The sequence below is a fragment of the Dermacentor andersoni genome, chromosome 1, assembly GCF_023375885.2.
Source record: "Dermacentor andersoni chromosome 1, qqDerAnde1_hic_scaffold, whole genome shotgun sequence".
In the NCBI taxonomy this organism is placed as follows: domain Eukaryota; kingdom Metazoa; phylum Arthropoda; class Arachnida; order Ixodida; family Ixodidae; genus Dermacentor; species Dermacentor andersoni.
Genome location: NC_092814.1, coordinates 65,638,766 through 65,915,040, shown reverse-complemented (window position 1 = coordinate 65,915,040; position 276,275 = coordinate 65,638,766). Strand labels below are relative to the sequence as shown.

The 276,275-nt window shown below is 45.4% G+C and overlaps 5 protein-coding genes, 2 long non-coding RNA genes and 1 pseudogene across 10 annotated transcripts; 5 read left to right on the top strand and 3 right to left on the bottom strand.

Moving 5' to 3' along the window:
• Positions 1 to 11,818: 11,818 nt before the first annotated feature.
• On the top strand, positions 11,819 to 21,651 carry LOC126543216 (uncharacterized; annotated as a pseudogene).
• A 3,939-nt stretch (positions 21,652 to 25,590) lies between these two features.
• RsfS312 (ribosomal silencing factor RsfS-like protein, 312) lies at positions 25,591 to 33,314 on the bottom strand. The gene is made up of 3 exons (XM_050193295.3): positions 32,614 to 33,314; positions 29,052 to 29,230; positions 25,591 to 26,918 (listed from the first exon to the last, which is right to left on the bottom strand). The coding sequence occupies exons 1-3, from the start codon at positions 33,176 to 33,178 to the stop codon at positions 26,637 to 26,639; spliced, it is 1,026 nt and encodes a 341-aa protein (XP_050049252.1). The 5' UTR covers positions 33,179 to 33,314; the 3' UTR covers positions 25,591 to 26,636.
• A 247-nt stretch (positions 33,315 to 33,561) lies between these two features.
• On the top strand, positions 33,562 to 41,373 carry LOC126545424 (transmembrane protein 41A-like). Its single transcript, XM_050193298.3, has 5 exons — positions 33,562 to 34,073; positions 34,160 to 34,316; positions 34,400 to 34,561; positions 35,744 to 35,882; positions 41,102 to 41,373. The coding sequence occupies exons 1-5, from the start codon at positions 33,973 to 33,975 to the stop codon at positions 41,266 to 41,268; spliced, it is 726 nt and encodes a 241-aa protein (XP_050049255.1). The 5' UTR covers positions 33,562 to 33,972; the 3' UTR covers positions 41,269 to 41,373.
• A 304-nt stretch (positions 41,374 to 41,677) lies between these two features.
• On the bottom strand, positions 41,678 to 62,891 carry Uba5 (Ubiquitin-like activating enzyme 5). Its single transcript, XM_050193293.3, has 12 exons — positions 62,632 to 62,891; positions 62,114 to 62,159; positions 61,935 to 62,024; positions 60,277 to 60,386; positions 60,090 to 60,176; positions 59,175 to 59,256; positions 58,787 to 58,891; positions 57,832 to 57,959; positions 52,674 to 52,809; positions 50,097 to 50,175; positions 45,980 to 46,098; positions 41,678 to 41,789 (listed from the first exon to the last, which is right to left on the bottom strand). Exons 1-12 carry the CDS (start codon positions 62,769 to 62,771, stop codon positions 41,715 to 41,717), a joined length of 1,197 nt encoding a protein of 398 aa, XP_050049250.1. The 5' UTR covers positions 62,772 to 62,891; the 3' UTR covers positions 41,678 to 41,714.
• Positions 62,892 to 64,078: 1,187 nt separating this feature from the next.
• Positions 64,079 to 73,850, top strand: LOC126545430 (uncharacterized). Its single transcript, XR_011892253.1, has 2 exons — positions 64,079 to 64,562; positions 69,641 to 73,850. It is a non-coding gene; the product is annotated as an uncharacterized lncRNA (long non-coding RNA).
• Positions 73,851 to 84,723: 10,873 nt separating this feature from the next.
• On the bottom strand, positions 84,724 to 87,979 carry LOC129388197 (uncharacterized). Its single transcript, XR_008615228.2, has 2 exons — positions 87,882 to 87,979; positions 84,724 to 84,894 (listed from the first exon to the last, which is right to left on the bottom strand). It is a non-coding gene; the product is annotated as an uncharacterized lncRNA (long non-coding RNA).
• A 37,669-nt stretch (positions 87,980 to 125,648) lies between these two features.
• Positions 125,649 to 253,328, top strand: LOC126545417 (dnaJ homolog subfamily C member 7-like). 4 transcript variants are annotated; one of them, XM_055061567.1, is made up of 12 exons: positions 125,649 to 125,843; positions 196,642 to 196,737; positions 198,398 to 198,486; positions 201,695 to 202,008; positions 206,752 to 206,870; positions 229,137 to 229,290; positions 230,636 to 230,800; positions 248,185 to 248,276; positions 248,371 to 248,444; positions 249,229 to 249,375; positions 252,707 to 252,859; positions 252,945 to 253,328. In XM_055061567.1, exons 1-12 carry the CDS (start codon positions 125,764 to 125,766, stop codon positions 253,067 to 253,069), a joined length of 1,608 nt encoding a protein of 535 aa, XP_054917542.1. In that variant the 5' UTR covers positions 125,649 to 125,763; the 3' UTR covers positions 253,070 to 253,328. The 4 variants fall into 4 exon arrangements, with proteins under 4 accessions (XP_054917542.1, XP_050049245.1, XP_072142026.1 ...); XM_072285925.1 differs by lacking the exon at positions 125,649 to 125,843 and adding an exon at positions 147,956 to 148,066; XM_050193288.3 differs by lacking the exon at positions 196,642 to 196,737 and having other exon boundaries at positions 125,650 to 125,843.
• On the top strand, positions 189,259 to 195,722 carry LOC140215410 (uncharacterized). Its single transcript, XM_072285981.1, has 2 exons — positions 189,259 to 192,712; positions 195,698 to 195,722. The coding sequence occupies exons 1-2, from the start codon at positions 191,802 to 191,804 to the stop codon at positions 195,720 to 195,722; spliced, it is 936 nt and encodes a 311-aa protein (XP_072142082.1). The 5' UTR covers positions 189,259 to 191,801.
• Positions 253,329 to 276,275: the final 22,947 nt, after the last annotated feature.

Below are 276,275 nucleotides of genomic sequence, written 5' to 3'. Positions count from 1 at the left end.
AGAGTGATCAATGAACGAGCTCGCTTCGTTTGCCAGTTGTTTACTTCGCTCGGCGCACCGCAGTAATCCATGTGTGTCGTCTGCTTTTTTCGTACCATTTTCTTGTGAATCGGCAGAATTTCACTGGTGGCATCAACCCTTTCGTGTTTGCATTGCTGTCGTGACAGTTAACAACAAAATAATAATTTCCGGTCATCCGAAGAGGCGCCGTCGCAACAAGAAACGTTTGGCGCGCAGCGCGAACTGAACGCGGGCGCGACCGCTAAGGGAAGCGGCGGCGGAAACCTACACCCGTTGGAGATGAAATTGTTCCGCCAGGGGAGAAACGAGCGCTGGCGTCTAGGATGAAACTTGGCGTGCGGTCGTCCATACGCCTTTCCTGCGAGTGTGCATCAGTGGCGCAACGTAAAGAATACGTGCTCTCACCGCGCTGATATGGTTCAGAAAACAAAATGAGCGGAATATAAAACCTACGAAGTGGACCTTCCTTAATGGTTAAAGGAAACTAATTTCAGCTGCACTAGTAAATGACTTTAAATAACCCCTCTTGCCGTGAGAACAGGCTTCGTAAGCCAGAAGAGATGCTGGAACGAAAGATAAGTGGCGACCGCGCCTTGGATTTTGCGCCCCGGCTCGCTGCGACGTCACAGATCCTGATGGCGACTGCTCAGCCCCACATAACTATTCTTCGGTGTAGTTTCACTACATTTCATCCTAGAAGAGCGGAAGACTTATCAAATTTCAAGAGCTTTTACTGGTCCACAACGGGCCAAGCACGAAAAAGCACTTTGAAATCTGTGAAGTCAAGCTAGAGCTGGTATTGCGGCGCAAAATTTATTGAGGACTGTGACCTTCATTTGCTGTTGTAATCTTGTACCACAAAACTGAACTGAAGAGTGTTACTCTTTATGGTGTCCCTTTGATGTTCCTTGCGTGGTTTTGCACAGCGCCGCCGGTAACATGCCGCTGTTAATGCATGCTCACCACTGCCGTCGTAACTTGCTGCGGTGAATGACTTATTTTGGTCCTCGTTATTATGAGTTAATGGGATGAACTAAAGACAACACTATACTATATTTAGTATTTCTTTGTACGCTTTCGTTGAGGGCTTACACCTGCTCTAAACGCAGCAGTGGGTGCTCCAAAATTAGATTTTCCCTGCTCTAATGACTGTTCCAAAACGCTGAAGGGCATTCCCACCACTACTCAGGAGTACGCACTACGCGTGGTGTTCCCATAGCTGTAGCTAGGATGGAATGTGCAGAACCACTAATACAAAGCTCCGTATATTCGGCTCAAGGCCTACCGTTGGAGATGCGGGCGCTGCAATCTTTTTGACTATTGGTTGGATGGGTTTGACGTGGTTGCCGGCACTTCTTGCTGGCCAAAGTGCCGACAGCCACGCGCTCCTAGTATGTCTTCAATCGCTGGGCACTGTTCCTCGGCCGCAAACCGCCAGCATAACATTAGTTTCTTTCGCGGCAGGGTGGAATCCATTGACGTAGCCGGGGGGGGCGGGGGGGGTCGAAGGCCCCCCACCCCTTTTCCACGGAACAATGTTTCAGCAGGTGGGCTCCGAAATAGTGACATGGATTAAAGGGAAAATCCGAAGGGCGAATAGGGGGTTGTCATGTCATCGTGCCTAGAACGTAAGTTTATCCAGTTTGCCCACAACCGCTGTCGTGTCTATAGTAGTACCGTTTCCTTGCCTTCTCACGTCACCTTTTCCGTATCCTATCGCGTCCCCTCGTTGTATGGTAACTGCGAGCGAAGAGTGGCAAGCCTGTTAACTCTTTCGTTACTGCGAGAAAATGATCGTTTTTTATAGGTTTCGGAAAAAAATTATTTACGGCTACAAAATATTCCAGCACACATTGCAGCATAGCATATCGTGCATAATGAAATGCTCTTTCCAAAAATATGCGTTGCCAAACAAAACTTATTAGGTAAAACAAAAATTCTAGAAATCGACATTTTTGCTGCCATTTGATAAAAACAGTAAAAAAAGATGTCTACAGAAACATTAATATCAAAGAAACTCCAGCTTTTACGAACCGAGCACAGGCTATAACTAGGGGACGGTTCAGACGCCGATAATCTCCCTCCAGCATTCACCTCCAAAGACGGATTACTTGCATACCACGACATTTGCGGGCATTACCGCCTAGGTCGCCTAACCCTCCCTCCTTTAATGATTCTGTCATCACGCATACACGAGGTACTATGGCGTAAACTACAGACTCGCACTTTCTTATCTCCTGCCTTACGTCAAAAAATTCACCCGGGAATATACCTTACTTCAGCCTGCAAGTTTTGCCCTGCTAGCAGAGCGGACCTTAACCACATTATGTGGCAATACAAGAACCACTCCCCTCCACGCAACCTTTGTAGAGTTAAGTAGTAGGGAGCTGTGGGAGGCTGCCATGCGCAGCTACAACCCCGAACTTCAGGAAGCTATCCTGAAGTGGTAGAGCAGGCCTACCGCGAGTAGGATAACCTCCCTCGCCTTCTTCCCGCAGCCCCTTCCCTTTAAGATGGGATAAATAAAGTCTCTCTCTCAGAATATACATTTCGAAGATAACCCCCTGAATAGTGCCTGAAAAAAATGTTCAGTACACCGCCGTTCTTCGGGTACAAAAAACAAACACCAGTTCATCGCTCATGCGTTGTGGTGAAGCAGTTCCTGGATTTTGTGAAGCATCGGTGCACACCGCACATTTCTCACAACACGTCTGGTTTTGGTTCAACTTTGCGGTCCTCGTAACACATTTTGCAGTTCTGCCCTTTCGGCATCTTCTGAGGATGGTCCAATGAGAAATCCCAAGAACGTACTTCACCAGTTCGTCTAGTCATGCACCTCTTCCAGGACCGATCGCTCTCAGCGTACCTGGGCAACTACAAGATTATGCATCCAAGCATATCTGCTTGCAATTTTGCAGATTGTCTTTAACAAGTCTACAGAGAAGAAGAGTAGAAAGAAATCTCGCGCCGTTGTAAACTGTCTTGCACTGATCAATAGTGCTGGGCTGAGATGTGCTACGGGCGGCCTTCTTGGCGTGAACAGAAGTTTGTTTAATGGCAGCACATTATAACCAAGCGAAGCATGCGCCCTTAAGATAATCAGTAGAGCTCTCGGGTCGTGCAAAAATATCGGCAGATAAGCGCGCACAGGGAAGGAGACCGCGCAAGACCATAGAGGAAACTCGCCGGTGAACAGCCGCGGATGTCTCATGCTGACTCAAAACATCGTCGCCGTCATAGCTTGAATCTGCTTTGCTGTCATCTTCACAATCATAACTCGAGTCCTCATCACTAAATTGAAGTGCGGGTGCAGCATAGTTTCGAGCACGACGCTTTTCTCGCGACGCAACCACGCAGGACGACGCCATGGGAGCGACTTTCGATAACTGTGCACTGACACCGGCAGCATAGCGGTGCACTGGCACCGGCAGATAGAGTAGCGGAGGAGTTCTCTGACGTTCCTCCGTCGATTCGTGAGAACATTACGGTCGCGCCAATAGCTAGGAACATGCACCCCGATCATAATCGCGATAGGAGGAGGGCAAGGGAGGCCAACCTCCTTAGGCAAATACACAGTGATCAGCGACAGGTCAGCTTTGTGGATGCCGCTTCTTGTAAGGGACGTCGGGCGTTCACCGTCGTCACTGTCGATGGTCGGCAAGGAATCACAAATGCTGCCTCGGTTCGGACGAGGGACTCCGAAATAGCTGAACAAATGGCTATTGCATTAGCCCTGCTGGATAGCTCACGGGATGTCATCTATAGTGATTCAAGATCTGCAGTCAGAGCACTTGAAAAAGGCACCGTTTCCAAACAGGCCCTCAGACTTCTTGGGGGCAAGGCAATCACGCACCACTTCATTTATTGGTTTCCCGCACATCAGGGTCAGATAAAGGTGCTCCTCCCAACCTCAACGAGTCGGCTCACGGGGCTGCGCATGAACTTGCCCACCGCGCTACCCTCGACCAATCGGAAGCCGTCTCCCCAGAGAACAGGGACACGCCCTCCACCTACAACGAGATTACTAAACACTACTATCTCAACCGTAGAACCTACTTTGTCCCTCATCCGCGCCTCAGTAGAGCTCAAGCATTAACGCTCCGTCTACCACAAATGAATACCTATCCCAATCCGTCGCTCTTACATAATATCTATCCGGATATTTACACCAATGCTACCTGCCACGATTGTGGAGAAATAGCCACGTTAGACCACATGCTTTGGCGGTGTGCCCGGTCACGCTCTATCATCGCTAACAGCTCGGCCAGATGGGAGGCGGTTCTCCGCAGCCCTCTTCTGGCTGACCAACTCTGGGCTGTCCAGCAGGCCCACGATGCGGCCGAGAGGCTCGGCCTTCCGGTTCCCACGTGGGAGCGGCCCGCTTCGTGAAGACTCACCATCTGCAGGACTTCATTAAAGTTTACCATACCATACCATACCATACCGGCAGCATAAGCAGCGCCCCTTGCCTAGATTTTACAAGACAAGCGAAACCGAAACTCTTGAAAACTGGTTGAAAATGCCAGGTCTACATGTTGGACATGCGGCGGACCTTGAGAAATACACTTAGGCGGAATAAAACGACTCGGACTCCAAAGCTCACTAGTGAACAGCTGCCGTCATTTTCGGTTAATTATCACCGCTCAGCACTGTCGGACGGCAAAGCCGGCGATGTGATGCAATTGTTGACTTGCTGGGAGTCATTTGATAACAAAATTTTGATGCTAGTGCAGCGTAATCGTGAGCTGCATGCTTGCTTCTCGAGCGCGGCAGGAGGTGACAGCCACGCCTCGTTTTCGCACAACATACGCACATTAGTTCTCAAAAAAGGTTCGTCAAAAATCACAACATCGCCGGAGCGCGAAAATTGAAGCCGATTCTAAACGTTCACTGGCTGTACGAACTACCGATGGCCTTAAGTGTATAAGAAACTGCTCCAACAAGTCGAAATCTGTGATCTAGAGCATCGATCACCGGTGATCGATTTGAATAGGCGCGGTAACGAAAGAGTTCATCACTCGTTTCGCGACTGCGTCGGTTCTACCCATTTTCTGCCTCCTCTCCCCCTTCTGTACTTGGGTGTAGTAGAAAGGTAAGCGCTGCAATTTCTGCAGTGGTTTTGTGGGGGGTCACGGATAAATACAGCTGTCAAGAGGGTAATGTGGCGATCAATGCCCAGGGAGCTCCAGAGGGCGAAGTGCAAAGGACCAAACGAGTTTCTCGCGTCTTTTCTCACGGCCACGCTCCTTCCATGTATATACACGCTCTGAACCACCCCAGTCGCCGGCAAACTTTCGAGCAAAAAAAAAAAAAGCTTCGCTTTAAAACGGCGATTTGCGCACGGCAAAATGTATCAGTGACGGGGGTGTTGGGCCAGGGAAGCTAAGAAACCGCCACAACAAGCAGGTGGGAGGGCAGGTAGAAAAACGGCCTCGAATTCCACGCATAACAGAAATATAGGGATGTTAGGGGCCGCCGCGCCCTTCAACAAACCGGTGACTGTTGAGTGTGACAGTGACTAATGGAAAATAATGTTAAGAAGGGGAGTCGGGTGATGGATACAAGGAGGGGGGCACGCGCATAAAAGGCGTGAAGAACGAAGTTGGCGGATAATTATGGACATAGGGAGAGCGTCTCGTCACTGCCCGATCTCAGCACCAGGCGGCCGTGGCCAGTCGCCTAGCTGAGGCTCGCCTACCGCGTGGTAGCACGTGCTGCTTACTGCAGAAAGCCCATTGCAACTAAACTTCTCGGCAATTTTCAGAATAGACGGGTGTCGCGAGACACGATGCTTTCAAATCTCTCGGAGCGGAGCTACTGCGAACAATGGATGGCGTAATTTTCCCATCATCATCATCATCAGCCCATTTTATGTCCACTGCAGGACGGAGGCCTCTCCCTGCTATCTCCAATTACCCCTGTCTTGCGCCGATCGAATCCAACTAGCGCCCACGAATTTTCTAATTTCATCGCCCCGCGTAGTCTTCCGCCGTCCTCGACTGCGCTTCCCTTCTCTTGGTACCCATTCTGTAACTCTAATGGTCCAACCGTTATCTAACCTGCGCATTACATGACCTGCCCAGCTTCATTTTTTTTTCTTAATGTCAATTAGAATATCGGCTATACCCGTTTGCTCTCTGATCCAAACCGCTCTCTTTCTGTCTCTCAACGTTATGCCTAGCATTCTTCGTTTCATCGCTCTTTGCGCTGTCCTTAACTTGTTCTCGAGCTTCTTTGTCAGTCTCCAAGTCTCTGCCATGTCAGCACCGGTAAAATGCACTGATTGTTCACCTTCACAAAGGCTTCACAATCTTCACAAAGGCAAGCTTCTAAACAGGAAGCAGCCCTGCTTCGGACTGTCTGCCTCATCAGTTCCCGAGTGTGACCAAATAACAATATGCGTCCCGTGGTGAGTACAATACCTTGATCGCAAGTTACTTCCAAACATCTCTTCAAACAAGTCGAACAGCAGGTCACCGAAAGTGGGTGAAACTTGCATCATATGATACTGTCGAAGTTCTAAGGCAAAGCTTCGTTCCTGTATTTTTGAATCTAGAATAATATAGCATGCCCACAACGCCGAAAGCGCGATTGAGTGACAGGAAACTTGCGGTATAGTACTAGCCCTCTTCCGTACGTAGCCGTGGCCGTACCACTTGCTAGGAGATCTGGCTGGAAAACAACGGTGATCTCCACTGTTATCTGTGCTGCAACAAGTCTGGCCTGCAAACAAGAAGACACACGATAGTGCGCTGTCTTGTTTTATGGCCCCGTTTGTAGCGGTGTTCGTTTTTCCAAGTCATGTACCAGCTAGGTCATCAACATACATTATATAAATGCATCAATTCTTAAACGATAATTCAATTTATTTAATATCATTTTTAAAAATAGCATAAGGATGATGCGAAGTGGCTGCAAAAGCATAAAGCATTCCTGTCCGGGGAGTTTGTCTTTGCGTGGTGTACAACCTCCATATATATATATATATATATATATATATATATATATATATATATATATATATATATATATATATAGAGAGAGAGAGAGAGAGAGAGAGAGAGAGAGAGAGAGGTGAACGAGTGGTAGTTGTCGGCGGAACCCCCCCCCCCCTCAGAAATTTCTGCCTACGCCACTAGTGGAATCAATCGTCGGTAAATTCGATACCGATCTGACTTGATCGCCGAAGATGCACCGTGTGACAACCCTATAAGATTCGCGTATAAGACAGTATTCTCACAGGGGGAAAGGGCTCACCCCAACCCCTTTCCCCCCTGTGGAGCTATTCTTTTCTTCTCCCGCTAGGTCACATGGCCCCTTTTTAGCTAAGTCCGACAACGACGGCACAGGGTCCGCATAACCAGCTTCGCTGTAATACGCTGAGGTTAAACCACTGAAGGCATCGCCTTCCCCGCGCATCGTGCAAAAGCTCTGTTAGGCGGGCAGCGCCGTGAATAAATTCTGTGTAGAGGTGCTGTGTAAAGGCAGGTGTAAAGGTAGGTCGCCCTTGGCAGGGTATCTTGAAGATTAGCGCCGACATGGGTGTCATTAAGTTCCAGCCTCCAAATTTTCGCGCCACGCTTGCTATCTCGAGGTCAAGCAGGCAGCGGCTGGCAGCTGCGGAGGATAACGTTTCAGCGCCCTGATTGAACTCCATACTCCTGCTGACGCCGTGTGACGAACAGATTCATCTCTTACCAGGCGCACACATGTATGCTGCGCCTATAAGGTTTAGCTAGTACAGTAGATACCCGTTAACACGAACCACTGGTTCGGTTAAGCCGAACTTCCGCAGCCATCACTGACGGCAAAGTGGATGGAGGCGATCCTGCTGGCTACGCGAGAAGCAAGCGGCGTTTATGTGGACCTAAACAGCTAGGCCAGCGTCGACGGTGACTTGCAGGTCCTCGATGTGCGGCCGTGTTCACAGCTAAAGGTGCCCTGCAAACTGTGCACTTTTTCTTTCAGCTTGAATGCACTAAATTTCTGAGCAAGCTAGGTGAGATGACAGCTTTTTGAAAAAGTTTAATAATTATTTTCGTAAGGGATGCATAGAGCAATACTTAATATCATGCAAATCCAAATACATTTTACGCCTGCCTTTTCGTTGTAATTCCGTTTAAGCTTTTATTCGCGGGCTTTTCTGTGCCCCAGGAATATTCTGAGTTTTCCATATTACTTCTGGACCAAATTTTCATGGTTACTTCGAGTTCGTCTTAACGGCAGCCTATTGTATAGCCCTATTTCGTAGATCGCCGCAGTTCCTAACGCTAGGGGAGCATCAATTAATTGGTAGATTGCACATTCACGCGAAATTTGAACGCCTCATTCCACGTCTTTGTTCAGGTGCACATTAGGACAGTTTCAGAGAAGAGCACGTTATCATGTGCAAATAGTTTAACGTCCCAGAACACAGTGGATGTGAGAGACGCCAAAGTGGAGCCTATTTTAGAGCGCAGCTCTTTGGCGTCCGTTCCTGGGTTTCGCGTCGTCGTCGGCGTTGTCGTCGGCCTCGTAACCAGCTCCGCCCCCCTTTCATCCCCCCAGCGCTAGCAGCGACCGACTGATACCGCTGGATGCCGCTGACGACGCTAGAGAGTCAAGGTAACGTGACTGCATAGAACACCGTCGCCGCCATGCAGAAAGAGGAGGAAAGGGTCCCCCCCCCCTGTTCTTGTGTGGCGGATAGGGTGCTCTTCAGTTGCCGACGCGCCGGTTATTTCACGTAGGCCCCGGCACGTCGACGAATACGTGACCACCTTCCCACGGCTAGACCTGGTTCTTAGCGCTGCGGAAGCGAGGGTATCATATTGTTTGTGTCGGCATCGGCGGCGTTGTCCCTGAAACCAACTCCGCAGCTGGGGTTGACTCACTATCGGCGTCAGCGGCATCAGTCAGTCGCTGCTATCTCTTCCCTCCTCCCTTTATCGTGTTGTCCGCTTGCTGCGCGCGCTTCTGCCCCCATCGTTTGCCGCTGGGTGTACACGCCGCCCCCCTCCCCCCTCTTCCTGCGAGTCTCCGGTTGTCAAAGCGCCGGCTCGAACTTAATTCCTTTCTTCGCTCCTCCTCCAATGCAACCCCTGTGCGGTGGCAATCAGAGAGCCAGATCGGTGGCGGCGGATCTGTATATGTGCACCGCCCGAGCCGAAATTGCCGCTGCCGTTCGCCCTGTGCGGTGGCAATCAGAGAGCCAGATCGGTGGCGGCTTGACATAAAGACAAACAGCAATTTCCTAACACTTATGCGGGAGAACATCCCGTTCCTCTCGCTCGTAACGCGTCCCACGGCTGTGACAACCTCGCGAGGCACTTGTATAGATCTCGTCTTTGAGAATCAAGCATTGGTGTACCAAGTCGAACATATATCAGTCTATTTCTCCGACCACAAAGCTTCCTTCATGACTGTCAAGAACTGTTAGTGGAGTCTTTGTTAAAGGAATACGTGTGAAAAATAAATAAAAAATTCTGTGATAGCGCATACATGTGTTGCTCGATTTCTTTGCCTCAATCTATCGAAAAGGTGAAACAGCTTATTTGCTGCGCTCAAATTTCGCATTAGGAAGTAACGTAATCGTCGGTATTTTTTCTCAACCTAGTGTTTTCCGCTCCCTTTAAACTTTCGAAACTATGCAATGCTGTGAAAAATTGGAAACGCCAGCAGTACGCCACGAATCACGAGAAGAAAAAAAAATTCACCAAGCGCACCTCTGACGTCGTTTAATAAAGGGAAAATCAGACATCCACCCGTTCGCAGCAATTGCTACGAACAATTGCTACGAACGGGTGGATGTCTGATTTTCCCTTTATCAAGTACTTCTCTCCACCTTACGGGTTTCCGCAGAACTATTACGCCTGACGTCGTTTACGAGATACCTTTAGATTGCGGACAAGCGCACACACGGCGACAAAATATTGCGGGGCACGAGGCCTGAGTAAAAGCTGAATATCTCCGCAGCCTCACAACGACGTCTGGTATTTGCATTTCGGGCCTCGTCTAGAATATGCTAACAACATTGTAGTGTACAGTTTTACTGCTGCAGGCTGCTCGGGAATTGAACGTTTTCCGAGATCCCGTCGTTCGTGAACCTTTGTCGCCGGGCCTACATCGGACAAACCGGGCAATGTTTTAATGATAGAGCTAGGTAGCATGCATAAAAACAACGTAAAAAACAGGTGCGATAGTCATTTAGCTGCGCATTGGAACAAATGCTCATGTACCCCAATGTTCAGTGACACCAGGTTTCTGAAGCAGGCAGAGCAAAAAAAGAAAAAGAAAGAGAAGTTGTAGAAGCTTACTACATTACCAAAGCAGGAGATAAATTGTTACCACAGCGTCGCTCAGCCTAACAAAACCTGATATATATTTTCTAGAAAAGCACCTCTACTTGTAGGCAGTACGCATGCCTTTTAACCGTTCTGGTTATTGTTGGCATCTTTTTGTTTTGACATATTAGAAAAGCTGGTTGATCTTTCAATAAATTCTTGATTTGCCAGTATAGCGTTCGTCCTGTTGTGTCTGTTTTCGATTACTGCCCTCGTCTTCTTCGCGCTACTTTGAGTTTCCCTCAATATGAACCAACTCGCCCAAATCAAGTTGTAGTTGAAGATCGTCTGTAAATCTTTTATAGGAAAATCGAAACGGGTCTAAGGGAAGTTTCAGTTCAAGGGTTATTTAGACGTTTCTTGAGAACCTTGTCTAGCTGTGCTGAAGCCACGTTCTCTGGATTTTTTTTTTTCGGACGAAAGTTGAAAGGAACGTCATTTTTAACGCTGCTGTAATATTGCAATTAAACGTACATTTTCCCAAACTTAATTCAAAAGTTCAAACAATTCTACAAACGTCACGTTACTAGTGCATGGTTAGTAAGTGCACACGATGTTCAGAAACAGCGTTCAATCAATGCAAGCATCACAAACAAAGCGGAAATACCACTATTCACTCACCTGGTTCAACATTGTTTCAAACCTCTTTTGTAACCAACAGGGAAAAGCATCGCGTAAGTTCCAGTGAAGAACAGCGCATGACGTAAATTTTCACTAAATATTGAAGTTGTTGATGTTGTTCTGTATATAGTTGCGTGCAGTTTAGAAGATAAACAGGCAAGCTTGTTAACTGTCTTCTGCACAAAGAATGAACTGTGGAACATGTTGACCAAAATTGAGTGTACTGAACAGTCCTAAACGTTACATAAACGTTCAGTTAACATTGAAATATAACTAAACTCCCAACATTAACTGAAAGTCGTAGCAGTTTCAAGCGTTTTACGAATATGTTATACAGGGCGACCCAGCTATCGCGCGCAAGGTTAAAAAAAATGGAAGCCTTCTATGCGGATGAAGCCAATTGCATGTCGCTAGCAGCAATATGGAGAAGCGTATCGTATTTTTTGTGTCCCTCATTCATTTGTAATATTAATTGACTAACTTTATGGTTGCTATATTTATGGCAGACATGTCAACATTAGGTATTAGAGCGACTTCGGAAACATCGATTTCAATTGTTTGCGACACGCTATGTTTGGCGCGGCTTTTCTTTCCGCCTGTTGAAGAAAGCTCGCGAAATAAATGCAAACTCACTACGCGCCCACGCGCAGCGATGATATTATAGCGTTCTCTACGGAGCTCAGTCAGTGGGAAGTAAACATGTTGCCCAGGGTGTCGGAACTAAATTTTTTTCGTTCTGGTGTTAGTTTCGTTTCACTGAAAAACGTTCCGCTCCGGTTCTGCTCCGTACCGCAAAAAAAAAAAGAAATAATAATAATAATAATCCGTAGTGGTTCATAACGGTTTTGGTTAGCATGGAAAATTTTTCGAAGCAAGGTAATGATAGAGAATCGTGAGCCATACGACTCTGTGAAGGTGAATGACCAGCGAAGTTGTTTAGCACACGACAAAGAGGTGACACAGAATTTTGAACAAAGGTAAGAAGACATTTATTGTCTTGATCGGTGGTCATCGTGATGAAAGGTACGCACAAACATTTATTTTTCAACCGAAGTTTGTATTGCCTCACTCATGTCGGTGTTGGTGTTGCCGTATGAAAAATAAAATGCCGACGATTACGTTACTTCCTAATGCGAAATTTGAGCGCAGCTCTTCAGCTGTTTCGGCTTTTCGATATATTGAGGCAAAGAATTCGAGCAAGACATGTATGTACAGTAAAACTTTTTATTCTTCACACATATTCCTTTTTCAAGAAACACTCCACTCCCAGTTCTTTATTGTCATGAAGGAAGCTTTGTGGTCGGAGAAATAGATGGACTTACTGCACCAATGCCTGGTTCGGCGTAGCACACCTCTGGATCCTGGCGGCGACGGCGCTGGGTCTCTGCTCGGGCAGCTCGTTTAGCAGCAGCGGCAGATGAAGGACTTCCACCGGTTGCCTCGTTCATGGTTCAGAAAGGACTGGCTGAGAATAAACTATTTATATAGGCAGACGGATTATATTATAAACCGTCTGTGAGCCTCGGACAATCCGTCTCGTGCGGAACATTTCGCACCAGCCGCCGCAAACGGAGCGTAGCTTGGCACAACTGCCTCGCTATCGGGAGGCCGCGGGAGGCAGCGCGTATAGGCGCATAGGAACGTTGTGCGGTGAAGAGTTGCGCTCTTTCTCGACGTGAAATACGCGTATGACAACGTTGCACATGACGCCGTCATCAACTCCCTGGAGACTATTGGAATTGGCGGCCGCATGCATCGCTGGTTATCCGACTACATAACTCACCGGTCGTTTTTTGTACAAACAGAAGATGACCCCACAACTGAATATTACACTTACTGCGGCGTGCCTCAAGGAGGAGTATTGAGTCCCACGTTGTTCAATGTGTTTTATCTAATACAATCTACCTCTCGATATACGCAGATGACATCTGCCGTTGGACGTCTGCGGTCACTCGCCTTCAGGTTCGCGCGCGATTGCAGTGGGCAGCAACCTTGACATCAGCATACCTTCAAACACAAGGCTTGATTGTACCGACCGAGAAATGTGCATTTATTGCATTCACACGTAAACCTATGACACTATACCCAGTCTCCATTAATGAACGCACTATCACCTATGGAAAGACCCATCGATTCTTGGGTGTAATAATCGATCGAAATCTTTCCTGGAGCCCTCATTGTACGTACCTGAAGAAAAAATTGTCCATTGCCCAGGTACTGAGATTCACGTGCGGGAAAACATGGGGCACATCTGTACGTTCTATGCTTCAGTTGTACAGAGCTCTATTCCTAGGCTATTTACGCTACAGCCTTGCAGTGTTGTCCAGTACGTGCAAGTCAAATATTCGTTCATTGGAGAGCTTGCAGGGCCAAGCATTGCGCACATGTTTAGGACTTCCTCACTGTGCATCAACAGCTGCAACAATCGTTCTCGCCAAAGATAATTCCATCCAAACATATGTTGCTCTGGATTGTCTGAGGACGCATATCTGTCATCTTTCCCGCGTCCCTGATTATCACTTGGCATTCTTGCCATCGCAGAGACCTCGTGCAACGTTTTATGAATTTATAATCACCCATACAGATTGTCTTCCATTAGGATACATACCAGCAGCAAGGCCTTCGTTGCCCTTGTGGTGTCTCCAACAGCCTCAGGTGCGCCTAAATGTTCCGGGTGTAAAGAAGAAAGACAATCGCCCAACAATAGCTCTGAAACAGATGACGCTGCTATTAGTCATTGAGATATTCGGGGGCTGAATACACATCTATACCGATGGTTCGGTCTCACGTACCAGATCTTCAGGTGCCGTTTTCATTCCGGCTACGAAAACCACAATCAAATTCAAACTGTCCCACATGACATCAACAGCAGCAGAGCTTGCTGCCCTGCATGCTGCTGTCAAATATCTCCTGCAAGAGACACCCCTGAAATGGGTCATTTTTTGCGACTCTAAGGCAGCACTTCAGAGTCTGCATTTTGCCCTGTATCATAAGACTCATGAACAGCTGACATATGAAATAAGAAATCACCATCAAGCTATCGCTAAAGGGCATGGAATTATATTCCAGTGGCTATCTGGACATAGCGGCATTGCTGGTAATGACCTCGCCGGCGAAGCCGCCCGGTCTGCCTATCTGGAAGCCCGACCAGTTCCAATCCCTTTATCCAGAACCGACGCTGCAAGAAAGCTTCATATTGTGGCTAAAGCTATGACACAGAAATACTGGTCTTCTCCCAACCTCCCAAAATGTCATCTTCATAGGCTGGATCCATCCTTAAAGCTGCAAGTGCCACCAAAAGTTTCCCGCTCTGAGGCGACAGTATTGTGCCGCCTCTGGTTCGGGGTAGCATTTACGAAGGCCTACTCGTTCCGCATTGGAATGGGGGATACGTCCATGTGCGACTCTTGTGGAACCACAGAAATTCTTGAACACATCCTATGTGTCTGTCACCAATACGACGTCGAGCGTGAAGCTCTCCGGACAGCATTGAACCAGCTGGACTCTAGACCATTTTCGGTAATGGAGATCCTTGGACCGTGGCCGTACGCGTCGATGGCGCAGAAAGCCACGAAGGCGCTGTTGAAATACCTCAAGTCGATAGGTCTTAGGAATCGTGTGTACACTCGGTGTGAACCTTCAACTGTGCGCGAAACTGTGCTCTCTCTCTCTCTCTCTCTCTATATATATATATATATATATATATATATATATATATATATATATATCCCCATACCCCATTTACGGACCGAGCCGCAGTCGCAAGTGACGCCCCGACACCCTCCGGACGTTACGGTGCAGTAAATGAGTGGGAGTGGGAGGACAGAATGACAACATATAATGACATCACGAAACACTCTAGGTTACAGAGGGGCATACTCCCGCGACCTCACCCAAAATTGACAAAAACGCAGTCTGTCGCATGGCGGCAGTTACAAACTAGGACGTATCCGAATCCTGCGCTCTTGCACATCATATATCCGGATATATATCAAACGGACAAATGCAACACATGTGAATCCAGAGCCACTCTGGAGCATATATTATGGAAATGACGAGGGATACATAACAATAACGAGAACGCGGCCTCTAGCAACAGCCTTCGCACGCGCTGGGAACAGACAGACAGAAAAACTTTATTCATAGCAAGCCGCGCTGCTCAGCCCCGCCCTCGAGGATCAACTATGGGCCGTCCAGCGGGCCGAGGATGCCGCCAGGACCCACGAACTCCTGGCCGTCACCTAGGCGGGGCCTTTGGCCCACCCCACCAACTCGCAGGACACGTAAGAAAGTTATTTCCTCCTCCTCATGCGCACGATATATATATACACAGTGATGTAGACGCGCGTATGAAGTGATTTATTTACGATTCGGCTGGGGTGTATATATATATATATATATATATATATATATATAAACCGGGCAATCCATAACGAGAACAAGAATGCCAACACTGAGAAGCACACACCATTACGGAACCGACACGTGTCAAACAGCTTAATCGCAACTTGCTAGGTAAGCGGTTATCTTCGTAACTCGAGAAACCGCATCTGTTTTTTCCGATAACGCCATGGACCGAAGGCATGCTCACACACTTTTCTTCGTTTTTTTTTTTTTAAATTTCATAAGCCTAAAGAATTTCAGTTGTCATGCCGCTCTTGGTCCGATTCAAAATAGTATTTTCAAAGACCGAGACGCAGTCGCACCCCCGGCAATGTATGCCTATAAATGGACTGAAATAACTTTCGTGGCATTATAGTAATGCTCTTTTAACACATATGATTAATACAACGGCCTGTCTGACCGATATACGCACGCTCGCGCGACAAGGGTGTTAAATAAACAGCGTTCTGTACGCAATTAACAAATTGCGAGCGATGCCTTGTGGTACAGGCGGTCGTCTCTTCCTTGTCCGAGTTTACTCTGCGCATCGCAATGGGGTGCCAACACATCGTACATGGCATAAACGCTTTGCGACGCGACCGCGTAAACACATTTATCTGAGGAAACGTGGGTTTCCCTGGCTTATCGGCATTACACCCCGTTCGCACTCAGAAGCGAAGTATTTTTGGACTTCCTCCAGCCAGCGAGTATGTCGCGTTGCACGCATGCACGCAAAATTGCCGCGCGACTGGCCACTCGAGGCATTTTGCATGTACTCGCGGGCTTCTTTCACGCTCGGAAAAACACTTTTATGTACCACGTATTGAGCGACAGAAAGCTGTATAGGGAGTTTTTCATGTCGCTCTACAATTTTCTCATTTACACTATTTATCTAAATATAATATTTGAGAAGTTGATTAATAAATTAAGACTACTTATTTAATAAGGCGGAATAAAAAAGCAAATTGAGTATCTCCAAATGAGAAGAGTTGAGTGGTTGTAGGCTACTGGTGGGGATTAGCTTTGCAGTTGCTGCCGGCAATTGCTCCACCGTAGCAGCACTTAAAATAAATAAATAACATAAATCAGACACAAACCTCACAATTACAAATAGTCACTCCTAAGGTCACCATGTGGAGGCAAAATCTGTGTCCTGCAGGTAATTTAAAAGAAGGCGAGAAACCTCCTTCCTACACAACTGGTTCCCGCGCGGGAAAACAATGTCCTGAGAAGAACTGTGAGGAACTCCTGTCTTCTTGAGGGACCCGAATAACACACCCCTTTCCGCGTTATACAAAGTACAGCACATAAGGTAATGTTCTATGTCACCGCACACATTACACGTTGAACATAATGGACACAACGCCAGGCCAGTCTTATACATCCACGCAGGTACGAGCAGAGCCCGTGCGAATGCGGAGCAGTAAAGTGGCTTGGTTTCTTTTGAGACCCTTGGTCACACATGGCTTGTGAGGTGAGCTCCACAAAAAACTGAAGTGGCACAGCACCGCTTTTCTGAAGAGTCTCTTGTCCTCTTGAGGCACTTTTCTCAATGGATTCCCAGACAGCGCTCTATGGGCCAGGCTGTCCGCCATCTTGTTGCCTATGATACCTATGTGCGAGGGCAGCCATTGGAAACGTATGGAGAAGCCTTTGATATGGAGATTGTGCACCAAGCGTAGGGAGCTAAGACATAAGGCATCAGTAGGGAACCCGTGCTCTAACCTTTGAAGGGCAGATTTTGAATCTGTAAGAATGACAACAGGTTGAGGAGTACAAAACCGTATAGCTTCTTTAGAGCTGCCTCGATCAATGGCAACGCTTTCGGCCGTTCTGGAGGACGCGACTGCAGTGAAGCCAACAGACCAGTCATACTTCAAAGAGGGAATGTGAAAAGCAGCTGCACTATATCCTCTGACCTTGTCCACAGAGCTATCAGTAAAAATTTGAAGATGACGTGCATATACAGTCTCAAGATGTTCTAACTTCGTTTTTAACATGACGATCGTGTCACATCGCGACACCCGCTGCACGAAGCTGCCGCTGCTGCTGCCGCTCAACGGTGGCCCCCAGCTGCGGCTACGAGCCCCAGTGTCCCTCTGATAATTGACCCCAGTTACAGGCGAGAGCCCCCTTCACTGACTGCACGACAGGGATAAAGATTTGGCATGCGAAAGCGACGCGCAGCTTATTTGACAAGTGGTGCGCCTTTGTCTCCTCTGTCTTTTGCATTACCGGTCCGGAAATATGTAAATTTCACGGGCGGGTGTCGGCCCTTCGTGTTTTTGAGGCTGTTGTGGCACTGAACGTCAGGCTTGTGCAAACAAATGCACGGGAGGCACAATCTTTCAGCCCGCGTACACAACAAGGCGACGCGACGCGACCGCGCGCGGCACTGCTCAGCTAGGGAAACTAAGAGAAACGATGGAGCGTGTTTTATTATAATGTGAAGATATCTGCCGAGCGGTCGATTTCAGCATCTCTGGCCTCCTTGAAGCCCTTGGGCTCAGCGAAAGCAGGGGGAAAGTAAACATGTCCGCGGTACAGATTAGTAGGCGGCGACTGGAAGATTGGTGGAAGAAAACTAGGGAAACGACAAACCACGGAGGCGTGCAATAACAAAGTTCACAATAGGGGTTCAGAAAGTTTGGTTATGGGAATTCATCGTGGGTTTTTTTCCTTTTCTTTCTTTTTAATTTTTAACATATATGTAGGACATTAGGCAATATAATAATGAGAGCTTGGTGGGGCAACCCACCGCCCCGTTCCAAAGGGACGCTTCTAGCATCTATCCATCCATCTGTTAGAGTTATGTATATGCTACCAAAGGCAGCATATACAGTAGCTCTAGCATTCGTTAAAACCCCTTCAAGTCAAAATCAGTGGACCGTTCGGGGAGCTCGTGACCGAGGCTGCAGTTTCTCAATTCTTGTCGCTGCAGTACCCTCACATTTTTTTCGAATCGGTGGAATCAGTTACAGTTACTGCATGACAAAGGGCTTAAACTGGGAGAGGGCGTAGTACAGGCGTTGACGCAAAGCCAAGCTCGTAAAATCGCGTCGCTTTCGGCTGAAAATGCAAAAGCTGCTCCAGCGGAAGTAGCAAAAGAGGTAACTTCAGTAACCGAATCCGAGCTAGGCTCGAGGGATGAAAAAAAGGTTGAGGAAACCCTGCCAGCTGACCAGCTCAATGAGAGCGTATCACTAGCGTGTCAAAGTTCACGCCTGCCGGCAGAGCCAGCTGACGCACTCGCAAGCGAGACAGGGTCGTTGCTATCACCGGCCTCAAAGAACGTTGATCGGCTCTTACATGTGGACAGAGAGTCACTGGCAGCCGAGCAAAAGAATGATGACTGCTTAGCTAAACTGAATCACACAGCTAAAGAAGACATTGCTAGGCGCTACGTGACGATACAAGAAAGAGGAGTATTGTTGTATCGGCACTACAGAGACGGAAAGGGCAGGATTCTAGATCAGTTAGTCGTACCTACAAAGTACACGGAGGACCTTTTGAGTCTCTGTCATGGAGATGCGTGGTCTGGCCACCTAGGCATAAACAAATCGAAGGTAAGATTACTTATGGAATACTACTGGCCTGGCTGTTTCAAAGACGTAGAAAACTTTGTAAGATCGTGCGACGCCTGCCAGCGCTCGGGTAAACCAGGAGAAACCTGGAAAGCTCCACTAAAGGTAGTGCCCTTAATTTCAGAACCTTTCAGACGACTTGTGATAGACACGGTAGGGCCTCTACCAAAGACAAAGTAGGGTTACAGGTACTTGTTTACCATGCTGTGTCCGGCTACAAAGTTTCCGGAAGCAATCCCTCTGAAAGAGCTCAGCTCCACCGAAGTAGTAGACGCGCTTTTGTCAGTATTCGCACGAGTTGGGTATCCAGCCGAAATTCAGGCGGATCAAGGATCAGTATTCACCAGCGCACTTACTTCCACATTCTTACAAAAGTGCGGGGTAACGTTGATACACAGTTCCGTCTATCACACTCAGTCAAATAGAGTAGAGAGGTGGCACTCAGTGCTTATTAAGCGAGTTTTGTGGGCGCTCTGTTACGAGCACAAGGAGGACTGGGAGAATTATCCTTCCAGCCACTTTGTTTGCTTTGCGATCGGTTCCTCAAGAGGCTACAGTGTTCTCGCCAGCAGAACTAGTGTATGGGAATACACTCCGTTATTCACTGAGAATGTTAAGAGAGACGTGGGAGAAAAGAGGGGAGAGTCCAACAGTGGTAGAGCACGTGCTAAATCTGCTGGAACGGCTAAGTGCAACCCAAGAACTAGTTGAAAGGAACATGGGAGTAGCTCAAGAGAACGCCAAGTCCTATTATGACAAGAATGCGAGGCTTCGTATGTTTAACGCCGGAGACCAGGTAATGACCCTCAAACCTTCAAGAAAGAACAAGCTTGAATTCAGTTGACTGGGACGGGCCCGTTAAAGTGTTGCACAAACTTTCCGATACTAACTATGCTCTGAAAGTGCCCAGTCGCAGGAAGGAGGTGAGGATATGCCACTGCAATTTGATAAAGCCGTACGTGGACCGGAGCGGAGCCGTTAACCCCAAGGACCAAGGAGAAGGATGACCCTAGTGCCGAGTTTAATGAGTATAAGGCGACCTCCAACTCTGAAACCAGCCTAGAAGAAGTGGTAAAACATTCGACAAGCTCGCACGCTCTTAGACCCGAGCAGCTAGATGAGCTAAGAGGGCTGTTAGGGGAATATCTAGATTCAGCGATCGGCCAGGTAGAACCGAACTAATAGCGCATGAAATAGAGCTGACATCAACCGAACCCGTAAGATCAAAGCCTTACAATGTGTCTCTACGACAGAGAGAAATTATGGAGGCAGAGATACGGCGCATGCTAGAGTTGGGAGTTATTGAGCCCGCTGGGAGTGACTACACGTCACCGTTAATACTTGTAGAAACCCCTAATAATGACCCTCGTCCGTGTGTTGACTACAGGAATTTAAATGCCATCACTAGGGATCAGCTGCACACGATACCCAACATTGAGGAACGAATCGAAAGAGGATATATACTGCTAAATACATTTCAGCTTTAGATCTCGTGCGGGGATACTGGCCCCCCTTTCATTTCCACTTTCAGAAAGTGCCAGCCGCGATGCCGCATTTATCTCACCTGTAGGCACTTCTCGCCCTCAGCTTCGGGCTGAAGAACGCACCGTTTAGCTTCTCTAAGTTAATGTATATTGTCCTAAAAGACTTGCAGGAGTTCGCCTTGCCATATCTTGATGATGTAAAATTTTTTTCGGACAGCTGGAAAGAACACGTATCGCACCTCGAACAGTTCTCACGGTTGAGGGAAGCCGGCTTAACGATGAAGAACGAAAAGTGTAGGTTGGCTGCTCGCAAGTTACTTATCTGGGCCATGTTGTCGGCCAGGGCACCAGACGGCTGGCCGAGCTGAAAATAGCTACGATTGGAGATTTTTCACAGCCGCGCACGAAAACAGACACTCATTCATTTTTGGAACTCGTTGGGTACTATCAACGGTACATTCCGAATTACTCGCAAATAGCAAGTCCTTTAACGGATGCCATCCGAAAGGGATCAACGAATAGCGTGCACTGGGACAAAGACAACGAGAGCGTTTTCCAAGGTTTGAAAACGCTACTGGTTTCTCGTCCTACGTGCTTCGCGCGCCAGACTACACAAAGGAATTCATAGTTCAATGCGACGCAAGCGACAGAGGTATGGGCGTGGTACTTAGTCAGGTCGGCGACGATAACGAGGAGCATCCTATCCTCTATGCCAGCCGTAAACTAAATGTAAGAGAGGAAGCCTACAGCGCTTCAGAGAAGGAATGCGCTTGTTTAGTTTGGGCCGCCCAGAAGTTGTCGTGTTACTTGTACGGAACGCAGTTCATCTTCGAGACCGACCACTGTCCTCTGACGTGGCTCTACAAATGCCACACAAAAATGGCGGCTTGCTCCGATGGAGCCTCACTCTCCAAGAGTACAACTTCTCCGTTAGATATAAGAAGGGAAGGTTGCATAGCAATGCGGATGGTTTGAGCAGGCTAATTTGAATTCTGCGTTTAGGGATCCCGCCTAAATTTTGGGGTTGTTATTGTTAATTTTGTTAAGCCAAGAAGATCCCCTCTCATTTAGAGGGGTGTTCGTGACAGACCAGGTGCCAACATAATTAGCGCGCTGCGTCCGCATGCCAGAATGAACTGCTGTGCTCACGTCTTGAACACCGTTCTTCGGAACGCGTTTGATGACGGGTACCTCGCTCAGGAACTGCCCGACCTTTTGGACAACTGCAAAAAGTGAAAGCTGTCGTGACTTTTCTAAAACGGAGCGGACTAACGAGCCAGCTACCGCACGGTGTGTGCCAGGAGATATGCACGCGGTGGAATTCGAAGCTCGCCATGATCAAGTCTGTGCTAAATCAGTACGATGCGATAGAGAACCACCTGGATTCAAGGGGCAGTCTACTCTATGAAGACGTCAATAAGGCCTTGCTGACGGAGGTCGTCGAATTCTTGGAGCCCTTCAAGGAGGCCAGCGAAAAGCTTGAGCACGTCAAAGTTGTAATGCTGCACCTCGTATTGATGTACTACACAAAACTGAAGAAGCACCTTACTGCTGCTTCGACAGACTCACCAGAAGTGTGCAAGCTCAAGTCGAGGACGTTAGAATTTCTTCAAATAAAAATGCCCATAGGAGAGCTTCACAGAATCGCAACGTTCTTGTGGCCGCCTTTCCGCAATCTCCGCGTGCTTGATGAGCAGGAGAAGAAAACTGCTCACGACAGAGTACGGCGAATCGTTGATTGATGTACATCTGCGTTTCCCACAAGGAGAAATGAGCACAGACCAGCTGGATAATGGACCCCCAGCGAAGCGTACTTTCGGTGAAGAATTTAAGGAGTGGCACGATGCTGCGGAAACTCAGCCAGCCGACAGTAAGCTTGACAGTTACCTTCGGGACAGTGACTCGTGTGACGAACATTGATAAACTGCTTGAATGGTGGGAAGCCGAGTGTAGTAAATACCGAGGGCTTTCATTTCTTGCAAAAAAAAGTACTTTGCATCCCATTCACGAGCGCCAGCAGCGAACCATAGCGAACGCAATTTTAGTGCAGCTGGGTACGTACACAGAACACCTATACAAGAGAGGAAGCCCTGCTTGAAGCTGGAGAGCCTGGACAACCTGCTGTTTTTGCACAAGAACATGTAAATTTTTGCCTTTTGCTGGCCTTTTCAGACTCCTGTTCCAGTCGCATCGTTTTCGGGTGCGATCTTCTTGTGTCACTGGGTGTTATGTTAAGCGTATTTTCTATCTTTAGTGCATTAACAAGTGGGAAACCTTTTATTTGGAATAGCATCAAGTATGGTGCGGGACAGGTTTATTATATAATTATATTGTACGTGGCGATTACGTTTCCGTGTCGACGTTAGAATTTGAACGATTTATATTTCATGTGCTCTTGCTGATAAAATATATAATATATGGAAAAGCTTTTTATCTTGTTGCAACAAATTATTATTCAAGAGCCTCTTTTAAAAGATTGTGTAAATAATGTTTCCAACGCGAGTGTAGAAAAGTGCATAAAAAAAAGTGTCCCGGGTTCGCTTCTACCCGCTTTTCCATTTTAGTTGTACAGCTCCTTTTAAACAAATTTTGTTGCTATGTATTATTGTCGCTATACTTTTATTGTAGACTTTTCATGTACCACATGTACATGTACCACATTTCATTTATATTCCTTGGTATTACGTGCCAAAACCACAATATGATTACGAGGCACGCCATAGTGGGCACCGGATTAATTTCGACCACCTGGAGCTCTTTAACGCCCACGTAAATATAATTACATGGGTGTTCTTGCGTTTCGCCAATATCGAAATGCGGCCGCCGTGGCCGCGGGAATCTCACCCGCGTCCTAGGGCTTAACAGCTTAACCGCTGAGCTACCACCGCAGGTAAATCAGCATTTCGTATCATGTACACACCGGATTTTCCGTCTGATCACCCGCTACAAAGCACAAGACATCAATAATTATCACCATCAACAAAAATCGTCTAGCGAGCCCGGGCGCGTATTTCCAATTGCTAGTAGGTACAGCGAGGCGTGGCACTTGCGGAGACGACGGACGTTTGCGCGCATGCGCGAGTGAGAGAGGGGAAATTTGGGGAGTTTTGCTCCTTGAAAATACTACTCTGCCTAGGTACTACAGAGGAGTTTCCTGGCGCGCATTGTATGGGCTTGTCCCTAGGCGCGCCGGCAGAAGTCGCGGGGCGTGGTAGTGCTGAACTTAACATCGCAAGTTGGCGGCTCGACGCAATTATATTTATTCGATGATGTTTTTACTAATGAAAACGTGTCATCATTTCGCATTATTGGCGGCGCTTCCAGGACACCAAAGCGGCAACGGGGACATCAAAGCTAGAAGCCCACAAGCTGCCCTGCTTCCAGCTTTGATCCCTGTTACGGTTGGCGTCTGGCACCACGTGCAGAAAGGGTTTTCACCCAACCTTCTCTCACCATGCCTCGTCGAAATGAGGCGTGACTGCTCCTGCTACGGTTGGCGTCCCGCACCATGTGCAGAAAGAAATTTCTCACCCGACCTTCACACACCTTGCCTCGTCAAAATGAATCGTGACTTCCTAATTCGCCATAACCATTTCGAGTGTCTGCCGATCTGGCAGAAGCCCCGCAGTGTTTACAGACCTCTTTTTTGTGTGTGTGTGTGCACGATGTTAGAGCGACCCTTTCCTCGGACGGCCAAAGTCTACAGGAGAACTTCCACGAACCAGCAACGCGCAAAAGAGACGGACAAGCTTCTACAATTCCAGGAGGCGGGACGGCCTCCTCCTTGCAGCAGCCTTTCTGTGCCGGTCACGTGACGTCGACGGAGGCGGAACGGCCCCTTCCTTGCAGCAGGCTTTCTGTGCCGGTGACGTCGACGGAAGCAATATCTCTCCCACGATTGTAGAGAGCCTATTTAAAGGGCTCCGAAATGTACTTTTGATTACTTCATTCTCTTCTCTTCAATTTTTATCAACCTTTGAATAAACCGTGCAAGTTTCGCACTAGAAATCGTCTCGCCCTTGCTTGGTCGCCATGGTCTACCGGATGCCTGCAGCCTGCCGACAACGCCACGCTACCCAATAAGTAACGTCGGTCGAGCTTCAATAGGCAGGCGCCGCTACAACTCGGCAGCAGTACGATACGCTACCCTGGAGTACGCAACATCCCCACGCTACCGCTTGGGTGCCCCGGAGATCCTGCGCCGCCTGCTTTAGTACAACCTCAGGTGCTCTCCTGAGGCCTCCGCTTGCCGGTTACATCTGCCCTCCTGGTGCAGTGCTTGTAAAAAATAAAAAGCGACCCGCGACTTACACAACACCAGTCGGAACAGTATCCCTTCAGACACAGCGATCACCAAGCGGCTTCGGCGCCCACTGCCTCACCGCGCAGGCAGCCAGTGGCGGAGCGTATAAACCAACTCGACCGCACTCTGCAATGCCAGCATGTCTGGGGGACAAACGAACACAACGCGCTCTAAGAAACCTCCTCCGTAGTGCCTAGGCTGAGTCATATATTAAAGGAGCAAAAGCCCCCAGATTTTCTCTCTCGCGCCCGCTCGCACTCGCGCGTTCTACGCCGCCGGCGGCTGCGTATGACGCGGGCCTTAAGCGATGTTCGATGGGGACAGAGTGCGCCGAGTGCTGACAGCTTCGTGTGCACTCTGTTCTCACCGTTAGTTCACGTTGAAGCCAGACAGCATGAAGGTTAATATGCTCGCTGCTGCTGCCGTGCTTTCTCACTCCAGCGTTTTGACAGGGAGTGCGTGCGGTCATCGAGTGAGATGTGTTCATGTGCGAGTGTGACACCATGCTTGTTTGTTAGTAAGCAAATGTTTACAAGCTCATATGGCCGATAAACCTACTGTCCTTACTTTATATAGCTGTCTACTAATTCGCTATCACAATCGATCCAATCTCCAATCAATCCAATCCAATTGATCCTACAAAGCGCATCCAATCTTTCCAAATACAATGAACCAAATTGCCCAACAACGCATCCTGCTAAAGTTCAAGACGTCAGTTAACACATTACTAGGGAGTGCTTGTGTAATTTCAGTAGACGAAACGCATACTGTATTCATGCAAGTTTCAGGTAGTAATTGCTTGGAATGAGTGTTGCAGTATGTATGCAACAGATGTTTGCAACCATCACAGTGAAAGCACTGCGACTAACGAGTTTCATTACGAGGTTTTACTGCAGCACATTAATAACAGACATTCAAAATACTGTATTCAGGAAACAAAAAATAGAGTTTACTGCCAACAACGTGTAATGGTGTGCACTTAGCAGGATTGCTGCTAGGCTTCTCTATTTAAAAAGCTGCGATATTTTGTCACCTGAAGTTCCTGCTTCCATGAGGCATCACCCTGTGTTTAACAAAGTACTAGTACATAACCAAACACAGCTGCTTGTGACAGATGCCCTATTAGACTGCACATATGTATCGGCACCTAAGAATGCACAGTCACTTCTAACCATACCCATTAATCTCATGTTACTTCGAATGCTCCACAATATAAGCATGGGTTGTGCTGATTAGTCTCTCAGCTGCCAACTTGAAATGACACACTTGAGTACTAGAACTGCTGCTCTAAATTCACTTGTCCTGGGGCATAACATTAACAATATGACAAATATGACAAAGATATCTTCAGAGGTTCAAAATCAACCTGATTTCAACAAAAGTGCTTTCTCTTGAAAGCATGCTGTTACCAGTTAAATATGCAAGCTACAAGTTTGATTAAGAAAGCCTAAGTCCCAAATACAGCATGGTAAGTAGGCCTGCACAGTTGATATGGCCAATGAAGTGGCTGATATGAAACTGTCAGCAGTAGACTTCTTATTACCACTCATTAAGTTTCAGCCTAGTGTAGCCTGCAACATCACAAGTGATAGAGATGGGCAATACTGCTACAAACTGCACAGTGGGCAAATTACCATCAGGCACAAACGAAAATGTGAATAAGTCTTGAAGGTTCAGTCGTAAGTGAGAACAAAATACTTTGCTGTTCAACTTAAATAGCACTTATCCATTCATATCGCAGTCCAGTATCCACCCAGCAGCTTTGTTCGCTCTTCCTGACATTTATACAGCACAAACTGCATTCTTCACTAGACACCCACACTCTGTGGGGCGATGCACACACACTGACATTAACCGGTTGCACTTATAACAAGGTGAACAGACATAACAAATACATTTAAGCATGTTGCAGGGTAAATCAAGACTGCAAAGCACATCGATCATCAAGATCTTTGGGTTGCATCTCCTGCATCAGTTGGATCTGCTGCTGCAACAGGTTGTACACTGGATCATCCTTTGCATGTGTAAGGTCATCATAGCGGCTTCCTACAGTCCACAAGGTCTCTACATCATAATGTCTGCGTGCTTCTGCCAAAAATACGTGCAACACCACATTCCCCATGTCCAGCACTTTCCAGTCGGCACTTTCTTCTCCCTCAATGAATAAGGTTGGGTCGGTGCTAGCCTTCTTGCGCTTGTACTGCAAGGACAAAAGACAGAGAATATAACATCACTAAGAATATGTACGAGCACATTAAACAAGCATTGATGAAAAATATTGCAGCACAAAGTTTCATTGTTGACAGCAAGTTATGCAACAATGTAGACAGCAACATAATCCACATGTCACATAGGCGCTGCCTAGTGTGGCAGGCGCATAAGTGGATGGTATTTGCAGCAAGTCAATCAGACTGGACACAAATGGACACTGAATTTTGGCAAGGTTTGATAAATAATTAGGCAGCAAAATACCCAAAGCAGCTCTGAGCAATCTATAAATTCTATTAATGAAACTGTGGACACCTTTTTAAGTTCATAACCACTATGTCACACAGAAGCAGTCAGCAACAGCCTAATCCAGCTGGCACTGATGAATGCGCTTGTCCAGGAATGAGTAAGCAAGAAAACTTGGCCTTTAGTTTTTTTTCTTCTCAGAATTGAAAAATTGAGAACACAACTGAAGACCATTTAGGCTGGGATGATGGATTTAATGGCTTGTATGAAAATAAGAGCTGAAAGGTACTGGATTTCATTCAATTTGCTTCACGTGCTAAACTACATAATAATAAAAGCAATTCTACCTATTAACATGTGTGCATTTGAGTGCTGAGAGTAGCGTATACAATTTATTTATAGTTTAATTCTTACAACAAATGACCAGTAACTTTATAGTATAACTATGCCTTTCATAGTTCATTGCTCAGTGGAGAATAGACAACTGAACGTTATTATCATTGATGCATGGTGACGAAAGATCTCCTGCATTGGCTTCCCACTGATCTCTTTGGATTGATATTGGCTTGTATTGGAATGTTGATTCCCTGTCCAAGTTGTGCGCCATGAGATGAAGAATTACATGCTTAATATCTGCTACTATCTACAGCAATATAATAATCCACTATGTAGAATTTTACAGTGCGGCTAACAGGTGTTGCACCTGTTGTTAGCAAAAACAACCCACAGCTTTTCAAATAATTCTGACATACGCTGCTTCTGAAAGCATAGCATGAGCGCTCTTTGCTAGAAATATTTACCTGGAGAAAAAAAAATTCATAAAGAAAAGACTCGGCCAGTATGGATAGCCATTGAGCTAAAATTTTTTTATTCATGTTTTTATCTCTTTCTATTTTTATTTTTCTACATTTCCAACTCTAGCTTCACTTTTTGACTGCAAATGTAAATTTCCTTCTCATGATCAGGGTCCTCTGTGAGTAATTGACCGTTTACCTAAATCAATTACTCACAGGGCACCCTTATCATGAGAAGGAAATTTACAGAAGAATAAAAATGTGTTGGAGCGCATATGGCAGACATTGTCAGCTCCTGACTGGAAGCTTACCATTATCATTGAAAAGAAAGATGTACAATTAGCACATTTTACCGGTGCTAACATATGGGGCATAAACTTGGAGATTGACAAAGAAGCTTGAGAACAAGTTAAGGACCGCGCAAAGAGCGATGGGACAAAGAATGTTAGGCATAATGTTAAGAGACAGAAAGAGAGCATTGTGGATCAGTGGGCAAACGGGGACAGCTGATATTCTAATTGACATTAAGAGAAAAAAATTGAGCTGGGCAGGTCGTGTAATGCGTAGGTTAGATAACCGGTGGACCATTAGGGTTACAGAATGGGTGCCAAGAGAAGGGAAGCACAGTCAAGGACAGCAGAAGACTAGGCAGGACAATGAAATTAGGAAATTTGCAGGTGTTAGTTAGAATCGGTTGGCACAGGACAGGAGTAATTGGAGATCGCAGGGAGAGGGCTTTGTCCTGCAGTAGACATAAAATAGGCTCATGACGATGCTTTATCGTTTCTCTCTTTTTTTCTATCTTTAGTTTTCATGTCTGCTTTCTACCAACGCTTGACTGCTTATCACAAAATACAAAAAGGATAGACCGCAGAACTTTTTTTCACCACATTCAATGTACTGCACATAAAAACACTAGCCATTGCTATTTTCCACTACTGTTCGAAGCTACCATTCTTTATGTTCTGTGTGAATGGAAAATTTAACCTGTGTTTCCCGGCTCACACACAGAAAATACATGAGACAGTCTACATAAACTGTCTTTACTATGAGTATGGTATCAAAATGGACATAAGTTGCCATACCAATTTTCGCAAAAATTCTGTCACTCCTCGAGATTGACGTGGTGAGATTGCTGTTGCTAAAACCAAGTAGTCTGCATACGTCATCTCCTTTGGAACTGTGATAACAGCAATGTCAGACAGCTTTTCTTCTCGTAGAATGTTAACCAGCTCTTCAACTTCAAAGACACCAGTTTCACCACCTGTGGGGAAAATGAGAGAGGAATATTTATGGCAGTCACATAGCTAAACAAGAGGGGAAGAAAAGGTTGCTTATGCTCAAATCTCAGCCCAACAATGACAAACTGTCGGCAGATTTTGTGTCCAAGTCACTCACGCCAGGTACTTTTTAGTGATGCATACAATATGGCAGGCTGTCCTTGCGACAAGTGGCATACAGTTCGAAAGAGTGAAATGAAGGAAAGGAAACGGTAGCCGGACACTGGCACCCACCTAAATGTTACAGCAAATACAGTGAACATATACACCTTCATCTCTGCAAAACCAAAGCATCAAAACTTATACGGTTTACATCAGACCATGAGCCAAAGTCAAGGAGACCTCTGTCTGCTGTTAACTAAAGAAAAATTTAACCAGAAACTGCAATGGTTTTTACAACCTCCTACTAGCAATTAGCACCACATTCTTAGGAACTAGCATCTAATGGCTGTGAAATAGGGGCTCAATTTTGTTTGAAGCCTGTCTAAAGATGCCAAAAATGAAATTGCTTGCATGCGTGTGCTTTTTTTTATTCATGTGACCATTATATGATTGCAGCTTTTGCCCATTCGTTGACATTTGAAGTCATGACATTATGGTCACCACAAGGAAGCCTTGTTCAATCTGAACAAAGCCTCCTTATGTTTCTGCACTAAACATTTTTTTTCTTTCCTGCCTCATTTGACTGTTTCCTAGCTAATAAGCTTGCTGAACTTTGTATCTACGGCACTACGGATTGTGAGGCTGCAAAGCAACCACTTTTCTGTCACTCCATTTTTTCCCAAGGAGTTAAATAATAATACAGACTTGATTCAGCTAAGTTCAGGAATAGCAATCAAACTTCTTGGCTGCAGGATATCCTGGTCACAATAATGCAATGTGTGAAAAGGCACAGAGCAGACAAACGATAAGACCAGTGGCAGTAGAACAAGGTAATAAGAAACCTGGTGCAATTTCATGCTTATTCATACTATCATAACAGTGGCAAAAAGGGTTCAATATTTTCTTCACTGACCAAACTGTTGAAAATGTGCAGTCTTGAAAGATGTGAAGCAATGACAGTGGATGGCAGCAACAGCAGACGTGTTGCAAGGAATGCTTGCATGTTTTGCCTTGAAAAGTGAGTTAAATAAACATTAATGTTAAATGTTAGCCAACATATGATAGGAAGAATTGAGAAGGCATAGAAAGTCTTATAAAGCTATTTCTGTTCTCATCCAGCAATGATATCCAGCAATGCCCGGGTGTTGTAACAAAATTTTGTGATCACTGACCCTTTCATATTTCTTTATCACTGCGATAAATGTGTAAACTACCCTTTCACATGATTTAGTGATCACATAAGCATACACTGCAATCTTGTAGCCACCAAACTTGGTAGTACATGTGATTATCATGCTTTATTTTTTCCAATGGTACCTAACACCATGCTTTCCTTCAAGTCATAAAGTTTCTCACTATATTACCTAGAGGGAAATCTGGCACCCCTGTCTATGGGATTTTTCTAACGAGCGCTGTGCCGTCATGGGAATGACGGCATATGGGTGTGCGAGGCTTGTGTTGGCTGGTGTCGTACGAGGCTTCATCTAAAACATGGATATGGCTACATAAAAAACGTGTTCTTGGAATAAAAGCTTCATAAAAGGCTTTAATTCACCAATATTATGTTTTTCAATAAAGTTTACTCACCTACAATGCATAATCCAGCGAATAAAGAGGTTTTTTTGATAGCTGGCTGTGATTTGGGAGTGGCACGGGTGAAGCTTTCTGGTATTTTGTGTGTTTATACATTGGATAATAATACAAAATAAAACAAGCAGTCAAATGTTGGCGTTCCCCTTGTCCACTCCTGTCCTTCCATGTTTGCACTAAGCGACCATAATTTTTTATGGTCTACTCAGCAATATCAACCAACTAGCCTAGCAACATGTATTTCTGAAGAAAAGCAACGACAAACTATTCCAAAGTGAGAGTGAACCTTGTTGTCTGTCCACCAACTTTAGCAGCCAGCTGATACTTCTTACGTTTTATATGATAGTACACCGAATCACAAGTCCTCATAGTTAAACAAAACACGATCTTGTGTAATAACAGCACTAAAACAGCTCTATACATGCTGTTTTCGTAGGAAATGAATCATTGCAACAGACACAATGGTGCTAGCCAGGCGAGTCTTCAAGTCATGGAGGAAGGGAAACTTTTACCTGCAGCCTCCTCCATCTTTCTTGATGGGAAATAAACATTATTATTATTATTATTATAGAAGGTGGCATTACGTCACGCAGCCAGCCTTGGCAAGCGAACACTCCGTGAAGTCATAGTGGTGGCCCAACACGTGACCTTTTGAGCCGAGATCATGGAGCAAGAATCGAGATTTGCTGAGACATTTGGTTCCCAGTAGCTATGCCAGTAGCTTTTATTAGGTGTACGCTTGTTTAGCTGCTCTGCCATGGCTTTGCCTGCAGAGCAGGAACACTAAAACCAACTGCACACTTTGACGACGTGTTAAGCCACCACTAGCCCAGCAGAATTTGGCTTCAATTGTGTTGCGGTATGCTTCCTCCTCTTTTTTTCCTTTCTCCACGTTTCAAGGTGTCCTGGCTCTCCGAGAACGATGCCAATCCGAAGTTGCCATATACTAGCATTCCCATGCATACAACAGCTCAGCAGTGCCTAGGTAATATAGTGAGAAACTCTATGCTTCGTGTTGTATAATGAGAAGGTATATTTTGTTATCTTGTTGCATGTCAAGAAATGTACCACCTGCTTCAAGTGGGAACAGCCAAAGACAGTGCTCTGGAGATACTGTCTTAGTTGTGCCAATGAATTACTAGCAGCGGCATACATCAGTAAACGTATGATAATCATTGATTAAATAAATAATTGACCAAACTTCATAAATGCTTACTCTAGGGCACATGTTGTAGTTGAAGGCAGTCAGTGCTCCGGCCATGTGTAGGAAAACTAGCAGTAGCTGCAATATGACTCTCCAATCTTGTGAAGAAATGCAATAGCATTCAAGTTAATATTTTCCCGAAAAGGTTCCCTCGCGCAATACAGGTCCAAATAATGAATAGTGTGGCAGAATTTTAGGGCAAGTATCTCGAAACTGGTGCAAGTCGCGGGATTCCGGCTAAGTGGCCATGACTCGAGCACTGTATGGCTTCAATTCAGCAGTTACAAGTGCCCCGAAGTGTCTAAGAACCAAATTTTACATATCTGGTATGATCTGTGTCTTCTCAATGAAGCCGGTTACCTTGAAAGCGATAATCAAGCTAGCGGCTACCAAGCCCTAAATGCGTCGGCGAGTAGTGAAACTAATATTAGTTTGAGTAGACGTAACTGCATCAACGGGCGTGATACTCACGTTTTAAGTTGAAGCCTTCAAGTGGATCAACTTTGATGTTTTGAGGAATGTAATCCACATCAGCATCAGGCAATGCGCTTTGCTCCTCAGCCGAGTCCAGGATTATCGACGAGTCTTCGTCTGCAAAGAGCTTCTTGGCGTTAGCCCTGGCAGAATGCAGCATGCTGCGGATTCGAGGGCCATCCGTCCCTTTTTCTTTTGGCAGGTCTCCTTTCGTTGCGGCAGCGGGCGCTGGACTACTGCCGCTGCTACCGCCTTCGGCAGGGCTCGGCTTTGGCGGCACGCACTCGAAGTCGCGCCAAATGTCATTCAAAATTGAGCGCGTTTCGTCATCTGGTTCAATCAAGGGCTTCTTGGAAGATTGACTGCTTTCCAGTTTTGAGTCCACTACGTCGTCTTTTCGCAGAGACGAATGACGAGCGGAGAAATGACGTCGTAAAGCAGCCTGGTTGGCCAACCGTTGACATAGCTGGTCGCGATGAACATCGGCAGCCCGGTAGCCTATTTGTCTCACACCGAGTCCTCCTAGTCGGAAAAGCGTGGTTAGCACCATCTGCGACCCCATCGTGATGTATGAACTCCTCAGTCCTCGACAGCGCAACGACCGGTGTTTCAATGAGCCACCTCGCTGCTGAGGCACACTCCACCTGCGCGATATTGTCCAGCCACAGGGCCACTGCTGTTGCGACACGGCCGACGAAACCGGAAAGACCTTGCCTTACAATAACGGAAGCAATCGGAACTCCCAAGGTTATCAGTAGGCAAACTTTACGTCACCCAAATTATGCAATTCGCTCTATGGCCCTGCAACGGTATAAAAAAAACTTATAAGGTAAACTCGCTTTTAACCAAATTAGCACATTTCAAACGTTATTTAGCCAGAACTTAATTGTTAAGTTCGATTCGTATTTTCACATGTCCGCGTAAACGCCAGTAGGAGCGTAGGAGGCGCTGGTGGCGTGGACACAGCCCAAGCAGACTGCGCCGCTACTTCCTCTTGCCTCGTCGTGTTTCGTTGCCGAAAATCTGGCTTTGGCACCGTTTATTTTAAATGGCATTGCACATTCGCAGCAAAGAAAGTCGCTGCTAGCCTCCTAAAAGGGCAGTATTTGTAGCTCGAAGGTGGGCGGTCGCCTTGGTATCGTAAGATTACTTGGTGCAGACGACTAAGCTTATCGTGCGTTACGGTATACTTTTGGTTCTGTACAGGTGATTACACTTGCGCAAACGAGAAATTGGTCGCACCACTGTTTCCGTATACTATGATATGCCTTAGTGATAATTGATTTCACTACGTGTATGAATTGGTGCACCGTCGACTGTTGTAGGTTCGCAGCAGTTACTATGAAACACGCTTAAATGATGCATATTCTGCTACTGCCAGCCTGTGTGGCTATTGGCACAGGATGGTTATATCTCCTCACTACGCTACTTCCGAGCGTCGGCCACGATGATGATGCGTAAGCGAAAAATATGTTACTGCCGCTCTTACAAAACAGATTACATCATTCGTGATAGCGTCTAATATGCAAGTATTGTGTTTCAGGAGTCGCCTGAAGTTTCCTAGCAGTCATCAAGAATTGAAGGAATTAGCGGAGCTACTGAGTTCCTACAAAGAGCAACACGCAGCTTATGTGTTGGTGCTGTTTTCATCGGCATACTTGTACAAGCAAACGTTTGCCATTCCGGGATCCGTTTTTCTGGTGAATAATCTTTATTATATGCTCAAGGCAGTAGTTCGTCATGTTTATGTGTGAAAGTTAATATGCTGTCTTGGTTTCTTTAGAATGTTCTGGCTGGTGCACTGTTCGGCATCTGGAAAAGTTTTTTGTTGACTTGCCTGCTTTCTGGAATAGGCGCATCACAGTGCTATTTGCTCTCCAAATACTGTGGCCAAAAGTACGTTGCGAGTTACTTTCCTGATAAAGTAAAGCTTTTCCAAGACAAGGTATGTACTAACTCATATCTGATCTCACTGCATCAAACATAGTGTTTCACTTAAATGCAACCAAGACAATATTGCTTTTATTAAGATCTACAACGGCTTTGATGTATGTTGGCGGAATATTTTGCATATGTGTGAGCTATATGTAACAGCACACTTACATGTACTTCACCAACACGGTAAATGAAACCCATGTAAACATTTACAGGTAGGGTCGCTAACTTTGTCAACGTCATGTTTTTTGTGAAGGGTACTATAATCAATACTTACAAACAAATTGAGAACAACATAAAGTAGAGATACACCAAGACATTGCATTATTGAAATTTACTGGAAGGCTTTATATAAAATTTTGAACACTTAACAGTCACATAGTCCTGGGTTGTGCAGAGGGCAAATGTGTGTCCATTTCACTCATGCATGTAGTCCAAACTGGCTATGCCAGGTGATGCAGTAAGCACAAACAGTGGGTATGATGTATCGGAGAGTAGCAGAGGATACACTTGGACGTTTAGAAAAAGGCCCAGAAGAAAAAAGGAAAGGGATGGACAGTTCAGTCTCGTACCATGACGTTGAAAACTTTAAGGAATTAGGAATGAATGTGCTTGTGACAAGTTTTCTGATATGAAGGAATGACAGACTGTGTTTGCGATGCAGTTTAAAATGCGCCAATTTGGAAAGACCTAGAAAATTGGCAAATGATGTGCCAGTGTGGGGGCTAAACCCGCACCTGGCACTGGCTGCCACTTCAGCCCCCACAGTGGCATTGTGAGAGAAAAACTGGCTGTGCCAGGGGAAACATGGCCAGGTGACAACCATGTTTACAATTTTAATGTTTACAAGTTTAAGTGCAAAACACAGGTGGCACTGGAACCACCTGCTCCTCATAGTTATGGTTTTGTCTAATGTGTATAATTTAGGACAAGATGCGCAAATAATTTTTATACAGTGGTAATGCAGTGTTCATGGCACTCTGCTGCTTTTAAATTTACTCACATGTAGCCATTATCAAGAAGGTAGAAAGTGTTTAATGCATTCTTGTGGAAAGCAAAACTTGTGTCCTTTACAAGCTCAATGAGGTTGCAAAATTCCTCTCTTCACTTGCAACCTGTGCATAGCCATTAGCATACATCTTTGAACTTGCTGTGCATACAAACAAGGTTCCTTTTGATGCTGTCCATTCAGGTCAAGGAAAACAGAGATCGCCTCCTGTATTGGCTTCTCTTTTTGCGTTTATTCCCGATGACACCAAACTGGTTTCTCAACATTGCGTCTCCAGTTGTTGGTGTTCCACTGCACCTGTTCTTCATATCAGTTTTCATTGGTAAGCTCCAATTGTCATGTAAAATCAAGAGCAGAAATGCTAGTAATTGGTTCACGTACAGGTTTGAAGTCCAGCTGCACAAATTGACTTCTTATTCCAAGATATGAAAGACAAAGAAAAAAAATGTAGTGATGCTTCCAATTGACCGCAACATCTGAATGTGTCAAATGAAAGGGGACAGAGTGAGCAGAAGCATGGAAAATGAAGTGATTGCAATCTATTCAAGAATACACATCATAATTGCTAAAGAGGAGACTTGCTGCTCTGCAGGAAGGTGATGTGTCATAATGAGAATTATTTATTCTTGTACCCAATATATGCACCATGAGTGACGTGGTAGATATTTACACAGCACTTGTTTTGTGGTGTATGTTTGCTTGGTCCTTGTTTAGTTAGCCATTTCAGCTTACTTTGACAGATGCTCATTCTGTGCTTAAAATGTGTGGGACCTCCTCTTTTTTCATTGAGGCCATAGTAGCAGTAGCATGCTGTCACAGTAGCTGAAATATGATGATGCAAACTTATCAAATAAACAATACCACAGACCCATTTTACCTGCAAATGTACAGAAGGTGCATTAAAAAAAGAGAGAGAGAGCTTCATATGAAGAAAACTTTTTTTATGCCCTATTCCTTGTTCTAGCCAGTCTGACCAACCTGCTCAAAGCTAGGGTACTATACTAGAGGCATTCTACTTCACAGTTTCCTTGTAATTGACTGGGTGTACCAACTCGGACAACTTAATTGATTGAGCAATTCTTTATTGGTTTATCACATATACATGTGATGGGAGGCGAAGGGAAAAGCCATTCAAGAACGACTTGAGGGAGTCCTTTGCTCCCAATACTGGCAAAGACAGCAGCAGATGCACACACATTTTGTTCCCATTGTCGTACACTTTCGCAAAACCATCATTTTAAACACAAAATTGTCATACACTTTGACAAAACCTTAAAATTAAGCACATCACTAATTACTACCCTACACAGGTAATCATGCGTTAGCATACGTCACTTTGCATCAGCATTGAACGCCAGGACATTTCACAACAATGTACGCATAGTAATAGTGGCATTAAACAATATAATACAAACCATAAACAGCTGTAGAGGTCAATGTTAGGCTAGAAAGAATGCGTACAAGTCAGATAATTTTACTTCGCAAATATCAATTTGTTTTTCATTATAGTCATTTAGTAGACATGGAAGTTTGTCGTGAAACATTTGCCGACCATAGCCAGTACGACAATACAGAACATTCCATATTTCTGTTGTTCTTGTGTTATATGACACTTCCTTCAGATGGAGATTTGCTAACCCCATGAAGAGATAATTATGACAGTCACAATTTAGGCAACATTCACGCAACAATTTATACTGATATGTGTCTTGTGCCCTAATTACTTTAAATTTACTAAAGAGCTCCGCAGCAGAATGCCGGATTGGTACATTCTCAATTATTCTCAAAACTCTTTTTTGCATTACTAATAGCTGCGAGAAGTTCGATTGTGTAGTAGTCCCCCAGACCAAATGATTGGCAATAAAGAGGAAGCATTAGCTTGAAGCGAACTGCAATTACCCCATTCAAACACATATAACAAACAGAAATGATTTTGTGAGATAACCACTGCACTGATTTAAATGAAATTTGTTGCATTTGACAGAGAAAGTTAAATTATAGTGACTCTAGCAAGCAGAATTTTTATGTAGGGCCTTTTTATGTAAAAATTCCCCAAAATTAGTAAGTTAAAAAAAAAAAAAACGGAAGCATGAGAAAAGATATATATATTGCAGTTGTATAAACATCTGTTAGAGCATCTAAAGTGGACAAACTTAATTATTAAGTGAAAAAAAAAATAACTGTGGCACGAGAAAAAATATATATATTGCAGTTCTACAAACTGCATCTGTTAGAGCATCTAAAGCGGACAAGCTTAATATATGAATTTGCAGCAAATGTAAAAACGTTACAATGTTTACAAGGGTTTTGCAAAAGTCCTATATTTCAGAGCGGTGTAAAATACCGCAATTTTGCCTACGTTAAATGTATTATTAGGTGCAGTTTACATAATTGTGATATTCTTTTAATTGCCGAGTTATAGAGTCGAAAACTTGGTGCTTGAGCTTTTTTCAGTTTCGCTACAAAAAAATGCCCCCTAAAAAAATCTGCTTCCATAGTCACAAAATTTTAGCTCCATTTAGATACAACAAACCTCAATAAAATCGGTGCAGTGGTTGCTGAAAAAACAGCTTCTCAATTTCCATGTATCTATATAGGCGCTCCTGAGCTGAAGCTTCCTCTTAAGAGGTGGCTCTCTTGATCCCTTCACATCACATATAAAGATGAATGTGAAGTAACTAACAGGACACAAGATAAATATGACTGAATAAGTGCTGCTTTCAACTGCATTGATTGCTTACAAACAAGCATGTGAGTTCATATGTGAAACACACACCGGTTATATCACATGCAAGTTTAAGTAGATTATGCTATGTCAAAGACAGATGGGCGATACTGTCGAGGTTCAGGGGCACAAATACTTAATGAAAAATTATAAAGTCTATTCAGAGTTCAAGTGAAATTTTCATTTTTCATGTTTTCATGCTTACATGTTTTCTGGTCTTTAGGTATGAAGGAGGTGATGTCAGTGTGTTAACAAAGTGTTAAATATGCCACACACACGCACATACACACGCAGAGAGAGAGAGAGAGAGAAAAGTAAAAGCTTGTGCAGTAGCATTAATGTACTCTCAAGCATGGTCTCAACTAGTGGAGTCTGCATGCATGCACATGTTAAAGCTACATGCAGGAATCACAGCTAGCCCACAATCCAGTGATTTCTCACCAATGCCATCTTTTTAACAGAGTTATTGTCAATGTAAGGTCTACTTTCCTTTACATTTGAATGGTATTGATAAAACACGTGCTGTACACTTGTAAAAGCCTGTGATAATTAAAACCTCTCTGGTTTATTGGCTCCAGGAGGAATATCGTAAACGATTAGAAGGAATACTGTAATCATTGTGCAGGCAATCACATAATTTATGTGGACCAGCTGTCACAGATCATTGGTTCATTTTAAAATTTCAAGAATGCCCACATGTTTCATAAGGCCTCTATTACACATATTTAGAGCCTGCCACTTAAGGTATGCTGCATGCCTTATGCGTAATCTAAACATAATGACGTTTGCCTATTCTTTGCATTTATGATTGCAAATTCAGAAGTGCAATATGCCCTGTGCTCGGTGTGATCTCCTGAATTCATGACAGGAGGCTTTGGTATATTGTGAATAACCACACTTGAAGTTCCTTGCTTGTCCTTCGTTTCTCATTCAGATACAGATAATATAAAAGTGTTAAATTAAATTTGGACCAGAAATGGTTAAGTACACAATGCATATCCATCACACAGCAGTGAGCACATTACATACACTTTAGGACGATTTTTATTACGGCACACTATTTCCCGCTTGTTAGTGCAAGGTAAGTGCCACAGTAATGTACTCCACTCTTATGTAGCCATTCAGGATGTGTGTTCGCTGGATTTTGTGTTAGAAGCATTGCTTCAGTATTTGTACAACTTGTAGGCAGTAAAAATAAAAGTAAGGATGAATAGGTAGACAAATGCAGTACATGCATCCATGAATTTGAGCAACTTCAGGCATTGAAGAAAGTTACTGTAGTACTGAAATATGCATCACAGGTTGCATAAAACATACCGTGGAAGTATATTCTGCTGCTGTTACAATCGGCATCTCCTGAAGCAATAAAGAGGGAACACCCAATCACTATCAAGACGCTGTGGAGTGAAAGTCTGGCACTATTGTTGGAGCTGATGACCACAGTTCCACTGCATTGACGTCTTTTTTGGGGGCAAATTCTACCTACAAGTACCAAAATACATGCCAAGCTCATTTGAAGCACCTAAGATATCGGAAACCTGTTTATAGCTTACAAGTATGATTTCAAATCCACATGCAACTTTCACATGCCGTTACCTCTTGGGTCAGTCCACCTCTTATCCATTGTGTCATTGACAACTAGCACAAACAAAGGGCATCAGCAAGGGGGAAAAAGATTAGGCAGAGTGTGAAAACCCATTATACACCAAGAGATGCATAACGGAAAAGGCATTAGAGGGGGATGCTTGTGAAGAGGCAGAGAGAGACTAGAACAGGAAGTGTCGAGGGTGCGAGATACCGATAAGCAACAAGTGCCAAGGGCGTAGGTGCAGTTGCCCTTCAATTGCACCACTGCACAGTGATTGCATGCAGTTTGCAATGCACACTTAGTTTGCTTATACATGCCAGTGCACACAGCATTGCAATGTACACTTCAGCATGCTTTTTTTGATGCTCTTGAATGGTTATGCACAAGGAAATTCTAGAAATGCTGTGCATTTTAAATGTGTTTGAAAAATGCTGAATGCCAACCTTAAAAGTTTGTTTCTGCTCATGACACTCCATACGCAAAGCAGCTGGTACCAGTAATGCTTGAGCTTGTAAAAAAAAATGTCCTCTTAACATCGCTTAAGATTCAAGATATGCTATAATGATTCATTAATCACATCCAATCAGAGGCAGGACCAACGCCAGCAGTGGAGATGGTGCTACCAACAAAATATTGCTAAACAGCCATGTGTATGACAGTTTTCATGTACAATTCAGCTTAATTTTCATGAAACTGATGCTCGCAAAGCTTTTACAGAAGATTGAAGGGTAGGTAGTAAGGGCTTTATAATTGAATTACCTGCAATTTGTTAGAGTTGATATGATATGAATTGACAAATGATTAGACTTAACTTTGTTCATTCCTAATTCACTTTCCTCAAGTTGATGTTATGTACAAATGTGTCACTAAAATACATATGAATTTTTTGTTCCTTGCCTGAATGATTTATTTCAACCTTAGCTGAGCTTGCCAAAATTTACTGATGAAGAAGCATAATAGTGGAATGTGCAGTGTACCTTTCTGCTTGCAGTGAAAAAATCAGCCCAGTTGATGAATACATGCTATTTTTTACTCTGGGGTTTAAGTTTCCTGTGAACCAAAATGTGCTAGAGCCTTCAATTTTTCATCACTATTTACAATGATGCAACAACAAAAAAATTTTCTTCAATGTTCCACAGCCTTTGATTTATTCTTCAGTGACACCTTATCTACTAAGTAATTTTTTATTGTTAACACTTTTCTAAACCCAGGCATTTCTTTCTTGCAGGCTTGATGCCTTACAACTTTATATGTGTGCAGACAGGCTGCATACTCTCAGAGTTGAAGTCTATGAATGACATACTCACATGGACTACAATGGCCAAGATGGCAGCCATTGCAGGCGTTGCACTTTTACCAAGCCTTCTGATGAAAAGAGGTGTCAAGAAAGAGTGAGATATCAACTGACAAATGATTAGACTTAACTTTGTTCATTCCTAATTCACTTTCCTCAAGTTGATGTTATGTACAAATATGTCATTAAAATACATGTGAATTTTTTGTTGCTTGCCTGAATGATTTATTTCAACCTTAGCTGAGCTTGCCAAAATTTATTGATGAAGAAGCATAATAGTGGAATGTGCAGTGTACCTCTCTGCTTGCAGTGAAAAAATCACCCCAGTGTTTAGCACTTTTAATAACTATGGTGCAGAAAAATTTCAAGTGCCACAGTCAGCACATTTTATTGTCATGGGTATGAACTGACATTTAATTGAGCTTACCTTTTTATGTATGGTGAATAAGCACGTCAGTTTTGCACTGCATTTCCCGATATCTGAGTGTTACGGATACCTTAAGACGTGAAGCTGGTAGTAGGGCCTTTATTTGAAGCATAGCTTCTCTTACAACGATTTCATTTGTGCCATAAGTTCTTCCAATGTCTGTTCACTGTCAGCTGCAACTTCTGTGTCTTCATTCTGATAAAGAAAAACAAAAATTATTAAAAGCTTGAGTAAGATGCTTGACATGAGGAATGTAAATTTCACTATGTGTAGTGTGCACTGCACCAGTGCAAAATAATGCCTGTGAGCTATAAAGCTTGCCACATGTGTACACACACACACAAAAAGTGAAGCAGTGAGACAATACAAAATGTATCTGTATGTCAGAATACAAAACTATGCACAAGCTTCAGTACTAAACCACTTTTTGTCATACATGTACTAGTTCTTTAAATACATTTGCATATGTTTATGCTCAATTATAACCCCCAACATGAAGGTGGTGACTGGGATACATGTTATACTTTGCAGGAATGTAGTTAACTACAAGTAAGAGTTGCACTTAACAGACCAGGAAGCCTTTCCCTCGTGACTTCACATACATCATCACCATTGTCAGCCTATTCACTGCAAGACAAAGGCCACTCCCAGGGATTTCGGATTACCCCTGTCTTGCCTCAACCAAACCTACCCGATAACTGCATTTTTCATAATCTCAACAAACCTAATTCTCTGCTGCACTTTCCTTCCTTTGGCACCCAATTTGTTACTCTCACAGACTATTGGTTTTCTGCTCTACACATTACATGACCTGGCCATATTCATTTCTGTCTCTTATTCTCAGCATTTATGCATTCACATACGCTGTCCAACAGTAAAGTTGCAGGAATGCAGTCACTAAAAAGAGAGTGAAATAGTATACCTATGTGAGATTTTTCAAACACATCCTATTTCCATATGGAGTTGCTGTTTTCGACGAGTTTCCATCACATCACACAGTCACTCAACGTTTCTTCTTCAGTTTCACAGTATGAAAATCTTCCCGATATTGCCCTGCCACCTCCTCCTAGGTGGACCTCATTTCCTTGTGCTACCACATTTGGTCATAATTACATTTTTCTACAATATGTGGCCAAACCATTGCAGGCTTCCCTCTTGGAAATGTGCCACAATGCATGTGAACACAACTTACTTAAATTGAGGTTTGACTGTAGTAACAATATGGTATATAAAACTCACCCTAACACTAGTGCCAACAGAGCACTAGCAGGTGTCCAGCAACTCTGTTATTGGACTGCCTACATTTGTCACTTTGATTTTACACCACAATGTGCACCCTGGCATCTCCAGTGAGCTTGCTTAGACTGCAGTTAAAAACTTAATGTGTGCAAGAGTACATGTGCATGCACATCTTTTGACCCATTCTATTGGCAGTTCTGCGAGTAGCACTAACATCACATTTTTGAAGTAAAAGGGTTGACATCCGGGCGAGTTGGTACATAGTTTAAGGAAAATATCAGTCACAAAAGACACAGGACAAGAAGAGAGATGTTCACACCACAACGACTGTGGTGTGAACACGAGTGTGTCATTGTAGTGTGAACATCTCTTCTTGTCCTTTGTCTTTTGTGACTGGTTCTTTCCTTCAATTTTGAAGTAAACTTGTAAGAAGTGTACATACACATTGTTTTAAAAGGTTGGTAGGTCAAAGACAGGTGCCATTGCTTAAGGCTGTTATAGGAGATATGTGAAATACTGAAAGTGCGCTTTTACACAAATCTCATTTGACCCACATAAGGTGGCAGACGTTGCCATAGAAGTAGAAATAAGGCACGACCATATGACTTGGTGATACTAGCCTTCCCACTGCCTCTTCCTTACTACATCATCGCTGTCTGCTAGCCTACCCTTGGCTCAATGGTGCCATGAGCGGGAGGTTGGCCATCTCATGTATGGCAACCTAATAGGAAAAGCCTACTTTCAGTATTTTGCACATTCCTTATGATTACAAAAATATTTATACATGCTTTGTCATTTAATAAACATGAATATGACTGTTCAAACAATCTGATCTTTAATCAAGTTCAATGTCGGAAGCGTAGGCTGTTGGGCCAGTTGGTGCATCATGTAGTGTCATTGAGTGGAAATACGGGTGGGAAGAAACAGGGTAGACAGGACACTCACTCACTTACAACTGAAGTTTAATGAAAGGTTTTCCAGGGAGCAAAGGTCCACACGTGCGCAGTCAGAAGGCAGATACAAAGCTCATGCATAATCACATGCAAAAATTGTAAAGAATGCTACCGCCCAAGGAGATACCTAATTTCTTTATCCATCAAGGCAACTGATGGGACACTGACCCACGTGGCAGATTGTGTATATATCTGGCCAGCCTGTGCATGTGCGGCCCTCCGCTTTTTGGAAAACCTTTCATTAAACTTCAGTTGTAAGTAAGCGTCTGTCCTGTTCACTCCGTTTCTTCCCGCCCCTATTTCCGCTCGACGACACCACAGGTTGAATGTCGTCACAGTCCCACCCATTATCTAGCATTTTCTTTGTGAACATGTGTATGAAATTATCTTTTGAAATAACACACTTATGGAAATACTGGGCATCAGCATATGTGGTAGCTTGGCGAAGCCATAACTTAAGCAGGGCAAAAATTACGTAAAAATATTTCAATCTGTTTTTATTCCAAATCCACCATTAGCCCTCAGCTGGGAATGCACGTTCGTGGTTAGTGGTGGTGGTCTGAAATGGCGCTGGTCAATGGCCCAAGTGCACGCTGGCAACATGAAGGAACAGCTACGGTCTGGTGGAGGACAGCGTTTATTTCCGCAGCAAAGCCTCCGGTCGGGCTGCACCCAGACAACCTCTTCTCGTCTCATCCTGAGCGCCCATTTTTAAGGGCTCAGTCTTGTTGGGACAAACAACCGCAACAAAAATGCATACATCTTCTGACTTTCTCTGCTTTCCCCCCACCCCTACAGGAGCAACACCCATCTCGTCAAATCCCGCAAGCGTTTTCAGTCGCTGCGGGTAAATTGCCCTCCCGTCATGCCCACTTGAGCAAACGGTTACCGGTTGGTGGCCCCCTGTAGCAACATGGGTTAAAAAAGCCACATCCAGTGGGATTCCATTGCTCCCTAAATTAAGGACCTGCCACCATGGCTCACTTCTATGAAACACACTTGCCACGCATACTTTGTCATCTCTCTCCACACTGGCTCAGGACGCCGTCACGGCTTTCAACATAATTTCCCTGACGGCCCCTGTGTGCATTGCTGCATGCTCGGCAGCACTGCAGCTGCATCCAGTACGAAGAGAGCTAAGAAAACCATGGCGAACTGTAGCAAATGCCCTAACTTCTACACTCTCAAACTGACTCCCCCATGATAGACCAAAATGGACAGGGCCCAAGCCATTTTCAGTTGTCACGCAGGCCTAATGGCAGATTTGGAATCGTTTTACGTTATCCTGGCCCTGCACAATGCAAAATGATGTCACTGGTGGCAGTACGACCAGCAGCACTGTGCCATGTCTTGCAACATACTGGAGCTGGTTCAGAGTTACAAGGCTAGACCAAAACAGTGGTTCGTCCAACTATTAAATCAAGAAGGGGTTTGCAGCATGGTGAGGTGGCTTTGTAATGGAGTATATTTAAATCCAAATATGATGCCTGATGTTTTGAAACAGACACTGTGAAAATTCTACAAAATGGATCAGATGATCCCCGAGCCAGAACTAAAGGCACCACATGGTGTGAAAAACGTTGTTTTATCAACAACTGTTACAGGTAAGGAAACTGAAAATTCCATGAGGAAGACACTATGAGGAAGACTTGAACTACCACTGCAGTGCACAGGCTCTTCCTACCTGCACTGAGACCTGCTTCCAACTGATAGACTTCTTGTAAATTGCTGGGAAACAGGATGCAGGGCAAGGAATGATGTGCACCGCTTCTGCAGCTAGGCTGCAATTTGAACACTGCTAGTTGTGTATTCACAGTTTATAGCTTTCAGTGAGAAAGCAAGCTGCACAACCAAAGGCACTGGTTGGGCTGCAAACACGGATCATTTGCTATGATCCCATGAGTAACTTGCGTAACATATAAAAGTTACCACTAAAAGTTTAAACTACTATCACTTATCGACTCACATAAGTATTTGCAAGTTACCAAGTTACTCACAAAAGTATTTATGATAGCCCAGATTGGATTTCTAGCCTCCCTGAGGGTCCAAAATAAGTTCCTCTGAAAACACTTGGTGGTGAAGATGTGCTACAGAAGCAGCCAATGCTTATCCTTATTCAAGCACAGAGACCAAACAAAAATGCCCCCCCCCCCCCACTTCATCATAAAAAACGGCACAGAAGGTGTTTCATACCTTTTGTGGCTTGGGAACAGTGTAAGCTAGCTGAATTCCAGGTGCAAGATCGGACACTGTACACTCGGCACTGCTTCCTTCAGCTGCTTCATCTGGCGTTTCTGACACTAAGCAGATACCTTTGCAAAAAACATAAGTGAATCCATGGGTTACATTGATACAAAGAAAATTTGTTATTTAAGAATACCATGCAAAGGTAGAATTGGCTGGACAATGAGTGCTATATGAAAACAGTGGGAAAATATGTGAGAATTAAAGAATGTCAGCATAAAGCACATGTGCTTTATACACAAGCTAATGTGGCCAACTGTACACAGTGCAAGATGTATACACTTAAGCTGTGGATGGTGCTGCTTGTGAGGTGGGCAGATAATGTCCTTTAGCTGAAAGTATGACCATGTGATGATTCACCGATAATAGGGCTACTATGCGAGGCAGCAATGCCTTAAGAAAAATTATTGCTGCTTAGGCATCGTTTTCTCCATCTTCTTATGTGCAATGGATTTATTTATTTATTTAGTACATACTACAGACCACATTGTGGTCCTTGCAGGACAGGCAGACATAGTTAACTACAAGACTAGACATAGGTAAGTACAAGATATATGTAAATATATTCATACACATTCATATTCTATGGATAGTGTCTCGTGCTCGGTCATGCCGACCATGCCACGTGATGCACACTATGTTGCGCATCGACCTACGATGGCCTATATAATTGATGACCATAAATCCCGCAGCCACATTTGCTGCTCTTGGATTTCTCGGTGACTGTCTCAGTCCCTTATCAGCCTGTCTGTGGCTGATACATAGTGTCAGAAGTGAGGCCCACAGCGGCAGCTACGATGCTTCATCCATACCGAGAATCATGGAACTGCTGAAGCTACCGGACAATCTTCGTCTAACAGAAAATGTTCAGAAGAACTGGGAGCTATTCAAGCAAAAGTTCGAACTGTATGTACAAGCAACAGAGCCAGCAAAACCGCTGACAGAAGCTGCTAAAACCACCTGGCTCCTGACTGCTGCCGGGGATGATACACTGGAAGTCGTCAATAACTTTACGTTGGCTGAAGATGAAAACAAGCAAGACTACAAGACTGTGGTAAGAAAATTCGAAGAATACTGCGCAGAGCAGCAAAACGAAGTCTACGAAAGATACTTCTTCAGAATAAGGACGCAAGACAAAGGTGAACCGGTGGAGCACTTCATACGAGACCTACGAAAGCAAGCAAGGTACTGCAACTTTGGTCTGCTTTTTGATTCGATGATTCGCAACCAAATTGCGTTTGGTACCAGGAACAGTAAACTATGGGAGAAAATGCTGAAAGAGAAAGATTTGTCACTCCAAAAGGCAGAACAAATCTGCAAGGCCACAGAGGTTGTGAGAAAACAAAATGAAGCAGGGCAAAGTAACAGAGCAAAAGTGGACGCTGTCGAAAAAGGCTACCCGCACCGGAGCCAAAGCCTGACAAACACATTCCAGTGCTCCAAGTGCAATAGAAGACATGAGCCAAGGAAGTGTCCCACCTTTGGCAAAATCTGCCATGCTTGCGGAGGTTGGCAAGTGCAACATCAAAGTGATATCATAAGAAGCCAACAAACACTGACACCAAGGACAACATAAGTGGATGGGGAAACGGCGCCGCGGTAGCTGAATTGGTAGAAGATCGCACGCGAAATGCGAAGGTTGTGGGATCGTTTCCCACCTGCGGCAAGTTCTTTTTTCATCCACTTTCATTTCCATTAATTTATCGTTTCTTTATTTCATTTATTAAGCACAATTTCCCCTATGTTGTCCTCGGTGTCAGTGTTTGTTGGCTTCTTATTATATGACTAATAAAAATCGGGCCCCTCGGTTAACCCCCTTTCTTCTTGTTTATTACATAATGAGGATCTCGAATCCAGCAACATTGATGCCTTCAGGTAGCATGAGTGGGTTTATTGACCGGTTGCCTTCACCCAAAAAGATCACGTTCTCGTGACGCCTGCGACAGAAAGGATTTTCCACATCTGCCGCCAAGGTCTGTGAGTGGTGGCGCTGGCCAACACTCCCAGAGTTCTACTAGGAAACATAAATACCCAAGAAAGTGGATGGGGAAACGGCGCCGCGGTAGCTCAATTGGTAGAGCATCGCACGCGAAATGCGAAGGTTGTGGGATCGTTCCCCACCTACGGCAAGTTGTTTTTTCATCTACTTCCATTTCCATTAATTTATCATTTCTTTATTTCATTTATTAAACAAAAGTAATTTCCCCTATGTTGTCCTTGGTGTCAGTGTTCATTGGCTTCTTATGATATGACTAGCAAAAATCGGGCCCCTCGGTTAACCCCCTCCCCTTTCTTCTCATTTATAACATGAAAGTGAGGATTTCGAAATCTTGGACGTCAACTTATGCGGAATCCAGAAAATGGACTGGATCGTTAAGCCCCAAGTTGGAAAACAACAAGTTGCGTTCAAAGTGGACAGTGGTTCCCAAGCCAATCTGTTACCATTGGCGGAGTACAACAGATTCCGAATGAAGCCATGCCTGAGGCCAAGTAATTCCGTTTTACGGTTCTATAGCGGAAATGTGATCAGGCACTGTGGAGTGACAACTCAAGTGGTCTCAATCAATGATCGTAGGTGCCTCGCAGACTTATTCGTTGTGAAGCGTAGCCAGCCCATCTTAGGTCAGGAACTGGCTGAATCCCTAGCACTACTGTCCCGCGCTGTTGATTCCGTGACTACAGACAAGGTTGCTCTGGCCATACAGGAATTTCGCCACCCCTTCGAAGGCACTGTTTGTATGAAGCGAGAGTACTGGATGGTGCTTTGTGCCGATGCAGTTCCAGTGATCCATGCAGCGCGTCGCATCCCCTTGGCGTTACGGGAACCCCTGTGGAAAGAACTCCTGCGCATGGAAAAGGCGAACATCATCTGCAAAGTGGACGAATCAACTGGTTGGGTAAGTCCACTTGTTATTGTGAGGAAAAAAGACAGTAGCCTCAGGGTGTGCATGGATCCAAGAAACGTAAATGCATGCTTGAAACGCAAGCACTACCAGATGCCACAACGTGAAGATACCGAGGCGGAGCTGACAGGCGCAAAATTCTTTAGTCGCCTAAACGCGAACGCGGGTTTTCACCAAATTCCACTCGACGAGGCTACTTCAAAGATACGCCCGTTCGCCACGCCTTTTGGTCGCTACCGCTTCCTTAGACTTCCATTTGGAATCACATCTGCACCCGAAGTCTTCCAGAAAACGCTCAGCAAGATTTTCGACCCTTTACTAAGGGTAAGGGTGTACATTGATGGCATTCTGGTGTGGGGATCTTCAAAGCAGGAAGCACTCCGTCCATCGTGCTTATCGAAGCTGAGGTCGAGTTTGCCAGGGCGAACGGGTGCAAGTGAACGATGTATGCCTGGCCCTGTATGTATGTCGCCACCTTGTCATACCTGTTTATATCTCACTCCTCCCCCCCCCCCCCACATAATCTCCTTGTATATAAGCGCATTCTTTAACAGTATTAAACAGTTAGTAGTTTGCGCTACGTACGTCCACATCCTGTCCTTCACTTAAAATCTTCAGTGTAACACTAAGCGCAATATAATCATGGATGCTAAGAAGGCTGAAAAACTTCTAATTTTATTGCACCATAAAAGAAATATCCGATAACTCTAGTTCATGTGAAAAAAATGAACTATGAAAAATGACCAGCGATACTGCCCCAAAATAAGCTCACAAAAACAGAACCCTAGTAATAGATCATAAAGAAACTGGTAACTGTGCCATAAATGCGGTACTCTTCTCGCACAGGTACTGAGCATTTTGTGTAGTGATGCAATTTTACCAATAGTATAACCTTGATGTCTTTTGTTTGTTTGTTCCAATGAATTATATGTAGGCTGTCTAAAACAAATCATAAACAATTATGATGGGATGTAATATGTTTTTTAGCCAAGCTGCAAAATGCCTAGAGCATGGAAGGGTATCACCGGCATGCCATTTCCCCCAAACTAGACCTTTTTCAATGGCTTGTTATTGTATCAGTAGAATTACAACAATCAAAAGTTACCCATTAGTGCCTTCAAGCATGTTACAGTATTCGAAGTGGCTACAACAGAATTATTTACCCCATTCATTGTCTTCATGGACCACCTCTTCGTTTTGTTCTGCCACGGGTTTCGGAGGTGGCTTAGATGCCTCCCGAACCTGCATTCCATGAAACCAAAAAATGAAGCATGAGTTTGCGATTGACTGCAATGTCAGGTTGTTCAACATAAAACAAGTGTCAGAACAAGGCATCAGGAAAGTCGCAGTTAACTAGCACTACACATGTAAAGTTGTAGAGCATTAAAGCACAAGTCCTTCTTTCTGTGACCATTAGTGGGACGACCAGTGGTCCACGACTAAGAATTTAATTCTTGTGAAATTCCTCCAATAACTGCAGCATTTCTGTGGTATAACTGTGGCAAAATGAACTGAACTGCTTCAACTGCAACAGACACTTGAAGTGGGTGCTATGAGACAAAACAGTAGTAATTGATTAAACCAAAACTGCCAAGAATCATTCAAAATCTCATTCTCTTGTAAATTCTGTCAATTATGACATTGTTACCTTTCCAACCATAAAAATCTGCGCTGCAAAAACAAGCTAATTATACAGCAAAGCCCCCTTATAGACAGCAAGTCAGAAATGAGTAAATTGTCTACTATACTGAGTGCTTTAATATAAGCATATTTTCTCTGCTTCCAGTCAACATTATAGCTTTAGAGCTGAATGAGAGATTCATTAGACAGCGTAAAGTAGAAAAATCAATAAAATTACACTGAGAAATTTGTTGTATTAGTTTGCCTAAAAGGTGCATCATATCTACCCATGAAGTTCTTCAGGGCTCTTGTCGCAATGAAAGTGAGACTTGGGTGAGTTGGTAATGCTTCACTCTAGATACAATACAGTGTGCATAAAAAAACCAGGATGGCCCGAGAGAACAAATAACATTCAGACATAAATACTACACTTCCCTAGAAGTGGTTGAAAGATATTTTCTTAACTGACTCAGATGGATGCAGCAACTCATGTCACATGTACTTTTGTGCTTGCTTGTTAAGTGTGAATATGACAATAAAAATTCAGTTAAGCACTGGTAGTGTGTGTCATTCTATCTGTTCTGGCTTTTTATGTGCACTGATTCATATCCGAAATGAAACATTCTATTGTCTGTCAGTGTCTATGGCATTTAGCACTCTCCTCACAGAGTCTAAAATGAATATGAGTTCAGACTCCATTCTTCCTGTTTCTTGAGATTTTGGTGTGATGCATGTTTCCCGACCAGCCAGCAGTGTCAAGGTAGTGATGAAACTACCACACATGCTAAGATGTACTGGTAGATAATGACAGAATAAATCATAAACTTCAATACTGATGGCAGATAAAGAGGATGTTCAACATAAAACCACAACGTATTGGGGACAAGCTGGTAGCTAATGGCCAAAACTTGTATTTCATCTTTGCAGCTGCTCTGAGAGGGTACGCCTCCACCAAGAAACAGTGCTCCCACAGTCGCTGGTGTAGATAATGTAGCGGAAAATAACATTAAGGTTGCTCTACGTTGCTTTTGTGAAAAAGTTTATGAGAAGGCACTGTGTCATGAATTTACTTGTGCAGGAATAACCCTGCTGTGCCCGTGCACACTCATCTGGCCACTGATATATACCCCTGGCTCAGTGTTCGAGATAATTGGTGAATGTGAAACATCTGTAGATTGGTTGTGCCATCTTCTCAGAAGTTAGTTAAACAAAAATGTTATGGTAAGTTTTGTTTTTCTATGACAGATTGTGCGACAAAGGTTATCAACTGTCGGTGTTGCTCACACCTCTCATTTTCCGACAAGGCGGACTGCGGTGCATAAAACCAGCGTATTTTTTAATGAGGCAGAAATTCAAGAACTTCTTATGAACGTTGATTCAGAGGACTTGATTATGCTGTGATTATGTGCGTTGATTATGCGGTGTCCTCAATTAAGGAACAACAGTGACAAAGGGGCCATGTTGCCTGAGGAACAATAGCTACTCTAATTAAAATGATTAATTTACATATGTCTTAATTCTTGTTTCAATGTTCAGATAGAAAATCTGTAAAACATTCAGCAACATATCACCAACAAATATCATTTAAATTCAGAACCTGCTACTATGTTACTTAGAAAGTAATTGAATTTGTTGCACTTCAGAAAAGCACCTGGCACCCAAAGGGTTAAGAATGAAAAGTGGCTTCCCATTTCTTTTTGTCGTTCCTAGCATGTTAGAAGTTGCACTTCTTCACTGGTGAGGGCAAAAGTGAATGCCACAACACTGCAATGGTGCTTTTTAAAATTTGTTGCATGCTCTAACTGGCTCCAACTGCAGTTTTTCCGTTCATTTTTACACATTTCCGTTTCTTTTTTTCTTTTTTTCTTTTTGGTTGTTGTTTGCCTTCTCAGCTGCCTTGCTAAACTGTGAAATTTGAGGCAATATAGCAGACAGTCATTTCTAGCAGGTTTATATTGACCAGTCACATGCACGATACTAGTAGCAGCCACAGGAATGGATGAGCCACATTTTGAGGCATTCTACACACTCTACAGTATGGAGGTTTAATATCTGGTTTGGATTACAGCATGACCTGACAAGTGGGTGGACTATATCACTAATTTTTAATGCAGTGTCACCTGGTACTCCTTTTGACGCTGTCTGCAAAAACTGTCATCACACTGGCTGTTTGGTTTCATTTGCATTGTTGGGAAAAAGTCCTGGAGAGCATTGTAGCCAAGGTAGTGGGACACTGTGCCAAACTTTAGAAGATACCTGGACAGATTTTCAGTGTACATCATTAGACAAGCATTTTATATACACTCTATGTCCATGGCACCTAAAGTAAACAATGCCTACTACTATGAGTATGGTTCTCAAAACTGCTTGCACAGCTGCAACATACCTGCCAACCAGTGAACCTTAAAATTTGTAAAATACTTGTGACATGACAAAGAAAGGGGGGGATGGCAAGAATTTTTGTAGAAGCTTGCCCTGAGCACATGCCTTTTAAGGGATTCATTTGCACTTTATTAAAAATCATTTAACTAGGTACAATAAACAGCCAGCAACAAACGTGGCACAGTAAATAGCAATGACTTTTTCAGTTTGTTCCAGGAATTTGTCTGTACAAACTTGCTTGAAACAAGTCCTCCTCTTGCATCCTTTCACCATCAGACGAGTTTTAATGAAAGGTTCGGGCACCAATGAGCAAAATCTTTTTGCAGAAAGAATGTATTTTTCGTAAAACTTCCCGTAACATTCGAAAAATCGTAAAGATGCTAAATTCATTAACTTTACGAAAAATTCTGGAGAGTTAGGAAGTATGCTGCAAACAGAAACTGTACATGACCTTTCCACAACTTATCTGCTGCATTCGGATAAAAGTTAACAATAGGCCTACTTAAACTATACATTAGCAATTTCTAGGTAGAAACTGTGCGCATGTCATACTGCCCACTGATTAAACACAAGCAGTGAGATCTCGAAAGAAGCAAAGCTAGAAAATGTTCATGTTCACCACCATATTAAAATACACCTTTATCTATACTCGATCTCACAAGCTGGTTGCAGCACTGTGAATTCTTAGCCAATAGGAAGGCCAAATGCCCCTGTAGATGTGCTCATCCGCACCGTGTCGTCTGCTCAGAGTTTGCTTGCCATCCTGTTACATGCTCCATGGTTGGTGGATTGATGCAAAAAATGTTTTGACACCAAACCATAAGCTGCATTTACATGGATGCGACAGCATGGCTTCACTTTACCTGTACACTTTACCTGCAGTTACCTTGCAGCCTCTTTGGCAAGTAATACGGGTGAATGCCCTTACAAACCTGAAGATTTGGAAATTCATAAAACTATCGCGACGGAGGGGGGGATGCGGCAGCACTTTTTTTTTTAAGGGATTTACCTTTTGCGACAAGCTTACTCACGTTTTCACAACCACAAGTGAAATCCGTGTCTTGGAGAGTAAAGAGCGAAAACTCTACTGGGGCACAATTTATTTTTGCAATGATTTTGCTGTTGCCGACTTTGCCTGCTTCAGAAACTTCTCCATGTAGGTTTGCTCAAAGCAAGTACCACTCTGGTACCCCTTTGACCATCAGCAGACTTTCGAGTGTTTTCTCACACACGGATGAGCGAAACTCAGAGTTTTGTTCACAGTGTTGAATATTCTCTCACATTCAGCATTGCTGGGGGGAATGGAGAGAATACCCAGCATAACCATTGAAATTCTGTGGAACCTGAGCGATCCGTCGACACTTCGAATGCTTTCTAATTCCGACCACTGCACATCGCACCTTCGCTCATTCAGTATGTTGGCTGGAACCTGATATGCTTGCAAGTTGGCAAACTCAACTTCAAGTGCGTCGATTGCTTCTTCTTTTGATTCGCCACTCTGCTGGGGTAGGATAGGAGGGAATGCCATAATAAAATGGCGTACACTGTTGAATGAAGCAGTTTCCAGAGCTTGTACTCGAGCAACTTCAGCCATATTAAGATTGACATCTTCTAGCAGAAATGAATGGTGAATGTAATCGCTGCCGTTAAATACAGACATACAACAGAGAATAACTGCTCTCTCTAAATGCAGCTCAGTGTCTCAACTACAGAGTAGGTTGTGCTGCCAATGACTATGTCTTCATCACCTTTCTGGTTCTCTGCAGCTCCATAGTCAACTTCCAGCAATGAATGACATGCCTTGACAACACCTGGATGCACAAATCTAGTCAGGAGATCCTCAAAAAGGCAGTTCAAGAGGCCCCTCAGAACATGAATGTGGGGAGCCTGTGCCTGAAGAAGGCAGTTTGCATTCTCAAAACGCGGTATAACATTTTGGAAAAAAATACAGCATGCCCTGTTTAGCTCCGATGACAAAAAATAAAACAGGCGCTCTTCACGGGTGAAGTGGCTGGCTTCCCCAGAATCCTTGGTATGAAGTGTCAGTTTTTTTGCTTGAGGTCCAGAATGAGCGCATTTCCTCTTTAGCGAGAGTTCATCACCATCGATGCCTCCTCCCCCCCCCCCCCCCCCCCCCCCCGAGGTCTGCAGGAGTCTTGTGAAGATGTGTAGCAGACTTTGGGACCAGTGCAGGGTTCTTGGGGTTGGTGAGGAAGTCTTCGAAATTTGGTATGACTCCGAAAACAAGCTCAGCTTGTTACACTTCTTTGTTTCAGATAAAAAAAAGCTGAGTAGTGGTTTCCACTGGTTGAGCAGCCTCTTCAAACACTTTCCCAACGACAGTCAACGTGTCGGCGAATGCTTCAACATCTTTCTGACCTCGGCGTCATGCATTTAAGTCTATCTTTCCATTTTGAGCTTTTCTCTAGCTAAAAAAATATGTCAACCAAAGCCTCATCAACCTTTACAGGAAGATATGAAGCTCCTTTTTGGGTGGCCAAGTTGATGAGATGGCATGGGCAACCAACCCCTATCAGACCTGGTTGAGCCTCTCTCAATACAGTAGAAACACTGTTTTTCTTGCCGATCATGACATTGGCATTGTCCGAACACATAGCCAACAGGTTTCCAACAGGCGAATTCCGAGACCTCCTCTCGTCCAGAACCAGATTTGCAACCTTGTGACCCGTCACTTCCTCTTGGAGTGTCCTGAGGCAAAGAAGGTGGCTTTCGACTCTAATCGTTTCTTTAACGAAATACGTCGCAATAATAGGGTAAAGCTGTGTATCCTTATTGTTACTGCCATCCACAGCAATCGAAAGTACTTGCTGTTTAGGGTATCCAGCAAAGGAGTCTGCGCGTTGGCGGCCATTTCCCGAACAATTGACGTCGTCTTTGTTCCATCCACAGGCGTAGTATTTCGCTTCTTCGCACTTTGGGAACATCTTCCGGAAAAGCGGTCTGGCATGATCGCTGACACTCAGCGGTGTGTTGTGGTCAACTAAAAACTGTGAAGGGGCATTCTGCACGAATCACACTGAGGTTGTTGTCGCTGCGTACAAAACTTGCTAGGCTTGGCTGGCTGTCCGCGGCTCGCACAAATCCCTGATGCTTTTTCGAAGCAATGTGGACCTTGATGTCAGACTTGCTGCCATGCGAGATGTTCACATCACAGGCACACGTGGTGCAGAATTCTAACTTCTCCCTTTTCTTTGACGGCATGAAGCACGGAAATTCTTTGTGTACGATTTCAAAAACACTTGGAAGTACTGTTGGGGCTTCGAGCTCGCCATTGCACTGCAAAGCCGCTACAGGCTGGAGTCGCACTGCGTCTGACGTGGCAGCTAGTCACGCAAAAGGCGAGACCAATACTGCAGTGACTGAAGCTGACTGAAGTCCAAACCCGCACGCCTGCGCAAACAAAGGCAACAGCACGGCAACTGGTTTGCGGAGACGCTAGAGGCGCTATCAGCATATCAGCACTATCGAGCTTTGGATATGGATTCCTGACCCCCTAGTAGATGACAGAAGTCACTACAACCTTGCAGCTGCTGATGATCATACCAAGCATACGTACTGCCCTCTCATGGCAGTGCAAGGTACCAGGGTGTAGTTTTACTACATTTTCACGTTGTTGTTTTTTTCACAAATAATATGTTTTCCATTAAATTTTAAGCAAGATTCATAACATCGTAAGACTGCTCGAAATTCATACATTTTATGAAAAATTCGGAAGAGTTGGCAAGTATGAAATTAATGATGCAGTGAACAATTAGGCTATTATGGCATTCTGCACCATCAACGCATCACCAATGCTAATGCTGTGGCACTATCTGCTAACTAGAAATCAAGCCAGTTTTCCAGCTCGTTGCCGTGTCTATAGTCCTAGCAGCATGAAAACAAACAGCCGATATTAATAATTACGACAAACCATGACTTGACCTCAGCTTGAGATGAGACTTAGCGATGACGGATTTTGCCACTTGTTTCTTGCCGACAAGGTGGAGAGTCAGTAAAAAGCGCGAATTCTGATCGAAGCAGGTGGTTGGCGATGTATGAGCGCTGCCATGTTGCCACAGTTAGGGTGGCTATTATGGTTACCGTCGGTGACTGCCACAGTAATTCTCGGTATGCAATGTGCATGCGCAAAGGACCCAACATGTCACGCATCGCTTTACCGTATCGTGTAGTGAGCAAAAATAAAACTCTTTAGTGTAGCCAATAATCAGCCAGTTACGCACGGAAATATATACTACTGTGCAAGGATATTGCCTGTGTATGCCTCATACCTTTAGCATTGCTGCAACCAGCTTGTGAGATGGAGTATAGTTTGTCACCAGGTTAGGCTTTAAAGTAAAAGTACAATTATGATGCACTATTTAACTCTGCATGATAGTTGATAGCATTCCAGGAAACCTGCGTAACCAGTTAGCCTGCTAAATTAAGCACACACCCAACAAACTGAATAAATGTAAAACCAGCAAAGGATAGGATATAATTCACTCCCAATATTTCACTTTCCCATGTCTACCACATTATCATCACAAAGCATTAAACATTGCAAAAAAGCTGCGAAGATCTGTGTGTTAGTGGACATGGCATTCTGCTGCTAATCAGCTACTCAGCATGAAGTCACAGGGTCGATCCGCAGCCACTACAGCCACATTTGGGTGGAGGTAGATTGCAAAAATGCTCATTTACCAAGCATTAGGGTGCATTTTAAACAATTTCAAGTAGTCAAGATTGATCTGGAGTACTTTGCCATGGCACAATCAATCAATCAATCAATCAATCAATCAATCAATCAATCAATCAATCAATCAATCAATCAATCAATCAATCAATCAATCACCTTAAAGTATGAGCCTAATATTGTTAGTCACATAATGTACTCACTTGAGAGTATTTTGCACAAGAAATCCTGCAACAATGCCCATTGTAGTAGGCAAGCTCGCAGCACAAACTCCTTCCCGTTTCAATGTCTTTTCATCTATGTTGGAAGCAACAACTAAAGGAGGTGCACACTGCAATGTAAACAGACTTTGTTACACACTTTCCTCACTTTCCTCCTAGGAAATGTTTTTAACAAGTAATGGAAGAGGCTAGTGTGCCTTATAACAGATTTATGCACGCATCTTGTTGTATTTCCATCTGGCATATTGCACACAACAGCTGTAATTAGCCAGATGACATTTCGCTTTGCTTTTCAGCATCTTCCGCTTTTATACTTGCCCCAGCATGCTGTGCACTAGTCCACTTGCACATAGTGCACTGAGCAGCACATATAGAACGGTGCCTCGCAAGTGGACAGTGCATGTCGAGAATTCCATGAGCATCCACTACAACTCACTAATATGGCAATGGCAAACATGCATGAATTAGGAAGGAACAGCGCCAACTAAGACGATAACAAGTGGGGAGAACGACACAGTACAAGCGCCAAGGCTGTCACATAAAAAAGGGCCCTGTGGTTTCGAAACATAGTTCAGGACAACATTCATTTGGGCTAGATGGTGCATACTTGAATTAGGAAGGAACAGCGCCAACTAAGACGATCACAAGTGGTCGTTCTCCCCACTTGTGATCGTCTTAGTTGGCGCTGTTCCTTCCTAATTCAAGTATGCACCATCTAGCCCAAATGAATGTTGTCCTAAGCAAACATGCACTTTCTGAAATAGGCATGCACAACATGGCCCCACCATTTCTACTCATCATATTTCCACTCTTTATCCATGGATAACACAAAACTGCATGCAACAATAACTTACTTCGTACTGCAGTTTTTCTTGGCACAAGCCTAGTACCATGCAATGAGCATAAGCACCTTAATCATGTCGCTCAAACTACTTACAGCAAAGCACGCAGTTTCACCAGGGACTATAAGCTGTATATGGCCAGAGACTGCATTTTCACTAACACCAGACTCTATCCAAACTTGGTTGAGTTCATTGCAGGCCTATAACAAAAGAGTAGGTACAGCATCATGCGTTAGATTATGAGTCTGCTTGATAATAATTGACTGCAGTGAAACCAGACAAAAAAATTTTTTTTTTCATATCATAACCACAAAATGCTTTCGCACCCATAAAAGCAAAACTGCATTTAAGGGTATTAATAGAAAATATGTTGAAATGAGATTATTTACTCTAAGCATACACACTGCAAATCCCATTTGCTACAGTATACAAGTGCAAACTGGCAAAATACATTTGTAGTTGCGTTTCATATTTTATGCTTACCGTGTTAATTGCCATGCGTGCTTCAAAGTTGTCGACACAGCTGAGAACAAGATCTACTGGACCACCCTGCAGGCTGCCAGTCCTAGGTGAACAGATATTTGCAGTCATTATAACATATAGCAGTGAACAACAAATTGCATGTTCCTTTGATTACTTATATGAACTCTTGCCATCTACTGCCTTCTCTGAACAGTCCACTGTTCAGAGAAGGTAAGTACTAGTTCTCACTGAGAACTGCTTACCATTTGCTGAAACTAAAACTGAGTCAAGGTAGCCATATGATGTTACCACATACCCGCCGTGGTTGCTCAGTGGCTATGGTGTTGGGCTGCTGAGCACGAGGTCGCGGGATCGAATCCCGGCCACGGCGGCCGCATTCCGATGGGGGCGGAATGCGAAAACACCCGTGTGCTTAGATTTAGGTGCACGTTAAAGAACCCCAGGTGGTCGAAATTTCCGGAGTCCTCCACTACGGCGTGCCTCATAATCAGAAAGTGGTTTTGGCACGTAAAACCCCATAATTCAATTCAATTCAATGTTACCACAGTCTATTTGTTTCTTTTAAATAATGGACACACATAGAGACTACAGCAATTTAAACACATTCAGCCAGGTTGTATTTCAGAATGAATCCTCAGAAGGAATTTAAAATGATGTGGGGGACAAAGCTCTGGTAATGGCACTATAGGTGTGTGTGGGAGTGGGTGGGAGGGCTCAGCAGCACCTCCCCCCCCCCCCCCCCTAAGTTGGCACCTATGCTAGAAGTACTCCCAACATTGCAGCCACAACAGCATATTCAGTGCAAACTGAACATACATAACGTTCACTTTTTGCTGCTAAAAACCTTTCATTCAAAGTCCAAAGTTGCCATATACTATAGTTGTTCTATCTCTGATGTCAGCAAAATTGTCTTACTTGATGGTGTCCATGAAGTGCTGGAAGTTGTCAACAGTGGTAATATTGTAGTTGTACGTATCAAATTCTACATCAGGGTTGATGAACCTACAAAAAAGAATTAAATAGCAAAGATCAAGGTAAACACTTGGAGTTCAGTTAATGCAGCACCATGTGTGTCAGATCTCCAAAGCTGAAATGGACATACTGCAGTGTCTTGGCAGCTGCCTCCACCTTGCTCATACCTGCTTGGTGTGGCTGAAAGAACAGCCTATTCATGTTGGCAAGCTCAACTTTATCATAGTCGAATAAAATGAGCTGCAATGAAAAATCAGAACACTCATGTAAAATTCTCAAACCAAAATAATTCTTCACCAAAAAAAAAAAAAAAAAAAAAACATATTCTGACATCAACAGCTCTGAACAGGTTGAACAGTAATTTTTTTCTTTCTGCATTCAGTAGTGCGTACAACACATTAGAGATTTGTTTTCTGGACGGTAGTTAAATGACCGTACAGCATTTAGCAGTAGGCTATGAAGCAGTACCACATCCCACATTCATGAACTCCTGTGTAAGAAATGTTTAGTTTTCTTTTTCCTGTCTGCATTTCGATTTCTGCTGATGGTACACGTTCAAATATCCCTTGAATAATCCAATGGCATTGAAGTTCATGGTAAATTGTGAATGGAGCTCTATTAATAACAATACAATCTCAATTAATATATTAGCCTGTAGAACTTTTATGAGAGAATCATTAGGTTCAAAGAAATGAGGCCACTTATTCAATAATATTTCATGTTAAACAAACACACAAAAACCACTTTGAAACTTTTTGCTTTTGAGAGCAAACACGACGTAAAGGGCGATAACAAAGGAGAACCAACATATTTTCCAATATATGATTTAAAAGAGCACATTACAACACATTTTTGTCACTTGCAATGTGCTGAAACATAGTACAACGTAAGAGACTGCTCGTTCACTGACATTTTTTGGGGCAAGTGTGTGAAATTTATTACTCATCACATAAGGAATCTGGTTGCACGCACAAAGAAATCTGCATTTTTGCTGTCCTTTATTGTGTTGCAATGCTTGCAACACCAGGCTCTAGTCCTCCATGAAGGACGGACAAACTCAGACAGGTAACTACTTCATTGTACATGAGTCGAGCTACATAACATGCTCCTACTATTCCGTCACTTCAGTATAACTGCAGCCATGCAAAGATTAGAATACCTGGAAACTCTGTCTGGAGACAAGGACTCTCTTCCTATCAACAGCCCAACCGACTGACCGACCAAAGGAAGGCAGTATATAAATGTGCCCCATATTCATGCAGTTTTGCTTAAACCACCCTGAATCACTGGCATGTCACATTTGCAATGCCACATCTGGCCCTGCAAATTCAAAGTGAGAGCACTCAGCTGACTCCGTGTCAGTGGGCATCACACCACAACCCAAGTGCCTACATAAGCTCAAATAATAACTGAGCAATATGTTAATATATCAAATAATTAACCCTAAATAGTTGTGGTCCAGTAGCGCTCTGATGACTGGGGAAAAAAAAAAAAGAGGGAATCAATGTAACATTCTAAGTTGCACTGATCATGGCAGAAATAGCTCAACATGTTCTTTCCAAGGTGAAATTATAACTTCTGTGTAGCTACCATGGTGGCTCAGTGGCTTGCTGCTGAGCACAATCGAGTTAACGTTTGTGTAGCATGTGCTTTGTGTGCGCATGGTGGTCAAAATTAACCCGGAGCCCTTTACTATGATATCTCTCAAAGCCATGTGTTGGTCTGAGACGTCAAAACACACCAATCGGTTAATCAATCAATTGTGACGTCTGCAAACGGGAAGCTCACCTTGCCTATTCCACACCTCGTAAGCATTTCGGCAGTCACGCTCCCAACACCACCAACACCGACAACAGCTACCGTGTAAGTTCTAATGGCCTGTGGGCAAAGGCACAGTGAGTGAGCATGCAGCGAGATGAAATAGAGAAATTGATCATCTATTAAAAATTATGATGTCAACGACTTGCCTCATAATTATCGACGATGCCCATACGCTTTAGAGCCATCAAACGGCTGAAAGGAAACACAAGTTTAAGAAGTTGGATATTAAATGAGGAACATCTGCACAATTTTACCAACGATTGTGACTCCGGTATATTAACGCGGAAATGCTGGAAAGAATACGAACACAAAACAGCTAGAACGCAGAACAAAAACACGAAACTTGCTACTTCGACTAGCGCGTGCAACAACAAAAAACTTTATTTACGGCCGACTGCTGTCAATAAAGCGAGCGGTTTCAAGAAAATAATGATCACAATATTCCTATCAGCGTAACACAACATTTACTACCCGGTTAGATTGGTAATTCCTTCCACCATTTCAACATGTAAGGTAATGTTGCACACTACCGTATGTGTTCTGCTAACGGGCAGATCTTATGACCGAAAGTGCCGAGAATAATTTTCACAAATCACGAACGACACGCAATTTACCAGGCAGACAGCGAATGAATAGCTTTTGAATATCTAGAACCGAAACTTGCCTGTAGGGGTTTGAGTCTACGACCTCCGAGCTCATCTGGGAAATTTTTTCGCGTGGATTAATCGCTTCCCCTTTCTTCAAACGTTCAATTTCGGCCTTGAGCGTCATCACCAGTGCTTCTAAGTTATTGGAGTCCCCCATAGCTCAGGTGGCCCAGTCAATTGCACTTTAAATTATATAAACTCAACTAACAAGCTACGAAAACACGAGAGTTTGACAGATTTCTGCTACTCGGAAGCGCCACGCGCACAGATGCGCAAGCTTATGCTGATGCTGATGAGGCTGCGTCCTTTTTAGCTCGTCGCCGCAAAATCTAGTTCAAAGTAGAGCCAAAAACTAACTAACTTACTAAATAAGCAAAGATAAATAAAGAAATAATAATAATTGCTATTTTTAACGTTTTACAAAACAAGAAGTTAGATCAAGATCAACTTTTTTTTACTGTCTAGCACTTTGCGATGTGTGAAAACATTTCGCAGGAATCGAAACATGATCGAAACTTGTTCGCTACTGGGTTAAACTCTTGTTCATTTAATTATTCTTAGTTTGTGTGAGCATTTGTTACGCCGTTGGTGCAGGGTATATTGAATCCAAGGTTTTGTTTCATTGCATAAGCTACATGGACTCTGTAAATGATCAAAAAATGATCAATCTGCGTAATGACTAGTCATAACCTTGTAGTAACGAATGTGGCCCAGCCGTTTCTTATATTGTGGGACAGCCTAGCGCAACATAACATGCAGGGTCCGAATCATTTCGCTGCGCGTGTTGGAAGGAAGGAAGCAAAGAAACTTTATTTGAAGAAAGGTTTTGCGCTCACGGCTGCACTGTTCTTGCTCAAATTTTGCAAAACGATCGCATTTTGGCGTCGACTTCGTTTAGTATAAAACTTGGCACAATTAATTGTTTAGTCTTTAAGAAAAAAATGCAAATTTGCCCGCGCTTACGAAAGCCCGAGCTGCTGCCTTGACTGGCGCAAGCATAAACTGGTTTCGCCGCCTGCCGTCAGCTCTAAAAAGCAGCGTTTCAGGGAAGGCTGACGCGTGTTGCCCGCTCCTGGAATGCCAGGAACAGGCGACCTCCCCCCTGAAACGCTGCTTTTTGCAGTTGACGGCAGGCGGCGACACACATTGATGCTTGCGCCGTCGCGGCAGCAGCTCGCATTCTCATAAGCGCAGGTAAATTTGAATTTTTCCCTTAAACATCAGGCAATTAACTGTGCCAAGTGTTATACTAAACGAAGTCGATGCTAAAATGTGATCGTTCTGCAAAATTTGAGCAAGAACAGTGCAGCGGTGAGCGCAAAACTTTTTTCAAACACGCGCCAAGGCACGCGCACCGGGTTGCAAGGAAGAGCATAGAATAAAGAACCGGAAGAGTGCCTCAAGTTTTTGACATTTTATTTGCTGTCATCAGTGATGAACGTTAATACAGTTCTTTCGTTTAATTGCTAGTGGCACTCGCTTTTAAAATCACGGGTGTTATTTTTTTATGCCACAGATCAAATAATCTTGGTAGTGATGCGCGTATGTTGACAGTGTTCTCGGCCAGTTCCGAAGATTGTAGTTTCGCTTTCGCGGAGTGTGTTAACTTCGTTTTGTTTTGGCGATAGGTCTCTGGGTGGACTGTGTGACAAGTATCGCCTCTTGAGTATACCTGCAGCAGCGACGCGGCGAGAATCGTCGCTGACGGACGTTTTTGCTATTTCGGTGAAGACGCATGCCGCCTTGTGCAGTATCAAAATGAGGACGGCTACATTTCAGCAAGATCAAGAACTGAGGTCAAGACGTTTGAAAAATGACTCGCAACGTTCCAAATTTTCGAGTGATGGCACCGTCGTTGACCGGAGCCTCAACCTTCAAGGAATTGTGACAATGCTGAAAGAAGATACGTGTAACAAGTCTGTAGGAGGCATAAACTGTAGCATCTGTGGTAAGCATTTGGCAGTTCATAACTACACTGCTGTCATTCGTGTTGTGCCATTCTGTGACGCAATCTGTGTTTTGATGCCAGCTACTAGTAAAACCGTAAGCGATTAACTGGCATTCGCCCGAGTTACCTATATTGTGCTTGTTGTGCTCATAAAAATGTCATATGAAAGGATTGGCAAGTACGCAGTGCAACCGCATTTTCCGTATAGCTGCAGTTGTTCTGCAGCTACTGCATCGAAACCTGGAATTTTTAAGGAAAATTATGGCAACCTTCCTGTTCGGTGCACTTACGCTGGCACGTCTCATGTTTGCTGTCACGGGTGTGAGTAGGATAAGTGCGGAGTAAGTATAGTGCTGACTGCGAATCACCCCCAATTTTCTGCACTATGCGCGGCTTGAAGTGTATGCCTGCTGCGGGCACGTAAACATGCCACCAGGTAGCCTGCTTTGGCCAGTGGTCGGAACGAAGTTACTGCAGCTTCCATCCAGAAAAACATTATTGCAACAATTTCGCTGAGTTGAAGCGCTCCAAATAACTTCTAATTTGTGTGGTGTAATTTTCTTTCATGTGTCAGTTAAAAATTTTCCGATATGTGTGCTGTTGAAGGGCATTAGCAGAAACTCTAGTATAGTACTCTTTATCTACCTCTGTTTTTCTGACTTAAGTAAGTGTGATTTTCTGAAAGCTGACCAAAATTTTGCCATTCCGTCACTGTATACTTAATGACCTTACATTCTTGTAAATTGTAATGCTATATAAATTGCAATTTCTAGCTGTGCATGGTCAAAATTACCCATGGAGTTAACAAATTTTGTGGTGAACTCAGCTGGTTGGCATCATGGAGCAAATTTACCATGGAAACCAAATGTGCTACAGCCAGAGCCGCTGCAGTGTGTTAGCAAAGCTTATTAGTAGGGTGTACGATTACATGGATTTTAGAGTCTTCGCTTCTTGCTGAATAAACGATGTGGTTATCAGACCATTGGGAGAATCTGAGGCTGCTGATTATAGTCATTATTATTCCAACTGAACTAACACTTAATGCCCATATTAATTTCCTCCACCTGTGGCCGCAGTCATTGCCAGAAAATATTGAGGCATGGTCTTTAGCACCACCATTAAAGGAAAAAGAAAGAACACACAAAAAATCAAGAGGTCTCTTCTTTTCCTTTCAATTGTGATGCAAAAAAACCATGCCTCAACATCGAAACCAGCCAGCCCCACAAGAAGCTCTGCCAAAAAATATTTGTGCGCAGAAGCACCAGTTTCTAAACTGATGTCTAGATCAGTCAGTTATTTTTGCTGATGTCTTGCTGTGATCTAGTATAGGATGTTTCCTCATTAGGCTGCCAGCAGATTTGATACATCACTTCATGAGAAGTATTGTTCTAATTCCATGGTCCCCATGTTTGCATGGCTGAAGCAATGCAGCACGCATACATGCACTTTTGAGATATCTGTCCCCAAAGTCTGCTAAAAAATCCATTGACATTCCAGGGTCCAGTTTTGTATTGTCTCATAATGGCTAGAGGGACGCTTTTGGGGAACTAACTGGAATGCCAATGTATTTCCTGAGAGACATATTTTGCCACTAAGAGGACTCTTACAAAATGGAAGAAACATTGATGACATACTGGCGATAATGTGTCTTCCTTTTTGTGTGGGTCCAATTAGCGGTAAATACGTCTTTCAGGAAATCTCAACTAGGCCAAGAAGCTGTTATGAATTTTGGACAGACATCTTGAATGTGAGAGCCTTTGCCAAGAGCACCGTTTCCAGACAGGCCCTGGTGATCCTCGGTGGCAAGGATGTTAACCCGCACACAGTCATTTGATTCCCCACACACATGGGAGAAATTGACAGAGCCCCAACTAATCTCAACGAGTTGGCCTACGACGCTGCGCAAGGGCTTACAGACTGCGTGGAGTCAGGGCAGCCAGACTTGGAGGTTACATACTGCAGGGACCATCTTCTCTCATGCAATGAACTCGCGAAACACTTTTGCTTGGCATGCAGATCATATCTGCCTCTGCACATAAAGCTAAACAGACCCCAAGCTCTCACCCTGAGAAGGCTCTTGCAGACGGGTACCTATCCCAATCCCCTATTAATAAGCAAAATATTTCCCAAAGCCTTGTCTTCATGCACTTGCCCGCGATGCGGTAGCGTAGCAAACTTAGAACATATGCTGTGGCAGTGCTTCATGTTACGCAGTGACAAAGACAACACCAAACAGCGTTGGGATGCGGCTCTCCATAGCCCCGAACTAGAAGAACAGACATGGGCAGTCCATCGGGTCTGCGATGTGGCCGAGAGGCTAGGCCTTTCGGTCCCGATGTGGGAGCGGCACGCTTCGGGCTAGGAAACCAGTGCGACCTGAAGGACCTGAATAAAGTTTTTCGTACCATACTATACCATCTTGAATGTGATGCTAGCCTTGGAATTTCTGCTAACCAGATATGACTGCACCATAGCTCGACTTCAGTTTTGTGATTACAATGTGTTCCCTAAAATAAGTAATTTAAAAGTATTTAGCTCAGTTTAGGCAGTTAGCGAAATTACATTTAAAATTTGCTTGCTATTAACATCCACCTAGCAGTGACACTAAGTTGCAATAAATGGCAGAGACCTAAACATAATAGGGCTTATTTTTTTAAGGGTTACGGCAACAAGCGGTCCGATAGAGATGGTTGTCACATCCGCTCGTCGCCTACAAGTAGAACCCCACGTGAACGACAACTACAACTTTGAGCAATGTCTTCCCAGTGTTGCCGGTATGAAAGCAGCAAATACGTACCAAAACTGGCGTGACTCATGCTTTAATAACTTAAGTTGACTTGTTTTGCTTTACAGAGCAGCATAAAATATTTCTGATAGTCTTTCAGTAGGTTTTTTATCCTTGCACATATCAAAATTCACTCGTTTGCTCGTTCCATGTGACAACTGACAGTATGTCCATGATGTACATCCTCTTCCGGTTTTGTACTATTGTCTAGTCGCTCATAGCACTTCCAGGCAATGAGTGACGACGAATTCTAGATTTCCAGAACTGAGCAATCGAGCAACAAGAACGAGCAATCTGTTCACGCAACGGCCCCTTTCGTCGCTTGAAGCTGTCACTTGTCACTTTTGCATACAAAATCGCTCACATTGGGTTTTGGCTTAATATATGACGACAGCTTTCCTTGAATATATTTGTTTATTTTGATTTAAGAATATCGCTATTCAAACACCTTTGCTTATTAGTAATTGGATTCTGTGAAATTTAAACATGCTAATTACATTAATTACTTAAACTTCTGCCTATGTAGCTTCATTACAACCAGCTCTGCACTAGCAGAAGTTGATGCAAAACGAGTAAATGCATGTTCTAGTTTTGTAACAGTACAGTAGACATCTGTTAATTCGGCTCCGGACAATTCATTCATGGCCTAAGTTCCAGGCTGGCACCCATGCATTTCTATCAGCCCAAACTTTCATTATTTCGATCCTAAAATTGACCTTCACCGAATAATTTGAACTTGACGAGTCAGCATGCATGCGTCTGACCCCCGTGGTGACCTTAATAGTGGCCCCTTTAATGGCAGCATCCGTCTCAGCGGAGCTTACGAGACAGCGAATGCATTGAACACACATCACCTCCTGCTGGAAACGCCTATTTTCGGCCTGCCCTAGGAAGACTTTGAAGCAATAAATGTAGCTCACAATGTCTGATTATGTTATTTACCCGATTCTAACATTCGGCTTTTTTAAAAATTAATGTGCACTTGAATGCCACTAAGCAGTCCTTCCAGGTATGAACTGCTCACAGGCAAGCGAGCACGTTGAGATGCTTGGTGCATTTTGTTTTGGCCTTATTAAGCTGCAGTTAGAATGCAGGCGAGAGCTTGCACAGACAAGGAATGTGCAGATAACCCAGGCTTCCGAGAGCGAAAGTGAGGGTGATGTGGCATCTTGGCGATGTCTTCTCCCCTGGCACCGCACTTGGCGTGATAGTGCAGCAACAGGTGTGCCCTTTCACCCGGTCTGCTCCGTAGAGGTGCGCTAGTGATGTGGTGTCACAGCCAATTTACCTGCCGTTTTGCTGCTACAGACGACAGGTGCCGGCTTTTTCACTCAATGGGCCATTTGACGCTTTTGCATCAAAAATAGTATGGCAAAGCTGGCTTTAGAAAACCGGCCACCATTGTGCAACAAACATTAGACCCTTGCCCATTTTTCTTGCTAAAAAATTATGTGTGCATTACATTTCTACTTTGTTTCAGAGTTTTAATGTAATTTATGTGTTAGTTTTCTACTTTATACACATTGAAAGCAGGTGCACATTATTTCGCGGGCATGAATCTAGCAAATACTGCCAGATGAATCATTGGCTTGATCTGGTGTTTTATTTTTCTGCATCTTATTTAATTCGACCAGCGGCTCGATCAGTTTCTTCGATCCCGTCAGTGTGAAATTAACGGAAGTTCACTGCATTTCATCTGTCGATAGTAGGCATACTTCTTGGTAGTAAGGCAAAGCAACACTTGTGCTTCTTTGAGCTTCTGATCAAACCTTAGTGTTCTTGCAAAAGCAAAAATACATGCAGTATGGTAAGATGAGTTGTTCTCAATGGTTAATGAAAGGCGTGAAATAGTTTAGGTACGGACAAAGAGACAGACGTACTGCAACCTGAAGTTCCCAAAGAATTTTAATAGCATTAATAATGTAAAGGAGTGGGGGAAAAAGAAGGTCGAGGTAGTGGGAGAGGATCTTTGCTTCAGGGAGGGTAGCTCACTTCCTTGCACCATACTGTTGCAACATTTAGTTTGCTTCTATCTGAGCTGCTACTGAGCCCTTCTGAAAAAAAAAAAAAAAAAAAAAACTGTGGTAGAGCATTTCCTGGACAGTGCTTCACAATTTCGCACTGTATAAAAAAAATTTTTAGTAAGTTCTGGTGAAGGGCCCTTTAAAGCAACACCTTAAATAGTGTGCAGATCTCTCTTCAATATTGATTCACAGCTGACCTTGAGCATGATGAATCTTATGAGCAGTGCACACTTCTCTGCAGTGTCAAATGCTTTTGTTCACCTTTCCAGGGAAGCTGTACAAGAGCAAAGTGTGCTTTACCAAGCACATATGGGAACACTCTATGTACTGGGACCTGTTTGACGACATGAAGCACCAGGACCGTGTGTTATCCATCCAGGGAGCCCTCATCCTCTATAGCTTGCTGCATCCTGGTGACCTAGCTGGTCTTTTGGTCACTGACCCACCACGACTGAGGCGGCGAGAACGACTTGAGAAAGCTGGCATTCGCACACAGCCTTAGTTAGACGACTCCTTGTGTCCTTTTGTTGTGCTGCGTTAATCTCACAGCTGGTCTCTGAGAGCTGATGTTTGCTTGTTTCTGCTGAGCTGCTTGATTCGGGCTTGCATATTTGTGGATTCCTATGTAAAAGGCACTTTGGTTTCACTCAGAAATGTCTTCTAGACATAGTCGAGGATCATGTTCAGCAGCTTCCTTTCATTCTGGCTAGTGCATTGGTTTGCTGTTAAGGTATGAGCCCTGGTGTCTTTCAGGGAGTTACATAAGAGCTGCTGAGGCATATAAGTTGCTTGTTTTAGTTTTTTCCTACTGTCAATTGCTGTGGAAGAAAAAAGAGGCTACAGCTTTTAATACTTCACCTATACAACATGTGTGGTGTTGTGGCAGTGTAACCTGCCTGACAGAACTTTTTTTTTTGCACATACCTAGACGAAGCTGGGATGAGTCACTAGACTTTCTTCTTCATTTGGGCCTTTCATTGTGGTGGCAGCAGCAGAAGCAAGTCTTAGTATGTAACTTTCCACTCCTACATATTTTTTGTTCTTCCAGCGATGCACTCATTGTTTCATCACTGTCTGACGTAATAGTTATGCGAAAACCCGCAAGGTGGAGAGAAGTAATTAATAAATGGAAAATGAGACATCCACCCAAACGTAGCGAACTGCTACAAAGAAAACCCATACAGGTTCCTTGAAATAAAAGCATCGCAGTTTCGCCCTGCCATCTCCTAGTCCCCTGGTTAGCTCAGATGGTAGAGCGGCTGCCCTGGAAAGGCGGTGGTCCCGGGTTCCAGTCCCGGACCAGGATGAATTTTTCTTCAACTGTAATGCTTTTCTTTCGAGGAGCCCGTATGGGTTTCCTTTGTCGCAATTAGCTATGTTTGGGTGGATGTCTCATTTTCCCTTTATTAATTACTTCTCTACACCTTGCGGGTTTCCGCAGTACTATTACGTCAAACTCTTGCCTTTGCTTCGAGTTGTTCATAAATTCGGCTTCGCCCTGCCACCTGCTAGCCACCTGGTTAGCTCAAATGGTAGAGTGGCTGCCCCGGAAAGGCAGTGGTCCTGGGTTCGAGTCCCGGACCAGGACGAATTTTTGCTCAACTATGATGCTTTTCTTTCGAGGAACCCATACGGGTTTCTTTTGTAGCAATTAGCTACGTTTGGGTGGATGTCTCATTTTACCCTTTATTAGTTTCATCACTGTGTGCAATACTTGTGCAATCTACAAGAGCATCACCTTTGTGATAGGCAGCTAGCTAGTTCGGCTAACATTTCACGGTGCTGAATGGTGAAGAATGCACATATATTTTACTTACATTTGGATTTGTTCCTAGCTTGCTATGAAGATAGGAAAATATAGCAATTAAAGATGGTTTTTAAGAGTGCAGCTAAGCATAACTTAATTTGCACATATGCACCTTCAATCTTATTACTCAATTTATTCTAGGTGTGCCTGTTGCAAGTTGACCAGGGAGATTGTTTTGTGCACTTGCACAGACTGCTAATATGCACCTGTGTGTTTATGACTGTTCAGCTAATCAGTGTTTCTTGATTTAAAAAAATAGTAGGGCTAAAAAACTGCAGAATAAAGAGGACAAGTAATTTAATGTTCTTCAGGTTTAATCCTGCATCTTTTCGTTTTCTGCCCACATTATAAACCACACAAAGCTGAGCTACATGTGTGCCAACTTTGTTTTGGAAGGCCTGCAACTCTAGAATGCTACAAAACAGCACTGGCGCATGTGTAAATCAGATTGTTCAGGGTTACCAAACAGCAGTATAACTTTTGTTAAAAAACAGATTATTCATTATATATAGCTGCCATGGCTTGGTTGCATGATGAACTGTAGCAGTTTACTGGCCTGTTTAAAATCACCAGTACTGCTATCATTCTGGCTCGTTATTTTCAGATCACAAAAACCATAGAAAACTTACTGTGCTGTGAAGCAGTTGACATGATTCATACGAAGACCATAATTGTTTCGATGATGTGGGAAAGAGCAGCAGTAAGAAACCAGTTCGCAAGTATTGAGTCTCTGAGCACTCGTGCGTTGTCATAAAGTATTAGCGTGGTGCCAGCAAAGTATTAAAATTTCCCTCGCAGGCTTTTTCTTTAATTCTTTAATGACCACAATATTGCAGTATTGTTTTGGTCTCAGTCTACGTTTGGGAATGTTTATAACAAATTACTCTTGATGCCTTTAGTGTGCAGGATGTTCTGTGTAAGTAACACCAAGCTTGAAAAGCAAGAAGAGAAACTGGTGCACCATAGAAAGATGAAACTGAGGCAGTTTTGTGGGTAACCATTTTTACATGTTCTAGTACCTTTAAGGCGATGTGGTAGGGTAAATGGGACATCTTGGTTTCAGCTTTATATCTTAACAACTGTTCCATATTTTGTTGTGAAATTTTGTGTGTCGAAGAAGAATGCTTTTGGCCTTCACTTGGTGTAATTTTTTTCACTGCAGCCTTTTTTTTTGTATTTGAGAACCAAGCTTTAGGCTGGGGTGTAAAATTAAATGTACCTTTACTCAGAAGCAAGAAATAGTATGACTGTGACATTTTGCACAGTAATGAGATATTATAGTGGCTTTAATCCGAACCTGAAAGAAATGGGCTCACACATTCATCTCACAAGAAAAAAAAAATTACCCTCACTTGTCACATTCCATAAGAGACACTTTCCAATTATTTTTTTTTCTAGAATTTTAACTCGCACAGTTTTTTCAGTGTTTTAGTTTCAGACTATTTGCCAGGGATTTCAGTATTATCTGAGAAAATTTCAGCATAATCGGTCAGATAGTTTTCCAGAAAAGGTACATCAAGGTTCGAAAAATGTCAAAAAAGTGATATTGAAAAAAATGCAATTTTAGGTTTGCTTAGAAAAGCAACGACTACACTTCAATGTGCTACAAAAGCATCCCTGGCGGGAAAATTTACAATCACAACTTATGAAAATGGCAGAAATTGAATATCTTTAACCGATCTAGCCATATTTATTATAAAAAATACATAGGCGCAGAAAAAAATCATAGAAAACAACATGTGAACAAACCTTTAAATACCAGGATACGCTGTTTTGGGCGCGATTTTTAAATGGCTTCGTGCACTTCTGCGCACTCGCCACTGCACGGTTTTGCTCCATATAGTGTGTATTATTTTTTAGTAATGAAATCAAAACATTCTTTTTTTAAGATTTACCCTACCGTACCTCCTTAATACATTGGTTTTGATACATTAGTTTTGCCTTGTTTCACCTAACTACTGTTTCCACAAAGGTTGTCAATAGTGGTAGTACTAATTTGTAAACTGAATGGCAACTATGGGTCAAAGTGCATAATTTTTTGGAGGGGTGGGGGGACAGATTTAACTGTATTGCCCTCTTTCTTTCTTTTTTGCTGTGTTGTTTCACTACAGCACAAAGAAAAAGCCTTGAAATTCAACTAGCCTAGTGGACCAGATCACTAGGTGTGTTTTTTTCTTGTAATTTCTTAATCCCAGTGCTTCCCTATTGTTGATTATGTTGCTTTTTATCCACGAGTGAAAAGTTTTATATTAACCCTGTGGGTGTATGCAATGTTCACATTGTTGTCGTAGGCACACAGTGATGCCTTGAGACGTTCACATCTAGATTCCCAAGCATTTATTGGAAGGCATTAACAGAGACATACTAATTTAAGAGAATGCCTTGCACTGCATTAATGTAATTCATCAGCTTTGTTGTGCTGCATTTTAAGCCTGGCAAGACTGGTCACCTCAAAATGGGGACCTGAAATTTTTATCTGTAAACACCTGTACATTGTATCATGAAAACCAGCTCAGGGTAATGTAACAATGTTACTTCAGTTCTTTTCCTTTTTGCACTTGGTAAGTGGTTCGAGTGGTGCTCCGCATACGTTGTCGCCATGACCGATTATGAGTGGTGGATGATAAAAATGGAATAGAATCAAGGGAAAGAAATTGTTACGTTATACTGGCCCTGCTTTGCTTCTCTTTTTTTGTTCTTGTGTGGGGGGGTGGCGGGGGGGGAGGTAGGAGGGTTGCATGCGCACATGTGTTGCTGTTATAGTAGTATATTGAGAAACTTAGACTATCATCTTGGACATGCATATTTTCAGGTATTTTTGGAGCTCAAATTTTCAGTAAGTTAGGCATATTAATCAACCGATAACAAATGTTTTTTATGGTAGAAGCTGACTGGCAACTTTATTTTCTTTATCATACCATGAAGGCCCAGTTTTTTCTAAAGCCTGGTCCTGCTTGCATGGAGTTGCAGGATATGTATGTTTTTGCACGTCTGTATGTGTACATGCATGTTTGTTGTCTTGCATATCTGTGTATGCATGTACACCCTAGAGCACAAGTATAGGAACCACGGATGTTGCAAAAAGAAACATCTGTTTCTCAGCCTTAGGCATACAGCCTCAAAATGAGCATTGCTGCTACAGCTCATGGTTGCACAGACATTGCTGTACTCGTCCATTTCAGGCTGCAGATCTAGGCTGCACAAAAATTCAGTCTTGATTTTATGCCCTTGGTCAATACTCTTCTGCTGTGGGTGTGCATGTGCTTTTATAGTAAGGTATGCAGGAAAATTTATTAGTGTTATTTAGATGTATTGCCTTGTCTGACCTATTTTTAGTGAGTGATGTATTGAGCATTCTATACACTCCAGATGTGCTAATTATTCCAAACACCTGCATAGTCTTGGTCAAATGCTTCCTCGCTCTTGTAACTAATGGCATCCATTGGCTGTTTTCAAGCATCATTACGCTGCTAGTGCAGGCACGTTCTGGCTAAAAGATTAACAAGGGTAAGGCATATCCTTGCCTAAGTCTTGAGCCCCTCTGCTTTGAACAGTACTGAAAAATAGTGGGACTTGATTTGCGTGCCTCTATTCCTTGTAACTGCTTGAAGACATTTGATGCTGGGAAATGTAGGAACTGTGTGACTGCAGATAGACTGCGCAACGGAGAACTATTATGCCTTTCAAAGCACTATCATGGTTTTCACAAGTTCTTTTGTGGTTTTTTAGGTTTCTACTACTACACGGCATTATCTCACAGCAAGATATTGTATGTAGTTACATTGCATGCTTTCCGTTAAAACTGGGCACATTCAAATGGATCAAGGGCTGTGCCTTTTGCATATTACTTCATTGTTTGACCTCTTTTGATGCATGTGCTAAAGCACCACGTGCTAATAGTGCAACCATTAGTGTTTGGTTTCAAGTATGAAGAATTATACGGATATCTGCTTGCTTACATGCATTGAAGGAAAACTTGTCGGACATTTTTAAAATTATTTTGAACCAAACATAATAAAAAACAAGATAAATAACTAAATGCACAGCCTGCATATAGAATGTAAAGTAAATTCTAAGCTGGCTTTTTTTCTGAACTGAAGGTAGTCAGTATGTAATGCACTGCTAGCACGATATATAGTTTTCACCCAAGCCAGAGTGAAAAAATGAAAAATAAAGAAACCACGCAACGAATGTGCAAGGCTGCACTGCTTGCTTGTAAAACTCTGTTCTTGAGTTAGATGGAGGCTGTTTACTGTTACTGCAGCTTCCACATTTCCCTGCACCAATTGCACCAAGTGGCCTTGCAAGCTAATATGAGATAAGCAAGCCGGCAAATGGAATGTTACATACTCTGCTTCTCAGCACTGCTATCAAGGATGCTTGAGAAAAAATTGGGAAGCCTGCAACACTTCTGGGGGCTACTGCGAAAGCACTAAAGGGAACACAGTGGGGGACTACATTGGGAAACTTATGATTCACTTTTGTTTCCCAATGTAGTTTTCCAATGGAGTCCTCCATGTAGTCACCCAATGTGTCCTCTTTAGTGCTTTCGCAGTAGCCCCTGGAAGTGTTGTGGGTTCCCCAATTCTTGCAACACGGAATGGAGACAAACCAACACATGCATACTTTTATATATAAGTGGCAAGCCCTCTCCTGCGACATCACGAACCGCTAGGCACACTGCGTGAACTGGGCGCTCTTTCATCTCACCTATAACGGCTGCTGGTGTGGAGTAGAGGTAATGCCTCAGGCTCTCACTGCAAAGCTACCTCGGCGCAGCCTGTGTTCGAATCCGCCTATGGGCAAATGCATTCCGAATTTTCTTTTCAACTATCTTAGTTTATTATACCTGGATATGTCTGCATAACCACTAGCCACACATTATTACCTTTTTCTATAGTATACGTCGATTTCATGCATACTATACTTACATTTTAGTGTTCCTACCATTAAATGTACCACCACCAGCGGACACCGGCAAAACTCCCTATGATCCAAGTAGTGCTTTCACACTAAAAGGGCAAGGACCTATCTGGCTCACTCTCATTCTTGCAGCCACCATGCCTATGACAGGGAGCATCGCAGTAGTGGATGGAAACGTTCCAACCGCGGTCACAGTGGCTGGGTAACTTTTGACGAGGAGTGTACTTATGTTTAAAGTACCAGAGTTGCATCTCTTATCATCAACAGTGTACTTGCTCCTTTAACTGGAATTTTCCGCAATTTCTGGTGGCACAAAGTTAATCAAAAAAGTAGACATACCATATGTCCACATTTAATGTGCAGCGGATGTATTCAGTAATCGGTTATCTCCAGTGATTAAATTTCATCTCTTTTGCCCATTATGGGAGAAGTTTACTAAGGTTGTGAGTGGACTGCCATGAAAATTGCTTTATGGGATACATGTGGGTTTATTCTTTTCAGAAACGTTCCAGCTATTTATTTTCCTATTGCATAGCCTATTTTTATGAACTTATCAGCTTATCTCTGTTTTAAATGTTTCATCTCGGGCTGGTTTTTCACTTGGTAGTTAATGTATGATGACCTTTTTATGATATTGTTAATTGAAAAAATATAGGTTGTTACGATTTTATGCAGCTAACCAGTTGTGAATGTTTTTAAGGCTCTCTTGAAGCTTTTTTTTTTTTTTCAAAAATATTATACCTCCTATAAATTGGACTCTGCGTTTTAATTTTTTCTTGACATGTAATTCGGTGCAAATAAGTTCCCAACTCATTTGTTTTGTTTTGGGGGGAAGTGGAGGGCGGGGGGAGGGGGGTCTCAAACATGCAAGCTTACCAGTCTTTTGGAGGTAACATTCACATGTAGAATTTGCCTTCATCTTTTTCTTGTGCAGTACCTCAAGTCAGCATAATGTTACTGTACTTGTAACTAGCAGACTTGCAGATAATGTTGAGGTGGTGGGCATACAACTGTCATATATATTAACCTTGCAACTAACTGAAGCAAATTGCAAATATAATTTTGTTTGGCTTGGCTAAAGCAGTGAGCACAGGTAATTGTCATGAGTTTCTTAAAGGGACACTAAAGCGAAACAATAAATCAGTTTAGACTAATGAACCATTGTTTGAGAACCCTGCAGGCAGTCATTTCAAAAAAATAGTTTGATTATTAGATGAGAAAATGAAGGTCCAAGTATCAGTATTTGAATTTCGCGCCGAAACCCCAGCGCCGCTACGTCAGTGTGACGTCAGGGATTCCAAAGTATGTTTTCGTATTTGGGCCGCGTTGGCTGAATAAAGGTTCCCGAAACTTGCCATGTTTAATATTTGATTCCTTTAGAACACAATGTAGTCAATCTTTACCGCTATATTTAATTAGTAGGCCCTAGAAGATGCTATCGAAATCCAAGACGTCACAGCCCCCAGGTGCGGGAACTTAAGTATGCGTCGCCACCCGTATTTCGTTCTTGCGCTTTTTCTGGCTTACCAAACGCCTTATCGTTGTAAGAGTGGTGTTGTGGGATGGTAATTTACTGATGCAGAAGAAGTCTTTTTTCACTTTAGTGTCCCTTTAATATTGTGGAGGGAAAAAAATTTAATGAGATATTGACTATGGTGCTTACGTCTTGCCACGTGAACCCTCTGGATTTTAAACTGATGCTTTCTTTGCGAAGCCTTCCGGACTTTCCTGTCTGTGGCTGTGGATGCTGCTGCTGCCTTGCCCCATAGCTCATACTCATAAGAAAAAAAAATTGAATTACGTGCCTGATGGTGGGATTGAACCTCGGTTTCCCACCACAACAGCGTGATGCTCTAATCATTAGGCCATAATCATGGATATACTTCCATCATGCGAATGCCAAATAGCTCTTGGAGATAATCGCCGCATATGATGTGTCACATTGCATAGCACGGGTGCACGAGAGCACATTACATGCACCAGTTTCCTTTACACCAAAGCTGCAGGGATGGAATGGGGAAATTTATAGCATTTGATTTAACCGCTTCATGAAAGCTTCGCTTCACATAGATTCTATGGTATGTATTGGATCTGCATAATTTTTACTTCTGATCCTGATTACTACTAATCTTTAATGGCAAAAGCCTCAAATTGCTTTTGTTTAATCTCATTTATTACTGAGTGATGATTCTGTGTGCAACTAGTGCATAGAGCTTTTGTATGTGGTAATTTCAATATTGGAGACTATTAATGTGTGTTTTCTTTTATCTGTGTTTTACTTTTTGGTGACCTTGTTAGCTAATATTAGATACTTGAAAATGAATTCAGTGTTTGTTTTGTTTTTGAGTTTTTGTCATAAATGCTGTATGGTTTTTCCCAAGCTCTTTTGTTGATATCTTTTCCATACACTGAAAATATTATTGCTATTCAAAACAGCACTATACTGACAAATGGAGTTTTCTTCTAATTTAAAATGTTTTAAGAGAGCTCTTGCCATGTGCTGAAGTTATACTGTGGGTAACTTTATTGAACAAAAAACTGTCTCTTAGAATGTTTGGTGGAAAGCAAGGGATTGATTTAATGCCACTGTACTCCATTCTTCATCAAATGCCCCCAATTACATGTAGAAGCATAAATACCTCATCTTCAGTTTTGATCAGAGCTTTTCTAGTAGAGCACTGATTAGTTATTTAGGTTGTTTGGACGCTGCCTGTACTGTATAATTTGCAGCTGATGTCAATCATTTCAGCTTGTTATTTTTCTTCTGTGCACAAGATGCACTTGTACGGTGTAACACTAAAATAAATGCAGATCTGTATTCTTAAGTTATAAATATGACCAATCTTTGCCACAGTAGACTCAACCCATTGCCTCCGGTAGTTACTGAAAAGGAAGTGTTTTACTAGTGTTGGCAATGTTATTCCTTAAGTCCCATTAACTCTAATTGGGCCGACAAGTGCACAAAAGAGCACAGATGAATCCAACTGCTTGTGCAATAGTTCTAGCTAGCCCCTTCCTTCTTTCCTTTCTCCTTTGCGAAAACCTCTCTATAAAAGTAAAAGCTGAGTTTGTGATCAGGCTGCTATTAGATTGGTGCACCTTGCTTTTGAGGGAATTAGTACCCATGCCAGCTTTTAAACAATGGTTGTAGTTGTTTATTGGGTATTGCTTTACATGGAGTTTGTGGTGTAAATTTGTGTGCTGCCAATGCATTGTGTGTGCTTTGATAGATCATTTGCAGAATTCAGCTTTCTTGGTTGGGTGTCTGTGTAGAAGTCTATCAAGCTGTCCAGATTTGGCTATCCACAGTAGCAGCAGTCGTCCATCAGAAGTAGCTGTGGCGCACCACAAGTGTGTCAACATCATGTGATAGCCAGGGCCAACAGTCCTAGTTGAATTGCTTGTACTTTGGCTAAACAGCCTCTCTGCTGCCTTTTCTAGCTTCCTAATCCTCCTTATCTGAGCGTCTGCATGTGTGTGCAAACATTTTATGTCTAATGAGAATTCACATAGTATTTCATTGTATAATTCTTAACATTCTATGTACTAGATAATGGTTGTATACATTATTGTGTTTTATTAGGTGCTGACATGTTTACCAAAGCATGGCATTTGAACACTTTAGTGTGGTAAGACCTGTTTAATTATTGGAAGGGAGGCATTGTTGCTCAGATTACCTGGCCTCAATGCAAGAAAAATGCAGTTATGTGGGTGTAATTGCATGCATTCTTGGTCTTGTTACATGAAAGTGCCCATAAGACATCTGACAAATTAGGCATTGTCCTAGTGACACAGATTACATGCCAACTACAGTCATTCTTTATGCTGTTTTGTAGGTAGAACATAGGCAAATAGTATCAGTGATTTTGTATATAGATAGGTGCATGATGACTCCAAGTGTAGTTCAACATTAGCTTGAGCACTTCTAATACTCTGGTGCCAAGTCTAAGATAATACCTATGGAATATTTAGCATATTGGAAGTCCAACACTATTTTGTCTTTATCACAATAGTCAGTTTATAGGTGTCTTTCTCCAGGAATGTATTCTTTCATGCATCTAAGTGTGGAAACTTTTGGGTGCCTGTTTGACATTTGTTTTTAATGGGCACTTAGCTGTGATCTTCACATTGTAAGCAAGCATATTAGCTGCTACACAGGATGCTACTATGCCTTCTATTATTACCCTTTGACTGCCATGCCCATGTGTACTAGTTTCCTGTCTTGCACTTTGCCATTCTGGCTAAACTAAGGCTGAAGGAAATGTATGTCATACACTTGTCATGTCATCAATGCAGAAGCTTCTTTTGCATATGTTACATGGAAGTTTTGTGTGTGTGGCCAGGTATCCACTGTTGAGTTTACTCTTGCCATGAGAATGAGTAGCTTCTCATGTCCATGTGCTGCATCATGCTCACTTGTACATGTGGGAAGTCATTTTTGTTGAGTGCATTACAATATTCAAAATATATTGATGTAACCCAGGAACCATTACAACACATTCACAGCCTAGGAGTATTGTTTAAACTATACAAAGTAACTACACCTTGTGGAAGTCTTGTAATTAAAAAAGGCAGTCATCTGGTTAACCTGGAAATATATGGAAAGGAATACACTTTGTCTAAAGATGATTTTCTTTTAATAACATTTACTTTTTTTAAAACATATGCACTACACTCACACTAAGTACTTACAGATACAAAATAATGGCAAATCATTTGAATGTGGGTGTGTGTGTTAGAGATATGATTTTTTTTTTTTAATTCATGGAACAAAATTTTGTGCACCATTTGGGTACCATTTATGCAACATTCTTTATGGCATTATGTGATTTAAGCTCTGATGTGTTGTTTATGACTGCTCAGCAATGTCAGGATTTTGTTGCACTTTGCTATTGATAAGTTCTGCTGATTGCAGACAAATTTTTTGTATCTGTTTCAGCACAGATAACCCTTTCAGTATATTGCTGATGCATAACCAGAACGTTGAGCTAGTTGAACGTTGTGATGCCTCGAATAAATTTTCACAGGGAGTCTTGCTAAAACAAAATTCCAGCATGCATGAAATTAGCTTGTATGGAGTAACTTTGTACAGGTGAGTTTTTAGCACTTGTATTTTTGTAGTCTTTGTAGAGCTTTTCTCGTCTTTGCAATACTCTGGTGGCACAGAGTTGCCATTGTGTTCTATAAACCTTGAGTAATAGAAAGATTATTTTTATCATTATGCTGCAATCGATGTTAGTCGCAGTGTACATATAAATATATATTTTCAGCATCTGAATTCATGCAATAGTACATAGGTATTTAATGTGGTGATACATGTTTTGCCAGTGATGGCATCTACATGGCTGTCAAGTGCTTTTACTGGATGTTTTTGTCTTGCACAAAATAGCCGTAGATTTAAAGGGCGAAATTTATTGCTGTTGTACTTTTATTTAATGCGATGTTATATCCTTCGCTTCAGGTCCTGGAGCCACTTTTAGCAGACTGATATAATCAGATAATCTAAGAAATAGTGCATCATGTTATAATGTGCATATTTAAATAGCCATATCTCTTGGTTTTGTGCAGTTTGTTGCGTGCTGTATTTATTCCTTTTGCACATAGTGCGTAGTGCATTTGAATGTGACAAGGCAAATACACTTGTGAATATATTGTTTGAGCAACAATAAATCAGTGTTAGTAAATCTGTTGGTTTCCTGTTGAAAGCAATGTGGACGTGCTACCTACCAGAAAGAATTAAAAGTAAGCGACGTACAGCCCAATGAACTCCTCGCAAGTAGCAGGCGAAGAGCTGTTGTTCTCGCCACTATAGTGCTGCGGTCGACCTTCGCGCCAAGCAAGCGAGTGTCATCTGCTATAGCTTAGCATGGTTATGGTTGTTTGTAGCGGTGCTCGGCATTTGCATGGGGCTAGCTGATTAAAGGAGCCGTCTTGCTCCACAACATTTTATTCTCTTAGATACAAAGAACCTAACTGGGAGGCTAAGTACAAGAGCTTTGTCTCATTGAAATCTGAACAAAAGTGGTGTGCCTTGTAAGCGTCATCATTTCAAGTAAAATGAAAGCCATTTCCGAGAGTGATCCCTTCAACGCTCCGTGCATGAATCTTGTGCTGCGAATAAACACCTCATCTTGTCATGAGATAAGGCAGTTGAAATTGGGCCTTTCTGTTGTTAGAATCGGCCTGCAGGGGTACTGCTTTGCAAAGCTATTTCAGCCCGCTGCACGTGTTTCGATTGACCCGCTACATGACAACCCCTGATTTTTGCCTATCATATAAATTTATTGGCAGTCTAGTCATGTTAATTTTTTTATAACCAGTGATCTTGTTCATGTAATGTGTCCTTTTACATGTATTTACAGCAAACAAGTCCTTCAGCAGCTTTTGTTTTCCATTTTCACCACTTCTGATTTTTTTTGGCAACCATTTATTTAGGACTTTTTTATAGCTAGTCATACAGCAGCTGTTCATTCTTAGAAATCTTGTTTGCCACCAGGCTCTAAAGATCTTGAGAGGCTGTTTATGCAGTTTTGGAATGACAAATAGTAAACTTGTACTATTTAAAAATAATACTAATCTTACCTGATAGTTGGCTTACTTTTATTAGTCAATACAAGCATGGTGCTTAATTCTAAGATAAATATGCCTGCTGTAACTGTATGCATCAGTGTTCGACTATTCGATACCTACTATTCCTATTAGAAAAATGTGATATTTGCCAACCTCCAATTATTTGCATTGAAGTAGTGAAGAGTTTGACAGCAGCCTGTCTGGTCTGGTCAAAAGAGGCACAATAAGTAGTTTAAAATTGAAAGCCAACCACAAAAATGAAAAGTAAGAGCCAATGCAACTGGAGCTTTGTTCACAATGGTTGTGAACAAGGCTCTCATGTGGGAGCTGAAACATCTCATATTTATTTTTTTTGTTTGCATCCAATCTTCATCTGCTTATTATTATTATTTCAATTCATCTAGCCCTAAAGAGGTGGCTATATATTTGGAGTACTACTCTTTGCATTTTGTTTCCATTGCTGAATTTTTAAAAAAAGTAACTTCATGCAGCATGCAAGTACAACTAGAACATTTTCATTCTTTCAAGGACGTCACAACTAGTAAAAGGCATTCTGCACTAACGTAATTATTTTGAGATTTCCAGTAAATATGTAGTCCTCGTCAACAGTACCTAAATAATTTTGACCTAAGCGGTTACCCATCAACCATGTAGGCTCCATCAACTTCTTACGTCACTTGGTCTTGGCGAACTTGTGAGCTAACAAGTTTGAGCATGCAGTCACTTCCCTCCATATTTGTTTCGATGAAGGCTTGCCCTTTGATGCTGCTCTGGATCCACCCTCGTTTCCTGTGATTACCACTACAGGCTTCAAGGCACACTCCCTTAGGAAAACTTTTCATGCACAAACCTGGTTCTTTCACACATTTACTGACTAAGACAGACATCAAATGCAAGGATGGCATAGCAGGCATGTTGGTTACAAAAGTACTCTATTAAATAGCTCTGTAAGTATTCACCTAGTGGACATGTCCATATCGTCTTCTGCTGAAGTGCTAATTAGCTGAGGGAGCCTGTCTCCCTTCCCATGCATACCCCAGCCCAGCCAATCAGAACTTCAGCAGCAGATGAAATAGACATGTCCACTAGGTGGACATCGAATACACCCCCTGTGCTCTATCCTATCTTTCCACCCTTCTCCATGTATTTTACTCAGTAAACTACTGGTTCAGCATGTTGGTCACCTTAATCTTCCAATAGCTCAGCACTTAAAAGCTGTACAATACAAATAAGGCACTGTAAACCCAAGCAGTTAGGTTGGCTATTGCCGCTGTTATGCACCATACAGGCTCAAGCAATGGCTTCACCGTAACTTTCCAAGTTAACTTTACTGAACTTTGAATGTAGAGAAGGCAGAACATAAAAACAGACTAGCATTTTTCTAATGTGCATCACCCCCTCTGCTTTCTTGTGTTACTACAATCAGTACATTCAACCTAAATGAAGTAAAAAGAAAAGGAAATTGTGACACTAATTTTATTTCACTATCTCTTTTTTAAAGGTATAGCAAGATTTTTTAATTGCATTACGAGTTGTTACATATGTTTTAATCTTAATGTCAATTTCTCATGCTCCAAATGGGGCTACAACTGTTCCCTCATCCACAGCAATCAAGGCCTTATGACAACTTTGGAAGCTCTCTGAACTGAGTCAATGCTATTAATTGCATAATTTCTTAATACATTTTCATGGCTGCCTTTAACATATATAGTTCCTCATTAAAGCCAGAATTTCTCTTGTGACCACTTTTAAAGAGCTTGTGGTAATGTATGCCTAACATTAAAGATGGGTGCTTTGTAGTGCTAGTATGCTCTGTCTATCGTTTTATGCGAAAATTGCTGACATACAAGTTTGACAAATACCGCATCAAGCATTGGTGTTTGCTATTTTGCCTTCTGTTTCAATTTCACTGCATCTATATATTTTACCAGTGCACCAGTAGGGTTCAAGGCTGTTCTTTAAAATGCTCATGACTTATCATGATCAGTTCCCCATATAAGTGGTTTTGCTGAAAAGAATACAGGAATACAAGTATAATTAGACAACGAGGAATGTGGGTAGGAACACTTTATTTTCAGCACACATTTGATTTTTTTTAATGAATTGCTGTTATACTGCTAAAATCTGCGCATTTAATAAGAGTACACTGCTCTGCTTCATCACTCCATGTTAAGTGCAAGTATCCTGTACCAGGAAGTCAAACCAAGACGTGGGATGTTCAGTCTGTGGAAATAAAAACGAGTTTGAAACATTAACATGTAAAAACTTAAGCACACTCAAGAAAATAAACACAGCACAGGAACGAATCCAATGAATCAGAATTGCCTTTGAGAGCAAACATATAATTTCTATGGCACAGTGAAGAAACCTTATTCCTCCGGCTTTTTTTGTGGTTGAGAAAATATGAAAGTGCATGTGTTCTCCCCTTTTTGTGTATCTGTCACCTTTTCACCCCCAAAAAAGTTGTCTCAATGCGTCCAACTGTCTTTGCAAATCTATTTCTCTGTTCTCATACCACGATACCTACAGTTAAAGGCTGTAGTAATGCTTAGCTTGGATGAACCAACACCAGCTACATGCACTGTGCTGTTGAACATGGCACTGCAAGTTAGGTTCATGCACAGTCATTCATGTGTTATAAACATTTGATCTTGATTGTAGGCGAGATAAATAAAAAGAAGGTATGTAAATAAAGTTTCTCCCTAATAAGCTATGCAGAAGTGCTCTCCCATTTGGAGAGAAGCCGAGTGCAACTGCAGTGAACAAGAAGACAACTCCCACCCCCTCATGTAATGTCTCAACAAGAGACCTTTGGGGAAATAAATAAATAAATAAACTTATACAGCATTTGAAATCTAGGATCGAATTATGCTACAGGTTTTTCTGAATTCATGGTCGAAAATCTAGGTGTTAAAGGCGACACACATTTAAACAGGTCCCTGCTCAGACTGGTAATACTATGTGTTGCCTAGTTTATTAAATGTGCTATACCACTGATCTCCCAAGCCAAGGCTGCTGTCCACTTGCAAATGCAAATCACTCAATTATGTCCAGGGCATGCTTGAGCAAAAGGCAGCCAAGATTACTGTGCCACTGAGGTCTATTTCCTGACATCTGATTTCTTCTCATAAAACTACTTCTCTAAAAGAAAAAAAAACTTTCACAAAAAAATAACCCCAACCTTTCTTGAGAAAAGCCATCACACTGGTCCTTGAACACTAATTACGCAGTGGCTCCTTGCGATGTAATGTTCTGTACATCAGCATGTTACAAAGTACGGGAAAATTTAATAACTGCAACACGACAGGTACACAACAAAGCAAAGGAATAAAACATCACACAGGCTGCCATCAGTGTTCATGTCTCCATTTCAATGTGAATGTTTTTAGCAGTGAATACATGTTCTCATTAAACTGAGTGTCATAATATCAGAAAAGCGAAGGGCAAGGGTCTTTACATTCTAAACTGACAAATGTGCTTCATTATGTTTCACTGCAATACAGGATGTGTTTCGTAGTGAACAGTCGCGTAAGGTTTTGGCTAACTACGGCAGGCATGTCCTGCAGTGAGGCCTCTTCTGTATTGCGGTAAAGCGTATTGAAAGTGACAAGAGCTAACCTGGCATGTATGGCTTTAGACAACGAAAGTTCTGAAGACATCATCCTGCCGTGAAAATCTGCTTTGTTGAGACTAGAACATTAGGTTTGTTGCTGACTGAAACCCTACATTCCAGATTCGCATAAATCCTATAGGCATGCTTCACCGCAACAGACAAATATGTTGCGGTGATAACGGTGGTCGAACATGCTGGTGCAAATGTTTCGACAGGGGGGCTTGCCTTCATCAGGGCAACTGCTTTCCTTGGCAGTTTTCAAATATATGAGTCTCCCCAACTCCCAACAGGGGAGATTTAGCTGGACCTTTGCGAAGAGACGTACCGACAAGCGTTTGGTAGTGGCTGGTAGAGATGCAGGAGTCTAAAAAGCGTTGCGAAATTCGGTTTCGTAAGGTTAGCTTCACCGCAGTACAAATATGTTAAGCGGTTAGACATGCAAAATGTTTTGCGGTGAAGCATAGCAAGGGTGCCTGGCCTTTGATGCAAAGCAGCTGCTCAAGAGGCACGCTGATCTCATGGCTAGTTATGCAGTTCCGCGCGTGCGAGTGAGTTCCCCGCGTTCGGTGGTCTCCCAGTGACATACAAAATGACATTGACTGTGTTGCAAATGGGCGACGGCAACTGGTACAAAAGCGTCGTTTCGCTTTCGAAAACTGCGCTCGGCTAATGAGAACACCTTGACTTGCAAATGACCAGAGCAGTTGAACAGGAAACTACGAATCACGTAGCTATTATGGAAGAAATCAACAGTTCAGAAAAATATGACCGTGTAGACATTGGCTTACGAGGTCAACAAACCAACGGTTCAAAGCGTCAAAGCCACGTCCGAAATAGCTCTGAAGGCCTGTAGGCGCCTCGGTGCGCGTAATGTAACAGGAGACGGCGGTTGCGCGCGTACATCATTAAAGAACATATACATGTATATGTTCCGTGACTGTGGCCCCTATTCACTTTTGACATGCTTCCCTGCAATACTCTTGGGTGTGCTTCACACAAGTCTACTGCGACTTCAAGACGCCGATTTATTCAACCTATCTTGCGAGGCAGGTATGTTTATCACGCTTCGCAACATTTCACCACACTTACTGAATCAATTTCGTTTGTTCTTTTTAATTTTCTTATGATAGTGATCCTATATCACGCAGTAGCAGAGCTGATGTCGCGTATTAACTGCGTCAGGAAAGGTAAGCGTGTATGCAGCAGGCACGGCGGCACTGGCTCTTTTGTATTATTTGTCTAGTTAATTAACTAAGATCATCTCGCTCGAGCGAGATGATCTTAGAAAAAAAGCGCGATGCAACACGATCTGACGGAACAGCTCGACATACCAGTGTTTTCTTACGTCCTCGTTCTTTCGCGCATCCTTCCCTGAACCAGACTACTGAATGGTTCTGTGCACGCACTGACGATCCTAACGGAGGCAATACCGCTTTCATGAGCAGCTCACGCCACGACCCATTCCACAGGCCGGCTGCAATTTGACGCGGCCAGGAGGCAAAATATGCGCGCAAGGTACCTAACGCTAACGCATCAAACAGCTCATAGCCCCAAGCTTTTATTACACGCATATAGCGTGGAAATATGAATTACTCACGCTGTAAGGGCCGATTTACGCTCAAACCGCCCATCGCCGCACGCCGCACCGCATGCATGCGGTTCGTGAAAAACGGGCGGTCGTCGCGATCGGTCACAAAATCGCATTTACGCTGAAACCGCATGATGCGGTGCGGTTCGCACGCGCCCTCTGGTTGTCCAAATAGGTAACCAGCAACTGGCAACATGCGTCAGCGAGTTGGCAGCCTCGAGTGCTGCCGACCAGTAATATTTCGCAGCGTACCAGGATTTTGTTATTACGTCTGCTGTATCATTAGTTATTTTTTTATTAGTTAGCTCGAGCGCTTCGAATGCGCCTGCATCCGCACTTCGGTTTGGGGACGCGACGTCTGTTGAAAGCTGGCAAACTATCGGCAGTGCGCAGAGCAACACTGTTCGAAGTCGGCAACTATCGCCGACAGCAGACGACACTAGCATATTTTTGTCGATGTAGGTTGAAGCTTCCGCATCATGGTGAAAACGCGACTCCTGCACTGTCACATTCTGTGCTGCATGTGTGGCATTGACGTGGTGACCCACCTTTGGAACACTGTGCAGTCGTCTTACCTGTGCCGCTTTTTTCTAATTTGTTTATTGCTACCGCATAATGTTGCGACAACATATACGTCACTATGTGCTCGGTTGTGTACGGCGCGCTGGCGAACTTTTTGTAGCTGTGCTAGCGAAAGCTTGTGTTGTGGACAAGCGACGCACCATCGCTCCTCGGCTGGACGAAGCACCAGCGCGGAAGTAACGGGATGCGACCCCATCCCGAGTCGAGTTCTGAGAATCCTTCGTCGTCGCCCTCAGCGTCTCGGCTACCGGACAGGGACCGAGAGTTTGCCCCCTCGAACACATGCAGCTCTCACCTGCGTCTTTTGTAGAAAATAAACGTTGTCTGTTTTCTGCCACCAACCGATGCGCACTCCTTTCACGGATGGCGCCAAACCCCGTACGTAACACAGGCGATGAGGCAGGAGTTGCGAAGCGGATAATTTTTCGAAGTTAAGGCCGTGGCTACAGACGAATGCACGGCGCTGTCGAGCCTTTCTCGGGCAAATCATGAGAATCGTAGATCCAACGCCTCGATTTTACTTCGTGGCGAGCGACGTCAGCGACGAAGCGAAGAAGCGGGCACTTCTCACGTTTTGTTGAGCCGACACTTTCGAACATCGTGTGCGCTCGCTGATAGCGCCGAAGATCCCGGCAGAAGTCAACTTAAATGATTTAGTGACACTTCTTAGGCGGCACTTCGACAACAGGACATCCGAGCTTTAGAGCCGGTACGTGTTTCAAAGACCCGACCAACGGCCAGACGAGTCGATCAGCAGCTACGCTGCGGCCCTCGGAACCTTGACAGCCGACTGAAACTTCGGAGCGCTGCCTTCGGCTACAATATCGACGACGTCACCTGACACCCAAACGACCGCTTCAGCGGCGAACCCAACTATGCCGTCCCAAGATGTGATGCTGCGGGACAGGTTCGTCCGCGGCGTCTGGGACGAACATCTTCTGCAGAGACTGTTCGCAGAAAAAGTCTGACATTTCAATGCGCTGTGGACTTAGTCTTGTCAGCGGAAAGTGCGTCAAGGCATCAGCGAGATATCAAAGGAGTGGTCAACTCGGTGGGAAATTAACAAGGCGTCGCAAACCAAGCCAGGAGGCAAGCATACGTCAGCGCGACATTGCTATCGATGCGACGGCTTGCACGACCCTGAAACATGCAAATTCAAGACAGCCGAGTGCCGTTTCTGCTCCAAGGAAGGTCATGTCGAGCATGCCTGCATCTTAAGGAAAAAGAAAAACACGGAACCACGCTCCGACAACTAGCAGCCGCGGGCACACAGTGCCAAACCACCACCTGTCAGCAAATCCTGCTGCAAGCTGCGCACAGATAGTGTACGTACACACTGCCCCAAGTTCCTCGTGGACTTGATAGTGGAGGGAAAGCCAGTCCAGTTTGAGGTGGACACAGGTACGGCATGCTGCCTGATAAGCGAGGACACGGACTACAGAAGGTGGAAGAAAAACACTCTGTGGCTTTCATGCGAGCCGCTCGATTTGTGCACATGGTCAGGTAAACAGTTGCACGTCCTGGGCTCCGCACAAGTTCATGTGATGTTGAGATCAAAGGACTATCTGCTGCCATTGTTGGTTATGAAGGGCACCGGGTGCAACCTCCTAGGAAGAGATTGGTTTTTGGCACTTCAAATTCAGATGAAGGGGATCAACCACGTTGGAGAGCCAGCACTAGAAATTACAGAGGTCGTGGGATGACACCCAGATGTCTTCAAGGAAGACATTGGAAGCTATACAGGTCCTTTAGTTCACCTGGAACTTGAAGACGGTGCGACAGCAATGTTTTGCAAAGCTCGTCCGATTTCAGTGGCGCTGCAGGCGCTTATGGAACATAAGCTTGACCATCTACAGCGCCAAGGCATCCTAAACCAACGCAGCATACCAAATGGGCAACCCCATTGGTACTTGTTCAGAAGACCGACGGTACACTCAATGTCTGTGGTGACTACAGGAGTACTGTTAATACTGTTACTGTTAATGCAGCAGCGAAGAAGGCATCTTACCCACTACCAACTACAGATGAAGTGTTTGCAAACCTACATGGTGGAACCCTCTTCTCAATGTTGGATTTTTATCAAGCATATCAACAACTGAAAGTTGATGAAGAAACAGCAGCACTGCTCACAGTGAGCACCACAAAATGACTATTCAGGGTGGAATGCCTCCTGTTCTGAATTTCCGCTGCACCAGCTATCTTCCAGTGCCTGAGGGAGACAAAGATACCTGGAATTCCAGGAGTGAGTGTTCACCTTGACGACATCATTGTCAACGGGAATAGTGCAAATGAGCACGCACAGCTCATTCTGTCGAGACTAACTGAGAAAGGCTCACGCCTCAAGAAAGAAAAGTGCAGGTTCGGAATTACGTCACTTTAGTTTATGGGACATCGAATTGATGGCAGTGGTGTTTGCAACACCGAGAAAAAGGTTGAGGCTATACTTCAAGCACCCAAACGATCTGACAAGACATCCCTAAGGGCTTTTCTGGGCCTTATTTCATTTGACGACTGCATTTTGGAGAACAGAGCAATGGTCGTGGTGGAATTGTATAGGCTCCTAGAGAAAAACGCCCTGGAAGTGGAAGAGCAAGCATCAAGCCAATTTCGATCGAGGCACTTAAGGAGATGATTCGTGCATCTAAAGTGCTCGCTCACTACGACGGGACGAAGCCCCTTCTTTTGTCTGTGGACGCATCGCCGTACGGCGTTGATGCCGTCCTCGCTCGGGAAGATGCTGTTTGCCGAGAGGCGCCCATTGCATTCAGTTCATGAACACTGGGAAGTGCCGAAAAGAGCTACTTCCAGCTCAACAAAGAAAGTGCAGCAGTAATCTAGAGCATCAGTCATTTTCATAAGTACATAGCTGGCCGGCATGTGACCATAACAGATCGCCAGGCATTAATTGGAATCGTGAGTGAAACAAAGCAAGTACCCCGGGTCTTTTCATCAAGAATTACGCGATGGTGCCTTAAACTAGCAACGTACGACTACAAGTTGCTGTACAGGCCTTGCCTACTGCACCAAAATGCGGACACTCTAAGCTGACTTCCACTACCGGCACAAGTTGAACATTATACCCCAAGAGACGTGCTCATGTTGGCTACCATGCTCAGCTTCGAGCTTTCACCGTGTCAACTAGCACGAATGACTCAAGAGGACTCAGTTCTGTCCCAAGTGCTGGAGGCTGTTTCAAACGGTGAAGTTCATAAACTGCCAAAAGAACAGTTTTCATCGTGCCGGAAACTGGAGACTGAGCTTTCAGAGCAGGAAGGGTGCCTTGTTAGAGGCGCCCGGATGGTAACTCCAAAACAAAGGCGAGAAACTACCTTCTTAAATTCGTACTTGCAAACCACCATATAATTGTGATCATGAAGGCATGTGCACGAAGGTAATTTTGTTGGGCAGGCATTGACGCAGATATCGAACGGCTCACTAGAAACTATGCAACTTGTTGTCAACACCAAAGGGCACCAGCCAGGGCACCAGTGCCCAAATGGGAACGCACCAGAACGCCTCGGGACACAGTTCACGCAGACTTCGTTGGTCCCATAGAAGGCAGAATGCTGGCTTATTGTTGTGGACACATACAGCAAATTGTTGGAAGTGTGCTCCATGCATAATACACAGTCTGCCACATTGATTGAGGAACTCTGGAACATTTTCGCAGCTTTTGGGCTCCCCAAAAAGCTTGTGACTGATAACGGGCCATCCTTCGTTTCAGTAGAAGTTGAGAGCTTCCCAAAGAAGAATGGGGTGACCCATGTAACAAGCACGCCGTACCATCCTACAACAAATGGCCAAGCAGAAAGGATGGCTTTTGAAACAAAACGAGCATTAGCCAAAAACAAGGATGGAACATTCGCGTGTAAGCTGGCCCAGTTTTTCTAGAGCAACACACCACCTGCACATCAACGGGTGAAATGCCAGCTGCACTTGGGTTCGGGCGTGAGCTGGATACATATCTCACGTGCATTCAGCCCCAAGCAAAAGTGAACAAAATCCATACCAACTGCAACACGGACACAAAGTCGAGAGTACTCGCTGTCGGACAAGCAGTTTCTTTCGAAACTTCGGAGGGCATCCGATCTGGACAGAGGGAACGGTTTTAGAAAAGCTAGGCCACAGATCGTGGCTCATTAAAGGCCCCAACAGGTTAGTGCGATGACAATGTGACCACATCAAGCCCGGTGTTTTGAGACACCCCACAGAAGCTTCGGCAACACAGGATAAGGGCTGTACGCTGACCGCGAGCAGTGTCCAGCTCCCATTTATGCTTTGGATAAAAGCAGATAACTCCACGTCATCAGAGGCTACTCTCTCAGGAATGCTGAAGCCTTCGCAATCATCGGTGACCAAACCACAGATTGGCACTGCCCCTGAGACCGTGCCAAACACAACTGCAGAGTCATGTCCGCTGCGGGAACGACACCCTCCGGATCACTATGGCGACTCCATCTGAGAAGGGAGGAAAATGTTGTGCACAAGCGATGCACCACCACTCCTCGGCTGGACAAGGCACCAGTGCAGACGAAACAGGAAGCGACCCTGCCCCAAGTCGAGTTCCAAGAATTCTCCATCACCCCCAGCGTCTCGGCCACTAGACAGGGACCGAGAGTTTGCGCCCTCGAACACATGCGGCTCTCATCTGCATCTCTTGTAGAAAATAAACTCTGTCTGTTTTCTGCCACCAACCAATGCGCATTCCTCTCACGGATGGGGCCAGACCCTGTACGTAACAGCTTGGAAGAACGCGCGTACACGAACACACAGGTGTATCTAAGCCAATGAGCAAGGGATCTGTCACAGCAACAGCATAGCCTGCTGAAGTGCTGCAGCATTATCTATTAACATACTCCTATACAGATGGTTCTATTATCACGGAATACAGCTGTGCTGATTGACAAGTCACTTCGTCACCGAGCACGCATGTGAATCATCAACAGTGGCTTGTTGATTTAGTTGCAGTTTGCTGCTGAGGTCTCTTTAGTAGCTGTCAAGTTAATAGTGAGCCTACAATTGCTTACATGATGTAACACCGAATGAATGTACAGGAGCGCACAGAGCTAGCATTTGGTCATTCTATGTCACATCATTATTTCAAAGTGCACTGCCATGTTAAGTCATGACTAAACAACTAGCCATCAGTACGTCTTGAGCAATTGATTACAATTATGACATACATAAAAGTGATATGTACATATCACAGTTACTTCTTCAGGCAGAGATGCTTGTCAGATATGTTTTCAAGAGAAGAATGTTTGCATGAAAACAAATATTAATTCATATTGCTGAAAAGACACCCCATATAGGCGTGAATTCACCTAATGTTTACATTTCTTGTTGATGCTAAAAATGTCCCTGCCAATAGAAGTAGTGTTATGTCATTCATGCCTTAAGAGATGACAGAGGTTTACAGGGCACACAAGGCAGCAATGCCCATGCATAAAGGCCTGGGTCACCAATCTGCTGCCCCTTCACTATTTATCCATACCTCTATCAGCATATAAACAATGTACAGCCTGTGGTCAAAGTGAATACAGGCATGCTTGCTCTCTCAGCAATGGCGACAATCAAGGATGATTGCCTTGAGACCGTTTGCTGCTGTCAACATCATTTATGCATGCATTCTCTTTTTATTCTTTTCCCTAGATAAAAAAGAAGCATGCACAGTCAGTGAGCTATAGCAAAGTAATGTTATTTGATAGCGTTGGGCATGGCCCTAATCTCATTCATGTAGTGACAACCTAGCTAGCTAATGCACAGCCACATTAAAAAGAAAGAGAAGTGCATAGGCTAACAAACAGGTGCACAGTACATGTACTTCATCCCAAAGCAAAGCAAGATTATCAAGTGACTATAGAGATCTAGATTAAGGGGATGCAAGCATTGAGGCCCCCTAGTACTTCGACCCTCAACGATTGCATTCCCCTGATCTAAAACTCTCTAATAAGCTTTGCAATGAATGCAGTGATCTTGCATGCGAAATGGTTGACGTAGTAAGTCGTTTTATATTTGCCTTTCTGAATCAGTAACAGCTTAAACAGGTATACGACAATGAAATGAAATGCTGGCTCATATGGTGTACAAGACACAAGTAGGGGAGAACATTTGCCATGCCTGCTGTAACACCAATTCCAACATGTAGTAGCTTGTAGGCAATGAATGCAGGTTCATTGTGTCAGGGCAACTTGCACCAACCCCTAATGAAAGAACAGAATGTCTGCATCGTAGACATTAGTTAATTAGCAGCATGTGCGGGGCAGCACAAGAAAGTAAGGGAATGTTTGTTGCCATTTTTTGTTTTCATAACCAACAGACAGTTTCTTGGGTGGAGCTCTATGATGAATTCATATTATGTTCTGTGTAAATCTGTAATGTGGGCATGTTCTATTATCCAATCACTTCATGAGTAGTCAAATGAATGCAGGTAGCCCCATAAACACTGTGAAACGGAACGCAGAAATTTCCAGTTAAGAAGCCATAGTGACTCGCACTCTGTGCTGAACATAAAATAGAAAAAATGCGTAGCGGCAAATTGGGCGCACATTCTCATCTGCCATACAAATCCATATATTACAAGTAATCTTCCACTCGTTCTCGTATTTCTTACAGTTGCACAAACCTTACTGCAGCATCCTCTGTGGAGTAAAATAATCTTGCCAGTCACAGCTACTTGTTCACTCTATTAACATATATTAGCCCCCAGGCTCTCCTGCATTCCTTCATGCATGCTACAATAGCATGGCTGTGCTCAATCACCTCTTTCCATTCCACTGAAATGAAAATGGCATATATTTGTTACCAAAATATGCTCTAAAGCATAACTGTTTATCATTCTTTAAGCCTCTGACGAGTAAGGATGGATGTTCAGCCTTGCTGTTGTGGCATTTCATAGGTTCCAACCCACCGTCATATTTCTAAACAAGCAATGATGAAATTATATAATCAAGCCATACCATTAGTACAACTGAGGTATTGCTTTCCCAGGAAGTCTCACTGCCACCTCCCCAATTTTGTAAATAATTAGACATGTTGACAACCTCGACATGTTGAAGTTACCTTCACAGCCTGTATTTTAACACGACAAATAAACCAGATTAACCAAACAGCCCTTACATCATTCTCTTAATCACTTGATATACTAACTAGCACATGGCATTATAGTCATATTATATTCTGTTTGTATGTTTGATGAATTGCACATATCATTTTTGTCACCCTTACAGCCTAGCTGATGCTGTCTTTCTTTATAACAATGAAGCAACAACCTTACTTGGTGCATTGCTGTGAGAACTATAACTAGCTTCACAGTAGCACTGCACGTGTACCCTCATACCACATCGTAGACATGCTTCTGTACATACTAGAGGCTAGCCACAATCAGCATAATTTTGAAATCTAGATGAACAGGGTGCAAATTCATGTGTATCAAATAAATGTCTGTTCCATTGAGAGGCTGTGTGTATGCGATATAGTTATCAGTTCACTATACTTATGGCAGAAGAACAGAATACACAGAACAACAAAGTCAAGTTCTCTCTGATAAGCTGCTTTTTGCCACTATTATATGCAGCGAAGTAAGACTTCAGAAAGCACAAATATGGCTTAGAACGACAGAAAGCTGAGCTAGTTGGTAAGGATTCACTGTGCAAAAAAGAGGTGAGGTGTGCAGACAGGAAGCAAGAGTAGAGAAGTCCACTTCTCTACTCTTGTGTCCCGTCTGCACGCCTCACCTCTTTTTTACATCACAAATATGGCTTGGGAGCATCTTCGTGCATTGCGAGGTGGGCGAATGCTAATTTTTTTCAAACAGAAATTGAACAAAAATATTAAGTTTCGAATATTGAATAGTGACACGACGATGTGAGTACTTGTAGTATCAATATTTATTTCCGTATATTTAGGTACTACATCTTAACCAACTAGTGCGAAATAGAGCTAACTATTGGGGACAAAGGATAAGTTTTAAATGCAAGGCTACTAATGTTATATATAAAAAAATTACTTGAATAGTGTATCAACAACTTTAGAGCCTCGTTGCAAAGAAGCTTTCCAAGAAATAATGGCTGCTGTAGAAGAGCTTCCAAAAATGCAAAATAAATTGTTTCCAAAAAAAAACATGAAAGTTGTAGAAAAAACAAACATAATGAAGGGCCAATGTTTTGCGGACACATGTAAAAGGACTTGTTGCAAGGAAAACAGCACAGACCTGTCACATAAAAGATAAATCTGCTAGATCGAGATGGGTGGTTGGCTTTAGGCAAAAAAAAAACCGATGGGAAAGTTTTGTGCCAATACGGCTAAAAGATACATTCGTTACCGTGCTTGCCTTTGGAAGGCTGCATACGCTTATTCACATGCAAGTACTTGTCACATATTCGTTGTTAAAAAACTTCCAATTTATATATTGACAAAAAAGCCTCCTCTGATCACAGAAAAAGAATAGTATTGTCATATAGTATCCATAACATTTAGAACATCAGGCTACTATTTTTCACATTACGCAAATACTCATGAAAGACAAAACTGCAAGAAACAGCATAACACTTTGGCATAATCCGTAACTGACTATATCAATGAGCTTCCCATTTCATGAGGCAAAGTTGCATAGGGCAGATGGGATGTGATATCCGTGATTCAGAGATGCGTTATTGTATCTGAGCACAAGTATTATACAACTGATCATTGTGGGAATAAAGAAATAACAGGCATTGATTACCAGTATGTCATCATGTCACTTCTATCTGAAAAGTGACTATCATATCAAGTCAAACTTGCATTGAGAATCATGTTTATGTGCCCATATATGTGGGCCCCATGAACCGTTGCTTTAAGTTATGACCAGTGTCATGTCATTCCTGTATGTAAATGTGGTTTTGCACTATACACCTATAAAACTTTTGATCAGCATCCTAGTACATTTCTTTGAATTTGCACCACAGGCTTTCTGTCGCAACACCCTCTTCGCACCCATGATAAATGCTGCAGTCAGTAAAATAGAGCTTTAGATTATTTCCTAAACTGCTTTCATTCCAGCAAGTAGACGCCGAGCAGACGCTGCGCTGCAAGTGAACATTTATGAGGGCGTTCATACTTGCTGTTTATTAAGGTGGCTGCAAGGTAAATGGAGGGAAAGTGTACAGGTGAAGCGAAGCTCCGCTGTCGCATGCACGTAAACAAAGCTTCTGGTTAAGGCGCCAAAAAACATTTTTTTCATCAATCCTCCAACAATGGAGCATGTACTGACAGGATGGAAAGCAGACACCGAGCAGACGGTGCGGTGCAATGAAGACACCTTGAGGGTCATTCAGCCTTCCTATTAACTAAGGAGCCCTGCAGCTTCCCCAGTGCGGCAAGGAACTACTGAGATGGAGTACAGCTCACAGAACAAATTGTTAGCGTGAAAGGTTGGTGTCGTGTTCCAGGGCTTCCGTGAACGAAGAGGCAGACCGAACTTGAAACATGTTTTATTGCATGGCAGCAACTTAACGTGGCAGAATGACAGCCAAGGAATATAAGGACAAAAAAGTACACCACAGCTTGGCGGCCAACGATTATATACACATAGTGAGCGAGGGTGATGTGATCGCAATATGGCCCGCATGACAGAAAGGGAAATGCTATCACACATGTACACGTCTACAGATATGTGACATTTGGGCAGTGGCAGAGAAGGTGTTTTGCTGTGTCGCCACATGTGCAAAAGATTGCATAAGGAGCATTAGCATAGCTTTAATTACAGCACATGACACCTAGCACAAAATGAATAATTGCAATACGTGGAGCAGTGATATAACTTCTAAGCTGTTCCCTACCCTCCCCTCTTCATAAAGTGTAAAATGTGCAGAGACAGCTCTGGAAACAAACGTCTACAAAGCAAGGAATCTGCTTTGATACAATACCTATATTGAGAGGCATAAGAGCATAAGCAACCATCGGTGCTTCTGCAATGTTTATTACTGCAGAGCACATGAAATTGACAGAAAAAAATCACAGACAATTACGATACTCCCTAATACGAAATTTTAGTTCAGCTCTACATGTGTTGTCATTTCGCTAGCAAGGACAATCGGTCTCGTGTGGCATGTTGCAAATGAAGCGAAGTGTGGCACCACTGCCTTGCCAATCTGGAGATCGCGTGAGCCAGCGCATGGGACGCGTGGGCGTGGTTCACAGAAGCCATCGCAACAAACCTCCCAGACATTGCGTGCTACTCTGGCACCATCTCGTAGCTACCGTCACTGCACTTCGCTTTTATTCGCACGCTTTCGACATACACTCCTCTGCTTACTGCCTTATGGTTCTGCTGCACCTTCCTATCCACTTTCCTCCTCATGCCTCTTCTCACTTGCCGATTTTTTAATCTCCCACTGCATGCTGCCTTTGCTCTCATCTTTTGCTGAACTCATTCGCTCAGTTTAACCGAGCGAACGAGTGGTCCTCACAGCACGACAAAAGCTAAAGGAAATGTGCTCAAAAGTAAATGGAATGACCAGCGAAAGGAATACCCTGAATGCATGCACTATAAACCACGTTAAAGGATTGACTGAATGCACGATAGACATGGTCTACAAGATACCTTTGACACGTGGGGCTGATTACATGCGCCAAACAGGCAGGTGCGTAAATGATTTGACTGTGCGACCATCTATACAACTGCAGTCTGATACAAGCACCCAGAGACCTTGCCATACATTGCGCTTCATGCCGTATCTTCCGCAGGATGGGGATCTTGCTGAAATGTAGTAACCAAAGAAAAAGAAGTCATGGAAGCCTAAAACATCAAGATGACTCCATGTGCCATCTATATCACTCAACAAAGAGATTAGCTTAATGAATGACAATAGATGGCGTGGTTAGACTGGGAAGAACATCCCTGAACATGCGAGTAGGCTATATGAAGGTCTCATTTTCCGAAAAATAAGACAGTTGTTAATTTGCACTCGGGTGTCGTGCATTGTTTCTCTCTCTTAAGTCCTGTCCCTTCGTCACTTTGCGCAACAGTGTTATGTCGAACCAACTAGTCCACTGGGAAATTTTCGTTAACTATATGTAATATGCTCTGAGTGCACACTTATGTGTTTTGTTTGCAATGCACATGTGAAAGACAGCACAAAAAGATGCAATATTAGAGGTGAGCAAGTAAGGATTTTCAGGGCCGAATAGTATAGTGCCAGAAGCAAATTGAATCGAATACTTTTCTAAAAATGAATAGCCATTATCACTATTAACATAAACTGATGTTTATATCCCTGTATTTTTGAAGTTAGCTGTTCCTGTAATAGTATAGTACCTTACTAAGTATTGTATTTGAAAAACACAAACTGAGTATACGAGCAAACAAGTACTTTATTCGCATGCACAGGGCTCTTCAGAGGATGCAAATGATCACTGTAGAGCCTGTAAAGTGTGGCTGCCTGAGTGACCTAGCCTGCTCCTCTACGCAAGTTCCCATGTTCTATGGCTATAGCACGCCTGTCATGGTGAAAATTTTCCATACTTTTCTACAATTTAGTGTTTATGTGGGTGCAGTTGGCATTTTGAAATACCCGAAACGTATGAAAAAAATATTCACATTTACAAAAAGTGACCACCGAATCGAATAGGGCACTATTCGATGCATAATTACAAAGTTGCAAATATTCACACATCCTTATGCAATATCAACAGCTTAAAATAATGGTTTCAACACTTACACTACATGCTCCAGCAGCCAACAGAATATCATATATTGACGAAAGGGTGTTTAATTGGGCTACTTGGTTATTCTTCGAGGATTGTAGCAGCAGAACTTAAGGAACATGGACACAGAAGGAACGACTAGACGAGTACACAGCTGCACTGTCAACTGATTTCTTGATTGAAATTCCCACTATTATTGATTTCATCGCCATATCTCTTCTCTTATACATCTGAGGCTGTCTCAAAAAGGTAAAAAGGTGACTTCCTTTCTTGTCAAGGCCACTGACGGTGTGCTTCCACATTACGCTCCTGTTTTACTTATCTCGAATGCCTCAAGGATCTCCCGAGTTAACCCATCGTCGTTCCTTTTCAGGACTTGTACTTCATAGTTATGAGGAGAAAAGTTTGCCAAAGTCTGGTGCCTACTGTCAGCAGCGTGTGTGTTCGTGTAGTGTCTCTGCGTTTCTCGTCGGACGGGGTGAAGCGATGGAGCAAAACCATTCTCAGGAGAAATGAGAAAAGCGTGCACGCATGAAACAAACTTACGAGCGTATCAACAGAAAATATTTGCAAAAGAAGCCTCCAACGCAAAGATTTCTCGCCATCAACTTAGCGTGAATGATCATTGTCAGCAGTGAGATAGCCGAGCGTCTAACGGTGGTGTTCGAGCATTGTGTAGCACCGTCGATTGATTGCTTTCTACCAGTGCTCACCGCGCGCGCAAGCTGTAAAATGCGCGCTGTGGCACAGTCACGCATAAGTTGTGTTGCCAGCGCTCGATATGGTTTCCCACAACATAGCTTCGCGCTGCTTTTCGATTCTCGTGATATGTTGCAATTAAAAATTCCCAAGACAGTGTTAAGAGAGTGGTAAAAAAAAAAACATGAGAGAAGGTAGGCACAGCAGCTTGTGAACCCACTCCTATAATATCTCTACCCGCGTCTGTTCGTAAATGTGTGTGTTTTCTTGCGTTTGTCAATTTCTTTTCATTTCCCACATTTCTTTATATTTGAGTTTTTCTTAGTTTTCACGTTTGTGTGTGAATACATGCCTGCTACCGTGCGTGTTTGCGCTTACTCTTATTTCTGTCCTTTTATTTTATATTAGCATTTGTTTTTGCTATTTTTTTTAGGAAAGTCATTACACATTTTCATTAACCAATCTCATTCAAAGCACTAACTCCTGTACACTGCAGGGCTGGCCTCTTCCATCTCATTAAAACCTGTCTCACTGGTCTACCTCGTCTTTTCAATCTGCCTACTTGCTGTGTTTTCTGTCCTTGCTTCTTGTGTTGTTGCTGCGATGTGATTAAACAACTTGCTCAAAACAAATTTTGATTGCCTATGAAAACAGAAAGGTTTAGAGATACATTTTCTTAAAAGCGTCATGTGGGTTGCACAGTAACTTTGCCTCTTACCTCTGTTCATGTTTATGCATCAGTGCATGTGGCAGCTCGCCAGAAGTGCACATGAAAGGCTGCATATTGCAAAACAACACCTTGCTATGCTGTTGCATTTTTCATGCATTCAGTCTTAGCAAACAGACGGTTTCGCTGCCCACCACATATGATGGTAAAAATATTCAACATGAATAACATTGTGCAGTGGGGTATCATTTCCTGTCTGATGCTTTCGTCGTTGCAAAGGCATTTTTCAGTGAATGGAGCCCGGCAGAGCAGTGCACTGATAGCTTTTGCAACTTTCACCATGTATTACTTCACAAATGTCATTGTCTGAACCTGGCCGTCGATCGCTATGCCGATGGCTTGTGAATTAAATAATTGCCTTAATAAAACACATTCAACTTCACTCAGCATTTTTTAGTACAAACAATGCTAGCAGAGCTATTTAGGGTGAATAATTGTGCTAACATTGGTGTTACTTGCCTGGTCAGATAAACGAATACAACAAAGGCTGCGGCATGACTGTGCTTTGACGTGCAGACTGCTAATGGTGCCTTTCAAGCGTGCCCTCGACTACTGCTATTAATAGTTACCCGAATGAGTATTTTGGTCCTCACTAAGCTAATGATGTTTGATAATTGTTCTCTTGTCCATATTACTTGCCTGAGCCATATAACCAAAATAAAGAATGCGACCACATGAATGTGCTTTTGCATGCAAACTGCCAAAAGTGGCGGTCAATTTCGCGTTGACTGCTGCTGTTTCACCTACAATGTCTACGACGTGGCTGCGCTTTGAAGTGCAGATGCTAAAGGTGCCTTTCAAGCATGCCCTGGCGACTGTTATCTCATCACAGGGCCCGTTATGCTCGTAGGTGGCTGCCCAATAGAGTATTTTGGGCCTTCTGACATTGGCATTATTCATCTCAATGGGCTGGAAATAACAGTAGGGGCAGCACAACTGCACGCAAAGCACAATGTGCTTTGGTGTGCACATTGATGTGGCTGTCACTTTCACGTTGACTACTGCTTTTTCGTGTGAAGCTGGACAGTGGCTGCCCGAATGAGCATTTTGGGCCCCACATAGTTATTCAGGGTTAACAACTGTATTTGCATTCAGATTTTCCAGCACTTCAGCATGTTTCCATGCCAATACTTATATTGAGCACGATCTGTGCAGGACTTCGCTTTTTCAGAATTGTGCTTCCATAAAAAGGAATATGTCACCAAATGAAATGCTTAGTTATTTGAGAGGTCACGGCAGAATGCTTGGCTGCTGCAAACCCACCGGCAATATTTTGGTAGCCCTAATAAGGGCTGTTCTTTCATTAATAAGAAGCTGTTATGCTTCATCGAGTGGTTCAATGCCGGACAGCTCTTAGTCGGAGTCGCTTTCTTCACTGTCATCTTCACCCAGTTGGATGATGATGGGTTGGATACAGTCACTTCCAGACGTATCAAGCCTGAACTTTGCCTCCAGTTCCATCATATATGGTGAAGTTTCTTCCTCCAGTCTTCCGCTGTTACGTGCTTGATTTTTTCCCTCAAGACGTCTTTGACCATGGACAGTTTGACGCCTCTGTTGTCCTCAGCTATGCCATTTTTTACCTTTGCCCACACGAGCTCGATAGGATTAAATTCGCAGTGGTACGGTAGGAGCCCGAGTACAATGTAACCGGCCCTTTCAGCTGCATTGTCTCCGATGTAGCTCGGAAAGCGTGGCTTTGCAGATGCTACCAACTCAAGCAGCTGCTTTTTAACCAACCTTTCGCTGTAGGCGATGTTCTTGCTTTTGAGTCACTCCTGTATTTTTTCCTTCTTCCAAGCTGTTGTCGGCAATTTCTCTTCTCGCCGGGAATGGTAAGGAGCATTGCCCAAAACAATGACGCTGCCAGCAGGCAACTTCTGCAGAACGTCATTAAACCATCCCTTGAAGTGATTGCCATCCATTTCTTCGTGGTAGCCGCTTGTTTTTTGGCCTCGGAATATATCTAAGCAGCCGTCGACAAAGCCATCCTCGCTGCCAATGTGCGTCACAACCAGGCGCTGGCCTTTTCCAGAAGGTTGTTTCAGACCCGTCGACAGGCCATTTGCTTGAGCGTATAGGTGTCCGCGCTTCTGCACCACGATGTCTGTCCACACGATCGACCCAGTGTGTACCGCCGTCACCCATGTCTCGTCCAGGAAAAACATCTTTCGGCCTTCTGCCCATAGCACTCCACGTCACGAAGGTAGTGATTCCGCCATTCAGCGATGTCATACCGGTCGATCAGCAGCGAATTGCGGCTCCTCTTCTTGTGTTTGAATCGGATTTCGACAAGCAGGTGATGCACAGTACACCGCTTCAGTGATGGGAGATCCATTGTTGCGTGTGTCGAGGTATGTGTGGCTGGCAGGAGGTCTGGACCCCACTTCACGCAGAGTCAGAGACGAGGACAGCTTTCTCGGTGAAGAATTCTTTATACAATGTTTACGTGTTGTCGTCGTTAGCAGGAGAGAGACCAACAGAGCAGCTGCAAGCTGCTTAAATAACACCCCTCAGTCCACAGATTCCCCAGACAGTCCCTAAGGACGAAACAAGGTGGAGAGAGAGAGGGTCTGGGCAGCCTCCGTGGTCCTAACGCCGCTCTCGGTGGCCGGCACTTCCTCAAACCGCGCTGTGGCGTTGGGACGATCTGGTGGTCGGTCAGAATGGTGCGCCGTGGAAGTTTTATGGCCCACATAGGACAAAGGGAACCAACTGTAAGGCACAGGGTCGAAACACAGCCCTCCTTTGGAAACCGTCCCAAACACAGCGGGAGTCGTTCGTGGTGCGGGCGCTGCCGGTCAAAGGAGGGGGGGTTGCGTTGCTGCCAGCACGGGGAGGGGCTGAATAGCAGTCTGTGATTCGGTGGCCGCTTCCATCGTGGACGCCATGCAGCCGCAGGGAAACCCGAGCCGTGCACGTAGTCGTGTGCCCGAAGCAGGGACCATGCGGGAATGCATGCTGCCTCCACGGTCGACACACCATAGCACTGGCCTTCCGTCAGACAAATCCCAGGGCACAAACATAACACCATATACGCTTCGAGAACTCGTTAGTGATCTTCTCGACCGTCGGTATCTCGTTGCAGCGAAAGAAATCGTGCACACGACCTTGGTGCGCACGTGTCATACTTTGTGCTGCGTCTTCTTTTCTCCGCATTTCGTGGGCGCTTTTGTGAGGGCGTCAACAGTTTGCCACCCGAAATATGCAAAGCTTTGACCTCCCTCCTCACCTTAAACACTGTGCTTTCGCTGACACCAAGCATCTTGAGTTTGTAATGGTTGCGATAAATGCATTGTTTTATATAAGTACTTGTTCAATAGAAACTGATTCATTTGAAGCTCGGAACAGGAGTAGTAAATGTGCCGTGTACATGTAAACAAGCGCAAAAGCCAGAGCTGCTCTTTCTGCTTTTGTCACTTGCAATGAAGCTAAAGAGCAGACGACGGGCAGCGTTGTGCAAGGCAAGGGGTTATTTTTCGGTCGCGATCCGGCATGTGCTGTAGCACATGAGAGCTCTACTAAACCAGTTATCAAAATACAAAAGTCTTTATTTATACCTAGAATTGCACGTTTCAGAAGCACGATTTTTTTAATGGAATTATTTTAGTCACGGAGGCAATTGGACATCGCACTTTGGTCATCTGGGCGGGGCCTCCCTTTTTTCTAAAGTTGTATCCGAGTATAGTCGTTCCTTCTGTGTCCTCTGTTCCTTCTGCTACAATCCTCGAATCATATATTGACCATACCAGTTGTGTTGTCATCTTCATGCTTTTTTACATGCATATGGCTTTTTATCGAAAAATGCAAATTGTCAAGAATCAAAATGAAGTATTTAGTTTTCACACATTATATGCTTATCATGCTGTGCCACTGGTGTTGGCACTAACAGTGTGTACTCAGACACTAACAAGAAACAAGCAGCTGAATTTCTTGCACATGCAAGGCGCTCACATCTCTCAGTATAAGAATGTATACTTTGCTTATCTAGAAATACGCCTCAGGATTTCTACTGTTTACACCAATGTCCACATGACAAAAATGAAGAGTGCCCGAAATTTGCGTTCATGAGAACAGTGCACACGCGCGTCCACATTTCACGACAGCGCGCATGTACTCATGTAACTTTTAGGCTGTTCCTTATATTGCCCTCATAGATTATAAACACCTTCATAGCACAGAAATAACTCCTGAAAAACACACAAGATACGTGAACGAGGCAGAAAGGGCCGGAACCAAAACTCGCCCGCAACGCTTATGCACTGTTCACTTCAGAACATGTGCATATTGCATAAAACGAACACGTATACACCTAGCACCACTGCAACGCATTGCACGTACATATTACAGTACACTTACGCTTCGTAAATGTAAGAACCCTAGCGCTCGAACGTTCTGTACGTGTCCGCGGTCACCAATGCGCATCGCAGCCCGCAAAACAGCGCACACGAAGGTAGACACAAACAGCACATTACGAATGACTGCGATGAGGCGATAATGACGCTCATCGCTACACATCGTGCCATCACTTCTGAAACACAAATCGGTACACAAACTTGCAATCTTCGTATCGATGAAGCGCGCACGCACAACACCTACGAACACCATATGCTGAGGAGGGCGATCGCAATCTTTTCATTTTGGCGCGTACCGAATTAGTGTCATGCTTAGAATTCAGGTGTATGCGATGGCCTTCGCGTTTGTAATGCACATGCAAAAAACGGCAAAACACACGAAATCGGCGGCTCCATAACTTCCGACCCTCGCGTAAACACAACACACATCCGTCTGTTTCCTTTGGCGATCGCACGTACTGAAGAGGTCAGGAAGAGTACAGCTGCTTGTTGCATTAGACAAATAGCTTTGCAGGTGCTGAATAGCTCTTGCAATGATCACAATAAACCACACAAAAAACAAACTGCCGCTGCAGCCTAGGTGCCTAGGCCTCGCACTCCGCTTCGCTACGAACCAGCGCCATGTTTATGCGGGCGCCGCACGGAGGCGAAAGTTCACGACCGCCCCTCGTGACGTCACGTCAGCCATTACTGGCGGACCGCTGGCTTGCGGTGCGGCGTGCGGCGATGGGCGGTTTGAGCGTAAATCGGCCATAAGGGCCGATTTACGCTCAAACCGCCCATCGCCGCACGCCGCACCGCAAGCCAGCGGTCCGCCAGTAATGGCCGACGTGACGTCACGAGGGGCGGTCGTGAACTTTCGCCTCCGTGCGGCGCCCGCATAAACATGGCGCTGGCTCGTAGCGAAGCGGAGTGCGAGGCCTAGGCACCTAGGCTGCAGCAACAGTTTGTTTTTTGTGTGGTTTATTGTGATCATTGCAAGAGCTATTCAGCACCTGCAAAGCTATTTGTCTAATGCAACAAGCAGCTGTACTCTTCCTGACCTCTTCAGTACGTGCGATCGCCAAAGGAAACAGACGGATGTGTGTTGTGTTTACGCGAGGGTCGGAAGTTATGGAGCCGCCGATTTCGTGTGTTTTGTCGTTTTTTGCATGTGCATTACAAATGCGAAGGCCATCGCATACACCTGAATTCTAAGCATGACACCAATTCGGTACGCGCCAAAATGAAAAGATTGCAATCGCCCTTCTCAGCATATGGTGTTCGTAGGTGTTGTGCGTGCGCGCTTCATCGATACGAAGATTGCAAGTTTGTGCAGTACTGGTTTGTGTTTCAGAAGTGATGGCACGATGTGTAGCGATGAGCTTCATTATCGCCTCATCGCAGTCATTCGTAATGTGCTGTTTGTGTTTACCTTCGTGTGAGCTGTTTTGGTGACCGCGAACACGTACAGAACGTTCGAGCGCTAGGGTTCTTACTTTTATGAAGCGTAAGTGTACTGTGATATGTACGTGCAATGCGTCGCAGTAGTGCTAGGTGTATAAGTGTTCGTTTTGTGCAATATGCACATGTTCTGAAGTGAACAGTGCATAAGCGTTGCGGGCGAGTTTTGGTTCCGGCCCTTTCTGCCTCGTTCACGTATCTTGTGTGTTTTTCAGGAGTTATTTCTGTGCTATAAAGATGTTTATAATCTGTGAGGGCAATATAAGGAACAGCTTAAAAGTTACATGAGTACATGCACGCTGTCGTGAAATGTGGACGCGCGTGTGCACTGTTCTCATGAACGCAAATTTCGGGCACTCTTCATTTTTGTCATGTAGACATTGGTGTAAACAGCAGAAATCCTGAGGCGTATTTCTAGATTAAGCAAAGTATACATTCTTATACTGAGAGATGTGAGCGCCTTGCATGTGCAAGAAATTCAGCTGCTTGTTTCTTGTTAGTGTCTGAGTACACACTGTTAGTGCCAACACCAGTGGCACAGCATGATAGGCATATAATGTGTGAAAACTAGATACTTCATTTTGATTCTTGACAATTTGCATTTTTCGATGAAAAGCCATATGCATGTAACAAAGCATGAAGATGACAACACAACTGGTATGGTCAATATATGATTCGAGGATTGTAGCAGAAGAAACAGAGGACACAGAAGGAACGACTATAGTCGGATACAACTTTAGAAAAAAGGAAGGCCCCGCCCAGATGACCAAAGCGCCTCCGTGACTAAAATAATTCCACTCAAAAAATCGTGCTTCTGAAACGTGCAATTCTAGGTATAAATAAAGACTTTTGTATTTTGATAACTGGTTTAGTAGAGCTCTCATGTGCTACAGCACATGCCGGATCGCGACCGAAAAATAACCCCTTGCCTTCCACAACGCTGCCCATCGTCTGCTCTTTAGCTTCATTGCAAATGGCAAAAGTAGAAAGAGCAGCTCTGGCTTTTGCGCTTGTTTACATGTACACGGTACATTTACTACTCCTGTTCCGAGCTTCAAATGAATCAGTTTCTATTGAACAAGTACTTATATAAAACAATGCATTTATCGCAACCATTACAAACTCAAGATGCTCGGTGTCAGCGAAAGCACAGTGTTCAAGGTGAGGAGGGAGATCAAAGCTTCGCATATTTCGGGTGGCAAACTGTTGATGCCCTCACAAAAGCGCCCACAGAGGCTGCCCAGACCCTCTCTCTCTCGACCTTGTTTCGTACTTAGGGACTGTCTGGGGAATCTGTGAACTGAGGGGTGTTATTTAAGCAGCTTGCAGCTGCTCTGTTGGTCTCTCTCCTGATAACGACGACAACATGTAAATATTGTATAAAGAATTCTTCACCGAGAAAGCTCTCCTCGTCTCTGACTCTGCGTGAAGTGGGGTCCACACCTCCTGCCAGCCACACATACCTCGACACACGCAACAATGGATCTCCCATCACTGAAGTGGTGTACTGTGCGTCACCTGCTTGTCGAGATCTGATTCAAGCACAAGAAGAGGAGCCGCGATTCGCTGCTGATCGACCGGTATGACATCGCTGAATGGTGGAATCGCTACCTTCATAACGTGGAGCGCTACAGGCAGAAGGCCGAAAGATCTTTTTCCTGGACGAGACATGGGTGACGGCGGTACACACTGGGTCGATGGTGTGGACAGACATAGTGGTGCAGAAGCGCGGACACCTATGCGCTCAAGCAAATGGCCTGTCGACGGGTCTGAAACAACTTTCTGGAAAAGGCCAGCGCCTGATTGTGGCGCACATTGGCAGCAAGGATGGCTTCGTCGACGGCTGCTTAGATATATTCTGAGGCCAAAAAACAAGCGAAGAAACAACGAAGAAATGGACGGCAATCACTTCGAGGGATGGTTTAATGACATTCTGCAGAAGTTGCCTGCTGGTAGCGTCATTGTTTTGGGCAATGCACCTTACCATTCCCGGCGAGAAGAGAAATTGCCGACAACAGCTTGGAAGAAGGAAAAAATACAAAAGTGACTCAAAAGCAAGAACATCACCTACAGCGAAAGCGTGGTTAAAAAGCAGCTGCTTGAGTTGGTAGCATCTGTAAAGCCATGCTTTCTGAGCTACATCGGAGACAATGCAGCTGAAAGGGCCGGTTGCATTGTACTCAGGCTCCTACCGTACCACTGCGAATTTAATCCTATCGAGCTCATGTGGGCAAAGGTAAAAAATGGCATAGCTGAGGACAACAGAGGCGTCAAACTGTCCACGGTCAAAGACGTCTTGAGGGAAAAAATCAAGCACGTAATGGCGGAAGACTGGAGGAAGAAAGTTCACCATGTGATGGACCTGGAGGCAAAGTTCAGGCTTGATACGTCTGGAAGTGACCGCATCCAACCCATCATCATCCAATTGGGTGAAGATGACGGTGAAGAAAGCAACTCCGACTGTGAGCTGTCCGGCATTGAGCCACTCGATGAAGCATAACAGCTTCTTATTAATGAAAGAACAGCCCTTATTAGGGCTACCAAAATATTGCCGGTGGGTTCGCAGCAGCCAAGCATTCTGCCGTGACCTCTCAAATAAATAAGCAGTTCATTTGGTGACATATTCCTTTTAATGGAAGCCCAATTCTGAAAAAGCAACGTCCTGCACAGATCGTGCTCAATATAAGTATTGGCATGGAAACGTGCTGAAATGCTGGAAAATCTGAATGCAAATACAGTTGTTAACCCTGAATAACTATGTGGGGCCCAAAATGCTCATTCGGGCAGCCACTGTCCAGCTTCACACGAAAAAGCAGTAGTCAACGGGAAAGTGACAGCCACAGCAATGTGCACGCCAAAGCACATTGTGCTTTGCGTGCAGTTGTGCTGCCCCTACTGTTATTTCCAGCCCATTGAGATGAATAATGCCAATGTCAGAAGGCCCAAAATACTCTATTGGGCAGCCACCTACGAGCATGACGGGCCCTGTGATGAGATAACAGTCGTCAGGGCATGCTTGAAAGGCACCTTTAGCATCTGCACTTCAAAGCGCAGCCACGTCGTAGACATTGTTGGTAAAACAGCAGCAGTCAACGCGAAATTGACCGCCACTTTTGGCAGTTTGCATGCAAAAGCACATTCATGTGGTCGCATTCTTTATTTCGGTTATATGGCTCAGGCAAGTAACATGGACAAGAGAACAATTATCAAACATCATTAGCTTAGTGAGGACCAAAATACTCATTCGGGTAACTATTAATAGCAGTAGTCGAGGGCATGCTTGAAAGGCATCATTAGCAGTCTGCACGTCAAAGCACAGTCAAGCGGTCGCCACTGTTGGTGAAACGGCAGCAATCAACGCGAAAATGACGGCCACTGTTGGCAGCTTACATGCAAACACACATTAATGTGGTGGCATTGTTTATTTTAGTTATCTGGCCCAGGCAAGTAATGCAAATAAGAGAACAATTATCAAACATCATTAGCTTAGTTAGGCCCAAAATACTCAGTCGGGTAGCTACTAATAGCAGTAGTCGAGGGCACGCTTGAAAGGCACCATTTGCAGTCTGCACTTCAAATCACAGTCATGCCGCAGCCATTGTTGTATTTGTTTATCTGACCGGGCAAGTAACACCAATGTTAGCACAATTATTCACCTTAAATAGCTCTGCTAGCATTGTTTGTACTAAAAAATGCTGAGTGAAGTTGAATGTGTTTTATTGAGGCAATTATTTAATTCACAAGCCATCGGCATAGCGATCGACGGCCAGGTTCAGACAATGACATTTGTGAAGTAATAAATGGTGAAAGTTGCAAAAGCTCTCAGTGCACTGCTTTGCTGGGCTCCATTCACTGAAAAATGTCTTTGCAACGACGAAAGCATCAGACAGAAAATCATACCCCACTGCACAATGTTATTCATGTTGAATATTTTTACCATCATATGTGGTGGGCAGTGAAACCGTCTGTTTACTAAGACTGAATGCAAGAAAAATGCAACAGCATAGCAAGGTGTTATTTTGCAATATGCAGCCTTTCATGTGCACTTCTGGCGAGATGCCACATACACTGATGCATAAACATGAACGGAGGTAAGAGGCAAAGTTACTGTGCAACCCACATGACGCTTTTAAGAAAATGTATCTCTAAACCTTTCAAGTTGGTTAATCACATGCAGTAACAACACAAGAAGCAAGGACAGAAAACACAGCGAGTAGGCAGATTGAGAAGACGAGGTAGACCAGTGAGACAGGTTTTAATGAGATGGAAGAGGCCAGCCCTGCAGTGTACAGGAGTTAGTGCTTTGAATGAGATTGGTTTATGAAAATGTGTAATGACTTTGCTAAAAAAAAAACTAGCAAAAACAAATGCTAATATAAAATAAAAGGACAGAAATAAGAGTAAGCGCAAACACGTATGGTAGCAGGCACGTATTCACACACAAACGTGAAAACTAAGAAAAACTCAAATATAAAGAAATGTGGGAAATTTAAAAAAATTGACAAACGCAAGAAAACACACACATTTATGAACAAACGCAGGTAGAGATATTATAGGAGTGGGTTCACAAGCTGCTGTGCCTACCTTCTCCTTTTTTTTTTTTTTTTTTTTACCGCTCTCTTATCACTGTCTTGGGAATTTTTAATTGCAACATATCACGAGAATCGAAAAGTAGCGCGAAGCTATGTTGTGGGAAACCATATCGAGCGCTGGCAACACAACTTATGCGTGACTGTGCCACAGCGCGCATTCTACAGCTTGCGCGCGTGGTGAGCACTGGTAGAAAGCAATCAATCGACGGTGCTACACAATGCTCGAACACCACCTTTAGACGCTCGGCTATCTCACTGCTGACAATGATCATTCACGCTAAGTTGATGGCGAGAAATCTTTGCGTTGGAGGCTTCTTTTGCAAATATTTTCTGTTGAGACGCTCGTAAGTTTGTTTCTTGCACGCACACTTTTCTCATTTCTCCTGAGAATGGTTTTGCTCCATCGCTTCACCCCGTCCGACGAGAAATGCAGAGACACTACACGAACACACACGCCGCTGACAGTAGGCACCAGACTTTGGCAAACTTTTCTCGTCATAGCTATGAAGTACAAGTCCTGAAAAGGAACGATGATAGGTTAACTCAGGAGATCCTTGAGGCATTCGAGATAAGTAAAACAGGAGCGTAATGTTTAAGCACACCGTCAGTGGCCTTGACAAGAAAGGAAGTCACCTTCTTGAGACAGCCTCAGATGTATAAGAGAAGAGATATGGCGATGAAATCAATTATAGTGGGAATTTCAATCAAGAAATCAGTTGACACTGCAGCTGCGTACTCGTCTAGTCGTTCCTTCTGTGTCCATTTTCCTTAACTTCTGCTGCTACAATCCTCGAAGAATAACCAAGTAGCCCAGTTAAACACCCTTTTGTCAGTATATGATATTCTGTTGGCTGCTGGAGCATGTAGTGTGTATGTAAGTGTTGAAACCATTATTTTAAGCTGTTGATATTGCATAAGGATGTGTGAATATTTGCAACATTGTAATTATGCATCGAATAGTGCCCTATTCGATTCGGTGGTCACTTTTTGTAAATGTGAATATTTTTCTCATACGTTTCAGGTATTTCAAAATGCCAACTGCACCCACATAAACACTAAATTGCAGAAAAGTATGGTAAATTTTCACCATGACAGGCATGCTATAGCCATAAAACATGAGAACTTGCGTAGAGGAGCAGGCTACGTCACTCAGGCAGCCACACTTTACAGGTTCTACAGTGATCATTTGCATCCTCTGAAGAGCCCTGTGCATGCGAATAAAGTACTTGTATGCTCGTATACTCAGTTTGTGTTTTTCAAATACAATACTTAGTAAGGTACTATACTATTACAGAAACTTGCTAACTTCAAAAATACACGGATATAATTAAACATCAGTTTATGTTAATAGTGATAATGGCTATTCATTTTTAGAAAAGTATTCGATTCAATTTGCTTCTGGCACTATACTATTCGGCCCTGAAAATCCTTATTTGCTCACCTCTAATATTGCATCGTTTTTGTGCTGTCTTTCACATGTGCATTGCAAACAAGACTCGCATAAATGTGCACTCAGAGCATATTACATATAATTAACGAAAATTTCCCAGTGGGCTAGTTGGTTCGACATAACACTGTTGCGCAAAGTGACGAAGGGACAGGACTTAAGAGAGAAAAACAATGCATGACACCCGAGTCCAAACTAACAACTGTCTTATTTTTCGGAAAATGAGACCTTCATATAGCCTACTCGCATGTTCAGGGATGTTCTTCCCAGTCTAACCACGCCATCTATTGTCATTCATTAAGCTAATCTCTTTGTTGAGTGATATAGATGGCACATGGGGTCATCTTGATGTTGTAGGCTTCCATGACTTCTTTTTCTTTGGTTACTACATTTCAGCAAGATCCCCATCCTGCGGAAGATACGGCATGAAGCACAATGTATGGCAAGGTCTCTGGGTGCTTGTATCAGACTGCAGTTGTATAAATGGTCGCACAGTCAATCATTTACGCACCTGCCTGTTTGGCGCATGTAATCAGCCCCACGTGTCAAAGGTATCTTGTAGACCATGTCTATCGTGCATTCAGTCAATCCTTTAACGTGGTTTATAGTGCATGCATTCAGGGTATTCCTTTTGCTGGTCATTCCATTTACTTTTGAGCACATTTCCTTTAGCTTTTGTCATGCTGTGAGGACCACCCGTTCGCTCGGTTAAACTGAGCGAACGAGTTCAGCAAAAGATGAGAGCCAAGGCAGCATGCAGTGGGAGATTAAAAAATTGGCAAGTGAGAAGAGGCATGAGGAGGAAAGTGGATAGGAAGGTGCAGCAGAACCATCAGGCAGTAAGCAGAGGAGTGTGTGTCGAAAGCGTGCGAATAAAAGCGAAGTTCAGTGTCGGTAGCTACGAGATGGTGCCAGAGTAGCACGCAATGTCTGGGAGGTTTGTTGGCGATGGCTTCTGTGAACCACGCCCACGCGTCACCCATGCGCTGGCTCACGTGATCTCCAGATTGGCAAGGCAGTGGTGCCACATTTCGCTCCATTTGCAACATGCCACACGAGACCGATTGTCCTTGCTAGCGAAATGACAACACATGTAGAGCTGAACTAAAATTTCGTATTGGGGAGTATCGTAATTGTCTGTGATTTTTTTCTGTCAATTGCATGTGCTCTGCAGTAATAAACATTGCAGAAGCATCGCTGGTCGCTTATGCTCTTATGCCTCTCAGTATAGGTATTGTATCAAAGCAGATTCCTTGCTTTTGTACTCTTTTGTTTCCAGAGCTGTCTCTGCACATTTAACACTTTATGAAGAGGGGAGGCTAGGGAACAGCTTAGAAGTTATATCACTGCTCCACCTATTGCAATTATTCATTTTGTGCTAGGTGTCATGTGCTGTAATGTAAGCTATGGAAATGCTCCTTGTGCAATGTTTTGCACATGTGGCGACTCAGCAAAACACCTTCTCTGCCACTGCCCAACTGTCACATAACTGTACACGTGTACATGTGTGATAGCGTTTCCCTTTCTGTCATGCGGGCCATATTGCAATCACATCACCCTTGCTCACTATGTGTATATAATCGTTGGCCGCCAAGCTGTGGTGTACTTTTTGTCCTTATATTCCTTGGCTGTAATTCTGCCACGTTAAGTTGCTGCCATACAGTAAAACATGTTTCAAGTTCAGTCTGCCTCTTCGTTCACGGAAGCCCTGGAACACACCAACCTTCCACGCTAACAATTTGTTCTGTGAGCTGTACTCCATCTCAGTAGTTCCTTGCTGCACTGGGGAAGCTGCAGGGCTCCTTAGTTAATAGGAAGGCTGAATGACCCTCAAGGTGTCTTCATCGCACCGCACCATCTGCTCGGTGTCTGCTTTCCATCCTGTCAGTACATGCTCCATTGTTGGAGGATTGATGAAAAAAATGTTTTGACGCCATAACCAGAAGCTTTGTTTACGTGCATGCGACAGCGGAGCTTCGCTTCACCTGCACACTTTCCCTCCATTTACCTTGCAGCCACCTTAATAAACAGCAACTATGAACGCCCTCATAAATGTTCACTTGCGGCGCAGCGTCTGCTCGGCGTTTACTTGCTGGAATGAAAGCAGTTTAGGAAATAATCTAAAGCTCTATTTTACTGACTGCAGCATTTATCATGGGTGCGAAGAGGGTGTTGCGACAGAAAACCTGTGGTGCAAATTCAAGGAAATGTACTAGGATGCTGATCAAAAGTTTTTATAGGTGTATAGTGCAAAACCACATTTACACACAGGAATGACATGACACTGGTCATAACTTAAAGCAACGGTTCATGGGGCCCACATATATATGGGCACATAAACATGATTCTCAATGCAAGTTTGACTTGATATGATAGTCACTTTTCAGATAGAAGTGACATGATGACATACTGGTAATCAATGCCTGTTATTTCTTTATTGCCACAATGATCAGTTGTATAATACTTGTGCTTAGATACAATAACGCATCTCCGAATCACAGATATCGCATCCCATCTGCCCTATGCAACTTTGCCTCATGAAATGGGAAACTCATTGATATAATCAGTTACGGATTATGCCAAAGTGTTATGCTGTTTCTTGCAGTTTTGTCTTTCATGAGTATTTGCGTAATGTGAAAAATAGTAGCCTGATGTTCTAAATGTTATGTATACTATATGACAATACTATTCTTTTTCTGTGATCAGAGGAGGCTTTTGTGTCAATATATAAATTGGAAGTTTTTTTAACAACGAATATGTGACAAGTACTTGCATGTGAACAAGCGTATGCAGCCTTCCAAAGGCAAGCACGGTAACGAATGTATCATTTAGCTGTATTGGCACAAAACTATCCCATAGGCTTTTTTTTTGCCTAAAGTCAACCACCCATCTCGATCTAGCAGATTTATCTTTTTATGTGACAAGTCTGTGCTGTTTTTCCTTGCAACAAATCCTTTTACATGTGTCCGCAAAACATTGGCCCATCATTATGTTTGTTTTTTTCTACAACTTTCATGTTTTTTTGGAAACAATTTATTTTGCATTTTTTGGAAGCTCTTCATACAGCAGCCATTATTTCTTGGAAAGCTTCTTTGCAACGAGGCTCTAAAGTTGTTGATACACTATTCAAGTATTTTTTTATATATAACATTAGTAGCCTTGCATTTTAAAACTTATCCTTTGTCCCCAATAGTTAGCTCTATTTCGCACTAGTTGGTTAAGATGTAGTACCTAAATATACGGAAATAAATATTGCTACTACAAGTACTCACGTCGTCGTGTCACTATTCAATATTTGACACTTACTATTTTTGTTCAATTTCTGTTTGAAAAAAATTGACATTCACCCACCTCACAATGCACGAAGATGCGCCCAAGCCATACTTGTGATGTAAAAAAGAGGTGAGGCGTGCAGACGGGACACAAGAGTAGAGAAGTGGACTTCTCCCCTCTTGCTTCCTGTCTGCACACCTCGCCTCTTTTTTTGCACAATGAATCCTTACCAACTAGCTCAGCTTTCTGTCGTTCTAAGCCATATTTGTGCTTTCTTAAGTCTTACTTTGCTGCATATAATAGTGGCAAAAAGCAGCTTTTCAGAGAGAACTTGATTTTGTTGTTCTGTGTATTCTGTTCTTCTGCCATAAGTATAGTAAACTGATAACTATATCGCATACACACAGCCTCTCAATGGAACAGACATTTATTTGATACACATGAATTTGCACCCTGTTCATCTAGATTTCAAAATTATGCTGATTGTGGCTAGCCTCTAGTATGTACAGAAGCATGTCTACGATGTGGTCTGAGGGTACATGTGCAGTGCTACTGTGAAGCTAGTTATAGTTCTCACAGCAATGCACCAAGTAAGGTTGTTGCTTCATTGTTATAAAGAAAGACAGCATCAGCTAGGCTGTAAGGGCGACAAAAATGATTTGTGCAATTCACCAAACATACAAACAGAATATAATATGACTATAATGCCATGTGCTAGTTAGTATATCAAGTGATTAAGAGAATGATGTAAGGGCTGTTTGGTTAATCTGGTTTATTTGTCGTGTTAAAACACAGGCTGGTGAAGGTAACTTCAACATGTCGAGGTTGTCAACATGTCTAATTATTTACAAAATTGGGGAGGTGGCAGTGAGACTCCCTGGGAAAGCAATACCTCAGTTGTACTAATGGTATGGCTTGATTATATAATTTCATCATTGCTTCTTTAGAAATATGATGGTGGGTTAGAACCTATGAAATGCCACTACAGCAAGGCTGAACATCCATCCTTACTCCTCAGAGCCTTAAAGAATGATAAACAGTTATGCTTTAGAGCATATTTTGGTAACAAATATACGCCATCTTCATTTCAGTGGAATGGAAAGAGGTGATTGAGCACAGCCATGCTATTGTAGCATGCATGAAGGAATGCAGGAGAGCCTGGGGGCTGTTAATAGAGTGAACAAGTAGCTGTGACTGGCAAGATTATTTTACTCCACAGAGGATGCTGCAGTAAGGTTTGTGCAACTGTAAGAAATACGAGAACGAGTGAAAGATTACTTGTAATATATGGATTTGTATGGCAGATGAGAATGTGCACCCAATTTGCCACTACGCATTTTTTCTATTTTATGTTCAGCACAGAGTGTGAGTCACTATGGCTTCTTAACTGGAAATTTCTGCATACCGTTTTACAGTGTTTATGGGGCTACCTGCATTCATTTGACTACTTATGAAGTGATTGGATAATAGAACATGCCCACATTACAGATTTACACAGAACGTAATTGAATTCATCATAGAGCTCCACCCAAGAAACTGTCTGTTGGTTATGAAAACCAAAAATGGCAACAAACATTCCCTTACTTTCTTGTGCTGCCCCGCACATGCTGCTAATTAACTAATGTCTACGGTGCAGACATTCTGTTCTTTCATTAGGGGTAGGTGCAAGTTGCCCTTACATAATAAACCTGCATTCATTGCCTACAAGCTACTGCATGTTGGAATTGGTGTTACAGCAGGCATGGCAAATGTTCTCCCCTACTTGTGTCTTGTGCACCACATGAGCCAGCATTTCATTTCATTGTCGTGTACCTGTTTAAGCTGTTACTGATTCAGAAAGGCAAAAATAAAACAACTGACTACGTCAACCATTTCGCATGCAAGATCACTGCACTCATTGCAAAGCTTGTTAGAGAGTTTTAGATCAGGGGGATGCAATCGTTGAGGCTCGAAGTACTAGGGGGCCTCAATGCTTGCATCCCCTTAATCTAGATCTCTATAGTCGCTTGATAATCTTGCTTTGCTTTGAGATGAAGTACACGTACTGTGCACCTGTTTGTTAGCCTATGCACTTCTCTTTCTTTTTAATGTGGCTGTGCATTAGCTAGCTAGGTTGTCACTACATGAATGAGATTAGGGCCATGCCCAACGCTATCAAATAACATTACTTTGCTATAGCTCAGTGACTATGCACGCTTTTTTATCTAGGGAAAAGAATAAAAAGAGAATGCATGCATAAATGATGTTGACAGCAGCAAACGGTCTCAAGGCAATCATCCTTGATTGTCGCCATTGCTGAGAGAGCAAGCATGCCTGTATTCACTTTGACCACAGGCTGTACATTGTTTAAATGCTGATAGAGGTATGGATAAATAGTGAAGGGGCAGCAGATTGGTGACCCAGGCCTTTATGCATGGGTATTGCTGCCCTGTTTGCCCTGTAAACCTCTGTCATCTCTTAAGGCATGAATGACATAACACTACTTCTATTGGCAGGGACATTTTTAGCACCAACAAGAAATGTAAACATTAGGTGAATTCACGCCTATATGGGGTGTCTTTTCAGCAATATGAATTAATATTTGTTTTCATGCAAACATTCTTCTCTTGAAAACATATCTGACAAGCATCTCTGCCTGAAGAAGTAACTGTGATATGTACATATCACTTTTATGTATGTCATAATTGTAATCAATTGCTCAAGACGTACTGATGGCTAGTTGTTTAGTAACGACTTAACATGGCAGTGCACTTTGAAATAATGACGTAACATAGAATGAACAAATGCTAGCTCTGTGCGCTCCTGTACGTTCATTCGGTGTTACATCATTGTTCAGAAGTGCGATGCCATATTACATCATGTAAGCAATTGTAGGCTCACTATTAACTTGACAGCTACTAAAGAGACCTCAGCAGCAAAGTGCAACTAAATCAACAAGCCACTGTTGATGATTCACATGCGTGCTCGGTGACGAAGTGACTTGTCAATCAACACAGCTGTATTCCGTGATAATAGAACCATCTGTATAGGAGTATGTTAATAGATAATGCTGCGGCGCTTCAGCAGGCCATGCTGTTACCGTGACAGATCCCTTGCTCATTGGCTTAGATACACCTGTGTGTACGTGTATGCGCGTTCTTCCAAGCTGTTACGTACAGGGTCTGGCCCTATCCGTGAAAGGAATGCGCATTGATTGGTGGCAGAAAACAGACCGAGTTTATTTTCTACAAGAGATGCAGATGAGAGCCGCATGTGTTCGAGGGGGCAAACTCTCGGTCCCTGTCTAGTGGCCGAGACGCTGGGGGTGATGGAGAATTCTTGGAACTCGACTTGGGGCAGGGTCACTTCTTGTTTCGTCTGCACTGGTGCCTTGTCCAGCTGAGGAGTGGTGGTGCATCGCTTGTACACAACATTTTCCTCCCTTCTCAGATGGAGTCGCCATAGTGATCCGGAGGGTGTCGTTCCCGCAGCGGGCATGACTCTGCAGTTGTGTTTGGCACGATCTCAGGGGCAGTGCCAATCTCTGGTTTGGTCACCGATGATTGCGAAGGCTTCAGCATTCCTGAGAGAGTGGCCTCTGATGACGTGGAGTTATCTGCTTTTATCCCAAGCATAAATGGGAGCGGGACACTGCTCACGGTTAGCGTACAGCCCTTATCCTGTGTCGCCGAATCTTCTGTGGGGTGTCTCAAAACACCGGGCTTGATGTGGTCACATTGTCATCGCACTAACCTGTTGGGGCCTTTAATGAGCCACGATCTGTGGCCTAGCTTTTCCAAAACCGTTCCCTCTGTCCAGATCGGATTCCCTCCGAAGTTTCGAAAGAAAACTGCTTGTCCGACAGCGAGTACTCTCGACTTTGTTGGTATGGATTTTGTTCGCTTTTGCTTGGGGCTGAATGCACGTGAGAGCTGTATCCAGCTCACGCCCGAACCCAAGTGCAGCTGGCATTTCACCCGTTGATGTGCAGGTGGTGTGTTGCTCTAGAAAAACTGGGCCAGCTTACACGCGAATGTTCCGTCCTTGTTTTTGGCTAATGCTCGTTTTGTTTCAAAAGCCATCCTTTCTGCTTGGCTATTTGTTGTAGGATGGTACGGTGTGCTTGTTACATGGGTCACCCCATTCTTCTTTAGGAAGCTCTCAACTTCTACTGAAACGAAGGATGGCCCGTTATCAGTCACAAGCTTTTTGGGGAGCCCAAAAGCTGCGAAAAGGTTCCGGAGTTCCTCAATCAATGTGGCAGACTGTGTATTATGCATGGAGCACACTTCCAACAATTTGCTGTATGTGTCCACAACAATAAGCCAGCATTCTGCCTTCTATGGGACCAACGAAGTCTGGGTGAACTGTGTCCGAAGGCGTTCTGGTGTGTTCCCATTTGGGCACTGGTGCCTTGGCTGGTGCCCTTTGGTGTTGACAACAAGTTGCACAGTTTCTAGTGAGCCGTTCGATATCTGCGTCAATGCCTGCCCAACAAAATTACCTTCGTGCACATGCCTTCATGACCACAATTATATGGTGGTTTGCAAGTGCGAGTTTAAGAAGGTAGTTTCTCACCTTTGTTTTAGAGTTACCATCCGGGAGCGTCTAACAAGGCACCCTTCCTGCGCTGAAAGCTCAGTCTCCAGTTTCCGGCACGATGAAAACTGTTCTTTTGGCAGTTTATGAACTTCACCGTTTGAAACAGCCTCCAGCACTTGGGACAGAACTGAGTCCTCTCGAGTCATTCGTGCTAGTTGACACGTTGAAAGCTCGAAGCTGAGCATGGTAGCCAACATGAGCACGTCTCTAGGGGTATAAGGTTCAACTTGTGCCGGTAGTGGAAGTCAGCTTAGAGTGTCTGCATTTTGGTGCAGTAGGCCAGGCCTGTACAGCAACTTGTAATCGTACGTTGCTAGTTTAAGGCACCATCGCGTAATTCTTGATGAAAAGACCCAGGGTACTTGCTTTGTTTCACTCACGATTCCAATCAATGCCTGGCGATCTGTTATGGTCACATGCCGGCCAGCTATGTACTTATGAAAATGACTGATGCTGTAGATTACTGCTGCACTTTCTTTGTTGAGCTGGAAGTAGCTCTTTTCGGCACTTCCCAGTGTTCATGAACTGAATGCAATGGGCGCCTCTCGGCAAATAGCATCTTCCCGAGCGAGGACGGCATCAACGCTGTACGGCGATGCGTTCGCAGACAAAAGAAGGGGCTTCGTCCCGTCGTAGTGAGCGAGCACTGTAGATGCACGAATCATCTCCTTAAGTGCCTCGATCGAAATTGGCTTGATGCTTGCTCTTCCACTTCCAGGGCGTGTTTTTCTCTAGGAGCCTATACAATTCCACCACGACCATTGCTCTTTTCTCCAAAATGCAGTCGTCAAATGAAATAAGGCCCAGAAAAGCCCTTAGGGATGTCTTGTCAGATGGTTTGGGTGCTTGAAGTATAGCCTCAACCTTTTTCTCGGTGTTGCAAACACCACTGCCATCAATTCGATGTCCCAGAAACTAAACTGACGTAATTCCGAACCTGCAATTTTCTTTCTTGAGGAGTAAGCCTTTCTCAGTTAGTCTCGACAGAACCTGATTCAGACGCTGTCCGTGCTCATTTGCACTATTCCCGTTGACAATGATGTCGTCAAGGTGAACACTCACCCCTGGAATTCCAGGTATCTTTGTCTCCCTCAGGCACTGGAAGATAGCTGGTGCAGCGGAAATTCAGAATGGGAGGCATTCCACCCTGAATAGTCGTTTTGTGGTGTTCACTGTGAGCAGTGCTGCTGTTTCTTCATCAACTTTCAGTTGTTGATATGCTTGATAAAAATCCAACATTGAGAAGAGGGTTCCACCATGTAGGTTTGCAAACACTTCATCTGTAGTTGGTAGTGGGTAAGATGCCTTCTTCGCTGCTGCATTAACAGTAACAGTATTAACAGTACTCCTGTAGTCACCACAGACATTGAGTGTACCGTCGGTCTTCTGAACAAGTACCAATGGGGTTGCCCATTTGGTATGCTGCGTTGGTTTTAGGATGCCTTGGCGCTGTAGATGGTCAAGCTTATGTTCCATAAGCGCCTGCAGCGCCACTGAAATCGGACGAGCCTTGCAAAACATTGCTGTCGCACCGTCTTCGAGTTCCAGGTGAACTAAAGGACCTGTATAGCTTCCAATGTCTTCCTTGAAGACATCTGGGTGTCATCCCACGACCTCTGTAATTTCTAGTGCTGGCTCTCCAATGTGGTTGATCCCCTTCATCTGAATTTGAAGTGCCAAAAACCAATCTCTTCCTAGGAGGTTGCACCCGGTGCCCTTCATAACCAACAATGGCAGCAGAGAGTCCTTTGATCTCAACATCACATGAACTTGTGCGGAGCCCAGGACGTGTAATTGTTTACCTGACTATGTGCACAAATCGAGCGGTTCACATGAAAGCCACAAAGTGTTTTTCTTCCACCTTCTGTAGTCTGTGTCCTCGCTTATTAGGGAGTATGCCGTACCTGTGTCCACCTCAAACTGGACTGGCTTTCCCTCCACTATCAAGTCCACGAGGAACTTGGGACAGTGTGTACGTACACTATCTGTGTGCAGCTTGCAGAAGGATTTGCTGACAGGTGGTGGTTTGACACTGTGTGCCCGTAGCTGCTAGTTGTCGGAGCGTGGTTCCGTGTTTTTCTTTTTCTTTGAGATGCAGGCATGCTCGACGTGACCTTCCTTGGAGCAGAAACGGCACTCGGCTGTCTTGAATTTGCATGTTTCAGGGTCATGCAAGCCGTCGCATCGATAGCAATGTCGCGCTGACGTATGCTTGCCTCCTGGCTTGATTTGCGACGTCCTGTTAATTTCCCCCGAGTTTACCACTCCTTTGATATCTCGCTGATGCCTTGACGCACTTTCCGCTGACAAGACGAAGTCCACAGCGCATTGAAGTGTCAGGCTTTTTCTGCGAACAGTCTCTGCGGAAGATGTTCGTCCCAGACGCCGCGGACGAACCTGTCCCGCAGCATCACATCTTGGGACGGCATAGTTGGGTTCGCCGCTGCAGCGGTCGTTTGGGTGTCAGGTGACGTCGTCGATATTGTAGCCGAAGGCAGCGCTCCGAAGTTGCAGTCGGCTGTCAAGGTTCCGAGGGCGGCAGCGTAGCTGCTGATCGACTCGTCTGGCCGTTGGTCGGGTCTTTGAAACACGTACCGGCTCTAAAGCTCGGATGTCCTGTTGTCGAAGTGCTGCCTAAGAAGTGTCACTAAATCATTTAAGTTGACTTCTGCCGGGATCTTCGGCGCTATCAGCGCGCGCACACGGTGTTCGAAAGTGTCGGCTCAACACGGCTTCGTCGCTGACGTCGCTCGCCTCGAAGTAAAATCGAGGCGCTGGATCCACGATTCCCATGATTTGCCCGAGAAAGGCTCGACAGCGCCAAGAATTCGTCCTGTAGCCACGGTCGAAAAATTATCCGCTTCGCAACTCCTGCCTCATCGCCTGTGTTACGTACGGGGTCTGGCGCATTCGTGAATGGAGTGCGCATCGGTTGGTGGCAGAAAACAGACTACGTTTATTTTCTACAAAAGACGCAGGTGAGAGCTGCATGTGTTCGAGGGGGCAAGCTCTCGGTCCCTGTCCGGTAGCCGAGACGCTGAGGGCGACGACGAAGGATTCTCAGAACTCGACTCGGGATGGGGTCGCATGCCGTTACTTCCGCGCTGGTGCTTCGTCCAGCCGAGGAGCGATGGTGCGTCGCTTGTCCACAACACAAGCTTTCGCTAGCACAGCTACAAAAAGTTCGCCAGCGCGCCGTAAACAACCGAGCGCATAGTGACGTATGTTGTCGCAACATTATGCGGTAGCAATAAACAAATAACAAAAAAGCGGCGCAGGTAATACGACTGCACAGTGTTCCAAAGGTGGATCACCACGTCAATGCCACACATGCAGCACAGAATGTGACAGTGCAGGAGTCGCGTTTTCACCATGATGCGGAAGCTTCAACCTACATCGACAAAAATATGCTAGTGTCGTCTGCTGTTGGCGACAGTTGCCGACTTCGAACAGTGTTGCTCTGCGCACTGCCGAATGTTTGCCAGCTTTCAACAGACGTCGCGTCCCCAAACCGAAGTGCGGATGCAGGCGCATTCGAAGCGCTCGAGCTAACTAATAAAAAAATAACTAATAATACAGCAAACGTGATTACAAAATCCTGGCACGGTGCGAAATATTGCTGGTCGCCAGCACTCGAGGCTGCCAACTCGCTGATGCATGTTGCCAGTTGCTGGTAACCTATTTGGACAACCAGAGGGCGCATGCGAACCGCGCCGCATCATGCGGTTTCAGCATAAATGCAATTTTGTGACCGATCGCGACGACCGCCCGTTTTTCACGAACCGCATGCATGCGGTGCGGCGTGCGGCGATGGGCGGTTTGAGCGTAAATCGGCCCTAAGTGGGCACGGAACATGGACCGCTTTGCAGCGCAACCGTTTCCGAAAGACAGACGCCATGCCCGTACAAATAGGCAGATGTGACCTCATGAGTTAAAGCGGACGTGACGTCATAGGTGAATGTAGACGTTTTGGCCATCTTTCGTCTGCTGTGCCCCGGTCGCACGAGTCACGGCCTTAAATCTTTGTATGATTATTACAATTCATAGCTACTTGAGCACAGCTACCGTAAGCAGACCACTGATCATAACGTAGTAACAGAAAATATCAGTGCAGAAATTACGGCATAACCTGCTCGGAGCAGGCGTAATTACGACGTTTAGGGCAGACAGGAAGCACATCCAAAGCTCATCGTTACAAAGACTAATGGTAACCGACCAGTGTAAAAACTGTGTTTCTGGATGTGCCGCGGTGCAGCTTGGAGAAAAAGAAACGAACAAAAGGTGCCTTTTGCAAGCACTATGGGCGGAACAACCCGCACAGCGCCGCCGCTGTCGCGTTGTGGGCTGGCAGAGCCGAAGCCGAAGCAGTTGTTCTTTATTCTATGGCCGAAGGCAGCAGCCGTGACGAAAGTTCCGCATGGCCTCGTAGATGGCGCGACAGTTGCTTGCTGCGCCTGCTCGCTTGCTCCTTATTTCATGTGTAGCTGGTAGTAGCTGGTAGTAGGCCATGGCGCTTCAGGAGAATATGGACTGTGATATCCAAATTATCGCGGAAAAGCTCGTCAATCCGCCACCTTCCAAAGAAAAGTAAGTGCCAACTTGTGTGCAATATTGCCTTGAACTAGTGGCGTGGTCAGTGGGTATATTCCGTCCTCGAATGCCTGCAGACATACAGGTCTGTCTAGGCCTTGCCCCTTGGGAGGTGGGTATGCATAAGGTTGTTTCGTGATACGGGAGTGTACGAAACGCTGTCAACGAACGGTGCTTCGAACTCGCGGTTGTTGCACTCGGTGTGTTGATGGCGCTCAATACGTCTAATGTGTACGAGCGTAAGTGCGGCGCATGTTTTCAGTTTCTTGAGTTTCCTGTAATCTGTCTGCTGTCGACTATCCGTGGCGCGATCGTGGTGCGCCTGGCTTCATGTGTTATCGCTGTGGTATTCCTTCGTTTGCTTCCTCACTGTCGATCGTAGAGCACAGAACATTTCATCATGCATAAAAAAGGTTCTTGTAGCTTGCGGCTATTAATTTATGAATTTTCGGTGAACACGTCCCGTTTTGATTCACTGTAGTTTATCAGCAGTGGTTTCCTTTTCGACTGCATCAATTTCGGATTGCATGCCGCTGAACTTTACTAAAATCGCTGCACACTGCTCTAAAAAAGTGGCCACCCGCTGCGGTAGCTCATTCATGCTGCGCACGGGTCATAATGCAAAAAAGAGCTGAGGCGCGCAGACAGGACACAAGAGTGGAGAAGTGGACAACACGAACGCCGGGTTCGCCGGACAACAAACGCCGAACACGAACGAACGCCGGCGTTCGTGTTGTCCACTTCTCTACTCTTGTGTCCTGTCTGCATGCCTCACCTCTTTTTTGCATTATGAATCCTTATCAACTAGATCAGCGCTCTGTCGTTCTGAGCACGGGTTTCTGGTTAAAAACACTCGTGTACTGTGATTGCATTGGGTGCATGTAATACCGGTGTCACACGGCGACTCTTGATGGCGATGGAGCCCGATCCGGATCGAAATTCTCGACCGTAATCGGCACTTTCCCGCAGCTTGCTCTAAGGAGCCAATCGCGACTGAGAAATTCGGTCGCAATCGAAAGTGCTTCGCGTGACACCCGTGGTAAGGAACCTCAGGTGGTCAAAATTACGCAGTAGTCTCCCACTACGGCGTGCCTCGTAATCTGATCGTGGTCACTGAAAAGGGGTCAGCTACTAGCGCAAACTAACGTGTTCGGAATTGCTTCATTCTTATGGCATATTGGAGTGGTCGTTTCAGAACGCTCTGGCAGCGCTGCAAAGTTCATGTAAATTGACTGTTGGGCCAGTTGGTGAATCGTGTCTCGTTGAGCGTCTTCCTGTCCACATCGTTTCCTTCCGCCCTTATTCCGCTCAGCGACACAACTTCATGTAAAAGAACAAGTAAGTGTTACTGGTAGCATAGGCGTGCTCAACTGACAATAAAAAAAAAAAAAGCAGGCTCATTGCTTCCATACCCGTTTGTTCTCGTACTAGAGATTTAAAGCTGTTTTTCAATACCTTCCTAGCACGGCCAGGGCACTCTCGAACGACCATCCGAATATCCCGTAAGGAAGTGTAATGTATAAGGTACGGGGCGTGGGGGGGGGGGGGGGGGGGTACTTATTAAAACACGTGATTAATTGAACCCCTGTGCCTATTTATTCTGTACACGCCAGCAGTTGCTAAAAGCGTACTTAAGGTAAAGCGAGTGGGGTTAGTTGCTTCATGCTAACACAGAAACTGTTCGAGAACGGGAGGGAAAATAACTGAGCATGTGTTGGTGGGCTAGTTGGTTAAGCATGATTACAAAGACGGCGCCGAATACAACAACACACGAAGACGGGGACACGAGACAAGCGCCTACGTGCTTGTCTCGTGTCCCCTTCTTCGTGTGTTGTTGTATTCGGCGCCGTCTTTGTAATCAGGGAAAATAAATTGCAGCGCATAGCTGTGTGCTGTGGCTATCGTCCTGTTTATCCTTGTAAGTCGAGGTGTTTTAGCTCGAGCAGCTAGTTGACCGGTGGATGGTCGTCGATCGACGCACGTTTCAGGAGTGTCAAAGTGTGGAAAGCTGGTCACGTGGTAGAGAGTTGATGGGAGAGCTTAGAAATGGCTTAGAAGATCGTGTGTGAGTTTCGTATTAGTATACCGAGAGGGAAATCTGGCGCTGCGATCGTTCAACCATCATGGGAATGATGGGAAGTACAGGCTTCGGATTGGCATTCTGTTGACTGGCTAACTAGTCTACAAGTATTTTTTTGGCAGTTTTGGTTTCGCTCCAAGCGCAATTGCTATAACCTGCAGTGGGACAGTGCAACGCAAAGCTCTCTGCCTTTGTTATTTATTTATTTTATTTATTTATGCAATACTGTCGGGGATCATAACAGAAAGGGCATTCAAAAAGTACATTGACATACAAACATGACAATGTAAAACAGTTTAGAAATACACATTCATACATAGAATAAACTTATACATCAGCAGGAGTAAAAAATATATAATGAGGTTCATGCTGCAGGATTTGGGTTGGACAGAAATAATTGTGCCACAAAATGCAAAACAAAGGTAGTAACAAAGTGATACTGACAATAAGCAAAAATAATTACTGAGATGTAAGCAAATCGTTTTTAACAAGTGTGTTAAAGGCAGTTAGTGACGAACTATTAACAGAGCTCACGTTCAAAGCGTTCCAATCGCGTATAGTCTGTGGAAAGAAAGAATACGTGAAAGTGTCAGTACGGAATGAATACTCGTTTAGTGTGTGGGAGGGGTTATGACGTGTTTTCCTCGTTTGAGATTTCGTTATGTATAGTGAGGTATCCAGATTTAATTTATTGTTTATGAGTTGGTAAATGGTTTTAAGGCGTGATAGTTTTGCTCTGTTTTGAAGAGTTAGCATCCCGGCTTGTTTGAGTAGTTCTGTCGGTGAGTCTGTTAGCCTATGTTTGTTAAAAATGTATCTGAGCGCCTTTCTCTGAACACCTTCAAGGTATTTAATCAGCTTGTTAGTGAAAGGAAACCAAACGACATTTTCATAGTCTAGTACCGGTCTGACAAATGTTTTGTATGCTAGTAGCTTTATATCAGATGGTGCTAGTCTGAGGCGTCTATTAATGAAAAATTAACTGTTTTAGTTCGGTTGCCGTGACTTTGTTAACGTGAGCATCCCATCTGAGGTCAGAGGTTAGTAATATTCCTAAGTATTCGTATTCACAGACCGAAGCAAGAGGAATGCTGAAGTGACGATAGCGCGCTGGGCCAGCGGCTAGGACGATGTTTGTGTCGCGGTGTGGTGTCGAAGCCCTGACGAGAAAGCGACAGCGTCGTAAACGTTGAAAGAACATGTTTTAACCGTTTGGACCTTGGTTTGTTAAGTGCGTTAGGTTGGCGCTGTAGCGTTACGTGTTTTATGAAACAGAATAGGAAAAAAGAAGGCACTACTGATACAAGACATAGACAGTTGTACTTCTAGTGGCCTGACCATCAAATTTTATTGAGGGCTCTATTATGCCTTGCTCGTTTATGTCCTCATTGAAATGCGTGTTTTAGGACTTTGAGAACACAAACTCACTTGTGGTAGGAAAGGTTGCTGCTTCCTGGCTGCAGTCTAGTGCCGCAAAATGGGTAAATGCAAAGCCACGCCATAACGCTTCGGAAGCGGTACGTCAATATAAAATATGATGAAGCATACTCGTAGGAGGCCACTAGCGTCCTAGATTGCACTGTAGCAGATGTGCTTAAAAGTACTTGAAGACGATCAGCAATCGTGACAGCCGACGCAGCCTTTCGAAAGAGCGAGAGAGTTCGCAAGTGCCAGTTGTCTGCGAGGAAAGTCTCGCGTTTGCAGCAAGCAGACACTTGTAGCATTACTCTCAAGGGCTCAACACTTTCACACAATACAACATTTTTATTTCGATAGATATTTGATGAGTATTTTATATAAGTACATGCACGGTTGTTATTGCTGTTGCAAAAGTAAATAATTATTCTCTGGCGTTAAATCGGGAAGAGAATCGCACAAGAATGCATACCCTGGTGTGTCCTGGTGACAAACCATAGTAAACCACGCTTCCATCTCTCAGTCATACAAAGTTTATGTAGCGTATTGTACATTATATAACAGAATGCAGAAATAAAATGAGATTTTACGCGATAATATTTGAGTATAGCTTTGTTTACTGCGCCGTAAGCAAACGCAACAAGTCTAAAGATCGAAGTCAATCCGAAGCCTGTACTTCCCATCATTCCCATATAGGTTGAGGCAACGCTCATGAGAGCCCCCGTAGACACTAGCGCCACATTTCCCTCTAGGGTATTTATTTAGAAACTCTATGGTATATATAGTGCGACTGACTATGGTCTTCTGACCACCGTCAGTTGCACTGTCGAAGTGGCAAGACATGTGTCGAGTGAGCTTCTGAACAACACTTTGCAATGTGTTGAACGCGGTTTAAGTCAGGGGTCCGGGACATCAAATAGGTGCGACGCGATGCTAACGCATTTCTCTCCCATTTACCGCTGAATCGCCACTCAATTTGATCGGTATCGTCCCACCAAAATGTAATTAATGTTGTGTGCACGCCCTCACCTGAATGCGCTTCGCGTGCTACCTGAAGAATGCTTTTATTGCACCACCACGGTGGGTGCTGGGGACACCGAGCTGTTTCATTCTTGTACCACATGAAAGCGATAGCCTTGTGGTGCATTGTGGCTGCATTCAGTCCTTCACCGGTGGCGCAAAAAAAGTGCCGGCCGCCATGCGGTTCAAGAATCGCGTTTCAGTCGCCGAGCCCTGTACGTAGTACACCCGTGAGCAAAAGTATACAGGCTTGCCGAAAGATAGAATACTGTATTCGTAATTAAGACGCACAAACAGAAATCGATGAGTGCACTGGAAAGTTCGCAATGCCAAGCTCGCACTGCAGTCCTCAATTTCACATTACGTTCATAGACGGAGACTAGAATCGGCTTTATCACGGAATCTCAGGTCTGTATACGTACCACACGTACTTCGTGCGGAGCGCGCGTTCTGGCGAGAGCTAGAATACTACACTCCTTCAGACGAACTGGCGTTTACGAAAGAAAGAAAAAAAAAACTGGAGACTAGGAAAGTGTGTAGGTCTTCGCAGCTCGTACAAACGAGTCCGTAACTCGATACCTGCCGAGGGCGTGCGGTGGGTAGGGTAGGGGGCAGTAATGTAATAGCGCTTGAACGGCTAAGGGTCATCCTGACTGCTTTGTCATAATAGTAGCACGCTTGAATATTAAGCGCTTGCATATTTCTCTATGGGTGTCCATTCAAGCAGATGCCACAGGGCTGGAGAAAGGGTACAAATCATCCTCTCTTCGGACAATGAGTGCTTTGTGGGCAACCGTCACATTTCCTTGAATATAGACACTCCATTTATTCTCAAGGCTGAAGAGCGTGAAACTGCGCAAATGATGACGTGAGCAATGGTATGCAATGTACCGCGTGCAATGATCGAATAGCATGGACCACCATGAATCCTCATGGTATTCGAACATCGATCGTTTTTCGAAGTTCTGGCCGATTTCGTTTGAATAAGTTTTGCATCGCGAGTGGTACAAATCAGGCCATGTCCTGATTCCAGGCTGCACGGCCGCGCCAGAAGAAAGTGGTCTCCAAATATTCGCTTGTAGTGGTACATTTTACCATAGCAAACCAACGTTAGTGGACGAGAAAACACAACCGACGCGCTAGATTTTTGGCTGTGTCGGCATTTAATTGCGGTCTCACGCGGGACTAAGTATAGCCCAGCTTGTCGCCCTTCTGAAGAAAACAGCGCCAAGAGGAGTGTGGCTCGCACCTATAGTTTGATCGCATGCTCAATTTCTTCTTTGTTCCTCTCCGAGAAGTAATCCGAAAATTTCATGTCGGCGTTTCACCTCATCTGTTCTCGTCAGTGAGGCCAACTCATTCGAGAGTCGCACTCCTGCACCTCTACCCAATGTCTCAGGCTCGTCAGCCGCCCGCCGCTTCTGACGGGGCCCGTAGCTATCCTAGCACTGCGTTGAGTGCTCGAAATTCAAAGGAAGGCCCACATTCACTGCGTTGCATGTTTTCCCTCATGGTGTTCGCATAGTCGCTCCGACTTCAGCAGCAGGTATACAGGGTGTCCCACGTAACTTATCCAAACATTAAAAACGTGCAAATGCCACGTATACCTGGACAGAACAAATGTGATGTTGTTTGCCGTCGCTTGGAGATACTCAAATTATGTTGTTAATTCAGCCTAATTAGATAATTAGTCTTAATTAACAAACTTCTCAAATATTATAATTATATGAAATGTCAATGAGAAAATTGTAGAACAACATGAAAAACTCCCGATACAGGCTTCTGTTCCTCAATATGGGCTACATAAGTGTTTTTCCGAGCGTGAAAGAAGCCCGCAAATGCACAAAAAATTGCCGCGCGACTGGCCACTCGGGGCACTTTGCGTGTATTCGCGGGCTTCTTTCACGCTCAGAAAAATACTTTTATGTAGCACGTATTGAGGAACAGAAAGCTGTATCGGGAGTTTTTGATGTCGCTGTACAATTTTCTCATTGACACTTTTCGGCTAATTATAATTGAGAATAATTGATTATCTCACGCAGGCTAGGTGACTTTGTCGCCGCCCCGTTACGAAGAGTTGCCACTAAATCATCATCGTCAAAGTGGGTGCAGTGCTTGACCACGTTTGGGCGGCGAGCGTGCGCGGCCGTTTCGGTGGTGTCATGGCGGATTCATTCAGCCCATGTTCCCGACTGCGTCAGGGTTGTTTTTCCCCACTTGCCCGGATTTCCCCCTATATTTTACGCGGTGCTTTCCCGACGTAACGAGATTAGGAAGATGATGATTATGAGATGACATTATGAAATAAAATATAAGCAGTTCCGCGTGGGGAGCGTCCCTCAGTTCAAGTTCCCGTCGGGTACGCCTTTCTTCGCTTCAGCGACGAAGGCCATCAGGCACTGCTGTGCCTGCAGTTATGTTGCGAGTCAACCAAGCATCCGTATGGATGGCGTTTGGTTGGGGAGGAGTGCAGGACCACAAGTATGTGCGAGCCATTGGGGTGCCCGCCACGCCTGTGACATCGCGGAGGCGGCGAATGCGCGACGATGTAGACGTGTGGGAGAAAGAAGAGAGCCCGTCTGGGCTTGTCGGATGAGGACGCCGTGTGCTCGAGATAGACCCAGTTGGAAAGGCGGAAACCCGCGGCCGGCAAGTCGATAGGGCTGGAGCGAAATAGGAGGTCGGGAATCATGTGAGCTTGGCCCCGGGAAGTCGGCAGCCCGGCGAAGAACGTCACGTGCACTTGCGAGACGATCGGAGAGAGAGAGGGGTACGAGGAAGCGCCGACTTTGCCACCTAATATGTAACACTTCCCTCTCTTGCTGCGGCGCGTGTGGTTTCCCCGTTGCTGGTCAACTGTGTGTGTGTGTGTGTGTGTGTGTGTGTGTGTGTGTGTGTGTGTGTGTGTGTGTTAATGTTACTGCGTTAGCATTAGGAGTGTCGAAGTGAAAAAAAGAGTACATGTGTCAAGTGTGGGAAGGCTTTCATGCGGTCTGTATATATATACAGGATGTCTCAGCTAACTTTAGCCAGAGTTTAAAAATATGCCGATGCACTGTAAGACGATTCAAGATTAATTAACCAACTTCTGAAGCAACGAAGTTAAGCAAAAAATTCAAATTAGAAAGTTGTAGAGCGCTTTGCAAAACGTCCGATTAAACAGTTTATGACTTTGTCTGTTGGGTATTAGTGTTTTTCAAGCAGGGTGTGCTGCCGCTTGAGAGGCGACGGGGCAGTGACGCAGGCGTTGGCCGTACGATTTACGCCACCGATGTGCTTCTCTGGCGGCGGTTCATAATAGCGATAAGCAGGTGCAGCGGCAGCACACCCGGCTAAATGCTGTGCTCGTTTGTACGCGGAGTGTTTGGGAGCGCTGAAATCACGGCGCGCAAGCGGACATGTCATGTGGTATTTCTTTTTTATTATTTCGCGGGCATCTGCACTAAGCGGAAAAACACTAATGCCTAATAGATAGAAAGTAGGAAAGTGTTTAATCGGACGCTTTGCAAAGCGCTCTACAACTTTCTAATTTGAATTTTTTTTGAAGTGGGTAATTAATCTTGAATAATTATAAAATTAAGCAGAATACAAGAAATGGTATGACTTACTCCATACAATAGTCAGCAACATGCATTTGGTGGCGTCGTCTTAGAGTGCATCGGCATATTTTTAAACTCTGGCTAAAGTTAGCTGGGGCACCCTGCATATACAGGGTTTCCGCGCGACTGCCGCGCGGACACCCTGTCGCATGGCAATTTTGCGTGCATTCGCGGGCTTCTTTCACGCTCGGGAAAACACTTGTGTAGCACGTATTGGGCAACAGAAAGCTGTACTGGGAGTTTTTCATGTTGCTCTACAATTTTCTCATTGACACTTTTAATCTAATTATAATATTAGAGAATACGATTAATTAAGACCAATTATGTAATTAGGCGGAATGAAAAAAAAAATACTGAGTATCTACAAGCGACGGCGAACATCATCTTGGTCTGTTCAGCTACGTGGCACTCGCATATTTTTTAAAGTTTGGCTAAAGTTACGTATGACACCCTGTATATATGTAGTGCAACTCACAGTGGTAAGCTCCGGACCGCCGCCAGGTGCACTTCACTCCTCGAAGAGTCGGGACATGTGTCGATCGCGAGCCCCTGAACAGCACTGAGCAATGTGGTGAACGTGGTTTGAATCATGGACCCGGGATCTCAGAGAGGCGACGTAATGCTAACGCATTTCTCTCGCATATACCACTAGATCTCCACTGAATTTTGTTTTTGTTTGAGTACAACGCGTGAAATGATTGCAGTACAAGGTAAAAGCTGACAGGTACGTAATACCTGACCATCTGTTGTGCGTTAGGGTTCTACATTTTCGCCGTTTCACATCTAAATCGGCGAGTGCATTTTGAAGTTATACGTGAAAAAAAAGTCTTTTTCTGAACAGTTTTAGCAGTTAAGGAAGTTAAGGATTTTTGGAACATTGTCGTCGTTAGCTTTACAAGCCTTTAGGTAAATCTTGCCTCGGAAAACGCATGAGGGCTCTTTCAAGAGACAAAATCGATCTAAAGCTGCTTCTAATTTCGGAAGACAACATGGGGATTCCGGCCTTGGCAGGTTTCAAACTGGGGCGGCGATAACCTGCAAAGGAGCGTATTTGTATTAGTCGAAAACAACCATTTCTAGTATTGCAGCGCAGACATATATATGTCAATAGATGAGCCGCACGTAAACCGACCCTTCGGGCACACTTTTGTGTTTCATTGTTAATGTCATGAACTGGCGCGAATGGGTGTTGCCTCTGTTTTCATTGTTTATGCTTTTGCGGATTATCTGCAAATTATCTGTTATAGATTATCTGGTCCCGGTGAAGTGTAGGCATACTGGCCGGTCTGTAGGCACATCGGAGTTCTGAAATTCTGCAATTAATCCGCATCCGTAACATTTTACGAGCGAATGTTTGCCGCGTTTTAGCACACGCATCATAAAGCGCACAATGTTTGAGTTTTCGGCACCAACCACTGGGTTGCAAAAAAGAATAATGCCGTAACGTCGCAATCCTCGTGTAATGGTCGGTCTTCGGATGATTGGGTGCAGTAGTACGTGCATGCGCCATCAGTGCGTGAAGTTTTAAATGGGCCATGGACTCATCTTTGTGTGCTCCAAGCTTCTCAATCGTGTGAGCGGAAGCGTATGGCTCGGAAGGCATCATTAGGCTGTACGCTGGAGAATGAATCTTAAATGCCGCGTGCGCTGCGGGCGCCCCGTCGCGCGTGTGATGCAAGTGCGTGCCCCTAGGATCGCCTTTCGAGCCGCCTGCTTAGCCATGCATAATGCACGCAATGCCGCAACCTACATACGTAACGTGTCACCCCCTTTTTTTGCCTACGGCCCTGGTCCTCGCTCTAAACTGAGTGGGAGTGCCTGGGAGTCCTTGAAACCGCGTCTCTGCCTCTTTTGATTCTTCCACTGCAGCTGCCTCTTTTAAAACCTCTAAGCCTGGGTGTCGTCCGGGGGCCGTGTCTTCAGTGGATGTGAACGTCTGTACTGGCACGACACTTCTTTTAGGAGCTGAGCTGTCCTGCTAGTGTGGTGCAGGCATTGCGGTCGCAGTGCGCAAAGTATTCGCGACACTTCAACTGACGTGAACACTATTTCACTGCACTGCGGGTATATACTGCGAGTCGTCGAGGTTGAGAAATCGCTTGTAGTGGCATGCATTGCTTTCCAAAACTGCGGGTCATAAGCGTGTTAAAAAGCGAAACGGTGTTCGCGCTTGTTGCCCCCCCACCCCCTTCCCCTTCTCTTCCTGTCCTCGCTTATTTTCTCTTATGTTGCCATGTGCAACATGTCCTGCACGTTCTTCATCAATAACGAGATCGTCGGCTTTCGGAGCTTTATTTATTTATTGTTTGTTTGTTGTTGACCCTATATTGCGGCAGTGAATTCGCTGCCGAGTCGCCTAGCTCCAAAGTGGCATGCCTTTCGAAGGCGGTTTCTCTCTCTCTTCGCGGCAACCGGAAAGGCGTCGTTCGTTGATATTTCATGCAGTCAGGGGCGCAGCCTTCCCGCGTAGGTCACCAAGGACTTAAGAAAGCGCGCGCGCCGGCCTCGCAGTGCGTGTACCTTCGCTCACCCCCGTTCTGGCCCGTGGGCTGCGGTCGGCCGGCGCGCGGGCCCCAAGAATAAACTGCGCTCTGTCGGTCGGTTGCGGGATCAACAAAGACGCAATGGCCGAGCCGACGAGGCGCGCGCGTGCCGACTTCGGGCGGCGGCCCCCCGTCATGCCCATTCTGCGGCGACAGCAGCACCGTGGTCGCGTAGCCATCGCCACGCACTTGGTGGACGGCGTGGGTCGCGCGGCCGTGCGCTGCGGCTCCGTCGATGCCCTGTTCCGCAGGCGGCCCGAGGGCCGCGTGGCATCGCCGGCGGCCGCCCGCTGCCGGAGCCAGGAACGAGCTCCCCGGGGAACCCACGGCGGCTGGGCCGTCGGGCGCAGGTAACGAGCGCGGCCTGCGTTGAGCCTCGCGCGCTGGCCGCGACCTGGCAAGGTTTCCCTGCGTGCTTTCTTTTCGAGTGCGCCTATCTTGTGGCGTTGTTGAAGCCCAACGGCCGTCCCCGGATTGTGCGCGCTTCCGCTGTGTGGTTGCCCACGCTGCGGAGCAGCGGCGACTTCTCTGCCTACGTGAAGAGTCGAATCGCGCGAAGCGAATGCTGCTTTGTATCGAGCGCTTCGATTACAAACCCTCTCTATCGTTGGGTGGTTTGACCGCCGAGCGCGAATTTCATTTTATCGGCTTAAGCTCAGTCACGTTAAAGGAGCGTTTCCATATGGGGTCTATATATTCTCTACGTGCAGTTTCTTTCTTTTTACGTCTACCATGCATTTCCTACCGGATAACTTATAAGCACTCTGTATAACTACAGCGAGAATCACCCGGAAAGCATGTGAAATTATCGCACATCATTCGGGTACCATTGTTTAGGCTTTCCATGGTTCTTTACATCCTCGTTGCTTCGTTGATAGTGCCATTAACCAGCGGTAATTTTGACAGTGCGTTCGTGCGTAAGAACGGCTCCGCGCGTTTTTGCTGGCTCGGAAGTCTCACGCGTAACAATTGCGCTACCGTTGCCCGAATATGCACTAACAACTCCTGGCTTCTGTGTTTACATATTCGTCAGTTTTGGTCGCGCTTTCTGTTTCTCGACTATTGAAATTGTTCCCATATCTCGCATTTGGGGTGCAGCTTACCACGCACGCACGAGCGTGGGAGGGGCAGGGTCGGCAGTGCGTGTGAGGTATGTTGCTTGTTTGCGGAATGTTTTGTGATGCCACGTGATCACCACCTCCGATATCCATGTTGTTAGTGCTCGAAGCCACGCTGTTGGCCACGCTGCGCGACTGATAAAAATTAAAAATATGAAGCGGATCGTTACACCGTAAAGCCCCTCGTCGCGTTAATATACAACTATTTGTTAAGCTCGCAGTACTCGTATAACGCTGAGCTTTTAGCCTATCACGTGCTCCGACTTTCGTATTCAGGAACGTGTGACACGCGGAAATGATCTAATCAAACAGCCACTAAACGAATTTCAACAAAATTCGCGTTCTGACTGTCATTAGCAAAATTTCTGTTTAGGTAAACACTGACAAAAACCTTCCAAAAACGCGAGGTTAATACCTTTCCAGTATATCGGTGTTTACAGAAAGCCCGCGAAGTGTGAAATAAAACCACGTGACCGCTCGTGCGCTATCGTATTGCAACGCTCTCAACCGTGGTTCCTGCGGAAGAACCCTGCGCGCCGACCGTGGCGATGTCTTCGGCATCGGCTTCACAGTGCGTCAGCATCTTTGGCGGTGGCGCACGGAAAGGAAGCGCCGTCCTCCCTGATAAGCGATAGGCTCGACGCACGGTTGAGAGCGCTGCAATACCATAGCGCAGTCACGTGGTTTATTTCATATTTCGCGGGCTTTCTTTAAACGCCGAAGAAAAATCACCACGCAGCGTATACGTTGCCACAAAAAATGGATCGCGATCGTTTTTTGAAACCCCCCTACAACACAACGAAACGCACTTGGCCCTAAAGTGAGTATAAAATTTTTTTGCATAATTCATATTAGTTAACTAATTAAGCGGAATATAAAAAAAAATACTCCGAGGAGAGCCACATGACTGCAAAACATATGCCGTTGGTTTCATTCAGCTGCGGCTAACCACTCTTCTTCTTTTTTTTTTAATCCTTGGTTCAAGTTACGTGAAACACCCTGCATATTGCCATGTTGTAGTGACGGTGAAGAATACAAGTAGTGAAAACTGTGGATCACGAAAGTAACTATTGGGCGAACTTGTGCGCAGAAAAAAAACAACAGACAAGCTCAATGATTGCGACGATCGTTGTAAATCTGATCTGCGGATCAGGTACGTCGGCAATTCATGCATGGCCCAATGAACCTTGCAGCGTAATCGCTGGTGCTCGCGTCAGTTCTAGAATGTACAGCAGCATTCGCGTTGCGCACATAATTTGATTACACAAGGGTCGGCGACAACATAGGTAATAGATAGAGCCATCGATAACATTCGAGAAACTTCCTATACAGAAAGGCGCGTCTTGCGCCACCATATAAACGAACAGGCGGGTCAACATATGCCGGCCGGTTGTCCCACTTCAGCCGAACTTCAAAAATATGCGAATACAACGTACGTAGCTGTTCAGAACCAAAGTAGTGTTGCTTGCCGTCGCTTTCAGGCACTAAGATTAATTTTTCTATTTTTTTTGCATTTCACCTAACTACACAATTAGTCATAATTCATAAGCTTCTAAAATTAGAGGAAAAGTGTCAAAGAGAAAATTGTAGAACATGAAAAACTCTTGATACAGATTTTTATTGCTCAGTACGTGCTACATAAGTGTCTTCTGAGCATGAAAAGAGCCCGCCAACACACGAATAATTGCCACGCGACTGGCCACTCGCGGCACTTTGCGTATATTCGCGGGCATCTTTTGTAATTAAGACTAAGCTAAATTAAGACATTATGTAATTAGGCGAAGTGCAAAAAAAATAATAGCCTGAGTATCCCCAAGCGACGGCCAAAACCATTACCTTGGTTCTGTCCAGCTACATGGCATTTGCATTTTTTAATGTGTGGCTCAAGTTACGTGGGACAACAGGTATATCGCGATTATTTAACGAGCCTACCTTACATAGTATTTACAGCGGAGAAATTTGACACCCAACGCAAGGCCATAAACCAGATCGGTAAATTGTGAATGTAACGCTTGCAAAATCTGCGTAACCGAGGTGACAAAAGCACGTACACTGTAGTGCGAAATATCCATTTTGTTCTGTTCTACAGCCGTTTACGAAAGCTTTCGGTGCCTGTAGTTGCTGCAGCGTTATGAAGTACGTAGTAAAACTTAACGTGTCATTTCAGTATTTCTGAAATTTTGCGTATATACAAATGATTTTTTTTAATTGACTGCACGAATTAAAATTCTGAGACCGTCCGTTATTTCTTTAATGCAAATATTTTTATTTAAGTCGCTGCGTTTGTGAACATGGCAGGAGCTAGCTAAAAGCTTTTGCTTTTCAACCCCCCCTCTCCTCGTCTCATTATCCTTTTCTTTTTCTTCGGAAAACCGCGACACGCGCTCGACTGGTGATTATTTATGTGTGCTGCTTTCATTACTAGCGCTGCTAGCATTTCCGTGCCGCGAATGTGGCCCAAGCGGCGATGTTCGCGCACGGCCACGGTGACTGCGAGCGCTTCGCGCTTTCTTTTTTCACGACGGCCACCTAGGCATCCTACCAAGACCATATTGCCTGGCTAAAGTGAGTAGGGGTAGGCAAAGAAACGCTCTCGCATTTAAAAAAAAAAAAAAAAAAAGAGACCCCATCTTACTGTGATTGGCGATAGTAATACGTTTAGCATTGAATCAGTATAGCGACGTAACATATTGCCAACGTCCAAACGAGTTATGTACGAGGCGTAAGCGTGGTTCCTTTTTCGCACTTCCCTAAGAACACTTGGCGCAACCTAGCGCCGCCGCCGCGATGCCTGCGCGTACGTGGCCTCCGAAATGCACGGCGCGCCGCGGTGTGTGCGAACGCTGAGAAACGTGTCATACGGCAACCGTGCTCCACTCACGCGCTTCGATAATTACGATTTATTGGCATCCCTTTGAAACTGGCCGGCAACAAAATCATAAGCTAGCCTGTTTGAGTTAATCAGATATGCTATGCATCTTTTCATTCTAGCTTTTTTGCATACATCTTAAGCTAGTTGCTATTCCTCAAAACTTCTCTATCTACCTTGTACCGCTACCTGTGCCTTTAATGGATCCAGTCTTATCAATCTCTTCCCTGCTATTTTGTTAACCAATACTCGAAACGTCTCTTGCTTATCTCGACTGCCGACCGGTTGATGCTTCCGTCCACTTTAAATCCTCGCACTTTTGGAAGGTGTACGTTACCTACGGGTCTCACTGGGTGAATCCCTTCGCATTCTAATAGGGTGTGCTGAGTGGTCTCCGGATTTTTTTGCTGCAGCAGACACATTCCTTGTGAATATTTTATCCGGTATGTTTTTGTCCTTAGGAAACCAGTTCGAGCATCAAATGGCACACTGTCCTTTGTGTTATCATACAGATTCTACCTGACATTTTTTTTTTTTTTTTTGCCATTCTTGTAAATCTCCACGGTCTTTTTTTCCCCATTCTTTGCATCCACTTCGCTGTCTCTGTGTCTCTTGCTTTCTTTTTGATGACCCCTTAAACTTTCAATTACCCTGTCCTTGGTTGATGACTTTCTTGACCTCTTCCTCCATTCTATGTCCACGCTTTTCAGGTACAGATACTTATGCACTTTAGCCGGCCATTTATTCTTATCCATGTTCCTGAGTCTTTTTTTGAAAACTAATTTTTGCTCTGCGCGTCTCTGACTTCAAAAGAGGCCCAATCCCTGTCACTCTAGGCTGCCTCATTTCTGGTTTTACCGTGGGTTCCCAAAGCCAACCAGCTTACCGATCTTTGTTTAGCTTCCAACTCCGACAGCTTCTTTTTCTACACGCTACGCCATCTAGTGGCGCTGCCGAGAAGCCAGCGCGTGGGCTCTGAGACGAGAAGCGTGGTTCGCCGGTGCATGCGTACGCTGATAATTGTTCCCTCGCTTGCCGTACACTCGGTGGCGCATACTCAGTAACCCAAGTTGGCTTGAGGTTCATTGAAGAGCGGTATATACTCATTGCATTCATGGCGCAGCTCGCTTAAAGCGTTGGCGTGGAAGACGTTCTTTGAAAAGCGGCACATACCCAGTGCATTTGTGGCGCAGCCTGCTAAAGTGTCAGGTTGCTGTCTTTGAGGAAACCTTGTGACGTGGGCTCGATTCCGCTCAGCATCGGAGAAATTTAAGGGATCGTTTTCGTCATTGTAGAGCGGCACATTGGCACATACCTAGTTACCCAAGTTGGCGTCAAAGGTGTTCATTGAACAGCGGCGCACACCTACTAGCGCATGCCTAGTGACCCAAGTTGGCATCAAAGATCTACCCAGTCCCGCATCTACAGTGACCCATGTCGGCATAAGAGGTTCGTTGAAGAGCGGCACATATGTACACATTACCACATACTCAGTGACCCAAGTTGGTCCGACGGTTGGTTGCGTGGCCAGAGCTAGTTCAGGATTCGGAGCAGCGGGAGTCACTTGGAACGTTCCCGGTGCTCGGGGATCGACGGCGTTGAACGCAGTGCACGCGACACGATGCTATGCACACTGTGGCTTAGCTTCATTTCTCCCGCGCGATGGTGGAATGATCAACCACTATCGCAGTGTGGGCGTTTTCAGCAAGACCGAGAGCTCGAGCCTCAAGGCAGAGCGCCTGCAACTCGAGGGCATTATGTTTGTTTGCATACAACAAACGATATTTGTTTAGTGTGCAGCATCCCGGTTAGGTTCACCGAGAAGCGCTTGTTAGTCTTTTTTTGGGTGAACTTGCGGACACCTAAGTCGATGATGATGATGATGAAATAAATTTCTGATTGGACGAACTGCCCCTGCTTTTATCGTGTAGCAGTTGACGAAAATGTGGCGAGACGCCGCGTGTCCCGGCGCTCAGAACTGCACTTTCATTTGAGACCTCACAGGGATGGCTGGGCCCCTGGAGTTCTCACGGGTATCACTCAAGTCTGCAGAAGTTTACATGACTATTGGAAACTACGGGTTCCAGCGCTGTCCGAGCGGAACCTGCGCGGCGCCCCATTGGTGTCCGAGACATATTTTGCGGGGCGTTATACCCACAGTGATTCTGCGCTGCCTCCGATGGAGAACTGGGGAGGAAATTTCCACCATTTTCATAAACATCTACATGAATTAGTCCACACTCTGTCTCGCTATCTGCACTTTAATCGCATACCCTTATCGATCGTGGTACAATCGCACACAGACTATTCCACTTCCGCCAATATATTCGTTCCTGCGAAGTTAACTGGTGCTACGTCTTTTCGTCTTTCTGTACAGCAACCGGTAGTACTATAAAACTGTTTCCTCCGCATCGCTGCTCTCAGGAAATTTCATCGCTGGCTTCCTAGGAATCCACCAGGACATCGTATTGCTGCTCTTGTTCGATCATTGGAAGGCGCAAACGTTGTGGAGAGCGCTTGTAGATGTGCTTCCAGAGCTGCAGTCCCGCAGGTCAGTGAACTTGGTACTAGTTGGCATAAATATTTATTGGGAGCACTGTCATTGGTGCGCTCCTTTGCTGAACTTTATAGAGCCTGTAGCGCAGCCGTCGAGTGCGTATGCGAATAATATATTGCGTGTTACAGTTTCTCCACAGAGCGTTAACTCGGCTCCGTCTCGTTGGCAAGTGATTATACGAAGTTTCTTTCTGTTGAATAGTTCAGATTCCTCGCGGTGAAGTTCAGCGAGCCTTTCTTGCGAAGTAGAAATCATGTTACTGTGCATCGCTGAGCTATTGCGGAGTACGGTCCGTACTGTAGTGAACCTGTCATGCAGAGGAGACGGTGAAATGCTCTATCAGCTGGTTCCAACCAATTCGAAACCGAACGTTGCCTTCTCTCATCACCGACCTCGTGAGGAGAGTAGATGGCGTTGCTTAAACCGTTTTTATTTTCGAGGATATAGAAACATTCCACTCGCACGCTGAACTTTAATGGCATATGCTGAACGGTCCACAAGCTTTACCACAGAGCGTCGTCCTCCGGTGGAGAGCACTCAGTACAGCGCGCGCAAGCAAAAGTGCGCGCGAAGTACAGTCGCGCGCCCTGAGCACGTGCTTTGGTGAGAATATGTGCACGTGCCCCCCTCCCCCCCCCCCCCCCCCCCCCTTTTCGGTGTTCACTTGTGCGTCGGCACTGCCCACAACTCGGCAGAGAAGGAGCCCCTTGCGCGTGCACTGGTATTCGTGTGGCCCCGACGCTATTGTCTGTGGCGTTCTTTGTGTGAATTTATTCTGCAATTTCTGACAACACGGAGCCGATCCGCACTATCCTCGCTGCTGCTGGTCGCACGTTCGACATGGTGCTTGGCCTTGTCTCTGGCCGCCTGTGGATGGCTGGCATGCTTCCCGACCCGTGAGTAGCCTTTCGCCTTGCATCAATTTACCGGGAGTGGACCGGTGGGCGCTTCCACATCCGGTTAGCTTGCGTTGGCACATTCAAGGCTGCTTTCTTTTCGCGTTCATTCATATTGCGGAAGCAAACTAACACGACTACGAAACGCTCGAACATGTGTTGCTTTCTCCACTGTTCTCAGCTAGTTGCCTGTTCCCGCGCGCGTCGTTTGGTGCTGCCAAGCTCCGAGGCCCAGTTGCGTATATTTTATCTTGTCAGGCTGGACTGGCGCCGGGAGAGACTTCACTCCCCTTCGAGCTGGCGGTCCGGAGCTGTGCCTCTCGCTAGTTAATTGTAGTGTAGTGATCGTCCCGTATGTTACGTGGGATCCACTTAGCCGGAGACGCGTGGCGCTCGCTTGCACAGTGCACTGTCCACCGCGTAAGGCAGACCCGAGTTCCATTAGCAAACGGGCTGCGTAGCCTCTATTTAGTGCACCCATGGGGGAATTCGGGCTCGTCGAAACTTGCAACTGAGCAGTTGCCTTTAAATTCGTGGCGTCGTCTCAGAAGTGGGAGGAGCGAGCGAGATTGCTTCGTTATCTTCTAATGTGTCCGCTTGATAGATCCACTCTCGGCTTCTTGCGCGCGCTATTCGGTGAAGCCGAGCAAGCCTCACGAGCCGAGGCGCATGTGACTTGTCTTCGTTTTCTTCGTGGACATTTTTCTCCATCCTTTAGCACCAGGCTCTGCGCGCGATTTTGCTAAAAAAGACCCCGCAGAGAGCGTGGCGCTGTGCGCTATTTTGGTGCATAGCTTCTGGAATAGTCAGCTCTCTTCCTTTTTTGCGTTAAATGAAGGTCCGGGACTTATATATTGAGAGAGAGAGAGAATCAACTTTTGTACTGAGCCCTTAGTGACGGTTGGTGCGCGCTGGCACCAGATGGGGTGGAACCTTCTTCTCAGGTCCCATATGCGTCCAGCAGTTCCTGGCCCCTAGCCGCCAGCGCGAGCTGCGTCGGTAGGTCGGGGCTGGACAACAAGGTCTCCCATCGCTCGGGGGGGTTGGGGCCGGGGAGGGTGGGCGTGGGATCGTTCCGCACCTGCGGCAAGTTTTTTTGATCCACTTTCATTGCCATTAATTTGTCGTTTCTTTAATTCAATGCGTAATTACAAGTAATTTCCCCTATGTTGTCCTTGGTGTCTCTGTTTCTTCGCTTCTCATGATGCGATTTTATATATATATATATATATATATATATATATATATATATATATATATTAAAGTAACAGAAGAAGGGGGTTAACCGAGAGGCCCGATATTTATTAATCATAGCATAAGAACTTCTTATATGTTATGATATACAGGGTGTTTCAGCGAACACTTGCAAAAATTTTAGAGGTTGCCTGTGGCAGATAGCTCAATTCTAGTTTATGAGCCGGTCTACTCGAAGCGGCGGGCAGTACTAGCACAAAAACTTGAAATGCAAAATCGACTAATTAACAAGAATTCACTAATTACGTTTTTAACTAATTACATTATGGCCAATATTGCAATTTACAAATTCTAGCCGTGGAGTTCGCAAGGCGGATGCACTTGAAACGGAATTTTCAATATGACACCAGTTGCGAGATATAAATTCCCGAGGTTTGCGGAGAAATGCATTGGCGTTCCAGTTACTTGTGTTCTTCAGTGCATGAAACGACGTTTTGTTAACAAATTAACTCGTGACAAAGGCTGGTGACCAGCCTACCCGCCGTGGTTGTTCAGTGGCTATGGTGTTAGGCTGCTGAGCACGAGGTCGCGGGATCGAATCCCGGCCACGGCGGCCGCATTTCGATGGGGGCGAAATGCGAAAACACCCGTGTACTTAGATTTAGGTGCACGTTAAAGAACCCCAGGTGGTCGAAATTCCCGGAGTCCTCCACTACGGCGTGCCTCATAATCAGAAAGTGGTTTTGGCACGTAAAACCCCATAATTGAATTGTGACCAGCCTTTGTAAAAGTCTGGTCCACCAGCCGAAACGTCAATGAAATATACTGCGCTCATTCAACGTACGCCGTACTCTTTCTTTCTTTATATATATAATATACTGAAAAGCCTCTGAGCGCCCTGATTCTTTTTACTAAAACCAGTTTCGGTTTTGTCTCCCGAGAGGTTACTGTGTCGGGACGTGGTGACGCAGAAGGTAGTCAGCACGTGACGGTGCAGGACATCGCGACGTTTTTGACTCTCGCTCCGGCTCGCTAGGTCGTCAGCTATGCTGATATATCGGGCTTCACAAACCATTCACGACACAGTAACCTCCTGAGAAACTAAACAGAATCTGGCTGTATAGAAGATATTAGGTTAAATATTTTAAGGCGCTCTTAGGCTTAATTGTCAGTATTTTTTCCAGGGTTTCGAGGTCCCAGACATTCATTTCACGCTAAAGCGACGTTTTATTTGCCTAGCTCACCACCGTTCTTTCGGTCCGGCCGGTCGGTCGGAGAGGCGGACATTATTGGCACGATATATCAAAATGCTTACATAAATCAATATCTTTTTAAAATTGCTTTAAAGCACGTTTAGCAATTTACTCGTTAAACCTGGTCAGTTTGCAAGGAACGAACTCCGAGGATGACACCAGTTTCGAAATATGCGCCGTCAAACTTGCCGTAAAAATACTCTTTTCTTCTACTTACTTTTTTTTAACTAAACGGCTTTTATGCGTGCAAACACCAAAATGAGTGGAACGCCAACGTATTTCGTTGCACACTTGGGCAACTGGTGTCTTCTAATTCGCTCAAAGTGGATATGCCTTGCGAACTCGCTGGCTGTACTTGGTAAAATGCAATATGAATATATGTGCTCTAAGGTCGTTAATTTATGACGTAATTAACGGAAATTTGTTAATCGGTTGATTATGCGTTTCGATTTATCGTGCAAGTGATGTCCGCCTGTTTGAGTAATCCAGTTCAATGAGTAGAACTGTGCTATCTGCCACAGCCGATTAAAAAGAAAATCGTTCAGTCTGAAAAAACACCCGATATATACACTCTTGCATAAGATTACAACTCTTGAAACAGGTTATGCATGTATGCATAATCTGTTCTGCGTAATCGGATAATGTGTCACGACATGAAACCTGTAAATATGTCGACTCGCATCTCTAAAGAGCACAGACGGCTTAATAGAATAGCGTATAATATTGAACGGCTTCTTTGAATTTATTTCTTACATTTGGGCTACCGATCTTTGCGACAAACGTCAAACATCGCCTTCGTCCTCGTGGCATCGCTGCGTCAACGTCTCGCACTGTGCAGTCATATGAACTGGTGATTGCATTTCGGTATATAGTGCATAAACAATAAACATTGCATGACATTAAAGGTTTTTTTACCTGTGCGGTGCATAACAGTGACGTGAGATTACATATTGCATATGATGAACCATGCTCTGCAGTGGCGTAATGCTGACAATTAAGACAGAATGCCGATTTGTGCAGACTTGCGACTCTTCTGAACCGCTGGCTTTGTGCAGAAGAGAACTGTTGCCTTTTTTTCTTTCTTTCTTTTTTTTTTTTTTGTTCTCCTGTCTTGTATGACTATTTTTGCCCAGGTGACAAATAGGTCGTAATAGATATACGATCGAGCCGCCCGTCCAGTGCGCGATCTTCTAAATTAAGCTGCACGCGACACGCTCTGTCGACGGGGCTGCCCCGCTCGGCTCATCGTTCCGGGTACAGGTATAGTGCACTCACTCTCCGGCAACACCTGTTGCCGGTGTGTCCCTTGTAGCTTCTCTCTTTCGCCGAACGTGGTGTCATCACTCCGGTCGTCTTTTGTGGCCGCGCTTTCCCGGCCCGCTCTTGTCGACGTGCGTCTGCGCCGGCGTGGGCTGGCTTGGCGCCGCGATTGGCGGCGCGTCGCGTCACGTGGCTGGTTGTTCACCTTCGCCGGCTAGCGCGCCGCCAGCCGCTGGCGCACAGGCCTCTGGCGCTTTCGCTCGCGGCGAAAGCGGCGGCAGCAGTGTTTTATTGCGCTGGTCCGCGTGTGTCTGTGTGTGCGCGTTATGGTGTTGACGTCTCGCGCGTGCCGGCCGCCGGCCTCGCACAGCACGTTGGCTGTCCAGAAAGTCGGGCTCGCCGCCGTGACCCGCAGGTAAGAGATGACGGTTGCCCGCGGTGCATGGGAGGGGGGAGTGGTCTACCTCCGATGGGTACTGAACGAATGCTTGTCGCAGTGATGTGACCTTCCCAGCTAGTACTGGCCAAATAACTATCCTGTCGGATATCTACCCTTTGTAATTAAGACGATGAGCAAAACGAGAACAAGGTGAAAGCAGGAGCCAACGTTTCGAAAAGTGGACTTGTCTTCTTCAAGGCGCAGGACATGAAGAAAAGTCCACTTGTCGAAACGTTGGCTCCTGCTTTCACCTTGTTCTCGTTTTGCTCATCGCCTTGAATTTTCATCTCCCGCCTTCCCCGTGTTTTTCCTTTGTAATTAAGTGCGATACGGAGGATAGTGCGAGGTATTCAGTATTCCCTCTCGTATTAGTCCTTTCGGTTGAGCAAGGGTGAATCCACGTTGCCCCTGACATCATTGCTAGCGCTCTACAGGGTATTCGCAACATATGTGCAAGGCGCTGTAGTGTACGATGGACGCCCATATTCTGCATTTGCTTGTGCGTTGTTATGGTCGAATCTAAAATGTGCTTACGGGGTGCTGCTTCCGTGAAAAAGCCGGATTTCCGTGCAGTTCGTGTTCGTAGCATGTAAACCAAGTGGCGTAAGTTTACCGGCACTGGCTTCAAGTATTTTGGTCTGTGTGCATAGGCTTGGCGGATATACAGTTTTTCCGTGAATCGTACGTACGCCTCAAAGCGGGAGACGGCTCGAGATGAACGTCAGGCAATTAGGTCAACTGGCAGCGACGATCGGGATCACAACGAAAGGAAATTTACTGCTGTTACAGTGCATTCTTCCTCATAGTAGGCTGTCTTCTGAGAGCGCACCGGTTCCTGCTTAACGGGAGGTTGTCTTTGCAGACACGCTTCCGCATAACCGTAACTGTTGCGCTAACGTCCGTGAAGCCGTGGCTGGGCCGAAGTTCTGCCATGACGAATTAAGTGAACAAATATTTCTGTGCACATCAGAGAATCCCGGTGTAACTTCTGCCATGGCCTGAGCTTTGGCATGTAAAATTCCGCCACTGGACAAATGTAGGTTACGTTTTAGAACAAAAACAGTGCAAAAGACAGGACAAGAAAGAGACATACCTCCCTTTGGTGCCCCGTCATCTCTCTTTCATGTCCCGTCTTTACGCTGTATTTGGTCTAAAACGTCATGTAGTACCAATCAGCGTAACCACAAACTATCCTGTGGGTGACGTCTATTTTTATCCATGGTTGTTTGCATATTTGTGCCTGTAGTGCACCAGGGCAGCAGTATACTGTATACGCCTAATATGACACGTATGGCGCAAATAGCTTGGTGAGCGTTGGCCGCTGTGACAGTGCTGTGTAGCGTGTGCGTGTGTATGCACTTCCTCTTGCGCTGGTGCTGTGCTTGCGACTTGACGATGCTTTTGTGCGATGAACGTGCGCGCCGGTTTTCAGTAGGTCTAGTTTCTCCTGCTTGGAAAAGATCACTCGGACAGACGTGCGCGTAGACTGCGTAGCGGCCGACCGAGCGCTGCGATGGGAAGTCCTCTTCCCATCTGATAGCGGCGCCTGTGTATCATGCCGCGCCGAATCATCGCCTTGGCATCTCGCGAGGAAAGTGGTGTCGGAGCAAAGATTTACCACGGCGCAGAATACCGATGTGCGTAAGAGAAAGGTTCTCGTCTTGAGGTCCATGCTGCTGCTATCGAGAAGTCCTCATTTCATCGCAAGAGAGGGCGAGTGCGCGTTAAGTAAGGGTAATAGACGAGCTTTACGTTAGGGTATACCCAAGCCTTTGGGGACGCATACCGTCGGGGCCACAAGAGTATGCAAAGAGAGTACCAAGGAACTCACGGGAGAGTTATGGATTTCGCATACGCTAAGTGGCTTGGGTACGCTATTTATGAAACTCCCAAGTACTGCGATAAGAAGCGCTCTGTGTCACTGCCGCCCGCGCCCCACCTCGCCGTCGTGTTTCATGTGTTACAGCTTTAGCCGATCTTTCTCATTTTTTAATCGTTTTTTTTTTCTCCCAAGGTTAGTCCAACATTGTCGAACAGAGATTGGGTGTGTTCACATTTAGTTTATACGAAGGCACGTTTCTTCTCGTTTCTTAGCTAAATACTGACCAGGTGCTCTTTTACTGCACATTTTGTCCCGTCACTTAGGTGATTGCGACGGCCCTCCTTAAAGAAATCAAAATGGTCTGTACTAAGAACTTGACTATGCGCTCCTGTATGTATAACTGGTGTTGCTGATAACAGAACGGAAAGAAGGACTAAAGGGCGGGCTAATTTGGGGGGGCGTTCTAGACCGTGCATTTAGAGTGGTTGATATTTGTGTATGTCGCAGCTGTCATAGAGAGAAAACGTTGATGGCAGGCTGCGACCATAATTTAGGCACCGGTGTGTATTGCTACCGTGGCATGGTGGAGCTCATTTTGTGTGCGGCGATGATGGCGGCGTGATGGAAAAGATTGCAGCAAGTCTTATATGAATTTGGAAAATGTGCTCGGGTTATGGAGCGTTATGCGCGAGCAGATGTAAAGCAGCATGAGGTCTCTATGTGAGGTTGGCTTTCTTGCCTTTTTCACTTTTTCTTTCTTTCTTTTTTTGTGAGAGCGAGCGGACCAAAGGAAAACAGCGATAACAAAGTTAAGTCAGAAGTTATCCACACTGCTCTCCCTTGAGCGTCCCTTTGAAGCGAGCTTTGCTGGCGCCTTCCGAACAAATCACCTTGGGGCCCGATGATTCGCCGCTGGCCATCGGGTGCACGCGCTCTCCTTGGCATCGTATTCCTATCTGCCGTGCGGGACGGAGGAGGCGACGCGTTTGTCGGTCACCTGGCAGCAGCGCGCTGTTCCGCGGCCATTGGCCGGCTGTGGACGACCGCGCTTCCTCGCCGGCTTCTTCCCCCGTCCGCGCACGGGCGTTGTCACGCGCCGCGCCTTTTTCGAGCGTGCGGCCTGAGCGGTCGTGAGTCATGTCCCGGGTCAGCGACTCGGGCGCCGTGCCGTTCCGCGTAATGGTTCATGGACCGTTCGGAATGAGCTCTGTTTTGGCCCATTGTCTTGCCGGGAAGCCCAGCGGCGGGCGGGGGCGCGCATTTGACTCTGCCTCGCCTGTCACATTTTCGGTTCGGCTTGAGCGGTCGCCCGGCGCTTCGTTCTATTCTGCCGTCGAGCGCAGGGAAGGAAGTTATGCTGGGCCACAGACCCAGGGATGTTTCCTCTGTCGCCTCTGTGTATACGTTATCTCGTCTAGTGCCTTGCGCCGCTCTCCAGTGCGCCGTACTGCCACCTGTCACTGTTGTCAGGGTGTCTACCCACAGGGAAAACTAGACATTCTCAGGGATATTGAATAGTCTGGAAATTATCAGGGGGAAACTCGGGGAATTTGTGCTTCTATCGGGGAAAATTAGCCATAATTTATTTGAAAGGGAACGAAAGTCGCGCTAATGCTGGCTCGAGTAACGTGGATGAATCGTAACGGATCGTCTTTGGCGCCGTGTCGCCGGCTGGAGGAGTTGCCAGTATACAGTCAACGACCGCATTACTGGACGCCCAATTTTTTGGGACATGCCCGATAATGCGGACGGCTTTGCGGCACCACCACCTACACCATAGAGCCAATGTAAAAGAACGTCTGAAATTTCGGACGCAAGAACCCTTCGCCGTCCGCTTTTCCGGACTTTTTGCCGTGACCGCAGTTCCGAAACGGCATTAATCAAAGCCACCACCGCCGCCATTCTGATTATCACACGGCCTCGAACCGGCGCTCTCGCACGCAGATCCGCTGGCAGCCGTCGCCACCACCGCGGCAACGCTAGGCATAGCTACTACGACTATCGCTACTGTTAGTAATTCGCTGCTGTTAGCAATGACGCCACATCACCCTTTGTAATCCTCGCCATTGGCGAGGATTACACTGCTGTATTGAAGCTTCGCCTCAATACAGCAGTGTTACGCGGTGAAGCATATACGAAGTATTGCGGTGAAGCTTAACAAGTGTGAGATCGGGGAACGGGATCCAGTATGTATTCATTCATTATACACGCGTGCACCCGCCGTCTCCTGTCACAGTACGAACACCGACATGCCTTATAAGTGTACTGACAGGCCTTCAGAGCTTTTGCAGACGTGCCCGTGGCGAGTTGAGCCCTTAAGTGCAGTAAAAGACGTGCATTCATTTTTTTCGGACTGTCCGCTTTTTCGGACGTTTCGGACAACCGCTAGAAAGTCCGAAAAAAATCGGACATTGACTGTACGTCTGAGCAAGAGGATGCTTCAAATGGCCCGTGGGGCGAACGCGCTGCGGAAGGATGACGAGAGCTGAAAGGACCCACGCATTGAGGAATGAACGGGAAAGGAAGCGTGCCACCGCTTCTTTGAAGGAGCATGAACTCAAAAAACAAAAACTGTTGGCTGAGGCTGAGATGCAGCTGACCCTCATCCGAACCGAAATAAACTTTTTAAAGCAGTGAAACGCAACACTGAGGCATTGTGCACCGGCTGAGAAAATAGAGAGCTTTAGGTTAGGGGACGCAAGCGGCTCGCGTACGCAAGAACTAGGGGCCACAGTACTGCGCATGCGCAGACCCCTACGTCTGGGAGTGCGCATGCGCAGTACCGTCGCCCCTAGTTGCGTGCGCGAGCCGCTTGCGTCCCCTAACCTAAAACTCTCTTATATGTCAGGACAGCTGAGGTTGACTTTGCGGCTGCTAAGAGAGAATTTCACTTGTGACAAAGATTGGGCCTCATACCGATGAGCTTGCTATCAGTTGATAGAAATAGCTCATATTCGAAATTATTTGCTTCTGTATGCATCTTTTTATTCGTATTTGAAAATGTTCGACTCGATTTGCAATGGGCTTTACCATTTTTTTTTCGGGGATATTTTATTCGCTGTGCATATTACTAACCCCGCCCATCTGTCTTTTTGAATAACGTAAACACGAGTCCTTACTATTCAAACTGGTGTCAACCCGTCTTGACATAAAACGAAGTTTTGTGTCACTCAGGGAATTTTGCAATGGCACTCGGGGAAAACCTGGAAAACTCAGGGAATTTGGAAATGTCAACTTTGTAGACACCCTGAAGTTATTCTTAGTAAAACGTTTTCTCTGGTGAATTGGTTCATAACTAAGGAGAAAGTACTACTGCGAAAAAAAAAAGAGGTTGAGACCAGTACACAGGATTGGTGCTTACTTCAACTAAGGTTTATTGAAGAAACATGACATTAAAATACAGCACGAGACCGGCATCAGGTATCGCATTCGTGATGAAACAACCAGTCGACGATCAAACCGATTGACCACTACGACCCCCAAAGTAACCACACCATAACCGTGCAGACTAGTGTAGCAGAGGTGGTAAGACATAATCAAGAAAGCACTGTTCGACATTTCCTTTAGAAATTTACGTTAAGGTAAGTAAAAAAGATGCACACGCGCTGACCCACTAACTGATAAAGGACCTACGAAACAGGACTCAAAAAGGAAACGCTACGTTGGCTGCCATAATCCGGGTAGAATACATATCAGTACATAAAACTATCAGTTGAACATTAAAAAAAAAATACTTCAAGAAAATCTTCAGCGCATTAAAGAATTTGGCGATGCGTCAATTAAACTTCGGCATGTCCTTCCAGGAAGGCGGTTTCAACGTCACTAAGGGCTTGAAGAAGTATTGTTATTACTTTTTTTAAAGGAAGTTTGGGCCCTTGAAATGATCAACCGATGGCTCGATGCGGTAAATCTATGCGGCCGAAACAGGTGTAGTGCATTTGTACTCGTAAGTACTAGAAAAGCTTGTACATACTCTCTTAAAATGCATGTTAGCACCTTCAGATATTTTGTTTTGCTACTGCAAGCTACTATTACAACTTATTAATTCACCTTTTATAGACGCGTAAGTCTGCTTGCTTTGTAGTCTGTACACTAACGTTTGCGTAGTTTGTCACAAAACACATTAGTGAAGGCTCCGAGTGGAAAAACTCGTGATCGCGCGACCAGAAGCAAATGCTAAGTGTACGGAACTTCTCCGGCAGCTTCTCCATAGGGCAACTTGCCGATCTTTCCCATGCGTGCCCCAACAACCCTTCAGGGGCCAGTCATAAAACGCAGCACTCTTGGAACGTCGCGCGCGCTGTGTGTGTGCGCGTCGGCGCTGTTGGGATTCGGAGGTTTAGAAGTCTCCTCCTGGACGCCCGGTTCAACTCGCAACCAGGGCGGTATCCCGAATGTTGCAACGCCAGCCAGAGTAGCTTGCTGTGTGCTTCAGAAGGGCTGACGCTCGATGAGAAATGTTATAAAACATTTATTTTCTACATTTACATTACAAGTGGCAGAAAACGAGAAACGGATACATAATTGCTCAGAATGATCTAAGTCGGAATGTTCCACAACCCACCTCGTGCTACTGAGAGAGAGAGAGAGAGAGAGAGAGAGAGAGAGAGAGAGAGAAATTGACTGGAGAGGAAGAGGTGCTATTTTCTGCAGCCATGTCGTGCTCCCTTTAAACGTTCGTGTCCTCAGTTCCTTGGGTGAGAGCAACGCGCACATGCCAATTCGCAATGCACGTGGACTATAGGTGGCGCGCGAGGGGATCCATGGTGGCCGGCACAGAGATTATCATGATCGCCGACTGCGCGTCCATGTCGTAGCACGCCGAGCTTATTCTCGTCGGCTGCGGAACAAAGTAGTGATGACGCTACATTTTTGCAAAGCAGTTGTCTTTAGCAGGCATGATGCATCACCTTATAACCTGTAAAAATGTGTTTAAAAAATAGAAGAGAAAATAAAACGAAGCCGGTGCCTAATAAAAGACAAGGAATTTCTGAACGCCGGCTATCTCATTTTTTGCGGCGTCCGTCAAGGTATGCAGGGGTGGGGCTGTTACTCTTCAAGGGTTGTTTGTACAGTCGTCGTACGTTCAAGGCGAGCCTCATAGGAATTCGAGTTTATTTCAATATTAACGCAGCCTTATAACGTCGTACGGCATAGGTGCGGACTCGTTAGCTCGTCCTTTCGTGCCGTCATGAACGTCCGCCGTTCACGTAAGATACAGCAACAACGTCGTAAAAGCGTAATGCTTTTGTGATCGATTTCGACATTTGCGATCGATTTCGACAATCAGCATTTTGCTTACCAGTGCCATTCAAGAAGTCTTTGGCCCCAACAAAGTGCACGATACAAACCTTCATTGGCGCCGTCACATGCATGCCGATTGGGAGCCTCATCGGCCACTACTCTTTATTAGACACGTGTCCGTAGAAAAGGAATGAACACTTATTTCATCTTTGGTCGCTCGAGTGCGCTGAGGCACGCAACATATCCTGTTGTTTTTTAATGGTTTTATTTTCATGGCGTGAATACAAGCTGTCAACACATCAGAAAGGCGCCCGCTCAAACGGAGCGATACGGAGACACTGTGCGGATAATCCTTGAAGTATTCTTCTCACTGGCCACTCCGCGGCGCGACCGTCCGTGGCCTTCCTCCATGATTTTGCAGCACAATCCGCTGGGAACGGAAAATGACGCTGTAGGTTGCCAGGTCGTTAGCAGAGCGTGCACGCGCACTTTAGGTGGCGCGACCACGGTTTTTCACGTGCTCATTCTCGTGTATTTGTGTTATTGTCTCTCTGTCAATCGTTTCGTGCTTTCACACAATAGGCACACAGTATTACGCGGACACGCGCGCAGGCTCCGAGATTACCCATTGTGCTCAGCGCGTCGGTCGTCGGGCCAACAATAACCCCAGTTTCACCTCTATTTCTCACAAAGGCCTCGGTATTTTGGTTGGACTCCACTCGACGGCGGCGACAGTTTTTTCGAAAAGACGCGTGGCCAGCAGAGCGTCACCAGAGTAGGGTGCGTCCGGCGCGCGAGGAGGACATCGAGGCACCCTACACCGGAGTAAGCCGCTCTGGCGCCACACGGGAGAGTTACGGTGGCCTGTTCCCGAGAAAGGAGCACACCAAACGTCAAGTCGCCGAGCTGTGGTTTCACCTGGGGGAGCCTATATTTTCACCTCAACATCTCGGGGCCATGTGGCCGCATGCGAAAACGTCACCGTGACTGTGCATGGCTGTGGCTACGGCTTAACTGGCTGCGTCTCGTTTACGACTCGTGGGTTACGTGGCTTAGAAAGTAAAAGCGTGGTTTTTGACCGCGTAAGGTTTGTCGTCGCTCTTGCCGTGCATTCGTTTGAGCCTTGTCGCCGCGCTTAGCGCACACTTGTTCGAGTTTTGAAACGCGCTCTTGATCTTGTACGCTACGCTGAATACTGATAGTTTATTATATTCATCGCTAAGCGATGCAGAAATCGTAAAGTCACACCCCCTGGACCTTGAGAGGGATGACCGCAACTGGCGCGGTTAGGTGAATCCCTTTTCGGCCTAGGGGTTCTACTCGGGGCGGATCACGCAGGTGCATCGAATATAAGATCCATTAATCAGGCACTCAATCTTTACAATTTAAAGCATTGTATTTGCACTTAAGAAAATGGAACCGGTATGCGGACTCACTGGCGGACTTCACAAGTAAAGTTCGGCTTTCCGTACGACGTCTTGAGGGTAACGGAAAATGGCTGCTGGGTGTTTGTGAATCAATTCCGGTAACTACAGACAGGATTTATGGCTCTAGACTACACCAGTTTAGTCAGTGTTGGCGTATAATTCCAGCAAATGCACTCGGAAATCTTAATACGTGCTTCCAGGTTCCAGGTCGCGACGTTGCCTGGTAGTGTTCCCCGGCGTTCGAAGCTTTCGCAACATATTCCACCATTATTTAGCACTTTCCTTGATAGTAAGCTCCCTATTCAGAAGCTTGACTCGACAGCACTAAAAAATAAATAAATAAATAAAAAGAAAGGAAAACGAAGCAACACATGACGCGTCCTAGAGAGGGCAAGTCATCGGTTTGGCCGAATTTCCCGATGCGCTCCTTGGCCAAGCTGTCACGAACCGTGCAAATTATTGCGATAATTCGTCACTCCCGAAAGTGAATAAATGCGATCACTAAACGTCACGCGCATGCCACGGTGCATTAGTTGAATTCGCGCCTCCGAGCATACGTTTTATTTTTTTCTTAGGCTTTTTTTGTGACGTTTTTTAAACAAGACGCAGCGAGTTGAAGGCGTAGCCATGCACAGCCACGATGACGTTCTTGCTGAGGTTAGGTGACTCCGAGCTGTTTAGGCGCAAATAGGCTCACCCGTTTCACCTTCGATCACAGCTGCACGGAATGAATCCGAGAGAGAACCGGCGTCAGTCGAGTCACCTTGCCAGTGAAAACTGTGACTCAACCACTACATGGTAAACAACATAAAAAATAAACGCAGACACGAAGGACCGGGAAAGAAAATTAGGGAGAGAAGGGAAGATTATAGAAAGCATAAGAAAGTGCTCTTGTCACTGCACCACCAACATAGCCCAATCGCTAGGCAGTTTCACCGTATAAGGATGGCCAGAGTCATTTCATAGCTATTGAAGGACAAATTTTTCTCGGACGCCTTTAAAACACTATTACTTCGATGACTGGGTCCTCAACTTGTAGCGTGCCTCCGTCGCCCATGAGTTCCTTTCGCGTCCGTGCCAGTTTATCGCCTCGACATGTCGGCAAGGCTTTGCATTTTCGAGCTGCGTAGGTGACCGAACGCCCTTTGTGCGGGCGCCTCAGTGGTCGGGCTCTTAAGCGTCTGCTTTGCATATGTGTGCGCAAAATGCTCGTTCATCCTTGGCTCTGTCAGGACTGCGCAGCTCGTGTCTCGCGAGGGGGCGACTTAACGTTACATTCGGGGCATCCACTTTTTTTTTTTCCCCTCGCCAAGGCCATGACGTCGGATACTCTGCAAGCGATCCAGGCTTTACAAGCTGATCGGGCCTCAGTAGTAGTGTCTTCAGAGTCTGACGTTTTCCGTGCGGTCATCTTTACCGAAAGAACCTCGTAGTCAGCTATTTTTTCGTGTATCTCGTGTTTTCGTCACAATCAGCTATGTCACAATCAGCTGATGCTGATTGCCTAAGACAGCGGGTATAAAGACCATAGCTCCAATGAGGGCTCCAATGTGGCGTCGCGCCGGACCCTAAGTCACGCATAAGTGAGTGTTCCCAAAAGGGATCTATGTAGCGTTATACGGCCCTGCGATTGAGAGCCCAGGACTTAGTGATTTTCAGCAGTGCTGCCTCGTGGTGGACGATGGCAATGCAATTTTTTCTCTCCTTTTTTTTTTCTTTTTTTTTTCCTGGCTGGATTCTTGCTACGAAGCGAAAGGCTCTCGAAGGATGAAAGTTAAACTTCACGGACAGTAACGGCTTAGGGGAAGCGACTGTTAAAACGCATTGTTGCGCTAGCTGGGGCGCTATTCTGGACACGCATGGCGGCTGCATGGCCGCCATTATCCGCCATGTTTACTCTCTGATTGGCTGTCGAGAGGTCACGTGTTTTGAAATTTGTGCCGGGAAGCGGAAGTATTGCAAAATGCAATTTTGCGTTTTCATCAAGATGACGAAACATGACGTGGAGCTGCAAATTTTATGGACTAATACATTTTTTTGGTCCTTGGCAGCTATATTGCGATGCTAGCGCTTGAAAAAGAATTTGAGCGGTAGCGCGCAGAAGCCAGTGCAATGCATCTGCAATTGCGCGAATATGTGGTGGCGATCCCATATGTGCGCCATGCCAGCTTGCTGATTGGCTGAAGGAATATCTCGTGAGGAGCGTCACAGGAAGGGCTGTTTCGTAAACGTCATTTTCACGATGCGTGACGTTGCGCTGGGCCGCCATTGCTGAGATTTTCCGCCATAATTTTTGCTGCGACGAGCCGCGCGAATTATGCTAATGAGCAGCCATATGCAATGGCAGCCTAGAGGAATGCGTATCGCCACATTTTCCCCGTCGTTTGGCACCACGAAAATCTTTTGTTCATAACGCGTGCTCATAGTATTTGCATCGCTCTCGGGTGGTGTTGACATTTGTGTTTGGGGCCATCATTTTATAAAAGAACGCGTTTATACGAAATAATATTGGTTGAACATAGCAAACTTTCGGCAATGTTGTCCACTTTTCACTGCTGCATTTGTATTGTAATCAAGATTAATGCCTTTTTGCGCAATCAAAAGTTATGACAACGGCCTCTTTCTAATTTATAAAAAGAAATGTACGCAAGGCGGCGCCTTGAAGTTTCCTCCCTCGGTGCGAGTAACCAGCGAAATGAACAAGAGATGGCAGCGCCGGCGCTTCCGTCGCTCTAATGGATATCTTTGGCGCGCGCAACGCTATCGGTGATATTCGGCCGTTTTTCAGCCAGCCGAGTCGGGCTGAGTCACTTAGGTTTCACGAGATAGCGATAACGTGGCCTAGAACGTGCGCGCATCACCAATGGTAGGTCGCGTATGTTGTCTCAAGCAAGAAAACAAGCGCGTTGGCGCCAACATGCGATAACTCAGTCCATTTTCCGGGGACACGCATCCCAGCTATTAAAGCAGACGATGGCTTGTACGCAGCAGACGACGGAAGCGAGAAGCATTTTCGACGGAATAATCATACGCTTTGAGATAGCTGCTTTATTTTTACTGCGGAGGAAAACTGTTTTGCTTTACTGATAATGCTACATTCAGTGCCTTCAATTCAGTTTCTTAGGCAAAACGTCAAGTTGGCGTCACGTTACGTAAGCAAAACTTGGCCACCAGCGCCATTTTGTTTGCGTCGCGCCTACGTCACGCACCGAAGAAAATGGCGGAATGTCCAGAATAGCGCCCCTGGTTCATTATAGCAGCCAACGACGCCAGGGAACACGAGGGACAAGAAAGGAGGCCGAAACGATCACAAGGCGCATTGGCATGCAACTTAAGGTTATGTCGTGATCGCGCTGAATAAATGCTGCTTGGCAAGAACCTTAATACGTATCAATACAATTACTAATGAAAACCTACTGCAAGTACACATCAGATCCCCATAGGAAGCAGACTTATATCCTTCTCTGATAGCATAAGAGAGGGCATATGCTGTCTTGTAATCGTCTGGGTCTCCTTTCTTGTTCCTCGTGTTCTCTCGCGACGTTTTCTGTTAACACAAGCGCTGCTGATAAGTAGTCGTCCACTTGTCACGGCGGTAACCGTGCTTTGCCAACGTTCTGTATGACGGGGACGTTACCTATAACGAGGCGAGGCTTGCTCACGTGGTGAGCGCTTTCGCAGCCCCAACGCGAGTGCTACTTTCTGCACGATCTTGATTAGAAACTGCCGGAACGACATACGTTTTGCGGACTCTCCTCCGTAAGTACCCTTTAGCGATGTGAAGCGGCGCGAACGGCCTGAGTCGCCTCAAAACAAATTCGCTCTGTTCCGTAAGGGTGTGTTGAAGAAACAAATAAATCCTCCGTCGTAGAGGTCTACTTAAGAGTGCACTCTGAAAAAAGTTTACACCCTTTGGGGTGTATATCTGCCACACAACAGTAGACAGTTTTAGTACTGCGTACGTTGCTTACGCAACCGCGTTGCGTACGTAACATCGCTACGTTCTGCAATGTGCGCATGTGCAGAACGCAACACGAACGGTACGTGATGCGTACGCGGCCGCCGCGTACGCACGCATCCGAATCTTGCGTGCGTATACGTGGGGAGCCTTGCGTACTGCTCTCGTGGTTCTCGTTTGTTCGGGAGAGCGCAAGAACAACGGCGTCTATAGTTCGACCGATGGTTCGACGCACTGGCGGACGCGGTCGACGCGCCCAGCGTCTAACGCGCTCGCCCCCGCTTACGTAGTACGTAGGCATTTCCTAGTACTAAAAGCCCTGACGTGACAAGCGCTGATACGTTCCGCAAAACGCTTGCGTGCTGCGTACGTATCGTCATGGCGCAGTATGTGGCAAGATACGACTCAAAGGGTGTAAACTTTTTTTAGTCTGTTTCTAGACGTGTGGGGTGCAGCTAAAGTTAAATAATTCGCACCACAATATGTGTGAAGCGTAAGAGATCTACGGACGATTACAACTTACCCTCCATAGTCATGCATTTTCTCCTGAACTCGTTCGCCAAGTGATCGGGACTGAGCTCCGCCTTCACTGGCTCAGCGTCATGATGGCACATCGTGTCGTCGTCTACTTCCGGTTCTCTAGGAGCGAGCGCGCGAAGCCTCTCCAACCTCACGGGCAGCTGCTTGGCAGTCGATTCCGAGCGAGAGCTATCGAAGCAGCGTGCGTTGCGAGCATTCTGTCGCAGCGCCGAACGTGTCTGGTATTCCGGTAACCACAGGCGAGCTGGGCGTTTCGACGAAACAGTGGAGGCATAAACCCACGCTGATGAAGCAAATTGAGCGTAGACGTACGTGAGCGGCATGATCTGCATGATCATGATCTGCATGATTATGATCTGCATGATCGGCAGAGCTTAACCAGCCAAAAAAAGAGCAAATATTCTCATCATCATCATCGGCCTGGTTTTATGTCCACTGCAGGACGAAGGCCTCTCCCTCCGATCTCCAATTACCCCTTTCCTGCGCCAACCCATTCCAACTAGCGGCCGCGAATTTCCTAATTTCATCGCTCCACCTTGTCTTCTGCCGTCCTCGACTGCGTTTCCCCTCTCTTGGCACCCATTCTGCAACCCTAATGGTCCAACGGTTGTCTAACCGGCGCATTACATGACCTGCCCAGCTCCATTTTTTCTCTTAATGTCAATTAGGATATCAGCTATACCCGTTCGCTCTCTGATCCAAACCGCTTTCTTTCTGTCTATTAACGTTATACCTAGCAATTTTCGTTCCATCGCTCTTTGCGCGGTCCTTAACTTGTTCTCAAGCTTCTTTGTCAGTCTCCAAGTGTCTGCCCCATATGTCAGCACTGGTAAAATGCACTGATTGTACACCTTCCTTTTCAATGATAATGGTAAGCTTCCAGTAAGGAGCTGGCAATATCTGCCGTATGCGAGCCAACCCATTTTTTTTAAACGTCTTTATTTCTGCGTTTAATAGGCGAAGCCTTGCGGCAGAAAAGGGGTGCTCTATGGGGGAGGGGGAGGGGGAGGGGGACCGGTGCTCTCTTCTTCCTCGAGGTGGAGTAGTCCCGAGGTCGGCTCTGCAAAGAGGCGGCCAGGCCCTTCCTTGTCCCTGAAAAAGTCCAAAAAAGCACTCCAAAGCTTGACTTGCAGTCGATAGACACATCGTATAGAGAGCCGCCCGTTTTCCAAGCATTATGTCTCCTCCATGATTGATTAAATCGACTGTTATTCCATTCTCTTCTGCAACTTTTCCCCGTTTCATGCCTTGCAAGGCCCTTCTGACCTCCTCTCTAGTTATAGGAGGAGTTTCTGTTTACTGTTCATTATTGTTTCGAATAGAGTACTCCCGAGTCCTCTGGGTACTGTACAGGTCAGTATAGAATTCTACCGCTGCATTTATTATACCTTCGAGATTGCTGATGATATTACCCTGCTTATCTTTCAGTGCATACATCTTGGTTTGTCCTATGCCAAGTTTCTTTCTCACTGATTGCATGCTGCGTCCATTTTCTACGGCTTCCTCAGTCTTTCTCACGTTATAATTTCGAATATCCCCTATTTTCACCTTGTTGATCAGTTTTGACAGTTCCACGAATTCTATCTTATCTCTTGAGTTGGACACTTTCATTCTTTGTCGTTTCCTTATTAGGTCCTTTGTTACTCGGGAGAGTTTGCCTGCTGGTTGCCTTGGTACCTTGCCTCCCACTTCAATTGCTGCCTCTGAAGCCAGCCTAGTTACGGTTTCATTCATTACCTCTGTGTCATCATCATCATCTCTCTGTTCTAAAGCTGCATATTTGTTTGCAAGTACCAGCCTAAAATTGTCTGCTTTTACTGCCTCTAAGTTGTCCTGTTTTTTCTGGACCAATTTTACTCTTTCTATGTTCAAATTGAGGTGAATCCTTGTCCTCACTAACCTATGATCACTGCACTTTACCCTACCTATCACTTCTACATCCTGCACTCTGCTGGGATTAGCAGAAAGTATGAAATCAATTTCATTTCTTGTTTCACAGTTAGGGCTTTTCCAGGTCCACTTTCGTCTCTTTCGGAGACTTCTCCGATGCATGAGACAGGCAGCCGAGACCGTGAACTGTTTAGTGTACCTCCCTCCATACGCGGCTAGTGAATTCGCGGTAAGCACTGAAAGTTTTTTTTTCTTTTTCTTCTTTTCCACACTGCTTTTAAGTGCTGTTCAATTTCGCCGAAAATATATCGTGTATCTAGCCGTGTTCATGGCCGCTTGCGTACGGGAGACTCCGAGATCACGATGTTAGAACCATTGAGAAATACTATCCCGTGCCACCTGCCGCGGTCCGCCTATAATTCAAGCATGTTTTCAGGCATTTGAGATATACTAAATTTACTTAAACTGTCTCTACCGACATGCCTCGCGGCGCTGACTTTCTAGGGAGAGCAACCCCCCCCCCCCCAAAAAAAAAAAAAAAGTATAGAATGTGGCGCTAAAGGAAGAGAAAAAAGTGATGAGAAGGTTGCAGTATCGTGCAAACAATAAGGAAAAATAACGTGACGGCAACAGCTGCAAAGTTCAAGTATTGCTCTAACCAAGTGTAAAACATTTTAAACATTTACAAAAACAGAATGTTAACGATTACGCTCCTGCGAAAAATTTACACCAGCAGCAAAGAATACACTTCGTTACTGCTACTGTGTTTTGTTGAGGTCTGTGCCACCAGGTGGCTGCACCGTGCACGTTTGCGCTTCTGCTCATCCCGTGAAACGGCACGGCCAAGCGGCCAGGCCCCGTCCCTTTGCGCTCGTGTATAGACCGTATCATCGGGCGAGGAGGATAGGGCGCGCGGAGAGCCTTTCCTGCTCTCTGGCTTGGGCGATCCGGCGCGGCCCTGCTTGAAAGTATTGCTGTCGCGTGCTGCGGAACGATTTCGAGATGTTTTAGATCTTACTTTGTGAAATTTACGCCATGTTCGTTGATATAAGGTCGTCAGGGAAGCCTTTCGGTGCATCGGTAACTACTGTAGGCGGAATTATGTCTTGGGGACGCAAAAATGTGACGCGCATAATCAGCCGCGGTGTACGCGCATTATCAGTCGCTGTGCGTGTATGTGTTCTTTACTATTTTGCTTATATCGATTTTAATTCAACAAAGGAAACCGGCGTGTCTGTATTACCAGCATTAAATGGTAAATCAGCTCACTGTCTGATCGATTGGCGTAGGGAGTAAAACATAAGAGCGCGTGCTGTGCACGGCCAACCTAAGGCAACCACGAAATATCTGAGCGGCAAGCGCTATCAAATATTTGTGATACACTGGCATCGTTCTCACGCATTTCAAGTCTAGTATGCTTGAAATTACCATATGTCTACGCTAGCCTTGCTGCATGTGGCCCATGGCGCGGCTCAACACAGCGATCACTGCGGTTGGTGAGCCAGCACGATACATATATATAAGCAGTGTGCTTCAGCATTGCCTTTTTGGCCTGTATACAGCCATATAATATATGAGAGGGTTCGCATAAAAAGAATGCGATGGCTATTTTTGAGCGCAAGATTTCCCTAATACGTGTGAGTGCGTCGTAGAGAACTGAACGAACACAACCGCAAAAAAATTCGGTTATCATCCTCTTTCTCTAAAAAGCAAGAGAAAACGGGCTGACGCCGCACAACGTTTATAAATAACCGCTGATGCCGTATGCTTGGACCATGCGCTATATAGAACAAAGATATCTGTAATCCAGCACCTACTACTGCTTAGGACGCTCGCGCAGTTCGTAAACGGTCGCTTTGCTGGACAAGCTTAATTCAGACTATAAGGTATGATGCTATTACTAGCCAAAACTATTTTATTCATAGGTAGAAACCTCATCCATCGAACCAAGTAGTCACGCAGTGTAACCTGTAGCGAACAGTTTGAATGCTTGTCAAAGTATAACAGCACAGCTCCTATCGTAGCAGAACGGTACCCACGCTGTTACGATTGTCGCGTATGTGTCATGGCTCCTAAACCGCAGCCTAGAAATAGAGGATAATACTGCAATAAGGTCACATTAGTGATTGGAACATTCAGAAATACACAATTGATATCTGAGGCTGATTCTAGGCTCAAATATACGCGCACACATCGCGCTGCGTGTTCCGTCCACCTCAACGCCAGCAGAAATTCCGGCCATGACGCCTTAAACCACTTCAGCATGTCTCACAGGACCGTTTACCACGTAGAAGACGCACGTCATACTAAACAGATCGCACGACCGCGAAAACAAACGCCAGAACCTACCGCCGAGCGTATACCTGCCATGCAAAAGACCGCTTTCACCCAAGCCAGTATGGCGCTGCTCATAGGCGACGCCACTGCGTTCACAATATGGCGGCGCCTACGAAAAAACGTTCTGTACCCGAATACGGGACTCGCGAAACATTATTGTGGTAGTAATCCTCCGGTGTACAGTGGCGGCCGCAAGCGCGTAAATCCTGGCGCCGATCGGATACCGATAGTCCGATGCGCTGCAGCCACTCCGCTCGTCGGCTGCGTTGCAGAGGGACACAATGTCGCAGCTTGGCATATTGCCAATAGCTACTTTCTTTTTATAGAAACATATTAACGAACATTGCAACTATTAAGAACTACATTTGTTCACCATATAGTTGGAAAAATTATCGGTGACGCGCCCTGGGCAGGAGGAGGAGGAGGAGGAAAAAACTTTATTTTGCAAAGGAATTTGGGACCTCCCAGGCCCCCTGGGTCCCCGCACGACCCCACTGCACTCAAACGTTCATGTTTAACATCTCCATGATGCTGGCAGCCCGGTTGGCGGCGATCTTCTGCCTTGCCGGGTCCGTGGAGCGTAGTGAGGTCTCCCAGTCCTCCCAGGTTTGGAGGGGTTTACGGTTGCCACTGGCACCTACAACTATTGCGATGATCCGCAAGGCGTAAAGCTTTAGCAAGGCGATGCCCGCCAGGCCCTCTCTCGCCGTGTCTGCGGTGGAGAAGGCGGTGTTGGGGTTGTTGGGGCGGGGGGGTCCTGTAACAACGATCACGTGACAGCGCTTCCGTGCGAAAACGAAACTTCGCTGTCGTCATGGCGTGGCTGGATGATTTCTTCGGTGTGAGCTACATTAGATTGGATTCTAGCTCTGCTTGTGATGAAGGAGCTGCGCACGACGGTCTGCAGTTTTATTTGCGAAAAGCCGAAGCGGTGGATCGCCATCAAGTAATGCGCCTCCTTGTTGAAGACTGTGCGCGAGATCTAGGATTTTCAGCATCCTGGGAAGAAGCCCAACGACTGTGCAGCATCCATAATTACCAGTTCCCGCGTGCGGAAGATGACGACGAGTGTGGCATCGCGAAAGCCCGTTGCATTGCAGTTGTGTGTTACACTCTCGAGCGGCCCAACATTTGCCGTAGGTTTAACGAAGCGTGCCGCTCTGCACGGGACACGGAGTCTAGCTGGCGCGAGTTTCGATTCAAGAGCCTCTGGTGCCTGCTTATCGATGCCTTTAAACTGCTACCTCGCTTTGACGCTGTTCCTGTAGCGTTGTATAGAGGAGTCAAAACAGCGAGGTCCTACAGTGAACGTGAGTCCGCCAAGTTTCCTCACTTCGTGTCGGCCAGTAGGTCGATGTTCGAGGCGGCCAAATTTGGACGCGGAGGAAGCATCTTAACGCTGGAATCAGTGCCGCCGCAATTTGTGCGCGACATCAGTCAATATTCCGTGTATCCGCATCACCAAGAGGTGCTGGTGTGGCCGCTCTGCACGTTCACCGCCGTACGCACGCATGCAAGCGATACGAAATGCTTTACATTCCTAGAGGCTGTGCCGCTGCGCGACCCCATACCACTGTCTCTCGTACCGCCAAAGACGGCTGACTATCTAGGCGAAGACGACTGTGACGCACATCTCAGTCTCCGGCTGGCGCAGTTGCACTTGCTTTGCGTCGCACCGACGCAACTAATAGCGGACGTTGGCAGCGTCGTACTGGATCGAGCAGATCTCAAACATCTCAAGCGACAGCGACGAGATGGGTCGGTACTCTCGTTCTTTCTTGCCTCTAGCGTTTGCGTATTTCGTAATAACGTCGGAAAGTTCAATGTGCCAAGGAAAAAAATTCTGACGCATTTTCGGCGTGGACGCACAACGAATCTCATTGGCATCTCTTAACCAGTGGTGCCACAAATACTGATATGTTAGTAGACCTACTGATTTATTCAAATTATTTAGTGTTTACTAATACTCCTAGATCCTCCTGTCTCAAAAGGCTAAGGTGAAAACTACTACTCATTGAATTTAAATGTTTGCACTTGGCTATACTTGGTCATGGCTGATCACTTCACTGTAGTGATCCTTTTCTTCTACCTACACCAGCTGCACGAGTGTAGCCAGTGTAGGAAGTCATTTTTTTTTTTTTACTAGAAAAAGTGTAGCACCGCCAACCTACATGAAGCCATTTCTATAGCATAATGTACTGTGAGATATACTTTTTACACCGCAGTTTTGATGAGTGTGGGCAGCAGACGACAAACAGGCTGGCATTGTAAATGCGTGGTGCCATTTTTTATATGACTGTTGGGGCTGTCTATACATGTAGCGACGACAGTGATCGCTTGCTGCAGGGACGGCAGTGAAGTGCTGGACGATAGTGTTTCACAGAGGAAAGTGAGCTAATCTTCTAAAAAGATAAAATTATGTTGCTGACGGATGACTGTTTCAGACTCCACGCTGTATTATATGCTTAGAGAAGTTGTCTTCAGGAGCTGCGCATTTAGTAATGTATGTAGCTGTATTTTGTCTAGGTTTGTTGCTGAAAGGAAACTAGTACATTGTCTTTTAGTGCTCAAACAAGGGCATATACGCAGGCAGCGGGTGCGAAATCAGGCCCTTTTGGTCTGTTCATGCAGAAGACGATACATAGTCTGCTCTGATTGGCTACATTCCAGTCAGCCAAGTGCAGCGCATAATGTTGGGCAGGCTGGTACGTAGCTTTAATGAAAGATTTGTAGTGCAAAGTAAGCGACAGGAAAGACAAGAGGGACAGGATAGAATGCCAGTATCCTGCCCCTCTTGTGTTTCCTATCACAAATACAGCGCATGATGTCATAGCCTCTGCCTGAAACTGCTCATCTATCCAAGCCTACATGAAGCGTAGGTTAAAAAAAAAGGAGGCCCTGGTATCACTGGGCAATGGCAGTTTAAATTTTGAAGCTTACAGTAGCAGACAGCGCACACCATTACAGCAGTACTGGCAGTAGCGAAGTTTTGGCATTCATTAAAATCCATCCTTGCTCATAAATGTCGGGGCTCCGAGACCTTCGCAATGTGATAAATGCTGCTCCGGCATTTGGGTTAGAACTTCGTGTCAAGTTTAGGTTAGAATATCTCAGCAGGCCTTTTATTTCTGTTAATAATAACACTAATTGGATTAAATTTATACACAGTGTGGAGTTTATTCTATTTTCGCATATGATTTTAGTTTCTGAATATCTTATGTGGTTATTTTTGTGCACCCCCTCGAAGTGGGAAATGTAGGGTCCCGTGTGTAAGGTTTGGGCATCATACCAGGCCTCAGAGAGTGTTATAAGATAACCTATATTGCTCGTTATAAACGAATAATTGCAAGGAAGCTCAAAAAGTTTCTATTAGCTTTATTAAAGGAAATATTTTGTTATAAAGAACAGTCATGATTGGTTTCTGAAGATTAAAGTGAGCAAAATTGCTCCTAATTACAATAATACCTATGTACTTGCATTCTACACTTAATTGTGCACTTGCACACAAAATTTGGCTGAGCTTGAGCCATATTATGTAACAAAAAATTTTGTGCACAAGTATTAAAATAGCATGAGGGAGAAAAAAATCTGAGAAACGAAGTTGAAAGTTTTTAAACTTGCTTAATACTATTGCAGATGATTAATTTGCATGAGATTGTGCCAGAATGTGAACCAGTCTTTCCAGAACTGTAGAACTACAAAATTCTGCCACGTAGATGGTACCCTCAGAACCCTTGCAAGCTTCCTCTTGTAGCCAGACTTTCCTTGCTACACTGCAATGACGAGACTTGTTTCAGCTGTCTGTGTTCCAGAGATTAGATTATTTTGATTCTTCTCTGATTGCCCATAGCGATCAGCTCCTTAGTTGGAAAGATGCCCAACTCCTCTAGAACCTCCTCAAAGCATTTGTGGCTTGCAAATATTGTATGGCACACAGCAACCAAATTTTGCTGTTTATAGACCCAGCCGAATTTTAGGGTTTGCCCTGGATACAGCAAGACAATAGCTTTTTGCAGGTCCGCCTCTCATATGTAGGAAGCACAGTCAGCAGTTGAGCACTGGTGAAAAGCGGAGAATGAGCTGGTGCCGACCTGGCCAGGGCTAGTTGCTCGCTGGTTGTTACACCAGGAAAGCTCACCATCTGGCCAGAAGGGTTGTGAGCCTCATCAGTAGAGCATGAATGGCAAAAGGAAGCTTGTACAGCTACCGTGCCTCAATTAGAATAATTTTTCGTGATCTTCTTGTCAGAATTGCCTTGTTTTTTTTTTTTACACATCGTAATAGAATATTAAAGCACAATTTTTAGGGGAAACCAAATTGAATACAAAGCGAATAGTGTAGGAAGCAAATTGAATTGAATAGAGAATATTTTTTAAATAATGAGCAGCTGTTCTCACAATTATAAAACAATGTTCACAACCCGTTATTTTTAAAGTTAGCAGGTTGCTGTTACTACATAGTGTGTTATGAAGTGTTGTTCATAAAAAGCACAAATGAAGCATGAAAAGCAAACAAGTAGTTTCTTTGCATGCACAAGGCTCTTCAGAGAGTGTGAATGATCATTGCACAGCCTGTAAAGTATGGCTACGGGCTGAGCCTGAGCCATTTTGATCTATCACGGGGGGCTATTGGCCGATTTGGAATAAAAACAGATTGGAATAGATTTAGGTTATACCGGCCCTGCTCCACTTTGAAGTAAGCGTGTTTTATTTCTGCGCTGTGCCTGCGAGGGTGAAAGTTTATGGTTCTTTTGCTCCAATTTCATGTTTATTTGGGTGCACTTTGTTTTGAAATAATCAAAAGGTATTCGCACTTACAAATAGTGACTCATCAATTTGAAGACAGAATCGAATAGGACACTATACAATTCTTCATTTGAAAGTTTTGAATATTCGCACACCCCTAGTAATTTGGCAATCAAAATCTAAAAAAATATTTTTTAGGTAAATTCCATTTTTCGATTCACATCTCCCCGGGAGTATTTTTTTTTAAATGAAGTTTATCTCTTTCTCTCATTAAAATGTTTTGTAGTCCATTACCCAGAACTAGTCCCTCTGGCAAGGGGTTCGAGCTTTTCATGCAGTTTTTTTTGTTGGGATAGGTGCGGAAAAAACGTGATGCCACCGATTCCTCTGGCTCTTGCAGTATGACAAAAGCACAGCTTTTGATACTTTTGAAAACTTTGTCTCCTCCTCAGGAGCATGTATAATTAATACTAAAGAGCCAACATACTACAATGCACATAACACGTACTCATCCATAGACTTAAGTATACTGTTGAGTACACTAATTCCGTATCTTGAGTGGACTGTTCTGAAGAACTCCTTTGGGAGCGACCACTTTGCAATTATTTTAAACCTAACGAAACAGGGTGGATGTTTGCCACATTTTCCGCAATGGAACATGAATTCAGCCAACTGGGAACTGTTCCGAGAGCTGACGTATTTAGGCGGAGATAACATTGCTGGTTTTAATGTAGACGACGCTGCTGCATATCTAACAGGTTTTGTTATTGACGCTGCAACTAAATCTATCAAGCAAACTAATGGACTGGCAAGTGAACATTGCATCCCTTCGTGGAACGACGAATGTCGGAAAGCGTGACAGTCAAAATAAAGCCTGGAGATTGCTTCGGAATTGTCCAACCGCCGAAAATCTTATGAATTTCAAGGAAGTCAAGTCACAAGGCCGGAGAACACGTCGACATGCAAAGAGAGAAAGTTGGGATAGGTACATCTCTAGTATAAATTTGTACACTGATGAAACAAGAGTATGGAATAGGGTAAATAAGTTAATAGGTCGGGAGTCACATCCCCTACCGTTAGTAAGTAGCCAAGGTGATAGCCTGGAAAATCAGGCGGATTCTCTAGGCGAAAATTTTCAATATATCTAGAGTGCATCGCACTATACAGAAACATTTCTAAGACTCAAAGAATGCAAGGAGCAGCATCCCCTAAACCGTAAAGGGTCATCGAGTGATGCTTACAATTGCCCGTTTACTTTGGTGGAAGTTAAGGCGTCTCTTGTTTCTTGCAACAACTCGGCGCCAGGTGGCGATCTTACCATATACGAAATGATTAGGCACCTACACCCTGAAGCACTTGAAACACTCTTATCTCTTTTCAATACCATGCGGGCGGTGGGGTATATTTCATCGTCCTGGAAAGAAGCTATAGTCATCCCTGTACTTAAACAAGGGAAAGACCCGGCTTGAGCCAGCAGCTACAGGCCAATAGCGCTAACAAGCTGTCTGTGCAAAGTTTTTGAAAAAATGGTAAACCAGCGCTTAATCAGCTTCCTAGAAAGTAACAGCAAACTAGACCCCCTTCAATGCGGTTTCGGAGAGGGAAGGTCGACAATAGACCACCTTGTCCGCATTGAGGCAAACATTAGAGATGCGTTCGTTCATAAGCAGTTTTTACTGTCAGTATTTCTAGACGTAGAGAAAGCGTATGACATGACATGGCGATTTGGGATCTTCCGCGACCCTTCTGCGGTGGGCGTCCATGGGAACATGTTAAACACAATTGAAACCTATCTGTCTAACCGCACTTTTTGCATAAAAGTTGGTATTTTATCTAAATCATTCTTCCAAGAAACTGGTGTTCCGTAAGGGGGCGTACTTAGTTGCACACTGTTTATTGTAAAAAAGAACAGCCTTCATACACTCATTCCACGCGCAATGTTTTATTCTGTTTATGTTGGTGATGTACAAGTAAGTTTCAAATCATGCAATATTGCTGTCTGTGAACGACAAGTGCAGCTTGGTATAAACAAATTGTCTGAATGGGCGGATGAGAACGGCTTCACAATAAATACCCAAAAAAGTACCTGCGTACTCTTCTCAAACAAGGGAGGGGTAGCACCACTGCCTAGCCAACATAAATTCCTGGGAATCACATTAGACTCAAAGCTCACGCTTAGTCCCCATATTCAAAATCCAAAAATAAAATGTCTGAAAACAATGAACCTTCTCAAGCTTCTGTCACACACTACATGGGGTAGTGATTGAAAGTGCCTTCTGAACTTATATAACCCGCCGTGGTTGCTCAGTGGCTATGGTGTTGGGCTGCTGAGCACGAGTTCGCGGGATCGAATCCCGGCCTCGGCGGCCGCATTTCGATGAGGGCAAAATGCGAAAACACCCGTGTACTTAGATTTAGGAGCACGTTAAAGAACCCCAGGTGGTCAAAATTTCCGGAGTCCTCCACTACGGCGTGCCTCATAATCGGAAAGTGGTTTTGGCATGTAAAACCCGATAATTTAATTTTTTTTTTTTTTCTGAACTTATATAACAGTCTTGTCCGCTCCCGCCTCGATTACAGAGCAATAATTTATAGTTCCGCAACACCAAGTGCATTAAAAATACTAGACCCCGTCCACTATCTGGGTATCCGTCTCGCGACCGGTGCTTTCAGGACAAGTCCAATCCAGAGCCTCTACATATAGTCAAATAAGAGGTCACTTCATCTGCAGCGGTCATATAGCAGTTCTCCATATTTTTTTAGAGTACAAGCAAACATTGAACATCCTTGTTATTCAACCGTAAATGATATCGCCACTGCTACGCTCTTCCATAACCGACCTGCAGTGAGGAAGCCGTTTGCTTTGCGTGTGAGGAACCTCATTAAAGGAAATGGGTGCTCCACTTCTTGAACATTGTCCTATGGCTCAAGCGAAACTGTTACTGCCATGGCAGTGGCAGCTCGTAGACTGTGATATGTCGTTTGTAGATGTCACAAAGCATGCACCAGAGGCACATGTTAAAATGCATTTTTTAGAACTCCAGTATAAGTAGTCTTGCACTGAGTTTTACATGGATGCTTCCAAGTCAGATGCAGGGGTTTCTTACGCAGCCATCGGCCTATCTTTTTCAGAATCTGGCGCATTGCACCCGGAAACTAGTATATCTATGGCAGAAGCCCATGCACTATTGTCGACAGTGAAGGATATAACAAAATCAAAACTTCGGAAAACAGCCATATTTACAGACTAAGCGTCGTAAAAGCCCTGAGGTCACTCTGTAAACACAAAAACCCTGTACTTATGGAGGTCTACTCCATTCTGTGTAGAGCATACATATCTAACCAACATATTATATGCTGGGTACCTGGCCATAGAGGCATTGAGGGAAACGTTCTAGCAGACCAAATGGCCAGATCAACTACATCACAAGCTACTCATAGCGCGGCGGTCCCTGCTACTGGTCTGAAGCTTCTCTTACGAAGGAAACTGCGGAACAACTGGCAACGCTTGTGGGAAGCAGAAACAAATAATAAGCAGACGTGATAAAGTGACAGTTAGGTTTTTGGCCCTCTGTAACAAAATCACGGTGAACAGATGTCCTATTCTGTCGACTCAGAATAGGACACACATTTGGGACCCATAATTTTCTACTTTCTGGAAATGAACCTTCAGCATGTGGTAGATGTGGGGAGAGGCTGACCATGCTCCACGTCCTACTTGAGTTTCGGGAAGCCGAAGCTGAGAGAAACATTTTCCTCTTGCATACCATTATTACATCCCTCTTCACCCAGCCATGTTTCTTGGTAAGGAACCGCTTTTACACCAAGGCAGTCCTCGGTTTCTTAAATGATGTTATCTTACATGTTACAAGTCCATTACATTCGTAGAGCATCCTCATTCCAGAGGATGCCGCTGCGATAATTGTTTTGCATAGCACATGCCTCCAGGCCCTTGTGTTTCGAGGGCTCAAGGAGGCAGTAGTACTCTAGCCAATCTTAGAATCTGATATATTTTATATATCGTATCATTCTTTGAAATGCATCTTAATGTTCATAGTACACGTCATATGTCATTGCCACAATCTTATTATACAGATTTTACTCACTTTAGAGCGACTATTTTTGAGGCCCCTTTACAGCCACGTCACTTCAACTTCATAGAATCCATCACTACACTGCGAAGTCACTAAAACTGGCTTGGCGCTCTTTGGCCATACCTGGCCCTTGCGCCAATAAAGACCACACATTCATTCATTCATTCATTCATTCATTCATTCATTCATTCATTCATTCATTCATTCATTGATATCAATTTCCATTGCTCGTTGTGAGGGAACCTGATGCAACAGCATGTTTGCAAATCATATTGCCATGCGTACTTATTTACTTATCTTTCCTGATGACTGTCTTTCACCAGCTAACAAACGTTCAAAGCTATCACCCAGTGCAAGTCGTGCCTTTCTGTATCTGAAGTTTCTCTGTTATTGCTGGTTCTATCCATTGTCTGTTATCACCGAACCTTGTGTAATCATATTGTATGGGCAACATGAATTGTGTGGTAGTCAAGGGTAAGACGGATGCCGACCAAAAACATTAAAAGAATCCAAGACATTTTGGCTCTTATACGGGGCCCTTGTTCACAATGAAAGTAAACGAAAGGGGGAGATGATTATGTACGTGCGAATCTACATAATCCACACAGTACCATCTGGAAGGCACGCGAGCATCCCTTGATGCTGCATAACCAGAGTGCTGGCACTGCAGGGGCTGCTGTAAAGTTTTGGGATCATAGTGATGCAGCCATGTTCCCTCGCAGTGGCCGTACAGTCAAGGAAGTTTATTTTATCATTTATTTGCGATACTGCCAGTCTCAGTGAGACCAAAGCAGGGGGGCACAGTTTTACAAAAAGAAACAAACACGTCCTGCTACATGGTACAGTAAAAGAAAGAGAAAAAGCTTCCTTAACTACTGCAGAAATCACCAATGACTATGTGAAACACAATACTTTTGGTTGGTTTAACAGTATCGCTCAGTAACAAATATAGTATTGCTAGAATTCATATAAAAATAGCTAATAAATGACCCATGTAAGATTAGAGACGTTATACAGCTAACAGATAACCATGCAGAAGCGGCCAGTTTGGGGCTTGAAATGCAGAAATTCCACGCATAGAAATAAGTATTACAGTTAAAATATGTGGGTGTGTTAAGTGGCGTCTTCTGTGTTTGACGTTTCTAGTAGGTTGATGAAATATGAAAGTGACGGAGAGGAAACTATGTCTGAGTGGAGGAGATTCCATTCTTCGATCGCACGTGGGAAAAGTGAAAACTTCAACGTGTCATTGCAAACGCTCTACTGGTGTAGTGTAAATGGGTGCTTTTTTCATGATAGACATGATGTAGACAAAGTAACATACTTAGCTCGGTCTATCTTATAACGGCTGTGCATTAGTTGGTAGATGAATTTTAAGCTGGCTTGTATGGCCCTAACAGATAGTGTTTTAAGACCTGCATCAGCTAAGAGGTTTGTAGGAAAGTCATAGGGCCTGTATTTGTTAAAAATGAACCTCACAGCTTTTCTTTGCACCTTTTCTAGTTTTGATACGTTAGCTGTGTGCAGAAACCAGATAACGTTAGTGTATTCTAAGACTGGGCGAACAAAAGTTGTGTAGGCTAGTAGTCTGGTGTGCTTCGGTGCAAGGTGTAAACATTGTCTAAGAAAAAAAAAAAAGTTTGTGTAATGCGACTGAGGTAATATTATTAATATGGAAGCTCCATGAAAGGTCAGAAGACCTCCATGAAAGGTCAGAAGTTGTCACAGATTGCTCGAAATGCTCCAAGATAAGCTTCGATGCTCCCACCTGATGGCACATTTCATCGGCGTTTAAACATTCGGGCAGCCATTTCTCTGACAGCTTCTGCATTGCGAATTACTCATGATTTAAGAATTCAACTTGTTCCCTTGATATGTGTAGTGTCTAAGCAATACATTTAGTGAAGATTCACTGGTTGCCAAGTATCAGTAGTGGACACGATAAACGATTTCAGGAGCTGAAATGGTCAAATGCTTCCCAGGCCTTGCTACATTTTCGGTTCAAAATACATCCTGTCAAAATTGCGAACACCACTTCTTAATGGTGCATAGGACGGGCACTTGTCGCCCAGTGTTTTGCTTATATTCCCATAAATCTCCCTTGGAGTTTTTTCTGGAAGAACAGAAGCTTCATGACAGCCTGCAGTTCGAAAATTCTCTTTTGCTTGACATGGCTGGAACAACTGCTTGAAAAGTGAAAATCTGCCCCCCATCACGTGAAAGGGTGTTCTTTTTAATGAAATCGATAAAATGTACACATTATAGAATTTCTAAATAGGTTGGGCCAAGAATTTCTGAGCACCCCTGTGCACTCTTTAGTCAATGATAGGTTAAGAATTTCGTTGTTATCTTATGTAACCTTTCTAAGCACCCTTAGAACATGCCATAAGCAAAGCTACATGGTGACACCTTAGTTCACCTCAACTAATGCATATAAGTACTCATCTTTCTGCACGTGATGGTCAAAATTAATCCGGAATGCCCCACTGCACCATGTCTCATAATCATACTGTGATTATGGCATGTTAATTTCCAAAATTATTTTTTTAACTGAATATGTGCCACTGGTTATGTGCCCATCCTTTGCCAATACTCTAATATTGGCAAGTGACACTGCTACACAAGGGGTACGGAATCCTAAGATGTATTCACATATGTGTCGTACTCTGTGCGTACACTTCTCGTCGCCATTCTTCCCTTGACAAACATCATTCGTGGCCATCGTCCTCATGTCATTTCTGTGTCGACGTCTCATTGTGTGCATCCACTTGGTTTGTTTGTCTTTTTTTTTTTTTTGCATTTCGGCATATCTTTTGAACAACACTGTAATGAATTTCTACAAAAGTTGGATACGAGTTCCTTGAAGCTAGTGTTAATCTCAGGATTTATGCTATATGTATATGATTTCATTATCACCTTGTCTTGATTTCTGTAATTGTTGTATGTGCCAAATTGTGATGTCCACCTTGTGCTGGGCTCTTTACCACCGACAACTTCTTTTTAAATATTTGTTCGAAATAATCATAATAACCAGGTGGTATTTAGATGTCCATAAGACCATTTTCAGTTGACCTGCTTACAACGGTTTCCAAAAAGCCACATGAAACGACAGATGCTCTTTTCCCTCTACATGGTTAGCATGGCATATATATGCCAGTTAAACCAACTGAATGTGAGGTAAATAATAAGGGAACGCTCTTCGCAAGTTATATGAAAAAAAATACTGTTGCTACCAGTGATCTAACCTATACATTTTTTTTCTTTGCACTTGAGTTTTTTACACCTAATGAGTACCGGTTAAAAAATTGCTGGCATTTCAACTCGAGGTGCCCGACAACGTGATTTATATATTGTTGGATAAATAAAATATTATATTAGGCCTGTAACGCAGCAGAGGGTGCTAAGAATCTCTGGGTCCAGACAGGCCGCCAATGGAAACTGACCCTTGCAACGTTTAACACCCGAATCCTCACGAGTGAGGCTAGCTTAGCAAGACTTTGAGGAATTATCAGACATTGTTTGGGATATTATCGGCCTTAGTGAGATTAGAACTGGTGAGGCTTACACATTGCTAAATAACGGCCATGTCCTCTGCTATAGAGGTCTATCTGATAAGCAATACGGGGTAGGATTCCTAATCCATAAGGACATATAGGGCAACACTGACGAATTCTACAGCATTAACAAGAGGGTAGCAGTAGTCATAATCAAACTTAATAAAAGGTATAGATTAAAGGTAGTACAAGCCTACGCTCCAACATCCAGTCACGATTAATAGGAAGTAGATCAGTTTTATGAAGATGTTAAATTAGCGATGAGAAAAGTGCAAATGCGGTATACAGTAGTAATGGGTGACTTCAATGCAAAAATGGGGAAAAAGCAGGCAGATGAACAGGCAATTGGCAAATACGGTGTCGATTCTAGAAACACTAGAGATGCTGGTAGAATTCGAAGAAAGGAATAGGCTGAGAATAATGAACACCTTCTTCAGGAAACATAGCAACAGAAAATGGACCTGGAAAAGCCCTAATGGTGAAACAAGAAATGAAATTGATTTCATACTTTCTGCCGATCCCAGCATAGTGCAGGATGTAGAAGTGATAGGTAGGGTAAAGTGCAGTAATCATAGGTTAGTGAGGGCTAGGATTCACCTCAATTTGAACATAGAAAGAGTAAAATTGATCCAGAAAAAACAGGACAACTTAGAGGCAGTAAGGGTAAAAGCAGACAATTTTAGGCTGGTACTTGCAAACAAATATGCAGCTTTAGAACAGAGAGATGATGATGATGACATAGAGGTAATGAATGAAACCGTAACGAGGCTGGCTTCAGAGGCAGCAATTGAAGTGGGAGGCAAGGCACCAAGGCAACCAGTAGGCAAGCTCTCCAAAGTAACAAAGGACCTAATAAAGAAACGACAAAAAAACGAAAGTATCCAGCTCAAGAGATAAGATAGAATTCGCCGAACTGTCAAAACTGATCAACAAGGCGAAAATAAGTGATAATCGAAACTATAACTTGAGAAAGACTGAAGAAGCCGTAACAAATCGACGCAGCCTGAAATCAGTGAGAAAGAAACTTGGCATAGGACAAACCAAGATGTATGCACTGAAAGATAATCAGGGTAATATCATTAGCAATCCCGAAGTTATAATAAAAGCAGCGGAAGAATTCTATACTGACCTGTACGTACCCAGAGGGCTCGGGAGTACTCTATTCGAAACAATAATGAACAGTATACAGAAACTCCTCCTATAACTAGAAATGAGGTCAGAAGGGCCTTGCAAGGCATGAAACGAGGAAAAACGGCAGAAAACCCTTTTACAAGTTTTATTAGGCACAAAGGTCAACAATAGTCGATGGCGACGGCATCCTCCGACCTCGGACGCTCGCGGGATGGAAGAAAAAAAAAACACTCAGTTGCCTTACCACTTTGTGAAGAAGGGTAACCAGCGAAGCTGAGTATAATAGCGAACTGCACCTCCGTCGCGAGTCGGCCCGGCAGTGCACTGTCTTTGGGATCGGCCGCTGTCTGAAAGCTCCCGTCAAACTTGTCAACCCCGGAATACAAAGTGCACGTACTGTCACCTGCCTTTCTGGCATTGCTCTCGGAATGCACTGCCTGGTATGACCACGTCGCGTCCTCTGACCGCCGCGTTCTCCCCTGTCAGACAGGCTACACCTCGAAAAGAACTAAATGAGGGGGAACGTAATTGCCCCCTGACTTTTCGCCTCCTTCGCGCCGAACGTCGCTTTCTTTTCAACCTCGTCTCATGACTCGATCGGATACGCTCCGGCTCGAAACATTCCAACCGGCAAACGCACCTTTCTCTGCGCTCCCTACATGCTACAGGGTTGAGTGGCTTTCGATTTACTCGGCCGCGTTGTCTTCTCTGCCGCAATTCCAAATTCGCGACGCCTCTTTCTCTTGGCACTGTTTCTGGTGCTCTGTTCCGCGTGCCGTTCTTTTAAAGCGAAGCTTTCTTTGCCTTTTCCTTCGACTTTCCTTCAGCTGCTGCTTCTGCGTCCGGGGGTTGTTCAGAGCGTGCATATACATGGAAGGAGCGTGGCAGAGAAGAAGAGACGCGAGGAACTAGTTTGGACCGCATCGCGTCGAATGTGCATGATGTCCTCTGGAGCTACGGGGTCGTCGCATTAGCCTCTTCACAGCTGTAATTATCCGTGACCCCCCAAGCACCCATCGCAAGAGGGGAAGATGCATGGGCCAGGGAAAGGGTAGAACCGACGCAGTCGCGAAACGGGTGAATAACAAATAGCCTTGCCATTCGTCGCTCGCAGTTCCCATACAAATGCAAGGGGGGGATAGGGAAAAGGTGACGCGAGAAGGCAAGGAAACACTGGATGAACTTAAGTTAAAGGTACGGTATGGTGCGTTTCTGCAATTTATGAAAAATAAAACCGTGCAAATATGTCTAGCGTGGCGTGCAGATGCAGAGCCGCATTAATTAAAGGGCACCGCAGGGTCTAGGCGATACAAGGGAAGCGGTCGCACGTCGAATCAACACATCTGTGCCCGCCGCGATAGCTTTAAAACTGTGGCATTGCTCAAGGTCGCGGATTTGACCGAGACAGCCGCATTTCGACGGGGGCGAAATAAAAACGCTCATTCACTTTGATTTAGGGACACGCTGAAGAACACCACGGTGCCAAAATTAATCCGGAGTGTGCCACTATACGGCCTGCCTCGTCCGATTGTGGTTTTAGCACGTATAGCCCCATAGTCCAATTCAAGTTTAATGCTTCTGCCACGATGCGATGTGCCATGGCAATGACAATGCTCAAGCCTCTCAGAGGTTATGAAATATGGCGCACAACAACGCCTCAAGCAAACACATCTCCATTTGTTTGTTGTTTGTCTGTTTGTTGGTTTCTTGTGCTATGATTAATAAATATCGGGCCCCTCGGTTAACCCCTTTACCTCTCCCCTTGTGTTTTGTGTACTACGCAGACAAACAGCAGTGGTGCACGCAAGGTAACGTTTAACATCAACTTGCCAGTCTTGTGTTGGGCAAAACGTTTAAGAAATTAAATATTCGCCGTCAACATCACCGCTAATCATCGTCAATCAAAGCAAACAGCACAGGAAGCTTCGCTTACATGGATTCCCACTGTGCGTGGGATCTGCATGATTTTTCCGTTCACGGCACCTCGGCTTGACCAACTTCTTGAATTTCTGTCGGGGAAATCAGAAAGATTTCCTCCTCCGGCTTAACCACGCCTCCCCGAGCTAGCTACTTCATCCTTTTCTTTGCACTGTGTTCCGCGTCGTAACACAGCTCCAGACCTTCTTCCTCAATTTCGGTCGAGGAAATCGGTCCCCCCCCCCCCTCCCCCCCGAAATTCCTCTGCGGAGAGCATGTATTTAGCGAGCAAACCTGCCTTCACTAAACTGTACCTGCCTGCCTCGGCTGCGCTCAGTCGGACTAGGACCTGCGCGACTTCTCCTGGCAGCAACTCAAACAACCGCTCCGGCCATATTTGTCCTGGTGAAATGATCGCTTCTTACAAATCCATTCAAAATTAATCAGGTGGAGACCGATGTCATCGCCTGTTTCGTACGGCTGAAGCAAACTCGTCATTTCCACGCTTTGCATTTGTGAAGGCGCCGCACCCCCCTTGCGCTTTGATCTCGCTATCTCTTATTTTTGCGAGCTCAATTTAATGCTGCCTCTTCTCGCGCTCAGTTTCTGTCTGCCTTTTTTCGCGCTCAATTTCCGCCTGCCCTTTATTATTATTTTTTTTTTGCGCTCAATTTCTGCCTGAATTTTTTTTCTTGCCACTCCTGCTCTTCCTTATCGCGTTACTTCTCTTCCTCCCTTTCTTTCCTCTCGTTCTCCTTCTCTTCCGCTCTTTTATCTTCTCGCGCTTCTTCTCTTCCTTTTTGCGAGATATCTTTTCACAGGCATCTGTGAGCACGCGTCCTTATCGAAACCCACTTCGCCAATCGCAGTACGAATTTCGGGCTTCCTCAACTTACGGTTAATATCCATACCGAGCTCTGCTGCCAAGAGCAACAGCTCCTCTTTCTTTACCGCTCTAATATCCATGCTTTTCGAGGGCTGACCACAACTTGTATTGCCCGCACACCCGGTGGCGATCAACTAGAGCCAATTGCACTATAGAACCCTGTCCTTGTCGTCCGGCAAAACGTAGTCGCTTAAAGGGAAGCTGAAACATTTTCCAGAAAAAAATGAGTGAAGAGCAGTACGTCGTGGTTTTCAACCCTCTGAATTCGAATATCGCATCGAAATTGAGCGAAAGAAAGCGCAAACATGTTTTATTTCGACGAAAAGTGCAGCAGCGGACACGCTGCTGCACGGACGCGCGCCTCGTTTCTGCCTGTGATTGGTCGGACGCCTCGTGACGTCAACAATGGTGTTCGTCCGGACCTACTGCTGCCGCTACATACGAAGCACGGTGCAAGGTAGTTTGGTGGTGTTTTGCTGAGACGGTCATGGAAAATTTCGAGAGCTTGCGTTTCTCTGAGGAGTTCGGCGTTAAGTCCAAACTCCACGAGAGCGATTTTACGCGCGACGGTGACGGGCGACGGCTTCGAGCGACAAAACGGGACGTCGCTTGAACAGATCGCTCGGTGTTGTCGCTCGATCGCTCGTTTCTAGAAATCTAGAGCTCGTCGCTCGTCGCCCGGAAATGCTATGAGCGACTAGCCAATAGTGCGAAGCCGAAACTGGATGTACATAACTCAAATACTACTATTGCTACTACTAGCAAACTATTGAATTTTACACGTGCAAGAATAATAACCTAGTGCAAGACCTTCAGAAATATTTTATGCTCCTTCTTCAGTAAAATACATCAACTTAAATTGATAAAGCATGCGCCACGCTAGTTTCGGCGCGTATATTGCTGCCCTCATACCGGGAAGTCGTCGCTCAAAGCCGTCGTTCGCGTGGAGTTCGGCTTCTAGGCGACGAGCGAACGCGACAGCCATCGCCTCGCTTGTCGGGCTGTCGCTGTCGCGTGCGAGATCACTTGTAAGGGGTTTATACTTTACTCCCTACATGTACGAGCCGATTGCGAAGAGCCGGCCTCTCCCAGAAGCAAAAAATGCTGGTGCAAGCACTGCTTTCCACGCGAACGAAGGCGAAGTGTTAGCAACTCCTTGTGTTGGAAATGTTCTTTGGCGAGTATGTTTTTTGCTAAGCTGCATTCAGCGTTCCAGTGAGTACGTTTCCGGGCAAACAACTGTAGTGTTATGTTCCTGCATGCGTCCTCGTAGAACGTAAGCGGTGATGCGATCTTCGGCATTTGTGCGCTGCCCCAAAGCTGTCGGCGATCTACACAGACGGTTTAAACGCAGGAAAAGTTTACCGGCTGTTGTAGCACGTGTAGTATAGAACCTTCATCAGCGCGCCATCCGCACGCTACTCGTAACCGGTGAATTCCATCGCCTACGTGAGATGGTCGGTTTCTCTATGCGTGCGAGAGAAGGGGGACCGCAGCGTCCTGGCGTGAGCAGGCTTTCCAACACATGCAAACTTTATGCTTGCTCTGCGTTGCATGCAGGCTGTTTCACAACACACGTGCGAATAGAAAATTCGCGGCGCTTGGCGATTGAAACCTGCGTCAAGGGTGGGAGATAAACATGCACCTTCCGTTCAGTGTGCTAATTTTTTTTTAGGAGAACCCAAAGCACGCATTATTGATAAACTCCGGTAGTAATGGTCACGGAAGTGGTTAGAGCACAGCACTGTTGTTCTTGAGCGCTTGAAGCTGTTTCGCTTCACAGCAGCCTCCCACTTAGCTGAAAGCTTCTTGTCTTGCAGGAACTAATGGAGCATCGGAACATCGTCGCGGCCGCTGGTGTTCGTGCAAGCGTAGGCTGCACAGAACGCCGGCATGATCGGCCTACAAGTTCAATTGATGCTGCGCACGTCAACTACCACTCCTATATACACACAAACAAAGGAATGTAGGGTCGAGCGAAGCAGATTAGGACGGCACGCACGCAGAAATAAGCCCGGTCAGGCACGGTTATAGTGAACTAGAAGGGGGTACTGGGGTCAGGGAGAGCCCGCGGGTGTGGCATCTCACGTCGACGCCGCCAGATGGCGCCACTAGAGCATGGGCTGTACGGAACGCGAAACTGAGCATTTTCAACGTAGAGAAAGCCGTGTGCGCTTGGTGTCGCGCCGAAAAAAGAAAGCGCGCAGCTCCGTAGCATGTTTTCTGAAAACTTCTTCTGAAATTAAGACAAGGCGCAGAGAAAGGTGGAAAGGCGGACGTTCTTCAAGCTTGCGTGAAAATAAAGCCGACCCAACGAGTGCAGACTAACGGCCGCACGGCGATGCGACTGATTTCTAAACTAAAAGCTCGCGAACACCGTAGAAGAGGTAAATATGTGAATGGGTAAATTGCTTAATTCATTTGCCATTAATAATTTTTATACAGGTCAGTACCCAATCGCATTCAGAAGTTCAAGTGAGCCAAACAATTGCGGCGCGTGTACTAACACATCCGGAACAGGGGCCAGATATGATGAGGTTTTATTCCTTTAAGTGCGATTTTGTTTACGAAAGCATATATCCACTGAAAGCTAGAGAGTTAATCCTATGGTGATGCCACCATTATGCGGTCGCAGTGGTTACCAGGGATAGCGAAATTTCGTAACACAGCACAATAAAGAGAACTCGTGGTGGCCAAATTGTTTTTGGCCACCACGAGTTCTCTTTATTTTGCTTTATTGGTACAAAAGTTGGGCAGCTACTCCTTTCTCAAAGTCCATGGCTGCTATGAGAGAGGCACTATGAGGAACGGCTTATCTTCGTGTGCAATTTCTTTTTACGCCGTTCCTGTCGTGATTGGTTGATCCCTTTTACATAGAAGTGCAGCCTGGTCAGCACATAGAACTTGGTCAACTCTGTTGTGAGCGCATCTGAGTGCTGGCTGCAGCCTAAGGCATAGCCGAAGTTCTCCTTCACTAGCAACATTAGATCCACTATGCTGTCACTGCAGAGTTTCTCTCGGCTGAAGAACACAGTGAAGATGTCCTCCAACTTCTTCACTGCTCTGAAAAGCTCCAGCGAAGGATATAACAACCCTCCCTTGCCGCATGTCACAGTGAACTCAGAGTTTCTGCTTTCCGTATTGGGGGTTTTCAAAAGAAAGTCCTTGCAAGGCATGCAGTCATAACACTTCAGAAACTTTCGAGCAACATACCCTGCCAGGTAATGTATTAGACGGTCGTCGCTTTTCTGCTGCACCAACTCTCTGTGCTCAGCATGCAGGAATACTACGAAGCATGCGCTCGGCTGAAGCTAGGTTTCCTTCCTCAATGAGATGGTCGATTGCAGCAGCCCTGGCTTATTGAGCTGGAGCATCTTGCGCACTCAGGAGAGAACTCATTTCTCCACTAGCTCCATTAAGGTCAGCATTGCCTGAGCGTACTATTTTCGCAAGATTATAAAAGGATAGGCAATTAACGACAATTAGAAACTGCGTTGGTGATGGGTGGTCATTAAACCCACATGATTGCCTGACTATACCGAAAAAGTTTTCCAGCGAATCCTGGCTTAACCTGGATGTCATAACATACCTAAATCCCTGGCTGACAAGATAATCCAGCAGTGATAATGTGCTGGATATCGTCACCCTTAGGCCATCTGCAGTTGAATCGCTTAAAAATCCACCTACTCTTTTAGCATGTTTCGCACACAAACCGCACATGTTTCGTCGAGTTTCTAGTCTTGGCGGGGCAAGTTGCGTTCCCAAATTCGCCGTGTTTATTCATCTTTCGACGCGGTGAACAACGACGGCTGCTTTCCTTTTTTCCACTTATATCCTGTTTCACAGCCGGGAGCGAAGCAGTGTCGTTGACGTTTTGACCTTCCTACTTCGCACGTGTTCGGCCGACTGCGCGCGAAACAGACTCGAACGGTAGGTTGAAACAACGAAAAACAGTCAACATCGCGAATCAAGCCCACACGAACAAGCGCGCAAAGCTCTTTATTTTATGGCGAAGCAGCGGAGGGAGCCAGCCCACTAAAGCCCCTCAATTTTTCAAAAGTAGCGCCATTCTTAGATCTTTCCGCCACCCCGCTCACCCTGGCGCGTCCTCCTCCACGCTTCCTGTCGCCCCAGCCTCCTCCGCTTCCCCATTGGCCAATCTTTGTCACGTGGAAGCAGGCGCCGCGCTTTTGTATATTTTTTTCTTTCCAGCGCGCGCCGACCTCCATTGTTGGGCCTGCGCGACGAAAGTACGGCAGGCGGACTGACGGAGTGCATTAGCGTAATATAATGTGTAGGGCCGAGAACTTAATTGCGATGCCATGCTGCTACGCCTTCGGTTGCCGCAACAGACACAGCGAGGGCAAAAAGCTTTTTGCTTTGCCGTCCGGCGGGCGCAACGCAAAAAGAAGTGTGGATTCGCAGGATCGGGCGGGCTGACTTCGAGGAAGTGGCAAAGAACGCGCGGCTTAGTGAAGTATGGGCCACGGCTACTCACAACCTCTTATTTCGAGCCTAGTTCACGCCTTCCGCTTCGAAAAAGTGTGTGTTCATGCTCTGCGTGGTTTTCAGCGCGTTGTTTGACTTTTTTTTTTCCAATGTGCTCTCTTTGTTTCATGTAGTTTCGTCTTGCGGTGAAATGCACGCATCTGCAGCTGGCCTGTGACATAAAAGCGAATTTATTCAGGGTGTGTTTTGAGCTCCACCAGAAGTTGGCACATTCTCGACGCTTTTGCAAGGCTCAATATGACTTACGATGCAGTCTTTTAGCTTCGAATGTACGCCCGCATGTATTGATTTGATTTGTGGTGATTAACGTTTTTAACGTTCCGAAGCGACTAAAGCTAGGATGCAGGTCATAGTGGATGACTCCGGATAACTTTATCTAGCTCGCCTGGGGATGTTTAACGTGCATGTTGATCGTAGAGTCGTACGTGGGCCGGTAAATTCCTCGCTGGCGTTTCATAATACTCGCGCGGGCGCGCTAGCGCTGCTTTAGAAGTTGGCGCCTCGGCGCGATTGTATTTCTTCAATAAATTTTATTTACTAGTTGTAACACCTTGTCATTATTTCATATTATTGACGGCGCCTCCAGGGCACCAAAGCGACAACGGAACACCAAAGCTAGAACCAGGGCTGGATGGGGCTCGCCGAAGCCTGTGCATGCCAAGGGGGTATAAGATCGCGGACAGCCAATTTTGTATGCGAACACTCCCTGCGACGCCTGCATTATTGTAATGTCACGTGCTCTTCAGAGGCCTCCGTTAGCCATTACATGTGCCCTCCTGGAGCAGTACTTGTAAAAAAAAAACAATATATCGTCACGATTACCAAAGCACCCCGCAATGAAAAAAAACGGCCCTGTTACCAGACATTGCTGACCGCACACAGCCATTCCGGCTGTGAGCGGTCAGCAATCTCTCACGCGCCGGCCGAACAAAAGTATCCTGCAGGTACATAAATGAACCTACGAAACCACGTACACGTACTTTCACGCTGTCAACACCTGAAACTTTAGTAATTACGCGCGTGTTTGAGTACACCGCATGCTTGCGTCGTGTTTCAGCAACACGAACTCTCAACGCCGCGCGCTTTACGCCTTATATACGCCTTGAATAATGGTCCTTTTCTCTATTTTTTCCGCAATTCCAACACGAAATTCTAAAGGCCAGTTACCGACTGACGAAGAAAGATCTCGATTGAAAAAACTGCTCCGCAGGACTCGAACGAACTTTTCTGCGGATTTCCTCCCGTAGAGTGTTAGCCGTCGTCTGCTACGGCAGGCCCACCACCGGCGGCGCCACCGTCGAGGCCGCGCCGAGCGGAGGAGGAGGGAAGTGAATGGCGCTACTTTGGGAGATTGAGGGGCTTTACAGCCCACGCGACTACAGCGCCGCCACCAAAATCCGCGTCCCGTCCGCACTTGCCGCCTCGCTGCAATGCATAGGGCGCTCCGGCTCCTGAGCCCACTACCCCCTTCTAGAACACCATAGCACGGTCGCGGAGACTGCGAAGGAGCGGAACACCAGTGCTGACGTCACGATGCCGCGGTTTCTGGTCTCCGCTCGCATCGTCAGCGTCAGCAGCAGCGCGCGGCGCTCGACGGGGGGCGGAGCTACAGCGCAATTTTAACCGACGATTGCGTCGCTCCTAAGTGAAAAATCCCCCCCCCCCCCCAAAATTTTACCTTCATGGTTTATAAGGTTCCCGCATCCGTATATGAGCGTCTTATTGAATTCGACAGACTCTTCAGCTTCCCTTATTAAGCACTTACCCAATGTTGAGCTTGCGGAGGTCGTGTATCCCGGAGCCACGTTCCCAGGTCCGCCGATCCTAGATCGTGGAACTGCCTTCTGCTGCCCTTCCTTCCAGATTCCTCGAGTCGTCCAAGACTCCCCGCCGTTATTGCCATGGTTGTGCCTCCCTGAGTCTTGAAGAGGAGGTCTGCTGGTTCTGTATCCGCAGAAGTCGCTCTTCTGTCCGTAGTTTCCCTCGATCTTGCGAAGTTCGTGTCTGCCGGACCCAGGTACACAGGTCCGCTGATCCCAGATCGTGAGAACTGCTTTCTTGATCTCTTCCTTCCAGATTCCTCGAGTCGTAGTTGGTAGTGACCTTTTGTGGACCCGTCTAGAGTCGGTGTCCACGCTGCTGCGTTGACGTCTGGATAGGCTCTGATGGATGGGTGGGTGTTTGTCTCGTGGTAAACGTCTAATTAACGCCTTTGTGGTGTTGAGACGTAACACTTCCCACCAGGAAAGAAATGCGAGCACAAAGGCTTTACGAGAAATACTGCGAACATATCCTAAAAAAAAAAAAAAAATTATCCCCCGCACCCCTAACCTGGCCACCGAGAGGTAATGTACTGTTGTCATTGAATAGCCTTTACTACCGCCTGTCGCCGCACACTTGCAGAGTAGACCGGGGGGACAGGGTTCTTGGATGGTAAAGGCAAAGCTGCTGAATAAGAACAATACTTCGTTCTACTAATCTGTGGTCGAAAGTATTTTATTTGGAGAATGCCTTTCGCGGGCGTGCTCAGCAGCATTTTCTTTTCAAAAGGGGCTGATTCGCGGTTCTACTGCAGCAGAGCTGTGGTTGCCAAGTCTCACCATTTTCGCACCACTTTAAAACTGTGATGTGCACACTCGCCGTGGTGTCGCGGGATTTAATCTCGGAGGCCGCATTTCGATGGAGGCGAAGTGCAAAAATGCCCGTGTACCGCGCATGTTAAAGAACCCCAGTTGGTATAAAGTAATCCGGAGTCCCCCACCACGGCGTGTCTCATATTCAGATCACGGTTTTGACACGTAAAATTTCAGTATTTAATTTTAATGGGCAGTGCAGCAGTAATACTCCTTCCAAAGTCAACACTTGTTTTTGTCATGACGCGCCATGACTGTGACATCGCCTGAGTCAACCGCACGTTCGTTTGTGAACGGCATTGAATATATGTATGAAATAATGCAAATACGCTTCTTTGTCAAACGGACTCCACGCAGATTTTGCTTAAGTTTGATAAGCAGTAAGAAAATATTCGCTATTAGAAATTGTTTTTTATTGAATATTTACTATTCGCAATGTCCGCAGACGGTACGGTACACAGCGACCAGAGAGAAACGCCACAAGGAGAGTCAGCAGGCGACAGTGCGGTGTGATCACGTTTTCTCATATGGCTAGTCTGGGTTGTGACTGCGCGCTTGCTTACCTCTTTCGCGCCGCGATGGTCAAAACTGGATTAGCGCATCTGCTGCGTGCGCCACTGCACAAACCCGAGTTGTCCGCAACGATATAATTCTGCATTCTTTCCCACGAAATCCACAAAGAAGTAATGGGTGGTGGTGCGGCGATAGATCGGCAAGCCTGTTACGGCACTGATTAGGGTGTGTTTGCACTGCACATTTCACTTCTAGTTCTTCCCTGCGTGTCAGCCGCCCTTGGGTAGGAGCGACTGTACGTGCGTTTTTTTTGTCGGCGGGTCGGTTGTATATGGGGGGGTCAGATGAAGCGAATAGGCCGTTTGTAGTATACTTATGAAACTTATGTCTACTATGAAATGGTTAACGCGCTCTTACGGTATACGGGGAACCTATTTTGACCTGATAAATTATGCGAGGAGAATAAAACGCCGCCGCGAGGCGCTCGCTGTCTGCCAATGTCTGCTCCCGGTTCTGCGGTAAAGCATTTGTCCTAGAGGTGGGTGAATATGAAGTCATTCTAATCTAATACAAATAGTACATATCAAATCGAATTTCGAATAGACCAACGCAGGCGCGTATACTTAAAGCCGGAATTTCTGTATATTCGCTTTTACTGACTAGTGAAAAAAAGACAGCCAAGTATAACATGGACTTTTGGATCAACTTTAGACGCAAGATCTGCAATTGTGATTAAAAGAACTGCACGAAGAACGTGGTTGCAAACTAGCAAACAATGAATGGCTGCTGCATAAATAGATTTCCAAAACGCGAAACAAATATATATATTTTTTAAAAAAGGTAAGAAGTTGCGGGGAAAAAAAAAAACGCTTGTGTGTCGTAGACACATGGAAAAGAGCCCCCTTGCTAGAAAAACATCGCTGGTTGTAGCATAAAAGATAAAACTGCTGCGTGACTATACCGTAAGAAACGCTAAATTACGGATTACCAGCATAAATCACAGGTTGTCAGTATATAGGCATCCGCCGCGAAACCGCAAAAAAAGGAGCCATTACAGGATGCTTTCCTTTCTGTTTCTGCGTTGCTTTGAAAATTTGTCGTTTTCTGATCATTTGCATTGCCTTGTTTATCAGACGGAGAACAGTAACAGTCGGTTATTAACTCCTTTCGATATTCGAAAATACCGAATAGATAATTTTCGATTACGAATAGTTGGCGTGTAATATTCGTATTCGAATGTTCCTCCCCTAATTTTTCGCATTAGTGGGCTCGGCGCACCGTCGAGCCCTTTCTTCGAATTATTCCGGTTGCTGGAAATGGCCGCGCGATCCCACCTTTCGCGATCTGTAGAGCTGTGCTCGAAGAGCCAGTAGGAGTGGTAGGAAGATACTGATTCAAACAATGTATTGAGGAGCCTTAAGCTTCATCTACGCACGAGAGTTCGTTCAGAGCTGTCAGTTATGGTGGAATGTTCAGAGAGATGAGAATTTTCAATGTTTTCGCTTCGGCTGAACGCACGCGCGCATCGGCCGGCAGCCCATGCGCGCGGTAATAGTTTTCTCAACCACAGTGCGTGGCGTGCCTGCGGCCACACAGAACCGATGCTAGAAAAAGTGTGAAAAACCCTAGAGCCCCTCAAACTTCCTAAAGTAGCGAAGTCATTGAATATTGCCGCCTCGGCGAGGACTTCGCGCCGTGATTCCATCTGGGGCTGACTTTGGCAGCTCCCCCTTTCCCTGTTAAAGTATCGTCTGCTATTGCTCTGTTGTCCCTCGTTAGGAACAGCCGGACGCCCCACCTCCTGCAGCCTTATTTGTTTCTTCCCCTTTTCTTTTTCCGTTTCTTTTTCTTTTTTTGCCTTACAGAAACACTATTTACTCCACTGTTTATTTTTCTACGTGAGAAATAAACCGACAGTTGAAACTGCGGCATGTATACCGTGGTCCTTTATTGGATCATCCGTGCGTTCTTCCACTGATACAATATTTGGTCTGATTTGACTTCGTTGCGACTAATCAAAACACCATATTAATTAGTGCTAGAAACTAAGACATCTGAATGTTTCTGTGATAAATATTTTCGCGATTTAGCTCTACACTAAAATGATTTTCACCCTTTCACTGCGCCCAACCTGCGGGCAGTTAGACCGCGTAAACGCCTGCAGGTGCCATACGGCATGCCCTTGAGGTAAAGTGGGACTGTCGACTCGAGAGGCGGAAAGGAGGGAACTCGACAGCATTGGGTAATTGGGGGTGAGAGTTGAGAAAGCGTGTCCGCCTCTCTTCGTTACTTTTCTTCCACCATATTTCTCTCTCTCTCTCGTCTCTCCGTCTTGTCACATGATCATTACTGCCTTGTTCGCCCTCTCTCAAGCGCAGATCGTGTCATTTGACCATTTCTCGTGCGCTGCCGAAGCCGCCATAATCGTAACTGTTACCGTTGGTGTGCCGTGACCGTGCCGGTTTGCCTCGCCTTTATTGGTTGTTTTTGTTTTTTTCTTCCTTATGCGCGATGATCTCGCTCAGTGATTGCTACGCCGCGAATAGTGGACTTTGTTACTACCTAATGAAAGCTGACAACCTACGACCCGATGCGCTTCGGAGAATTCTCGCTGATGAACTGGACGCAGACTCCGCGTTTCTCGAGGCATGGACTGAGGCGGGTGAGTTTTATGAGAAAACGCAGGATCCGCACTCACCGCTGTGGAATTTTATGCCTAAGGAGAACTACTTGGCAATCATCTCCTACACGCTGGACAGGCCGAACATCTGCTTGAGGTTTAACGCTGCCTGCCGTAACGCTCGGCCGACAGACCAAAGCTGGCGTGCGTTTGGTTTCAAGAGCCTCTGGTGCCTGCTGGTTGAGGCATTTCGTCGCCTTCCACCCTTTTATTATGTTCCCCATGAGTTGTACCGTGGTGTTTCCGATTTCTGCGGCTCTGACCTAGCACCACTGCCGTTCCCACACTTCGTGTCGGCCAGCGTGTGCGACTACCAAGCCTCGAAGTTCGGTTGGCGAGGGCATCTCCTCGCGCTTCTCCATGTGCCTCCCGAGTTCGTGAGGGACATCAGTCCGTACTCTATCTACCCACACCACGCCGAAGTACTCATTTGGCCGTTGTGCAGTTTCACGCACATGACTAATGGCCGTGACTACGGTCAGTACTTCCAATTCCGTGGCGCCTTTCCCTTGTACAATCCTTGTATACCCGAACCTTGGCAGCCCTGCAGGAGAAACAGGCCAGCGCCCTGGATGGGCGCATGGGGAAGACTGCGCACACCGTTGGCCACGATGCAACAGTTCTGTATGGTTATTGCCGGTGCAGCCGGTATAGCTCCCGCACAGCCAGACGCCGATTGTCCGGGCGCAGTCGTCCTCACCGAATACACTTGTGCAGAGGTCAGGAAGACGAGTGAGAAAAGGTCAGTGGAAATGAAAGATTCAGTGGCCCTGAAAGTTGCCCTCGCAGTAGGAAACCTTTTGTTCAAGAGAAAAGAAAAGGGGCATGCACTTCTATTTGATTTATTTTCTAAATTATTTCTGCCTTTGATGCCTTTATTACGGATTCGGTAACAAATCATTGAATGGCATATAAGAAAAGCAATGTTTTGCACTTTTATGGAAATAAGAAGGAAAGATACATTCAGTAAAACAAGCATACGATAGCAATTTTGCAGAATTGAAAAAAAAAGACTGCAGCCGATTACATTTATCTGGACTATTCATTAATCATTACAAAACACTGCTGAAAGGTATTCAGCAGCAGAAGTTAATTACCAAAATGAAAAGCGTCTAGGTTGTTGTTGTCTTCAGTTCCTGATCAAGTTTCAGTATGTTTCTTTTTCTTAAATTCCGTCTTTTTTAGCAGTTCAAAACTAACACAACATTCTGGTGTAAATTTTGTAACGTCTGGTGCGAGAAATTCAGTGTGACGTTGCAAGTCACCCATCTTTTGTTTGTGACTTATCTGACTTTCCAAGCGTCTTCTCATTGTGAAGAATGGTTATTTGGCTATTTGATAAGATCATTTTACTAATACAACCAGGGTGTCTACCAACCGGGAAAAACCGGGAATTCTTAGGGATCTTGAGTAGTCTGGAAAAACTCGGGGAGAACTCAGGGAATTTATGCCTCTATCAGGGAAAATTAGCTGTAATTTTATTGAAAGGGTTGAAAGTCGTGGTAATGCTGGCTCGAGTAACAGACAGGAATTGTAACGAATTGTCTTTGACGCCCTGTCGTCGGCTGGAGGAGTTGCCAGTGTACAGTCAATGACCGACTCTTCGGATTCGCGGCACCGCCACGTACCCCATAGAGTCAATGTATCAGAATGTCTGAAATTTCGGAAGCAAGAACCCTTCGCCGTCCGATTTTCCGGACTTTTTGCCGTGACCGCAGGTCCAAAACGGCATTAATCAAAGCCACCACCGCTGCCATTTTGATTACCTCGCCGCCTCGAACCGGCGCTCTCGCACGCAGATCCGCTGGCAGCCGTAGCCACCACTGCGGCAACGCTAGACCTAGCTGATTCGACGTTCGCTATTCAGCTTCTTGCCGTTGGGCGCCGTGTTTTTTATTGAAAAAATTTGCTGCTGGCAGCAATGGCACGGACTACGCCTTTGTGGTCCTCGCGATTGGCTTAGAAGCTCGGAAAGCACGGTGCGTTGCATAATGCTAGTTCCCGAAAGTCAGCTTCGCCTCTGTACAGAAATCTTACTTGATGAAGGAAACGAAGAAGTATTGCAGTGAAGCATAACAAGCGTGGGAAGGGGCTATTGCCACGGGACACAAGTGTGCATTCCTTAATTATACACGCGCGTACCCGGTATTTCCTGTCACAGTACGAGCACTGATATGCCTAATACGTGTACCGACAGGGCTTCAGAGCGTTTTCGAATGTGCCTGTGGTGGTTTGAGCCCATAAGGACAGTAAATGACATGCATTTATTTTTTCCAACTGGCCGATTTTTTGGGCGTTTTCGCGGCCCCTAGGGAGTTCGAAAAATCGGACGTGTACTATACAACTGACCAAGAAGATGTTTTAAATGGTCCGTGGGGCGAACGAGTGGCAGAAGGAGGACAAGGAGAGAAAGGACTTGCGCATTGAGGAATGAACGTGAAGGGAAGCGTGCTGCGGCTGTTTTGAAGGAGCTTGAGCTCAAAAAACAAAGTGTTGGCTGATGCCGAGATGCAGGTGTCCCTCGTCCAAACCAAAATAAACTCTTTAAAGCAGTGAAACACAACAGTGAGGCGTCTGTGCGCGGGCTGAGAGTATGTCAGGACAGCTGAGGTTGAGTTACGAGCTGTTGAGAGCCTCATACCACTAAGCTTACTATCAGGTTATGTATATATAGCTCATATTCGAAAATATTTTATTCTGTATGCATCTCTTTTTTATTCTTATTTGAGAATGTTTGACTCGATCTGCAATTTTTTTCGAAGACATTTTATTCGCTGTTCATTTTACTAACTCCTGCCTTCTATTCTCTTCTTGAATAACATTAACACTACTGCTTAGTATTCAAATTGCATTACGTCATTCTTATTAAAAAAAATTTCGTATGCTTACTAGAGAGTGACAGCATCGGGCAATATGGTTTCAGCCCATCTTTACATAAAACATAGTTCTGCGTCACTCACAGAATTTTGCAAAGGTACTCAGGGAAAACCGAGAAAATTCAGCGAATTTGGAAATGTGAACTTGGTAGACACCCTGACAACTATCCTTTTATGGATTGTATCAGTGCCCGAAATTTCTTTTCATTTTATGTTCATTTGTGAGTAACTGTGGATAGTGTGTCACTTTATTTGCATTTTTAAAGCGAAGCTTTCTTTGCCTACTGCCCCGCGATTTGGTGCATCGTTGTCATGGTGGTGGCCGTTGCCGTCGTCATCAGTTGTATTTCTGAGCAGATATTTAGGTGTTCTGTGGCAGAAGCTCTAGCGAGCTCATTTCACGTGACTAGGCGCCGGACGCATCTGGCGCTGTGCGAAGTTCGCTACCTTCTCACAGTGCCAGGAACGCTTTCAGCATTCTACTTCATTCTGCTTCCTTGAGTATCGTGCCGTCACGTGAAATCTGGTGAAGTGATAGTATAATTGAAAGTGATTGCCCCTGAATAAAGTCGAACTCTGTTCTACAAAGTACAACACTGTGGCTGATGACCGGGACGCGTTCGCCGCCGACATCCGCTGCCCGTTTCATAGCGCACATGAAGCTATTAGCGCTCTGCGCTTTCTGTTCCCTTCGCAGAGCGTTTGCAAGATAGGGCCCGCGGGGCTGCACCATATGCCGCCGCCGCCGAAGTGTGGTTGATAATGGTTTTGCATCGAGAAGAGGTAGCGTCATCAACCACGTCTACGTACAAAGTCTACTAAACATGACACTTTTCTGGCTTGGTGCACAGGCACAAGGTGTGCACTGTTTTTTAGCTATGCTGAAATTCTGTAATTTCTGATGAATTGATTCCGATATGAGCCGAAATTATGTATATGTGGTTCTTGTGAATTTCTTCATTGGCAAGTGACAGTGAGACCCTGTACCTTCACAGACCCCCTTGAGCCATGTTGACTTGCTCAGAAAATTATGACTCTAGAGGTTGCACCATTTTTCACTGTTCGTATTGCCTGGAACAAATGCTCTTGATGTAGCTGTGGTCGTATTTCAGAAGTCATGGTCTACCAGGTGTTTGCTTTTAGTCAAGACTTTTTCAGGGGATGCTGCACTCTAATAAAGAGGCCAACAGAGCAGCGTCGAGATGTAGCATCAGTGAGTCTTTCTGTAGGAAAACCCAGTAAAGTTGGTTGCAGTTAATTGTTTTCGTGGTGAAAAGCAACATAACGAGTTACGTAATTATCAGTGGTTCACTATAAACAAGCCTTTTATATCATGGGCACTGCTACCATATTTTCACATTGGTGGTACCTATACTGTAAACACCTAGCTGCTACTTGAGCTGGACTCTTTAAAACAGGTTTGTTATTGAGACAGCATACTTAAGCTTTATGGCATGGATTAATTCCTTTATTTCTTTTAAGGGTCAGGCTATTCTGGCAGCTGACTAGCTGAATCAGTTGAAGTAAATTTTGCCAGCAGTTTGCTGAAATTTTCTAGGCTTCTGTGCACGGATTCTCACAGTAAGAATTAGCGCAAATACTAACTGTAAGCATCATGTCATTATTTAGTCTGCTTTGGTGGCACTTCGAGGACGCCAAAGGGGCAGTGGTGACACCAACTGAGACTTGGACTAATCTGTGTGTTGGGTACTTGCCATGGGTGTATAAAGTGTATAAGATCGGCTGTCAACCAATCGTGTAAACGAACGCTCCCTGGCACGCTCTGGCCTCGCAGGCATCAACCCACAGACTGCCCTGCCCCACCTCCCCCTTCGCTGCCCCTTGACTGCCCTGGAGATCCTGCACTGCCCGTTTTATATATAAATCTCAGGTGTTGGTCCAATGCCTCAGTTTGTCAGTATTATTTTTGCAAGTTATCTTTAGAACCAAATCACACCTAAGACAAAGCAAGTCGATTCGACCTTGCAGCAGCAGGTACCAACAGAGCAGTACACCTTTCCAGCCCTGCCTGACTGCCAACAGTATAGCCACTTCCGTCTCTCAGATGAGTTGGGGAAAGACCAGTCAATATTTTTTGTTGCCGCCATCTTTGTATGCACGATTGAAGTACTGAGAGGGGGTCATAATTGCAGATGCGAAAGGTATGTATTGGGCAGCCTCTCTTTCTGCATTTTCCTGGCCTGATTGGCTCCACTGGGATGGAGTTGTCTTTTGTTTTTAGTTATCAGCTGGCATTATTAAGGTGTAATTCTTAAGTGGCTCATGGGTCAAAAAATCCAATGTCCGGCGTTATGGCACGAAAATTGATGAGAGTCAAACACGACCATTGGTGGCAATCGAACCCACAACCATTGGTGGGAGTCAAACCCGCGACCTTTGGAGGGAGTCGAACCCGTAACCTTTGGTGTTAATTATGGCAAAGTTACTTAATGCACTCAGACTCACGACCTTTGGTGGGACCAAGATTCAGTGGCACTAAAATTGACGGTGCCATCATTGATAATCAAAACCAAGACCTTCGGTGGAAGAAAACAAGTAATAGGAAGTAACAATGCATTCGAATGGGAATGTCAAGTAATTTAATGAATGTCTAGTGAGCTTGCAGGCTGCATATAGTGTAGAATAATGCTTTGTGTATTCAAGGTATTTTGCTAAAATGTGAAGTGTAGGAACCGTAAGGATATTGCAATATATTTGGCTCACTGCACTGCTGAGCATTAACAAGGTCCATTGTTCAGTCACACCTTTGAAATATTTGGAATTGCTGAACGAGGTCTGTTTATATATATATATATATACCATTTCATGCTTGGCGTTATAGTTCACAAACGTTGCCCTTAAAATTATGCAGGCACCATAATTTTCAGGTGTTATTTCTGGGACATACAGCACTTTCGAGTCCCAGTAGTAAAAGCCTACACCAACATATGATGATTTGTTATTCAATAGCGAGGACTGACTGGTTCATGATTAAATGAAAACAGCCCTAAAAGATTGAGTGAAACAAGGAGCACACGACACAGTGTGTGTCTACTCCATGTTTGGCCTGTCTGGCAGTGCTTTATTCATCTAATACTCAACAATTTTAGCTTTACTCAAGTTTTGATGTGACATTGTGTGTATGCAACATCAAAGAGGCCACTTGAGCCAACAATGTCAAGGCTCAATTCAATTGCTTAGCCACTCAACCTATTTGTTGGCAGTTAACTTCCTAAATAAGCTTATTTAGTTTGCTTATCTATGGGATACCTCACGTGACTTTGCCTTGGCGGTGCTCACAAGTACTTGTTCTTGCATGTAAGAATGTTGTCACAGTTGTAGCAGTTCAGGCAGGTCTCTAATGAGCTTGAATTTGCAGACTTTGAAACCAAACTATCATGTCTTTTAGCTTGTGAATACACAAGTAAGCCTTGCAGCAATTAAAAAATAACGTAACACATCAAACTGTTTTGCTAGCTGCACTAGTGTATTGTGTTCTAAAGTAAGAATGCTAACTTGGCATTTCTTCCCTTGTTTTTCTGCTATTGCAGGTTGGCTGAATTAAAAAAGGAAGAAGGCAATGAACTGTATGGTCTTCAGAAATACGATGAAGCAGTCAAGCGTTACACAGAAGCTATTGGTTTGTTCCTGCATTTTATGTATTTGAGTTCATAGCCTTATGCAGCATCAATATGCAAGTTTTACCAAGCAGAACGTTTTCCATGTCACTGACTGGGATAAAAATACATTGTGGTGTAAAATGCATGAATGAAAATATAGAAATTAAGTTTCAAACTTCTCTAGGGGTTCACAAACAAATGCTGTCCGTTTAGAGCTAGCTAGTTTTCACTCCATTTGTGTTGAACTCCATGCTATGCAGTTCTATGCTATGCGTCAAAGAAAGTGACTGGGAAATACAATAGCAATACTGGAAGTGTGCCCTAGAGCATGAACTGGGCACAGCAGAATGCAAAAGAAATATTATAAATGAGCCAGCACTAAAAAAAAAAAAAAAAAGTTCCCATGAATGTATTACAAATGGCTTTTTGTTCTTGACAGCCAACACAAATGGCATATCTGTTAACTAAAGGAGAGCTAATGTGCACACTTTACAAGGCAATGGATGATAATGTTCAACGATGCGGGTGGAAAACATGTATTTGAATATATTAGTGCACTGGTGAAAAGAAATGTTATACAAAACAGAATCTTCAAGGACTCAATGTACCACCATTTTGAAAGTAGGTGGAGCTTTAGCTCTCATAGAAACGCTGTAGTTAAAGTGGATTCAAAGTGGCTGAAAATGAATTGGACAGCTTTTTTTGCAGAGCTTCAAAGGTCCTGAATTCACACTGTTTGTATGGATTGATTCCAAATAGATAATGCATATTCTAGCAGGGACAATTTTAAACATATTGTAAGCCACTAGCTTGGGATCACCTGGAGCTACAAACCGGGTATGGCAAAGATAAGTAAAAATAAGATCAGAGTACTTGTAGTATGAAGCCCTTGTTAAAATACCATTGCAGAGCTAATAGAAATGTGAAGGCAGCTGCCTATCAGTAAAAGACATTGCAACCATTTTGCTAAAAACGTTCATTTTCCAGGTTGCACACCATTAGCTAAATGCAGTCAAAGAATCCTTAAGACCATCTGAAAAGCTATTAGCTGAAAAGTTTTGAAATGCTAATTCCAAATATGCAAATAATTTTTATGTGTAACAAGTACATTTTAAAATAAATATTAAAAATTAGTTTTTTTTGTGTGGACTAGTTCGAGGTAAGCACTCTGAAATGCTGGTTGTTATGAAGGAGACTGGTATATCAAAATGTTGGGTGATTGATCAGAGTTTTCAATGCTTCAAGGATGAATGCTCTAGACTGATTTGGGCCTAAGTTATAGCATGTCAGTCTTTTTAAAGCAAGAACTTGGTTAACACCCATGCAAAAAGATTACTTTGTGAAAATTTCTGTAATAATATTTGTTCATATTATAGGATTGCTGCACTCTCCAATTGTTTACCTTTCTGCAAAAAGAAAGAATTATTGCAATAGTATAAGTAGAGCCAGAGATATCCTCGCTCCAAATCTGTGGCACCATCAGAAATGCTGTTTTGAGAAAACAAGGAAATGCATTTCACGACATGTTCATGGCGATTGTGGCACAGGCTATATCAATAAAGGATAATAAGGGGTCCAATAAAGCAAAAATAAAGCTCTACACCAACCTGAGCAAAGGAACAAGAAAATATATTTGGGCCAATTTCCGTCTCCAAAGAGCAGTGTCTCCCCTTAACTATAGATAATTCAACAAAATCAAAACATACAAACTGCAGAGATTGAGGAGGTCAACTGAGGACTATTTAAAATGTTGCAAAGCTTTAAAAGCAATTTAGACTGAAGTACGGCATCAAATCCCTTGCTGAAGCTAGTTTATGGCATCTATCTTATTACCTAAGATTAAGCGAAAGGTCATCTGTGCACCCAGGCAACAGTGCTACTAAAGCCACTTGAAAGCAGGGCAGAAGGTTATTATTGGCAATGAATGAGGTAACACGTTTAAATATGTGTTGAAGTACTCTACAAGAATTTGGTCTTAAAGAAATAAGTCCAGAACAACAGCTTTATATCATCAGGTTTGTATAGATTAAGTACCTCTGTTCATTCCCATGAAAATAAACAGCACTGCAGTTGTTCTGACTTCTGAAATATAACAGGTACATAGTTAGATGTCCATAACAAGAAATGGATGAAGATGGAGTTGGGGATGCCATCAGGCTTAGGGACTTGTTTAGTATCTAGATTCAGTGCAAGGTTCACAACACATTCTGAACAGTTATTACATATAACATGAGAATTATCATTTTTAAAACGAAGCAAAAACAGAATGGAAGTAGGTATTGAATGCTTTTGAGATTACTGCCGGATCTCCAATAGCATTATCGCAAATTTTAGAATAAGCAGATTGAGAAACACTAGGTGAAATGGCAGACCTGAACTTGCAAGGGTTAGACTTAAGAAGATTAGGTAGGTGATGTTTGTAGAAAAAATATTCAGCTGAAACAATTTTTTGATGGAGTTTCTTTAATTGTGGAAACAGAATACCTTTCCGAGAGTTATATGAGCAGATAGAGTGACTAAGTTTGTGAGCACGTAATAAATGCAGCAATTCACAGGTCATCCAAGTAAGGTTTATGTGTTCTTAGTTTTCAAGGGGGCTAAACAGATTATGCATGGTTTGAAAGAACATGCATGATTTACACATTTCTTTTCAGTACAAGCCACCAGTGTGTCAGGATACTAAGTGCTGAAAATGCATCAAGATCTATATCGCAACATCATCAGTTCTAAGAAAATCCCGAAAGGTCGAGATAGTAATACGTGATTAAGCTTGGCATAGAGATTAGAGATGAAAGCGTGACATTGTGATCTGAAATACCTTCAACTACTTCACAAATGTTACCAGTATCGGCTAAGGCAGCGCTGAGAAAAATTTAATCCAATATAGCACCTTCACGTGCCGAATCATGAACCTGCTTTAAACCAGCAGACAGCGAAAGGTCAACTAGTTATTTTGTTGAATGCAGAAGTGGGATCAGAACGGGAAGGTAATGGCTTGTTAATTACAGGAGCATTAAAGTCACCAAGTAGGACAACATTAAAGTGGAAAGATTCCTTAGTTGTATGAATTGTTGTATAAACTGTAACAAACAACATATGGCAGGCTTTCGAGCTCCAAAATCTGTTTAGTAAATCAGGAAGAGTGTAAGCACTGGGACAAAATATGCAGTTTAAAGCGCTAGCTTCTTCTTGATTTTATTATTGACAGCTGCTTGTGTTAATGTGCAGAACTGGATGGGAGCAACGTGGCCTACTACTCTAATCGAGCAGCTTGTTACATGATGCTGGGGAACCACAGGGCTGCCTTGGATGACTGCCACCAAGCCCTGCTGAGAGACCCACACAACGCAAAGAGCTTGCTGCGTGAAGCCAAGTGCTACGTCGCATTAGGGGACCCTGCTGCCGCAATGCGAAGCCTTCACTTGCTGCGCGATCTGGATCCCCAGAATCCCGCTCTCCCTCGTGAGCTGAAAAGTGCAGAGATCCTGCAGCACTTCCTGGATGAAGGTGATAAGGCCTATGAAGCACAGAACTATGAAAAGGTATGCTACATTCTTAACATGCATATGAGGAATGTGAAGATGTTTGGGTGCTTCACTTCATTAAGCAGTAATATATATGAATGATCATGTTGAGATATTTCAGAGGTTACTGACTTAGGATGCACTTAGCCTGTTCAGGACACTTTTTGAGACATTTATTGGACCACTTCATGCTTAAGTGTTTTGCTTTCACTATTTACTATTAGAGAGTTAAGAAGTGACTTAAGAGGTCTTAAAAATTGTTTTGACTGATACACGAATGAGCTTCACTAATTTGCCAGTAGAAAGAAGGATGAAGCCACACATTTTCTGTTAAGCAGTTATTTTTACCGTCTGATCAGTGCTGCTGAACGTGACATTGTGAAGCTGCTGATATCATCTGTTGCTGTGTTAGGCATATAAGCTGCTGTTCAAATCTGTGTCTTCTGTAGCAGGATGTATAACAACTGTGCTAACACTGATAGTGCACAGACTTACTCATTTACATAACGGCCTTACAGGATTGGCTGCCAGAAGCCTGGGATAATTGCTCGTATGCAATGCCACATTTATTGATTTTCAATGTTGTCCTCTGAGTAGGTGAAAGTGCCTATGGCGTCTTTGTCTAACAAGTTTCTTTACCTGTTGAGCTTGCACAAGTGGAGTTATGAGTTATGCTTTCAATTTCAACATGCGTTCTATGCGAGCTTATCTGGTCTAGTTTGGTTATCTGTAGTAGTTGTTTCATTGTTTTCAGTAGTAATTGGAACTGATATATGTTCTGTTCTTTTTATCACCGGCTATTTCAGCTTGTCATATGAAGTCTGAATATCACCGTAGGCATTGTGAAAAATGGGAGACTCATTAAGCTATGGCAATTCGAGTTTCAGCCTTTAGACAGCAACATTTGCACCATGTGTGAAAATTGATATTGCAAAAATAATGCAAGGTTAGCAGGATTGAGCAAATGTCTCACTTGGTGAGCACACTTCATGGTGTGGAAAGTAGCAATTAAAGCTCACAAGATTGGTTATTAACTGTAGAAGTTTTAACGCTATATCAGAACACTGATCACTGAATATGGCAAACCAGTTCTGCATAAAACCGCAAGGTGGAGAGTTCATGAAAGAGTAAATTGTTATTGACCCAACTGTAGCGTGAAGCTACAAAGGAAAGCCATTATGGGCACTCATTCATCTTTCTCACAGCTGAATGAGCAGTGGATTAGGTTTTTCTGTTGTATCATAGCACTTAGCAGAAGCCATGTGTACCAAGTCAAATGGTGCTGGCATGGATAAAAAATGATACTACTTCGACATGCAAATATGAATGTGGGAGTGGTGACATCAACTGACATAATCTTCGGACTGTCGATGCAGTAACTGCAGTCAATATAGACAGTTGTATGAAGAATATAGTTTTCCCAAGATGCAGGATTATAAAAATCCACACTTGCCTAATACTGTTTCAGTTGCTGACCTGCTGTGGTGGCTAGGTTGCCATGGCATTGTGCTGCTGAGCACGAGGTCAGAGGTTCGATTTTTGGCAGCAGCAACCACATTCCAATGGAAGCAGAATGCAAAAATGCTTGTGTACCATGCTTTGCGTGCATTTTGCAGAACCCCAGATAACCAAAATAAATCCAGAGCTCTCTACTGTGGCATTCCTCATAACCCACAGCATAATTTCAGGATGTTAAATGCCACATTTAATTTTTATTTTCAGTTGTTGCTAAAATATTAATTAGATAATTAGAGGTTAACCAGTCATCCATGTAGCCATGGCCAGAAATGTGCAGTGTGGTTGCAAGTTGGGATCTTTTTCCCAGCATTGTCTTTGGTAAGCAATTACTGGCTCTGCTCCTCTGATAAAAATTCAAAATTTAGTACTGACGGTGTGGATAGTCGAATGAATGCCTTTATAACGAAGCACTTGATACCTTCGAAATCTTTCGTTATACAGGTCATTTAGTTGTAAAGATCACACACTGTACTGCTTGGAGTTGTTGCTATTGTTTCAGTGAAGCACATCCAGCTAAAGAAAATGTTATTTAACATGAATTCAAGAGACGAGAGGAGCCGCTAATAATATAGTGCACACTTTGGCCAACGGTACGTGTGACTGCAGCCAACTGAGAATGGAAGTGCTGGCAGGCGCTTGATGAAGTCTACGTCACTTTGTCAACTCTCAGTCAGATACGTCCAAATGCCCCTCCACAGGAGCATGCTTCATCGATGTGCTTGCACTTGTTCAGAGTTTGCCAGTGTTGATTTCTATGGGGAGCTCCTGTAACTCTCTACACTTTGCACCACCACTTAGTGGGAGCTATAAGGCTTTTACAACTTTAGTATTGCTTTTTTCTCTGCCAGCTAACATTATTACCATTATAGTGTAATAGTTGCACTATTACACATGCACACTTGGGCCCCTTGTCTAAGGGTTCGGCCGTTAGGTTTGTTGGGCATTTCTTTTTGCTTCAGGGAGGGGAGGCTGCTATAGGTAATGTGGAGTGTAGTACTGGCGCTGGTCTGTACAAGTTTGTTATAAAGCCACAAATCAGCTATCAGGAGTGCCTCAATTCATTCGTTGTACTAGGGGAATGCACAATACATATAATAAGCAGGAATTTGGTTGGGACATACTAAATCCTTCATTATACAGGTAATTTCATTGTAGAGGCATTCGACTGCAGTAGTTGCAAGTCTCACTTCCATGTTTTAAGCTTGCATTTCGTGCAAGCTTTGAGGGCCCCTCACCAGGCCCCATAGCAAATTTTGGTTATACACCGGAAGTTGTGTCCTCTAGGGAGCGTTCTGCTGCAAAAGATTTTCAAATCGACTAATTAACAGCTGAGATGGAAATATTTCAAGGCCGCAAACCCATGATTTCCACCTGCCCCGTCTAGCCTCTGCAAGCGAAATTCTTTTACCCACATTCTCCCATACGGACCTCGAGGATCACGTGATGCATAAGTCACGCGCCCCGCCTTTATTTCTTTTCATCCTAGGTTTTTTGCGACACAGTGCACTTCCGCTGATGACATCGCTTGCGAGCTGTTGCGATTGTGTCATTTCGCGCAGCGCATGATTTTGAGTGCTGTGCATGAGGACACCTGACTAGCGTTATAAGTCTGTGCTGCACGAATACTGAGGCAGACACAAGCGGATCACAGAGCATGATCCCGTGCTGGAACATGGTAGAAAATGACATAGTTTCTATGTCTGCGTGCACGACGTGTCGCATGTCAGTCACGTGTCACTACGATTGACAACGCAGTGTGAACATGTGTACATAGGCGCACTAGCATGTGTACGTCAACCTCCGGCTTGGAGCGCAGCAGCCGTGAGAAGGGAAAATGTCGTTGGGTTTGGAATTTCACGTCTTTCCGCGGCGCGTAGCGATGTAATACTTTGCAGACACGATCGTTATTGCGCATTGTATGCTCTGCGCTTGTCAGCTCAAAATGGCCAGACCTGGTGACGGCCTCGTTAAAGGAAAAGGAAGGGAAAATTGTCAGCGATATGCTTTCTGTGTGTTCGAGGGTCTCATTTTAATCTCCTAGCATTCACCACGCCAGCGTGGCACCAGTGCTCCACCATTGAGTAGCTTAGCTGCTTTTATGTTACACAAAGTACATACAGCAAAAGCCTTTGTATAGCTGAGTTGAACAAAAGTGTAGTGTTATGTATTTGAATGTGGTTGCCTTTTAAATATTGACAGAATTTGTTTTATGGGTTTTTGTGTCTCATGTCTTGAGTTATGGCATTTTGCTGCCTATTTAAGAGTAGACAGTGCATATATTTATCTGTGCACAAGTTTTGCGAAACATAGTTTATACTTCAAACCTCAACTACCGTGGGTGCAAGTCTGGTGTGCAGATAAACCGCCTACAGGATTTTAATGTGTGAAATTATTTTTCTTATGAAAAGAATTGAACTTACGTTGAGAAAATAGTAATTGTTTGTTTATAGAAATAAAAGGAAAGGAAGGGAGTGAAATTGCTGCTGCTCGCACTGCGACTACCTATCTACCGTAGTCTGCTAACACCTGAACGTCAGTCAGCAGTTTAGGGGAAGGGGGTAGGGGCATAAAAGGACAGGGAGAGAGGATAAAGTAAAGAAGGGAACTGTTCACATACACACTCATCTTCTGGTAATTTGACCCTGACGGAACCGACGAAATTGATTAAATAAGTCGGCTGGCCAAATTAAACAAGAGGCAGAAAAAAATGTTGAAACGCACCATTGACTTGGGTAAATACTGTAATCATTCATTGTGAGCTACCATTTTCACTTGGAAATCTTCATAGGGCAGGCAGGAAAAAAACATTTTTGGCGATGCATGAATTGTTACATATTTGCAGTCACTGTCCCCCAAACTTAGCTATGACAGACGTTGCTGCTAAGGAGGCCACAATTCAGGTCAAGCACACACATGCTGACCATTCATGTTTGAAGTAACGAAAGTTTGTGCCATAGAAATCTATGGGCGCGAGCAGAGACCTTCGGTCGGGATCGAATTGACTGAAATCACCATATACAACAGAGTGTCTTGGGCAAAAACACCATTATGATATACTACTGTAGGACAGTTGAGTTCAAGTTTGTGTTGAACTGAAAAGGCAGCTTTTGTTCGTGTGTAGAATTGTTTCCTAATTTTTCATGATCTTTATTGCTTTGGATTTCCCTGAGCATCGTTTCACTTGTATTAGAGTATTATAATTTTGCTGTACATGTCATTAATCAGCACTCACTGTCTGCACAGGTAATCTACTGCATGGATCGTGCATTGCAGCAAGCCGTGTCCTGTTCCAAAATTGAAGTGCTCAGAGCAGAGAGTCTCGCCCTCTTGAAGCGATTGCCTGATGCACGCCAGATTGCCAAGTAGGTGCCTCATACATGGTCAACATAGTCAGTGTCTTTAAAGAAATGTTTAAACTGGAGCAGTTCAAGGCCAACTGGAATAAAAACCACTCGCTGGAAGTGGCGCATAACCCAGAACATTGAGAATCATGCAGTTCTTCAGCATTAGCATGCTGGGATATACGTCATATCCACCAAGCACCAGGTGAACGCATCATGTGCTTAGGTGCTCTTTAAATGCTGCTCATAGAAAAATGAGACTATTACCGGCTCTGCAGCTTTGCCACTTGCTTCAATACTGGTATATGCACTTAGACCTCGCTATAACAAAACACGGTATAATGAAGTAAATGTAATTCCCCTTGTAATCTCTCTAGAGATCCATGTATTTAAAGCCTTGTTTTAACAAATTTGTCCTGCCAGTGGATATAACAAACTAGATTTGTCTCTTAAACCAAAAAAGTACCGACTGTTTGCACCGAGTGTATCACTTTCTACTGGTTTCCGCACTCATTCGGCGCGGCAGTTAAAAAATTCTCACGTCGAATGCGCTGTCAATCAATGCTTGTCTTTCTCACTGCCACGTGCTCAGTGGCCGGGCACAAGCAGCAGCTCGTTATTGCGCTTCTTTCTCTTGCTGCAGCGCGTAGCTAGTGAAACTGGGCGCACAGGCGCGCCATCCGGGATCGCAACCTCTCAGGCCAAGCCTAGCTGCATTGTGCCACATACCGTTTGATGGTGCTCCTTGCACGTAGCATGCAAAAAAATCTGTACCTCTACATTGCTTTCTTGCTGCAGCGTGTCGTGCAGGCTGGTACAGCTAGGTGTGACTTCCGAAATTGCATTGATGTGATATTGTGAGGCAATCGCTTTTAAGAGATAGTTTCACTTTCGCTTGCCAAAAGCGTTTGCGTACACAACCAACAGTGTTTCTGACACTGTGCCAAGCTTGCTATCTTTGCACAGTGCCAAGAGCGCACTGTTGGCTGTATACTTCAACGGGTGTGCGATACCTCGAGAAAGTGAAACTATCTCAGCAAGTCATGGAAGTTGCCTGAGAATACTGCCACAGCTACGTAGTCGGTGCATAACGAAGTAATTTCGGGTCCCCCTACAACTTCATTATATAATGACGTTTGAGTGCACTCAATTATAACAATTAAGTCAAAATGAATTTTCGCTGTAGTTGGCTTTTAAAGCATTTCTGACATTATATACTCAGAGGAAAGTGATGTATGAAAGGTAGCTGTTAGTAGAACTCGGATGACCAAACAAGTACAGTACAAAGGGCACAACTAATGAGAAAAAAAATTGCATTTTCGAAATTTACAGATGTGTGCGAAGTAATGTCCGCCTCAGTAACTGTATTTGTTGTGCGCTGTGCTGGATTTTTATTGCATTTTCGTATTCGTTCGGTAAATTAGTGCCCTTATACCCAGTGTGAAGCATTTGGTTTTCCTAGCAGTCATTTACAAAAACACATGGAGCTGTGAGCCACTTTTGAAATAATGTACTCAGACAAGTAGTATGATGTTTGAGTTTCATGTACACGACAGTAAAGTATTTTATATAATTTTTGGTGGCTCACTGATAGCTGAAGAAGTGTGTTGTTTTCAACGTAGCAGACTATGAAAATCTTTAACCTTCAAAGAGTTTATGGTACTGCCGGATGATTCCTTGAAGAATTCACAGTATGATGTGAATCTACGTCCGAGTAAACACGTACACCATTACCACTGTCCACTGTTGATTGTGCCTTGTCAGGGTAGGTGCATTTGATGAGGAAAATTTTTTTTTGTTGCTTTTGGATTCCATTTATACCTTGCATTTAGAAGTATTTAATACTGTGATGGCTTCTCCACCTTCATTATTTAAAAAAAGAACTGTTCTTAAGCAATACTTGAGTATAATGCGTTAGCATTGGTGCCTCCATATAATTCAATTAGGGGTCTGCGAATAGTGATCCTTGAGGCTGAATCGAATATCAAATAGCTTTCAAATAGTTTTTGAATAATGAACAACTGTTATTGTAGTTACTGTAAAACGATGTTCACATAATATTTTTGAAGTTAGCAAGTTTCATTACATAGCACGTTATGAAACATTGTTTATTCTAAGCACAAATGGAGCATTAGGAGAAAACAAGCACAGTTGAATCTCAATAATTTGAACTCAAAGGGGCTCAAACGTTTGTTCAAATGAAAAGAAGTTCGAATTAAAGGAAGCTAATTGAATGGAGGACTTACCTGCAGTGGTGCATGTGCACTGATCTAACACATGAGTGGGAAGTTGTGTAAGGTTTATTCGCACATATTTACAAATTACAATCAACGTCCGAGTTTTTGGGCTCCCTAGGGACCGCGAAAACGGTAGAAAAATTGGGCGGTTCGAAAAAATGAATTCATGCCTTTAACTGCCCCCAAAGGCTCAACTCGTCACAGGCACGTCTGAAATAGCTCTAAAGACCTCTTATTGGGCGTATCGGTGCTCATACTATGATAGGAGACGGCGAGTGCACGTGTGTATAATTAAAGGAGGAGGAGGAGTAGATTTTAATGAAGAGAAAGGAGGAGAGGAGGTCGGCCTGGAGAGCGCGTCTCTAGCCTGCTACTCCTCACTGGGGAAAGGGGAAGTGGGAAATACAGGGAAAGGTAGGTGGCGGGTGATTATGTTATGGTACAATGAGATACTATGTACACGTTGTCGAATATGCGGATGCGCACTGGAGACTCAATACAAGTAAGAGTAATCTTGTCGATACAAAAAGTAATCTTGCCACAAAAAGTTATTGCGCAAACACATTTCGCACTGACTACACGTCTCACAGCTTCTAGAGGCGATCGTCTAAACCAGTCTCACTTAAAAAGTTCAAAAGTGATTTTATGGCACGTTGGGCACAGTCAACACTCCTCCACGCGCCCAAAATCTTTTCTTCTGAAAAGGGGCGGGAGTCCAAGCTGTCAACAGTAGATTTGAGTTTTCTTCGTTCGGCCGCATATTGAGGGCACACGCAAAGTACGTGAGCTATTGTCTCGAGAGTGTGACAGACGCTACATTCAGGGTCCCGTGCTTGTCCAATCTTGTGAAGGTATCGGTGGGTGTATGCCACACCCAGCCGTAATTGATGAATGAGTGTTTCCTGGCTTCTCTGCAACCGAAGTGTAAGCCGGAATTGTAATCCAGCGTCAAGTCTATGGAGGCGCTCTTGTCGATGTTCGGGGTTGTCCCAGTGTCGCGCCGTCGAAGCTTTAATGGAGGTATGGAGCAAGGCGTTAATGTCATACTGGGAAAAATGAATTTTTATAATGGTTCCGTCAGTGTGCGCCTTTTTTGCTTCCGTGTCAGCCTGTTAGTTTCCAGCTATTCCACAATGGCCAGGAATCCACTGCAGCACGATGGTGTGCCCGGAATGAGACGCCTCAGCAAGCAGAGACATGATGTCATAAACCAGAGGACTATATGCGGTTCTGTCATTCATATAATTGCTGATGAGTTGCAGTGCTGGTTTTGAGTCGCAAAACACTGTCCACTTCTCGAGACTGTGTTGCAGTATGCAGCAAACTGCTTCTCGAACTCTGGTCAACTCAGCTGCTGTAGACGACGCCCTGTGTCCTATCTTGAACCGTTGTGCGATCCCCATTCCTGGCACCGTGTAGGCCGCCGCGGAAGAGGTCTGTGTCACAGAACCATCTGTAAAAACATGTTCGTAATATCAATACATGTAAGCAATGTATGATAGCGCGAAATGCTTGAGACCAGCAAGCGGCATTTTTGACTTCTTCGTTATTCCAGGGATTGAGAGTCTCACCGTTGGCTTTGCCATCATCCAGAGTGGAACTTCGGGTATGTCATACGGTTCGAAGTCCGATGGCAATAAGTCTTGCTGTGACAACGGTTTCTGAGTAGGCGGACACAGGCCGTACGCTTGTGACATTCGTGAGTGGATGATTCCTGTGTCTAGTCAGCAGCCTTAGATGCACTCGCAATGGCTCATGTTGCAGATAAACTCGAGCTGGGCATGCACGTGCCTCTGCAATAGTGCCCCAAATAGACGCACATCGTGGTAGTCCTAGGCAAATTCTCAGTGCGCGAGCCTGAGCACTTTCAAGCGTGCGCACAGCAGTTGTACTAACCCGAGAAAGTACAGGCGCACTGTAGCGGAAGTAGCCAACAAAAAGTGCCTGGTAGAGCTGCAGAAGAGATGACTTGGATGGCCCCCATGATTTTCCAGACATATGTTGAATGATCTGAGTAAAGCTGTCCAGCTTTCTTCTTAATCCAGAGAGGTGCTTCGACCAAGATAAGTCACGGTCGATGGTGACTTCGAGAAACTTGTAGTGGGTTACTGAAGGTATAATCTTCCCATTAAATTAAAGGAAACATACCATGACCCAATTGCCCCTGCTAACTTTTGGTATGCCTCACCACATAGCACTTCTTGTACTGGGGTGAAGCTCACATTCTGGAACCGGTGTTATGCAACGTATCATGCTTTCCGTGCATATCATATTGACCGCAAATAAAGACGGGAACAGCGGAAAAAACACAAACGACACGGGTGTCATTTTCGTTTTCTTTTCCGCTGTCCCCGTCTTTACAGTCAAACCCACTTATGACAATATCCAAATGCCACGAAAATTCCATTGTTATAACCGATAATTGTTATATGCGGGTTGCACAAACAAATCAAAAGAGGGGGATGGCAGAGCTGATGTGAGAAAACTATAATGGCGGGGAGGCCAGTGCCTCTCCCCACCACATTCCTCCGCCTGGCTGCTGATTGTGTTCACTCATTTAACTGCTTCACGGTCGCTTTGATCGCGTGTAACAAGCCACAGCTGTTGGCGTTCAAGAATGGCACTGCTATAACAACTGCAAAGAGGTGTCACATGTGGCAAGCAATATGTGAGCACCACCGAGGCATCGCTTTGGTGGCCCCAAAGGGGGCCTTTTAATGATTGCGAGAAGGCTGCCGTGGCAGCCTGTCAGTTTAAGATATCCAGAAGAAACACTGAGGAGAGATCGCCACAAGCATTTCGCCATGTACAGTCTGTTTCATACTTAAGGGGAAACTCTGAACGTATGGCATCGCGATGCGACGAGCGCTCAAGTCAGGCGGCGGTAGCAGCTTGCGCAGGCGCATGCTCAAGGGGCAGAGTTGTGATCTTCGTCGTCTGCTACGGCGGCCGTATTGTCGGGAAGCGTGCTACTGTCAGAGGCAGTGCACCAATTTTATTGTTACTGCGGGAACTGAGCTGATATTCTTTACTAAACGTTGTGCAACGCCAAACTCTGAGCCTTCATTGGCGATAATGGAGTTCCACAAACTTCTTTTGACAGCATGCTTTGTTTGTTCTTTTGAAAGGCCGAAGTACTGAGTGCGTGCGCGTATATTTCTTCACTGTGTGTTCTACCGTAATGGACGTCCACACTCCAAGTTTCATCCTAGACGCCAGCGCTCATTTCTTCCCTGGCGGAATGATTTCACCTCCAACGGGTGTAGGTTTCGGCTGCCGCTTCCCTTCACGATCGGGCCCGCGTTCAGTTCGCGCTGCGCGCGAAATGTCTCCTTTGCGACGGCGCCTCTTTGAATGACCGTAAATAATTATTGTGTTGTTAACTGTCACGACGTCAATGTAAACACGAAAGGGTTGATGCCACCAGTGAAATTCTGCCGATTCACAAGAAAATGGTACGAAAAAAGCAGACGACAGACATGGATTACTGCGGTGCGCCGAACGAAGTAAACAGCTGGCAAACGAAGCGAGCTTGTTGATTGATCACTCTTGAATGTATGACGGTTTTTATATGTAGCCCACATGATTTTATTTCATAATTACTTGGTATATAATCCTTTTATTAATATAAAAGCTTTCAATTGTTCGACCAGCACTTGTCCTGTCTTCTTTCTCGTGTTTCGTTGTGTGTGCGCTGCCCAAGAATGGAAACCATGTCTGTTGTATGCGCTAGCAGTGGCCGAAGTTCACGCGTGCCAAGAAATTGAATATGTGCACAATGCATTGAACATGACCGGAGTTCATTCCTGCATCACCACTGCACCGATCGATTGAGTTAAGGTGCCAATACACTTCGACGTGACCAGGCGCGCGCGCGCGCGCGCGCGCAGTGGTTGCGCTACGTCACGCCAGGTCGGCTACGCCGCGTCAGGCGCAAATCCGTCCCCATACAGTACAACGCCGCGCCCCTGCCGCAGCTGGAGTAGCGCATGCGCAGAACACCGCGCCGCTCCGTGGCGCCTGTCGTGGAACATCGAAACAAATCTTTCGCGCGCTTTCTCTGTAGGTAGTGATTGCGACCGCGGACCGGACTGTTGCTCGGCGATGGCACGGATGCAGACACATTCCGCAAGACAAAATTAAGCAGGAGACACATGGTACGATTCGGCGTCCGATCCGACGTGCGGCGCCACATGCTCCGGCATGCGGCATACGACGATTCGGGGCACACGGTGTGTGCATCCGAAAGATTGAGCGGCGCGTAAGCTTCGCCCAGATACAGCCCCCCAGCTTCACTTCATATCCACATCGAGAAACACAATACAAACAACTCTGCGCAACACTGCTTCGCTTTACGCGAATACTGTCAATAAAATTATGCCCCTGCGAGTGACGGAACACTTCACAACGGCGCGTTGTCTACTGACGGCTCCGCCAACAACCAGTGATACGGCTGGTAGGCCTAGCTAGGCGGACGCTGCGGCCGACGGCGCTGGCGATCCAACGCGAGCTCGTCAAAGAGCGCTTATTTTTGCCAAAACAATTAACACTTTACATTTAGGTCGCCCGTAATTAAATACAATTGGTTTACTCGACGCAGTCGTTGCGAACGGCAAACGTGCAAGCGAAGCGAGCAGCCTCGCTCAGACGGTTGGTGTGTGCTGTCTGCCCGCGAAATGCCCTCGCGTCACGGCTCCCGATCTCGCTAGTAGCTTGGTGCTAGTGTATTAGGCGCTGCTTTGCATAACAGGCACACGTTCGAGATAATTTTACTGAACTGGTAACTATTTCGTGTCGGAAACAAACTGCAGCAGGCAAGGAGGAGGAGGAATAAACTTTTATTTTGGAAACAGTGTTCCGGAGTAAGCCCCGGTTCTACTCTCGGTGGGAGGTCTCCTTATTCCAGGAACCCTCTGGCCTTCGCTGCCTCCTTGGCCCTGGCGACGAGGCGTCGTTGTTGTTCCAGGTCCTCGGAGACGAGCTTGGCCTCCCACGTTTCTATGAGGTCTTCGCTTTGTCTGGCGTTGTAACAGTCTCTCGGTGAAGGCAATGCGTCTTTGTCTAGATGCCATGGACATTCGATGATCAGGTGCGCTAAGGTGTCCGGTACGCCGCACATTGGACAGTGGTATCCTTGTAGCGTTGGGTACATTCTATGCATGATGATTCCGTGGATGTAAGTATTACTTTGCAGTCTTCTGAGTATAGTGCTTTCTTCTTTGTTGAGCTTTGGGTGAGGTGGTGGGTACACCCTGCGTTCCAGCCTGTGATGTTGAAGGATCCCTGAGTACGTGATGGGTACGGTCTCTGCCTCCGCTGACTCAGACCGGGCATCTCGAGAGTAGGAAGGGTTGGCCCGGCAGGTGTGGCCTCGGGCCGCGGCATGTGCCGCTTCGTTCCCCTCCAGCCCCTCGTGCCCAGGAACCCATGTCACGCAGGTGTAGGGGATCGGCGTACTGCGGTGCTTCAAGATCTTCAGTGCTTCTGTCGATACGCGACCCTTAGCGTAGTTCCTGACGGCTGCTTGAGAATCGGAGAAGATGACAGCTGCGTCCATGCACGTGGTAGTTGCTAGGGCGATCGCCGTCTCTTCTGCAGTCTCGGGGTTTTGAGCACGGACTGTGGCAGACGCTAGCTCTCTGCCCTGAGAATCTACGACGCTCAGGGCGTAAGCGTTTCTTTGCGGGTATTTGGCTGCGTCGGTGTATCTGGCGTCCGGATCTTGCCTGTGTCTTCGCCGTAGAGCATCCACTCGGGCTTGTCTTCTTTCCTTGTGGTACGTGGGGTGCATGTTGCGTGGAATTGGGGCTATGGACAGGGATTCGCGGAGGTTTGAAGGAATTCTTTCTTTTCGGTCTGTGGTGGCTATAAAGGTTTCACCGTAGCTCAGCCGTTGCAGCACTGATCTTCCGGTGGGCGTGAGCTTCAGTCGTTCTAATTGACTGGCTTTGTGAGCTTCAGCTAGTTCTTGCCAGGTGTTGTGTACGCCCATCTTGAGCAGTCTTGTAGTCGAAGCCGTAAATGGTAGGCCCAGGGCGATTTTGATGGCTTTCCGTATTTGAATGTTAATTTTTTCTACCTCTACATTCTTCAGCGCGAGGTAGGGCGTGCCGTATGTTATTCGACTAGTGAGGAGTGCTTGCATCACGCGTAGAGTGTCTTGTTCTTTAAGTCCGCTTCTATGGCTTGCAACTCTCCTGACGAGATGCGTGAGCTGTGATAGCGTTCGCTGTAGTCGCGGGAGGGTGGCCGCCCCGGACCCGTCTTTGTGTATGTGTAGCCCTAGAACTCGTAGGGTTTCCACTTTTGGAATGGGCGTTCCATTGAGGGTGACGTTAGGATCGGGTTCATCGTACCCGGGTGGTCTGCCTCTCGTTCTTGACTTGAGGACGAGGTGTTCGGACTTCTCGGGAGCACAGCGGAGGCCGCATTTGTGCAAGTAGCTCTCGATGGTATCTACTGCTTCCTGTAGGCGTGTTTCTTGTGTTCCAGTGTTTGAAGCCCTTGTCCATAACGTGATATCGTCTGCATAGAAAGCGTGTCTTACGTCTGGTATCACGTCGAGGAGGCTGGGTAGTTTGATCATTGCGACGTTGAACAGCAACGGCGACATGACCGAACCCTGCGGGGTGCCTTTGCTCGGTAGTCGGAAGCTGTCGCTGCGCAGGTTGTATATTCCAACTGTGGCCGTGCGGCCCGTGAGGAAATTCCTGACATAGTCGTATGTCCGACAACCGCAGCCCAGGTCTTCGAGGTTGCAGAGGATAGCTTCGTGATTGACGTTGTCAAAAGCTCCCTTTACGTCGATGGCTAAAATCGATGATTTGCTTCTGGTACTCAGGTGGTCAATGAGTTCTTCCTTGAGTAGAAGGAAGACATCTTGCGTTGACAGGTTCTGCCTGAAACCGAACATAGTGTTTGGAAAATATCCGTTGTCTTCGAGGTACGAGGTTAGCCGGTTGTGAATCATGTGCTCGAAAAGTTTCCCTACGCCCGAGGTAAGGGAAATTGGGCGCAAATTCTCTATGCTGAGCTGTTTATTTGGTTTGGGGATCATGCTAATCTCCGAGTGCTTCCAGGCAGCCGGTAGCTCTCCTTTCTCCCAGCATGCATTGAAGTACTGGAGCAGGGCTGCGGTAGCCTGCTGCGGAAGGTTCCGAAGATGCTTGTTCATGATCCGATCTTTGCCCGGGCTGGTGTTTCTGGTGAGCGTCGATAGTGCTGCAGAAAGTTCAGCATGCGTGAAGGGTTGGTCAAGGTCGGGGTTTGGTTTCCCACCGTAAGCTTTGTCATGTGCCGTCGTATTAACGGGTGGGTTGCTGCACAGCTTCTTCTGAATTTCTCGGAGGAGGTTCTCTTCCGATCCGGCGTGGTTGTGCACGAGCCTACAGAGGTTCTGTCGCTGCTGCGTCTTCGTAGGGCCGTTGTCGAGAAGGGCGCGCAGGAGATGCCACGTCCTCTTTGTGCTCAGGGTTCCCTGGAGTTTGTCGCAAAATGCGTGCCAGTTCTGTCTTCCTAATCTCTCCGCGTATGCCTGTGCTTGCTCGGTGAGGAGGGCAATTCGCTTCTTTAATTTCTTGTTTAACTTCTGTCTCTTCCACCTCTTGAGGAGAGCTCTTCTGGCTTCCCAGAGGTGGAGGAGGTGCGTGTCGACGGCTGGCACTACTTCATTCAGCTGCATTGTTTTCGTGTGGCGTTCTGCTGTGTCGAGGACTTTCTTCAGCCAGTCATCTATGTTCTCGATGGTGGTCTCGACATTTAGCACATCTCTGAATGACTTCCACTTCGTTACCCGGGCCGTTCCAAGCCTAGCGGGCTTGCGAGTGTGAGCCACGGTTAGTTGGAGGATGTGGTGATCGCTGCCCAGGGTTTCTGGGAGTCGACTCCATTCTGCCGAGGGCATGTTTAGCGTGAAAGTGAGATCCGGGTTTGTGTCTCTGGAGACACTATTACCTATCCTCGTTGTTTGGAGTGGGTCATTCCATATGGTGAGTCTGTGCTGTTGTGCAGTGTCGTGCACTCGGGCTCCTTTCTTCGTGGTGGTCTGGTATCCCCAGGCCGTGTGTGGGGCGTTGAAGTCCCCTACTATAACGACCTGATGACCATCGGTGCGCTTCTTAATTTCTCGGACAAGGTGGTCGAAGTCTGAAAGGGGGTCTCTGGGAGGGCTGTACACATTGACTACAAATACGCTCTTGAGCGATTTCCTCTCCGGTATGATTTCGATGAAGGTGTGTTCGATCGGTGTATTGACGGGTTCCAATTCCTGTACAGTGAGATTCTTCTTGGTGAGAATTGCCGTGCGTTTTGTTTGTACGTGGGCGTTGTACCCTTGTAGCCGGACGTTTTGTGTATTTGTTTCTTGCAGCGCTATGAGGTCGGGTGGGTCTTGCTTGACAAATTCTTGTAAGGTAGCATGCCGTGGTCGATAGGAACGACAGTTCCATTGCCATATGCGGAGAGTCGAGAGCACATTTGTAGTCCTGCGATTAGGGACCGCCATCTTCGGTTGTTTCTGTTCCCTGCCGGCGCTCGCGGGTAGGCGAAACTGAACGAGAGGCACTTCGGTCATTTGCTCGCGGCCGCTTTCTGTCGGGCTGAATGTCATTTAGTGACGTGTTGAGGTGCTGTTTTGTTACGTACGTCTTCTTGATGTGGGCTATGAAGTTGTTTTGTTGCGCTGCAAGTCCATCCACCTTGGCGTCTAGCGTGGTGACCTTATTGGCTATACTTGCGGCGAAATTCGTTATTGCTGCCTGGACGATTTTCTCAATTGTGTCGTGGGTACTTTTCATGAGAGTTTCTTGGAGGATTTGGAATCTTGCGTCCACTACGGATTGAACATCTGCGTCGGGAAGTGAGGGTCGCGGCTGTGCAATGTTCTCTTGGACTTTCGTACATCTCTGTTGCAGTTTATCAATGATACCTTTTTGCTCCTCGCACTTTTGTAGAAGCCTGTTTATGTTGTCTTGCTGTATCTGTTGACATTGGATTAGCTTGTCGATGAGGGCCTGTTGGCTTTGTAGTTGACTGTTTTGATTGTGCAACGTGTTTTGTTGAATTTGCACCTTATTTTCGAGAGCCTGAAGGGCCGCAGTTTCGGCCGACAAGAGTTTGGAGCTGCTCGTGGCTCTCGATCCACTCGATCCGCTTACCACATCCGCGTAGCTCACACGTTTGGGCGAGTGCGAGCGTGAGCGTGATCGGGAAGGCGATCGGAGTATAGATCTAGACCTACTTCGTTTGGGGGTGCTGCCATCACTGCCCCTCGAGCTGGTGGTTGAGCTTCCTAATTGTGGGAATTGTTCGCCGCCTGAGCTCCAGCGACTGTCTCTCACTTTGAGCCTGTCGATGCGTTGCTGTCGTATGTTGAATGGCGGCGGGTTGGGTTTCAGTCTTTTCTTGCAATCTTTGCTTGCGGTTTCGTGCCCTTCTCCACATAACTTGCATGCGGGTTTGCACTCGTGGTCGGGTAGTTGGTCGGTTTTGCCACATTTAGAGCAGAAGGCTGGCAATGGTCTTGGGCAGACATCCTGGCGGTGTCCCGTGTTGCCACAAGTTCTGCAGTATTGCACTGACTTGCGGTAGGGTCGGCATCGAAAGTCGAGACTCTCGAAGCGGACGTAATAAGGTACGTGCGGTCCTTGGAAAAAGATCACGGCCGCGGACGATTGCCCGAGCATACGAGCGTGGAGGACGGTGTACCTCGCTGGTGCGCGAAGACTTGCCTTGAGTTCTTCTTCACTCGTGCCGGGCAAGAGCCCGCTTATTACGCCTCTGGATACATCGTCCGGGGTTCTCGTGTTGCCTTTTACAGTGAAGAAAGTGCCGCCAAGTTGTATGCTGCTGATATTTTCGAGTTTCTTCGCGTCTTCCCAGTCGGCCGTGCTTGCAATAATCAAGTTCTCAATTCTCTGCACTTGAACACACACTTTTGCGCCGAAGTCTTGCTGCGAGAAACCGCTGGCTCTACCGATGGCGTGCATAATGGCGACATTGTTCCACTTTGCAAGCTCGAGGCCTGGTTGTGGGCGGAATACGACCTTGTAGTCGTCGACTGGTAGAGGCGGCATTCGGGGCTTTCGCTGTTGCGGTGGTGGTGGCTTTGCATTGGCTTGTTGCTTGGCTGGGTTGCTTTCTTGTGCCGTTTGATGCTCTGCGTCCTTCTTGCCTTTTCTGCCCCTCGTAATCCAGATGCTCTCATGTTCAATAGTTCTTCCGCTGCTTGCGTCATAATTCCAAGCAGTTTCTGTGTTGCTTACTTCAGCCGGGTCCATCTGCATTGTGTTTGTATCTTCCAGTTGTTCTCTTGGTATGTTGATTGCTTCTATTGTTGCTTCGCTCATCTTGAGAGCTCGTCGCTGCGTGGGCAGGCGCCCGTGCTATGCTCGCAGATACGCTCGAGCGGCGCGAGCACGCGCCACGGGGTTGCAGCCGCTCGTTCGGCGTTGGGCTTAGCTAGGCGGCTGTGCAGCTGTTGCAGAAATCAGTAAATATGACACTCACTTGATGGTGGCTAGTGTCCGCCGATTCCTCTCGTCTTGCCGGTTATGCAGTTGGCAAAATTAAGTTGATCGCTGGCCGTGATCCTGGTTGACAGGCACGAGAAGCGGGAGCCCATGTGAAGCGCGTCTGTTCTCCACGGCCCCCTAGCGGCTTTTTTTCAGCAGGCAAGGAAAAAAAAAAAAAAAAAAAGACTGCGAGAAACCGGCCAGCCAGCGCCGCCTCCGTGGAGGGAACGTCGGAGAACGTCACATGCCAGCCACGCTGGCATTGGCTGCGGCCAAACGACGGTGCGGTTGTCGGACGCGTCGGACGATGAAAATCTGCCCGTCCGATCCGGCACTTTGGCACGGCAAAACACTTCGATTCCGGCTGCCGTTCCGGTGCGTCGGACGCCGGATCGGACACCGAATTGGACCGTGTGTCGCGTGGTCTGCGTCGAAAGAAGAACAGGTCTCTCTACATAACACAGACACGTAGCCGCTGCCACTCCTTTTCGTCGCTTCAACAGCTTTCAGTTCACGAGCATAGCGGTCCCTCAGCCGCTTCAATAGTTTCAGGCACTCTTCGGCTGAAACAGGGAAAACAAGACAAACAAACAGGCGCTGAATGAATAGCATATCCAGAGACGTATACACACACGTGCGTAGCATTGACGCTCCTGTTGAGAGGCCAGAGCACATGCGTATCTATCTGCTCCCGCGCGTTGTTTTCTCGCTCCGCATCCCAGTAGTCCATTCTTTTGGTGTCATAGACACACGGGTGTTGCTGGACAACGTCCAGAAACCTTTCGATTTTGGAGCCGCACAGGTCGGGCACGCTTTCTTGCGAAGAGGCCATCTCGTTCTGGCTCAGCCTGCCGAGTAGTGAGTCTCTACCTCGACGAGAGAGGGCGCTAGGCGCTAACTTGCTCGGCGCGGTCGGCGCGAAATGCAGTCGGTTGCATTCGGCGCCGGACGACGTCCGAGCGCGCCGAATGCCACCGGTCGCGTCGGCGCCAGATGCCGCCGGACTGTAGAGGGTCGTGTTTTCGCCAGCGTAACGTTGCCATGACGAGCGCGCGCGTTACGCTGGAGTGTATTGGCGCCTTTACTAGACGATACATGCCCGCGTCTTGGTTGCACCGGCATTGCTGAAGCAGAAATGATTACTAATACTTTCAACTTCCGTCTCTTGAGCACTGTTAAAAAATGGCCAAGCTATTTACATTGCTGCCTCTGTTCTATATTGTAGGGGACGTACTAGTTAAAGTTGTGTGCGCATGTCGTACTTGTGCTATGCAGTGACATATTTTTTTTATTTCCGCACAGTGTCGAAGGAAGTCCGTTGTTACCATCAGGGACAACACGGATTTGTAGCAAACATTTTGTGAGAAACTGCAAAAATGACTTTTATTCTTTACTAAACGTTGTGCGACGCCAAACTCTGAGCCTTCATTGGTGATAATAGAGTTTTACAAACTTCTTTTGACAGCATGCTTTGTTTGTCCTTTCAAACGGCCGAGGTACTGAGCGCGTGCACGTATATTTCTTCACTGTGTGCACTACCGTAATAAGCAGCGACAAGATGCACCAATACGTACGCGCAATGTGCTCAGTCTTTGACTCGAAAGGAAAACAAAGCACTCAACAATGATAACAATGGGGGTCGAACACGATCAAACAAACGGATACGATTAAAGGAATGTTTTAGGTTAAAACAATGAGCTAGAAGTGATTTTTCTCGACAATCATTTACTACACCAGACAGACCCTGCCCGCTGGCGAGGAATTCGACATGTCACGCTCCGAACTTCAGTTAGTATCTCGTCATGTCCCCAGCGGCAGCAATGACAGCGCTCATCCTGGAAGGCAGTGAAGTGTGGAGTGACTTGATCAGGGATGTGTTCATTCGCAGCATGTCTCATTCGCTGATCATGGTGGACCAAAGCCTATCCTCGGGCGACTGGTGGAGAGGATGTTGCGCCAGCAATACTTTCAGTGAGCTCCAGACATTTTAAATGATGCAGAGGCCCGGGATTGGGGCAGCCACTCCAGGAAAGTGACGGCACTGCTCTGCGAGCAGTTCTTGCACAACTCGAGCAATGTGGATCGGTGACCTATCGTGTTGGAATATATAGTCTCCTTCCGGGAACAGGCTGTCAAGAATATGTGGAATCAGTACATCGTCTATGATTGCCCTGCACCTTTCAGCGATGAACTTACTTTCGAGGCGTATCAATGGGCGTGGCACAACAGTTAGTAAAGAATACCAGCTCAGTTCACGCAGTAACAATGAAATACGTGCACTGCCCCTGACAGTAGCATGCTTCCCGACAATGCGGCCAGCGTGCGCCGCCGCAGCAGACGACGCGGTTCAAGACACTGCCCCTTGAGCACCTGCGCCTGCGCGAGCTGTTGCCACTGCCCGACTCAAGCGCTCACCGCATCGCGATGCAATGCGCTCCGAGTTTTCCCCAAAGTGTGAAACAGACTGTACTTCTCACTGGCTTGCACGTGAAAAGCCTATGTCCATCCGTCTTGCATGCTTTTTGTGAAGCCTGCCGACATCCTTCTCCAAGGCATCCAAGTGCTTCACGTAGTGCAGCAGGAGGTTCCTCGCGAAAACGAAGCCCCAGAGGGACTGAATCATCTGCCGGCCCTCCTGTGAGGACAACATTGAGGTAGCCTTTTCTACCGCGTCATCGCTGCCATCATGGAGAAGTGGCTGCCGTCGTCGCCGTCGTTATTCGATGCAAGCACGTTCACGACGATCGTCTTATTGGTTAGAAGCACTTAGTTTCCAAATCTGTAGCCGTGTGCTTTCTTTTCACCGCCAATGTCGTGCATTGTCGATGATCAGCGGGCGGATCAGCCATCTTCCGTTTCGGTGGCGGGTCAAATGAGGCTGAGAAACCGCGTGGCCAGGAACGACTTCGACGCAACCAAAAAAGACGAACGTGAGGGATTAACCTGTTGGCAGAACTGCCATAGAATAAAGAACCTGCGCTGAATGAAGAGCCAGCATGCAACATGCGAGCAATCTGCTTGCGGCGCAGTCGGCGCGGTCCATTCGTGTTTTGGATGGTGGGGCGGTGTAGAGCTATGGGCGCAGCCCATTCGTGTTTCGAGGGGTGAAAGGGAAACGGGAGTGAGCCGCGCGGAGATGGCTGGAAAATGAGCGCACGGCGGCTGTTGGAGCAATGGCCCATCGTGCAGCGGCTCGAATTTCTTCTTTTCTTTCTTTATTTTCAATGATTTCGCATTTCACTACCTTCCGACTCGGGCACCCAGCAGCCAAACTTCATCATTATAAACGATAATGTGGCATCGGGGCATTGTAGTAAGTGGGTTAGTCGTAGTGCCTCTGGGGAGATTCGACCGTTGGCAAAGTTTTGTATGGCCGTCTGGGAATCACTGATGATTATGCCAGCTGGTGTTTGTGCTATGGCTGGCGCAATAGCTATTTCCTCTGCAGTTTCTGCGTGTAGCGTGTTGACTGTAGCGCTCGTCGTGCATTTTTCCTCATAATTTATCACCACTGCTGTGTAGGCGCGCTTGTGTCTGTGTCTAGCTGCGTCTACAAATGTGGTGTCCTTGCTGTTACTGAATTTCTTCTGTATATTGCGTGCTCTGCTTTCCAGTCTATCCTGATGGTGGCTAGGATGCATATTCTTGGGTATTGGACGGATGGTTATCATGTCTCTGATGTGTCTGGGCATATCTACTTTGACACCATGTTGGGTTTGATACCTTATAGCTAGGCGATCCAGTATTTGCCTACCTGTTTTAGTTTTGGACAGGCGCTCGTATTGTGCTATTCGTTGTGCCTCGATTAGCTCATCCAGTGTATTGTGGAGACCTAGCTGCAATAGTCTATCGTTTCTGGTGGTGATGGAGAGTCCCATTGCTTGCTTGTAGATTTTCCTGATTAAGCAGTCTAATTTGTATTTTTCTGACGAGTACCATCGTAGGTACGGTGCCACGTATACTATTCTGCTTATTACGAACGCTTGGTCTAGTTGAATCAGATTGCCTTCTTTCATTCCACTATGTTTGTTGGCTATTCGTTTAAGTAGCCGCATGATTTGAGATGTTATCTTGTCTAATTTGCGTATGGTCTCCCCATTGTAGCCGTTACTTTCAAAGATGAGGCCGAATACTCTGATCTTGTCAACCTTGGGTATGGGCGTACCTTCTGCCGTAGTTAGGTGAATTTGCAGATTGTTTCATTCCTCGTAGTTGCGTGGTTTTCGGCCACGTCACGATGGTACATAAATGAGGAGCTCAGATTTCTCTGCGGAACACGCCAGTCCGGTTCCTGTTAGGTATTGTTCAACTGCTTCTATTGCACGTTGTAATGTGTTTTCAACCTGCCCATCATTGCCAGTGCTCACCCAGAGGGTGATATCGTCAGCGTAGATGGTATGATTGGGGCCTTCGATTTCCTGTAGCTTTGCTGGTAATCCAATAAGAGCCAGGTTAAACAGCATCAGTGATATTACTGAACCTTGGGGCGTACCTGCGCTTCCGATCTGTAGTTCTTCGGAGTTAAGGTCTCCTACCTTAAATGTGTGCTTTTCTGTTGGTAAGGAAATCTCGTATATAACTGTATACTCGCTGGCCTAGACCTAGCTCATTTATTCTGTTTAGTATTGTTTCGTGGGTAGCACTATCAAAAGCCATAGCGATGATTAAATTTTTTTTTTCTTTTATTCTGAAGTCTTGGATGTTTCAATATCATTATTTCTCAAGTTGCGTCGCACTGTATGTTTATCGATCTTATCAGCAAGCAATTACCCGCTTCTTCTTTTTCTTAATCCAGTACATTTCATTGTTTGGTGCTACACAAGCATGAACATATCCCATACCTTTTTTAATGTGCTTTTGGCCTTTCCATTTCCATTCTAGTGAACTTGCCAGTATCTAGCATCAACAAGTTTATAGACCAAAGCTTCGTGGCATTAGCCAGGCAGCATGCGTGGGCGACCGTCTCTGTGCACGCTTTCTGCTACTCACCAAACATCTGTGACAACCCCGATGTCATGTCAGAAATCTTCCTCGCTGAAGTGCTTGCTGTACACCCGAGTTGCAGCGGTTGGCTGCTTGCCGATTCTAAGTTTCACTATCTAAGCTTCATGCAGCTTCTTGTCCTGCGGGTACATGTGTAGGCAGACACAGGGCTCCATTGTGTACGTCCGGGACTGTGGCACCGAGCAGTAGCCTGCCATGTTGGACACCTTCAAAGGAAGCCACTACCTATTATAGCACTTTGAAGTGTTGTCATGGGCACACCCGAAGCAGGAAAGCGTTTCCATTTATTCAGAACCACAGCACAGGTGGAAATTTAAACTTTCGTTTTCCGCTTGCTTCGGTGCTTCCAAAGCAGCCGACGTGGCCGCTATATCCACGTGATCCCTCACACCACATCACACCGACGGTGGCGCCAGCATTTCCAGTGTTGGAGCTTGCCCCCAATACTATGCCCACAGGCATGAAAATTCAGGCTTTTGCTCCATTTTAATGTTTACTTGTGCCCAGTTGATGTTTTGAAATATTAAGATATTTGAACAATATTTGCATTTACGAATAATGACTATTTGATTCGTTATTTGAAAGTTCAGAATATTTGCACACCCCTACATTCAGTGATTGTGTGCTGCCCTCTGCACAAAACTATTATGTCTGTGGCTTCCTGTGAGCTGTCTCCTTCCTTCCTTCTATCCGTCTTATCTAGTTCTCCTTTCTTCCTCATCCTCCCATCTACCTTTATTCGCCAGGTACAACCTGGCACCAGTATTGCACCATCCTATAAACCCCCACTCGAAGAACACACCTCATAATCTTTATTTACCCACTGTTTACACATTAATGTTAATTGGAAGAATATTAATCACAATTTGATCTTATTCACTCAACAAAACTTTTGATTGCAAGCAGTTTTGTACACTGTACATATAATACATAACACAGTAGAACCTCGTTGATATGTTCCCATAATGTATGTTTTCCCGGCGCCAACGTTCGCAATCGAGAACATAATTTTGACGGCTCATACGTTCCCGGAAAACGTTTTTTTTTTTTTGGCGCCAATGTTCAGTACATCGCGAAACTGCAATCGTATGATACATTTTCTGGCCACTATGTCCCATGCAAACAAGAAAATGCGCAAGGTGCGTGCGATCGCAAACAGTATATAGCTGCCCACTGCAGCAGCTGCACCCGCCTCGCCTGCCCGTCTCATGTGAAAACACCAGCGCACACTCAGTTTCTCATTTCAGTACCATCAGATCTTCTCTGGGGTCGGCACACGCGGCATTCACAACTATTGCCACCAATCCTATTACGATAAGCATCTTCGCCTATCTGTCTCGCAGCGCTTGGTGCCATCGGAAGCGTAGTGCACGCTTTTAACAGGTGATCACCAAAACTTGCCGTGGCTCCCTGCTGCAGAATGCGATCATATACGTTTTCTGGCCACTAGATCCCATGTGAACAAGAAAATGCGCGAGGCGCGTGCGATTGAGAATGGTATATTAGTGTTAAGAAGCTGTAGTGTTGCCCTCTCTCGAGTGACGTCGTGGCCTGGACGTCGCTCGCTTGGCTGCCGCGTGTGCTCGCTCCCTTCGTGCATGCTAGGTGTATTAGTGGACCGAGCCACTCTTATTGAAGGATATGTCGGCATCTTTCTGCTGTCATGCCCAAACCAAAGTTTTTTCTTCAAAACCACGTGAGTCGAGGTAATTTGTATCTTGGATATCGCAAGCAGTGTAGTGTTGAAGGGGTCTTCTGGTTTCGCATTCTATATATGCGCCATGTCTGTCCATAAATTTTTCGTAAATAGATTTTCTGCAAATTCAACACGCAAAATTGTGTGTGATGCTCCGTTAAACACTTTAAATTCCCTTAGCTATGAGAGACATTGCATTTTGCATAGAAGAAAAATGTTGCGATATGGTGTCAAAATTACAAATACGTGTTAGGACACTAACTAGCAAAGCTTTCATCATGATTCTTATTATTTTGGTGAGTTATTGTCAAGTATGACCCCTTTATTATTGCGTAAAAGGAAGAGTTAGGCGTGTTTTGCATGAAACAGTTTGCAACTATACTTTCACCGTTCCCTAAAACAGCCGCCCAGGAAACACATTGCTCATGGCTGTTAAAAGGATAGCTTATGTATAATATGTATATGCTTTACAAATATCATGACAGCAATCACCTGAAAGAAAAGTTTCGTAATTAAGATCGAGAGCCAATCAACTGGCGCTATGTATATCCTACCACTGTGGCTTTCATAGTGACCTTCAGTAGCCTTTATCGACAATATGGCATACACCTCATACAACGGCAGGAACCGACTGTTGTTATGGCGGGACACATATTGTTCTCGAAAGAGATCTGTTGTTCACTGCACCTTCGAATTGAAACCATGATGCAGTTTTTTTACAGCACCAATTGCAATGCCTAAGGTATACATGAGGACCTATAGCGCAGATTAGGCTGCCTTGATAAGGAATATCGAAACACTTTCTGCCTCGCCACATCTCGATCTGTGTGCAAACAGAACTATTCGCTTCGTCAATACGTAAAAGAAAACCTCGCATACCCGCCTCATAAGGAAGACACCACAAGCCTCGCATGAATTCACTTGATTTTTGACCTCCGCCTGGGAATAATGATATCTTCAACACTACTAATGAATAAGGCTTCTGCTTCTTTCTGGCTGCAGCCATATGGTCCAAAAGGCATATTCCACTCACATTTAGGCCGAGCAGTCTGTGTCAGTTTGCCAGACATGTTCATCATGTCTGTTCCTCAATCAAAAATAACCAGTAAATTGCTCAAGTCTTGAACGTGCAGCACAGAAAAGGGAATAAATATTGGTACATTTCTTTCCGTATGCTGTAAACAGCTGTAAGCTTCAATTACCTTTACTTCAAATTACCGCTGCCTAAAATTAACGGTGAAGAATGACCTAATTTTGAGAAGCAGTTAAAGAAGCAATTGATGCTGGTAGAACCTAAACTTCAGTGTTAAAGTGTCGTGTTACTGCCAAGCGTTACTGTGAAGAAACGCAAAATTCTCATATTATACCATGAACCACTCGTCGTGAGCAAACATGTTCTAGTGGATTAAAATCAAGGTAAATTTTGTGGAAGCCATATAGCCAGCATTTGTGAGATGCTTGTTGCATCACGGCAGGCATGATATCCTAACTGGATTCTTATGTACTGTTTTTGCATTTATGCTTTTATTATTCACATGAGCTACTGTAAAGTGTAGATCCATGCATGAAAAATTCGCAATGGGCTGGTCTGAGCTTCTTCGGCTGGCACTGTACCGTTACCTGTGAGAAATGTATTGTCGTCTAGGAAATAAGCTCATTCAATTATTTTTTGCAAAAGAAGATATTGTAAGGATATATTTGAGACGACCGTCATAAGTATGCAAACATAGGGAACTTGGCCGAACAAATGGAAACACTGCAGAATGCATCCGGACATCGCCTGAACTTCAGCAGACGACAGGCGCAAGTCCGTACCCTGATGTCACGCGAGTGGCATTTGCAAGCGCCCCTGTAGGTCATTCTCGGTGCTAATAGCTGCCTGTCTTATGTGAAAATGACACCACGCACAGTTTATTTCGATACCAGCAAATCTTCGCCTGGGTCATAGCACGCCGCATTCACACCTATTGCTGCCAACCTTTTGCAATAAGCATCATCTGTTTTACAAGTGCGTGGTGTGTAGTGCCATTGGTAGCGTACTGCAGGGATGCGTCGTCGTTCCCTGCTGCAGGTGGCGCGATGTTGGCATCACATGTCGCTTCGGTGGCATCCAGAGTCGCCCACCAGCTTGATTTCATTAAATTTTCCTGTCACCCTCTTAAAACCCCACGCAATTGGAAAGCAACAAAACATATCTTGAGCCGCCGGAGCATCACCAGATCCATACGTGTTGGAGTCTCGTGCCTCAACAGTCTGCGTGACGCTGCGCATTAAGTAGATGTCAACAGTAGTTGAGCATGTCAATTTTTTTAGTTACTTTGAATCGTGCATTTTTCCAGTTGGTGCACATTTTTTTTTTTAAACGTGTGAATAAGGTTCTGCTGTATATGTGCACTGCATCGCCAGTGCAGCCATTCCACTGCTGCCACTGTTCATCTCTGCCACGAGACCTTGACACACGGTTATGCAGTGCAACAACTTCATGTTCTGCCCCTCTCGCCAGCAGCCCACATCCTTGCCTGCTGCTCAAAAAGCATTGATTTTCTGAATTTAAACCTGTCTAGTGGTCTGCACAATGCTAATGCATTATAAAACTGTACACACAGCTTTCCAGGATTAATATTAATATTTTATTTCCTTGCTGTTTTCTGACTGGCCATTGTGCAGCTGCGTTGCTTGAATATTTATGTGTGAAAAATAAATTACTTTAATATTCCATTCAAGCCTTGTTCTCACTTCTGGTGATTAATGTATTTATGGTATGTTCTTGACAAGTGTTATATAATGTTTTGCTTGGTTTTGTATGCATTTGAATTTAAAATTTACCTTTATTTTTCAGCAACATTATGCGTGCTGAACCCACAAACGCAGATGCCATGTATGTAAGAGGTTTGTGCTTCTACTATGAGGACAATATTGAGAAAGCTCTCCAACACTTCCAGCAAGTTTTGAGACTAGCACCAGACCATCCCAAGGCGTCTGCAGCATACAAGGTGTGTACTTCTTTGTTTCAAAAGCACCTTCCACAGCCGAATGTGCCGTACGCGAATTTTTTTCTTCGTGAGTACATTACGCGCATTGAAAGAGTTTCTTCTGTATGAGTAATTAATAATATTGTTAATATCGGCAAGTCTGTGGAAGTAACGCAGCCATGTCCACTTTGAGGGGACAGAAACAGAGATTGGTGTGCTTAGCTGCCAGTGACATAGAAACACATGGCGGGTATGCTGCGGAAACTGCAGCATTTGTCTTCACTACTTCCTAATATGGCACGTCTCCGCTAAGTGTGGGCGAATATCTTAGCTGTGTTACAAGCATCGGCGTATGAATAGGGTGCACTTCTAACGTATCAGTGTAAACATGGCTATTATTGTTGCCGCTCGTGATTTGTTGCGTGCCCACGAGTACAGACAAGAAGAATCAAAAGGCGCCTTTTTTGTTGTTGTTGACTACAACCATTATGAAGCCTGCAAATAATAAAGCCAAGGCAAGTTTGGTTGTAGCTTTTTTTTTCTTTTCATGGGAGTGTGGAAAGTGATGAAAGGAATAAAATGGGGCATCTGTTTAAGAATGTTGGGTTCATGCAGACCGCTTGGTATGTCTTGAAGAGTCGTTCGCATAGCATTCGACAGCATTCGACAGATCGTAAGCGCGATCATCATTAGCTAGACTTCGCACACGACATATCGCTGTGGCAAGTTCGGGTTGCGATCATTACATGGGAAAGAAAAAAATTGAATTTTGACGACAAAATTCAGGGGTGCGATCATTACGTGTGTGCGATCATTATGCACGTAAATATGGTATTTTGATGCGAAAGTGCGAGATGGCCCATTGAGCGAAAAAGCAGCTGCGTCTGTAGAAGCGAAACTTCCCATTGGCTGCAATGTCACGTCACTAGTGCACGGGGCACGCTCTTGATGGTGGCTCGTGCTTGCTTGTTGTTATTAAAAAGTATGCTGCTTTTGTTTTTCTCTCTCTCTCCAGCGAATGCGCCGTGATTTGTAGATTTGAGAAATAACAAATGAAAAAAAAAATTTACATTTTTGTCTCCAAGACCCAGATTGCATCCTTATTGAAAGGTTCATGAACATAATTATGATATGCACATGTGCCTGTTTTGCAATTCATTGTTCTAAACTTCTTTTTAATGATTGTGAGAATCCCCAGTCTAAGCACTGGAGAGCTAATAGACAGTTTTAGCAGAGCGGTTACGGTCCGCTCCGCTCAGACCGGCATATCCTAACAATGTGTTACTAGTAACAGAATGTTTGAAGTCCTTAAAATGATATGCTGCCCTGGATCTTGTGTTAATTCTGTTTCTTCTTGCTTTTCTAGAAAGCACGTCTACTAAAGTCAAAGAAGGATGAAGGCAACGAGGCATTTAACAAAGGGAACTTCCAAGAGGCATTTAACGTCTACACAAGTGCTTTAGAAGTGGATCCAAACAACAAACTTGCAAATTCAAAATTGTACTTCAACCGTGCCACTGTCTGCTCAAAGGTATGTTATGTGTCATCCACAGCTAGTACTGACTGTTAGGCTGGAAAACAGAAGAGCCGCCATGCGTGGTTTAAATTTAAACCAACTTCAACAGACTTGCAACCTTATGGCACTCTACGAGTTGCTTCAATCTACATAAATGATATCTTTTGCAGCATTTGGTCTGCCATTCCTTTAATCTGAAAGAAAGGCAATTATGGTAACGATAGAATCTATACGTTTTTTCTTAGGGCATTTTTCTGTTTTAATATTTCATATCATTTATTTATTTTTATTTATTTATTTATTTACATACTCCCAAGGCCTGAGGGCATTACAGAGAGGAGTGGCGCGTACATACAGTGCAGTCCACTTATAACGATATCAAGAAGAATGAAAAATCCCATCATTATAACCGGTCATTGCTTTATCTGGACTGCTCTAAAAAAATGCTGCTGAACATACCTTTGTAGCTCCAAAACCAAATTTACCACTTGCGATAAAAGTCGACATTGTAGAAAGTAGGCTTTGAAAAATAAAACATTTATTTATATCTCTAAACAGAGTGTCAATCATTAGGTGCACTGAAATAGTCCGAAATCTACACTTGCTTTTGTGGAAGTTTCAGGTTCACAACTGCAGTGTGCATCACGTCCAACTGCTGCGCAAACACCAGCGGCTATAATTTAGTGTGCACAAAATCAATGAGTGACGCAATTGTCAACAGTGCACTTTGGGTAAAACATTGGGGTTGGTGTCGAAGACCAGCCTTTGTCAATCTTGTCGTCACTGGCACTGCTGTTGTCCCCTCTGTCGCACAACGCCACCATCTGTCGTGACAATGATTGCTCTGCGGAAATTTTTCGCAGAACGAGGCCGTGCACTCAGAAACTCCTCCTCGAAGCACCACCTATTTTATCACTAGTAGTGACGTAATCCCAGAGTCCAGTAATGTCGGCGGCTTCTACTGTGTTGGTTTCACAGATGGGGGGTTTCCCACTGGCGCACAAGGCCCTCCTTTTCCATTGTTCGGCATGGCCTTCATGGTTGTGGTGCTCCCGGTTTTCAAAACCGTTGATATCATCAACTGCGCGAGCTCGTACTTTGAGTCTTGCAAAATTTGCAGCTTCGTCTCAAGCGGCACAGCTTTGCACTTTGTCAGTGCGCCTGCTGTTGCTTCCGCAGCGCATTTCCGCACTCGCTGTGAAAGAGAGGGAGATTGTAGAAAGGGAGCCCAGGCACAGTTCGCTTCTCGCTTTTTTTCTTTTTTCTTCCGGACGCTTGCCGGCGACGTGGACGCGAAGCAGCTGGCGCCATCTTGTGGCACACTGCACCAACTTGTGATACTCTCCGTGGTTTTCGCCATAGAGTTTCATAGAATAATTACTAGAGGGAACTGTGGCGCTAGTGTCTACAGGAGCTGCAATGGGAGTGGTTGTACCAGCATGGGAATTATGGGAAGTACATGGATTTGCCTAAACTTTGTCCTGGCTTTAAGCGGGTTTGTGACTTTGTAAGTTCGTCATTTTCAACAATGTACCGTGTAAGGAATAATTAAATGTATATTATTAAAATTGTCTGACGGCAGGATTCAAACACAGTACCTCTAGCACGGAGCCCGATATTGAAACCATTAAGCCACGGATGAATACAATGACAAGCTATGTGAGACACCCTTATGTATTTATCGCGAGCATGCCAGTGCCCTGAGACGCTTGGCACGTTTCGATTTCGCCACCTCGACAAGCTCAGTTGTTGAAGTTAGCAGTGATTGTGTGTGTTTGCAGCGACTCCTGCACTTCGAAGAGTATAGATTGCTGCAAAATTTACGACAATGAAGGCATGTGGCGCGTAATACGCAAAGCCACAAGAATGTCTGAACCCTTGAGCATGAAGGTCAGACAAATCCCTGTACTTCCCATCATTCCCATCGTGGGTCAATGACTGATGCACCAGAGTTCCCTCTAGTATTATTGTAGGAAACTCTATAGCTTTCGCAATCTGCTCACGGGTGGGACGCGCTGCGCGGTAATGGCAGCAGATAGGAATTCACGTAGGCGAACTTTTCGTCCTGTCTCGGTTAAGGGGAACTTAGCAACACAGATTTCACACTTATTCTGCATGGAAAACGCCACCGAAAAGGCAGAATTTCGATCGTTATATCTGATATGCGGTGAATAACATATCATTACATATATTTTTTTCTCATAGCCCTAATGCATAAGTTGATACTCTTAACAGCTCATTGTTATAAACGATATATCATTATTGTGGTATCGTTATAAGTGGACTGCACTGTATGTCATCGTTGCCAATCTTCTTGAAATTGGTGTCACATATGGCAGCGATGTAGGCAGGAAGGTGGTTCCAGTCGTCACCAGTGCATGGTATAAATGATTAAAAGTAAGAGTTCGAGTTGCATGGTGGTACCCCCACCTTCATTTGGTGATCGATATGAGGTGAAATGTAGGATGGGTGAAGGAACAACTCATCTTTAACCCTTTGAGGGTCGAATTATTTTGAAAAAAACTTTCCAAGGTGGTCAAATTATTTTTTTGCGGATCTTGAATGACCAAAATGTATGAAGTCGGGAATAAATAGTCAAAAATAATTAGGAACAGTATTTTGGTGTCGGCATCACTCAGAATTGCAAAATGTTCAATAGTATTTCCGAGCGTGGTACTCCTTGTAACACGGGTCTGCGCACAGCGCCTTATCGCAGTCTGCACACCTAAAATGCGTGTCTGTTCTCTTGAAGCGAGGAGTTGTGTTGGCGCACACATGCCATCTCTGCGTGCGGCTGCCTTGGGCAGAGGTCTGAGGCACCCTCTTGCGTAAGCGCGTTGCCGCGGAGAGCGAGAATACCTCGCGAACGGCGCTGATAAGCAAGTGGTGATAACCAAGCTAAGAGAAGTGCCAATCAAGATAGAAATCAACTTCCACCGCCCCTGCGAGAGCGTGCCGACAAATAGAAAAACAACGCTTCGCGCGCCTCCGTTGTGATGACGCGGCGGAACCGAAACCGCGAAAGCGCGTTGCCACTAAGAGCGGGAATACCTCGCGAACGCCGCTATAAGCAAGCTAAGAGCAGCGCCAATCAAGATAGAAATCAACTTCCACCGCCCTGCAAGAGAGTGCCGACAAAGAAAAAAATGACGTTTCGCGCGCCTCCGTTGCGATCACGCGGCGAAACCGAAACCGCCAAAGGGGCGTTGCCGCAGTCTGAGCGACGTGCTGAAGCTAGCAATCAGCTCTGTTTATCTCCCCAAGAAGGTAGCACCAATTTCAAACGCATCTTGTAAGTGCTAAGAGGTGGCAGCACCTCCCGATGAGCGCTCATCGTCATATGGCGCGAAATTTCAAACGGGGGGTCGGAACCGTACCCGTACGGCAAAGACCTTGCGGGACAGAAAACCGCCGCCGTACATGTACTGCAAAAACCTTCAAAGGGTTAAGAATGGGATGAGTGTAGTAAATCTTATGAAAGAGGCATATGCATATAAACTTACAATGTGCTGCAAGGTCTGGCAAACCGAGCGTCAGTTTCATTGATGATACGCTTGTGTGAAGGGCATAATTTGAAAAAACGAAACGGGCGGCCCTGTTCTGAAGGGATTCAAGAAGATGTGTTACAATAGCTTGACCAGGGTTTCAAATGGAGCAGGCATATTCGAGCTTGGGACGTACCAATGTTTTATAAGCTTGTGACTTAACGTGAACAGTCGCACTGGAAGAATTGCGACGTATGAAACCGAGCATGCGGTTAACGTTATTAAATATGTATTGGAGATGTACGTTCCACTAGAGATTACTAGTGATATGTATACCAAGGTATTCGTAAGGTGCTACAGAGGTTAATGGTGTGTTATTGAGGGCATAGTTGAGAGAAACAGGGCAAGAGGAAGTTCGTGAGTTAGCATGCCTTTACATTTATTAATCTTAAGGGTCATCAAAGAATCGGAGCACCAAGAAGATATGGCAGTAATGTCAGATTGCAGGGCAGCATAATCAGAGGCATTAGTGATGACGTGGTAAATTACGCAGTCATCGGCGAAAAATTTTATAGAAGTAACGAACTTGGAGAGTTCAATAACAAAGATTAGAATAGTGGACCCATAACAGACCCCTGAGGTACACCAGACTGCACAAAAGCGATGGAAGAGTCATGTCCATTAGCAGATATGTATTAGATGTGGTTAGAAAGGAAGCATTCAATCCGGTGCAAGATATTAGTATCAATATTAAGGTTACGCAACTTAAGGAAAAGCAATTTATCAGATCCAGAGTCGAAAGCTTTCGCGAAACCCATGAATATGCAATCTATTGTTAGTCCTTTGTCTGCAACACTAAATAAATCATTAGTAAAAACCAGGAGCTGAGTGCCACATGAAAAAAATTTTCTAACGCCATGCTCCTAGTTAGTAAAAAATGAGTTTGATTCCAGAAAAGTAATAAGATGTGAGTAAATGACATGTTCCGTGAGCTTACAGGGTACGCTGGTTAATGATATGGGCCTATATTTAAACATAGAGTCAGTGGCACCTGATTTATGCAGTGGAACCACCTTCCCTCCCTTCCAATCATTGGGCAAGGTGGATGATTCTAGTGACTAAGTAAAAATGTGCGACAGTATTAAAGAAGAATACTTCACCGTATTCTGATCAATTTCTGCGGAAGATATTTTTACCTTTGTAATCAAACTAGCAATACCAACAGCATAAAAAAAAACAGGGTTCGTAGGAGTGTAATCAGCAAACGGTATGTCAAGATAAGCATGGGGTGATGTAGCAGAAAACAATGACACGAATACATTAATATTTCGCAGCTGTTATCGGAGGCTATAGTAACACCATTTTCATCACACACTTCAATTGAAGATGACTTCTTGTCACTGACTATATTTCAAAATTTCTGCTGGTTATCATGAAGAATTGAAGGCAGAGTAACTTGATAAAATTCGCTCTTAGAAGGTGCAATAGCTTGCTTGTATATTCACAGTAAGCAGTGACATAGGTGTGCCAACGCTCTGCATTATTGGCTGTCTTGGTGCACCGAAAAAGTATCTTCTTTTTATTTAGCAGACGTTTAAGACTTGCATTGAACCATGGTGCCTGTGAGTTAGAGGTGATATGTTTAATTGGAATGAATCAATGAATGCGTGAAAGGAAGTAGTACTTCCTCCTTAAATAGGCACCAATTTTCTTCAATGGTTCTTGAGTGGAAGTTAGGAAAATAGTCAGTGATAAACAATTCTAACGCTGGGTTTATGGAATCAAAGTCAGCATTTTTATAATCACAAATTTGTTTGGACAATTTAATAGAAAGAACAGAAGCGCATAAGTCAACCTGCATTATACAATGATCACTCAGACCAGGCAGGTAAGTTATAGTAGAAACAAGGTGGGGTGTTGTTGTGAGGAATAAACCCAAGATATTAGCAGAATGTGTTGTGCACAGAGTTGGTTTAAGAACGGGCTGCATTTAGTTAAAGTCCAAACAAATATTGATGAAAGATGAGCACTCGGATGAGCAAATTACTACTGAGGGAAAGTCAGTACATCAATTAATAGTAGGGTAGTTAAAGTTGCCTAGGATCAATAATGGATACGAGGGAAATCTTAGGGTTAGACTACTGAGCACATCATGAAAGTCTGAACAAAACGCGTTACACGAAGTGGGCGAACGATAACACAAACAAAAAATGAAGTCCCTGTGCCTGGTGCATATATGCGTGCATACTAATTCAAGAGGCGACGAAAGGGCTATGTTGCTGCATATCATCCCATCACTGATAGCTATCAGTACATCCCTGCCAGTGCGCTGGTCACAAGCATATCGAAAACATTTGTAACTACTTTGAAATGCCAATATTTCGCAGTCAGTAATTTTACTCGAAAGCCATGTCGCAGTCAGCACCACAATGTCAGCTTCACATGTGTTGATAACTGAGGACAGCTGGTCACGTTTATTGCATACACTGCTTATATTGGAATACAGGACGGAAACCGATCTTTCTTTAGTACCATGGGGTGGCAATAACTGTGGTGTACGGAAATTGCTTGAACTGGCAGTGGATATGTTAGTACTGTTGGCAGTCGTGCCATCAGAAGGATTCATTTCACGTACTTGGTGAGCAACATGACAGTATACAGTACTTCTTGTGAATATACAGTTTATTGAAATGAAGCATGAATTGTTGGCCACTGGCCTTTACCAATTCAACTAGGTTTTTACGCAATTGACGCATAACCACGCAAAAAGCTTCACCAACGGAGACGCTCGAGTTACGGAGTTGGGAGCATTGGGAAATTATATTTTCCCTTAGTTTTGACGAAGCAAATTTAACAATAACGGTTCGTGGTCGTTTCGCGTTGTATCAGCCTAATCTCTGAGCACAGGAGAAACTAAGATTTAAAGTTCTAGAAGGGACTTCGCATATATGATGTTCAGATTGTGTCCATGTTTCAGATGGGTTGTCTGCGAGGCCATAGAAAATAAGGTTATCCCGACGTGATCTTTGGAGCTCATCTAAACGTGAATTCAAAGCAGTGGCGGGATCGTTGACGGCTTCATTGATAATGCCTGGCAGATTCGTAATACCTTGGGATGTGTCGAATGACTCAAAAAGGGACTCAACACCAGCAAGACAGGTAGCCAAGTCAGATACCCTTTTATCCAGTTGCTCTTGGTTATTTTTGGCGAGTGTAAGCATATCGATCAGCTCAGCATGACAAGCTTTTGACTTAGTTGACAAAGCAGTGATAGTGGCGAGGACGTCGCCATTCTGGCCGGCCCAAGGACTGGGGTTCAATTCCACGTCCCCAGACAGAAGTAACTTGACTACACATACACATTCGCTGGCAATGTCAAACAAAACAAGTGGGCCAAGGAAGAGCAGCAAATAATGACTCCTAGAATGTCTAGCGTGCAAAGGCTGTTATCTGCTAACCTGCACAACGAAGCAGAAAGGATTTTAAGGCAACAGCATGTTTGCCGCTCTTCCCTGGCCACTGAAGGAAGACAACGATTTCCAGGCTTTTATATGAGTGGCAGAAGCCGTTGTCATCGATGATGGTGCCCTCTCGTGAATCTCAAGAAAAGCAGTTGGTGCTACATTCCGATACGAAGCGCCGCCGTTGACAAGATCCACCATGAAGAAGGTTGATGACGTAGTTGTGACGACAGTTGTCCTACCGGGAGGCAGCCACGTGAAAAGAGCCATAATCTGCAAAACAAAGCTGAAAGGATTGTAAAGTGACAGCATGTTTGCTGGTTTTCCCTGGCCACTGATGTGCCAGGGAAGAGCAGCAAACATTTAAGTGCTTATACTTTCTTTATTGAACATAAGCGTGATAGTTTATATTTTCTTGTGAGTGTTATAAACTGCAAATAAGAATTGAATGTTGGTGTGACATGTTTTTTTTAGTAATGCAGCATGCGTATCGAAACATCTGTTGTAGTGTAACCCTCCTACTGAGTCCCGCCTTAACTTGAAGGCACGACTTGACTTGGTCAAATCCGGCACTAGATGACATCTGCTGTGAGCATGCCCAAGATGCTTATTGCATTTCCTTCGGCTCATTCATTCGGCATTATCTTGTGCCGGACGTGACCATGCGAAGTCATGGCTTCTAAGTAATGCGCATTTGTGAATATGGGGGTAAGTAGAGCAATTTGAGATGCCCTGTATTATGATGTCCTGTAAAGTGACCTGTTCAGTTGACCTGTATTAATCCAATCCTGAAGGGATCAATTATATTAATTATCCAGTGATTCGTTGCAATGCGCCGCTGATTTATTTGACAGTATTTGCTCCCTTTCTAACACGCCCCTGATTCAAATGTGCACCTACTTCTTATGAGTTGAAATGGAAAACGAACATAAAAATGACATTAGAGCACCTAAACGTAGTAGACGTCCCCAGCATCGCAAAAAAACTTCCCCAGCATAGCAAAGACAGGCACGTTCATGGCAACCAGATCAAATTCTCATTACACTGAATTTCAGGCTCGAAATTTGTTTCAGACTCGAAAAGTTTTGGTCTACAATAGAAATGTATGGGTGCTTGTGGACACTGAGTTTGTGCAGGATATACTAAAGCCAATTTTGGCACCCTGGATGTTAAGCTAGTCTACTGTCTTAGAAAAAATGGCACCTGAATGTAATACCAGTATCACATGGCCACTTTCAAACACAATTGAGCTAGATCCGGAGGCAATTTTCGTACCCATTTCCGCGGAAGAAAGGTGCGTGTAGAGTCGGGTAAATGCAGTGATTGGTATGGGCTTGCAGAGAGCACACAAATTAGTTTGCAGTTGTGCCTTGTTAATACGGACTCATTGGTTCCCAATCAATACTGTTCCCAAATCTGGTCGTTCATCATGATGAATCTTTATGTAAAAACAAAGTGCAGTTTTGGAATACCACTGTAACTAAAATTTGTTTCTGTGCATTGCACTGTGCATTGCATGATGGAGCTTTCACTCAAAGAAAGTCAATACAATAGAAGAGAGGTGCAGTGGGGTCAGCTACAGCTTGCTGACAAAGGTGGCACGTAGAATAAAAATATGCTCTGTGTCCAATAATATTTGCACGCAATGCTGTTAGAAGAGCTGAACATGAAAGGCTTAGATTGTCTCTTGAAAAGCACATATACTTCAAGGTGCACATGAGTACCATGTGGTTGCCATGGCAGCAGAGACGCTAGTTGATGCAGTCGTTCTGGCAGCAGTGTGTACTGCCACCAGTGGCGGACCACCAGTGTGTTCAAAGTTTTAGCTCCTTTCATTTAGATGAGGTCCTGTCCACGCTGATGCTGTCCATGTTAACCTGAGAAAAATATGTGGACTTCTACGAGCTTTCTGCATTTCTGCCTTGTCCATTGTCCAAGCAGCGACATTCCAAGTAAGCGCAAATGCATTGGAAAGGCTTGGTGCCTGCAAAAATTGCCCATAATTTGAGTCAACCATATTAGCGACGGTCGTAACAATAAATCACTTTATTGGCACACACTATATGCATTTCATCAATTTTCACATCCACTTTACTCCTTCACACCAAAGTAAGAAAAAAAGACAAGAGTGGGCTTGTTGGTATGGTAAAACCTCGTTAAACTGTAGTTGGGCGGAGCTCGGAAAAAGATTGCACACTTACCTACCTGTCAAAAACTGAACTCAGAGTGAGTGCAATGAAAGGGCAAAAAACATGCAGTATTCATTCATTTTGCGCGAAAAAAGTGTTATTTTCGTTTGATGCCACAGCAGCCTAGCAGCAACGACAGTGGCCTCATACTTCCTTAAGCTGCGAACCAGCTTTTCTGCCAGCCCCCTCTTCTCAGCAAACACCGCATGAGGTTGACATAACGTGCAGCTTCTGCCAGTGTCGGGCCTGAATCGCCTTTGCTGTCGCTTTCTGTGTTGTCCTCATTACTGTCGTTAGGCAAGACTTCAGCAATAACAGAGGCAACGATGGCGAAAAGTTGAACGTCGTAGCCGACATCTTTTCGCGATCCCAGCAGCTCTGCCAAGCATCTTCTCCTTCGTATTCAAAATGCCATACACTGTAATCAACGGTAGATCCCTCTCACGTGCCAGCGCCAACTTCGTGCCACGTTCTATAGCACGAACAGTGTCCAATTTTTATTTTATGCTGAGCACCCAGTTTTTGTCCTAGCTTGCACGACACTACAACACAGGCCACCACTAGCCAGCCACAACGCTGTCTGGCTCTGCGCTGAAATGATGTTAATGTGGCTTCACGCTTCCAAGTGCCTCCTGCATTTGCGCTTGTAGGCCGTTCTGATCTCTGAGGCTCGTTCTGCTGCCTGGCCAACCTACCGCCATGATTGTGCTATGAAAAGTGCAAACGCTACATGTTAACCGATACGTACACAATAAGCTGCTATGGTTTATGCAAATACGAAACGCGTTATGTTCAATGGTCGCTGAGTCATGGAATTGACATTACTACTTTTAAAACGAAGCTACTGTTTAAGTGGGTGCAGTTTTACGAGGCTTTATTGTATTGCATTGCTAGAGCTAAAGCAAAAACGCACTCCGAGGACACTACACTGCAAATGACACCACAAAAGCAAGAAATGTGCAGATGCTGTATCATCATTTTACTCCTTCAGAGGAGAGACTAAATTATTCATTTGTGAAATCACATTTAACCTTACGTACTATAGCAGGATAGGGGAGCGCTTCCACAGAATGAATGCTTCAGAATGTGAACATCACCACTGTACTTAAACCATTGCACCCTGTGCAAGCACATTTTTTAGCTAGCATCAAAGGTGCCATGCTCTGTACTGTAATTCTGTGACGGGTGTGTGTACAACGGTTTATGAGACAGCAAAACCATTTTTTGGTTGTCTGAAATTTAATTCTAAATAAAGGGAAAAGTCTCGCAGTTGAAGAAAAATTCATCCTGGTCCAAGACGAATATTTCTTCAGCTGCGAAGCTTTTCTTTCAAGGAGCCCATATGGGTTTCCATTGTAGCAATTGCTACAATCGGGTGGATGTCTGATTTTCCCTTTATTCATTACTTTTCTCCACCTTGCGGGTTTTTGCAGAACTATTACGTCAAGCTCTTGCCTTTGCTTTTAGTTGTTCACAAATTAGACTTCGCCCTGCCATCTGCTAGTCGTCTGGTTAGCTCACATGGTAGAGCGACTGCCCCGGAAAGGCGGTGGTCCCGGGTTCGTGCCCCGGACCAGGACAAATTTTTCTTAAACTGCGAGGCTTTTCTTTCAAGGAACCCATATGGGTTTCCATTCTAGCAATTACTATGATTGGGTCAGTGGCCTAGCCAGAAATTTTATTTGGCAGCGGCTCATGTTCCAGCTCGGCCTCCTCCTTATAAAATTTGTCGAGGCACCAAATACATGAATAATAACTGCATTGCCATTGCCAAAGATGCTGCAAACGAATTCTTGAACGCTACACACTGTCCAAACAAGTAAAATATGATTTTTTTTTTTTTTTCACAAAAGAATATACTCAGTCTCAAAAATTGTGCCCGAAATAACTTATATCAATGCTTCCATGTATTCTCTCTATTTAATAAGTAAATAAAATATCACACGAACTTTAGAACTATATCAGTTTGAAACCAGCAAAGCAGTGCATGCCGCTGATAGGAAAAGTGTAAAGGCCATGAAATGAACAAGTTGAGGCCAAATATTTTAATCAAACTTTGTCATTGAATAACCTTGTTTACAGTTTTGTACATATGCAATGGCCAGGGAAAACTCTCAGTGATGCTGTCCTTTGTTCAAATGTATTGTCTCCAATGCTGTCACTGGCCGTGCATTGCGATTGCACCGAAGTTATAGTCACAACAGAGAGCACATATAAAAAGCCCTTCTGCAAAATATATGAGGGCGAGTCAAATGAAAGTGAGCCAATTTGAATATATGACAAATGGGGTACTTTATTTAAAAGTCTTCATGAGCATTTACACATTTGTCCCACTGACTAACGAGTCGAGCGATTCCAGTCTCGCAAAACTCCTTGGGTTGCTGCTTCAAAAAGTATGTAACTTACGCTTTCACGTCATTGTCTGACATAAATCTGGTTCCCTTGAGCTGTTTCTTCAGTTGCCCCAAAATATGGAAGTAGCAAGGTGACAGGTCTGGGCTGTATGGCGGATGTTGCAGTGTTTCCCACTTGAACTTTACCAGTTCTGTATTAACCACATCAGCGACAAGGGGATGGGCATTGTTGTGGAGCAAGATGACCCCCATTCCTCAATTTTCGGTGTCGTTTGTTCTTGATTGCGACGCACAGCCGATCTGGCGTTTCACAATATTGGAAAGGGTTGATAGTCTCTCCAGGTTTAGCAAATTCAATCAGTAATGGCCCCTGATGATCGAAAAAAAAAGTCAACACCTTTCCGGCAGAAATGACGGTCTTTGCTTTCTTTGGGGTTGGTGGATTCAAATGTTTCACTGTAAGATTTGCCGTCATATTTCAGGCTCGTAGTAGTGGCATCATGATTCGTCCTCGGTCACAATTGCAGACAAAAACTCGTCACCCTCATTGTGGTACCGGATCAGATGAGCCAAGGCAGTGCCGAACCGCTCAGTCTTCTGGCGGTGGCTCAAAATCTTGGACATCCATTGCACACACGAGAGCCCATAACCGAGATGTTCATGAATTATGGTGTGACCTGGACCGGGACTGATGTTCACACGCCCTGCCAATTCATCTGTACTTATCTTCCGTTCTTGTCTAATTAGCTCATCAGCGTTTGCAATTGTGTTGGGGGTGATTCATGGTGGCTTTGGCCCGGTCTTGGATTGTCTTTGCAACTTTCACGTCCTTCTTTGAACCGTTCGCTCCAACACTTCACAGTGGCCAATGAAATGCAATTTTCAACGTACACGGCAGCCATGCAGCAACTAATCTCTTTTTGGGAAACACCTTCAGCTGTCAAAAACCTGATGACACCACGCTGTTCAACTTTTGGAGCGTCCGTTATGTCACACAACCATGTTCAACCCAGTGTATGCGAGCATTAAAGAACATTTATTCTCACACCTGCGTGTCACTTGTAAATGAGAGATGCCTGAGATGCCTTGCAGATAACAAACAGAACCATTACTGCGCGGGATCAGTTGGCTCACTTTCGTTTGACTCGCCCTCGCACATGAGAAATGTGAAGATACAATGGAATATACAAATGCGAAGATACAGCTTGATAAAGGGCAAAAAAGTGTCACTGGAAACAAAGTTCACTGCACGTATACACAAAACTGTGCAACAAGATATTTAAATATATGTATAAGTCTCCAATAAATCTACGTATCTAAGATAAAGTCAATGTATATAATGTGCCAAACAAGGCAAATATGCATGTTTCGCAACCACAAATTTACAGATCACAGCTCCTCTTCCCTCCACTCCCCCTGATGTATCGCATGCGACAGGAGGCGGCGCGCTTCCTTCCCGCTTTTTTCCCTTGAGCACACAATACTGAGCCATCATCGTAGGCTCACCCATGCCACCCTCACCCCCCTATGCTTTCACTCGCACATACAGCATGCGGTGCGCGGTCACGAGTTATCGCCCTTAGACTTCATACAAAACATGAGGGCGACGGCGATGGCAGTAATGCGCCTAGAGTGTTCATATAATTGCTACCGCAATAATTTAATAAGAGTATCCGGCAACTGAAGCGTCCCATGACTCATTACTTTCTGCAAAAGGAGACGAAGTTGCAAAATCGAACTTTCACCGTGCGACAATTTGCTGCCCCGCAACAATGTCTTTTTTTCTATTGTGGGGCGGGGTCACGGAAATGAGAAAATGCAAGGAAAGCATGTTTTCCACAATCGAATGCCTACTTTGGACACCAAGTGTAGCTACCGAAGGAATGCCGAAGAAAACGCGAGACGCTCGGTCCACAAAGAACCATACGCATACTGCCTCGTATCATGCACCAGCACGACAAAATTTTCCGGAGAGGTTTCGCTCGGGAGAATGTATTGCAATCCATTGAGTCCCCGCAGCAGGGTTGCCAGGTCGTCGGAAGAAAAAGTAGCCGAAAAATTCCAAAAAGTAGCCAAAAAAGTCACCAACTACGACAAAAGCTTTAATAGGTAGCCAAAAATCTAGCGACGATATGACAAACATTTGTCCATTTTTAATGCAAAAATCAAAAAGGACAGACGAGAAAGACCTGTAGCTTCCTGCTGCACTAATGACAAACAAAAATAACAAAACAAAACAGTAGTCGTTTTGTTTGTTACAATACAGAATATTGTATTGTAATTTACCATACTGTATGACCAACTGATGTTCTTTGATAATTTCGGGCCACACACTTGTGTGCTTTCTCATAGCCAAAGTGGTATCGCCAGTTGCGGTAGAATGAACATGCTGAGCACGGTCCTTGCACAGATGGTTATATTAACTCTATGCCACTATGACTTCACTTTAAATGTTCCCGCGAACTCTGCGATGTTGCACACGTTCTCCACTACCCTTGTACGCAGTCGCATATAGTCGCGTAGATGTTGGCACCTGTAATGTCGTGGCTGCCATGATGTGTTTTTGGTTGTTGCAGTCGTTTATGACGCGAAGAACCATGGTCTTCGAGATTCTCTGTAAAGGTAACCATCGCTGGGGTGAAATTAAGACATCACCTATTGCTTCCGTCCTTCGAAGGACGCAAAAGCATTGCCTATAAGATTGGTTACCGTATTTACTCGATTGTGACGCACACCCGTTTTCCGTGACCAAAAAAATAAAAGAAACGATAACCTCGATTGTAATGCGCATCCTTTTCCCATGACAGAAAAAAAAAAAAGAGTACAATACCGCGCACCTCGTACTTTCGTATAGAAATACTATTTTCTCTCATTTGGAAGAAACAGATTTTTTCCCAATACACTAAAGTTGCAATGAATAAAAACACAAATAGAAGCAGCGTGCCTTGCCGCCAAGATTTTTACTGCGCCGGTACGAGTCGCGTAGGGCAATAGATATCACTCGTCGCTATCAGACAACTTCTTATCGCTATCAACAAACCAAAGCATTTCATACTTGGTGCCCTCCATGGCATTCGAAATCCCGCACTTCTTAAAGGCAGTGTTGACCATGGCAGCCGGGATCGTGCACCATGCATTTTTCACCCATCCAATAAAGTCCTGCAGCGAGGCATGCTTCATTTTATTGACGGGCGGGAATTCTTGGCAGCCACTGACAAGCCATTTGGCGTTGAGTGCCCGAATCCTATCTTTCACTGGCTTGCTCAAACAAACATTGAGCGGCTGGAGCTGCGATGTCATGCCGCCAGGTATCATGACAAGGTCGGTGTTGCATGCAGCCAGCTTGTCTTTGATGCACTGGTCAAGGTGGCACCTGAATGCGTCGAGCACAAGCATCTCACGCAGACCCAAACTGCCGCCGAGTCTCTTCCGCCAAACATTATCAATTCAGTCAGCGACCAAGTTCGTGGTCATCCAACCTTTTTCGTTTGCGCGCACAATCACGCCACTGGAAAACACTATTCCTTTCCGGAGCATCTTTTGTCTGAAGATAAGATATGGGGGTAGCTTGTGCCCATCTGCAGTGCAACAAAGCATTGTGGTGACTAGTTTTTTCGTGGCTGGAAGACAAAACGCGCCCTTGCTTTGCCCCCTTCTTTTGAACGGTTGTGGTGGCAGGCATGTGAAAGTAGAGAGGCGTCTGATTGGCATTTCCAATCTGTCTGAAGTGGTAGCCGTTTCAATGGTGCAACTTCAAAACGTACCGCTGAAGTCTAATTTCTCTTCATATTCTTCGGGCAATTTTTGGCATATCCCTGTCCGCCTTCGAAGAGAAAAGCCTTTTTTTTTTTCCATAAGGTTTGATAGCCAGCACGTGCTCGCTTTGAAGTCACTCCGCATTAGCCCTTTCTGTAGGGCTAACTGCATCGCCCGTACTTTGAGCAGATGAGTCCTCTCAGGCCGCTGTGCCGCTCGCTACTCTTGCACGTATCCTTTGAGCAGCTCTTCTATTTCGGTGAAGCGGCCCTGCTTCAGTCCACTGAAATCCTTCCTTGTTGCTTTGCTGGCGAAAATATCCTCCTTCTGTTTGCCCCAGTCCCGCACGCAAGCTTCAGAGACTCCGAACGCCCGTGATGCGGCCCAATTTCCGTCAGTCTCCACGCACATGGTAACGTTCCTTTTAAATGCGGCATCATGGTGGACTCGGTGTGTCTTCACAGTCGGCGCTTCCATGCCGATTGAACAAACGTATAAAACGGGAAGACAGGCGGTACACTAGGTTACACCAATGCCTGGTTACACGTACAATATGGAGGTATGCACATGAAGGAAGCTACGGCAGTTAGGCTAGAAGCGCGTACGAGGCGGCCATTTTTCGAATGCTGATGGCGATATGGTAACGCGGATTTAGGGTCGTACTCGATTTTAACGCGTATGCAATTTTTGGACCCGTTTTACTGGAAAAATGGTGCTTGTTAGATTCTAGTAAATACGGTAATTCCTGTTACTCAGAGGGAGCCGCTTGGGCCTGTGCAATTATCCGTCAATGACAGTCCCGAAATGCCTAAGGCATTGATTTCAGCCAATGAGCGTTGCATATGAAGCATCTCGGGCAGTCCTGGACAGCCCAGGGTGACAAGTCGAAGAGGCCCACTGAGAATGTGGTGGCTATGATGTATTTTCACCTCCTGAATTTGCTTCCAGAGCTTGCAAGACACAAAAGCGTGACCTTGAAGATCTGACGTTTGGGGTAGTTGCTTCGAGGGGGCCGTCGGGGGTAGTGCTTTTCGGCCACTATCTATACCAATTACCACCAACAAAAGTAGCCATAAAGTAGCCAAGTCGCCAAACACAATTTTCTGTCGTCAGGAGCCTCTAAAAGTAGCCAATTTGGCAAGAAATCGTCAAATATGTCAGCCCTGCCCTGCAGTGATGACGATGAGCGACCATGCATTGTTTCTTTTTCTCGTTTGCTAGCCAGAAACCATCCAACACTTTTCCAGGCGAAAATTCACTCGGCGAGAGAAAAACGAACACACATCGAAGTGCGCTGCGCAATGGTCGGGGCAACACGAGGAAAACGTATGCACTCTGGCGGGCTCCGGCAGCCCCAGGGTAGCGAGAACAAGAAAAAAAAAAAAAAAATGAAGAGGCTCAATGTGTCCTCGAGAATAAAAGTCAAAGTAGAAAAATAAATAAGAATAGTTACCTTTACTGGCTTTAGTGTCTTGATATAGTTGCTTTGGCACAGGTGAAAAAAATATGTTATTATTTTCTGTGACATGACTGCAAAAACGAACCACCACATCACTTTGTCTCATCGGACCTCGTTGCGTGCTTTGTCAACTTGTCTGATTATGTGCCGATTTGACTTGTCTTGTTGTGTGGTCCGATGTACGACTTTAGAAAAGTTAATGCACCTTTTGCATCAGAAGTTTGAGAACATTATACCCATAAAGTTTGAGAATTGAAATCCATGAGCTCCGTAGATTCCGCGGCCTTAGCGAGATGCCGTGACGAGGCCGCTCGCCATGAAAACGCCCTTGAAACTTTGTGCTCGGGTGGGGCTCCTTGCGTTATGTGACTCTGGTGCATGGGCGTTGCCGTGAAATCCAGCTCAATTTCGCACTGTTTGCGCTGAAATGTCTTTTCGAGCTTGAAAAGGACGTTCTAGACAAAATTCAGAATGATTTCCAGCACTGGGGGTTGTTTTGGTCGGCGGTGCATTACAGCATGAAAAAATTTCAGGGAGGGGGAAGCTGAAGCCCCATAGACCCCCCCGCTAAGCCCCTAGATTGGGTGGATGCCTAATTTTCCCTTTATTAATTACTTCTCTCCACTTTATGGGTTTCTGCAGAACTATTATGGCAAAATTTAATTCTGATGGTAATGTTTTCTCCTGGCACACAGATTAACAAGCTCAACCAAACAGTTGAAGACTGCACTACTGCGATATCTCTGAATGAGGATTACCTGAAGGCTTACTTGAGGCGGGCCAAAACGTAAGTGTTGTACATACTACAAAGGGCTGCTTGTTCTGTACATTATGAATGTGGACATACTATCTACAAAAGGTTTCCTTCTATGTATTTTCAGCTACATGGATCTGGAAATGTATGAGGAGGCTGTGCGGGACTACGAGCGTATCTTGCGGAAAGACCATACTCGAGGTGCTTTTCATTTTTTTACTGGAGTTTCATCACCATAGCAGTAGTATGTGCAAGTTGAGGGTTCCTGAAAAAAAAAATACAGAAAGAAAAACTGCAAAGCTTTTTTGCACCACCCTGTGGAGGAATTTGCCAAAGCCATTGAGATGTCTCCCAATAATGACATAATGATTGCTTTTCTACTGATATGGCAGTCATGCATTATGCTGCTTCAATTATTTCTACTTCCTCCTCTCTACAACATTCATGATATGCACTGGTGCTTTGTTCACACATCACTCACCAGTGTTAAATCACTTGCTTAGCTACATTATGCCATGCAAACACCATGCCATATTGTGCCCAACACTTGCCCTTACGCTGAAGCTCTCACAGTCTACTTCCCACAGTGCAACCAGATGCCATACAGGCTAAAATTTTCCTACAAAGTGCAATTTCCTGCTTAGGTGTTTTTTTTTTTTTTAAATGCCTTTCTTCTAATTTAGCGTTAAGATGTGTATCTGATGCAGAGGCTGCATAAGATTTGAACTTCATTGTGCTGGGATGTAGTAGTGGAAAGCTGGCCTAGTTAATACGCTACAAATGAAAGTCGCAAAGCATGTTGAAATGCATTGCTGACTGTAAAGTGAGTGAGTGGGCTGGTGGGTGGGGTGAGTGAGTGAGAGTGTGTGTGTGTGTGTGTGTGTGTGTGTGTGTGTGTGTGTGTATGTGTGTGTGTGTGTGTGTGTGTGCGTGTGTGTGCGTGCATGCATGCGTGCCTACATTTATTTTTCTCTTGGCTTCTCAGAAAACAAACGATTGCTAGATCAGGCAAAATTAGAGCTGAAGAAGAGCAAGCGCAAGGACTACTACAAGGTTCTTGGAATCCCAAAGGATGCAACTGTCGATGACATCAAAAAGGCCTACAGGAAGCGTGCCCTCCTACACCACCCTGGTAATTGTTCAATATGTTTATTCGGGTTATAAGTCAACCTTCCCAACACAGGCAAGCCTCTGTTCAGGCATCTGAAAGTATGAGGGACATTTCGACAGTACGTTTCGTCATTTATTTTCACGCGGAAACTTTATTGCAAAAATAAAAAATAAAAAATACACCCTGTCATTATGAACTATACACCTTGCACTATTTTTCCACATAGTTGCCACTGACATTGAGACATTTGTCATAGCATGCAATCAGTTTGGAGAAACCACTCTGGTAAAACTCGGTGCCCTGCTATGCAAGGAATTGTTGAATTCTTGCACAGCCTGCTCCACCTCAGCATTGTTTTGGAAGTGACGTCCCGGGAGCACGGCTTTCAATGCAGGGAACAGGTGAAAGTCCAATGGGGCAAGAACGGGGCGCTGGGCGATCCTCTCTCCCATCCGAAGCGACGAATCTCATCTTGTGTGAGCCTTGCTGTGTGTGGTTTTGCATTGTCGTATAAGAGCACAACACCTTCACTCGAGGGCCCTGGTCTATTTCGTCGAATGAGACCCGAGTTTGGTGAGGGTGTTGCAGTAGCATGCCACATTGATGGTCCCTTCATGAAGGAAATCAAGGAGAATCACACCTTTTGGGTCCCAGAACACTGTATTGCGGCCATAACCTTTCCTGCGAAGGGTGACATTTTGAATTTTTTCCTAACTGGTGAACTGGGATGCTTCTACGTCATTGAGGTGGCTTTAGTTTCTGGGGTAAAGTGGTGCACCCATGTCTCATCACCTGTGATGATTCTGCACAGGAACTCATCTCCCTCTCGCATGTACCTTGTCAAGTGATCGAGGTTAATTCCTATTCTTGCACTCTTGTGATCTGGGGTCAGACTTCTCGGCACTCATCTTGCAGACACTTTTCGGTAACCCAACATATTGTGCAGCATGTGATGGGCCTGAGCAGTACCAATGCTCAGTGTGGAGACCACGTCTGACACCGTTATGCGCCTGTCCGCTAACACCATGCCCTGTACTCTAGTAATGTTTTCATTCGTGGATGTGGAGGGACGCCCACTTCGACCTTCATCCTCCACACTGCTTTCCTTCACTGAATAAGCAGCACCAGCGACCAACCGTGTGATGAGACATGACATCTTCACGACTTGTAGAATTTTTATGGATGACGGACATACTAGTCCCACGTGCCCGTTCATACCGGATAACAGCACGCACTTCCATTTGCAACCCTGTTATCAGCACACATCTGTCTGCCATTGTGATTTGTACTCGAATAACATCAGGCACGGCAGTCTGCTGCTACTTTATCTCTTCTTCAGCTCTCTGTGCATGCCTCATTCGTCCTCTGCCGATGCTCCTTCCGTCGTTGAACTTGCAATGGGCATGGATTATTATGGCAGTTGTTTGTTTTACCTGGTGTACCATCTTCTCTTTCAAAAAAAATGATGAAACTTACTTTCGGATTGTTCCTCGTATAATTGAAAGCAGCATCGCTTCGGACGTGAAGCAGGCAGGAGGATGCATAACAGGAACAAGAGGTAGCGATCGCATGGTGACGCTCAAAACTGATGCATGCACTCGCACTACAATCATGCCACTGGCAGCCAAGCTTATTTATTGAGCATGTGACGGGTAATAAGAAGAGGGAGAAGGTAAAAGGGGAAGAGCAAAAGCAGAGGACTAGGGGGAGGATGGAAGGGTCAATTTGGCAGCACCTGCCCAGATTCTAACAGCAGTCATTGTGCAGCCTTCAGCCATTGCATGGAGCTGACTGGCATGCAAACTACCATATTTATTTGATTGTAACACAATTTCTTTCTCCACATTTTTTGTTGCTTGAACTCAACCCTCGCATTACATACGAATAACAGCACACTTGACCATTTTAAAACACATTCTAAATCCCTCGGATTCTTTTTTACGTTGGCAACTAGGAGTGTACGGATAGTAGTTTTTTAGACTGAATTTAAAATGAATAGAATAGTGCCACAAGCAAATAGAATATCGAAAGTCCTTCTCAATTGTTGTGAATAATATACATACAGCCTTCTCACCAGCAATGTCAAACAATTTTCACATCGCGTTATTCGCAACACTAGAAAATCTGTTCTCAATTTTCGGAATTTCAATGTTCACAATTTTATTGTGATTCATTGGGGTTTTACTGGAAAAGCCTGGCGCCCTGAGTGACAATGTGCTCTGGTACATAATGTCAGCTGTGCAAGGGATAAAAGTTATCGTAGTTTTGCTTCAATTTCATGTTGGATCATGCACAGTCAATGACTTGAAATATCCAAAAGATATTTGAAAAATGTTCAGCTTTTCGAATAGCGACCATTTAAGTACGAATCGAATAGGGGAGTATTCAGTTCATTATTCGAAAGTTTCGTGTAATCACACACTTCTATTACCAACCTGTACCATTAGGTCTCCAATTTGTAGACAAGCCGACCATAGTCGAAACCTGTTTTTTGGTCTGATTTACACCATTTTCACTGTGCGTGTGACTGGTCGTACGATTACAGTGCTGGAGTATTCTGTGGCCTTTCACATTTTGACTCCGTTCATTTGTGACGTTATATAGACGCATTGCGTTCGGTATGATGCCTGCTTCAAGAGATGAGCAATTTTGATGGCCAAGGAGCTGGGAAACTCCACCGCAGCTCAACGGCTCGGCGTCAATGAGTAGACGATTGATGGTGGGACCAGCGGGAGGCCCTGTTTAATTACAAGGCGGATCGAAAGTGCTCTATGGACCTTGTAGGGACCTGGCACTGCCCCCGAATGAAATGGTTCTGCGTAAGATGTTGTTCATCTCAGACGAGCTCAACAGCATGGAAGATGACTTGATTCTCAGGCAATCACTTTCAAAGATAGTTTTTATTTCACAAGATTCAGCTCATCCTGGCTCAGGAGGTGTTGAAAGTTTGAAAGTTTATTTAACATAATTAACGTATACAATATCAAAGTACACACTTTTGGGACCCAACAAATTTGCATTAATATGTGCACATAAATACATAATCATACATAAATACATAAAGGACTGAATTGGAAGTGCTTTGGCACAGCCCCTGTAGCTGTGAATATGGAGTTTTATGAATAGCACGCCAAATCCGTTCTTTTGTACTCCTTTTGCATTCTTTTCTACAGCTGGCCGATTGTGTTTGCTAGCTTTGGGTCCCCTATTTCGACAACTGGCTATTATTTCTGTGGACCTGTTTTTGTTTTTCTTGTATTATGTTGTAATGCCATTTTAGACAGTGACAGTATTGTTTGAGAGTATTCACAGTTTGACAGTTAACATGGTAATGTTTTTTTCACTCCTTCAGATCGACATTCCAATGCTTCTGAGGACATGAAGCGGGAACAAGAGAAAAAGTTCAAAGAGCTTGGTGAGGCCTACAACATTCTCTCTGACCCCAAGAAGCGCATGCGTTATGATGAAGGCCGCGATTTGGAAGACATGGACAGCTTTTCTTCAGGTAGGCAAAAACCTTCTCGGCAGGCTTGACTGATCAACTTGTACTCCTGTTATTCACACTTTTTTTTTTCCTTTCACACTTTCAGATGCCAGCCCCCATGTTTTTAGGACATTCTTCGAAGCCCCTGGATTCTTCTCCACCGGTGGTAGTTCCTTCCAACATGATGCAGGGTTTGGCTTTCCAGGAGGCTTCAGTTTTCAGTTTGGATAAATCTGAAATTTTACTGCCAAGTGTGTCTGTTCATATTATTATATAAATTTACAGAATAAACTGTCTTCAGTCTCATGCATACAATACTGTTAGATGCTAAGCAATTTCTTGCCCTTTTTTTAATTCATGCACAGTCATCTTTGCAGTAAATGACAATGTTCATAAATGGTGCATGACGGTTTTGTGTGAATGTCTTCATTAGTTTTCAGACTCATTCAGATCAGTTGCCAACAGCCAATAAAAGCATTCCATCAGTGCATGTTGCAGTGTTTTGAAAGTTGTTTGCAAGAAAAGTTCTTGCTTTCTGCTCTGGTAATAGGGACAAAGGGAATTGCAAGGCCTATAAGATGATAATGTAGTATGATGATGCCTGTGCATTCATGTTTTTGGAGCAGCCGCTTTTTTGTATAGCACAGGCATCGTAGCAAGTAACAAGCCTGAACTAGGTACATAAAAACTATCTTTGATATAAATACGAGATGGACATGCAAGATTTACTTCATGTAGTCGAGGGTGTGACAGAGAGCCTAAAAGTCTGAAATATAAGTTAATGTATATTACAAGAATAAGTAGCGAAGTCACTTCGCTACATAATCAAGTGTACTGAATTATTTCAGTGATGGCCATTTCATTCTTGTGTGAATGGGGTTCCCAGAAGCGCACCGAAATGCCAATTTTGACATTTGTTGGTCTGTGACAAGATGTACACTTCGTGTACTAAGATGTATTTCAGGTACAAACAAGATATGTACTTGCTAGGCCACTAGGAGCTACCATTGCAATTGGCTTGCAAGTTCATTGAATGCTGATATTTGTGCAACATTGCTTCTCTCTTTCATTAGAGAAAAAAGGAAATTTTATGGCTTAAACTTTTTTATTGCTAGCATGCTCCATGAAGTAGTGCGCCTGTCAGAAACAGCAAAAATTTACTATCAGTTTGCTAAGTTCACTGCACTGAAAGTGGAGTGAAACGCACCAACCAATTTGCTCGAACAACATGACTCCGGTAAAAACTGGCTCGCTTTTAATCTCCAAAGGTTTATTTTAATGAAAGCATTGTAGCTGTAGCGTTTGCCTTTGGGCATTCACCATGTGTAATTGAAAGTATGATGCACGATTGTTAGATTACTTTTGACATTAGAGAACCCAAGCTGTTTAAAATTAAACCGGAGCACTCCGCTACAGCATCTCTTCCAGCCCGAAGTTTCACCTCTTAAACTGGACCTTAGGTAATGCTAGGCCCCCTCAAGGCTATTTCCCTATGTAACTGCACATGGCGAAGTACTGCACAAGGAAACTTGAAAAGTGGCAGAGAAAGAGTTCTGAAATGAATGAGGGAAAAATAATTATTTAAAAAAAGTTGTGCAGATTCTAGAGCGAAAAACGGGCACCATCCTAGTGCCAGACACTTGGTGGCTAAATCGTACAACATAAAGTAAAATATAATTCAGCATTCCATTAAAGAGGTTCTGAACCACTTTTTTATCAAATTCGAGATATGTAGACGAGGTACCTAAGTCGAGATAAGGTAAAATAGGCTATTTCAACAATGCTGCAAAAAAAATACTTCAAGGCGTTCAGCAGGAGCGAAGTTATTAGGCAGTTTCAGTTTGGCGTCCGCAGCAGCTCTGCGAACGCAGAAAACCCGCGGAGGCAACGATGCGCAGTACGCAGGAGAAGGCACGGGCTCTCGCATGCGCCCGCAGATTTCCAAAAGCTGCGTAGTGTCGGCTGCGGGCTTTGCGGGACGTTCTCGCGTATTCTTGCATGTCCACAAGAGTGCATTTTCTTGATATGGCTCTTGCCGAAGACACGCCTCTGGCTTGACTTCGTGGCGGCTGATATTGAGCTACACAGCATAGAGAATGTATGTACACAGTTTCAGGAGCTGGCATTGGTGGCGCTGAGTAGCGCACTACCGGAAAAAGTACACGGAAAAGCATGAACAGTCTCTCATAGCAAAAGGGCGAAGAGATGCCGGGATAATGAAACAGGGCATTGTGGGGGTACAACAGGTATGAAGCACCGAGAGGTATTTGGAAAGGAATAATGGTGGCGGGGCTTACTTACAGGAACGCGGTCCTATGCTTAAGGGCAGAGGTTCAGTCGAGACTAGAAGTAAATCGGATAGCTGTGAGAAGATTAGCACTACGTGCCCACGGGAAAACCACAAACGAAGCAGTACGGGGGATATGGGCTGGGCATCGTTCGAAGCACTGGAAGCTCGGAGTAAAATCCTATACGAAAATTGTCTGAGCAGGTGGGCACCTAAGGTATTTAAATACCTATACAGAAAGAGCGTTGACTCACAATGGTGGAAAAGAACTAGGAAGCTAACCAGTAAGTATGCCAGGCACGAGGACAAAGAAAGACAGAGCATTAAACGACAGGTTAAAAACGCGGAAGGTAAAAATTTGATAAATGGAAAAGAAGCATAGTGTGGAACTATATCGATACTGGAAACAGCAGATCAGGAAGGAAGCGTTTTATAACTCAAGAGGCAGTGCCCTACTCTTTGAAGCTAGGTCAGGATGTCTTAGAACGCGGAGCTATAAAAAGAAATTTAACGAAGAAGACACATGTACTGTGTGTGGTAAATATGTAGAAACAATGGAACACATACTAAAATGTGAGGTATCAATCCCGATGTCGGTGCGGCCACAGTCACGCCACAGAACACCTATACCAACTTCACGCTTCCTGAAGCCCGAGGGTTCTGAGATAACAATAGTCATGTAAATAAATATGCGGTGGAAATAAGCAAAAGGCGATTGGAGGATTGGTGGCTCAAAAGCAGAGAGGTGACATAAGGTTAAAAGGGTAGGAAGACGTATTTAAAGAAAATCGCGAATTTTGATAATACACAACACAGGTAAATAAAAATAAAAGATAAAAGGCTGAGCATGGTGGCAACTGACATCACCCCGTTTCAAAGGGGACGCTCCTACCCTCCATCCATCCATCCGGCTCCTGCGCGTGAGAGTCTGCGATCCCCTTCTCAATTTTTGCGTCGGGCAAACTATTGCCGTTTCGTGCGCGCGCGCTGCTTACGTGGGTGGCTGGTCCCCTTGCGGTGCTCCCGCTCCTCCTTGTGCTGCAAAGGCTATGACGGGACGGGGCGTGCGCACTACGCTTCGCTTCGGTACGTGTGGCACACAGTTCAGACTTGATTTTAGGTTGACACGGCGCCCACGACGCGCCAAACTTAAGGTCTCTAGGTAAAGTTTGTAATCTAGGGACCTTAGCCAAACTCGGAGGCTATCCCTCGACTTGCGGTGTGGTTCACGGTGTTTCGTACGTTTGCTGTACTCTTTGTCCACCTTTCTTGTCTCTGTGGTTTTCATTGAGCTGAGTTACTAGTTCAAGTATGAAAAACTAACTAGCCCAACAATCAACTCTTCTATAGTCTGTAGTGACGCGATTCGAGTAACTTTTGTGTGCTTTTTTTTTTAATGGTGTCCGAAGTAAAAGAAGAAAAGAACGCTGTAGAAGAAGGAACCATGTGATTAACCGCCGTTCGGTATCTCCTTTCCCTCCTATATACCCCACTCCCCGAGCCAGTGCTTTTCAATGTAGAAATTTATCAATCGTTATATATTGTTGCGTGCTGGAGACGCTTACAAAAGACTATGTACACTGTATTTATAAGAGAAGCGCAGCCAGACACCAAGATGTCAACCAGCTCGTGCCAAGCCCAGGCGCCCGTCTTCGTCTTCATTTGCCCCATGTTTTAAAAGCGCCTGTTGTATAGCAACACAACCCCCGGTGGCAAAATGACCGTCCCGGTGCCGCTAGATATCTGTGGCAAGCGGAGTTTTGGGGCTTGAGCCTGGCGACGTGGACGATATCACTGGTAGTCGGAGCGGAGGACGTTGCGAGGCTGACTGGAACGATTTCGTAGGTGATGTCAGCATATACTAAAGAACTGTCAGTGACTTGGCGAACCACGCGATATGGGCCTTTGTATAACAAGACTGGAGTTTCTCGTAAAGGCCTCTCGACGGGAAGACGTCCAAAGGAGCACTAGGGTGCCCGGCGAAAAATGCTCTTCACGGTGACAGAGGTTGTAGGGACGCTTCTGGTTGTCTTGCGACACTGATAGGCGAGTGCGTGAAAGTTATCGAGCGTAGTCGGCGCGAGCGATGGCATCACGCGCATGTTCACATGTGAGATCGGTATCGAATCGGTAGCAAGGTGTTGACCGGTAGCGTAGGTTACGGCCATACAAGAGGGAAAACGGTGAACAGCCGGCGGTGACCAGGCGAGAATTATAGGCGAAGGTAATGTACTGGGCTGTTTCACACGTAGGGGAAAACTTTTGCATCGCGATGCCTCCGACAGTAGCACGCTTCCCAACAACGCGGCCAGCGCGCGCCGCCGTAGCAGACGACGCGGTTCAAGAGTCCGGCCCTCGAGCATCTGCGCCTGCGCGAGCTGCCGCCGCCGCCTGACTCAAGCGCTCGCCGCATCGCGGTGCAATGCACTACAAGTTTTCCTGGCGGAAATAGCCTGTACGGTAGATTCATGTCCCAATTGAGGTGATCGGCTGAAACTTATTTCGCCAGCATATCTGTAAGTGTCCGGTGCAGTCGCTCGGTCAGACTGTTGGTTTGTGATGGTAGGAGTAGGTAAGCTGGCGCTGGTAGGGTGGCTAGAATGGGCCACCCTACACTCTTAGGCAAAGTTACACCCTCTGGCTTGCCCCTTCTGCCACACAACAATAATCGTGTGACGTAGGGCTCTGTGGGACTGAGCACGCCTCGCAAGGGCTTCCTTTGCTGCGACCGTGCGCCCGAAGGGGTCGCCGAACAGTTCGCGGAGTTTTTCTTTGAATATGTCCCACCTTGTTAATTCACCTTTGTGTGTTCGGTACCAGACGCGAGGGATGCTGGTCAGGTAAAAAACGACGTTCATGATCGTTCGATCCCACCTGTTATTAGTGCTGACGCGTTCATAGAGATTGATCCACTCTTCGACGTCAGTGTCGTCCAAGCCGCATAACAGACCAGGATCGCGAGCGCGGGCAAGCGTCACGACTGCAGCTGTCTGACAAATCGCAGCCGACGATGATGGGGTCTCATCGCTCGGAGGCATGGTAGCGAGCTCGATGTAGCGACCGCTGCGCGGAGCTCCGTGGCGAGGACGGGGATCGCAAACCTCCACCAAACTGTTACGTGCAGAAAGACGCATACAAAAGAGACTATTTACTCTGTATATACAACAGCAGCGCAACTAGAGACTACGATAGTAACCAGCTCGTGCCAAGCCCTAGATGCCCGTCTTCGTCTTCCTTTGCGCCATGTCTCATAAGCGCCTGTTGTATCGCAATCTATATATATATATATATATATATATATATATATATATATATATAGTTACGTGTGGAAAGACACAGATGAAAGAGGCTATTTACACTGGAGCCAGACCGCCAGGCCGACACTAGCTCGCGCCAAGGGCACAGACTCACTTCGTCGTCGTTCTCGCGGCGGCTCGTCCCTTGAGCATCGCTCGATGATATTGTAATACTACCCCACGGCGGCGAAAGCGCAGTCACCGTGCTGTTAAATATCCAAGGCGCGTGGAGAGTTGTAGGGTTTGAGTCGAGCGACGTGGACAATGTCACTGGTGGTCACAGGGGAGGACGTAGTGGGCGTGGCTGGAACGATTTCATAGGTGACATCGGTCACTTGGCGGAGCACGCGATATGGGCCTGTGTAGCAGGAAAGCAGTTTTTCACAAAGGCTAACTTTACGCGATGGTGACCAAAGCAACACGAGGGTGCCGGGCACAAAATGGACACCACGGTGACGGAGGTCGTAGCGTTGCTTCTGTTTGTCTTGAGAGACTTGTAGACGAGCGCGCGCAAGTTGGCGAGCATGGTCAGCATGGGCGATAGCATCACGGGCATAAGTGCTAGTTGAAGCTGTGGTGGACGGAAGCACAGTGTCCAGTGGTAGCGTCGGTTCACGGCCATACAAGAGGTAAAATGGCGAAAAGACAGCAGTTTCGAGACGGGAAGAGTTGTACACAAAGGTAATGTAAGGCAGAGCCTGTTCCCAGTCGCGGTGGTCGTCTGAAACGTATTTGGATAGCATATAGGGTGCGGTTCCAACGCTCAGTGAGGCCGTTCGTTTGAGGGTGGTAGGAGGTGGTAAATTTATGCTGTATTGAGCAGGCACGCATGATGTCGTCAATGACTTTGGCTAAGAACGTACGGCCACGGTCTGTTAGCAATTGATGCGGAGCGCCATGAATCAAAATGATATCATGCAGGAGGAAGTCCGCAACTGGTCGGAAGAGCGCGGGTTACGGCGTAGCGGGTCGCGTAGACCGCCGCGACTGCAACCCACTTGTTTCCTGATGTAGATTCCGGAAATGGGCCGAGAAGGTCTAAGCCGACACGATGGAAGGGTTCGGCAGGGATATCGAGCGGCTGCAGGTAATCAGCGGGGAGCTGGGAAGGCTTCTTGCGTCGTTAGCAAAGTTCACAAGCGGCGACGTAACGTCGTACGGAACGGGCAAGGCCCGACCAGAAAAAAACGGCGACGTACACGGTCATAGGTTCGAGATACGCCGAGGTGTCGTGCCGTTGGTGCGTCGTGAAGCTCTTCTAGAATGGTTGAGCGGAGGTGTTTAGGTATTACAAGTAGGAACTCAGAGCCGTCTGGGTGAAGGTTACGATGGTACAGAGTACCGTCGCGGAGGACGAAGAGGCGTAGAGCAGTATCGGCCGGAGAGTGTTCAAAACGGTCGATGAGTGCTCTGATGAAGGCGTCACGACGTTGCTCGTCGGCGAAATGAGGCAGCTGGGACATAGAGAATACGCAAGCAGCACTGGTAATACTGGAGGAGTCAGGGTCGTTAACAGGGTAACGCGACAAGCTGTCAGCGTCTTGGTGCAGGTGGACAGACTTGTAGACCACGGAATATGAAAATTCTTGTAGCCTCAAAGCCCATCGATCAAGCCGGCCTGTAGGATCTTTTATCGATGAGAGCCAGCAGAGAGCATGGTGGTCAGTGACTACGGAAAAAGGGCGACCGTAAAGGTAAGGACGGAACTTCGCAACCGCCCAGACTACAGCAAGGCATTCTCGTTCCGTAATGGAATAGTTGCGCTCCGATGGTGTGAGGAGGCGGCTCGCATAAGGAATTACGCGATCCTGGCCACGCTGACGCTGGGCTAAGACGGCACCTACGCCATGACCGCTGGCATCTGTACGCAATTCTGTAGGGGCATCAGGGTCGAAGTGGGCGAGAATGGGTGGTGAGGAGAGAAGAGTGACGAGACGAGAGAACGCGGCGGCTTCTGCAGTACCCCATGAGAATTGTACGCCTTTCTTCAAAAGATTAGTGATGGGTCTAGCAATTGCCGCAAGATCTTGAACAAAACGACGAAAGTACGAGCATAGCCCTACAAAACTTCGAACGTCTGCGGCTGTCTTCGGAACCGAAAAGTCTCGGACAGCGCGAGTTTTGTCGGGATCAGGCTGTACTCCGGAAGCGTCAACGAGGTGGCCCAGAACAGTAATTTGGCGGCGGCCGAAACTACATTTGGATGAGTTAAGTTGCAGCTTCGCCTTTCGAAATACAGCAAGTTAGACGTTAGACTGTTAGGCGCTCAAGGTGGGTGTCGAACGTGGGCGAAAAGACGATGACGTCGTCGAGGTAGCAGAGACATGTGGACCATTTGAAACCTCGGAGCAAGGAGTCCATCATACGCTCAAAGGTGGTAGGGGCGTTGCATAATCCAAACGGCATTACTATAAATTGGTATAGGCCATCAGGTGTGATGAACGCGGTTTTTTTCTCTGTCCATATCGTCAACAGCAATCTGCCAGTATCCAGAACGAAGATCAATAGAAGAGAAATAGCTGGAACCGTGGAGGCAGTAAAGGGCGTCGTCTATACGTGGGAGCGGGTAGACGTCCTTCTTAGTAATGTTGTTCAAATGACGGTAGTCTACACAGAATCCAAAGTTAAAGATAGGCATGAAAGTGCGGTTCGCAGTTATAGTAAGTATACTGTGAGGCACGGTAGCGTCATACTGTAGTGGAATGTCGGGCAGAGGAGTGACGAGGTACTCGCCATCAGGGACTGGTGGGGAAGACAAAAGTTCAATATAGGCTATTAACTTTGGCGGCAGGCGAATAAAGCCGGTGGGGCGTAGGCGGCACTGGGGTGCGTCAGAAGGTTCTGGGAGAATCGGCAACTCAAGGCTAAGGGTACTGGCAGAGCAGTCAATAAGAGCAGAATGCGCGGAGAGAAAATCGAGGCCGAGAATGAGGTCGTGGGGGCAATGAGCAAACACGGTGAAGAGGACAGGAGTGTGGCGGCCGGCGATGCTAACACGTGCCGTACGCATGCCGATGATAGGCACAGTACCGCCATCCGCAACGCGGACGACGCGTGCCGAAGCTGGCGTGAGGAGCTTGTTCAGTCGTCGTCGGAAGGCAGCACTCATAATAGAAGGATGTGCTCCTGTATTGATGAGTGCCGTGACAGGATAGCCATCAACGTCAACGTCAAGAAAGTTTTGGTTCATAGGTAACGTGAGCAGAAGATTCGAGGGCAGGGTGCACAACGCAGCTTCACCTCCAGAAGCTGCAGTGCCTAGTTTTCCGGCTGGATCCGGGAGGCGATAGGCGGCGGAGAGAAGCGACGGGGTTGGGGCGAACGAGACTGATGGCGTCTAGGTAAGGGCGAGCGGCTGTAGCGAAGGTTCGGGGCAGGAGCATCAGCTGCAGTGGGTTCATGGCGGGTGGCATAGGGAACAGAAGGTCCAAAGGTGTGGGAATAAGCGGCGGTGTATGTCCGAGGAGGTGGTGGCCATCGGTTGCGGCAATGACGAGCGACGTGGCCGATGCGACAGCAGTTGAAGCAGATCGGCCTGTCATCAGGTGTACGCCATTCCGACGGGTTGCGGCAAGATGTGGCAGAAAAGGACTGCCGGGGACGAGGAGGGCTGCTAGAGAACTGGGGAACCGTGGGTGGAGACGATGAACACACGGAGTTTAGACCCATGTTCTCAAATTCCTGTCTGACGACGGCCTGAATCATCGCAATCGTGGTTGCTGGTGGATCAGGAGGCGTCGCGGAGAAAGCTGGCGAACAGGCGGCCTCGAGTTCGCGGCGAACAATACGGGTTACGTCGTCGCAGGGGGTGGTCTGACGCGGTCGACCCTCACATGTCGACGTAGCAGCAGTGTTGGGTAGCCGCGTGATGTTCTTCTAAGGTCAGTATATCCCAAACAATGCCTGATAGTTCCTCAAAGAGTCCTGCTAAGCTAGCCTCACTCGACAGAGTTCGGATGTTAAAGGTTGCCAGGGTCAGTTTCCATTCGCGGCCTGTGCGGGTCCAGAGATTCTTAGCACCCTCTGCTGCGTTACAGGTCTGACCGCCGCCTTGGTCAGGTGCTGCGCAGCTGCTGGGGACTGAGGGCCATTGGTTGATCGAATGAGTCATTTGTGAGGGAGTGGCCGAATACTGCACCAAGGAGGCCAGTTCCTGTTCTGGTGAGGGAGTGTCTTTTGAGGGATTGTTATCGTTTAAGATAACAAACCACCCTGCTTCAGACTTGCTGTGCGAAGGCCATACGACAGAATAGCGGCTCGAAACAGTAACAACAAAAACAAACAAAGGAAAAAGGAAGAGAAGAAGAGGACTCGTCAGCACGAAGCAAGGAAAGAAGCGTCGTAGTTAAATTACCTGGCATTTCCTTTCGTCATATAACACCATTGTTCTGTCCAGAAGGCGGGCATGTAGTTTCCCGGTGATTTCATTAATACCCCGGGACCCCGGGCGGCGGTATTGAACTTATAAATGAGGTAGAACTCGCGAATTTTCCTGTCATGGTGTGAGCGAAAGCCTGATTCCAATACTATCGCATTGAAGTCATGGAAAGAGTGCCCAGGAAGGTTGACATGTTTTTATAGGGGAACGTTCGAAAGCGTTCTTGCACGTGACCTGTGGTTATTAATTCGATCCTGAAATGTGTGTCTGACCAATATACTGTTCATTACTGGTAGTATTACAGGTAGATACGCAGGTAGACAAATGTATACAGTTTCCTTTAATTCAGATAGAGAACTTGTACGCGGTACTGAATGCTATGTAGTTCTCATGTGAGGACAAACCTGGCAAAGTGATTGGTTGCAAGGCATACAGCCAGTGCCACGGCTAGGGGCTAGGGTTTACGGTTGACTTGATCAAAGTATCGCGTAAGTTTTTATTTTTCTTATGCACAACTCCGGTGATTTTTCAATGTCAACCGATGTCGATGAAATTCGCTGGGTATGTTCCTCTGAACACTTCCGTCATGTCCTCAAAAAAAAAAAAAAAAGCAGCTTTGAGGGTTGCGCAGATTTTTTACAAATGAAATTAATGAATTGGCTCGAACACCCTAGCTTGCCTCCTCCTCAGTTACAGGCCACATGGCGTATGGCGTCAGGAGTGTTCCATGCAGAGCATGCCGGGTTCATGCAGACGACAGCGACGAGAGCGTCAGAGCGTCGAGGAGTCGACGATCGTGAGCTGGTGCATGGCGTGAGAAGTTACTGTCGCGAGAAGTTAATTGCGTTTCCAACTTCCCTGTAGACGCTTAAGATATGGGAGGTAAGTGGTGTTGCGTTGTTGACTGCACGAACTTCAGCCTTCGCCATTCGCACACAAAGTCTGAGCCGATGCCGATCGCGTTCAGCCGAGGTTAAGCCTATATATATGTCACGGTCGCGTAGTTTCTGCTGCTGGCGAACTTGAGCGACTGACGTGTAGCTAATGAAGACATCAGGGTGAAGAAAACTCCTTCTGTTGTTCCGTTTTGACCATACGGATTTGAAATAAACCATTCCTCATTTCGTACAGCGCACACACAAAAATCGAGAAGCGACGACACGGAGCAGCATCGACATCGGTTCGTTGCCGTTTACGACGGAAAGCTGCCCGCCGCACTCACAGGCACTTATGGACACTTCCCTAAATTAAGTGCGACTACGAACATGGTGTATTTTTACATTGTCATGCAGACTCAATATTTAGCTTCCGAGGTGCACTGCTTGCCTCGTATCCCAAATAGGCAGCAAGCGACGTAGGCCCCTCAAAACAACCGCCTCGTTCAGCATGCCAACGGTGTCTATACTGGCATCGGCGTTTCCGCAAGAAAACTACGCGTTCTCTAAATGGACTATCATACGCGCAAAGTCCTCATCTATGTCCACTTTACGGAACATATTGTGTGCATGGAGAGAATACAAAGAATGATAAGCAGCATAACGCTCCCGTATTACGGTCTCCCGCAAGCTGTCTTCGAAGATGTGTGGTCGCTCATATCAGCGCGATTCAGAGTGATGCAACGGTGCTTACGTGCACAAAATCTACCTGTTTTGATATGTTCTGACATTAATTGACGCTACCGATGAGCAGCTAGCATTATATCTCAAGCGAACGACGAGTGGTCGCTGTACCTGCCGATGTAAACAAATGCATCGTTCGGTGCTTTGGACTGTCAGCGGCGTTCTTGCGGGATAGAAATGCGGAAAGTCGTACTCCACATCTTACAGTGAGCATGCGAAGCGCTTCCCTGAGAAGGGGCAAAACACCTAGAATCGCTAGCAGCCCGCATAAAATCAGTGGTTAGGGCTACCCTTCGTCTTCGTACGCGTGCTGCAGCACGATATGTAGCGCATGGGCGCTGGCTCTCGTGGTGGCGGGTCGAATGCGAACGGCGATTCGTGGCTATTGAATTTGTCAGAATTTAAGCAGGAGACACACGGTACGACTCGGCGTCCGATCCGACGTGCAGCGCTGCATGCTTCGGCATGCGGCAATCGACGATTCGGGGCACACGGTGCGTGCATCCAATGAGTGAGCGGCGCGTAAGCCCCGCCCATATCCAGCGCGCCCCGGCTTGTACGCTCGGAAGACTTCATATCCACGACGAGAAACGCAATATGGCTCTAATATGGCCAACTGCACCTCCGCCGCGGGTCGGCCCTGCGATGCACTCTTCGGGATCGGCCCACGTATGGGGAGTGCTTAACGCCTGCTTCACCTTCGCCACGGGTCGTCCCGGCATTGAACTATCTCCGGGATCGGCCCACTGATGGGGAGTTTTTTTTCTTACGACACAAAAATTTCCTTGGAAGGTAGATAGTTAGTTAAATGGGGTTTAATGGCGCAAAAGTGGCTAAGGCTATGCTGCGCCAAACACGAGGTGTGTGAAAATCCAGTTTATTAAGGAAAAGGCTGTGTTAATAATCTATATTTTTATGTAAAAATCCAGTGTCGTCTAGAAATTTACGGACGTCACACAATGGGACTTGCGGATCATCACCTAAAATTAGAGCAGGGTGTAAAAGTAAGTGTATAGCTGATATAATTTGTGCAAGAGTGTTCGTCTGTGCGTTTCAATCTGCATACATGTCAGTAATATGTGCATAACTGTTAGTGGCTGTTGACATTTCTCGCATGTTGGTGTGTCTTCTTTTGTAATTAAGTAATTGTGTGTGAGATGTGTGTGCCCAATGCGTAGTCGGCATAAAACTACTTCGAAGAACCGTTCCTGATGATAACATGTCTTCCACTCGCCAACTATGGGTTTCTTGAGATGTAGCTTGCTGTCGGCACAATGGTCCCGTTCGTGTTGCCATTTTAACGTTAAGGCTTTTCTAATCGCACGGATGCTATCTTTATATGGAAGTGTTGTGTTTGTTATGTCTTTGTACGCTGCCATCGATGTACATCTATCAGCTGCTTCGTTACCCGGTATCCCAACGTGGCTTGGAACCCAGCAGAAACGAATTGACCTCCCGCATCTGTAGTATTTGCCGTATTTGCCGTATACTCCTCACGACATGGCCAAAATTAGTACATGACCGGGGTAGTTGGAGAAGTATGGGAGAGGCCTTTGCCCTGCAGTGGGCGTAACCAGGCTGATGATGATGATTTGTTAAGCGCCACCATGTTTAAAATGTCTCCTCTCAGGGGGTTCACACTCAGATTTCAGATGTAGAGCCTTCAGTGTGCTTAAAGAATCTGTGTATATGCCTGCATTTTTGTGTTTATCAGCGATAATCTTTTTAACAACAACCCATATAGCGAAAACTTCGGCCGTGAAAACAGAGGCGTGTTGTGGAAATCGAATACTTTTTTCCCAATTTCCCATTACGGCCCCCACACTCACGTGTTCTTTCGTTTTAGAGCCATCAGTGTAGAATTCCATGTGATTTTGAAATTTGTCCTGAAGAGCACGGAATTCTTGTATAATGTGTTCGCGTGGGGTGTCTTTCTTCTTTAAATGTGTCAATGTCCAGTCACATAACGGTTCAAAATCGTACCACGGGGGCAAACGCTGTGGCTTTCTGGCAACCTGGAGGACTTTACGAGGAATGTCATAATCCCGAACATATTCCTCATATCGCAGGACAAGCGGCCTAATCATGTTCGGTTTATTTGTATAGTGTAGGCGTGAGTTGCACTGTGTGAGGATGTTGTAGCAAATGTGTTGCGGTGATGACTGAATCCTGAGTACGTAAGAGAAAGTGAGTAATGCTCTGCGCTGCTGTAATGAGGGTTCATTACACTCAACGTATAAACTTTGAATAGGTGACGTTCTGTAGGCACCACTGGCCAGTCGTAGTCCAAGGTTATGTACTGGATCAAGTCGTTGGATGTAGGACTGTCTGGCTGAGCCGTAAACGATGGAGCCGTAGTCTAAAAGGCTACGAAGAGACTGGTAAATACGTAAAAGACACGTTCGGTCGGAACCCCAGTGCTTATGAGATAAAACTTTGAGGATATTCAATGCTTTATTTGCCTTAATCTTTAGTGCTTTAATGTGGGCTAGGAAGTTTAGTTTTTTGTCAAAGATTACTCCCAAGAATTTATATTCTTGTTTTACCGGCAGCGCGACATCATTCAATTTTAAATCCGGGTCTAAGTACAACCCTCGCTTTTGCGAGAATAGCACTGTAACAGTTTTCTGAGTAGAGAAGCGGAAGCCATTTTTCTCAGCCCACTCCATTAGTTTATTTATTGTTATCTGGAGCTGCCTTTCACATGTTGGTAAGTTTGAGGCGCGGCACGCTATTTGCAGATCATCAACGTATATGGAGTGCATAACAGAGGTGGGAATGACTTTGTTGATAGAGTTCATTTTTGCTATAAAGAGTGTTTTTCCTGGATAAATGTGCGCGAGAGCAGTGCCTAGACGGATTTGGAATGTTCTGTTGGACATAAAATCAGCGAGACAGTTAAGCATTTTGCCACGGATTCCTAACGCGGCGACGTCACGTAAGATTCCAAATCTCCACGTGGTGTCATACGCTTTTTCTAGATCGAAGAACACCGCCAGGCAGTGCTGTTTGTGTAAGAATGCTTCACGTATTTCGTGTTCAAGTCGGACGAGGTGGTCTGTCGTTGAACACCCTTTTTTATAGCCGCACTGATGAGAATCAATGGAGTTCCGTATATCAAGCGTGAAAGTTAATCTCGCATTTACGACACTTTCATACTTGAAGAAAAGAGCGCTACGAAGACGCGGAATAAAACAGGAACATGTACGACGGACAAGACGCTTTCATATGATTTCGCCTAACAGCTTGTCAGGGCAATGGATCGAAAGCTGCTTGGGGATGTGGGCAATTTACCTGTTTTTAAAAAAAGGCACAACTATTGCGTTTTTCCAACCTTTTGGCATCATTCCTGATTCAAATACTTTGTTGAAAATTTTAAGGAGAGCATCTACGGATGCTTGGGACAGGTGTGCGAGCATGGAATAGTGGATCCGGTCAGGACCTACTGCAGTTTTTTTACCAGCACAGAGAACCCTGTTAAGTTCTTGTACCGTGAATGGAGAGTTGTATTCATCCCTTGACATACACGCAGTTGGTAGTTTCTCCTTTTCTGCCGACAATTTGTATTTTAAGAACGTGTTTGAATAATTAGCCGAGCTAGAGACGTTATAGAAATGTTCCCCAAGTATATTCGCTTGTTCTTGCAGTGTTGTTTGAGTGCCTGAAGGTGTAAGTGTGGGTATCGTGTATGATGAGTAGTCCCCCTTAAACTTCCTGACCTGTTCCCACATCCTTTTGGATGTGACGGTGCTATTAATTGTAGATATATATTTCTGCCAAGACAATTTTTCCGCCTGTCTCCGAATATATCGAGCTTTCGCTTTGGCTTGTTTGAAATTCAGAAAGTTATGTGTCGGGTATCTGCGTAAGATTCCCCAGGCCTTATTTTGCTGCTATTTTGCTACGGTGCACTCATGTGTCCACCAAGGATTCAGCTTCTTCCGAACAACGCCAGAAGATTGTGGAATGGCCTTTTCAGCTGCAGAAATAATACAGTTAGTAAATTTTTCATGAATTTTGTCAATGCTTAAGTCTGTTAAAATAAGCTCCTCCAGCCTAGCACTTTCTGTGAAAACAGAGCAGTCTGCCATTTGTAATTTCCAATGGCGCGGTTTGTGAGATATATTGGGCAGCGTTGAGGTGAGGTTGATTATAGCAGGTAAATGATCAATGCCATATGAAGTCTCCAGTATATCCCATTTAAAATCGGTAAAAATGTCTGGAGAGCAAAATGCTAAATCGAGGCAGCTAAGATTACGTGAACTCGGTGAATGAGTTGACGCACTTGAATTCAAAAGACAGATGTTATTTGTCAAAATAACATTTTCGATAAGTTGTCCTATTTGGTCATTCGTATCGCTGCCCCAAAGAGTGCAATGTGCATTAAAATCTCCAACTAAAACAAAAGGCTCCGGCAGCTGGCCAATTAAATTTTCCACGTCACGAGTTGTGAAATGGCTATGGGAAGGATTGTACAATGAAAAGTTGGCGACAGTCTTAAATGATAAAACGGTGACAGCTACTGCCTCGTACGGAGTATTTAATAAAACGTTCCATTTGGGGATGCCTCCTTGGACAACAATAGCGACACCTCCTGATAGACGGCTGGAGCTGGCGGTTCTTTCTTATGACAGTAAAACCTTTAAGAACATGTGTATGCTTGGGTCCTAGGTTCGTTTCTTGGAGGCAGAATGCTACTGGTGATAACTTATTTATAACGTCTTTGATGTCACCTAGATTATGAATTAGGCCTCTGCTATTCCAATGAATGATGAAAGCCATTTTATTGGAATTGAAAAAAAAAAGATTACTTATGTGCGTGAGCTTATAAGTTGTAGGTGACGTGTATTAAAAGAGCTGATTACTCTTATGAAGGGCGGTAACCGTTCAGGTTACCTTTCCTTTTCTCAACGGAGTTACAATATGGTTCTCCTTCTGGGAGCGCTCCAAGGAGCGCTGGTCTTTTGGCGTCAATGACGCCGGTGTTTTCGGATCGACCTCCATCGCCTTTTCCGAGACACTGGATGATCGAGATCCAGGCGCCGAGACGCGCGTCTCGGGCCGAGGGGTTCGGTTCAACTTCGGGCCCTGCGGCACTGTGGCCTGCCGGCCCGTCTTCGATGATGATGGTGCAGCACTGGCTGCAGCCACCAAGGGGGCGGTTGGAGTTTCTACAGGGGTGCCGGACGTGGACCCTGTAGACTCCTAAAACCGCTGTGGCGCTGCCCCCTGCCGCGTCACACTGGCATAGCTTACTTGAGGTAAGTGCCTTAGCGTTTTCCTCGCTTCATAGAATGAGATTTTTTCCTTTACAGATATTGCGATGATTTCCTTTTCTCTTTTCCAGAAAGGGCAGCTCCGTGAGTAAGCTGGATGGTCGCCCTTGCAGTTTACACATTGTGCGGGGGCATTGCAGTTGTCAGATGGATGGTCGTTGGCACTACATTTCGCGCATGTTTCCTTTCCTCTGCATGATTGTGATGCATGTCCGAACCTCTGGCACTTGAAGCACCGGCTCGGGTTCGCTATGTATGGTCGGACGTTGATTTTCAGGTAGCCTGCGGCGAGTGAACTTGGCACAGTACTGGAACCAAATGTGAGTACTATGTGTTTTGTGGGAATCTGTACGTCGTTTCGTCGAAGTGTTATCATTTGTACCTTGATTACATTTTGCTCCTGGAATACCTCAATGAGCTCTTCGTCACTGAGGTTCAAGAAATCTTCTTCTGATATTACTCATCTGCTGGTGTTGAGCGAGCGATGTGGGGAAATTGTGACATTAATGTCACCGATACTTATGAGTTCACTGATTTTTTCGACTTGTTCTTTCTTTGTCAGTTCGAGGAGGAGGTCTCCACTTGCCATCTTTGATGCTTTGTAGCCTGATCCGATCGTGTTTGATAGGCATTTGGATACTAAGAAAGGCGATAGTTTTCTAATACTTGTGTTGCCTTAAATAATGGGGTTTTACGTGCCAAAACCACTTGCTGATTATGAAGCACGCCGTAGTGGGTGACTCTGGAAATTTTGACCACCTGGGGTTCTTTAACGTGCACCTAAATCTAAGTACACGGGTGTTTTCGCATTTCGCCCCCATTGAAATGCGGCCGCCGTGGCCGGGATCCGATCCCGCGACCTTGTGCTCAGCAGCCCAACACCATAGCCACTGAGCAACCACGGCGGGTTTGTGTTGCCTTCACTGTGAAGGACATGGAACTTTGGGAAGGTGTCATGGTTTGGTTTTAATAGGAACTGAAATGTTGCTTCGGTGCGCCCTCGTTTTTGAGGGCGATCTTGAAGGGGGGGGGGGGGGGGAGCGTTTGCCATGTAAACACTGGAAAATTCGACGGCGATGGTAGCTACCCACCACCGAGCCCAACTAGGGAACTCTACTAGGTTGGGAATAATACCTGCAGACGCCAGCCATGCATCGCCGCTATTACCTAACATATATATACCCAAGACTGGATATATTACACACGGTTAACCCTCGCCGCAAGGAAATACGGAAGTAATAAGAATTGAAGAGAAGACAGGAAAGATGGAAAAGTGGGAGAGAAAGACGAAGATTGGAGAGAAGGACAGGAAAAGGCGACTGCCGATTTCCTCCAGGTGGGTCAGTCTGGAGGTGCCGTCTATGTGAAGCCGAGACCGAAGAGGTGTGTTGCCTCCGCCGGGGGACCTTAAACGTCTAAACACCCAGCATCGGCTCAACCCCCAGGATCCCTCTGTCCCCAGACACGGCTAAGCCGCGCACGGCTACACGCGGGAGGGTCCAACCCTTGTGTGCTCGGGTACGTGGTGTCGCAACGCACCAAACGCCTGCTGACGCAAACGCCCCTGCGGGGTTGGAAGGTAGAGGTATACAACTTAGCTGTAGAAAAAAAAAAAAATACTGCGAGAAACCGCTCACCGGCGCCGCCTCTGTGGAGGGAATGTCAGAGAACGTCACATGCCAGCCGCGCTGTCATTGGCTGCGGTCAAATGGCGGTGCGGTTGTCGGACGCGTCGGACGATGAAAATCTGCCCGGCTTGTCGCACGCCGTTTCGGCACGGCAACACACCTCGATTCCGGCTGCCGTTCCGGCGCGTCGGACGCCGGATCGAACACCGAATCTGACCATGTGTCTCCCGCTTAATGGTCAATATTTGACAGATCCGAAGAGCTGGTGCAGCTGACATTGTCACTCGAAGACCCGGCGGCATTTTTACAATTGCTAGTAGGTAGAGCGGGGCGTGGCACTTGCGGAGACGCCGGACGTGTGCGTGCATGCGCGAGTAGGAGCGGGTGCGAGAGAGAAAGTGTGGGGACTTTTGCTCCTTGAATATGTGACTCTGCCTAGGAACTACGGAGGAGTTTTTTAGCGCGTGTTGTATGTGTTTGTCCATAGGAGTGCCGGCAGAAGTCGCGAGGCGCGGTACTGCTGAACTTAGCGTCGCAAGCTCGCGGCTGGACGTAAGTATATTTATTCACTCGTGTTTTTTAAAGCGAAGCTTTCTTTGCCTCTTCCTTCGACTTTCCCACTGCTGCTGTCGCGCACACCGCGTCGGGGGGTGGTTCAGAGCGTGTGTATACATGACAGGCGCGAGTAAGAGAGGAAAGGCGACAGGAGAAACTTGTTTTCACCCCACCGCGTCGAATGTACACAATGCCCTCTGGAGCTCCTTGGCCATCGCCACATTAGCCACTTGACAGCTGTAATTATCCGTGACTCTCTTCAGAAGCATCGTAGAAACTGCGGCGCTTCCCTTTCTACTAACGTGCGAGACCAGAGGGGACGCAGATAGAACTGTAGAGAGGAGAAGAAATGAGAATGAGAGGGAGAAGAGGCAATTCCCATAAGAGAGGGTGGTGGTGGTGGTGACGTGAGAAGGCAAGAAAACCCCACTACTATGCGACATCGGTTGCGGAGAAACAGGATAAGCACGATGGTTCAAAGTACGGTACAGTACGTTGCTGCTATTTCTGAAAAATAAGCGCCATGCAAATATGTCAAGCGGACAAATTACGCAGGGCGTGTGGAAGCAGAGCCGCATTAATTAAAGCGCACCGCAGGGTCCAGAAGACACTACAGAAGCGGTCGACCGTCAAATCAACACTTCTGCGCCCGCCGCGTAAGCTTTGCGGCTATGGCATTTCTAGAGGTCGTGGATTTGATCCCAATCGCGGCAGCCGCACAGTGTCAAAATTAATCCGGAGTCCGCCACTACGGCGTGCCTCATAATCCGAGTGTGTTTTTGGCACGTACAGTCCCATAATCAAATTCAAGTTTAATACTTCTGCCACAATGCGATGTACCATGTGAGAAAATGATAGCGCTCAACCCTCTCAGAGGTTATAAAATATAGCGCACAACATTGCCTCAAACACCTCTCCCTGTGTGTTCTGTGTACTACGCAGACAAACAGCGGTGGTGCACGCAAGGTAACGTTTAACATCAACTCCTCACTCTCGTGTTAGCCTAAACGTTGAAAGAAATTAAGCTTTAGCCGTCAACATCGCCGCTAATTATCGTCAATCAAAGCATCCAGCACGGAAAGCTTCGATTACATCGATTCCCACAGTGCGTGGGATCTGCATGTTTTTTACTAATTGAAACAACGTGTCATTATTTCGCATTATTGGCGGCGCCTTTTGGAAGCGGCAACGGGGACACCAAAGCTAGAACCCGGACGCGTTTTTAGAATTGCGAGTAGGTACAGCGGGGCGTGGCACTTTTGACGGAGCTCGACGTTTCTGCGCAGGCGCGAGTAAGAGCGGGCGCGAGAGAAAAAATCTGGGGGCTTTTGCTCCTTGAATATATGACTCAGCCTAGGCACTACGGAGGTTTCTTAGAGCGCGTTGTATTCGTTTGTCCCCTTGACATGCCGGCATTGCGGAGTGGGGTCGAGTTGGTTTATACACTCCGCCGCTGGCTGTTCGCGCGGTGAGGCAGTGGGCGCGGACGCAGCTTGGTGATCGCTGTGTCTGAAGGGACAATGTTCTGACTGGTGTTGTACAAGTCGCTTTTTTCGTCGCGACGATAGATCGGATTTTTCACAAGCACTGCTCCAGGAGGGCACATGTAACCGGCAAACGGAGGCCTCAGGAGAGCACCTGAGGTTATATTAAAGCAGGCGGCGCAGGATCTCCGGGGCACCCAAGGGGTAGCAGGGGGATCAAAGCTGGAAGCAGGGTGGCCCGTGTGTTGGGGCAGCGGATGCCGAAGCGTGGAGGCGCCGCCAATAATGCGAAATAATGATTCGTTGTTTCAATTAGTAAAAAACACGATTGAATAAATATAATTACGTCCAGTCACCAACTTGAGACGCTAAGTTCAGCACTACGGCGCCCCGCGACTACTGCCGGCACGCCTAGGGACAAACGCATACGACACGCGCTAAGAAACTCCTCCGTAGTGCCTAGGCAGAGTCATATATTCAAGGAGCAAAAGTCCCCACATTTCCTCTCTCGCACCCGCTCTTACTCGCGCATGCGCGCGAACGTCTGGCGTCTCCGCAAGTGGGACGCCCCCTGTACGTATTGTCACGTGGTCGTGACGTCAAAGAACACAGTAGCAATACTGTGAAAGGCAAAACTAGCTTTTATTGGGCGAACCTGTGCCCACAAAGCAGGCTACACTTAAAGCACAACGAGAGCGGCGAACACAGTCGGCGATCGTCGAAAATCTGATCAGCGGGTCAAGCGCGTCCGCATTTATACATCAGTCGTCGAATGTTCCAGAGCAATCGTTGGGACTCGCGTGCCTTCTACAAAGTTCTACATTATTCGCGTCGCGCACACATGCGATGAGATTACACAAGTTGCGGTGAAAAACAGTGGACGGAACCATCGATAACATTCCAGAAACTTCTTTTACATGCAGGCGCGTCCTGCGCTGCGCGATAACATTTGTTAGGCGGCCAAACGTGGTCGCCCGATAAAGATAAGTACACGTGTCAGTATACTGGTAAATACGCGACCTGGTCGCACCAGTCACGGCCCGCTACCATCCACTCCACCCTCGCCGTCCCTTCTCCCGCTGTCGCGGCACATGCCGAGGTGCCGGCGGCGGGCGCTCCTTGCCGCCTCCCGTGTGATCCACGGCTCTTCACTTCTCCGTCTCCGCGTCGCGTAGCTGTACGGCTCACTTCCCCGTTTGCGGGGCGCGTTCCTCAGTGCCATTTGTCGCGTCTGGCAGTGCTTGTGCCTGGCTGTCCTTCTCCCGCCTCCACTCTTGCCCTATACCTCCGCAGTGCCGTTGCGGAGTCTCGGAAGATAGTTATAGTGTTTCGTCCCCTTATATCCACTTCCCACTCCAACCTCGTGCGGCCACATTAAGGCCTGTCTGTGAGTGAATGAGTGTGTGACCTCAACTCAGTACCCCTGTTCTCAGCATGTTTCCTCATCCCACCTTAAAAGAAACATTAAATAATAATTGCTAATCTCCCTCCCCCCTCTCCGCAGCGGTGACCCACAATAAGATGGCGCGTCGCCGGATAGAGTTACAGTAACTCTGGTCTCGACCACCCGGACAAAAGATGCGGCTTTCAAAGAAGCTCGCGTCACTTTTCGCCTCTAGGCATCGGGTAGAAAGGCGGCGGCCCTTGTAGAGCTGGGGTGCGTGACCTCTTAACTGAAAAAAACAAGACCAATCAAAACTGCGAACACGCTAGCGGGGTGCTGTGAAGAAAGAAAGAATGAAAAAGGGGGGGAAACACACCTACATGTGCTGCAAATGGAAATTTATGGAGTGCCGTTTCGTCCCGTCTGTCCGGACCCACATGGGGTCACCATAGGGTGGGGGGGGGGGGGGGGGGGAGGAAATGAGGCAAACAGAAGAAAACAGCCATGTGCGGTCAATTTGGCTCCATAGAATGGAACTAGAAAACGACACGTGGAAACAAGCGACGCACTTCTGAGGCAGCAATGGACATAGCCGATTTGAGCGACGCCGACTTTATTTATGGAAGTATGCGTCACTTGCGACGACGAGTACCTTCAGCTTCAGTCCGAAGTTCTTCCCAAAGATTCCTCCGGTTATATTTGTTGCGAAAATCCTTCATTTTAGCGTCACAAACAAGTGAGCACTGCACAACTTGAGTGATGAACAGCTCGTTGAAAACAGCGCGATACATTGCGAACTGGCAGCGGACGTCGTCTGCTACAAATGTCGCCTAGAGCTCCACCACTGGAAGAGCTGGCGCCACCGTAGGCGTGACGTGGCATGAGGGATCACGTGGACACAGCGGCCGCGTCGGCTGCTTCGGAGGCGCCGAAGCGAGCTGAAAACGAAAGTTTAAAGTCCTACCTGCGCTGCGGTTCTGATTAAGTGGTGAGGCTTTCCCGCCTTGGGTGTCTGCTTGACAACATTCGAAATCACTATAATAGGTAGTGGCTGCCTTGGAGGCGTGCAGAATGGTAAGCTACTGTTCAGTGCCGCAGTGCCCGACGTACGTAACGGAGCCCGGTGTCAGCCTTATTCACACGTAGCCGTAGGACAAGTAGCTGCGTGAAGCTTGGCTCGCGAAACTTAGAACCGGCAGACAGCCATCGGCTGCGACTCGGGTATGCAGCAAGCACAGAGACGAGGAAGATTTCTACTACGGCGCAGGGACTGCGATGTTCGGTGAGTAGCAGAAAACGCGTACTGAGACGCTCGCCCGCGCCCGCTGCCCCGTTAATGCCATGACGGTTTGGTCTATGAACTTGATGCTAGATACTGGTAAGTTCACTGGAACGGAAAGGGAGCGGTAAAACGCACATTAAAAAAGGGCATGGAATATGGTCATGTTTCTGTTATGAATTAATGCACTGGATTACGAACAAGCACAGGGAAATCGCACGACGAATAGCACGACGAATCGTCGCGACGGC

Excerpts from the sequence above, each read along its gene's own strand:
- RsfS312 (XM_050193295.3), bottom strand. The coding sequence starts at position 33,178 with ATGGGGTCGCAGATGGTGCTAACCACGCTTTTCCGACTAGGAGGACTC. Across the intron at positions 29,231-32,613 it reads TGAAGGCTTCAACTTAAAAC|GTGGTGAAACTGGTGTCTTT; the intron begins GTGAGTATCACG and ends TTTTCCCCACAG. Across the intron at positions 26,919-29,051 it reads CAGAATTTTTGCGAAAATTG|TACAAGCGCAAGAAGGCTAG; the intron begins GTATGGCAACTT and ends TTGTCCTTGCAG.
- LOC126545424 (XM_050193298.3), top strand. The coding sequence starts at position 33,973 with ATGATGCATATTCTGCTACTGCCAGCCTGTGTGGCTATTGGCACAGGA. Across the intron at positions 34,074-34,159 it reads GTCGGCCACGATGATGATGC|GAGTCGCCTGAAGTTTCCTA; the intron begins GTAAGCGAAAAA and ends ATTGTGTTTCAG. Across the intron at positions 35,883-41,101 it reads CTTCATATCAGTTTTCATTG|GCTTGATGCCTTACAACTTT; the intron begins GTAAGCTCCAAT and ends TCTTTCTTGCAG.
- Uba5 (XM_050193293.3), bottom strand. The coding sequence starts at position 62,771 with ATGGGGGACTCCAATAACTTAGAAGCACTGGTGATGACGCTCAAGGCC. Across the intron at positions 50,176-52,673 it reads AGCGTCAAAAGGAGTACCAG|GTTCGGGAGGCATCTAAGCC; the intron begins GTGACACTGCAT and ends CATGGAATGCAG. Across the intron at positions 46,099-50,096 it reads CCATGAAGACAATGAATGGG|GTATCTGCTTAGTGTCAGAA; the intron begins GTAAATAATTCT and ends TTTTTTGCAAAG.
- LOC126545417 (XM_072285925.1), top strand. The coding sequence starts at position 147,978 with ATGGTGTTGACGTCTCGCGCGTGCCGGCCGCCGGCCTCGCACAGCACG. Across the intron at positions 229,291-230,635 it reads AGGCGTCTGCAGCATACAAG|AAAGCACGTCTACTAAAGTC; the intron begins GTGTGTACTTCT and ends TTGCTTTTCTAG. Across the intron at positions 249,376-252,706 it reads TGCCCTCCTACACCACCCTG|ATCGACATTCCAATGCTTCT; the intron begins GTAATTGTTCAA and ends TCACTCCTTCAG.
- LOC140215410 (XM_072285981.1), top strand. The coding sequence starts at position 191,802 with ATGATCTCGCTCAGTGATTGCTACGCCGCGAATAGTGGACTTTGTTAC. Across the intron at positions 192,713-195,697 it reads AGGAAGACGAGTGAGAAAAG|GCACAAGGTGTGCACTGTTT; the intron begins GTCAGTGGAAAT and ends CTTGGTGCACAG.